This window comes from Mesoplodon mirus (genome assembly GCF_964341445.2).
Source record: "Mesoplodon mirus genome assembly, chromosome: 9".
NCBI lineage: Eukaryota > Metazoa > Chordata > Mammalia > Artiodactyla > Ziphiidae > Mesoplodon > Mesoplodon mirus.
In genome coordinates, this window is record NC_138985.1 from 69,701,127 (window position 1) to 69,985,022 (window position 283,896).

Below are 283,896 nucleotides of genomic sequence, written 5' to 3' on the forward strand. Positions count from 1 at the left end.
CAAACATTGAGGACTCATTATGTACAAGATACTGTGCATGGCATGACTGTGGGTGCCTAGCACGGAGTAGGTTCCTAACAAATGTTTGTCGAATGGACAAAGGAATGGGGATGACCACGGGAGGCTTGGAGTACGAGGCTCGGACAGAGGGATTTGAGAAGGCCCTGACACAACGGGCAGACTCTGAGTGTTTCCACCCAAGTCTGCCTTTCCTGGACTCCTGTAAGAGCACTAGGCAGGAAGGCAGAGGACAGTCGGTACAAATTCAATTGTTATTGAGCACCTATCAAGTGCAGGGTGCTGGGAGAGAAGACACAGTGGCTGTCCCAGCATGATGGCAGGAACAGACCAGTAATCAGACAAGGGCTGGGAGGGCCAGTGAGTGTGGAGTCACCAATACCACCCAGCCCCCGGGGTGGCGGAGGATGAGCAGAGCTCACCTGCATGATGGTGGAGGTGTGGAGGCCAGTGGAGGGGCGGTCAAGGTGGAGGGAGGGTCTCCCAGAGTGAGTGAGAAAGAGACAGGCTCGGGGACCACCGGGAGGCTTTCGGCATGGAGTCAGTCATGGATGGGCAGTGGGGACCACTGAGGTGAGGCTGAGCAGTGGCCAGAGCCCCGGCTAGGGGGCATGTGGGCTGGGTAAGGCAGGCACTGGCTGAACCGGTGACATGGTCACATCGGCACTGTAGAAAGAACAGAGTGGACAACGGCTTGGCTGGGACATGCCCCAAAGGTAAGAGACAAGTCGGGTGGCTCTAAGGATAGGAAGGGGTGGTGGCCTGAGTTCTGGTCCTGATGCTGCTCTGCAGAGAACATCGGAGCTGGAAGGAACCTTAACAGTCGCTCAGTTCCCATCCCCACTTTACAGGTGACAGAGGCCCAGTGAGGGCCCTGCAGGAAGGCTGCCCCTTGACTGTACCACCAGCCCATCCCCTCCCCACCTCTGCCTGCAGAGTGAGATGAGCCCACGTCACAGGTCCCTTCCTCTTCTCCTGGGCCAGGCTGCTTCTGCTGCGGGGTAACTTGTGGGTCGGTCCCCCAGAGGGCAGGAGCCCGAGACATAGCTTAATAAAAGGTGGGTGGTCTGTGAGGTTGATGGGTCCTGGATTCAGCCCTTTGCTGCCAAGAGTCAGGCCCAGTGGCTGGGCAGCTTGGGAGTATCTGACTGAACTTGCCCCAAGCCTGCATTGGGAGTAAGGGTCCAGTCCTTCTGCATGACTTACCAGCTGTCTGCCCTTGGCCAAAAGCTTCACCCTCTGAGCCTCAGGCTTCTCATCTGTCAAGTGAGGATAAGGCTTCTCTGTGGTTGGGGTGCCTTACATTACCCCCAGGTCATGGAAGAGTCTGGAGAAGTTCAGATTCCCAGGGAGCTGGTCTCCCTGTCGGGGTCCCTGGTCTCTGTTTGGCCACTCTCCACACTGGGAGTTGATGGCCTTCCGGGCAGACACTCTGATAACTTCCTGGCCCAGTGGGGGCTGGCAGTTCTGCTTTGCTCCCTGGGCCAGAGCCAGCCGATCAGCGATGTGGGGTAAAATCCACTTCCTTCCACCCTGATCTCCTTTTCACCACCGTCCTCAGCTGTGCCTGGAACAAGACAAGGCCCTGAAAATGACAAATTAGGAGACGTGGAGGTTATCACCGCTAAAGACTTGCACCTGCTAATTCACCCCCTTTCACCTTCCCAAGATATACAGAAAATCATCAGCAGTGCCAAAAGCTAGACATAAGCCAGAAACAAGGAGACATTTAATCCAAGCTCTAAGAAAGTCCTGAAACAGGACGCCGGCCGCTCTGGGCTAAGCTTTGCTGCCAATATGCCTGTGTCCCAACAGTGGGAGGGCTGCTCTCCCCTTGGCCTCTCCCACCCATAGCGCTTTCCATGTGACAACAGCTGTCCTTTGAGATTTAGCTCAAGTTGTTGTAAGCACATTATCCCGCATCCCAGGGGAGGTTCAGTGACCTCTCCGGGAGGTCACGTATTCCAGGGAGCTCATGTTCTCATGGTCATCTCTGGTCAGAGTCCCAGCTTTTGCTGGCCTCTTGTCCTGCCCTTGTCTCTTCTGTCTGGCTTGCACAGACCCACACATGCATTTCCCCTGAGCCCCTGACCACAGAGCAGGGTGTGGCTACCCCTGCTACGTGGAAGCTCAGCAGTGAGATCCTTCTTCCTCCTGCTGAGCCAAGACCCTTCTGCTCCTGCTGGCTGTGCATGGATCTGCCGCCTTGAACTTCACCCCTGCCGGGCGCCAGCCCCACTAGCCCCTGCCTGGGGACAGAGGCTATGCAGGGCCCAGCGAATTGTCTGCTGGGTAATAGGGAGGGAGAACAGTCCGCATTAGAGGCCCCACAGCAGGGTGCTTCTGGGTGTGTGTAGTGGGACAGCGTCTGTTGTGGATGAGTGTGCCCACAGGCCACCAGAGAGGTGGGTTCGAGACCGTTCAAATGATCGCCAGAGTGGCGCATTCAGACCACTCTTTCCCTCCAGCCTCTGGCCTGCTGTGACCCACCCTCACGGGTCTCAGAGCTGCTCTGCCATTTGGCTTTGCCTGTGTTCGTCACGGGGTTCTAGACAAACGGAGCCAGTAGGATATGTGTACATAAAAAAGATTCATTTAAAGGAATTGGCTCATGCAGATGTGGGAGGGCGGCAAGGCTGAAGTCCATAGGTGAGCTGGCAGTTGGAAATTCAGGTTAGAGTTTGTATTGCAGTCTTGAGTCTGAAATCTGCAGGGCAGGGCAGGCAGGCTGGAAAATCAGGCAGGGTCTCCATGTGGGAGTCTTGAGGCCGAATTCCTTCATCTTTGGGGAAACGTCAACTTCACCTGATTGGACGAGGGCCACGTACACTAGGAAGGTAATCTGCTTTACTCAAAGCCTACTGGTTTAAATGATTTAAAATCTAAAAAACACCTTCATAGCAACATCTCAGTGGGTGTTTGAGCAAGCAACCGGGTACCATAGCTTAGCCAAGTTGACACATAACATGAACCATGGCAAAGCCCTATACCTGTCTGTTTTGTGGGCCTGGATGCCTGAACCCCAAGTGTGGGCTTGATTTTGAGTTTTTCTGGGAGTCTCCTAGCTCACACGTAAACACCCAATGCTACTAGTTGGGCTAAAAGACGGGGTGCCCAACTCCTTCTAGCGGGTATCACAGAAGCTTAGGCATCTACTATGTCTGTATGAGAGGACAGAACCATTTGTTAGACACAGATAACTCTGGGTCACAGGCAACTCACAGCGAATCATGGGTCAATGATTTCTTACTTTTTCCTTTGTGCTTTTCGGTATTTTCCAAAATTTTACAAGGGTATGTATTCCTTTTTAATATTAAGAAATGATGCATTTTAAAATGTAGGAATTAGTTGTGGCTTGTTCTGGGGGTTGAGAAGGGGTTTCCCTCAGCCCCGCAGGTTGGGTGGGTGAGTCTGGGCATTTAAGCAAGGCAGCTGTGGAGGAGACCACAGGGATCCTGACCCCTAGGCCTGAGCCTACCCCCATTGCACTGAACAGGCTCATGGTTTGCGGATCTAGTTGCAGACTTGGGGGCCGAAGGCTGCAGGGAGAGTGAGGGCCCTGGGTTAATTCAGGGCCTGGAGTCTGGGGTACCTTGTTGCCCCCCACATAGAAGCTCCTAGGGAGTGGTGAGTGGGGTTACTGAGAGAGCTGTTTTTGGGTCAGGTGGGTCAGGTGGGTTTTGGCTATTGGCCTGCAGTGAATATAGAAATTGAGAGTAAGTGTGTGGAAACTTTTATGGCAGTTAGCAGAGTAGTTTTATGCTTGTTGAATCTAATCATAAAAATGTGAACACATATTTTGTGTATTTTTATGGTTTATTTCATTTTTTCCAGAAGTCTATTTTTATTGTACAGCCTTTGGGGGCACCCTCCTCCAGGCTGCTTTCCTTGACCATCCTGGGCCCAGTGATCTCCCCAATCCTGTGTTCCCCCTGAGTCTGAACCTCATACTCCTGCCCTGGCTCTCTCCTCAGCTTGGTTTCTTCTCACTTGCACCCATGGGTATTCATAAACACTAATTTTAAAAATTATGTTTTATAACATAAGAAACACCCAAATATATTATCATTATTAAAAATAGGGCTTCCCTAGTGGTGCAGTGGTTGAGAGTCTGCCTGCCGATGCAGGGGACACGGGTTCGTGCCCCGGTCCGGGAAGGTCCCACATGCCGCGGAGCAGCTGGGCCTGTGAGCCATGGCCACGGAGCCTGTGCGTCCAGAGCCTGTGCTCCGCAACGGGAGAGGCCACAACAGTGAGAGGCCTGCGTACCGCAAAAAAATAAAAAATATAAAAATATAAGAAATAAAAATAAGAGGGCTTCCCTGGTGGTGCAGTGGTTGAGAGTCCACCTGCCGATGCAGGGGACATGGGTTTGTGCCCTGGTCCGGGAAGATCCCACATGCCGCGGAGCGGCTGGGCCCGTGAGCCATGACCGCTGAGCCTGCGCGTCCGGAGCCTGTGCTCCGCAACAGGAGAGGCCACAACAGTGAGAGGCCCGCGTACCACACACAAAAAATAAATAAAAAATAAAAATAAGAGAGACAGACAGCCCCCTTGGCCCTCTCAGTTCCATCAACCTCCCGAGAGAACACGTTTTATCAGTTTCCTAAGTTCGTTTTCACACCTTAAATTTTGCATTTATGCTTGATACTTTGTACTTCTATTTCTTCTGAGGGTGTTTACACAAATGTCATACTGTGCAGATGCACTTTCACTGAACAATATGTCTTAGAGATCTTTCAGTATCAGTACTTATGTGCTATGTGTCATTTATGTATGTCGTCTATGTATATCATCTATGCTACAGAATGACTATGGCATAAAATACCATCCATGGTAATGGTGGCCTTGTGTACCAGAGGGGGGTACAGTGCCCTTGTTAACGAAGTGCGCTACATTTCCAAAGTTTCCCTGTTACTGACTACACTGCAGAGAACACTTTTGCACGCGCCTCTTTGTGTAACATGTGCAAGTATTTCCCTGGGATACAAACTCCAACGTGGGATTGCTGAATTGGAAGATACAGACATTTTGTATTTTAATAGATGCTGTTAAATTGTCCTCCAAATTGCTGGCTTCCCAGCACCTGAGACCCCCAATATATCCTAGAGCAGTTATTATCAATCTTCATTTTGCCAATCTGATAAACAGGAAGGTGAATCTCATTCTTGCTTTAATTTGCGTTTCTCTGATTACTCATGAGGCTAAGCATATTTTCTTATGGTTATTAGCCATTTGTAGAGGAAACGCTCACTGAATGAATTAGGGGCTGAATAAAGATACTGTGAATGGAGGAGAAGAGTAACTCAGCTTGGGGCAGATTGCTCTATGAAGTCCAGGCTGGTCCAGGAGGGATGCTCACAGGACCTGGCTGGGGTGTAGGGTGAGGATGGCATTTCTGACACTTAGAACAATAGAGTCACACAGTCAAAGACCAGACTGGGACCTGAACCCGAGGCCTCCTCAGCTCATGGGATCTCACCCTAATTGGTGTCCCTCATTAAAGGATCTGTCACTGTCTGGCTCAGGAACCTAACAGATGTGGTAGGGAGGACTGTAGTCTTTTGGCTACAATTCGTTTGTTATCCATTGTTGCAAACTACCTCAAACGTAATGGTTAAGACAACAGCAATCTTGGTTTGCTCATGCTTCTGCAATTTGGGGAGGGCTCAATGGGGACAGCTCAGTTGTCAATGGCCAGATCCATGAGTTGTCTGCTGGGCCTAGATCATTCAAGAAGGCTTCTTCATTCACATAGCTGGGCCAAGATGGCTGGACCAGTTGGGGCCTGGGTGGGCATCGTGCTGCATGGCCTTTTCAAGTGGCTTCGCTGAGCTTTCCTGACAGCATGGTGATTTCAGGGAAGTGACATTTTTACCTGGTCATTGGCTCCCCTCAGGATGCACTAGTGAAAGCTGCCAGGTCTTCTTAATGCTCGGATCTGGAAGCTCCGGAATGTCATTGATGCCTCATCCACTGGCTAAATCACAGTCTCAGGGCCAGGGGAGGGGAAATAGATCTCACTAATGTGGAAGAGTGGCACGGGCCTATTGCAAATGAACATGTGGGTTGAGAGAGATTGTTGTAGCTTTTGGAAACACCATCTACTATACAATTAAAAGCCTTTCAAACAGATTGAGAAAAAAGAGGGGAATTTATAAGGATATGGAGTGTCTCAGTGAAGCCCAGGCCAGGAAATGCAGCAGAGGGAAGGTTTGGCTTGGGAAAACCCATCAATAACTCAGACTGCATCCCCCTCACTTCCCTGGGGGCACCAAGGCCTCCTGTGCACACCAGTTTTCTCTGCTTTCTGTGTTCATGGGCTCTATGACGCTGCCTCAGGATAGTGCCCTCAGACCCCAAGTCCTCAGCTTCCCTAGGTTTTTGTGAATCCCAGTTCCAAGCCCCAGAGAGTCCGACTGGTCCAGCTCAGGGCAGCTTTTCTCCCAAATGTGGAAAACGAGGCTCAGAGACGCCAAAGGTGTTGCCTGGCGCCGGAGAGCGGCGGGGTCGAGTTCCTAGCCTTGAGCCTCCATCTGATCCAGAGCCAAGGCTCACTCCAGGCTGTCCCTGAGCGCGGCCCCCCTCCCCACCTCCCCCCAAGCCCCTGTCAAGCTCAGACCTCGGGAGCTGACAGCCTCCTCTGGTCCCCACTCGGAAGGGGCGACATCCTGCCATGCAGGGTGGGTAGGGGCCACTTAGAGGTGTGATTCATCAGAGTGAAGGGCTTCAGTCACCCCAGCGGGCTTTCTGCCTTCTCACTCTAGCTGCAGCGTGGGCTGGGAGTGCAGAGTTTCCGAGGTGAGGTGCAGAAGGAGGCAGGCAGTAATGCTCACTTCGGAGGCCCCTTGGTGAAGGCAATCCATCTTTCTGGCAGCTCTGATGAGAAGGCTTGTTATATCTCCCTGGGGTGCAGCTGCCTGGCTGGGATGAGACACCCCAGGGCTGCTTCTGACCTCACACCTTCCCCTACAGTCTATCAAAAACCTGGTCTGTGGTCCCACGTCACCTGTACCACTTTCTCGGCCCTACCCAGGGGCTGGTCTGCTCTAGGTTTCCAGACCCTTCTTCTTCTGTGCAGGTCCTTAGCTGATGTCAACCCACAGCCTGGAATATCCCCTTCCCCCTTTTCTACCTAAGTGTATCCTCTCCACCCTCCACGGCTTGCAGCAAAGGTCACCTCCTCCACAATGCCTTGGTCAGGTTCTCATGAGAAATGTTTCTACCTCCCTTTGGACATCTCTCTCCTTTCAGCTTGGATCACTGGGATTCTGGACACAGGCAGCAAGGCCTGGAACATCTTCATAACATATCATTTATTCATTCAACTATTTATCGAGTGCCCATTCTGTGCCAGGCACCGTTGTAGCACTGGGGAACAGATGAGATGAAAGTCACTGCCTCTGCGGACCTGAGATTCTTTTGTGGGAGGCCGGCAATAAACAAGATGATTGAGTCACGTGCGCGGTGAGTCACATGGAGTAGGTGCTATGGGGTGAGATGAAGCAGGGGAGGGAGCATAGAGTGCCAGGGATGGGACAGGATGGGGTGGGGGTCGCCTTCTAAGGTGGCCACGTCACTCGCCAGCTGTGTGAGTTTCAGCCAATTTCTTGATTTCAATCCACCAACTTTTAGTTGCCTTGACTATAAAACCAGAACAATGGCACCTAGCTCAGGTAGAAAGTCACAGATACTGGAAAGTCAGTGCCTGGTGCATAGTAGGTGCTTCCTAGCTGAGCTGTCACTACTACCACCATCATCGCCTGCCAACAAGGACTTGAAAGCAAAGTTTGCCCGAATAATCCTCCCTGGGCCGGTGGTGGGGAACAACTCCATCTGATCAGATTCCAGCTCCCTGAAAGGGGCACAGAGTTCTAGAGGGTTCTGTCACTTTAAGAGGATGAAAAGGGGGGTAAATCTGCCTCTGCAGCCCCTCAGCTCAGAACACTTAAGCTGACTCCCTTTCATGATTTCAGGCAGTCCTCAGCATGCCCCTGCCACTCTACCTGGGAGTTCAGTTTCTAGGAAGAGTTGATTAATTGGGTGTCAGTAATTGGTTTTGGCTGCTGGATGGGGGAGGTCACAGATTCTGGGGGGTGGAGCGCTCTGCAAGCGGGATGCACGTAGCAAGGTGGCTGGAGCCCTTAGCTGGGAGGGAGGCATGGGTCCTCTTTCCTGTGTGTGTGTGTGTGTGTGTGACAGAGAGAGAGTGAGAGAGAGTTCCCACTTCTCCCTGGGCCTCTGCCAGGGCAAAATGGGGTGTTTCAGCAAGGTGGGCCAGCACGTGGAGAGCCTGCAGGTGAGGTGGGACACATCCTCTTGGTAGGCAGAACTTGGTTTCTAGGCTCCAAGAGTCCCCCTGGCTTCTTCCACCTACCAGGTCTCTTGACCATGGGGTAGCCAGCAATTGCGCCAGAGCCACTGCCTTTGGCAGGCCTGGGGCACAGACCTTTGGCTCTGAGGTGGGGACCCGGACCCCATGGCCTCTCTCAGGCCCACCTGGTGCCAGGACTCGAGTTAATGCTCACCAAAAGAGCCCCTTCTCCCTGAGGAAAATTGCTGCCGAGGGGGGATAAATTTAGGACTCCAGATGGTTTCTCAACCACGCAGAAGCAGGGCTCAGCCTGGAGTCTGTTGATCTTTTTTCGGTTACGTAATGTAATTCTACCTTGAATTTGCATAGCCCTTTTTCTTTTCTTTTTGAAGCTCTGTCCCGTCGACCCATTCAATGCCGGCACCTCTTCGCACAGTATATCAGCCAAAGCCTTCTTCCCGCTCTCCAGATGGTCAGCGGCGGCCCCTCAGCAGGTCAGAGGAGCCTGGGCCGCACTGAGCCGTCTATACAGACAGCCTCACCCTGATAGAAAAACAACTCAGTGTGGGTGAGGTCTGGTTAGCCCCATACCGCCCTCACCCCATGGTGTGGACAGTGCTCTGGGCCCAGAGAGCGTGAGCGCAGGGCAGAGGGGTACCCGAAAGTGGGATCCGGCTGCTCACCGCTCAAAAGCCAATGAAGAGGCCAGGTTAGTGGAAAGGATAATTTGCTTTATTTTGGATGCTGGCAACTGGGGTCGGGGGGGTGGGACATCTGCAGGCACATGTCCCTGGTGTGCACAAACACAGACCCTTGCACGAACACGCACACAGAGGCCTGCATACACACACACATATGCACGCACACACCTGCATAGCCTGCACCTGGAACTTGCCAGCCGCTCTCCCTTCTCAGGGTCCTTACACCTGCTGTTCCCTCTGTCTGGGAGGCATCTGCCCTGATACCTGTGTGGCTCCCTCCCTCACCTCCTGCTTCAAATGTCACTGAGGCCCTCCCTGGCTGCCCTGCAGTGGACACCGCTGTGCCCCACCAGATCACCTGCCTTTAGGCTGGTGCACCGTAGAGATGAGTTGGAGAGGAGAGGCCTCGGATCCTTGGAGGAGACCCCGGGCAACACCTTCCTTCCACTACCTCATGTCAGGGAGGAGTGACACATGACACTCAAGGCCACACAGCTGATGAGAGGTCCAGCTGCACCTGGAATCCAGGCTTTCCAACTCCTGGCTAAAACTCCGGGGCACAGGGTTACCACCCAGCTTCGTACCCTCAGGCTTCTCCCCTCTCCTGGAGTCTCAGTTTTGCCATCCGTGAATTGGTTGGTTGTCTCCATGGCCTTTGAGGGCCCTGCCTTCACTGGGACTCCCCTTTCCTGCCAGCTCTGGGGAAAAATAGACACTGGGCGGGTTCCATCCATGGTGTCCTTCTCCCAACCACTTTGGTATTCCGTCCCACCTTTCTACTCCCCAGCCCACCGGCCCCCAGCACCTCAATGCAGGAGTGAGGGGTCATTTGACTGTCTGAAAGCCAAATGCTGGGCTCTCTTAATGGATTTCAGAAGCTTTCTGCCTTTGCTGCCACAGTAGAAAAGACTTTCTTCTTTGTGGTATTGAAGGAAATATAAGCAGTTATGCCTTTTGAGGTCTAAAATGAGCACTATAACCCCGGGTGAGATGCGGGGCGGGTAAATTACTGGCCAGCAGAATGGACAGTGGCCATCTTTCTCAGATCCAGAAGTTATCATTACAAAGAGAAATTCATTCTTTTCTTTTCAGCCTGGGGGTAGGCTACCAACAGCATGAAGTGGATTTCTCCCTGAATTACAGATGTGCACTCCCACTGTCTGTAGTCGTTCGGCCCCCATCGGGTCTCAACTGGGCCAGCCTCTCCAGCAGGAGCAGCTGCATCTGCAAAATAAGGATTTCCTGGCCATGTTCCCTCTGGGAAAGCCTCTGACCCTCCCTCCACCATGGCCACAGAGAAGCACGTCATCCTCCTTCGCTCCTGGCCCTCCCCTTCCCAAGGAAGAGGCATCAGGAGTCCTGACATGCCAGACCCTATTTACTCAGACCCTTCTTGCTTCTCCAGCCTCTTATCCTCTGGTCCGGCACCCACCAGCCACCCAGCCTTCCTGATCTGGGAGCCCCATGCCTGCCCACCTTCCCACTGCCTTTGATCACACCAGTCTCTTTGCCAGGATGATCAGCCCTAGACCGGCCCTTCTACCTGGGGAAACCCCTCCAAGCCCATGCCAGCCCCTGCAGGAGCCTTGATGACTCTCCCATGCTCCTTTCCCTCTCTCCTGGTGCTCACCCTGGCTGTGCCGCCTCTCAGGGGCAGCCAGCCACACCCATGTCACACACCCACCCTCAGCCTGAGGACTAAAAGGAAGGCCACAAGGTACCTCCTCTAGACCAACTTCCCACCGGGTGCTGGGCTGCAGGAGCCCCTCTCCTCCATCCTGCAGGAGCTCTCAGCCTCTACTTGCATAGCCCACAGTGACGGGGAGCTCACTCCCTTCCTCCTACACCCATACACACACTCGCCCACCAGCCTCCTCAGTGGATGAATGTGTGCCCTTCCTTGTGTTAAGGCCCCATCACCCTCCCCCCAGGGATGACTCCTGCCCCCTGAGCCCCTCCTGCTTCCCCAGACATCCCAACACCCATGGGGAGCTAGATGGGCAAGACGTTGTTGCCTTCACGGCCATGCCAGGGGCAGGGGGGTGGGTCTGAACAAACTTTCACCCCCCTGTCTTTTGCTCGGACCGCCGATAGTGCACTATGATCCGGGCTGTCCCGAAGCGCCCTTGTGCTGTGCCCCCGACATGGAGCTCAGGACCCACCAGCAGATGAAGATTCACTCAGCATGTCAGGAGGAGACCACCCACTGTCATCCAGGTGTGTGGGGAGGGCAGGGCCTCAGAGCCCAGCCTCACCCAGGTTCCCACTTTCCTCAGAAGAATCTGAACACCAGACCAGGGTCCTACCACACAGGCCAAATCTGGGAGAGAATTGGGCCAGCCTTGAACATGCCTGTCTTCTAGAGGTTTCCAGAATGCTCAGCTTCTGTGTACCTGTAAGCTGGATTCTAAGACTCAAGTATTCCATGAATGTTTGCCACTCCCAGTCTGGATTCCAAGTTCAAGAATTCCCAAGGTGTGCACGCTTATTCTTTGGTGTTTGTCAGGGTGCTGGGCTCCACTTCCTGTTCTGGTCCTCAGAGAGCTTGATGGCCATTGCAAGGCTGTCCGTGACCAGGGCAGCCGCTGAAGCAGGAGCCCAGGGCTGCCTGCACGGTGCCGACCCCCACAGCGACATCCCAATCCAGCCAGTCGCCCATCCCATCCATCCAACCCAGCTGGGCTCTGTCCCCACTCACGCCTCAGCTTCCTCTCCTATTACAGTCTCCTCATAACGCTACCTCACCTGCACACGCCAGGTATTTTCCCCTCCTTCCTGTGATTGTGTCATCCTGGAAAGGTGATGTCCTCCTCATCTTCCTTCTTCAGGGTCAAGCTCTGTGCCCTCCCCTTGCCTTCAGGGGAGCTCCCTCAGGGCCCACTGACTTCCTTGGGGTTCCCTAAATCCCTACGGACCTCCTTGGGAGCTCCCCGGCTTTGCGTGCTGGAGCCCACCCTCCAGCCACCTCTGACTGAGCCACTGATTGATCCCTGGATGCCCAGCAGGGTGGGAGGTTCCTCCTCTGTGCTCACTGGACATGAGTGGAATTAAAAGGGAAGGAGTCCTGACAACAGCCAACGCTTCATAGCGCTTACCTTGCACCAGACGAGATGCTGAGTGCTTACTATTATATATGAACTCATTTCATCTCCACTATCACCGCATTTTGCATATGATGAAACAGCGTTGGAGAGAGCTTAACTAACTTGCCCAGGTTCATATACCTGAGTGTCAGGATCAGGATTGAAACCCAGGTAGTGATGCCTTTGACCTCCACTCTCTACTGCCCTCTGTGATACAGCGATGGGGAGGACAATGGAGGGCTGTGTCCAGTGACAATTAGCTCAGCGGACGATGGCTAACCGAGAAATGTGCTCATCTGTGCTGATTCCCATGTTAACATGCCATGTTCCAGCCCTGGGTGTACAGAAGTAGTTAAGACCTGTCCCCAACCTGATGGAGCTCACAGACTTGTGGCAAACAAGATGACGGGTCCACAGAGCCTTGCAAAATACCATGTGGCACCGTGCTGGTGGTGAAGGGGGAAGGAAAGATGCTCTAGATGGAGCAGATAAACTACCTGGGTTTAGAGCTAAGGGGAGGATCTACCAAGTATGGCCACAGCCAAGGCCAAAGGCATGCAAAGCAGAGTAAACAGCACATGCAAAGATCCTGAGGCAGGGAGGGCTGAGGTTTGGGAACAGTAAGGTCACATCAGGTGACCCCTAAGGAAGTTTGGAGGAATTTTTGTTATCTTCCCATGTGGGGTGTGAGGGGCTGGGGTGGAGGACCCTTCCCTTCCAGAATTCCAGGCTCCTCTGCTGAAGCTTACATTTGCCTTTCCTGGATTTCTGGATTTCCTGCTATTTTAAGCCCTGATTTGGCCCCAGCAGGACAGAACCTGTTCCTTATAGGTGCCAGTAATTATGGTGTAAATTTCTGCTTCCTACACAATCTGTTTCTTCCACGTTGCTTTTTTTTCCTGTTGTTTTGTTCTCTAGTGATTAGGTTCTCCTCACATGTGTGGCAATCCTTAGCTGTCTGTTCATACTTGGAGAGGCGCACTGCAGAGGTTAGAAGCTCTGTATTCATGGGGGGGCGTGATCTGGCTGAGCTATTTGTTGGGGGACAACCGATGTCGATTTCTTAGGTCAATAGGACACTTTATGTCAACTTCTCTTGCCTTGGTCAGGTTCTCCAGAGAACACCCCCTCCACCCGGCCTCCTGCTAGAGGAAAAAACACTTAGCAGCAGGCATTCTGGAAGCTGAGTAAGAGGGAAAAAGCCTGGGGTAGGGGATGGCCTTGATATTCAGCCTGTAAGTCTTCATAATCCTTTTATTTTCAGGATGGTGCTTCTCCCATCCACTCGTAGTCATGGTCCAGCCCCCCTCTGTTTGGCCCTCTCTGAGAACCCACCTTGGTCCTGTGTGTGTGGGTGAGGAGTGCCAGCTGCCCTGGGTTGATGAGCAGGGTGTGAGCACCTGGCCTTATCCCACACAGTGTTCAATAACCCTCCCGTTGTGTGCCCACAGTCAGCCCACTTGATCTGCCTTTTCCAGAAGCAGCCAGTCCAGTCTCCTAAAGTAAATCATGTTGCTTATCAGCATCCACCACTGCGGGCTTATGATGCAGCGAGGTTAGGGACCACTAATCAGGCTGACGCCCAGCTTTCAGAATCGTGGTGAGGTCATCTCCTTTCCAGTTTGTCCTTGTGGGTTTATGGTGTTAAATAATGTTTGCTGTCATTTTAGTGGGGTTTCGGAACAGATAGAGCTCAAATGTGTGTTCGCTCTGCCACTTTAATTGAAAAATCTGTTTCAGTTGTTTTTTTGTGTGGTAGCCACTTACCCCCCAAATTAGAGACTGAAACCGAGAAGCATTTATTTTTATTTCATTATTCTGTGAGTTGGCTGTGCAGGGCTGCTGGTCAGGGCCGGTTTGGCTACTCTCTGCACTCAGCTGGCACCTTGGCTGGGCTGATGGTCTGTCTGGGAGGCCCTCACTCGTTTGCCTGGCAGTTGGCTCCATATCAGCTGGGGCGGTAGGCACGGCCACCAGGATCCAGAGGCCACCTGGGCTTTTCGACATGCTCCAGGTCACAGGGTTCCCCAGAGCAGCAAGAGAGGAAACAAGCACCAGTGTATGAGCACTTTTTAAAAAAAGAGACTTTATTTGTTAGAGCAGTCTTAGGTTCACAGTGAAATTGAACAGAAAGTACAGAGGGTTCCCACTTTCCCCCTGTCCCTCAACTTCCCCCACTATCAACATCCACCCCTAGATGGGTACGTTTGTTGCAATCAGTGAATCTATACTGATATCTTATTACTCAAAGTCCACAGTTTCCATTTGGTTCACTCTTGGGGTACATTCTATGGGTTTTGACAACTGTAGGTAAAGACATGTATCCACCATTACAGTACCATACAGAATAGTTTCACTGTCCTAAAAATCCTCTGTGCTCAGCCTATTAATCCTTCCTTTCCCCCATCCCTGTAAAAGTTGATCCTTTTACTGTTTCCATAGTTTTGCCCCTTCCAGGATGTCATCATATAATTGAAATCATGGACTATGTAGCCTTTTCCGATGGGCTTCTTTCACTTAGTAATATGATTTAAGGTTCCTCCATGACTTTCAGGGCTTGAGAGATCATTATTTTTTAGCACCAAATAATATTCCATTATCTGGATGGACCGCAGTATATTCATCCATTCACCTATTGAATGACATCTCGGTTGCTTCCAAGTTTGGGCAATTATGAACAAAGCTGGTATCGACATCTGTGTACAGGTGTTTGTGTGGACATACATTTTCAACTCTCTTGGGTAAATACCAAGGAGCGAGAGATGGAACAAGCCCCATGTGCAAGTGCTTTTCAACCCCCTGCCAGCATCACTTTTGCTGATGCGTATTGACCAAAGCAAGACACGTGGCCAAGCCGAGACTGGGAGTGGGGAAGAGATGCGGAGGAATAGATGTGACCTCCCAGTGGGAGGAGCAGCCAAGTCATTTGCAAAGACAAGTTGCCTGCTGGAAAGGGAAGAACTTTGGTCAGTTTTGCAATCTACCCCACCCTGGTACATGCTTTTGAAATCTGGATGTTCTGCCTGAAGTATAAAGTTGTTGGATTCTGGCCCATTTGAAATGTAAAGAATGGGACAAAGCTGTTGGATTAGACAGTTTTGGCAGCTTTGAAGTTCAGAGGGTGAAGTCCATAATTGTAAGTTTCACACAGTCAACTTCTTTATTTAACAATAGTTGTGCAGCTGGTACCGTGTGATGGGCACGGGGGGTACATCAGGGAAGGAGAGAACGTCCTTTCCGGGGAGGGAAGGGGATAGAGACAGCAAAGAGAATAACATGTGCCCTGAAGGAAGACATGGGTGATGTGGTGGGAATGGAGGGGGTGAGGAGGGAGAATGTGCTCTGTGTGGGGAGGTGGGGACCCCCAACCACTGAGCTGAGACAGGAGGGTGAGGAAGGCCAGAGAGGAGGCTGCTGGGAAGGAGCCCTGCTCCCTCTCCTCTGCCCTTCCGCCCCCTCAGCATCCTGTCTTCATCTCTGCATTTCTAAATCAGGGCTTTTCAGGTTGTAGTGCAGGAGAAGCCCCTGGGGATCTTGTTAAAGTGCAGGTCGGCTTCAGCAGGTCGGGGCTGGGATCTGAGAGTCTGCGTTTCTAACAAGCTCTCTCTGATGCCCATCCTGCAGCCCAGAGTCTGTGGGTGGGGGAGCCCTGACCCTTCTCAGGCTGGGGTGTCCAGGTTCAGGGAAGGGCCTGGCTGGTGGTGAGGAGAGAGGGAGGGAAAAAGGGGTCACCCCTGGGATCAGGGGGCCCCATGGCTGTTCTCTCCTGGGACCCTCCTGGCTTCTGGGGAGGAGTAAGCTACAGAAGATCACATCCCCTCACAGGGATCTCAGAACTGATGTTTAAGCATCTTTGGGTACCATTTCAGATGAGGAGAGTGATGCCGGGGGAAAGAAAGTTCTTGCCAAAGGTCAGCAAGTGAGTGAACAGAGCTGCCAGGACTGGACACCAGGGCCCCTGACTCTTTCCTTCATGCAGGTGGCATTTATCAAACCCCTCCTGTATGGCAGGCCCTGTGCGCTCCAAGGAGTTCATTGGCTGGTGGAGAAGATAAAAAAAAACAGGCACAAAACGGCAGATATGGAGGCTGGGACCGGTCAGGAATGCGTGGCAGAATTGAAGTGAGGATAATATGGCTGGGTTCAGGCAGCGATGGGGTGGAGAGCGGTTGGGTGGATTTGAAGAGTTGTTTAGGAGGTAACATGAAGAGGCCTGGGTGAGCCTGGGTGACAACCGATGGTGAGAGAGGAAGGAGGTTGGGATGGGTGAGGGCATGGACGGAAGTGTCCTCACTGGTGTGGGGACGGGTGAGGAGGAGAGGGATGGGGGATGGGGACTTTGCCTTTGCACCTGCTGAGTTAGAGGGGCTGAGGTCTGGCAAGTGGAGGTGGCTGGACACTGTAGTCGGGAGGGCAGGAGAGCAAGTGGGGCTAAAATACAGACAGTCGCTCTGTGGATGAACTTCTAGAAGGAATGAGTGACTCTTGGATGCTCCCAATGATGTATTAGTAGAGGCAGCACAGAGAGATCTGGCTTTGCTGATTCAGAAGGCTTTTGTGAATCAGTCAATACCCTAGGTCTGAAGGATGTGGTCCATCAGGGGTCATTGCTTTGCTTTGCACTTGGACCACTTTATTGTGTTCCTCAGTCCCCCTCCCCCAGCTAGCATGGGCCCAGGCTGGGGGGACAAGAGGAGGTCCCCCCATCTGTAGTCTTGTTTCCCAGACTGGTTCTGGGATCAGCTGCAGGGGCATCACCTGGGGACACGTTACAAATGCAAATTCTCAGCCCATCTCAGACCTATCAACTCAGAATATGCATTTTATTAGAGCTCCAGGTTGTCCATGAGCAGTGGCCCAGGTGAGTAGTTCTCCATCTGGGTTCCACACTCGAATCCCCAGGAGAGTGTTATGAAATACTACTGCCTGGGTCCCTCAACCCAGAGCTTTTGATGTAGTTGGTCTGGAGGAGTTCCCAGGCTGCAGGAAGGTTCCAGCTCCCTGGGTGACTCCATGCCTATCCAGGGTGAGAACCCCAGTCCGAGCCCCCAGCCTTCTTTGAGGGACTCGTGCTGGGAATGTGGAAGGGCAGTGCCTTTGTGGAAGCCACTTTGCATCTTTGGTCCTCATGTTAATCCACCCTGTCCCCTCTGCCTCTTAGGAGCTCAGAGGAGGGCAGGTGATGTGGCAGGTTGATGGGTGTCTTAGTCATGAAGGGCTGGCAGGCAGGCATCTAGTTGTTTGAAACACATGCCGACCTCAGCAGCAGCAAATCCTGCTGAGTGAGGAGTCTGGGGGCTCCCTCAGTCCATTCCCTGAGGACTTCCATCTGGAGGAGAAGCTTTCAAAGAGCAGAGGGAGGGGAGAGCCCACCAGGCCTGGGTTAAGAGAAGGGGAACCGGAGATGTTTTCTGGGTAGAGTGCTGGGCCTCCTCCCTCTCTCACCTGGAGCTAGGGGCCAGAAAGTTAGGTGTGCCAACTCCAAGGTGTGCCCAGGAGCCCTGTTACTCAGGGGGAAAGCAGAAATCAAGATGCATTCCTTAATGCCTTGATCTTCAAAGTATGGCCTTTGGACCAGAAGCATCAGGATAGTTTGAGGCTTGTTGAGAATGCAGAATCTCAGGCCCTACTGGACTGGACCTATTGGATCAGAATCCATAGCTTAACAAGCTCCCCAGGTGACTCACATGCACGTTAGTTTGCAAAGCCCTAATCTCCTGGGCCCCAGCTGACATGCAGTGTCCAGGACCCACAGAGACAGCAAGTCCCGGTATCAGGGAGGCTCTTCCTGTCCAATGGTTTCCAGGCTCCTCTGACGGGTCTGGTTATGGCTCTGGGCTCGGTGAGGCCTGGCAGGACCCAACTGAGCCAAAAAGGGGCCCAAGCATGGAATTGTCTTTCCAAGCAAACCTCTGAAATCTGCTCTCCTTGCACGTCTGCCGGCAGCTTTCTGCCCTGCACTGCCCTCTGGTGGTCATGGGGAGCCATTGCCGCCTCACATTGCCCCCTCTCTCCTGTCAGCCGCCCATGTTTCAGCTGACATTGGAAGGAGGAGGACTGTCCTGCCGCTGCCCCCTGCCTTAAGGCTCAGGGACCCCCAAGAACACAGTAGAAGCAGTTTGGAAAACACTGGGCTTTAGCAGCAGGTTAGCAAATGGAGGCTGCCCTTTTGTCTGGGTGAAGAGTCCTGGCTCAGCCCTTCTCCCTGTCACTGCTGTGTCCTGGACACCTTGTTGGAAGCTGTTCAGAGCTGGGGCCTGGGCTGGAGGAGAGAGAACGCGTTTCTGGGGTAAGGACGTGCAGGTGGGAGGAGGCTGGACGTTCAGGGAGCCCTGCGTGGTAGCTGCAGGACACAAGGCAGCAGCCAGGTTGCGGAGAGCCTCGTGGGCCGTTACCTGTTGGGACCTTTTCCCGAGGCCCACGGTTCCAACAGGGCAGAGGCTTGACTGCATTTGCTCTGGGAGACTGCTTGATGGAGCATGGACTAATGTAGACACTGGGAGCTGTGAGGGGCCCACGCCATAGGTCAGAGAGCGTGAAGGGCTTTGTATGAGCCAGGCTCTGGTGGAGAAAGGCCAACACTCTCCCACATCCCAGAGAGAATATGTCAGCCCAGAGTCAGGAGCTGGCTGGGATGTGAGCTGGCCGGCTGTGTGGGCAAGGAGTGTCTCGAGAGACACACGACTTCGTGAAGTTTCTTCTAGGGATGTAACCCAGGTCTTCCCAAAGCTCCAAGAGCTTGTTTTCTTGGTCATATGGATGGAGAGGCCTGACTCCCTGCCCTGCCTGGCCTAGTTCAGCTGACCACTCCCTGGGGCTCCATCACCTGCCAGGTCCATAGTAGCCTCACTTCACACATATTCTGGGGGAGCTGCCTTGGACCTCTGGTTGCCCTTCTAAGCCCAGGGTACCGGGCCCATGGGGTGACCTGAGGAAGAAAGAATGAGGGGCACAGAGTCCATGGGCTGGGTACAGGCCCCTGCCTCCCTCAGGTTCACAAGGTCTCCCTTTGTACCCTCTCCTGGCAGCTCCATCCCCCATCCAGGTTCATCCTAACCTGGCCCGCGGCTCCAGCTCTGGCTCTGCAGTGGACTCACTGAGCCATCAGGAGCCAGTCACCTCTCCTCCCAGATCTTGGTTTTCCCACCCAAGGGGGAATAGGAGTTTGGCCCGGAAATCATCTAGTTCTTACAGATGCCTTTCGGCTTTGAGAACCTGAGGTCCTGTTCCTCCAGCAGAAGGGCCAGGCTGCCCAGACCAGCCCCACCCTCCAACTTCCAGGGACCAGCCCTGCAGGTCTTTGTCTGAGTGTCTCTCCCTGTTGCACATGATAGGCAGGCTCAAAAATCCTGGCCAATTCATGCACCCTGGGCAGCCCTCAACCACAACCCTGGGAGTTGGTGGACAAATGCCTCAACTTCCTGGAGTGGGGCGACTCTGAAGCCCCCCGACAGGTGATCTCCAGTTGCCCGCAGTGGTGACGGGCTTGATGACACACCCTTTATTACCTGCCTGTCTGCCTGCCTTCCCTGCTTTCCTTCCCACGCTCCTATTGGTGTTTCCTGGGATCCTCTCTCAGATAAGCTATTTGCTCTCAAATCCTTGTCTGAGGGTCTGCTTCGGGGGGGTGGGGGGAGGAACCAAATTAAGGCAATATCTAGCTGAGCCACTTTATTTTCCTGATTTTTTGGTGCAGTATGAGCCAGAAAAGGGTGTGGGGGACGGATCCCTGGGCTGGGGGCAGGGAGACCCTGCTTTTCACCTGTGATTTTGGGACATAGTAATAAGAATGAAGGGATAGGGTTCAGGCTGGCCTTGCATTAGGGGGCTGTGGAGTGAGACTCTAAGAAACGCTGGCCCTGACTTCCCTTCTGGGGCAGGCCCTCTCTGCCAGGCTGGCCTCAGGCCCCGGGACCCTTGCGGGCGACCACAAAGCAGATGCCCTCGTTGATGCAGTGGGCCTCTGAGTAGCTGACGGGGGAGTACTGGCACCTCAGCACCTGGCAGCCGGCGTCCTGCAAGGCCTTCTCCACCGTCTCCTTCTCCAGGTGGAGCCCAAAGAACTTCTTGGCGCCCACCATGTAGTGCTGGGTGCGCAGGGCTACTGCGCACGGTGACCAGGTGCCCGCCCGGCTTCGGCAGGCTGACCAGGCCTTGCCCGGCCGCCCGGTAGGCGTCCACGTCATGGCAGGCGCACTCCAGGGCCAGCAGGGTCAGCACGCAGTCAACTGGTGGCACCTGGGCAGGCCCCAGTGGGTGCGGCTGGCTTGCGTCACGCTTCAGTAACCTGCGTGACTGTCCTTCGGTGACGGGCCTCCTTCTCCTGCCACTTGCTCCTGTGGGGGAGGGTCATGGAGGTGATGATGAAAATTATGACAACATCCCTCCACCCCTCGCCCCCTATGCAGGGGCTCCCTATGGGCAAGGCCCATGATTTAACCTGTTGAGCTACTCTTTGAGGGAGATCGTATTTCCCCCATTATACAGATGAGGAAACTGAGGCACAGAGAGGTTGAGTGATTTGCTCAAGGCTACACAGCTGGTAGGTGACAGGGGATTTGACATTTGATTCTTCCTTCTTCCTCTTTGTCCACTTCCTCCTTCCTCTCCTTCTATTTATCTTTCTTCTTGATAATTCAAAATAATTCAATTTTTGATACATTGCCTTATTAATTTTTCAAGTTGTAAAATAGATATAACAGAAACTTGCCATTTAAATCACTTTTTTTTTTTTTTCTTTTTTTTTTTTTTTTTTTTTTTGCGGTATGCGGGCCTCTCACTGTTGTGGCCTCTCCCGTTGCGGAGCACAGGCTCCGGACGCGCAGGTTCAGCGGCCATGGCTCACGGGCCCAGCCGCTCCGCGGCATATGGGATCCTCCCAGACCGGGGCACGAACCCGAGTCCCCTGCATCGGCAGGCGGACTCTCAACCACTGCGCCACCAGGGAGGCCCCTAAATCACTTTAAATGTACAATTCAGGGGCCTTAATTGCATTCACAATGTGTGCAACTATCACTACCGTCTGCTTCCAAAATTTTTTATCACCCCATACTGGAACTTTGTCCCCATTCAGCAACATATCCGCATGCTTCTTCCCTGCAGCCCTTGACCCTTTAAATATGCTCTGTTAAACATGCTCTTTCCCATTGCTGGGCCTTGGCCCTTGCCGTCCCCTCTGCCTGACACTCTCTTTCCCCAGATCTTCACATTCTTTCTCCTTCACCTCACCCAGGAAGCTGCTCCGAGGGCTCCTCCTTGGAGAGGCCTCCTCTTACCATCTGCTGTGGACGGAATTGTGCCCCCCTCATAATCATATGCTGAAACCCTAACATGAATGTGAGGGTATTTGGAGATGCAGCCTTTGGCAGGTAATTAGAGGTAGATGAGATCATGAGGGTGGGGCCTCTCATGGTGGGATTTGTGCCTTTTAAAAGAAGACACACTAGAGAGCTTGCTGACTTTCCTTTTCCTTCTTGTGAGGACACAACAAGAAGACGGCTGTCTACCAGCCAGGAAAAGGGCCCTCACCAGACCTGATCTTGAACTTCCAGTCTCCAGAACCGTGAGAAATGAATGTCTTTGTTTAAGCCACTGGGTCTATGGCATTTCTATGGCAGCCTGAGGTGATTAAGACACCATTCCACCTAACACAGCACCCCTACCTCTTGTAGGCCTCTACTCAGCTGAAGATTCTTCTCTAGAACACTTGTTTTTCCCTGAATATCTACCTCTCTCTAGCTTGGTTGTGTTGTCTTCCCTACTAGAATGTGAGCTCCCTGGGGCTGAGACTTTGTCTGTTCACTGTAATAGTTCCAGTACCTAGAAGCAGGCGTGACCATCAGAATGCTCTCCGTGAATGATGACAGGAATGAATGAAGCCCAGGCTGGGTTGATGTGGCGACCCTGTGCTTAGAGACCCTCCAGCTCTGTCCCACTGCAGGCTGCCCCTACCTATAACTAGGTCAGAGCCCCATGGGCCAAGGATGGGTCAGGAATTTAAATTCTGATCTTTGTCCTGGCTCTAAGGTGTCCTAGAGGCCACTCTCCATGTCTGGGCCTCAGTTTCCTCAGCTGCAAAATCAGGGCCAGCATCCTGCCTGTGACCCCTGGGGCTCTGGTAGATGGGTTCCCTCTCTGTGAATTGGATGGGGAAGGTGCCTGGAGGGGTCAGTGCTGTTGGTCTGTGGGATTTTGTAAGAGTGCTTCAGGGGGATTCCTTGAAGCCCATATCTTCCCATAACAAGTCCCCCTCCAACATTAGGGTTAAGGAGAAGCTGCACCAGAGGAAAGTGAGATCTGTGTGGACTAGAGCAATCAGGGGAGGCTTCCAGGAGGAGGCGGGACTGAAGCTGGTTCTGCAGGATGGGTGGGATACAAAGTATGGAGAGCCCAGTAGGGCAACCAAAGCTAAGAGCACAGGCAGCTCTGAGGCTGGAGGCAGGACTCACTCAAAGAGAGGGAGGTGCTCTGGGTCAGAGACCCAGGTCAGGAAGAACCTGTAGGGAAGTGGCAGGTGAAGCAGGGTGGCAGGTTCAGGCTCTGGCCTGCAGGTGACGGGGAGACCTCATCTGAGAGGGATGGTGGCCATGGGTACCTGTCTCCCTCCAGCTCACACACGTACTGCATGGCTGGGGACCAGTCGTAGGCCCCTGGCTCCTTCTTCAGCCACTTCTTCAACTCCTGGGGGTTCTGCTCCGAGTGGTCTGAGGCGATGATCTCCCGGAAGGCGTCACAGGCCGAGAGCAGCTGGTAGATGGTGGGGCCTGGGCCAGTGTTGATCAGGACGTCACCTCTCACTCCTGCTGCAGGAGACAGTGTTTTCCAGGTGCGTGGGAGCGGGGGACACCCTACTCCAGGCCCAGCTGTGATGGATGGAGATGCCAGGCTCTGCCCTGCCCCAGGACTTGCCAGCAGGGGAGGGTGGCTCACAGGGGACCCGACCCTGCCTTGGGTAGCAGCCAGGCTGTGTGGGGAGTCCAGACCCCCATGCCTGGGGCTCAGGGGGTGACGGCTGGCAGGTGGGGCACAGCCTGGCGCACACCACGTCCCCCTGCTGCCCCAAGGGTTGCTACCAGAGGCCTGATAGGACAAGTTCTGCACTTCTGGTCAGGTTTCAGATTGACTTCTTGGTTGGAACTGGTTTGTTTCCAACAGTCTTCTGACTCTGGGTTTAAAACAATGGTGAGAGTGACTCCCCATGGCCCACTCTCCCACCTCCTCTGTTGCAGAAGACAGAGCTTCTGATAAGGGATAAGTCCCGAGCCAGTGGGTTCAAAACTGGCTCAGCCAATCAGGGGAGGCAAGGGGATCCGGTGATGAGTTGAGGGGAAGGATCTTTGCCTCAGAGAAGCACTAAGTGCACTTCCCTCTTCTCCCTGCTTCCCCCCTCCTCCGCTCTCCATTGAAACACACCTGTCTATTTTTCAAGGCTCAGTGCCGGTCCTTCCTCTAGGAAGTCTCCTCAGATGTCTCTGTGAGCCTTAAGCTTTCTTTCATCTGTATTTTTGTGGACATTGCTTAATATACCGTTCTTGGCACTGATTACACAGTAAGGCAATGTTTGCTGAGTGACTGAGTAACCCCTAATTGTTCAGTATACTCCCTGCCCAACTGTGCATGGCAGCCCTGCGTTAACTGACCTTGAAGTTCGCTGCTGCCACTGACTGGCAGTCTGACCTGGTCTGGCCACCCCCCTCTTTCCCACCTCAGCCTCTCCTTGTGTGCACTGAGGAACCTGGGCGATAATCCCTGCTGATCACCCAGCCTGACGCCCAAGAGCAGGGTTTTGTAAACTGAGCTGTGTTTGGCTTTGTGTATCCATGAGCTCTCTTAATTCTGAGTAAAAGATTAGGAGTGTGACTGTGTGTGTGTGTGTGTGTCTGTGTGCACGCCTGTGCACCAGAGCTTTTCTCAGATTTTCAAGGGGATTCAGGAGCCAAGGCTACAAACCCTGGCTTTACGGGAAGACAGGCAGAGAAAGTCAGATGCGGGCAGTGTGCTCATGTCTGTTGTCTCAAATCCCCTCCAGCATGAGCCTGTGAACCCCACAGCTCAGGAGTTACCTTCCCATTTCACAGGGGGAAGAAACTGAGACTGACTGTCACAGACTCAAGCCTGGCTCTTTGGCTTCTAAGGCCAGTGCTTAGGTCCCGCTCAGTGGCCACCCGGCAGAGGGCCTCATGGGTTTACAGGCTGAACTGCCTTTGCAACATCCTTGGTGAGCAGTGTCCCAGAGCACAGGTCCCCTGCCGCCGGCAGCTCTTCCTGTCAGGTGCAGCCCTGTCTCTCCCTGAGGTGGAGACCAGACACTCACCTGAAGAGAAGGTTTCAAAGAGGTTTTTCAGGTTAAATGTCAAGATTTCATTTTCAGCTACGGTGCCTGAATCGAAGGTGCAGTACGTCTTTAAGTAGTCCTGGGAGTCGATCTCTTTCCTGTAGTCCTCTCCTGTGTACAGCTTGCCCTCCATTCTAGCTGGGACCTGGCTGTGTTTCCCATTGCTGCAGTCCCGTTATATCCACTTTCCTCTCCCTGCCTCTTCCCATCAGGAGTTTCATAATCTCCTTAGACAGACCCTCCCGCCCAGGGAGGAGCTCAGATTCCACATAGTTGGAGTCAGGCTACGATGTTAGCTTTTCTGGCTGGAGTTTATCTGTTTGATAATTATCTCAACACAGAAATGCAACAGGGTGGCCAACATGTGCTCCTGGGGGTTCTCAGTACTTGGCTCGTGAGAGGTGATGTTTTGAATGCACGTACTGCGGGTGAGGGTTAAGCAGAGGGGCAGTGCCCCAGAACTAAGAGAGAGACACAGATGGACAAAGACACAGAGAGACCAGCATCTGGAATAGGTCAAGGATGCTTCCCTCTTTGGGATTGGTGGAAAAATGAGACGAAGAAAGGAGAAACCCGTAGGGTGGAAAACAGGATGCAGAGGTGGCTAAGATTTCACTGACTGAGGTCAGTGAGCTTGCTCTTGAAAATAGTTTGTCCTGACCTTGGTTAAATATTTCCTCCTGTCTTCAATCCTGTTTACTCTGTTTGCTTAATCAATCCTTTATTTATTTATTTTTTTGCCAGTACGGGGGCCTCTCACTGTTGTGGCCTCTCCCGTTGCGGAGCACAGGCTCCGGACGCGCAGGCTCAGCGGCCATGGCTCACGGGCCCAGCCGCTCCGTGGCATGTGGGATCTTCACGGACCTGGGCATGAACCCGTGTCCCCTGCATTGGCAGGCAGACTCTCAACCACTGCGCCACCAGGGAAGCCCAATCAATCCTTTATTTTGATGAGGGTAAAAGTAAACTTAACCGGGGCCCCTGAAAAGGTTGGGAAGCCTCTGTTTGCACAAACCATTTAAAAACTATTGGCATACATAAACACAACATGTGATTAAATTGCATAGAATTTGTGCACACACACGCACACACACACACGCAAACACACACATATGACTACCAGTAAAACTAGGAAAAGATGAATAAGAGCAGTGGGTTGTATCAGTGACAATATCCTGGTTGTGATATTTACTATGTTTTGAAAGATGCCGCCATTATGGAAACTGGGTAAAGCATACGTGGATCTCTGTGTATTATTTCTATAGCTGCATGTGAATCTACATCTCAAATAAAAGTTTTATATAAAAAAGTGTTGCCAAATCTCTTTCAAAAATTCACCTAAGATCAGAGATTTCAGGTAGCAAACTCTAGTGTGTTTTGCAAATAGGCAAGTCTGGGGCCCTGGCCTATAATACGTGCCAGGTGTGTCCCCCACCCTCGTTCGCTGCCGTCTTCACAACAATCAGTAGAGAGGATGTTGAGACCCTCCCCCCTCCCGTTGGAGATGAGGAGGATGAAGGTGACAGGCCTTTTCCCAAGGGGGTCCTGGCAGCAAGTCTAGGTCTAGGTACAGATTCAAGGCCCATGTCCAAAGCCAAAATAAAGACCAGCTCCAAACCTTATTCTCTCCCCATCATACTGCGCAGTCTATCCAGGTCCCTTAGCTGTGCTGCTCAAACTAGTGTGCCTGGGAATAGCCTGGGGACCCGGCTAAATGCAGATTCTGGTTCCCAGGTGATACTGAGGCCACTGTGATGTGAGCCGCACAGCCCCAAGTCCTACCACCCAGGATCAACATTTATTTTTCAGGTTTTTGAGTTTTAACAGACTAGAAGCTCTATTTTATTGTTTTCAGTGCAAATTTCCCCCTCTTCTGATATTACTAGAACCTGTACTTGTGCTATTTCCACTCAGTGAGAAAAGGGTCGATTATATAATAAATGGTGAGGGCACAACTGCCTGTCCAGTTGGAAGAAAATAAAGTTAGATGTCTCTCCAATTTGTTAAAAAAGTATGTTATATTCAGACTCAATTAACATAAACTCTAGGAGGATTAAAATTATTGGTGACACTGAGTGTGTCATATTTGTCACAGGGTTTCTTGTTATAAGTGTGCCCCCAGACATGTGAACCTGCAGTGGTTTTGCAGGGCCGTAGAGTCACCGTGTGTGCCCCCCATGACTGCTTGGTTGTCCGGCACGGGGTCAGCATCCCTTCTCTGTATCACTCTAAATGAGCTGGTAATGTCAGTTTTTAGTGTTGCCTAATAAATAGTACACAGAGGTCCAAGTAACTTGACTTAACTGCTCCCCAAGTGGTTGACAGTTAAGAGACTTACAGGTGTTCATTGTTATAAATAATCTTATAATTAATATCCTTGTGCAATAAGCTTTTTCTGTATTTTGGATTCTGGCTTTGGGCTGGATTCCTAGACATAAGATTAATGGATCAATTTTTAAAAACTTTTCGTACAAATAATTTAGGTAAATACTTGCCAAATTATTTTTCTAAGGAAAACAGTGCTTTTGCTGTTTATTGTTTCAGGACAAATATTTAATTTTTCTTTAATAAAATGTGTTAAATTATTTTTCCTTTGGGCTTGTTTCTATCTAAGCTTTGAAAATCCTTCCATGTCCAGAGATCTGATAACTATCCAATTGTGATAGCTTCTGTGATGATTTTAAAAAGATATTTAGCCTTTATTTTGGTGTTTGGTATGAGATGAGGCTCTGTGTGCCTGCTTACAACTCACTAGAGAAAAGTCTTGTTTACCCCTGCAAGTTCTGGACTCATTTCTTCACCCCACAGGCTCATGTGGGAAGAAAGATAACAGGGGTATCAGAGCGGGAGATGCTGAGATGATAGTTTTCCTAATCTGGAGAATGAGATCGATTCTTTTCTCAGCTGGTCGACTCTTAAACAGTTTATTTTCTTGATAGCTTGAAAATGTGCTCCTGTGTTTGAAATTAGGGCAGAAGTCTTCTTAAATGGAAAATTTCCTGAGTTATTCAAAAGTCACAGTATAGAAGGATGTTTAAGATGATGCCGACATTCTTAAAAGGGACTGAGACAGCCCTGGCATCAACAAAATGTCAAATTGATGAAGGCAAACCTTAGGACAGTGGTTTCTACACTCACCCCTCTACAGTCTATTCTCAACCCCAAAGCCAGAGAGATCCTGTTAAAACCTAGCTTAGAGCCTGTCTCTCCTCTGCTCAAAAACCAATTCAGAGTAAAAGCTCAAGTCCTTCCGAGAGCCACAGGCCTTCGTAGTGGGTCTTGCTGCCTCATTCCCTCCTGGCCTCCCTGTTTCACAAGCACTCAGGCTCAATGCTGTCTCAGGACCTTTGCACTTGTTCCTTCTACCTGGAGTGCTCTTTTTCTGAGTATCTGCATGGCTTTTATCCTGTCTTTCTTCAAGTTTTTGCTGAAATACTACTATCTAAGTAATCGTTATGGTCTAATGTTTGTGTTTCCCCTAGATTCATATATTGAAATCCTAACCGCTAGCATGATGGTATCAGGAGATAGGGCCTTTGGAGGTGCTTAGGTCATGACGGTGGAGCCCTCTTGGAGGGGATTCGTTCCATTATAAAAGAGGCCCCACCAAGCTCCCTCACTCTTTCTGCCATGTGAAGATGCAGTAGGAGGATAGCCATCTACGAACCAGGAAGCAGGTCCTCACCAGACACTGAATCTGTCGGTGCCTTGATCTTGGATTTCCATATTTTCCTTTTGAAATAAATCTAGAAACATGTATGATGGCTTAAAGTCAATAATATGTTAAGTAACAGTATAGGTTTTATGGACTGAATTGTGTCCCTCAAAATTCGTATGTTGAAGTTCTAACCCCCAGTACCTCAGAATGTACGTGTAGTTGGAGACTGGGCCATTAAAGAGGTAATTAAGTTAAAATGAGGTATTTAGTGTAGACCTAATCCAGTTGACTGGTATCCTTTTAAGGAGAGATTAGGACACAGACATGTAGAGGGAAGACCATGCGAAGACACAGGGAGAAGGCGGCCATTTATATGCCAAGGAGAGAGACCTCAGAAGGAACCACCTCTGCTGACACCTTGATCTTGGACGTCTAACCTTCAGAACTGTGAGGGAATACACTTCTGTTGTTTAAGCCACCCGGTGTGTGGTACTTTGTACCCCAGTGCTAGCAGACCAATACACTGGGTGATGCGCGGATGGGGCGGAGATTGTGAAGGTGGTCCCCAAGTGACTGAGTTTGGGGAAGCTGGTACTGGGCAAAGGCATGGGTTTGGCTGCAATCCTAGCCTTGTCAGTTCCTAGTTGTGTGATCTTTAGCACAATCTTAACGTCTCTGAATCTCAGTGTCTTGGTTTAAAGAATGGGCCGATAGCAAGCACCTTGCCTGGAGGTTGTAGGATTAAAGATGTGATAACGTGTGAAAATGCCTGGTGTTCAATAACTGGCAGTCTCCTTATGGGAAAGCAGGCACCAAGGGGGCCAGGGATTCATCCTTTAATTTGAGCACCAAGTCAGCAGAGAGTCTTGGGCCTCCTTATCCTTGCAGCGGAGGCCAACCAAGGTGGGTCAGCCTGGGGGAACCCAGGAGACGGCTGAGGTGCTGGGGGTGGGCCTCTAGGGGCCACTTCACTGGGGGTTTACTCCTCTAGGAACCAGGAGCCAGGCACTCTCCCCAATTCAAACCTTGTGAGATGCTACTCAGATTGGAACAGCGACTTGTTCTAGGCCACCCAGATGGACAGGGCCAGTGCCAGGACCTAATCCCGGAGCCCGCGGCCTGATCCCTGGGATGCCCGGAGCTTGTACCTTCTGGGTTCCGCCTCCAGCTCTCAGGGCAAGTTTGAAGGTTGCTCCGCCCCTTCCCTCCCGCCTTCCCAGCCCGCGCGCTCCCAGGGAAGGGGCGGAGTTCTCCGGGTCTGATGACACCGTCGCCGCGGCAACGCGGCCATACTGGCCGCGACGGACCCGGGATCTGGGGCTGCGGCGCTGCGGCCTCGTGGGCAGACCGGAGCATGGACAGCCTCTTCGTGGAGGAGGTGGCGGCCTCCCTGGTCAGGGAGTTCCTCAGCAGGAAGGTACGTGGCGCCGCCCTCACAGCCCTGGGAAGTTGCTCAATTTTGGGGGTGGCGGGGCGAACAGTCTGGAGGCACTCCTGCAACCTCTGCACCTTGGGGGAGGGAGCCCTTCCCCTACCCGCTGCCTGCCCTAGAGATGCCCGAGGCAAGCGCCGCTTTCCCGGGCCTGGGGAACTACCTTTCCCAGTAGCCATTTCTCTCACGGTGCACTTCCCGCAAAGCGGGGCAGGACCGCGGCCGTCCTCCCGGGCGTCTCCCTCCAGGGCGCGCGAACCAGGGGCCTGGGCCCTCCTCATTTTCCTAAAGTTCACGAGGCTCTGGGAGCCCAGCAGGCCGGCCTTGCCGCCGGGCTCCATAACCAGTCCCAAGGCTTACATCCCACTAGGAAAGAACTTACCCCCAAAGGAACTCCAAAGGGCTAAAAAAAGTTGTTGTCAGTCAGACCTTTTAGTCTTGTTCATCAGTGGGAAATTCAATCGTTGAGGTCGTTTTGTTTTTAAGTTCTCCTATTGTCTTGTCCCAGGAGAGTTTTCAGAGAACTCAGAAGTTGGGGAGGTCCTTGGCTCCCACCTGCCCTGACAGTGGAGATGAAGGCAGGCTGGGGAAAAGGTCACTGGGGGTCACTGTGTACGGATGTGTAGGGAAAGCACCCACTGCTGACCCAGACTGACCACCTGCTATGTGTTTGGTGTCCTCCTGGTGTCATGTTGGGCGGGGACGATGGGCTCTTGTCTGGCATTAAAAGACACAAACAAAATAAACAGTGTTTTGAATGGGGGAAAGGGAAGGGCTTTGGAGTCAGAGGGAACAGTTCAAATATCCGCTATTAATTAGCAGCTCAAGCTGGAGTACCTTACTCACTGCCTTGATTTCCTTATCTGTAAAAGAGGAATAATAAGACCTACTCTTGGCAGATTTATAAAGAGGATTAATAATAATGTACAGGCAGGTCCCAGCCACTGTATCTGGCACATAGTTGGCATTCAACATTGTCTCCTCCCCCATCTCTGATGTGCACTTGTTTTGAAAGTGTCTTTCTTTGCTTTTTGAAAATGTATTTTTATTTAAAATGCAATGTGGCCTCACTGTACCTGCTCTGTTTTTATGGCTAATTGACCTGCCATCACCTAGTCCTGGCTACACAGGGGATATCAGTGATACACCCTGTGAGGCTGACCACAGCCATCGTTTCTTTTAAGTCTGGGCTACCAAGCAAAACTCTCTGAGAGTTTTCCTCATACGTATCCTTTCTCGAGTACAAACGAAATCCAGAGACCTCACCTGATATCCAAGGCTCCCCTGTAGCTTGACCTCACCTTACCAGCCCAATCTCATTTCCAGCTTCTCTCACATGCTTTCTTTTCCCTGTTCCACCCATCGCCCATCCCAAGTTCCATTTCCTTCAAGATGTCTCAGGTAACTGCGGCTGAAATAACATTCATTTGTCTGTGGTTTGCTCATCGGTGCTCATGTCATAGTTTACACATCTGCCTGTCTCACCCACCAGACAGGTCCACAGAGCTGACACCTGAACTGGGCGGAACCTTGGCAGTCGTCTGGTTCACTTGGTCTCCTCTCCTTCCTACTTTTCATCGGGGCACACTAAAGCCCCGAGAGGAGAAAGGAGTTGCCTGCAGTCATTCAGAAAGTCATGGAGAGCTGGAACTGCAGCTCAGGTTGGCTGCTTTGCTTATCACCTTCTGCTCCGGGGCAGAGACTGTGTACTCCCCTCAGGGCTTGGCACAAGGCAGGTACCGAGCGGTTCTGACCAAGAACGTGCCCATCGTGGTGCAAGGTACCTTCTAGATGCCTGTTTATTTTCTCAAATCCTCATAACAGTCCTGAAAGAGGTATAATTATTTATTCCCTTTCACGAAAGACTATGATCAGACTGGCAGGCAAAGAAACTTGCCCAAGGTGAGCAGGTCAGATCATGTCACTCCTCTGTCCAAAACCCTCCATGCACTTCCTTTTGCAATTAGAATAAAATCCCAGGGAAGGCCTCACCAGGGCCTACCAGGCTCCCCATGACGTGGCTGCCGGTTCCCCCTCGAACCTCACCTTCCACTACTCCTCCTCTACCCTCCAACCTACTTTGTACCCAGCTACACTGGCCTCCACCAAGCGTGATCCCCCTGCAGGGAGAACCATGACAGTCTCCTGGCAATGGCAGGGTCCACCAAGGTGACTCTTCTGGTGCCCTAGCCTTCCAGGCCTCCCTCCTCTCGTGCCCCAGCCTCCCTCTCCTGCAGGGACCTGTCCCATCTGACCTTTGACACTCCTTCCAGGTGGTCATGCCCTAAGCTTGTTTCCATAATCTCAGTTCCAAGCATCCCATCGTCCCTCACTTCCAGCTCACCCCCATCAGTAGCCCGCTATAAACTATTCTTCAGCCTCATTCCCATCTCCATTCCACTGTTTCTGCCAACTTTTCATCATTCCTCAGCCCTCTGTGACCTCTCCTCACGTCTTACCCGCCCACCATTGTAATCACGTCCTCAACACCACGCTCAACTCCCTTGCCTGTCTCTCCCTTCTTTATACTCCTCTGATGTTAAAAATTCAGCTTGGTCTACTCTGTGCCTGCACTGCAGAGCTGAATGGGGCTGGGGGAAAACACACCACCATGTTGATGGTTTCATGCCAAATTCATGGCCACTCACTCCTGTGATGCCTCAGGGATGCCTGCCCATCTGCTTATACCTCTCCAGCCCGTTCACTCTCTCAAATCTTGACTGACCATTTCACACATCTCTCTCCTCAAGCTCCAAAGCCCCCTCCCCCTCTAATTTCACTGAGAAAATAGAAGCAGCCTTGAGAAAACTCCAGCACGCCCTACCACCATAGTAACTAACCTTCCTGGGCCTGAACTATTTGCCCCACCCTGCCTCCTGTTCTTAGGGATGAATTCTCCATCTTCCTGGGTAAGGCCAACCCCTCCCTGTGTGCCTGTCCCCTCTTGTGTGTTCCAGGACACTGGTGCAGTTATCATCATCTCTCTGTATTGTAGCATACATTTTGCTTTCTCTACTGGGTTAGTCTTATCAACATGTATACGTGCTCCTACCAATTCCATCTTGACCCCCAAGACCCTCCAGCTACTAGTCTCTTTCTCTTTTATAGCAAAACCCATGAAAGGGCTCTGTATGTTCTGATTCTAATTCTTCTCCCTGTTTTCTCAAACCCACTTTAATCAGGCTTTTGTCCCCATCACTCCATGGAAACAACTCTTGTCAAGTTCACCAATGACTTCTGATTTTCGTTCCTTACACTTATTGATCTAACAATTGTGTTTGACTCAGTTGATTATGCCTTTCTTGGAAACTCATTCCCCTTGGCTTCTGGAGATCACCCCCTCCTGGTCTTCCTTCTATACCTTCTCAGGTTCCTGGCAAGTCCCCCCTGGCTTCCTGAGCTGTGCATGCTGGTGGGCTTAAAGACTGAGTCTCTGGCCCTCTTCTCTTCTCCATTCATTTCCCAGCCACTTCCACCACTGTTGTGGGTTCCAATACCATCGATATGCTGACAGTTTCCAAATGTCTATCTCTATCCAAGACCTCTCCTTGAACTCTTACATTCTTTCCAACTGCCTATGTTACATTTCCACTTGGATATCCAATAAACATCTCAACTCCACTTGGATATCCAATAAACATCTCAACTTAACACGTTCAGAACTCAATTCCTGATTCCTTCACCTCCTGCAATTTTTCCAGCTTCAGTAAGTAGCATCACTAACTGTCTGGTTGCTTGGACCAAAACCTTTGGAACCATTCCTGGCTTTTTTTCCTTTTTGTGCACCCTGCATGCAGTCCATCAGTAAATCTGTGGGCTTTCCCATCAGAGCACTTAAAGAATGTAGCTACTTATTCCCACTTATGCTACAACCACCCTGGTCCAAGTCACCTCCATCTTTCATGTGAGTTGTTCAATAGCCTTCTAATCTTAATATGTGATCCCCTATCTCATACAGTCTGTTCTCAACCTAGCAGCCAAGTGATCCTTTGCAAATATAAGTTAGTCCAGGATGCTCCTTTTTTCAAATCCTCCAGGAGCCTTTCCATTTTACAAAAGCCGACAAGGCCTTTCCTTAGCAAGCTCTGGGCAACCTCTCTGACCTCATTTCTTGACACTTTTCCCTAGTTACATGGCTCTAGCTGTACTGGCCTCCTTGTAGCTGCCACAGGGCCTTTACCCTTGTAGAACACTACCCACAGGTGTCTACACAATCTGCTCCCTTAGTTCCCTCATGTCTCGACTCTAATATAGCTTAATCATGAAGCCTTTCCTGATCACCTTTTATAAAGTAGCAACCCTTCCCTGCACCCCCTCCTGGCCCTGTCTGTTTCCTGACTCTGCTGTATTTTTTTTCCCATAGGGTATTCTATTTGTTGTCTTTTTCCTGATAGTAGGTGAGCTCTATGAGGGCCAGGACTTTGGTCTGTTCACTCCTCTGCCTCTAGCAGATGAATGAGTGGACTAATGGTTTGTTCCTTTCATTTCACAGACGGGGAAACTTGAAGACAGGAGTGAGCACATGGATGATGCTCAATAAATAGCTGACTACCTAAAATAGTGTCTCCCCTCTCTCTGTTTTCTCTGTCTTCATAATCGAGCATATTAGCAGCTGGTGTACTGTACATTTACCCCTTTGTTTATGGTTTGCTTCCCTAACAGAATGTCAGTTCCATGAGGGCAGGACTTGGTCATAATTCATCTATATCTCCTGCATCTAGAACAGAGCCTTGTTGTGCACAGAGTAGGTGCACGACAAGTGTTTGTTGAATGAATGATGGGACCGATGACTGGCTGATTTCTGAGGGCATCCTTGTCCACTGCTCCAGTGGTTTTCAAATGCCAGTTTGCACCACAATCCCAGGGAATTTGTTAAGTGTGCCAAGACTTGCTGATCTGAACTGCTGACAAACATCAAGAGTTACCCAGAAGAGAGGGACCCTCATTATACAGGTTTCCACATCACTTTGGTGGGAAAGCCATGGTTAAGCCCCCATGAAATGCAGGTGCCTCTTGAGTCTCACCTCTCCTTCCGGCTGACTCTCCTTAATGGACCCAGGCATGTCCCTACCTTTTCCCCAACATTTCTTTCTGTTTCCCCCCTCCCCAAGACTTCTTTTCATTCCTTTTGGTTCAAGGTTGTGTTCATATGTCTTGTTTCACAAATTCTTCTTGTCCCAATTCATGGCAGGCAGCAGGTTTTGTCTTGTTTTCCCAGCACTGAGAACCTCTATAAAATTCTGAATACAAAGCCTAGGGGAGCCACTGAGGCCTGGCTCGCACTGGGGTCTGGATCCTTCAGAAGCAAGGGACTCCCTTAATGCCAGGCTGAGCTGTGTGTGAGGCATCTCCTCATCTTCCGCCATTTGGTTATCACTGCGTTCTGGGGAGGTGGGCAAGCCACAGCTGCTGTCGTTTTCAAATGAAGAAGCCAGGCTCTTAGGGGGAATAGTGCTTCCCATGGCTGGCCTTCTGGGAGTTCAGGGCCGGATGATGGAAAGCGGCTGCGCTTGGGCACTGCAGACGCTTACCACGTGCTTCGTGTGAGTCTGGGTCCTCGCATCACTGCCTCGCAGCCTGGGATGGTCAGAACTCCCGCTATGTGAGTCCACTGTGCTATGTTGGACAAATCGACCCTGGTGCCCCATCTGAAAGAAGGAAATGAATATTGGCCTTTTGTTTATGCTTTTCCTTTTGTTTATTTTTAAAGCTTCATGTCCTGTGGCCCCAAATCTAGGCCAAACCCAGGGCTCCTGAGCCAGCTTCGGGCCAGACAGTTGTTACCCGGATTTCACTTTCCTTTTCTGTAAAACGTGCTGACAACTTCAGCCTGAGCCCAGCCCACGGGGTGGCTGTTAGATTCGGAATAATAATTGTGAAGATGATAACAAGTGTAAAGGTTATATAAAAATAAATGCTTAAGTCAGTTTTTGGTCCTCCCAATATCCTGAGAGGAAGGCAGGAGAAGATGATCATAAAGAACATCAACAGTCTTTTGTTTGTCCAGTGCGTCAGAGCTGGAAGGTTTTGATTTAAAATGGTAAAGAGTGATTCAGAGTTCTTCCCTCAGGGCTTAAAGAAGACGTGTGTGACCATGGACCAGGAACGCCCGCGCTCTGATCTCAGCATAAACAGCAGAAACCATCTCCGAAAAGTTTTGCATCTTGAAGTTCTCTACAAGGAGAACAAGGTACGTGCTTTTAACGTGTGGTACGGAGTTCTGGAACGGAATGTGGCAACGTCAAAAGCACTCGTGAGCCCTGCCAGGTCATCCGAGACCAGTGGGCGGAGGCTTGCCATACATGCGGTCAGGGAGAAACAGACCAGGCTGAGGGCGGACAGATCCCAACTGTGTGTGGGCGGTTTCCAGCCTGAGTCGGCAGCGCCCAACTGGCCTACCGCGCCGCGCATGCGCAGCTCTGGGGCGCATTTTGAACCCGAGCCTGCAACAATTATTCCCGGTGCTCCCTCCTCCCCGCCATGAGGCTATTTTTAGTAAGACTGTACTTAAAAATATAGCATTCAGTTATGCTAAAAATTTCCATTCTCTGCCTGCATATGGTTTTCCTTCTGCAGTTCTGAGTAACACCTTTTTCTTAAGGTCACTGTGACGTTTAATTCAGGCAGACGCAGGGCTTGGGTTCAGCTAACGCGGGTGTGTTGGAGTTGAGGTAGCAAATGGAACAGGCACCTCGGGGTGCTTCCCTGAACCCCCAGCCTCGATGCCCCCACTTTCTGTTACAAGCCTTCAGGGTACCCCTTATTTTTCCTTTGTTGTGCTTATTATGTTTATAATAGAATATTTGTGTGGTGGTTTAATTAGGATCTGCCTTCCGCACTACCTTGGACGCTGCAGGATGCGTTGTATCCCCATACTTGACATGGGACTGATGACATAGTAAATAGTCAGTGTGTATTTATGAATGAATGAGCGAGTGAATGAATATACAGGCACGAAGGAATGAAGCCACCGTTCTGAATTAATTGCTCTTTCTGTAAGAAGAGAGAATGTTATAATTTGATTCAAGAATGGGCTCTCCAGCAGATGCCCTGTGGGAGGGCATAGTGTCAGAGGTGGAAAGAACTTCGTGATCCTGTCGTTCAGCATTTATCACAAGGGGCAGCCAGGTGAAGTCCTACCGGAGGCCCGGTAAAGACCTTCATCCTCTGGGTCCTGCAGTGACACTCGGGCCCCTCCATCTCCTGTAGACAGAAGACTGTTGCCCCAGGCAGCAGATACTCAGCAATCCTCCTCTGGCTGTCTTTTAAGGCAGGAGAGTAGACTATACATTTTAGAAAGATTTTCCACAGAGAGTGAGACGGTTAAGCAGAAAATTCAATTAACCATTGCTGCACAGTGGAATTTTTATATAAATACATCTTTACCTAATTTCCCAGAAGCATCTTTGCTATTCAAGTTATTATTATTATTATTTTTTTGCGGTACGTGGGCCTCTCACTGTCATGGCCTCTCCCGTTGCGGAGCACAGGCTCCGGACGCGCAGGCCCAGCGGCCATGGCTCACAGGCCCAGCCCCTCCCCGGCATGTGGGATCTTCCCGGACCGGGGCACGAACCCGTGTCCCCTGCATCGGCAGGCAGACTCCCAACCACTACGCCACCAGGGAAGCCCCTCAAGTTATTTTTATTTCTTCACTGTGGTATAGTCTCCCTAAGGTAACTATTATCTTAAGATACTTAAGATATTTTCATTAGATCTTGATAAGTGCCCTGATAATTTGATTTATACAGTAGTTAGTAGCTGTTATACAATGAATTGGAGCTTATATTTTACAGGAAAATATACTCATTAATCTATCTATGGCATTATAATTTTGATGTTCACTCAGCACAAAGCTAGAGTGATTCTGGGAAAGCCCTGCCAATTTAATGTTAATTCCAGTAACTTGTTTTTCCCTATTAAGTGTGCAGTAGATAAAATGCCTGTGTAAAATTGAGGTTTTGAAAAATGGTATCTAGATTCATATAAAGGCTGTATCTATTACGAGCAAAGTGATGTGAAAGGCCACAAAGTACAGTTCAGGTATTCAGGGCCCTAACTCTCTCCTACTGAAAGAAGAACAAGAAGGTTGAAATAATTATTTAACATCCCCCCCCCCAAACTGTCTTCCTTGTAAGTTTCATCTAGACTTAGACAAAATAGTTTTTTGGGTCCCATTCTAAAAAAAATAAAACTGTCCCCTGATTTTGACTGCCTGATAATTCTGTTGAGTTTGATCATAACCCTGTGGGTCTTGGTCCCGGAGTTCTGCTATGTAGGTCAAGGGAATAGAAAGGGGGAAAGACTGGATACACCCGAGGGTTCCCTGTGTGCCAGGCTCTTTATCAGGCGCTTTACCACTCTGACTGCAAACTCACCACATGCCCCACGCCTGGCCGCAGTTCCAAAGGGCCTGGGTGTTACTGGGCAGGTGGGATGCGGACTGACACATGGTCTAGCCCCTGAGGCCAGCCTGTGGATTGCTGCTTGGATAACTGTGTCTGTACAAGTTACTTAGGAGACTTTCTAAAAGAAATCAAGGTTCTAATCTTGGTGATTCTGGCTTAGTAAGACTCAGCGAGGCCTGAGAATCTGTCTTTTATTTTTTATATAGATTTTTTCCACTTTTTAATTTTTATTTTATTTATTTTTTAAATTTCTTTATTTTTTTAAATTTATATATATTTTTTTATTAGTTTCTGCTTTATAACAAAGTGAATCAGTCATACATATACATCTGTTCCCCCATCCCTTCCCTCTTGCGTCTCCCTCCCTCCCACCCTCGCCATCCCACCCCTCCAGGCGGTCACAAGGCACCGAGCTGAGCTCCCTGTGCTATGCGGCTGCTTCCCACTATCTATCTATCTTACGTATGGTACTGTATATATGTCCATGCCTCTCTTTCGCTTTGTCACAGCTTACCCTTCCCCCTCCCCATATCCTCAAGTCCATTCTCTAGTAGATCTGTGTCTTTATTCCTGTTTTACCCCTATGTTCTTCATGACATTTTTTTTTCTTAAATTCCATATATATGTGTTAGCATACAGTATTTGTCTTTCTCTTTCTGAGTTACTTCACTCTGTATGACAGACTCTAGGTCTATCCACCTCATTACAAATAGCTCAGTTTCGTTTCTTTTTATGGCTGAGTAATATTCCATTGTATATATGTGCCACATCTTCTTTATCCATTCATCCGATGATGGACACTTAGGTTGTTTCCATCTCCGGGCTATTGTGAATAGAGCTGCAATGAACATTTTGGTACATGTCTCTTTTTGAATTACGGTTTTCTCAGGGTATATGCCCAGTAGTGGGATTGCTGGGTCGTATGGTAGTTCTATTTGTAGTTTTTTAAGGAACCTCCATACTGTTCTCCATAGTGGCTGTACCAATTCACATTCCCACCAGCAGTGCAAGAGTGTTCCCTTTTCTCCACACCCTCTCCAGCATTTATTATTTCTAGATTTCTTGATGATGGCCATTCTGACTGGTGTGAGATGATATCTCATTGTAGTTTTGATTTGCATTTCTCTAATGATTAATGATGTTGAGCATTCTTTCATGTGTTTGTTGGCAGTCTGTATATCTTCTTTGGATAAATGCCTATTTAAGTCTTCTGCCCATTTTTGGATTGGGTTGTTTATTTTTTTGCTATTGAGCTGCATGAGCTGCTTATAAATTTTGGAGATTAATCCTTTGTCAGTTGCTTCATTTGCAAATATTTTCTCCCATTCTGAGGGTTGTCTTTTGATCTTGTTTATGGTTTCCTTTGCTGTGCAAAAGCTTTGAAGTTTCATTAGGTCCCATTTGTTTATCTTTGTTTTTATTTCCATTTCTCTAGGAGGTGGGTCCAAAAGGATCTTGCTGTGATTTATGTCATAGAGTGTTCTGCCTATGTTTTCCTCTAAGAGTTTGATAGTTTCTGGCCTTACATTTAGGTCTTTAATCCATTTTGAGCTTATTTTTGTGTATGGTGTTAGGGAGTGATCTAATCTCATACTTTTACATGTCCCTGTCCAGTTTTCCCAACACCACTTATTGAAGAGGCTGTCCTTTCTCCACTGTACATTCCTGCCTCCTTTATCAAAGATAAGTTGACCATATGTGCGTGGGTTTATCTCTGGGCTTTCTATCCTGTTCCATTGATCTATCTTTCTGTTTTTGTGCCAGTACCATACTGTCTTGATTACTGTAGCTTTGTAGTATAGTCTGAAGTCAGGGAGCCTGATTCCTCCAGCTCCGTTTTTCGTTCTCAAGATTGCTTTGGGTATTCGGGGTCTTTTGTTTTTCCAAACAAATTTTGAAATTTTTTGTTCTAGTTCTGTGAAAAATGCCAGTGGTAGTTTGATAGGGATTGCATTGAATCTGTAGATTGCCTTGGGTAGTTGAGTCATTTTCACAATATTGATTCTTCCAATCCAGGAGCATGGTATATCTCTCCATCTATTTGTATCATCTTTAATTTCTTTCATCAGTGTCTTATAATTTTCTGCATACAGGTCTTTTGTCTCCTTAGGTAGGTTTATTCCTAGATATTTTATTCTTTTTGTTGCAGTGGTAAATGGGAGTGTTTTCTTGATTTCACTTTCAGATTTTTCATCATTAGTGTACAGGAATGCCAGAGATTTCTGTGCATTAATTTTGTATCCTGCTACTTTACCAAATTCATTGATTAGCTCTAGTAGTTTTCTGGTAGCATCTTTAGGATTCTCTATGTATAGTATCATGTCATGTGCAAACAGTGACAGCTTTACTTCTTCTTTTCCAATTTGGATTCCTTTTATTTCCTTTTCTTCTCTGATTGCTGTGGCTAAAACTTCCAAAACTAAGTTGAATAAGAGTGGTGACAGTGGGCAGCCTTGTCCTGTTCCTGATCTTAGTGGAAATGGTTTCAGTTTTTCACCATTGAGGACAATGTTGGCTGTGGGTTTGTCATATATGGCCTTTATTATGTTGAGGAAAGTTCCCTCTATGCCTACTTTCTGCAGGGTTTTTATCATAAATCGGTGTTGAATTTTGTCGAAAGCTTTCTCTGCATCTATTGAGATGATCATATGGTTTTTCTTCTTCAATTTGTTAATATGGTGTATCACATTGATTGATTTGCGTATATTGAAGAAGCCTTGCATTCCTGGAATAAACCCCACTTGATCATGGTGTATGATCCTTTTAATGTGCTGTTGGATTCTGTTTGCTAGTATTTTGTTGAGGATTTTCGCATCTATGTTCATCAGTGATATTGCCCTGTAGTTTTCTTTCTTTGTGACCTCCTTGTCTGCTTTTGGTATCAGGGTGATGGTGGCCTCATAGAATGAGTTTGGGAGTGCTCCTCCCTCTGCTATATTTTGGAAGAGTTTGAGAAGGATAGGTGTTAGCTCTTCTCTAAATGCTTGATAGAATTTGCCTGTGAAGCCATCTGGTCCTGGGCTTTTGTTTGTTGGAAGATTTTTAATCACAGTTTCAATTTCAGTGCTTGTGATTGGTCTATTCATATTTTCTATTTCTTCCTGATTCAGTCTTGGCAGGTTGTGCATTTCTAAGAATTTGTCCATTTCTTCCAGGTTGTCCATTTTATTGGCATAGAGTTCCTTGTAGTAATCTCTCATGATCTTTTGTATTTCTGCAGTGTCAGTTGTTACTTCTCCTTTTTTTTTTCTAATTCTATTGATTTGAGTCTTCTCCCTTTTTTTCTTGATGAGTCTGGCTAATGGTTTATCAATTTTGTTTATCTTCTCAAAGAACCAGCTTTTAGTTTTATTGATCTTTGCTAATGTTTCCTTCATTTCTTTTTCATTTATTTCTGATCTGATCTTTATGATTTCTTTCCTTCTGCTAACTTTGGGGTTTTTTTGTTCTTCTTTCTCTAATTGCTTTAGGTGCAGGGTCAGGTTGTTTACTCGAGATGTTTCCTGTTTCTTAAGGTGGGATTGTATTGCTATAAACTTCCCCCTTAGAACTGCTTTTGCTGCGTCCCATAGGTTTTGGGTCGTCGTGTCTCCATTGTCATTTGTTTCTAGATATTTTTTTATTTCCTCTTTGATTTCTTCAGTGATCACTTCGTTATTGAGTAGTGTATTGTTTAGCCTCCATGTGTTTGTATTTTTTACAGATCTTTTCCTGTAATTGATATCTAGTCTCATAGCATTGTGGTCCGAAAAGATACTTGATACAATTTCAATTTTCTTAAATTTACCAAGGCTTGATTTGTGACCCAAGATATGATCTATCCTGGAGAATGTTCCATGAGCACTTGAGAAAAATGTGTATTCTGTTGTTTTTGGATGGAATGTCCTATAAATATCAATTAAGTCCATCTTGTTTAATGTATCATTTAAAGCTTGTCTTTCCTTATTTATTTTCATTTTGGATGATCTGTCCATTGGTGAAAGTGGGGTGTTAAAGTCCCGTACTATGATTGTGTTACTGTCGATTTCTCCTTTTATGGCTGTTAGTATTTGCCTTATGTATTGAGGTGCTCCTATGTTGGGTGCATAAATATTTACAATTGTTATATCTTCTTCTTGGATCGATCCCTTGATTATTATGTAGTGTCCTTGTTTGTCTCTTCTAGTAGTCTTTGTTTTAAAGTCTATTTTGTCTGATATGAGAATTGCTACTCCAGCTTTCTTTTGGTTTCCATTTGCATGGAATATCTTTTTCCATCCCCTTACTTTCAGTCTGCATGTGTCTCTAGGTGTGAAGTGGGTCTCTTGTAGACAGCATATATATGGGTCTTGTTTTTGTATCCATTCAGCCAATCTGTGTCTTTTGGTGGGAGCATTTAATCCATTTACATTTAAGGTAATTATCGATATGTATGTTCCTATTCCCATTTTCTTAATTGTTTTGGATTCGTTATTGTAGGTCTTTTCCTTCTGTTGTGTTTCTTGCCTAGAGAAGTTCCTTTCGCATTTGTTGTAAAGCTGGTTTGGTGCTGCTGAACTCTCTCAGCTTTTTCTTGTCTGTAAACGTTTTAATTTCTCCATCAAATCTGAATGAGATCCTTTCTGGGTAGAGTAATCTTGGTTGCAGGGGAGGGAGGGGCACGGAGTGCGGGGCGAGCCTGCAGCGGCAGAGGCCGGCGTGACGTTGCACCAGCCCGAGGCGCGCCGTGCATTCTCCCAGGGAAGCCTTCACTGGCTCCCGGGACCCCGGCAGTGATGGGCTGCACAGGCTCCCGGAAGGGCGGCATGGACAGTGACCTGCGCTCGCACACAGGCCTCTTGGCGGCGGCAGCAGCAGCCCCAGCGTCCCATGCCCGTCTCTGGGCTCCGCGCTTTCAGCCGCGGCCCACGCCCGTCTGTGGAGCCCCTTTAAGCAGCGCTCTTAATCCCCTCTCCTCGCGCACCAGGAAACACAGAGGGAAGAAAAAGTCTCTTGCCTCTTCGGCAGCTCCAGAGTTTTCCTGGACTCCCTCCCGGAATGGCGCATTAGCCCCCTTCAGGCTGAGTTCTCGCCGCCAGCCCCAGTCCTCTCCCTGTGCTCTGACCGAAGCCCGAGCCTCAGCTTCCAGCACCGCCCGTCCTGGCGGGCGAGCAGACAAGCCTCTCGGGCTGGTGAGTGCCGGTTGGCACTGATCTTCTGTGCGGGAATCTCTCCGCTTTGCCCTACCCAGGTACGTGGGGAATTTCTTGCCTTTTGGGAGGTCTGAGGTCTTCTGCCACCGTTCAGTAGGTGTTCTGTAGGAGTTGTTCCACGTGTAGCTGTATTTCTGGTGTATCTGTGGGGAGGAAGGTGATCTCCGCATCTTACTCTTCCGCCATCTTCCCCTCCTTTTTCTTGTAAGAAACATTAGCAGGTGTATTTATGCCCTGCCTTATACATTTTGATAAGCCCTTTGGGAACCTAGAAAATAATTTATCATGCCTCTCTTCTTTACCCCAGTATAATAAGAAACAAGCTCTGGATCAATAGTTGAAATGTGCAGGGGCCACCTACTTAAAGTGAGGTTTCAGCAGGCTAAATTCCTCTTTGAGCATGGTTAGGGATTGTACGTGTCTTCAAAACCTGTCACAAAGGAAATAAAGTTTAGAACATTGTCAATCCCCACTTTATACCTCAATCACTACCATAGTCTCTTCCACCAACACTACTACCCCAACTACAACCTGACATCCAGACACTGACGGCATCTTTCTCAAAAGCCCAAGACGTGTGCTCCCTTGCCCAGTTGGCTGAAACACCTCCTGATGTCCAGCCTGTGTAGTTCTAAGGGCCAATGAGTCAATCCCTCAGCCCAGTTGCCTGTTAAGCACTTTGAATAATTTATGCATAATGTTAAAAAAATTTAACATTTTTTTTGTGCTTACCGTATGCCAGGCACCATGCTATGTGCCTTATGTGTATTAGTCCATTTGATTGTCATAAAATCTTATTAGGCGGGTGCTACTTTTATCCTTAATTTTATAGATGAGGATGCTGAGATTTGGAGAAGGAAAGTGACTTGCTCAATGTCTCATACCCGCCTCTTAAGTTGTAGAGCTGGGATTTGATCCCAGATTGATTTGACCCCAAAGCCAATCTCTTGGTCACTTTGCTATATTGTCTCTCAGGCCACTTGGTCATACCAACTAAGTTATGTACAGATCTCAACACCTCAGTCTAACTCAGATTTTAGAGCCATACTGTCACCTGCGAGTGAGACCTTGGGCAAGATACTTTAAGTCTTTGTGCCTCAATGTCCTCACCTGAAAAATGGGGATGACCTTACCTACCTCATAGGTGGTAGCAAGGATTAAATGAGTTAATGTAGGTAAAGCACATCTAGAAAAACACCTGGCACATGGTAAGTACAGAATGGTTAGTATTATTATTTAAATCAGAATGTGCCATGGGGAATACTGTGTCCTCTGAAACAATATCCAGATGATGCTAGCCTAACAAACTATGGTAATCCCAGTAGGCAGAGATTATTTTTTGCTCTAACATCAGCATAATATATTTAGGAGTTCTGCTCTAGTCACTGTCTGTCTCCTATATAAATAGAGAAACTTTGTTTTTCCCTGTAAATCTTTTAATCCACAAATATTATGGAGAAACTACTAGCTGTTTTAGCACTGTACTAAGAGTGAGACCATTACAAAAGAAATATGAGATAGGAGCCCTGTCTTCAAAGAACCAACAGTCCAGTGGAAGAGACTAGCACAGGATAGATAACAATGAGGATGCTGGGCAGTACGAATTAAGTGCTCAACGATATGGTCCTTATTTGAAGAGACATAAGAGTTCAATTCAAAGAGGTGAATTGGAATCAATATTCACATCTAAGCCAATTGATGAGAATATTCACTCCTAAAGCATGCCGCAGAGCTGTCTGTTTGCATGTTCACTAAAGCCAGAGTCAGTCTAGCCTAGTGGGCATTGGGACAAATGTCACCTAGTCGCCCAGCAATTCCCTATTTACTCTCCGAACTGTTTCCTACCCAGCTGCCTTCACTATTTATCTCCTTACCCTGTGTTCTTTTTCTTAATAGCATTTATTACTATCTGACTGGACCATATATATTTACTCATTTTGTCCTAGTCCGTCTGTCCCACTGGATTCTCTGCTCCTTGACAGCGGGAACTTTGTTGTCTTCACTGCTCAATCCCCAGGCCCCACAAGAGTGCCTGGCTCACAAAATATTCTTTGGGACAAAGGAATAAACCCTTACCAGACCTGCTGTCTCCAGCTTTCTCCTTTGTTCTAAAGCCAGGCTGTCCCCAGTGCTGCTGCAGGTAATTATAATAGTTACTGTTTATTAAGACTTCCTATGGGCCAGGCTATGTAATGTGTTCCACACAGCCACCCCAATGAAATCAAGAATGTTATTCTTTCCAGCTTACCAATGCAGCAACTAAGGCCTAAAGACATTGTGTACCTTGTCCAGGTTCACATACTTAAGAAGTGACTGACTTCCAATAAGGGTTGACCTTATGCTCTCTGGCTTTAATCTAGCAGTATTGGGACATGGCCAAAATTTGACTCCTTTTTTTTTTTTTTTGGCTGCCCCATACGGCTTGTGGGATTTTAGTTCCCCAACCAGGGACTGAACCCGTACCCTTGGCAGTGAGAGAGTGGAGTCCTAACCACTGGACCACCAGAGAATTCCCGAACATGCCCAGAATTTGAAGCAGAGAAGTAGAACCCTAAAGAGGCAGGAGTGGTGGAAGGGTGGATGTGAGAGTCAGTGGGTAGGTGTGATGGGTTGAATTATACCCTGCCCCCCTCCCAAATTCACATGGTGATGTCCTAACCTCAGTACTTTAGAATGTGACCTACGTGTAAATAAGGCTGTTGGAAAAGTAATTGTTTCTGATGAGGTTATACCGAGGTGAGGTGGAGCCTAAATCCAACATGACTGCTGTTCTGATGAAAAGGGGAAATCTGGACACGCACACAAGGAGAATGCCCTGTGAAGATGAAAGCAGAGACTGGAGCGATTGCCAGCAAACCACCACAAACTAGGAGAGAGGTGTGGAATAGATGTCTTCCCCGCAGTTCTCAGAAAGTACCAACCCTGCCCATACCTTGATCTCAGACACCTAGCCTCCAGAGCTATGAAGCAATAAATTTCTGTTGTTTAAGCCACCCAGCTTGTGACATTTTGTTAGGGCAGTCCTAACAAATTAATACAGTAGGAGTAGGCAAGGAGAAGACCGAGAGAGAGAGAGGAAAAAACCTCTCACAGCTCCTGGTGGGCGTTCTTGCCCATATTCCATCCTTGCCTCTTCTACCTTCACCCGCAAGCCAATCTGGCATTCTGAAGACATAGCTTTCTTCTGGCAAGACCCTAGCAAGCCTTCTGAAGGACCTAATGATTTCCTAGGAGATGAAAGCGAGCTTCCTGATTGTCCTTGTTAACTCTGTTAACCAGGCCCACAAAGTGGATCATAGTGCACAGATAGCCACTTAGAAATTTCACTGCCCCGTGCAAAGAAACCTACAGAGACTTCACAGGCTCTGTGGCCTCTCCAAGGCCAATGTTGCCCTGAACTATCCCAGATCTTTATATGAACATAAGCTTTAGAAAATCCCATGAAGATAGCTCCCTCATCATTCATATGTTGGTGGCCCTGCTTGATGGAAAAAGTTGGAAACGGGACATTCAGGAGGAAGATACATCCCTAATATCTGCAGCGTCTACTGCGGGATATTGATTCCATTGTCCTTTAACCTGCTGGCACTGGGTTGATAGTATATTACTGGTAATGAAGAGAGAATCCTGCCAGGAATTGTTAAATGGTTGCAAGTCACTATAACAAATCTTTTCACAGTAAAAATAATGAGGGCTCAAGACTGATTTCAAAAAGAATGGCAAGAAAAAGTGTTTCTCTCCATCCCAGGCCCAATACCCATCCCCACAAACCTACTCAGGGAATTTCAGCAACGTGTAGTCTCCTTCCAAGCCCCAGAAATTTCTGTATTGGACAGAACTTCCCTGTCATGACAAAAGGAACCTTTCCTCATGCGTGGGGTAAGTGTTTGATTTCTATAACACAGTGGTCAGCAAACTTTTTCTGTAAAGGGTCAGACAGTAAATAATTTAGGCTTTGAGGGCCATCACTGTTGCAACTGCTCAGTCGTGCTATCGTTGTGTGAAAGTGGCCATAGATCACACACAAATGAATGGCTCTGGTTATGTGCCAATAAAACTTTATTTAAAAAAACAGGCAGGGGCCAGATTTGGCCTATAGGCCATAGTTTGCCAACCCCTGGTGTATAGCACAAAAAGACTAGAACTTTGCTGCCAATGGAAACAGTGCTCCTTTTTCCAAAGTTTTGGTGTCCAGCTCTTTCCTGGGAAGTGTCATCTCAGGGCTCACATTCTTTTGCATCGCTGTCATGAAACAGAAGAGAGAAATGAATGAATCTATCTCATTATTCCTTTTAGGGCTCCATATTGCCAACCAACACTGAACTAAAGTTATGCCAACCTGTAACCCTCTAATTTCTTCCCCTAGACTTTATCAGCTCATAAATTTTGTGATAAAGAACAAAGAAGAAATTGCCTTGCAGAATGTCTCCTTCAGTGATGAAATGGCATTGATAGAAGAGTACTAGACTTTGTCTAGAGCCCTGACTTTTTGTCCCTGTCTCTGCCCCTGACAAGCCCAGTGACCCCTCACAAGTCATTTCATCTTTCTGGTGTGACAACTCCTTCCCTTCCTACTTTATGGGATTGTCACGAGAATAAACTAAAAAGACCACAATAACAAACATGAAAACATTTTACAAAAACTTAAGTTGTCACAGATCTATTGCTCCAAGGAAGCAGGAGGATGAGAGGGGTGCTTTTCTGCACAGGTGGAAATGTTACAACTAAAATAGAACTGAACCCTTGTGATGTAGAGGGACCAGGACAGGAGAGGGCAAAGGGCTGCACATGAAGCTGTGGCAGTTTCAAGCCTGCCCATTAGACTGGCTGGCTGTTGTGTCATTTATATCTAAATTGATTCCTTTCACTTTTGGTTGTTTCCCAGCAAGTCTATTGGAAAGAGCAGGTGCTCATTATTGAATTCCCTTGTTAATTTTCCCCCAAATCTATTAAATCAGTACCAAACACTTAGAATTCTCTGACACTAAAGCAAGTGATTTATTTATCTATAGCTATCTATTGCATCTGGCTTTGATAGGCTTTATCTCTATGTGCTAAAAACACAGAGCCCTTTAAAAGTTTGATTTTATTGCAAAAAGGAAAACAGCTGTATAGGGGAACCTGGATGGGAGTAAAGGAGAGCAACTCTCTGGCTGACAAGTCTAAATGTCAGTGCTTTTTTCAAGCGCATCAAAACATATAGAATCCAATTGTGGACCAAGAGGCCAGACTTTCATAAATCCTTATAGGGAACTTTGTTTGGGTTTAAGCCTAGGGTGGGAGATTAGGTGTAGAGGAAAGAGCGGTGGGATCAGGAGCCCTGATTTAAGTCTGGGTTCTGCCACTAACTTGCTGTGTGATTTTAGCTAAGTTACTCAGTCACTCTTGACCAGTGTCTTCTCATTTGTAAAGTGAAGAGATTTTAATTTTAAGACTCCTTTTCCTACCCACTCTCTAGGAATTAAGGATTCAGTCACCATGATGCATAAGCCAATAGTGCCTACTATGGATCTCATCATTCATTTGTTCAGGAAACATTTATTGAGATGCTACCGTGAGCTAGGCACTGAGGGTATAATGATAGACAAAGACACACTCTTTTGTATCCCATGGAGTAGAGACGATCTCTCTCTTCCCTCCTTTGAATCAGAGAAGCAGAAGGGCTTTGATACGATCATTGTTCAATTACTATTTTATTATCCTTCACATTATTTTATTTTTAAATTTTTATTGGAGTATAGTTGCTTTATAATGTTATGTTAATTTCTGCTGTACAACAAAGTGAATCAGCTATATGTATACATATATCAATTATTTTAGCCCATTCTTTTGAATAGCACAGATTTTACCCAAGTCTTAGCACAATCTTGACCTGACCTAGAAACAGATTCTGATATGGTAGTGAACACATAGTTTGACTATGCACGTGGAAGATATTTTTTGACTTAAGGCTTATTGGAGGCTGGTTTCCAGTTTGGCGCGAGAGTTGCCAAGCTTTTAGACCTTGTCTGTTCAGGGACTCTAGTTAGCCCTGTAACCTCACCCGAGGCCTTGAGCCCAACTAGCTCTACCTGTGGACTGGGCCAGGGGGGGCAGGACTGGATAGAAGAAAAAGCAGCTTGAACAGGCTCTCCAGAGAAAAAGATAAACCCAGAGCTCCAGAAAGCATAGGATGTGAAAGAAATGGGGAGGATAGCACAGAAGTGTTTAAAAGGGCTGGAATGACTAGGAGGGATAGGTAAGGGACAGGAAGAAGGAAAAGTTGGGCACAGTTTTCTGGGCTCATAATAGACAAGCAGAGCCATGCTGGGGCTACTACATAGCTGTGAAAGTTAAATATTCACCCACTGACATTTATCTGCTGAGTGCCTAATAGGTACTTTGCTAGATTCTGGAGTTGCAGAGGTAAATTAGACTTCATCCGTGCTCTCAGAGAGCTCATGGTCCATTGAAGGAGGCAAATGAACAAATGGCCAATTAGAATACAGACCTGAACTAGGTGAGGACAGTGTTCTAGTCTGCTTCATTCACTGCTGTTTCCTCAGCTTAGTATATAACCTGGGACAAGACTTTGTTGTAGACCAGATGATGGCTCAGAGAAAGAGGGAAGTGGAAGAATCAAAGAGATATTAAGGAGAGAGACTAGACCACATTTGATGATGAATTGGAGTTAAGGGCAGAGGGAAGATTCAAGGATGACCTTCAGCCCTCTGATTAGGACAATTAAGTGGACGGTGATGCCATTCCCCTGAGAGGTGAACCCAGAAGTTTGAGGCAAGTACAGAGACTGCTGAATAAGGATTGGGATGCTGGTAAGTCATGACTTACTGTGAAGCTCCAGAGGCAGCCAAAGGAGCTGACTGTGGTACTGACCTTTCTGTTTCTAACTTCGTTTCTGCCCCAGGATGTCTGTTTGTGTGTCATATACTGAGAAAAAAAGAATTTGGATCTTTTTGAAGAGTTAGTAGAAAGTGAGCATGGTCTGCAGTCTGACATGATGAGAGTTAAACAGATGTGTGTTCAGTAAATAGTGTCTAGTCCCTCTGTCTTCAGGAACTCCAATGCTTGAGTAACAACATCCTGAGGTTTCTGAAGGGATAAAAGAGAAAATCTACTTGGGGATATTTCACCTAATGTCGGTGATGTATCTCAGCTGATAGACGTGAGTATAGGGTTTGCCTTTCATCTACAAAGGACTACGACCTCATCTGTGATTCCTTGAAAATCTGAGGTTATCATTCTCATAAAGGCTTCTTTTTAGCACTATTATGGCGATTAAGTTCAGGCAGAATGGAGCCACATCCCCAAATATTATATTGGGCAGCAAGATGAAAAACGAGCACATTACCAGAGAAAAGTGCTTCTGTCTGGAACTTCTTCTTGATGGTTTCCTTGGGGACATAAGTTTGAGATTTTTTTAGTTGAAACTGGCCATAATACAATACTTGGTATGTATTTATGTGTCTGTGGGGCAGGGGACCTGTATTCGCATATTTGACCTAGAAGTTTTAGTAACAGAATTTATTTATTTATTTGAAGCATAGTTGATTTACAATATTGTGTTAGTTTCATGTGTACAGCAAAGTGATTCAGTTATATATATATTTTTCAGATTATTTTCCATTATAGGTTATTACAAGATACTGAGTATAGTTCCCTGTGTTATACAATAAATCCTTGTTACTTATCTATTTTATATGTAGTAGTTTGTATTTGTTAATTCCATACTCTTAATTTATCCTTCCCCCCTTTCCGTTCCCCTTTGGTAAACATAGGTTTGTTTCCTATGCCTGTGAATCTGTTTCTGTTTTGTATATAGATTAATTTGCATTATTTTTTAGATTCCGCATATAAGTGATATATGATATTTGTCTTTCTCTGCCTGACTTACTTCACTTAGTATGATATTCCCTAGGCCCATCCATGTTGCTGCAAATGGCAATATTTCATTTTTTTTATGGCTGTGATATTCCTTTGTATCAAGATGTATATATATACTACATCTTCTCAAACCAGTCATCTGTTGATGGGCACTTGGGTTGTTTCCATGTCTTGACTATTGTAAATAGTGCTTCTATGAACATTGGGGTGCACGTATCTTTTCAAATTTCATGTTTTCCAGATGTGTTTTCATCTTTTCCGGATATATGCCCAAGAGTGGGGTTGCTCAATCACATGATAGCTCTATTTTTAGTTTTTTGAGGAACCTCCATAGTGTTCTCCATAGTGGCTGTATCAATTTACATTCCCACCAATAGTGGAAGAGGGTTCCCTTTTCACTACACGCTCTCCAGCATTTATTGTTTGTAGATTTTTTGATGATGGCCATTCTGACCGGTGTGAGGTGATACCTCATTGTAGTTTTGATTTGCATTTCTTGAATGATTAGTGGTGTTGAGCATCCTTTCATGTGTTTGTTGGCAATCTGTATATCTTCTTTGGAGGAATGTCTATTTAGGTCTTCTGCCCATTTTTGGATTGGGTTGTTTGTTTTTTTAATATTGAGCTGCATGAGCTGCTTGTAAATTTTGGAGATTAATCCTTTGTCAGTTGCTTCGTTTGCAAATATTTTCTCCCATTCTGAGGGTTGTCTTTTCGTCTTGTTTATGGTTTCCTTTGCTGTGCAAAAGCTTTTAAGTTTCATTCAGTCCCATTTGTTTATTTTTGTTTTTGTTTCCATTTCTTTAGGAGGTGGGTCAAAAAAGATCTTACTGTGATTTATCTCAAAGTGTGTTCTTCTTATATTTCCTCTAAGAGTTTTGGTGTGTCTGGCCTTACATTAAGGTCTTTAATCCATTTTGAGTTTATTTTTGTGTATGGCATTAGGGAGTGTTCTAATTTCACTCTTTTCCATGTAGCTGTCCAGTTTTCCCAGCACCACTTATTGAAGAGGCTGTCTTTTCTCCATTGTATACTCTAGCCTCCTTTATCAAGATAAGGTGACCATATGTACATGGGTTTATCTCTGGACGTTTTTGGATGGAACGTCCTATAAATATCAATTAAGTCCATCTTGTTTAATGTATCATTTAAAGCTTGTGTTTCCTTATTTTTTTTCATTTTGGATGATCTGTCCATTGGTGAAAGTGGGGTGTTAAAGTCGCCTACTATGATTGTGTTACTGTTGATTTCCCCTTTTATGGCTGTTAGTATTTGTCTTATGTATTGAGGTGCTCCTATGTTGGGTGCATAAATATTTACAATTGTTATATCTTCTTCTTGGATCGATCCCTTGATCATTATGTAGTGTCCTTCTTTGTCTCTTGTAAGTCTTTATTTTAAAGTCTATTTTGTCTGATATGAGAATTGCTACTCCAGCTTTCTTTTGATTTTCATTTGCATGGAATATCTTTTTCCATCCCCTGACTTTTAGTCTGTATGTGTCCCTAGGTCTGAAGTGAGTCTTTTGTAGACAGCATATATACGGGTCTTGTTTTTGTATCCATTCAGCCAGTCTGTGTCTTTTGGTGGGAGCATTTAATCCATTTACATTTAAGGTAATTATCGATATGTATGCTCCTATTACCATTTTCTTAATTGTTTTGCATTTGTTATTGTAAGACTTTTCCTTCTCTTGTGTTTCCTGCCGAGAGAAGTTCCTTTAGCATTTGCTGTAAAGCTGGTTTGGTTCTGCTGAATTCTCTTAGCTTTTGCTTGTCTGTAAAGGTTCTAATTTCTCTGTCAAATCTGAATGAGATCCTTGCTGGGTAGAGTAATCCTGGTTGTAGGATTTTCCCTTTCATCACTTTAAATATGTCCTGCCACTCCCTTCTGGTTTGCAGAATTTGTGCTCAAAGATCAGCTGTTAACCTTATGGGGATTCCCTTCTCTGTTATTTGTTGTTTTTGCCTTGCTGCTTTTAATATTTTTTCTTTGTATTTAATTTTTGATAGTTTGACTAATATGTGTCTTGGCGTGTTTCTCCTTGGATTTATCCTGTATGGGACTCTCTGTGCTTCCTGGACTTGATTAACTATTTCCTTTCCCATATTAGGGAAGTTTTCAACTATAATCTCTTCAAATATTTTCTCAGTCCCTTTCTTTTTCTCTTTTTCTTTGGGAACCCCTATAATTTGAATGTTAGTACATTTAATATTGTCCCAGAGGTCTCTGAGACTGTCCTCAATTCTTTTCATTCTTTTTTCTTTATTCTGCTCTGCAGTAGTTATTTCCACTATTTTATCTTCCAGGTCACTTATCCGTTCTTCTGCCTCATTTATTCTGCTATTGATCCCTTCTAGAGAATGTTTAATTTCATTTATTGTGTTGTTCGTCATTGCTTTTTTCATCTTTAGTTCTTCTAGGTCCTTGTTAAATGTTTCTTGCATTTTCTCTACTCTATTTCCAATATTTTGGATCATCTTTGCATCTTTATTCTGAATTCTTTTTCAGGTAGACTGCCTATTTCCTCTTCATTTGTTAGGTCTGGTGGGTTTTTATCTTGCTCCTTCATCTGCTGTGTGTTTTTCTGTCTTCTCATTTTGCTTATCTTACTGTGTTTGGGGTCTCCTTTTTGCAGGCTGCAGGTTCGTATTTCCCGTTGTTTTTGGTGTCTGTCCCCAGTGGCTAAAGTTGGTTCAGTGGGTTGTGTAGGCTTCCTGGAGGAGGGGACTACTGCCTGTGTTTTGGTGGATGAGGCTGGATCTTGTCTTTCTGGTGGGCAGGTCCACCTCTGGTGGTGTGTTTTGGGGTGTCTGTGGCCTTATTATGATTTTCGGCAGCCTCTCTGCTAATGGGTGGGGTTGTGTTCCTTTCTTGGTAGTTGTTTGGCATAAGGTATCCAGCACTGTAGCTTGCTGGTCGTTGAGTGAAGCTGGGTGTTGGTGTTGAGATGGAAATCTCTGGGAGATTTTCGCCGTTTGATATTACATGGAGCTGGGAGGTCTCTTGTGGACCAGTGTCCTGAAGTTGGCTCTCCCACTTCAGAGGCACAGCACGGACTTCTGGCTGCAGCACCAAGAGCCTTTCATCGACACGGCTCAGAATAGAAGGGAGAAAAAGTAGAATGAAAGAGAGAAGGAGAGGAAGAGAGGAAGAGAGGAAGAGAGAGAGAGAGAGGGAGGGAGGGAGGAAGGAAGGAAGAAAGGATGAAAGAGAGAAAGAGAGAAGGAGAGGAAGAGAGGAACAGAGGAACAGAGAGAGAGATAGAGAGGGAGGGAGGGAGGGAGGAAGGAAGGAAGGAAGAAAGGAAGAAAGAGAGAGAGAGAGGAAGGAAAGAAGATAGAAAGAAAGAGGATAAAAGAAAATAAAATAAAGTAAGGTAAAATAAAATAAAGTTATTAAAATAAAAAATAATTATTAAGAAAAATTTTTTAAAAGTTAAAAAAGAAACAAAAACGGACGAATAGAACCCTAGGACAAATGGTGAAAGCAAAGCTATACAGACAAAATTTCACACAGAAGCATACACATACACACTCACAAAAAGAGGAAAAGGGGAAAAAAATAATAAATCTTGCTCTCAAAGTCCACCTCCTCAATTTGGGATGATTCGTTCTCTATTCAGGTATTCCACAGATGCAGTGTACATCCAGTTGATATTGGAGATTTAATCCGCTGCTCCTGAGGCTGCTGGGAGAGATTTCCCTTTCTGTTCTTTGTTCTCACAGCTTCTGGGGTTCAGCTTTGGATTTGGCCCAGCCTCTTCCTATAGGTCGCCAGAGGGCGTCTGTTCTTCACTGAGACAGGACGGGGTTAAAGGAGCAGCTGCTTCGGGGGCTCTGGCTCAATCAGGACGGGGGGAGGGAGGGGCACGGAGGCGGGGCGAGCGTGCGGCGGCAGAGGCTGGCGTGACGTTGCACCAGTCTGAGGCGCACCGTGCGTTCTCCCGGGGAAGTTGTCCCTGGATCAAGGGACCCTGGCAGTGGCGGGCTGCACAGGCTCCCCGGAAGGGAGGTGTGGATAGTGACCTGTGCTCGCACACAGGCTTCTTGGTGGCGGCAGCAGCAGCCTTAGCGTCTCAGGCCCGTCTCTGGGATCCGTGCTGATAGCCGCGGCTCGCGCCTGTCTCTGGAGCTCCTTTAAGCAGCACTGTTAATCCCCTCCTCTCGCACCAGGAAACAAAGAGGTAAGAAAAACTCTCTTGCCTTTTCGGCAGCTCCAGACTTTTCCTGAACTTCCTCCTGGCTAGACGTGGCGCACTAACCCCTTCAGGCTGTGTTCACACTGCCAACCCCAGTCCTCTCCCTGCGCTCCGACCGAAGCCCGAGCCTCAGCCCCCTGCCCCCGCCCGCCCCGGCGGGTGAGCAGACAAGCCTCTCGGGCTGGTGATTGCTGGTCGGCACCGATCCTCTGTGCCGGAATCTCTCCGCTTTGCCCTCCACACCCCTGTTGCTGCGCTCTCCTCCGTGGCTCCGAAGCTGCCCCCCTCTGCCACCTGCAGTCTCCGCCAGTGAAGGGGCTTCTAGTGTGTGGAAACCTTTCCTCCTTCACGGCTCCCTCCCACTGGTGCAGGTCCCGTTCCTATTCTCTTGTCTCTGCTTTTTCTTTTTTCTTTTGCCCTACCCAGCTACGTGGGGAGTTTCTTCCCTTTGGGAGGTCTGAGGTCTTCTGCCAGCGTTCAGTGGGTGTTCTATAGGAGCAGTTCCACGTGTAGATGTATTTCTGATGTATCTGTGGGAGGAAGGTGATCTCCACGTCTTACTCTTCCGACGTCTTGAAGTTCCCTCCAGTCTATTTTAGAACGTTCTCAACACCTCAAAAAGAAGCCCTTGTATCTTTTAGCTATTAATCCCCTGTGCTCCCAACAACTTCTGCCTCAGCCTTAAGCAATTATTGATCTATTTTGTATCTATAGATTTGCCTGTTCTGAGCATTTCATATGAATAGAATCACATAATATGTGGTCTTTTGTGACTGACTTCTTTCACTTAGCATAATGTTTTTAAGGTTCAGCCATGTTGTAGCATATATTAGTTCTTCATTCCTTTTGATGTCTGAATAATACTCTGTTGTATGGATTTGCCACATTTTGTTTATCCATTCATCAGTTGATGAGCATTTGGGTTGTTTCCATCTTTGGGTATTATGAATATTGCTGCTATGAATATTTATGTACAAGTTTTTGTATGGACATATATTTTCATTTATCTTGGGAATATACCTACAAGTGGGTCATACAGTAACACTGTTTCACCCTCTGAGAAACTACCAAACTTTTCCAAAGCAGCTATACCATTTTACATTCTCACTAACAGTGTATGATGGTTCTGATTTCTCTAAATCCCCACCAACAGTTATGATTATCTTTTTGATTCTAGCCATCCGAATGGGTATGAAATGGTATCTTTCTGTGGTTTTGATTTGTGTTTTCCTGATGAATAATGATGTCAAGCGTCTCTAATGTGCTTGCTGGCCATTGGTATATCTTCCTTGGAGAAATGTCTATTTAGATCTTCTGCCCATTTTAAAAGTTGGGTTATTTACCTTCTTATCACAGGCTTGTAAGAGTTCTTTATATATTCTGAATAAAAATCCCTTATCAGATACATGATTGACAAATATTTTCTCCCATTCTGTAGGTTGTTGTGCTATATTCTTTACATGAATTATTTGAGTTGATCTTTGCAACAGCTGTATGAGATATTATCCTTCTATTTTTTTTTAGAGATCAGAAAACAGGCTCAGAGTGGTTAAGTACCTATCCTAACTCACAATGCTAGCATGGGATGGTTCCAAGATTTGCGCTTAGATCTCTATTGGAATTTCAGTTAAAGTCCTCCATCCTCTTGCCTTGATGCTCATATATACGGTTTGTATTTGATGAAAGAAATTGAATCTTAGGATTGTATTGCCCTGTCTATTCTTCACTCCTAGACATTCCAGGGGATAAACACTGAAAATGAAAACACTTTGGCAATACTCCTCAAATTGATTCTCTGGGGACCATGCTGATTCCCAGCAAGAAGGTGTAGCCACAAGGCTCCTGAGGTTGTTTGAATTGATGTTCTGAGTCTGGATTTATAAGCATGGGGAATTGTTCCTTTAGAAGACAATGACAAAGAGAACACTTTTAATGGGAGCCAGATGCAGCCATGATTTTGATTAAATGTTTGCTGGTAACCATACTTAGGCGGGAACATCTGCCCACTGATGAGCTCCCTGGAGTTTTAGCAGGTGAATTTATGTAGGAAATACAGCTCCAAGTACTTCTTCCTGAGGAGAGATGTTAGGCAAAAAGAAGCTTAATTTCCTTGCTTCCATGTTTTGTCCACCTGCCATTTAGGAAGCCTAAGTAAATACATTCCTGTATTGGGATAATACCACTTCCCCTTGGCCTTCCATCTTCCCCAGCTTTGGCTTTGCAGGTGCCCAGTAAGTGTTGGTGCTTGCATCTGGGCCACATCTGTGCAGGCATCTTGGGTTGTCCAAGAATAGTGCATGGCTCCATAAGCCTATAGTAGCAACCCTCTGACATTAGAATTTGCTGTTGATATTTTTCATACACACTCACACTCTTAAGCAAACACACTCCTTTCCTTTCAGACCTACCCTCTTAGATGTCCTTACTAGTCTGTCTTTGAAATGCTGGATCATCATACAGGATACATGATATTTAGAGGAAACAGGTTTCAATGGTGTTTCTGGATTCTTCTTAGTTCTAGGTCAGCCTAGATTAAACAATCTCTAGTCTGGAGGGCTTTACTCACCTCCCAATCTGCCATGCAGTCACAAGGTCCATCTTGTCTTATCACTTTTACTTAAGTCACCGCCCTGCAGATTATCCATCATTAACTAGACCCTTATTCATGTATTGCTCTGCGCTTGACAGAATTGGACCCAACTCTCTCCCCAACTTCATGAGCGCTTCTTTCCTGCCATCTGTAACTCATAGTCTATCATTAAGAGACTCCCCAGTAGCTTCAAGTTCTTCTCTCAGTGTTCCCTTAATCTCTGTTTTATAACTGGAATATGGCTGTGCCTTGAGGAAATCACTTCCCCTGCAGTCCTCTTGAGCAAACGTTAGTTTTCCTCACATACCCCAAGGAGTCGACTCATTGTCACTTTCAAACCATTTCTGCTCCTTTCTCTTTCAAAATTCAGAGCTCATTTGTAGTTCTTGCTATTAGATAATATCATGTGCTGCCCCATCTTATTTCTTTACCTTCATTCATTAGACACTTTCCTGATCTTCTTCTCCACTTTTAGTACTGCCACCATCTTGGCAACTTCAACATCTGTCATCTATGTGGATATTCATCCAGCATTTTTGGCTTTGCAAATCTTTCATGCCCTCAATTCCAATGATATTTTTCTTCCATCATACTTAAGCCACTCACTCTAATGCTCATGCACTAGACATTGCCATTCTCAAAAATTACAGCAACTCTGAAATCCTGATTTTAAAACATACATCTCTTGGGCTACAACTGATTATTCTTCCTAGCAAAATACCTCTCTCTCATGCAGGTATACACACCTACACACACCCAACTCTAAAAATTCTTCAATTTTGAACTCCAGTCTGTGAATTCTACTACTTTTCAGCATCAGCCACATTTCTCTTTTCGCATTTCCTCATTGCTTATCAATTTATCATTAGAATCACTTACTTTCATAAACCTTCATCTCCCTACTCACTTTCCCACCCTAGTACTTCCCTGGCAAAACCACAACCCTTGTTAAATTTAGCTATCTACCTACTTTGTTCCTATATACAAGTGATGGATGTTGCTGTAGAAATTTACAAGGCAAAGCTAACTGATCTCACCTTAAATTCTTGACCACATATCTTAAATTATCAATCTTTCCATATTATACACCCATTTCCATTATACAAAATGAATATCCAATACTTTATCTTCCCCTCAATTTCTCAAAACCCTACCCTCACTCTTGTTATTTTATGCCCTTATCTCATCCTTCACTGAGAAAACTGAAGAGTCAAGAGAAAATTCTTTTATATCTTCCCCACCAAATCTACCATCTTACCTGCATTTGTAATCATACCATAATCGTTTCCTTCTCCACTGCAAAATCTATAAATATTACTCGTTCTCATGGAAAGCCAACATTTCTACATTTGCTACGGATCCCATCTACTAGTGCTCTGAATACCCTTCTTGCTTTCTCAATATTTTTTCTTCTGCAATTATCCCTTTGGTGTTTTATATCATCAGTTTCATTCAGCCATTTATATTGGCTAGATGCGTTCTAGAATCTACCCTCTTAAAAATACACTCTCTTAATACCAAATCCCCCTCCAGCTATAGTCCCATATTTCTCCTCCCCTTAGCACCAAAACTCTCAAAAGAAATTGTCTATCCACCCCTCACTTTCTGATCTCACATTTTCTCCTTAATACACATCCAGGTTTATATTAAAATATTTTCCACTCTTTCAATTTCCTTCTTATCAAATTTACCAATGACCTCTCTACTAACAAGTTCAATCATCATTTGTCTGTCCCTATATTACCTGTAAAAGGTATTTAATAAAGTTGACCATTTTTTACTTCTTGAAACATTATCTGCCCTTTGCTTTTGTGTTGCTCAATTCACCTGTGTTTTTTTGTTGTTGTTGTTCCCTCCTTTTCAACTCTTTTCATTATATACCTAGGAGTAGAGTTACTGGGTAATATGGCAAGTCTATGTTTAACTTGTTGAGTAACTGCCAAAATGTTTTCCACAGAGGCTGTATCATTTTATGTTCCCACCAGAAGTGTATGAGTGTTTCAGTTTCTCTACATCCTCGTCAATACTTGTTATTTTCCTTTTAAAAAAGTTATAGCCTTCCTAGTGGGTATGAAGTGGTATCTCATCGTGGTTTTGACTTGCATTTCCCTAATGACTAATGGTATTGAGCATATTTTCATATGTTTGTTGGCTATGTGTATATCTTCATTAACACAATGTCTATTTAAGTCCTTTATCTGATTTTCAGTTGGGTTGTTTGTATTTTTGTTGCTGAGTTGTAAGAGTTCTTTCTGTATTCTGGATACTACACTTTTATTAAATATATGATTTGCCAGGATCTTTCTTTGGTGTGCCTTTTCGCTTTCTTCATGGTATTTTTTTGCAGAAGAAAACATTTTAAAATTTTGATACAGTCCAATTTACTCTTTCTTTGTTGCTTGTGCTTTTTGTGTCATATCTAGGAAACCATTGCTTAACCAAGTTCTATATGTTTTTGATCCCCATAACTGACCAAAAAAGTTGAAACCCATTCATTCAACAGAAATATTCATGGCCACCTACTATGTGCCAGGCTGTACTGTAAATACTGGGGAGAGTGATGAACAAGATGGTGGAGACAGAGATTGCTAGCTTATCTCCAACATTTAAGTTCTCCTCTTCTACTAGGTAGACTACATTTCTTATTTTCTCTTGTAGTTAGATGTGGCTATGTGAGTTTTTCCCAATGAAATGTGAGCAGGAGTAATGCATACCCCTTTTGAGCCTGGCCCATAAATATTCCCATGTGCCCTCCTATATGCTCTTTTCTGCTTCTGCAATTGGAATGGAGATGTCCTGGCAGAAATGACAGAAACCGCTCTTTTGCCACTTATCTCAATAGCGTTGTGACGAGGATTAACTATGTATATGGATATTTAGCATAATTCCTACATAGAGTTAGTAGTCAATAAATGTTAGTTTCTGTAATTATTATTACAGTCTTTGGATGCTACAGTAGTCACCCAGGATGGGAAACATGTTAGAAACCCCTCATAATTCAGCAGATAGTACAATGAAGTCTGCTCTTTTGTGACCAGTGTGTCAGACCTCCTGATGCTAGCAGTCTTTTCTCTTTCTACACAGTTTCTCTGTGATGAATCAAGATAATTCTAAGCCACCTTAAATAATATTTAAAGGGCCATAATTTGGGAAATACTAATCTAGTGAAACGTAGTTTAACTGAAAACAATATAAGTGTGGTTATAATGGTTATGAGAATTCTAAACTGTGCTAAACACCTTGCATTTACACAACATTATTCTATAAAAGAGCCCTACCACTGCCTCTTCCCCTGCTTACCTATATCTGATAAGAAAGCTCAGGTACTCTCTCTTCTGTGGGCCAGGAGGAAGTTCAGACTGTGCAAAACCTGACCTGTGTGTGGGAACACTCCAGCGTCATCCCCTCACCACCATAAAAGCCAAGCCAATCTCCTTCTTCTGCTCTCTTAAGCCATTCTTGAACCTGCTTGAGAGCCTGCCCTGCTCTCCCCAGAAAGCCTCCTTATGTAGTAAGGTTTTTCATACTCTCTAGGTGTGTGTGTTATCAGTCTCGACATCCAAAGCGAATTTGGGTTGAAGGATCCATCCTGTCTCTGTGGTGTGATTACAACAACTGGTCCTGTGAGCAGGACATCAAGGTGCTATCCCTTACCACCAGGGGTCTTTCTTCTCTTGCTTTGGCTTTCTAACTGGCTCTGCTGTATGCTGGTGAACAGGCACTTGGGCTACTGCCTGCTGGCTAGCTTGTGCTTTGAACTTGCTTCTTTGTGCTGCATTTGTTAGTCCTACTGAGTGTCTGCTAAAGCTTTGACCAACATAAGTCAGTTTAGCCACTTGGCATATAGTGAAAGGATTATTGGATTGGGACCTTCCTTAAAGCAGTCCTGAATCTTGTGTGTCAACCTGGACCTATTTGTGATTCTCAGATTGAATCACGTGTTTCAATTCCAAAATAAGGTGTGACTGGCACTAACCTCAAAGAAATGACTCTTACCTTGTGAACACTGGTTGTGTCTCAACCACATGTTGGCCCCCTTTCTATATAGCGCTCAGGAGAAAGACTGACAGTCTGTTCAATATACAGGTCCATTGGATGGTCACTCGTGTGGAGGAAGAGCCGTTAACTATGTGGGATGCTGAGGTCATCCTTCTAAAAGTAAATGACTCACTAGTACCTTACAAAATGCTTCTGCTGCTGCCCCTGTGCCTCTGTCATAAATAAAGATGATCCTGATCCTCAGACCTCTAGAGGAAAACATCTGTGTCACCTCTGTGACAAAGCCAAGAGATTAGTTCAACCATTGCCATGGGGAAGTCCATAACACTGGTGGTACTGACTTGATTTGAGGTTCTCTGGAAGAAGAAACTTATAAAAACTTTTACCTATAAGAGCAATAACATCTGCAGATCTAATGTAAAAGACAAAACACAAAACCCCAAACTGTCAAAGTCTTCAAAAACAAGAAGTCTAAAGAACTGTCACAGCCAAGAGGAGCCTAAGAAGTTATAACATGGAATGACTAAATTTAATGTAGAATCTTGGTTGGGATCCTGGGACAGAAAAAGAACATTAGGTAAAAAATAAGGAAATCTGGGGCTTCCACGGTGGCACAGTGGTTGAGAATCTGCCTGCTAATGCAGGGGACACAGGTTTGAGCCCTGATCTGGGGAGATCCCACATGCCGCAGAGCAACTAGGCCCGTGAGCCACAGCCACTGAGCCTGCGCGTCTGGAGCCTGTGCTCCGCAACAAGAGAGGCCGTGACAGTGAGAGGCCCGCGCACCACGATGAAGAGTGGCCCCTGCTTGCCACAACTAGAGAAAGCCCACGCACAGAAACGAAGACCCAACACAGCCAAAAATAAAAATAAATTAATTAAAAGAAGGCTCAACATTTAAAAAAAAAAGAAAAAGGAAATCTGATGAAGTACAGACTTTAGTTAATAATACTGTTTCAGTGTTGGTTCACTAAGTTGAACAATTGTACCATACTAATGTACAATGTTAATAAGGGAAATTTGTTGTGGAGTATATGAATGTGATCTTCACAATTATTCTGTAAATCTAAAACTGTTCTAAAATAAAAAGTTTAAAAAAAACCACACAATACTAGGTGATGAGATCTGGGAGACAACAGAATTAAACACTGAATGGGGGTGGCCATGTGGAATGGTTTGGAGGGAACACCTTCTCCCTAACATGTGCACCACAAGAATTGAACCAGAGAAGATGAGGAAGAGTGGAAGGTCAATTTGGGAAGGCTCTTTAATGGGTGTTGAGGAAGCAGTCCCTTTCTCTAACCAGAGCACCTAGACTTCTCTGCACCCCTCCCCTCCCCCCATGTATCTTCAAGGGTGGTGCTTTGTGATGTCACAGCCACCCCAGCGCTACCATTGGCTGACGAATCAAAGCTGATGGGTGTGGCTCTTCATTGTCCTGGCAGGGTATATATAGAGAGGCCAGGAGCCTTGGAGTAGACCACACTGTTGCTACTGACCTGGCAGAGGAAACTGAAAACCCACAGGAGCCTAACTGCGATGCAGAGACAAACACTGAAAGTTTAGAGCAACAAACACCAGGCGTCCAAGGCAAGAGGGAGAGGACGAATTCTCCACTCCAGGGCTATAAGATGGAGAAGGTCAGATTACCCGACTCACGTGCCTCCTCTTCATCCCCCACCCAAGACTTACCCAGCCCTTCCCTGGCACAAACCCCTTCTCAATCCACACCCATTCTCTCAAAGTTCTCCTTCCCATCCTCTTTCCCCAAATCAGTATCTTTCTGTATCACTTTGTTTTCCGACCAGATTCGGAAGGTGGTCGAGTTAACAAAATCAGTCCGTCCTCAGAATTCGGGAAGAGGTCCTACACAGAAGAAGTCAGAGATACTACTGTTTTACTACCGGCGGAGTACAACAATGACTAAAGAGCCAGAGGAGGATGAAAACGTCCCAGAGGGCTCTTCCAGCAGTTCATAAATTGCTGCCCTGGGTCTATCAGGTGACTGAGACCTTGCTGTCTCTGTTGTCTCTCCAGAAAAAGCACTGGAGAAATGGTCATTTGTGTCGAGATCAAACACAAATGGTCACCTGTGTAGAGACCAAATAAAAAAGCACTCAGCTATTGATTTACAAGCTGTTGTAGAAAGATGTGTGTGTATCTCTGTCTGTTCTTCAGTGATGGGGAGTGAAGGAAGGCAGGAAGGGGCAGGCGTGTGAGAAGGGAGGGAGGTAGTATCCTGCCAGTGTGGGGCCCAGACCAGCCAGTCCATAGTTAGCCAGACACTGGGAATAAGGACTGGGTGAGGACTGAGCTGTGAAGACAGATTTCTTCCTGAACACTTTATCCTGCTGGTGAGGAGGAAAAGGACTTGGTGTTTCTGTGTGTGTTTGGGAGGTCCCAGATGGGGAGAGGGGTGATGTATGGGTGGTGGCAGTGTGTGTCATAATCTGATTCCACTTTTGATGTTTGACAATTGACAGTTTTGAAGCCTCATTAATTCCCCTTCCCCTTGTGGCCCACATCTGGCCCACACTGTATGTCCATCTACTCCCAGCCAGGGAGTAGATGAACATAAAATAGAAACAGATATGCCTAACCTGAACCATCCGAATTATTTCCGTGCCTAACTTTTCCATAGCCAAAACATCCATTACCCTAAAATATCCTCTAGTGCACGTGGAGAACCTGACCCAATAAGTAATAAAGTTAAGTCTCTGGCCCTTATAATCAGCTTGAAAACTATGGGACCCTATGGACCTTTCCCCCTAGTTAAAATAATACCTTTCACCTCAGTGTTTAAGAAAAGGTTCAATCTAAATGAAAGCACGGTTTTCACAGATTGAAACCCATTATATAAGACCTATTTAGAGAAGGTGTGGTTATCCCCACTTCTGCTGTGTTTAACAGCCAAGTTTTACTTGTTCTTAAACCCGGGAAAACAGGACCGGTGCCTCAGTGTGAATTCGTACCCTTGGCGTCATGGCCCCACCCACTAGGGCTCCATATATATTATTGAAATGACTGATTCCACCCAATAATAGTAAGTAACTGGTAAATACTTTGTAGTTATAGCAAAGTATTTGGCTAGCATGTTCTATTCAGTGCCTATTTCAGCAACCTCTCAGCTGCAGTTAACCTTCACCTTTAAAGGGACACAATACACCTTCACCTGGGTACTCATTGGGCTCAGTCTCCACGCCTGCCATCTCACATAGTCTTCACGGGCAATATTTTAACTAGCTTAACTTTTTTCGGGTACACAGTTATGACATCTCACTAATGACATCCTCCTTTGAGGAGGTTCACATGAGACACATAGTACAGGGCCCCACCACTTCAGTTAAGTTCCTGAAAATTATTTAGTAAGTTGAGGGCTGCTCCAGTCCTGACAGTGTCAAGAAACAGCTTTTAGTCTTCTTAGGACCCACATTGTTAAAACAAGCCCAACATGTTTTCGACATTCTTAGATTCTGGAGGCAACATTCCTCATTTACAAAGCTTTTTTGTTCTGTAACTTGCAAATAGGCCCAACTTGAATGAGACCCCCTGTAAAAAGATACTAGAATCTGCCTGAATTGCCATAGAACAGGCATTTCTGTTACGGCCCCCCGAGATTCCTTCACTGTGGGAGCTTTAGCAACCTTCTCTCATATATCTCGGAGTCCCTCTACCATCAGTGATGGCCGTTAGTTGCATGGGCTTCTGATACAAGGAACTACCTTCCTTGGCCCAATGCTGTATGCCATTAGTGTAGCAATTGGTGGGTACATACTGGACTTTCCTGGAAATATAGACTATCTCAGGTCCTGAACCTGTGACCCTCAGTATACAGCTGCCCGTTAGGCCTTTGATCATGGAAACAGCACCCTGCAAGCCCAGCACAGCTGGTGAGGCCTCCTTGCTACAGGATGGAGCTGAACCCGGGCCCTCTGCATACCCTACTTTCAGGAGAGGGTAACGTCCCCTGTGCTGGGTCCCTTGCCGGATGCCACAGTGCTAGAGGAGGTCATCTCTTAGAACACTTGGATACCTGGGGAGCCCTTTAGGCTCAACACAGTGAATACCAAAGGGAGTTCATTCACTTAACCAATGGCATTGTCACTATCACACTTAATGGAGCTTGCTTGACTCTTGCTTCTTTTCATCTCTTAATCAGAATGTTCCTGATAAAGGACAGGACACAGGGTCAACTCAGTTGGCCAAACTTTAGGCAGTTATCTTAGCACTTGGCCATGTCTTGGCCAACAATTGGCCTCATCTGCACATTTTTATAGATCTTTGGGCCACTGCCGGTGGTCTGACCATCTGTTCTGGCCAATGAAAACAATTCCTTCTCCAAGGTTGCCTCATTTGGGGTAAAGAACTCATAGAATCTCTTGCCTCACGGATACCCAAAATATAAATCAAGGTCACACATCTTCTGCACATATTAAAGCCACAATACAATGTCTCACCATGGCACTCTTTATCTTCTTTGAAGTTCTGCACATTGATAGAGAGACTAAGGCACTCATTTCACTTCTCAGAATATATAGTACTAGCTTTCGATAGTACTAGATATTCAGTGGAACATTCACCTTTCTTATTGGTCTCATGCTGCAGGTACCATAATGGCTTACACAAACAAGTCCAAATTAAATTAAATAAACCACGCAATGTTTTAGTTATCAGACAAACACCATGGGTAAGTTGTCATTGAGACTGATCCCATTTTTTTCAGTTTTATTGAGGTATAATGGATAAATAAAAATTGTGTATACTTAAGGTGTAGAACTTGACGTTTCAATTATTTCTATATCTATACCTATATCTATAGAATGAAAGAATCACAACCATCTAATTACCCATCACTTCACAGTTACCAGTTTTTTCTTTTTTCTTTTTTGGTCTAACTGCATTTTTGATGCATAACTCATTATGTGAGTAATAATCCTTTTCATACCTTCTTGGTATATGTGTGGCATCATTAGTCTTGACATTCAAACCAAATTTTGGGTGGGGGATGTACATTCCACTTCTGTGAGGTGACAACAAGCTCACATATCCATAAATATATATATGTAGATATACTCATAGGCGTATGATTATGACACTTTAAAAAAGATACCAGTATTTCAGGAAACAAATATGTCCTGAGTGCCTAGTAGGTGTCAGATATTACTCTTGGTTCTGGAATTAGAGTGAAGAACATGAAATCAATAGTTCCTGTCATCAAGTAACTTCTGTTTTCATGGGCAAAGGGGTCGTTCTTGTTGTTGGTGTGGGGAACCTTCTCTAAGGAGCTGATATTTGAATCAAGATCTGAATAATGAGGTTGAGTCCCCCCACGTGGAAAGGTGGAGTGCCCCCATAATGCACTGGGGAACTAGGACTGCTTCTCAAACAGCAAACACAGCCTTTCCAATTTCATAAAGGAAGAAGCTGAGCTAGCTGACACCTCTGCAGTTTGGCTAGGGACTGTAGGAACTAATGACCTCCACTAGAATTTTGGGGGCGGGGAGTCCTCCTCGCCTCTGGACACTGAGTCTCTCTGTCCCTGTCAACCCAGAGCCCACGGGATAAACATAACCAAGTCATGTTCTCTTTAAAGGCAGAGGGTGAAAGGTGTGAAGCCAACTGTGTGGGGTGGGAGATGTAAAGTGCTTGACGAGTCTGAATCACTTTGCTGTACAGCAGAAATTAACACAGCACTGTAAATCAACTGTACTTCAATAAAATAAATTTAAAAGTTTTTAAAAATAAAAATAAATTAAAAAATAAATAACGTGCTTGACGATCGGTTCCAGATGTTGGACTTAAGCCCCTGAAGTTTCCCCTCGTTGCTCTAGTTTGGGAATGGACGCATTTCATGACAGTATTATTCACAGCCTCTGCTGACTATAGTGGTGCAAGAGAAAGAACATAAGTGTTCTCACCGTGTGAACCGCACCAGCGCCTCACCACCCACAGTTCCTTTTCTCACACTTACAAAGCCAGCTGAGAGGGTCCCAAGAGATCTTTCTGACTTCCTCCCCCAAATCTGTAGCTGAAGAACCAGGGGTGCAGAGCCTCAGCAGCCAGGCCAGAGACATGCCTCAGGTCACAGTAAATTAATGGAAAATTAAAACTCAAAATCAAACTTCCTTTGATGAATAGTGAACTTTAGCTCGTTTCCTTACCAATGATTGTCAACTGGAGGCAGCACTGGCTCCCGACCACCACCAAGGGACATTTGAAAATGGTGTGCAAACATTTTGGGTTGTCAGAATGATTCAGGGTAAGGGTGCTCCTGGCATTAATGCTTAGGGGTCTGCAGTGCATTAGACAATCCCACGTTACAAAATGCCAGCATGTGCCGTTGAGAACCATTGCAGGCCTACACCAGGCTGTATCCACTTAGAAAAATACAGAAGAATACAGTCATGTCTTCACCTTGTCTCCTCCTTCTCCTCAGCAGAAAGCATGAGGAGGGTGAGACTGGAGACCTCGGTTCTAGCTCTAGCTCTGGCATTACATCATTGTGATCATGGTAATCTGGCATTACATCATTCACACAAGCCTTCCTCTCTGGACCTCAGTTACCTCATTTGTAAAATAGTGGTTTTGCCAAGATGGCCCTCAAGAACTCTTCCGATTCAGCATTCTGGGCCTTCTTCTTTCAGAATAGGGTCCAGGCAGTGCTTGGGCTGCAGCTTTTTAAGAACCCAGATTTCTGGACCCCTCCATAGACATGCTAAATCAGAACTGATGAAGGTGGGGCACTGGGATCTGTATTCACCTCCCCCCACAGTGATTCTGAAGTACGGTAAGTTTGAGAACCATGCTACCGTGGCCCTGAATGGGAGGTGGGAATGATCTCTCTATACTCTGTAAGTGCTGGCTGATCAAGTATAGCTCTGCCGTTTAAGACATTAGAAGCCTGGTTCTCAAACTTACTGTGGGCTCCCTGCCAGACCGCTGAGGTCTGTGAGCAGTGGTGGGGGAGTCAGCTCAGGGACTGGGGCTGGTGGAGGCAAAAGGTCTCAGAGGGTGCAGTCTGACTTTTGAAGACTGTAGGGCTTACTTCTCTGAGAGGAGACAGCCCGCACCTGTTACAGCTGTGCACCTGCCACTTGGCTTCTCAAGCAGCTACCCTGATGAGGCTGCAAGCTCAGGCTCCATGCTTCGATGGCTGCTAACTACAGAACTTCTTTATTTGGTCTAAGTAGGGCCTCTGCAGCCTGTCTCCTTCATCCCAGCACAGGGGGTGGAGCCTGCAGTGAGCATGTTGTGTACAACACACCCAGAGTGAATTGATGGCTTCTTCCTGTTGGCTCATAGAATGCTTTGCTCTTCCATCCACCAGTCCAAACTTGAAGGCCTTCATCAGTGCTCAAAGCCAAGAGGCTAAGACACAGAGTTCACCTTTGGCTAGTTTGGTGGAAAAAAGGTTGGTTCTTTGAGCTTGGAAATAACATGTCAAACAGACTGCTTTTATTCAGCATGCAAAAGATGCGAGAGTTGTGTCCCACGGAAGCTTTGAAGATTTATTGCCTGGCATTCGTGATGACCTTCAGGCTGACAGGCCATCGGTAATCACCCTACTAAGTAATGCAAAACATGTTGGCCACAGTTTTCTCAGGGAGTCTCAGGGATTTCGAGGCCTCTCAAGAGAATGGAGGAAGGGAAGAAGTTAATAGCCAAACATAAGCTAGTGTCCTAATTTAGGATGTACCCTCTCTCCTATAGATAGCAATCTCTCTCAGTTTATTTTGCCTAAAGTCATAAAATATATAGATGGGAGGTTGTGAGTGAAAGTTAAAATAGCAACATTCCAGCATACTTTTCTTATGTATTTCTTAGAAATAATCTGTGTTTTCCCCTCTACTGCCCCCCCACCCCCAGAGGGGAAAAAAACCACCATTAAAGTAGTGTTTACAGTTCCTGAGCACCAGTTTCTGCTCAGAGAAAAGGCCAAAGAATGCATATGTCCATCATTCAATGGTTGGATGTAAAGATTTCATTACAAGTAATTAATTTATTGAGAGTAAAAAAATAAGCCAAAACAAAGGCCAAAATACGATGCACTGTCAGTGAGGTAGGGCCCACTTTACACCTGTTGGAAAGCTTGCTAGTTTTTAATCTGCCCTGATAGGAAGAAAGCATTTTTGTACCTGACAGCGTTGGTAAATGTGGTGAACACTGGCCCTACATTTTAAAATCAATATGGAATGTTTTTCAGAGCAAACCTGGCTCAAGCCAGCATACCAAACATAAATGACTAACAACCAGCATGGAGACTAATTGTTTAAATGAGTTCCAGGGGACAAACAAAAATCACAAGAGGGAAAGACAGAAGACAAGGCTGATAAAAGGAAAATGGGCTCAGCTTGGTTCAAGGAAACTTTTCTCTAATAAAAAGGATCTTTGGAATGTGAAAGGGACTTGTTATGGCAGAAAGCAGTAAAATGCAGGCAAGAAATGAGCAGGCATTCATACAGTACTTTACAGCTAGTATGCACTTTGGGGCTGAAAGTCTGAACTATGAATCAGAATCATACAAAGCTATAGTGCAGAAGCCCTAACATAACCTCAGAATCTTCCAGGTTAGAAGTATCCAACCGTAGCTTATAATTTGCCTGGATTCATTTATTTCTTCAACAAGCTTTTATAAAGAATTCTGGAGAGTCATTAGTGACTAGAACAGTGTCCCTGCCCTCAAGAGGTTCACAGGAGAGTAAGATAGAGATATGGAAGAAAATTTCCAGCACCATGCAATAGTGCTGTGATTGAAAGAGGCATGGGGGCCTGTGAGAGCACAGAGCAGGGGAACCGAGTCCAACCTGGCAGGGGGAGAATCCAGGCAAACCTTACTAGAGAGAGACTATGGGGTCAGACAGGCCTGAGTTCTTAACCCAGGTTCTACTGCCTTGTAGTTGTGTGTGACTTTGAGCATTTACAGATGAAGAATAGGAGTCTCAGAGCGTCTGACTAACTTGTCATGATGGTTAACTTTATGTGTCAGCTTGACTGGGCCACAAAGTGGCCAGATATTTGGTCAAACTTTTGTCTGAATGTGTCTGTGAAGGTGTTTATGGGTGAGATTAACGTTTTTTTTTTTTTTTTTTTAGGAAGATGTTGGGGTAGGAGTTTATTAATTAATTAATTTTATTTTTGCTGTGTTGGGTCTTCGTTTCTGTGCGAGGTCTTTCTCTAGTTGTGGCAAGCGGGGGCCACTCTTCATCGCGGTGCGCGGGCCTTTCACCATGGCGGCCTCTCTTGTTGCGGAGCACAGGCTCCAGACGCACAGGCTCAGTAGTTGTGGCTCACGGGCCTAGTTGCTCTGCGGCATGTGGGATCTTCCCAGATCAGGGCTCGAACCCGTGTGCCCTGCATTAGCAGGCAGATTCTCAACCACTGCGCCACCAGGGAAGCCCAAGATTAACGTTTGAATCAGCAGAGTAGAGCAGATTGCCCTCCCTAATGTGGCTGGGCCTCATCCAGTCCATTGAAGGCCTGAAGAGAACAAGATGACTAAGGGGCCGCCTCCTACCAGACTGCCTTCTAGTGGAGATATAGGGTTTTTTTTTTTTCCTGCCTTCAGATTCAAACTGAAACATTGGCTTTTGCTTATTGGCTTTTAAACTGGAGTAACACCATCAGCTTTCCTGGCTCTCAGGCTTTCCTACTCAGACTGGAGCTACACCCCGGGCTGTCCAGGGTCTCCACCTTGCTGACTGCACGTCTTGGGGCTTGTCAGCTTCCATAATCACATGAACCAATTCCTTATAATAAAACATACTCATTCCCCCTATTGATTCTGCTTCTCTGGAGATCCCTGACTAATATATTTGCTCAAGTTTACATTGCTGGAAAATGGCAGAGCTGAAATTTCGGACAGGGTTACTCTTACTGCAAAGCCCACACTCGTGACCACTGCACTGCCAGGAGAGTGCATGCTACCTGGGAGCTACCATCCCACACCGCCACCCCTTGGTAGGGCATTCCTGTATAGAGTGCTCAGGGAAAACTTGCTTTCTAGACCCTTTTCTTCTCTGACAAGGAAAGGAAGCACTTGTGCCTGCTTCTGATTCCCCTTACCCATACCTCATTCTAGGGCTAATGTGTTTTTTACACCCAAGACAAATTTAGGATTCTTTCTGTTCTAGGTATTTGAAATCATCTTTTTTTGCATGAAGATCTCAGGTGCCTACAGATCAAACAAGAAACACAGGAATCATATGTGTATGTACTCAAGTTGATCAAAATGATATTGGGAGCTTGAGTTATACATAATTTGCCTAAATTATTTTCTCATTAAATAGATAAGCCTTCTAGTTGCTTTAACCAATGTGGACTATATCACTACTGTTTAAAGGCAAAGAAAAGTAAAACTGTCATTTGTTGAACATCTGTTATATGCCTGGCTCTGTCACTGTAATGGTTAATTTTATGTGTCAATCTGACGGGGCCACAGGGTACCCACATAATTGAACGAACATTATTCTGGATGTTTTTCTGATGGTGTTTTCAGATGAAATTAACATTTAAATGTGTGGACTCTAAATAAGGCAGATTGCCCTCCACAGTATGGGTGGGCTTCATCCTTAGCTGAAGGCCTGAAGAGAGCAAAAAGATTGACCCTCCCCGAGAGGAAGGGAATTCTCTAGCTGACAGCTTTGGACCTTGCACTATCAGCATTCCCTGGTCTCCAGCCGGCCAGCCCACAGTGCAGATTTGGACTCGCCAGTCTCCATAATTACACAGGCCAGTGCCTTATAATAAATCTCTTTAGCTAAATATACACATCCTATTGGTTCTCTTTCTCTGGAGAATCCTGACTAATATAGTCGCATATTTTATTTTATTCTTTAAAAAGTTCTGTGAGATTTAAACATTATTATGCACAGTTAACAGACAAAACAGTGAGGCACAGAGAGACTAAGTACGTGCCTAAGACTACAGAGTTAACCCATGCCTTTCCCCTTCCCCAGGCTGATTCCAGACCCCTGTTTATACTTCCCGTTTGCACAGAGCAAAATGTTACCAGTGGCTTAGAAATGTTACCAGTGATACCAGTGTCACTAGTGGTTCCAGACTATAGTGCATCCAGCCCAAACCGTACTACCCATTGAAGGACATGGCACAGCACACACGGACACAAATCTATTTGCTCTATGCAAATAGAGCTATCAAGGTGGGAGTGTACTTCAGCATTCACAAAAGCTACTTCCTCATCCAATATGCATTTCTCCAATCTGAGAGCCTGCTCTGCACAGCAGAGACAGAGCTCCAGCAAATTTAATTTTTCTCCAATGCTGAAAAACTCCAAGTTTGGAAAACTCTTTCTCATTTCTTGTCAAGGAGCTGGATGTCCTGGGTTAAGTCCAGCCCCTTATGAAACTACTAAAGGAAAAGGGCATCACAGGACACTGGACAGCAAAGCGGTGTCAGGCAGAACTGGGGAGAGGATCAGGTGGTAGGGATACATTTAGTTGAGGAGTGGGCTGGCCTCGGGTTTTCTGGTGAAAGGTTTTTTCATCCAACATTTATTAAGAACCTGTGTTGTGCCAGGCATGGGAAATCCAAACACAAGTAACACACTGGCTCTGCCTTCGAGTCCATAACCTAGCATATTTCACAAGGCGACAGGGAATTCATTCATCTGTAGAACAAACAGAACAACTACCAACTCTGTGCCAAGCCAGTGTGCTAAGTGCTGGGCATAGAGTGGTGAGTAAATCATGTATTATGTACAGCAGAAAGTAACACAACATTGTAAATCAACTATGCTCCAATAAAAATTAAAAAAAAATAAAAAGGTATAGATGCATACAAAACATCATGTATTATAGACTCCTAACCATAAGTAGGCTCACAGTCTACTGGGCCATCACACCTGGCTTCACAATCCCCAGAGTGGGGAGAGGACCCTGGAGCTCCTCTCAGATCTCCTTTAGTTGGTCTCTTCTGAAACAATGTGCTGTGTCTCTCTTTGTAGATTCTGAATTCACTCCCTACCTCAGGAACATTACCCTGTGACTGGGGAGAGATTATTGTATTTTCAATCATACTAAGCTAATGCTTTGGGGAAAAAATAAGACAGACAGACACTATATTCAGACATGCAACCTCCTCAGCCAGGAAGCAAGGCAGCCAGGTGGAGCAGTGACAGCCATCAGTCTTCCCTAGCCCAACCCAAGAACAAACAATCCTACAATATCAAAACAAGGAAATTGACATTGGTACAATCTACAGAGCTTATTCAGATTTCATCAGTTTTACAATGCACTCGTGTGTGTGAAGGTCCATGTAATTTTATCACATGTATGGATTCATGTAACTACCACCATGATCACAATATGGAGCTGTCTCATCACCACTAAGATCCCATGTATTGTTCTTTTATAGTCACATCCATTTCCCTGTCATCCTCCCCATCCATAAATGCTGGCAACCACTAATCTGTTCCCCACTTCTATAATTTTGTTATTTCAAGAATGTTACATAAATGCCATCGTACATAATGTAACACTCTGAGATTGGTTTTTCCCACTGAGCCAAATTCCCTTGAGATTCATCCACGTTGTTACATGCATTCCTTTTTATTGTTGCATAGTATTTCTGGGTATGGATGTGCCACAGTTGGCTTAATTATCAACCTGCTGAACTACATTTGTGTTGCTTCCAGTTTTCAGCTATTACAAATAAAGTTGCTGTGAACATTCACATACAGGATTTTGTGTGGACATTGGTTTTTGTTCCTCTGGGATAAATGCACGAGTGTAATTGCTGGGTCATATGGTAATTAGTTTTAAAAGAAACTGACACACTACTTTCCACATGGCTGTATTATTAAAGGTTCCACCATAAACATATAGTGATCCAAACTCTCTGCATCTTCACCAGCATTTGCCATTGTCAATATTCTATTTTATTTTAGCCATTCTGATAGGTGCATATCATATATCATTATGGTTTTAATTGCATTTTCCTTAGTGGCTAATGATATTGAACATTTTTTTCATGTTTTAATTTTCCATTATTATATCTTATTTTGTGAAATGTCTGTTCATGACTTTTATCTATTTTCTATTGGATTTTTAAAAATTTACCATACAGTTTTATCAGTTTGTTAGTATTCTAGTTATGAATCCTTTGGCAGTTATATAGCTTGCAAATTATCTTCCAGTGATTGGTTATTAAAAGTATATAATTAGTGGGACTTCCCTAGTGACACAGTGGTTAAGAATCTGCCTGCCAATGCAGGGGACACGGGTTCGAGCCCTGGTCTGGGAAGATCCCACATGCCACGGAGCAACTAAGCCCATGAGCCACAGCTACTGAGCCTGCACTCTAGAGCCCGCAAGCCACAACTACTGTAGCCTGCACGCCTAGAGCCCATGCTCTGCCACAAGAGAAGCCACTGCAATGAGAAGCCCGCGCACCACAACCAAGAGTAGCCCCTGCTCGCCTCAACTAGAGAAAAACCACATGCAGCAACAAAGACCCAACACAACCAGAAATAATAAGTAAGTAAGTAAGTAAATAAATAAATAAATAAATTTTTAAAAAAGTGTCTAATTAGGGAAGGCCTTTGGGAATGGTGGAGTTAGGGCCTATGAAAATATTTTCCTTCATAAAAGCCATGAGAACACTGACAATAATTCTAAATCAACTTTTCGAGAACTCTGGAAATTAACCAGAACACATAAATAACTCTTACAAGTTGAGATAAAAAGACAATACCCCACTTAAAAATGGTTAAGTGATTTGAATAGTTATTTCTCTGAAGACTACATAAAAATGGCCAATAAGTACATGAAATGATGCTCAACATTGCTAGTCATTTAGATAATTCAAATCACAACCACAATGAAATTGCAGTAAACACACCCAGTAAAATGGCTACATTTTTTTTAAAAGACAGTAACACATATTAGTGAGGATGTGATGAAACTGGAATCTTCATACACCAATGGTGGGAATGTAAAATGGTGCAGCCACTTTGGAAAAAAAGTCTGGCAATTCCTCAGAAACCTAAGCATAAATTTACCATATGACACAGCAATTCCATTCCTAGGTATATACACAAAAACTTTTTTTTTTTTTTTGCGGTATGCGGGCCTCTCACTGTTGTGGCCTCTCCCGTTGCGGAGCACAGGCTCCGGATGCGCAGGCCCAGCGGCCATGGCTCACGGGCCCAGCCGCTCCGCGGCATATGGGATCCTCCCAGACCGGGGCACGAACCCGTATCCCCTGCATCGGCAGGCGGACTCTCAACCACTGCGCCACCAGGGAGGCCCCAAAAACTTTTTTTTGAAGTATAGTTGATTTATAATGTTTCAGGTGTACAGTAGAGTGATTTAGTTTTATATATATATATATATATATATATATAACTTTTTCAGTTATATATATATATAAAACCTTTTCGGATTCTTTTCCATTATAGGTTATTACAGCTATATTCAACTATATTGAATATAGTTCCCTGTGCTATACAGTAGGTCCTTGTTGGTTATCTATTTTACATATAGTAGCTTACAAAAACTTGTACATGAATATTCACAGCAGCATTATTCACAATAACTAAAAAGTGGAAACAACACAAATGTCCACCAACTGATGACTGGATAAACAAAATGTGTATCTATACAATGGAATATTATTAGCCATACAAGGAACAAAGTACAGACATATCTACAACATGAATGAACCTTGAAACGTTATGCTAAGAGAAAGAAGGCAGACAAAAAAGGACACATATTTGTATGAGTCCATTTATATGAAATGTCCAGAGTAGGCAAATTGATAGAGACAGAAAGTAGATTAGTAGTTACCATGAGCTGGGGGAAAGGAAGACTGAGGAGTGACCTTTAATGGGTATGAGGTTTCCTTCTCAGGTGGTGAAATATTCTGGAATTAGTGGTGGTGTTTGTACAACTTTGTGAATATAATAAAAACCACTCAATTGTACACTTAATTTTTTTTTACTTTAACATTCATTTAATCAAACTAAAGGAAACACATATATTAAGAGAGTTTCACTAAGAGTAGTAGAGTAGGTAGGCTCACAGTTTCTCTCTAAAGTCAATAGCTCTTTGGCTTCACAGAAATGATGGGCGGGGCGGGGGGTGGTGTCGATGGATCCTAAACCAGGAGGACAGGTTGCCACGTTAACAGCCCAAATGAGTTCTCGAGGAGTTTGGGGGGCTTCAAAATGTGTCCTCTTCATATGCTCATGTAAACAATCTCAAGTATTATGAGCTACAGTTCAACAAAGCCTCTGACAGAATTGGTTACCAGAGATGGGCAAGCCTGGTTGGTCCCACAGAAGGAGCTGGCATCTGGACCATGCTGGCCGTCCCTGACCCCAGGAAAGAGTTGCTCAGTTCTCTGAGCTGCTTTGCAGGGGCAAATGCCCTGGGAAACGCCCCCCTTGGTGGCGGTACAGGAAGGTACAGGCCACATATATGGGGAAAACCACGTCTTGGTTTTCCAGGTTCATTACCTCTAGCTCTTGATTCTGTCTCAGAGAAAGCATCCGGTATTCTGTGCGCTTCCTGAAAATGGCTCTCCCATTCCTGTCCAAGGAGAACAGGCGCAGGCGGAACACGACCTTTCTTCTCCCGTGTAGGCTGACCCCGAGGCTAAGGGACTTTTTCCGTGCGCTGCACCGGAAAATGATGCGCTGGTTGGCGTAGCACAGCACCAGGTCCCAGCTGAATTTTAAGCCTTCCAACCGCCAGCTGCACTGCTTGTCCCTGTGGAGCTGGCCCCCGCACCGCAAGCTTCTCTCCTGGGGGTCGGACACGTAGACGCCCACGGGCCAGAGATTTCTGGTCTGCTCAGCCCGGAGGGGGCCAAGCCAATGCTCGTTGTACAAGGGACACAACCAAGAGGGAGGGATCAGTGCATCCTGCTGGATGACGTGTGCTGACGTCGGGTCGCACATTATGTAGGCAAGCCGCAGCTGCTGGAACACTGGCACGAAGGCTCTGCCCTGCTCGGTCTCCAGGAAAGGGGTGCCCTCCGAATCCCACCTGTAACTGGCAAACCATGCGTTGGTGTGAGGCAATAGGGCACAGCGCGGGCCCCTTCATGTCGGCTGCAGCTGCAAGAACATCCACATTTTCAGCATGGTGTACACGTCCATCTCCACCCCCATCACCAAGAGCCGTGAAGAGGCAACGACCTCTCGCATAAGATCCAGGCTGACTTCTCGCAATAGCTCCTCACTACACTGGGTCATCACGTTGTCCAGCAGCCACTGAAGACACATGGTCCTGATGTTCTTGAGTCCGTAGCTTTCAGCAGAGTAGTAGTAGCTGCACACGGTCTGGGCACTGACAGTCTCCTTCATGACCTGCCCGCACCGCTGAATCAGCTCATCCAGCTGCAGCATGCTGGCTGTGGCCAGGATGGCGACGACTCGACCGGGTGGGATGAGAATGGAGCCTCGGTACAGGGAAGCGAAAGCCTCGTGCAGTGCCTCGCGATCAATGTTCTCGTCAGGCATCTGCAACTCTATAGTATCCATGTTTGTCTCCCGCCAAGTGCCACTGAACATGCTAGCAAAGAACCCTGACTGGCACAAGTAGACCCTATGCAAGTTCCACTCCGCCCCCAGTGCGCGGATCCGCACGTCGCTCCCTTCTCCTCTCAGGAAGAGTGCCTCATAAGTGGACCCTGAATGATCTTTAGCACGTTTCCGGCGGGGCTCTTTTGTGAGCGGCCCCCCTGGGCCTGTCTTCCGCTTGCGGCTCCTCTGACGGGCGGCGGGTCTGGCCTCTTCACTCTCCTTCCCTTCCTTTCTCTCTGCCACTACTGCCTCCTCAGCCGCCTCCTTCCCCTCACTGGCACCTGGCTCCTCTGGGGCACGCCCCCACCAGTGCCGCCGTGGCATCCGACTGCTTTGTGCTCCCATGGCCTATACCTCAGTGGTGCAGCGGACAAGCTTCCTCTCCAGGCGCCGTTGCCACGGGCACGAGCTCATCCCAGAGTGCTGCTGGGTACTATGACGTTTGCTCTAATGGTCTCTCGAGAGGACGCCACGCTAAGCCACACCCACTAGGCCCCACCCCGCCGGGTAAGGGCACTCCGTACCAGGGATTCCACTCTGTTTATCTTTCCCTCCTGGGATGACTGCTCTCAGGCTCCCTTCATAGGATGATGGTGGAACAGAGGCCTTTGTGTGCGAATTTTACCCATTAATTTCAAGAACACAATTCGCTCTTGCCCGTCTAAAACAGTTAGTGATTATTCCTTTATGGAGAATTACATCTTGGTCCCAGCTCTGTCCTCTAGGCACCTTAATTTCCATAATTAACTTCTTTCTTTCTTTCTTTCTTTTTAATTAATTAATTTATTTATTTTTTATTAGTTCCTGCTTTACAACGAAGTGAATCAGTTATACATATACATCTGTTCCCATATCCCTTCCCTCTTGCGTCTCCCTCCCTCCCACTCTTCCTATCCCACCCCTCCAGGAGGTCACAAAGCACCCAGCTGATCTCCCTGTGCTATGCAGCTGCTTCCCACTAGCTATCTACCTTACGTTTGGTACTGTATGTATGTCCATGCCTCTCTCTCGCTTTGTCACAGCTTACCCTTCCCCCTCCCCATATCCTCAAGTCCATTCTCAAGTAGGTCTGTGTCTTTATTCCTGTTTTACCCCTAGGTTCTTCATGACTTTTTTTTTCTTAAATTCCATATATATGTGCTAGCATACGGTATTTGTCTTTCTCTTTCTGACTTACTTCACTCTGTATGACAGACTCTAGGTCTATCCCCTGAGAAAACCATAATTCAAAAAGAGGCATGTACCAAAATGTTTATTGCAGCTCTTACAATAGCCCAAAGATGGAAACAACCTAAGTGTCCATCATCCGAAGAATGGATAAAGAAGATGTGGCACATATATACAGTGGAATATTACTCAGCCATAAAAAGAAACGAAATTGAGCTCTCTACTTCTTTATTCCATTCAAGTAACCAGGAAATACCAGAATTTCTCCTGACCTTCCTTCAGGTTTTTACTGCTTCATTCTAGTCTCCCTTTTGCTGCTAATTAGGAGGTAAGTCATCCACGCAGAATTTGTACAACCCAATCAAATGAGAACGTTCTGTCATCACTGAGAATCTGTATCGTGTAGCTGATGCAAATCCTCCAATAATGAGAAAGTTTCATGTTCTGTATGAAAACAAATTTCTGGTAATTAGCATCCTCTTGTCATCAGTGTGTTCCGGTAGGTTGGCTGAATGGCCTGGGCCAAGGGATTGGCAGCTCTCCAAAGCCTCAGTCTGTTGGGAGTTCAGGCCTCTCAATAGTCTGAAAGGAAATAACTTACGAAAGAGGGAGAATGCTCAGCACTTTTCATTTCACACCATAGGAGTGGCCTAACACTCAGCACCCTCTGTGCAGAAAGCCCCCAAACACTCTCCTGTCGTTGTCACTTTCCCATTCAACCTTCTTGGGTCTATTGCGACTTCAATGTTTGACTTGGGAAAGTCTCCTTCCTTCTCTTTGTCTCAACCTTTTCTGTTAATTGAGTAATCTAGGGGAGAGCCAGGAGGAACTCTGGATCTACTGGATTTGTATTCTTTGACTGTCTTCACCCCCACCACTACCACCAACACCAAAAAACTCCCCAGGTAACTAAAAGGGGTTCTACACTGAATTCCAGTGTGATGAGGGCAGGTTCCCCACACCACTGAGCATTTCTCAGACACCAGCTGGGCATTCTACAATTCATCTCAATTCTGAAACTACCTACCCGGAGACAGCATCAGATTGCACGGGTTAAGGGTTCCGTCCTACAAGGCTGCCCCACCCCCTTCAGACGGCAGTCACAAGCCCAGGTTGTCACTTGTGCTTCTGACCGACCAGCTATGTATTAGAGGTTCCAATGGCTTCCTCCTTGGCTTTGATTAATGTGCTAGAGTGGCTCACAGAACTCAGAGAAACATTTTATTCACTAGATCACCAGTTTATTATAAACGAATATAACTCAAGAACAGCCAGATGGAAGGAGAAGCATAGGGCAAGGTATGTGGGAAGGGGGGGCCACCCTCCCAGCACCTCCAAGTGTTCACCAACCTGGAAGCTCTCTAAACCCAGTCCTTTTGGATTTTTATGGAGGATTCATTACATGGGTATGATTGATTAATTCCTTGGCCATAGATGATTGATTCAACCTCCAGCCCCTCTCTTATCCCCAGAAATCAGGGGGAGTTCCAACTCTCTATTCATGGTTGGTTCCCCTGACAACAAGTCCCCCATCCCCAGCTGCTTTCCAAAAGTCACCTCATTAACATAAACCTAGTTATGGTGCAAAGGGGCTTGTTATAAATAAGAAGACTCATTTCACCTTCATGGCTCTGAAGTGATTTCAGGAGCTGAGGACAAGAGACCAAATTTATGACAAAAGATGCTCACATTGCTCTTATTGTTCATGAAATTCCAAGGGTTTGAGGAGCTATGAGCCAGGAACTGTGGACAAAGAACAAATTTATATGAGAAATACATTTTGGTCCACTGAATGACCAAGTATAAATTTCTTATAAGTCACAATATTGCAGTGACTGAGAGAACAGCAACAAAGGGCTTTATTGGCAGGATATTGGGAAGCTTGCAGATGCAATGGGAGGCTGGAGACAAGGCTAGGCAACAGAAAGGAACCAGGACAGAAACAATTTGAGCTTAAACTGCTGCTTGCATGGATGACTTTCAATCGTGTATTTTGTGCTTACATCGCTCTGCTTAAGATTGAAAGTGCTGGGATTTAGAATCTAGTTGTCTCTATTTAGGTCACCTGCTGGCCTCTTGGATTTGGAACAAGGGTAGGGCAGAAGGAGCCTCCAGGAACCCTTTTGACTTCCATTATGGGAAGGCAAGCTTCCTGATCACCTCTGCAAATTCAAATAGCATGATCAAACTATTCCGTTTATTGACCCGTTAACAACAAACAAATATCTTAGCTTCCTACTTCTGTAGCCTGAGAAGCTGGAGTCACATCCTTCCCTTTTCATCTCCTCACTACCTTCCTCCAGCTTTTATCTGCTTGTTCCTTTATTTTTCCTATTGCCAAGGTTGATAAAGTGTATGCTTTATTTTGCAACCATGCTTAAGTTTTCCATGCTTTTTCTATAGATTAATTTTTTAAAATAAAGTTTAACATTATTATTTTTATTTATTAACTATTTTGTTTACACATCAGTCCAGTTGATGTCTCTCTAGTTATTTTGGTTGTCTAAAGCTCATTTTCTAGTAGAGTTTTCTAGTAGAGTTCTGCTATGTAGGTCAAGGGAGTAGAAAGGGGGAAAGACTGGATACACCCGAGGGTTCCCTCTGTGCCAGGCTCTTTATCAGGCGCTTTACCACTCTGACTGCAAACTCACCACATGCCCCACGCCTGGCCGCAGTTCCAAAGGGCCTGGGTGTTACTGGGCAGGTGGGATGCGGACTGACACATGGTCTAGCCCCTGAGGCCAGCCTGTGGATTGCTGCTTGGATAACTGTGTCTGTACAAGTTACTTAGGAGACTTTCTAAAAGAAATCAAGGTTCTAATCTTGGTGATTCTGGCTTAGTAAGACTCAGCGGGGCCTGAGAATCTGTCTTTTAAAAAAACCTCCAAAGGTAATATTTAGTGCTATCAGGGTAGAGAAATACTGATACCACTTATTTCCAAAGCCTACTACTAAAGAGTTTCATTTTGGACTTCCCTGGTGGCGCAGTGGTTAAGAATCCGCCTGCCAATGCAGGGGACATGGGTTCGAGCCCTCGTCTGGAAGGTTCCACGTGCTGCAGAGCAAGTAAGCCTGTGCACCACAACTATTGAGCCTGTGCTCTAGAGCCTGCGATCCACAACTACTGAGCCCGTGTGCCTAGAGCCCGTGCTCCACAACAAGAAAAGCCACTGCAATGAGAAGGCCACGCACCACAACAAAGAGTAGCCCCTGCTCACCGCGACTAGAGAAAGCCCGCGTGCAGCAATGAAGACCCAATGCAGCCAAAAATAAATAAATACATAAATTTATTTTTTTAAAAAGTTTCATTTTGTCTTTTTTAAAGATTGGGGTGTAAACTGAGTCAATCCTGACTGCCTCTCTCTGCTCTTGTGCTAACTTTCTGCAGCGTTGTCTCTAATTCCTTATGCGCAGTGTTAAATGTAGAGTACATAAACTAAAATCATTCAGGTCCCAAATGTTTATAAAGTTGTAGGGTTAGTGATCATAAAGACTTATTTTTTTTAATAAAAAGATATATATTTTATAAAGTTATTCCCAGGAGAAAAAAACAAGAGGAAATTTGCTCGGGTATTCCTCTGTTCATATCACATTTTGTTACAATTGTTCATTGAATCTCCTGACTCATGCATTGGATGCTAGTTCTTTTAAGGTACTGATTTTTGTCTTCATCTGTGTTGCTACCTAACACAGTACCTGATATATAATAAGCAGTCAGTGAATGTTTGCTGAGAGAATGTATGGATGAGTAAGAAGCTGATAAACTATGTCAAAGAATTGTGATGGCTGTCTTTCCCACCCTTCCCCAAAGCTGTACATAAAATTAATGATTTTTTTTCTTCTGATGATAGGCAAAGGGAAATCCTCTAAAAACAAACCTTGAACTCATCACCAGATATTTTCTGGATCACTTTGGAAATACTGGTAACAATTTTACTCAAGAGAAACCAATCCCTGCACTCTCAATACCAAAGAAAAGTAACAAATTACCATTGAGATGCTCAGAGACCACGCTGGTAAATATATATGACCTTGCAAATGAAGATGCGAGTTGGAGAACATCATTGTCAGAAACCAGCAAAGCCAGGTACCTCTTCTCATTTATACTGTGGATTAGTTTCTTATTTCTGCTATAACAAATTACTGTAAACTCAGTGGCTGTAATAGGGTTCTCCAGAGAAACAAAACCAAAAGGAACCAATAGGATATAAATGTGTATACGTCTAAGTATATATGTGCATAAATATATATTTAAATAAAGAGATTTATTTTAAGGAATTGGTCCATGTGGTTGTAGGGCTGGCGAGTCTGAGATCTATAGAGCAGACTGGCATGTTGGAAGCTCAGGCAGGATTTCTGTGTTACAGTCTTGAGGCAGAATTACTTCTTTGGGAAACCTTTGTTTTTGCTCTTAAGATCTTCAACTGATTGAATGAGGCCCACCTGTATTATCTAGGGTGATGTCCTTTATTTAAAGTCAACTGATTGTAGATATTAATCACAATATGTTAATTAATCACAATATAAAAAATATCTTCACAGCAACATCTAGACTAGTGTTTGACCAAACAACTGGGCACCATAGCCTAGTCAAGCTGACATACAAAATTTAACCATCATGGTGTCCTAAAGCAACACCAATTTATTTATTTTACAGTTCTGAGGTCAGAAGTCCAAAATTGGTCTTACTGGGCTAATGGCAAGGTGTCAGTAGGGCTGGTTCTTTCCAGAGGCTTTGAGGGGAGAATCTGTTTCCTTTCATTCTTCAAGTTCTAGAGGCCGCCTGTATTCCTGGGCTTGTGGCTGGCTGCTTCCTCCATCTTCAAATCACATCACTACAACCCCTGCTTCTGTGTCACATCTCCTACTACTGACTCTCATCCTCCTGTCTCCCTCTAATAAGGACCCCCGTGATTGCATTGGGCCCACACAGTCAATCTAGGATAATGTACCATCTCAAGATTCTTAACATAATCATGTCTGCAACGTCCCTTTCTTTTGCCATGTAAGGTAACATATTCACAGGTTCCAGGGACTAGGTTGTGAACATCTTCAGGAGGCCATCACTCAGCCTCCCATCCTCTGCATTTTCAGAATCCCTGTTATGGAGCACTGTTCTTTTCCTCTGGAAGCCATGGGAATGGACCACTTTGTGATGGAGGATACTTATGATTCAAAATGTTTAATTTAAATTCCATGATTCATAAGGTTCGGGGGCTTCCTTTGCATTTTTTTTTTTTTTACACCCAACACCATCAAATAATTTATTTGAAATCAGAATTAAAAGAACATATGACAGTTGTGAAATGTATGTTGATTCTGTTATTTCTCATCAGTTGTACAATTAATCTAGGACAAATTACCAGATAAATTTTACATTATTTCTTCAGGACTGTGGTTTCTCGACGACTTCAAACTTGGGATCTTCAAATATGAAGTTAGGGAACGTATTCATGTCTGCTTTACCACACATTTGCTTAAGCTTAAAAAGCTCCCTGTCTAGGTCTTGCCGATACTCTGGGCCAGCATCAACAGGTCCTCCAGATGTCACCATGGTTGATTATCTACCCACTTACTGTCGCTTAGTTCTATATTCTCTAATCTTGTCCAAGAAGAGTTTCTGTACAGGATCAAGTTCCTTATTAAATGCCACTGCTGTAAAACCGATGTTCCTCCTCAAAGAGACCGAGACTGCAGATTGAATGACAGAGGTCAACCTGAAGAGCCTCTGAAGAATCATGGTGATTCTGTTACCTCCCAGTCACCTTGCACTCGGTCCTGAGCTGCCAGAGCCACCGCCGCCACCGTTTTACTTCCCCTTTGCATTTTCTTAAAAACAGGAGTAGAGAATTCTAAAAGGCCACTAAACACTGGAGTGATGGAGAAATCTGAAAAATAAGGCCTTTTGGAACTCGAGAAGAAAATGAACTGGCATTCTTGATTGTACCTCTATTATTTGGAAAACAGTTATTTTTTTTCTTCCAGTTTTATTGGTATAGAATTGACATACAGCACTGTATAAGTTTAAGTTGTACAACATAATGATTTGATTTATATATGCCATGAAATGATAACTACAGTAGGTTTGGTGAACATCTATCATCTCATATAGATACAAAAGAAAAGAAAAAGAAAAAAATATTTTCCCTTGTGATGAAAACTCTTAGGATTTCCTCTCTTAACAGCTCTCATGTATAACATACAGCAATGTTCATTATATTGATCATGTGGTACATCACATCCCTAGTGCTTATTTATCTTATAAGTGGGAGTTTACACCTTTGACCACCTTCATCCAATTCCCCCTCCACCTACCCCCTGCTTCTTATAACCACAAGTCTGAGCTCTTTTTCTATTTTGTTTGTTTGTTTGTTTTTGAAGTATAAGTGGCCTACGGCACTATGTTAATTCCTGTTACACAGCATAGTGATTCGATATTTTATACATTACAAAACGATCAGCGCTGGAGAGCAGTTTTGTTAAGTTACAACCTTAACACACTGCATGTCATCACCAATAGTGAGTCTAACTTCCTGGGAAAGGGTGTTTTCTTCCAGCTCTGTTGAAAAACATTTCCTTTCCTGAGGGTAGCCAAAGCTTAAGGTCTGGGTGTCAAGCTGCTAAAAGATAGGGACCACCAAAAAATTAACTCAAGGCTTAAGATGTGAAAGGAAATGAGGGTGGTATGAAAAAGATGATTCCTCCTTCAAAGACACTGCCTGGCTGGGAAATGAAATTCTTCTGAACCGATAAAAAGCCAGCAATGCAGAGGTTGAAGCTTCTGAGTTCCACCCAGTTACCCAAGCTACAAACTTGGGTGTTATCCTTGACTCCTCCTTGTCTATCTTTTTTTTTTTTTTTTTTTGTGGTACGTGGGACTCTCACTGTTGTGGCCTCTCCCGTTGCGGAGCACAGGCTCCGGACGCGCAGGCTCAGCGGCCATGGCTCATGGACCCAGCCGCTCCGCGGCATGTGGGATCCTCCCGGACTGGGGCACGAACCTGCGTCCCCTGCATCAGCAGGCGGACGCTCAACCACTGCGCCACGAGGGAAGCCCTGTCTATCATTTTTGCATCCTTTTGTGTCCTTAATGCTGCTAGACTCTTTCCCCACTTTCTCTGTCTTGCAACAGCGGCCTCCATTCACACTCTCACCTCTTTCCCTGGCTATCTCCCAGGGTCTTTTTCTCTCATCTGCAGGCCCCTGGTCATCTTCTCAAATCCACCCTTGACCTAAGATAGAGTGAGATTTCCACAAAACAAGTCTGGCCATGCTCTTCTCTGCTGAAAGGCCTTCAGACGCTCCCTGTAACTTTTAGGATAAAGTCCAGGTTCCTTAGGAGAACTTGCAAAGCCTTTTCCACATCAGCAGGTGTCCCGCCACCCCCCACCCCAAAAGCTCACCTGAGCATGTCCTGCTTTTACAGGACTCTGTGCTGGTGCCTGGGGCCTTCTCCTGGTTACCTGCTGCCTACTCATTCTTTCAGACTCAGGTTCTGCCTTCTCTGGAAGCCCTTCTAGATTTCTCTGGGTTTGGTTCCGGATCCTTCCTCTGCTTGGCATGTCCCAATCATAGCACACATGACCACTTCTGTCACGCATGACCCAGTGCGTGGTAAGCAGCTTGGCACAGAGTTGATGTCGATGCCTCTTTAGGCCAGAGTTCGATAGAGCATTGCCCAGCCTGTGTCGGAGGGGTGCTGGGCTCTCAGTGTCCACAGGTGGGATTCCTCTTTCCCTGGGTCTCTTGCTCTGTCTCTTTCTCATTCTTGTTCTTCCTCACTCCTTGATTTTGCTCTCAGTCTCTTACCCTCTTTTGTTCTCTCTCCCTCTCTTACACATACACACACACACACACACCCCCTCTTTCTTTCTTACTTTTCCTGTCTTTCAATGCCAAGCAACCCAAGAAAAGAAGCCGTTGGCATGCCTAACTTTACTAAACCTTAACTGGGAACGCCAGGTTTTCCAAAGGTCTCTATCCACCACCCTCAATGGTGTGCAGTAACTGGGCTCCACCCCTCTCATGACTATACCATCGTCCCCCCTTATCCATGGGGGATACATTCCAAGATCCCCAGTGGATGCCTGGAACCATGGATAGCACCGAACCCTATATATACCATAACGGGAGGGGGGGACTATTGTATTGAAGGGCTACAGTTTTCCTTAATCACTGGGGTCTGGGAGAAACAAGGCTGCTCTTCGTATTGAAGATTCAAGGGATCCTATCATCAGTCATCGACCCTGATTTTGTTTCTTGTTTCAGGTCTCATTTTGTAGGCCAGACTCGCCCTGATACAAAAGTATTTTCTTTTCCTTGCCTTTATTGATAAAGCACAGTCTGGTTAGAAGTCATCACAGATTTGTGAATGGGCTTGCTATGGGTGCCTGTGGAATGTGGAATTTATCATCATTGCTAGTGATTCCTTTTGGGGAATCTGTTTTAATGGAAATATCCCTTTTTCGCAGACACGACTATCTTAATGGGGATGTACTTGGTAATTTTGCATCATCCAAAAGGGCCTCCCACAAAAGTAAGGCCTTGCAGACTGTCCCAGGTGAAAGCCCTCCCGTGGCTCCTGCTTGGGAGAAGATGGACAAGCTTCAGTCATCAGAGCCTTCCTTGGACACGAAGAGGATGGGAGAGAAGATCAGACCAAAGTCTGGCCTGATTGTCCGAGGCATGATGGCCGGGCCCATCGCCAGCTCCCCACAGGTGGGCTTGGTGCTCTTACTATTATTATGAGCATGGAAAGTGAGGACCAGACAGGGCTTAAGGGGCTGCCTGGCTTTATTTGGGGGTACCCCACGAGACAGCTCAAGAAGGGAGGATCTGCGTGGTAGATGGGAAGAACACAGGCCTCTGTTTCCTCCCTGGCTCTACTGTCAGCTCTCTGGGGCCATGGGTAGGCCTCATCACCTCCCCTGCCTTCGGTTTAACTATCTGGTCAACCAGGTGGTTACCAGGTGGATTCCTTTGCAGGGTGAGAACCCAGCTTTATCTTTGACATTCAGGCATGGGGGGACCCATCCCAGTCTAAAGGACATATATATATATTTTTTTTAACACATGGTAGTGAAAAGGGAAAAAGAAATCCCAATCCTTATAGCTTTGTTTTGTTTTAAAAAAATTCTAAAAACACCGATGTTTTATAGTCTCCCTTAAGGAGGGGCCGTGGTAGGGTCCCATCAGGTGGGAGACTAAACCAAAGGAGAGAATGAATGTCAAAGGGGTTTGTAAAACAGAAGAGAAACAGAAAAACAAAGGAAGGTCAAATGCCAAACTCAAAGTAGAGTATCAGTCAAATCAGGGAGCCTCAGCCAACCAAAAATAGGTCATCTGTGTCCACACTGGTCACCTCCACCCTCACGTGTGGCATGTTTACGTGTGGGTGTGGCTGCAGATGCCAGCACTGCTCTCCCAATTCATCTGGAATCAGGGCAGCAAGCAGTGGACCTTCTCCCTGCCTCAGCCTACGTCCTGTGAGATTTTCGGACAAGATCTTTGTTCCTCTTGGCCATGGTCTCGTTTGTTAGACCAGGTGTCTAAGATCCCTTCGAGATCTGGAATTTCATGGCTCAGTGATGGTCATGCAGTTGGGAAAGGGAAAAGTATTTTAATAGTCTTTTCAGAAAACTAGGGGTATTTTTTAATATTACACCAAACCTAGACAAGTTGAGAATTACGTTTTATTTGACAGACTTTCTGAGAACTTAAGCCTGGAAGACAGCCTCTCAGATAATGCTGAGGGACTGCTCTGAAGAGGTAAGGGAGGAGCCAAGATATACAGGAGTTTTTGCAAGAAACCAGCTAGTAGGAACAATCAAAAGGTTACTGTTAATTAAAGAAAAACAGGGACTTCCCTCGTGGTCCAGTGGTCACGAGTCCAGGCTTCCACTGCAGGGGGTGTGGGTTCGATCTGTGGTTGGGGAACTAAGATCCCACATGCTGTGTGGCGTGGCCAAAAAAAGAAAAGAAAGAAAGGAAAAAAAAGGGAAAAACAGACATCTCAAGTTAATGAAGTTAGCACTTTTCTTTGTACAGGAAGATGCAGAGTCTGAGTTCATTTAAACCATTCCTTGAATACGCACCTTATCAATGGAAAAAAATGTTGCCTGCCATTTCAGTAAGCAAAGGATGTGGCAGCCATCAAACCATCACACTACAGCGGCCTGATGGTGAGCCCTGAGGGAATTCAGGGTAGAAATAGGATGCCGACCATCAGACACTACAGCCACCACCAACCCCCGCATAGTGCACCCTGAGGAGACTCAGGATGTGAAAGCACAGGATGCTGACCCCAGAGAGCTGAGGTGCGCATCAAAGGAATGATTTCAGTGAGCCCTGACTTTTGCATCTTCCCATATATAGAAAAGTACTAAATTCCTTAACTTGAGATATCTGGTTTTCTTTTTCTTTTTTTTTTAATTTATTTTTTATTTTTTATTTATTTATTTTTTTTTTTGTGGTATGTGGGCCTCTCACTGTTGTGGCCTCCCCCGTTGCGGAGCACAGGCTCTGGAGGCGCAGGCTCAGCGGCCATGGCTCACGGGCCCAGCCGCTCCGCGGCATGTGGGATCTTCCCAGACCGGGGCATGAACCTGTGTCCCCTGCATCGGCAGGCGGACTCTCAACCACTGCGCCACCAGGGAAGCCCTAATTTATTTTTTATACAGCAGGTTCTTATTAGTTATCTATTTTATACATATTAGTGTATATATGTCAATCCCAATCTCCCAATACATCCCACCCCCACCCCCACCCCCCCGCTACTTTCCCCCCTTGGTGTCCATATGTTTGTTCTCTACATCTGTGTCTCTATTTCTGCCCTGCAAACCAGTCCATCTGTACCATTTTTCTAGGTTCCACATATACGCGTTAATATACGATATTTGTTTTTCTCTTTCTGACTTACTTCACTCTGTATGACAGTCTCTAGGTCCATCTCCCTCTCTACAAATGACCCAATTTCATTCCTTTTTATGGCTGAGTAATATTCCACTGTATATATGTACCATATCTTCTTTATCCATTCGTCTGTCGATGGGCATTTAGGTTGCTTCCGTGACCTGGCTATTGTAAATAGTGCTGCAGTGAACATTGGGGGTGCATGTGTCTTTTTGAATTATGGTTTTCTCTGGGTATATGCCCAGCAGTGGGATTGCTGGGTCATATGGTAATTCTATTTTTAGTTTTTTAAGGAGCCATACTGTTGCTTAAAACATACTGTTCTCCATAGTGGCTGTATCAATTTACATTCCCACCAACAGTGCAAGAGGGTTGGTTCCCTTTTCTCCACACCCTCTCCAGCATTTGTTGTTTGTAGATTTTCTGATGATGCCCATTCTGACCGGCGTGAAGTGATACCTCATTGTAGTTTTGATTTGCATTTCTCTAATAATTAGTGATGTTGAGCAGCTTTTCATGTGCTTCTTGGCCATCTGTATGTCTTCTTTGGAGAAATGTCTATTTAGGTCTTCTGCCCATTTTTTTTTTTTTTTTTTTTTTTTTTTTGCAGCATGCGGGCCTCTCACTGCCGTGGCCTCTCCCGTTGTGGAGCACAGGCTCCGGACGCGCAGGCTCAGCAGCCATGGCCCACGGGCCCAGCCGCTCCGCAGCATGTGGGACCCTCCCGGACCGGGGCACGAACCCGCGTCCCCTGCACCGGCAGGCAGACTCTCAACCACTGCGCCACCAGGGAAGCCCTTCTGCCCATTTTTTGATTGGGTTGTTTGTTTTTTTAATATTGAGCTGCTTGAGCTGTTTATATATTTTGGAGATTAATCCTTTGTCCGTTGATTCGTTTGCAAATATTTTCTCCCATTCTGAGGGTTTAGACAAGTTGTTTCTTAATGTGGAATCTGAAACCATCCCAATGAACTTTTTCTACATATCAGTTTCTACTGGTTTGTCTTGAACTTTGAATGACTCTTTTACCACTGCATGGTTTAGTAACATGATGCATTGGATCATGTGGAAATTATTGGTTTACTAAGTTATATGGATCTTCTGAACATTGACACATTTCAATATACAAAAAAACCCACATAAAAATTGCATTTGTTGATGTCACTACTCAACTTATCAGAAAGTTTTTGAGCAGCCCTCCAGTTCACAATGGCAAACACAAGTGTCCTCAGATTCTAATTTTTACCTGATGACTTGTATTTTATCACGGCAACAGTGTATCATTTATTTTCCTTGACGTGACAGGCTCAGTTTATTTTCAAGAAAATGCCTGCCAAATACTCAATACTCAATATTCAAGTACTGAATAACCATAGTTCATCTGTCAGTTGTTCCATGAAAAAAATAGCAAGTTTAGCTCACAACTCAGATGGCTGCATAAGTGCTTCTCCTGGTGACAACCTCATCCTCTGCATCCCGCAGAATGTTTATATATACCTCGCATTTTGTCACACAGACTGTTAAAGAGATGTATAACATAGGGTCAAGATTGAACACAATTAATATTTTTTATGCTTCAGCATGGACATTCTTAAGTGAAATTGGCACTTCACTTATTTACTTTTATTGCAAATGGTGTTAATACCTTGAGTACTGGTAAAGTTTGGTGCTGCTGCCTTGATTCGTGCTAAGGGCCAGCCAACAGTTTTTCCCACCAGTGCTTTATGCCATCAGTACAAATGTGGACACAGTGAAAAAGGCAAATCATGTTGTATCATTATTATGAAAATAATTTTGAGCTCCCTGAAAGGGTTTGGGGTTAGACCTGTAAGGTCGGTGAACTGCGCTTTGGGAACTGGTAGACCAGATGAACACTAGGGTCCTGTCCTATCATGACTTTCTAATCATCAAGTCTGTGCAGTTCAGACCCCTTCATAACTGAGGTGTAAGGAAGATGGCTTGTACCTGCTTTACTGCTGACAGATTGCTGCAAACTTCTCCCCAAAGGAGAAGTGATTGTTTTCGGAGGTGTTCTTTTCCCCTGGGGTATCTGAATCCCGTGAAGAACATAGAGGTAGAATTTCCCCAGGTATTCTGGAAGGTATTCTGTGGGCCTTTGAGTACCTTGGCCATACTTATTGGTTGCTCAAGAGAAAAGAGCAAGGTTGCTAGGTATGACATCATTAGGTTTGGCATATGGATCAGCTCTGCACTTTTGAAGAATGAGTAAGAGGCTGGGTTCCCTGCCCTTGGCCGGAAGTTTGGGTCTCTTTGGGAATGTTGACTAATGTTTTCCTTGTTCTGTGGCAAGGGATGCCCTGGGTGGCTTTCGGAGGAGGTTTAGTGCCTAGTAATTTCCACCGGGTGGGAATATGGCAGAATTAGCTGTTCTTTTTCCGGCACAGGCTTTACAGTTTGGCTCAGGATTATTTCTGGAAATGCTGGGAGGTCCAGAATTTTAAACCCAGGAAGAGCCCAGCAGGTGTATTTTTGTCCCCTACCCCTACTCCTCTACCTCAGATTGGTAACAACGTGAGTTCTCATTTCATTGGTTAATGATTGATAGTGAGAGAGGACATTTCTGTTGACTCCTCTGAAATTCCTTCATTTCAAAAAGTAAGCATTGCTTACTATGTATAGGTCACTGGGCTGGGAGCTCTGGGGACACCAGAGTTGAAGGAAGAATGGCCTCCATCACCTGGTCTACTGGCAGGAAGGGTTAAGGCCATATGTAAGTGGGGACGGGGGCAAAGATGCATAGCAGTAAGTAATATTTGCTGGCTGCTGTGCAGGGTTTGGCTCTGTGTTGGTGCCTTACATGGGTCTGGGTCTCTCCTTTAGTCCTCACCATGGTCTTGTGGGAGATTGGCACTGCAGGTCCCCAGTCCCTCATCCAAAACCTTTGAGCAAATGTGTTTTGGAATTTAGATTTTGTTTTTAAACTTCAGAAAGGAAATACAATGCATAAACCACATACCAAAGAATGCCTGCAGTAGGGTTTGGAGTAGCATCCCATAAACAAAACATTTCTGCAGCAAAACATCTGAGTATTCACACTTAAAAAAGGACCGCAATGGAATTCCCTGGCGGTCCAATGGTTAGGACTCTGTGCTTTCACTGCTGAGGGCCCGGGTTCAATCCCTGGTCTGGGAACTAAGATCCCGCAAGCCACGTGGCCAAAAAAACCAAAAGAAACAACAAAAAAAAAACCAAGAATTCAAGCAACCTACCTCATAAGAATGAAAAAGAATTTGCCATGAGATTCCAAAAGAAACGTTCATTTTTTAGGGGCTTTGGGATTTAGGAATTATTGATAGCAGGTTGTGGACAGGTTCTATTGCAGGTGGGGAAGTGAGGGACAAAGAAGTTCAATGACTTGCCACAGAGCACACGGCTGGCAGGGGGTGACACGGGAATTAGAACACAGGTGTGACCCTGGAGCTCTCTGTAAGGGGTATGGGGGGGGCCGAGGCATGCTCCTGGGATTTATGTGGGTGGGGTTCTGTGAAAGCGTTACAGAAATGGTAGCCCCTGCGTGTCTCCTCAAAGGGTGGGTAGGATTTTAAGAGGAGTTGAGGATGGGAAAGACATTCCTGGGGGAGGGAAGATCATGGGTAAATGCTTGACGTGGGATATTTTCTCATCTCCCTCCAAGGGGATCCTCACCGCTGCTTTTGTCCTTGCTCTTTTCAGGATTCCCTCCGCAAACGCTCGCTGAGGCAGTTCCTGGCCTTGAGCAGCACGACCCAACCCCACGAGGAGGGGAGCCTACAAGCGCCCGAGCTGTCTGCTCACACCCCAGCCTGTCCCCCGCCTGTCCCACAGGAGGGCCCGGCTTCCAGCACCACCTCCACCCCCAGGAGCACCCTGGACCTGCTCAGCCAGCTGACCTTGGAAAAGTGGAGAGCCTCGCCCAGCAGCCCTCTTCACCTGCCAGGCAAAGGGCTTTCCCAGAGCGGGAGCGGCCGGTGGAGAGACCTTTCAGAGGACAGCCCAGCCGTGGACAACGGCCTAGAGGCCGACAGGACCGCCTTGAATTTCTCCTTGTCCAGTGGGAATGCCCCGACGACCCAGGAGAGGCTGGAAAGAGTGTTCAAACGGCAGGGGAGCCAGCCCTCAGCCCTCAGGTGAGTGTGCTGTGCCCAGATGATGGTTTTCGGAGAACCGTCCAGTCCCGAGTGGCTCCTTGGGCTCTCTGAGCGAGGCTGTGAAGTAGGAGAGGTGATGATAGTCACTCCACCAGGGAGAAAGCAGCCCAGAGTGCACACACCAGGAGGCTTTGCGGGGGGGTGGTTCTTTAGCCCTTATCACTTCTTCTCAAGGGTCAGCCTGATATGGTACAAGAGATGCGTCGAAGCCAGAGGTATAGTGGTGAATCAGTTCCCACAAGGCTCCTCTGGGGCAATTTTTTTTAACCCTATCCTAAGTCCTTCCCTTTTATTCTTTCACAATGGACCTTGGTGATCCCTACGCTGATTGTTTTTTGACTGTTAAACCAACCTTACATTTCTGGAATGAACCACCCTTGGCTATGACGCATTATCTTTGTATATATTGTTTGATTTGACTTACTAATATTTTGTGTAGGGTTTTGTATATAAATTCATGAGGGAGATTGGCTGGCAAATTTCCTTTCTTGTAACAACAGCCTTGTCAGATATTGGTGTCCAGGATATGCTAGAAGTGGTCCCTCTTTTTTTTTATGGTCTTGAAGAGTTAGTGTGAGATTGGTCTTATTTCTTCCTTAAATATTTGGGAGAATTTTCTGGAGAAGGCTTCTGAGCATTGAGTTAAAAGGTTTTAAATTGTGGATTCAATTAAAAAATTTTTTTTAATTAAAATTTTCTATTTCTTCTTGTGTCAGTTTTGGCAAGTTGTATTTTTCCAAGGAATTTAACCACTTAATTTATATTTTAACTTTACTGATATAAAATTGTGTAATTATACACAATTTTTTTTATTGGAATAAAATTGCTTTACAATGTTGTGTTAGTTTCTGCTATACAATGAAGTGAATCAGCTATATGTATACCTATCTCCCCTCGCTCTTGGACCTCCCTTACACTCCCCCCCCATCCCACCCATCCATGTTGTCACAGAGCACCGAGCTCAGCTCCCTGTGCTATATAGCAGGTTCCCACTAGCTATCTATTTTACGCATGGTAGTGTATATATGTCAACCTTAATCTCCCAACTCGTCCCACCCTCTCCTTCCCACCCTGTGTCCAAATGTCCATTCTCTATGTCTAGGTCTCTATTCCTGCCCTGCAAATAGGTTCATCTGTACCATTTTTCTAGATGCCACATATATGTGTTAATATACGATATTTGTTTTTCTCTTTCTGGCTTACTTCAGTCTGTATGACAGACTCTAGGTCCATCCACATCTCTACAAATGACCAAATTTCATTCCTTTTTATGGCTGAGTAATATTCCATTGTTTATATGTACCACATCTTCTTTATCCATTCACCTGTCTTTGGACATTTAGGTTGTTTCCATGTCCTGGCTATTGTAAATAGTGCTGCAATGAACATTGGGGTACATGTGTCCTTGTGAATTATGAATATCCTCTTATTGTCCCTTTAAAGTCTGTAAGATCTGCAGGGATGTCTCTGTTTCCATTCCCGATACTGGTAATTTGTGTTCTATGAATTATATGCTTTTTTCAAAGAGCTAACTTTTGGCTTTGTAAGTTTGTTTTCTAATTAATCGATTCCCACTCTTACTTTTATTCTTTCTTTCATTCTGCTTTCTTTGAGTTTAATTTGCTATTATTTTCTATTTTATTTTATGATTTATTTCTATTTTATCTTAAATTATTGATTCTCAGCCACCTCGTCCTCCTTCTTCTTGTTCTTCTTCTCCTTCCTCTTCCTCTTATTCTTCCTCCTTTTCTTCTTTGGGCATTTCTGATTCTAATTTTTAGGGGGCTTTGTGACTGCTATTTCAGGATTATTTTCAATATTTCTTACATATAATTATTAATATTGAGTACTACCATTAATTGAGAGTTTACTTAGTGCCTGATACTATACGAGGCACTTTTCATATATTATTCTATTTCATACTTGAAAAAACCTGCAAGGAGGTATTATTATTCCTCAATTTACAGATGAGGGAATACAGACTTATAGAGGTTATCACTCCCAAGGTTGCCTAGCCAGGAAGTGAGTGGGGATATGAACCTAGGTGTTTCTGAGTCCAAAGCCCATCATGCCTGTAAGCACCATCCTGTTCTAGTTAGGTAATTGCATTTTTGTTTGTGTGTGTTGTGTATGTTTTAAACACTAGTAATTTGCTTGGAGAATTTCTGCAGGGGTGGGTATAAGAAGTATTCGGCATCCTGGTTTGTAATACTGGCTTTTTTTTTTTTTTTTTTTTTTTTTTTTGTGGTACGCGGGCCTCTCACTGCTGCGGCTCCTCCCGTTGCGGAGCACAGGCTCCGGACGTGCAGGCCCGGTGGCCACGGCTCACAGCCCAGCCGCTCCGTGGCATGTGGGATCCTCCCGGACCGGGGCACGAACCCACGTCCCCTGCATCGGCAGGCGGACTCTCAACCACTGCGCCACCAGGGAGGCCCAATACTGGCTTTTTTTTTTTTTTTTTTTTGCTTGCTGTACGCGGGCCTCTCACGTTGTGGAGCACAGGCTCCAGACGCACAGGCTCAGCGACCATGGCTCACGGCCCAGCCGCTCCGCGGCATGTGGGATCTTCCCGGACCGGGGCACGAACCCGCGTCCCCTGCATCGGCAGGCGGACTCTCAACCACTGCGCCACCAGGGAGGCCCAATACTGGCTTTTTTTTTTTTTTTTTTTTTTTTTTGCTGTACGCGGGCCTCTCACGTTGTGGAGCACAGGCTCCAGACGCACAGGCTCAGCGGCCATGGCTCACGGGCCCAGCCGCTCCGCGGCATGTGGGATCCTCCCGGACCGGGGCACGAACCCGCGTCCCCTGCATCGCCAGGCGGACTCTCAACCACTGCGCCACCAGGGAAGCCCCCAATACTGGCTTTTTAAGTCATTTACTGTGCGCCTAATATGTGCCAGGCACTTAGGCACTGGTAGCGCAAGGCAAGCTAAGCAGATATAGTGTATTAACTCCCTTTGTGACCATAGATAAGCTGGGCCTACTTTGCTTACACATTTTGTGACTATGTTATTTGATGCATACACATATAGAATTCTTATAGCTTCCTGCCGGATAGTCTTTTCTATCATTATGAAATCTCTCTTCATCTCTAATAATGCTTATTGCCTTAATGTCTATTTAGGTATAGCTACTTCAGCTTTCCTTTGATCAGTGTTTTCATGGTATATCTTTTTCTCCATCTTTTTACTTTCAGCCATTCTGTAGCTTTACGTTTAAAGGTGCCAACCAAAAGTCTGTGCGGTTTATCAAGATCCTTCACCCTTTAAAAGAATAATTATTATAATTTATTTAAATTAAAATAAAGCAAAACAAAACAAAACCAGTTTACCCATTTCTCCCACCTTCTACCCACCTCAGCCTTCTTCTTTTTTAATTAATATCTTTTAAGGCTACAAATTTCCCTCTAAGTAATGCTTTGCATTCCCAGAAGTTAATAAATTATATAATCATATAATTTAGTTTAAATATTTTCTAATTCCCATTGTGATTTATTCTTTTGACCTGTGGGCTATTTAGACATGTATCGACTAATTCACAGCATTTGGGCTATTTTTCTGGTTATCTGTTTGTTTTTGATTTCTAGCTTATTTCCACTTTATTCATAATATATTCTGTTTGAAATATATGATTTCAATCCTTTGATATTTGTTGAGATTTCTTTATGATCTAGTATATATTTAAAGCTTATCTCTTATAACCAGCATATATGTGGATTTTAAAAAATCCAGTCTGATAATTTTTTGTTTTAGTCGGAATAATTATGGCATTTATATTTTCCTTTTGCTTGAAGAACTTTCTTTAGTATTTCTTTAGCAGGTATATTACAATAATTTTTTTTTTCAGTTTTTGTTTGGTAATGTCTTTGTTTTGCCTTTATTTTTGAAGGATATTTTCAATGGGTATAGAATTCTAGATTGGTGGTTTATTTTCTTTTCAGCATTTTAAGTATTTAATTCCATTATCTTACCTTAGTCTTTCATTATCTCTATTGATAAATAAGTTGACATTTTTTATTACTACTCTTTTGAAGGTAATGTGTCTTTTTTTTAACCTCTGACTGCTTCTTTTTAATTTTTTTTTTTGCTTCTTCTCATTCTTTAATTTTCAACAGTGTTACTATGATGTACCTAGATGTGGTTTTCTTTGATGTTTCCGTTAGTATATGTAGAGCTTCCTCAGTTTGGGGTTGATACCTTTCATGAGTTTTGAAAATTATTGTCTATTGTCTTTTCAAATATTGCTATTATCCCATCCTTTCTTTTCTCTCCTGGTACTCCAGTTATACATATATTACTACATATTTTCACTGTGTTCTATAGGGTTTAAAAAATATTCTTTCCTATGTTTTCTATCTTTTTCTCTCTCTGTACTTTGATCTAGATATTTTCTCTTGCTCTATCTTCTGGTTCATGTTTTTTCTCTTTTGCCATGCTATTAAATATATATAATAAATTACTACTTTCAGTTATTTTTCAGTTTTATAATTTCTGTTTCTTTGTAAAAGGTAGATATCAGTCTTTTGTGAGATTCTCCATCTTTTATTTTCTTGAGCACATTATTCATAGTCATTTTAAAGTTGCTGTCTGGTAACTTCCATATCTGGATCACCTATAGGTCTATTGATATTGTCTTTTTTCTTTTGGGTTTTGATAATTTCGTCCTGTTTCTTTGCATTTCTTATAATTTTGATTCAATTCCAGACATTGCATGTGAATAATTGTAGAGGCTCTGGTTAACATTACCTTCCTCCAAAGAGGATTTAATTTTCTTTTGGTAGATATTAATCTTTTGTTAGTTTTAGACTTTGTAAAATATCTTTTCCTTTGTTGGACAGAAGTTCTTAATTTTGGCATAATTAACCAATCTCTTGTTTGGCATACGATTTGCATTTTTGCATTTTTTCTTTATTAAGTCCTTTCTTTCCTTTAGGTTTCCATAGTATTCTCCTGTATTTTTTCTATTAATTTTGTAATTTTAGCTTTCACATTTAGATACTTAATCTTTTGTATTTGTTAGGTTGAAAGACTCACTTTTATTTTTCTCCATATAGTAAGACAGTTTTCCTAGCACCACCTACTCTACAATTTGTTCTTTACCCCATTGATTTATGGAGCTGCCTTGATTCTTTTCTAAGCTCCTGTATAGATTGTCCAGCCAGTGCAATAACAATGCTGTATATTCAGAACTTCTTCCCCATTCCTTTTTCTAACTACAATTGCTGCAAAATTGCAGAGACCTTATATAGGAAATCATCAGAAATCGTAATCCATCCTGGTGCCTTTTAGGGTATCCACAGAGACACTCTAGAGAACAGCCTTATCTACTTATTAGTTTTTAAACTAGAAATGGTAGGACTGGCTTTACATTTAACAAATATTTAATATATATTTTTTAAAAGAATCATGACCATCTAACAATATTTTAAGGTTGCAGCCATGCACAAAATATACTAGCTCACTCTTGTGTTTCATTGGTCATGACCAGAGCTTTTATTACTATGGCTTTGTAGTTATAACCTGGTATCTTGGTAGGGTCAGTTCCCTACTTCTCCTTTCTTTCAGGATTGACATAGCTATATACAGATCTTTTTTCTTTATGTAGACCCTTTTTCCTATTCACCCAACATGTCTAACTTATTTCTACAAGAGGGATAACTGGTTTGTCCCTTTGCTGTAAAGGCCTTGTTCTCAAACCATCTCATGAGTGTCTCTTTCTTGTCAATCAGGTGTTTTATGCTCATAGTGGTTTTCTTTGACTAACTTCACCTCCACCCACTCACCTCTAGCCTGTTTTATTGTTATCACAGCACCTATCATAACCTGAAATGGGCTCTGGAGTCTGATGACCTGGACTGGCAAACCACCTCTGCCCTTTATAACCACTGTGGCCTTAGACCAGTTCTTTGGCCCTTGAAAGATGGTATGGACTTTGTCTTAGAGGAGGAGGAAGGTAGCAGGTAAATGTGCTGCCACAGACCCCTCCCTCAGGACCAGGCAAAGTATGACCAGGAGTGCTTAACACGTGATAATAGTGTTGATCTTTATATCAGTAAATGTTTTGGGAGCTTTGTTGTTTACCCACTACTTATTCCCTGTATGCTGAGCACCATGCTAAGCACGTGTGTGTATTATCTCATTTGCTTTTTACGATAATCCATTCAGGTGGATATTTTTGGTTTTCTTCTCAGGGTGGGGGAGGTTCTCATTAAATAGTATTCTTCTCCTCCTGAGTTCTGAACAAATTGCCAAGTAAAACAAAGGATATCAACTAGATTGGGGTAAAATACATATCATCTCTGTGATTGATAAAGGGAAGGTAGGGGACACAGCAAATCATGAGGCCTGGTGGGCCCAGAGCTGGACAGACTTCTCCACCTCATCTCAGGCCCAGGACCATGTGGTGGGAGGGGCCAGCCCCTAGAAGAGCAGCTCACTCCCAGAGGAGAAAGGGTGCAGCTGAGCCTAATGCCCCTCTTTCCTTTCTTTCCCAAATTAACCAATCAGGTCACACATCCTCCCTCAGGATGGAGTGAATAAAAAGGAAGAGAGGAAAGGTCTACAGGGTAGACCAGTAGAACTCCTTCCAAACTCCCAGGAGACACTGGGAGTTGAGAACAAGCATCCTCCCACCCCAGCAATTATTATTCCATTTTAGATGAGGAAACTGAGGCACAGAGAACTAAAGGAAACTGTCAAGATTCTGGGTAGATGCAGGGCTCATGGTTTGGCAAATGGAATATGGGTTGGATTTCAGCAGTCTCTCATCCCCTCAGTTAGGCAGCTTTGTGCAGTGCACATACTACTCAACTGTATGTGGCACCCTTGGTTTGAAACCAGGGCCAAAGTAATCCCACTTGCTAAAACTACCTACCTCCTGCCCTTCCCAATACCCCTCCAACAGTCTTGTCTGCCCATCACTTGTTTTTTTCATTCAATACAGTAAACATAGGTCTGAGACCTAGTGTGTATAAGATCCTGTGAACTCTTCAGGTGAGAGAGTCGTGTGCATATGTAATTCTTTTAAAACATGACGAGGGACAGTGAGATGACAGCAGAGCTGGCTCACATGCATGGCACATGCTCCATCACTCAGCCCTAATGAAGCTGGAGGAAAGGTGGCTCCTGGGAGCCTTTGCTGGGCCTTGCAACATCAGGTTTAGGGATGGCCATGGAAGTCACACCTGGGGGCGGGGGAGTGAGCATGTGTCCTGGGAGAGGGGGCAGGTGGAGGACGTGACCTGCTGAGATGTCAGGGAACATGAGTATACGTGCAGTCAGGCCCTTCTGACACTAACTTCTTAGATCTGACTCCGTTGCTGAAGGAACTATTTTCTGCTTTGATTTTTGTTTCTTTCTTGTGTCCTTTGATCTTAGAAGATGCTTAGAAAATGTCACCTTCTCATTGTTGTGGCAGTTTGGGGCCATTTGTCACTTGTCACTGGCTAGTCAGGGCTGCCCTTGTTGGACTCCTCTCACAATCAGTCAGATCTGCTGGGCCTCTGGCCCTGACCTGGGTGGTCCCGTAACCCTTGCCTCACTCTGCTTCCTCTATACCTTTGCGTATCTTGCTATCACCTACACACCTGGCCCAGACTAGGCCCTCTAGAAACCTCAGGCGCAGGACTAAGAGCATCAGAGCAGTGATTCTTTATTTACAAGCCCCGGAACCCAGTCTGCCAAGCCTGTGGCTCCCCAGGTGGCACTTAGTGAAGGTTGATAGTCTGGTTGGGGGCAGTCTCACTTGTGGTGCTTATGCTCTCTTGGGGCCTGATGGCCTGTCATTTGTCTGAGTCCCTCAGAGTGAATCCTTGGGGCTTCTCATGGCCACATGGACGCTGCTGTGTTTGATTTTCTGCATGTTAGTTCAAAACACATCATGCCGGGCATTTGACAATAAGGACTAGCTTCAACTTGTGTTTTCCAGATGTGTGTGGGCTGCAGAAGCTGTAGCCACGTACATTTTGCCCAGTCTCCTTTGGAAACATGGGTGTAATCAGTGTCATGAAGTTGAGAAGAGTTGTTGGCCTCCCTTGGGAGTTCAACCCATGGCAGTGGCCCAGCAGCAGTGTCTAGCTTCTGGAAGATAGAGGTCAGAATTGGGTCTCGTTGGGCTGAAATCAACATGTTGACAGGGCTGTGGTCCTTCTGGAGGCTCTAGGGGAGAATCTGTTTCCTTGTCTTTTCTAGCCTTTAGAGACTGCCCACTTGCCTTGGCTTGTGGCCCCTGTTTTCCGTCTTCAAAGCCAGCAATGTCAGCCGGGTCCTTCTCAGGCTCCCATCTCTCTGATTGTCCCTTTCGCCCCTTTCCGCCTCGCCTCCTTCTTCCCCTTTGGAGGACCCCTGTGGTTCCATTGTGTTCACCTGGATAATCCAGAATAGCCTCCCTATCACAAGATCAGCTGACCAGCAGCAACCTTATCTCCAAGAATTCCCTTTCCATGTAACCCAACATGTTCACAGGTTCCAGGGCTTAAGACAAGGGCATCTTTAGGGGTGGGCATCATTCTGCCTGCCACAGAGGGCAACTGTTTTTTTCTTGCAGTGTTTAAAATCTTTTTTGGTCCCATGATTATTTATTTATTTATTTATTTATTTATTTTGTGCTATACGGGGCATCTTACTGTTGTGGCCTCTCCCGTTGCGGAGCACAGGCTCCGGACGCGCAGGCTCAGCGGCCATGGCTCACGGGCCCAGCCACTCCGCAGCATCTGGGATCTTCCCGGACCGGGGCATGAACCTGTGTCGCCTGCATCGGCAGGCAGACTCTCAACCACTGCGCCACCAGGGAAGCCCTGGTCTCATGATTTTTAAACTGTTTACTTTTACCCTCTCCCTTTCTACCACTCCCAGGAGAAATTTGGTTGTTTTCACCTTATCCAGCCATTCTCCCCTGCTTGTCTGACTGTCTTTATGTCTCTCTCTTTTTTTATGTGGGTCATGTGTGGGAAGGGAACCAGGAAGATCCACGGCTGCATGGTCCCCGGGAGCTGCGGGATTAGGCATGTAGAAGATGTCTGGCTATGTGGCTGTCATGGTGTATCCAGTGGGCTCAGGGCAGTTGTGAATTTCATGAGCATTGGTGGATTTCACCCTGGGGAAGGTGGATGTTTTCCCAGAATACAAGCTTAAAGTATGATAGAATCCATGGAATTGAAGTTTAATTTTGTTGGATTTTTTTAAAAGATATTTTAAATTGGGTGTTTTAAAAGCAGAGTGGAATAGATGTTACTTTAGAATCTGTCTCGATTCTTAACCGTATAGTTTGTCAGGGCTAGAAAGATCCTTAGGATCCAAGCCCTTCATTTGGCAGTTGGGGAACAGGGCCCAGGGAACAGAGGGGAAATGGCTCACCTGAGCTCTTGCAGGTGTCGTATGGTTCTTTCATAAGCTCTGTTTTCACTGTCTGGCTATGTTTAGAGCTTTTGCTCGAAATATGTATGGTCTTTCCTGTACTCAATATAAGCCTCCAGCAAAATTGTCATCCATCAGCATATGACATCTTATTCCTCACACAGTAATCCCTTGGTTTTTGTTTGTTTGTTTGTTTGTTTTGCTTGCGGTACACGGGCCTCTCACTGTTGTGGCCTCTCCCGTTGCGGAGCACAGGCTCCGGACGTGCAGGCTCAGCGGCCATGGCTCACGGGCCCAGCCGCTCCGCGGCATGTGGGATCCTCCCAGACCGGGGCACGAACCTGTGTCCCCTGCATTGGCAGGCGGACTCTCAACCACTGCACCACCAGGGAAACCCCAATCCCTTGGTTTTGGAGAGGTTTGATTTCAGACCCTGAGTTCATGGCGTTTGTCCTCAAAAAATCCCCATCAATTCACAGAAATATCCATTTATTCAGGTAACTTATTAACAAGTTTTTAATGAGTGCTGTAGTGTGTCAGAGCCAGCTTGTACTGGCTCACGGACCTGATTGTTGCCATGTCTTCCTGATGTTAATGTGGTAGCCTGAAATTGGTCATGGTAGGAATATTTACACCGTGGAAATTGGCAAATGCTGCAAATTAGCATCCCCCTTCCCTGGAGAGCCGGTTGTTAACTTCTACCAGCACGCCACCCGTGATGGCCTACTATGTGCCAGATGCAGTTCTAGCCACTGGGGATTCCACATGGATTAAACAGACCAAGTCTCTGCCCTCTTGGAGTGTATACTTCTGATGGGGAGAGGCAGCCCACGACAACAACCCAGTGACTAAATATATAACGAACCTGGGTGCCACGAGGAAAAGTAATTCAGGGAAGTGTGATGGGGAGCCCTGGGTTTGGGGTTACTATTTTACAAAGGGGTAGCTGGGGAAAACCTTTCTGAGAAGGTGACGTGAGAGGAGACCAGAAGGAAGACAGGGAACCAGCTTTTGATCCCTGGGAGCAAATGCAAAGAGAGCAGCTGTGCACAGGCCCTGTGGTGGGAACAGGGTGCTTGTTCAGGCTGAGTCGATGAGGGGGAGAGGCAGAGAGGGAGGGGGAGAGCGAGCAGGGGCCTGGAGGCCGCTGAAAGCGCTGGCTTTGCCTCTAGGTGATGCAGGAGCCTTTGGAGGTTGGGCAGAGGCATGGCCTTCTGTGACTTGTGCTCAGCAGGATCCCTCTGGCTGGTGGGTTGGGGTTGAGAATAGATTCCAGGAGGCAAGGCTGGAAGCAGGGGGACCAGGAAGGGGGCGACTGCAGTCAGCTGGAGGAGAGCTGATGGCTTGAATCAGACAGGGCAGTGAAGGTGGCGAGATGTGGGCTGGATTATAACACACACACACACACACACACACACACACACACACACAGGGATCCTCTGCTTTTCGAGTTAGCTTTGTTCCACTTCACTTTCACTAAAGACCTACGTTAGCTAACCAAAATAAATCCAAAGAGGATTTTCACTTTTAAGGAAAAAGGCAAAAAGTGTAAGTGGTGATCAGCGTTTTGTAAGAAGTCGTTACAAAGGCAGCTCGCACTCTGAACAGCAGCCAGGGAGGCACCGCCAAGCTCCTTCCCTGGGAGCCATACTCAGCATCAGGCCGCCATAGCCCTGAACTGGTCTGTGAGCCTCTGTGCTTGATCTCGATTTATTTTGTGCCTCCATTAGCAAGATGTGTCCTAAGGTAATTGCTTCTTCGCTTTACACCATCTCAGCTTAGGAAAGTTTTCATAGGAATGCTCTACTTTTGGGTAGAAGAGGAAACCTGCATATGGTAGAGTCAGCAGGATTTGACCATGGATTAGATTTGCCTCATTAGAGAACGACAAGAGGCAAGGATGACTCCAAAGTTTTTGGCTGAACAACCGGAAGATGGAGTTGCCGTTCCCTGAAATGAGGAAGATGGTGGGAGAAGCAGGTTTAAGTCATGGGCACCAGGCCACAGTCCATTGTCCTCCCTGCCCTGATACTTTTTATCAGGCCAGTCGTGTTTCTTTGTTGACTGGCCTCCCTGTGGCCTGAGTCAGAGACCATGTGTCTGGAATCCACGGATGTGAGCAGTCAGCTGTCTTGTGGTTCTCTTTTCAGGCCCTATTGATGCTATTGTGACAGGACAGTTCTCTTCTGGCCTCAGGGTCTTATTGAAGCTGTGAAGAGGTGGTTTCTCACACCAGGACTATTACTAGAGCCCACGTAATAAGATTGCTCACGGCTTTTCTCTGAGGACAGTGAAAGCAATTGTCTTGCCTTTAAATCGAGCACTTATTTTTCCTGTGTTTGCAGGTTGAATGTCTGCCTAGGTCAGATGTCCAGCCCTCTCTGGGCCTCTGTGCTCCTGTCTGTAAGGGAAGGGGTTGGATGGACTGCTCTTTAGGGGCTCCTCCGTCTCTGACCTCCCCCTCATCCTACACTGTACACATGGCCTTGGGCATGTCCAGGCCAAACTTCCACCTTCTCTGTGATCCAGGAATCATAGTCTATTCAGCTGGTCACTGATGTTCATCTTGTGTAAAGAATGAGCATGTAAACGGGGCCCTGTGCCTTGGGAGTCCCTCCTAGATGGTGGGCTCCTCTGAGCTCCTATAGTAAAATGATACAGGACTCAGCAACGTAGATTCACCCCCAGCCCCGAGCATGAGGGTCTGTTGCTGGAGGCCTGACGATCTCCTTTTCCGGCTGCAGGGTTTTGTCTGGGAGGCTGGCTGAGCGCTGCATCCTGCCACCTCCAACCCCTTTGCCTATTACTTGTTGAGTGATTTCTGTCTTAGGTCAAAGTGCCAAGAACAGCTATTCTCAAACTGTGATCCCTGGACCAGCAGCACCTGCATTGCCTGGGAACTTGTTAGAAACACAACTTGTCCGACTTGCTGAATTGGAACTTTGGGGGTGAAGCCCGGCAGTGTGTTTTAACAAGTCCTCTAGGTGATGGGCTGCAGGCTAAGTTTTGGGAACCAGTGCCCTGGAAGCTAAGCCTGAGTTGGAGGGTCAGATGCATGTGATCTGTTGGGCGTGTGCTCTCAGGAGAAAGGCAGCAAGGGAAGCAGGACAGGGCAGGGGAAGGTCTCAGCAAGGATGTGGAGGGTCAGGTGGCTCCCACAGGGAGATGAGCATGTGAACTGACCCAGAGCTGCTCCCACCTTTAAGCTAGGAGAGGGCTTATCTTTCTTGTGTCAGTCACTGGCTATGGGTGGCCCATCCTGGGGTGGGGCAGGCAGCGTGCCATCTCCTGGCTGAGTTTTGCGAAGAAGAGTTCTCTGGAGAAGGGTGCAGCTGTGAGCCTTTAGCAGCCAACGTGGATAGCAGCTGGGATGGGTGCGCCCAGTCAAGGTCATCTGTGGGGGACACCTGCATCTTCCACGTCAGTTCTCATGGTTCCTTCTATACTCGCCCAGCTCCCAGTGGGATAATAGAAATAGACAGTCTCGAAGCCTGCTCATGGCCATCACTTCTGGTGCACGGGATGTCCTGGTGAGGCAGGCCAAGCAGGGATCATTTACAGGTGAGGAGGCAGACCCCAGAGGGGGAGACTGGGAAGAAGCTCGATAGAAGCCCACAGACAGCCCCTCCCGTCACGACACCCGCAGCTCACATTGCAAGAGCACCATGCTAACCCATCACTGGCTTCAAGCTGGGTGATGCCCTCCTCTCTCAATCAGACAGGAGGTGTCCCTGAGCTTTCTTGGCACCGAGATCTGGCACTGGGGTTGTGGGAAGATGAGATGGCTCCCTGCTCTGAAGCCAAAGGCCCGCTGAGGCTGTATGTAATTGGGTGCCTAACTGTGGCCCTCAGAGGAGTGGGAGATCCGGAAGCATGTGGAGGTGCTTTTGACAGGGCAGGAGGGCCTTGGGCTTGGAGAGGCCGTGTTGGATGCCAAGACTTGATGGTGAACTAGTAACACTGGGCGAGGAATAGCTGTGATTAGCCTGCCTTGTTCTGCGTGGATCTCTGCAGCCTGGACACAGACACAGCCCCACCAAAGCATCAATGTGTGACAGCTCTGTGTCAAGGCCTGTAGTCAATTCCAGGGATACGGCGACTGATGTAGGGTGTGCCCCCATCAGGTTTTCGGGTTTTGCAGGAGAATGGACAGTAGGTGGCAGCAGATCTTCATCGATCTTCAGGACCCCAGAGACTTTGGTTGGCCCTGTTGGGTGATTTTAGCCAGCAGACACTCACCAGGCCCCTACCGATGATGATGACATGACGACACACTCAGGTGGGAGAGAGATGAATGAGATCCAATCCCTCCTGGGTCCTCCCCACTGCCGGGCTCCAGATCACTAGCCGAGACCTGTTTGCATCCTGAGAGGGAGTGAAGGATGCCACCTGGGGCCTGGCAGAGGCTGAGCAGAGGATGTGGCATTTGTGGTTTATTGACTGTTCCCCATATCCGAGCATCCAGAGTCTGACAACATCTGCGCTGCATGGGACGAGTAATGGGTAGAGTTTCCATTTTAATGTGTCTCTGCACGTTATTTGGACTTTATGTCAGACTAGGGAAGTTCGAAATTAGCTGAGTCTTGAAACATACACAACACACAGTTGCTTTCCTGTGTGCCAGAAACCCTGTGTGAACAGGTGGCCTGCCTGGGGCTCCTGTGCTGGTCCAGCTTCCCCTTCGTAACTGACTTCAGGCACCTGTCTTCTGGGTCAGTACGGCTGCCCCTCACACCTGCCATCAGTGCCCTGTGCCTCGCTGATTCTCCTTCCCACCTCTTACCCACATCCACCCTACACGTGTGTCCCCGGTCCACAGTGGAATGCCTTCTCTCTCCTCCGAATGCCGGCCTCTCCCTAGCACGTCCAGGACTTTAAACATGAGAAACGGCTCCAGCGCACATGACAGGCCACTCGGAGCCCTCCAGGGTTGATGCTCTCACCCCTGTGCTTTAATGATAGCTGCTACCTACCTTCAGTTCAAGGGTTTCTGAGTCTTTGATCCAATGCATCCCCCAGGGGAAAGAGACTTCTCATGAGTCAGATTTCCTTTGAGATCAAGAAAGTGGAGCTAAAGAGGCAAGAGAGCGTCCACACCTCTCCTTGGAAGGGTGAATGATCTCATTTTGTCCATTTTTGGACATTAGGATGGCAGCTCTGAGATCCTCCTCTGCACACACCTGGGCCCTGCCAGCTCTGCCCTAGGCCCAAGTCCATGGCACGCAGGCTGGGAAGACGTTCCGTGCAGGGGAAGCCGCTGCTGCTAGATGGAAAGAAGCTGTTAAGGCTCAGGGATAATTTTTGGGAGGTGAGTGTCAGAGAGCAGGGGAGGGGTATGGAGACTCTTATTTCCTGGGTGCTTTTTTCCCCTCATTCCAAGATGCTTACTGGCTGGTCTGTGAGCTAGCTTCCAGCAGACCCTAGCTACCAAAACCCCAAAGAGAGGCCCATATGGAGATTAGCAACAGGGTCAGGATGAGAGTGAAGCAAGTGAGGTATCTCAGGGGCAAAGTTTAAGGAGGCACTCACTCTTACGGTGTTTCAACTGCAGTGTAGGCACCTCCATGAACCTTGAGACTGAGTGCCTCCTTAAATTTTTCATGCTAGGTACCTTGTTATGTTTCACCCTAATTCTAGCCTGGTCCGCAGTCTGGCTGCTTCTCTTCTGCTTCTCAGTATCATGGGTAATCCTCAATAGAGCATAATGATTTGATAATTCATCTTTACTTCCATGAACTCTTTGAGGATTGGAGTGGGCCTTATTTCTTTGTTGTTGTTGTTTTTCCTAGCTATATCCCTGGACCTGGCAATCTATATGGAGCAAATGAGAGAATGTACATAGTAAAGAGAATGAAAGGGAAAACCATGCTGATCTGTTTGGGACAGTGTCGTGAAACTTAAGTTGATAATCTTTAATAGAATTGGAACAATCCAAACTTTCTCTTCAAGTTCACTCGTCAGCATTCATTCATTCACTCATTTATTTTTTATTCATATATTCATTTAACCAACTAATCATCCAGCCAACCAACCATCCATCCAACCAACCAACCAAGCAACACAACCCCTCACAACTGTGATGTCCGGTATTGAAGTCATCTTTTTTTTTTTTTTTTTTTTTTTTTGCAGTACGCGGGCCTCTCACCGTTGTGGCCTCTCCCGTTGTGGAGCACAGGCTCCAGACGCACAGGCTCAGTGGCCATGGCTCACGGGCCTAGCCGCTCCGCGGCATGTGGGATCTTCCCGGACCGGGGCACAAACCCACGTCCCCTGCATCGGCAGGTGGACTCTCAACCACTGCACCACCAGGGAAGCCCTGAAGTCATCTTGAATGTTGCCTTCTTTAGGAAGCCTTTCTGATCTCTTCCCTGCTCCTATACCTGGACGTGATCCCCTTCTCATACCTCTCATAGCACATGTCACACTGGAGACCTGACAGGCTACCATGTTTCTCCTTCTGGATTGTCAGCCACCTGAGTATGGGGATAAGTCGTCTGTGACCCTGCCTCCCTCAGTTTTGCTCAGAATTGTTCCAGACTTATTGGATGGAGCTGAATTATTGGCGTGGCCTTGTGGGAGGGGGAGGTGAAATGTCAAGTCTTCCCCTTCATTTAGGGGACACACAGGAGAGTGGGGCTAGTGATTTAGCAAACAGGAAAGTCACCTAAAAATAGGAGGCAGATCTGTCCCAGAGCCAGATGGATGGTGCCCATTGAGGTGCCATAGGATCTTAGAGGGGTTGGTGCTGTTCCTGGGCTGGGCCTTGAAGTCTGAGCGGAGTTGGAATAGACCAGTTGGGGGCCAGCCAGGGGCCTCACTGCTGTGCCTGACATACTCGTCACTCTTCTGCACCTTCCTCCAAGCCTGAGATTTTGGCGGGGGGGGGGGATGTTTGCTCGTGTCCCCGGGGATCTCATTCCTAAAGACTAAAGCAGCTCCCTTGCTCTTCCTCAGCCCCTTTTTTTTTTCCTGGGGCCTGCATTGTGTTCTGCTGCATTTGCAGACATTTTTGGATAATGTGCACTTATGGTGGCTCATGGAGAAAGAGCCTAATCGCGTAGCTTTCCTAAGGATTGGGAAAGGGCACTGATTTAGGGAAAAGCTGGGCATCCTTGTTCTCACCCCAAGTATAACCCTGATAGGCTGGCTACCTTGGGGCCTGGGTGGAGCGAGCTGAAGTCTTTCCCTTGCCAAATCCTGTTGCATCCTGCTAGAGTGGACCTTCCCTCGTGACTCCTCAGCTGGTTTTCCTAAACAGTGGCCATGACTCACTTGGGCTGGTGCCTCCACCTTGGAAAGATGGCCTTTGATGCTGAGTTCTGTCAGGGGCATTTGGGGCAGAATTCTTCAAATCACAAAGATGACCCGCCGGGGCAGTTTCCTGTGTAGCTGGATTCTGTGTGTGTGCCTCGTTCCAGAAAATTCTACTTTGTTTTCTCTGCTCATTGCACAAGAAGTTACTAAAACCATGGGATTCCTTCCATTTCCTGTAGGGGCCGGTTTCGCGGCCATGGGTCCCTCAGAATTAGAGCATCTTCGCGATAGAGTAAACCGTTTTTGATTTCTATGTAAATACCTGTTATTTAATTTTATTCAGTTCAACAGTGCATTTATGGAGTTCCTCTTGCTTGTTCGAATAGTGCTGGGGAGAGATGCTGAAGATGTGGCTCTTGCCCCAAAGAGGCTGAGACCTCATGATTAAAAAAAAAAAAAAGAAAAGAAAAGAAAGTGACAAGTCGACAGGGCAGATGCCATGGAGCTGGAGTCTAGATTGTTTGAAGGGTAATTGAGCTGCTGATATTTACTGAATGCTCATTCTGTTGCAAGAGCATTCGATGTATTACCTCGTTTAATTCTGACAGCAACACTAAGAGGGTTATCAGCTCCGTTTTACAGATGGGAAAACTGAGGCACAGAATTACCAACCAGCCTGAGTTCATGCAGCCAGTCTGGCTCTAGGGACCTCAGTCTTAACCCCTATCCTCAAGCCCCTGTCTGAGGAAGAAGGACTGATGGGGAGCCGACATGGGCGAGGACTTAGAGGGTTGGTCTGGTGATTCAGGGAGTGGACGCATGCCAAGCTGAGGGGCCAGTGTGAGCAAGTGTGAAGAGGCAGGTGAGGTGGTGTGGCTGGACCCCAGGGCATGTGTGGGGACCAGGAGGAGAGGAGACTGGAGGACTGGACAGTGCTTGAGAGCCAAGCTAAAGAGCATAGAGAGGAACAGAAAGGTTTCTCGAATTTTTGGTTAGGTGGTGGTTGTTTTTTTTAACTGGTTAGAGCTGTGCTTTAGGGAGATTAGTCCAGGGGCACTGCAGGGCTGACAAGGGTGACCAGTAGCAGGAACCTGACCTAGAAGGTGGGGTGGGCCCTGACCCGACTGTACCAGAGGGGCGAGCAGCAGGGGATCTGGGAGGAGAATCCTTGGGACTTGGTGTGCAGGGAGGTTGTGGGCCTGGAGGGCCGGGAGGCTGGGCGTGCAGATGGCAGGGAGAGGGGACCTGACTCGGGGAGGCACTGGGTCAGGAAGCAGATGAAGAGGCTGTGCCTGGAGATGTCCAGTGGAGCTGTTGTTTCCGCAGTCAGGAGTGGGGCAGAAACGCAGATCCTGGGCAATGTTGCATGAGAGGTTGGGAGGGGGCATCTGGGAGGGGCTGGCACGGGGCTGAGAGCTGAAGTCCTTGGAGGGGTGGACATGGCCAAAGGTACAGGATGAAGGGGCCAAGGTCAGAATCCTGCAGCGGGAGAGCCATATGTTTGATGTGGTAAGGAAGAGGGGTGGTCAGAGCAGAGGGGGACTTGGGAGGTGAGGGAGGAGAGGGTCTCCAGGAAGCAGGAGGTGTGGGCAGCTTCGGAACCTTAGGGGGGAGATTGCGAAGGTCACCAGGTCTGGTGACAGAGTGGCTTTGGAGAGAGCACTTTCAGGAGGGACTGGGGGCAGAACGTCACCTGCAGCAGGGTGAGGACATGCACGAGAGCATGCAGCTTTTTAAAAGAAGTTAGAGGGCTTCCCTGGTGGCGCAGTGGTTAAGAATCCACCTGCCAATGCAGGGGACATGGGTTCGAGCCCTGGTCCGGGAAGATCCCACATGCCGTGGAGCAGCTAAGCCCTTGTGCCACAACTACTGAAGCCTGCGCGCCTGGAGCCCGTGCTCCGGAACAAGAGAAGCCACCGCAGTGAGAATCACGCTCACCGCGACGAAGAGTAGCCCCCGCTCGCCGCAACCAGAGAAAGCCCGTGCACAGCAACAAAGACCCAACGCAGCCAAAAATAAATAAATCTATAAAAAAAAAAAAAAGAAGTTAGAGGGGATGAGAAGCATAGGGACAGTGGGCAGCTCAAGAGGGTAGAGGGTTAGGGCACAGGGTCTTTCTTTCCAGGATGGGAGAGATAGGAGCACATTTGTAAGCCAAGGGCTGGGCGGCAGGAGCAGAGGGGAGAAACTGATCATTAATAGAGACTCTGAGGGGACAGGAAGTGTGGGCCTGGGCGGGCCCGCGAGTGGGCAGCGGCCACAGTAGCCAGATTCATCTTCTGCCAAGCTCCACAATGATAATTGATGTCCGTAATGACGGGCCCGGGGCACTACAAGTTCCCAAAGTACCTTTTAAATCCTCAGTGAAAGAGCCAATTCTGCTCAGCAGAGTTTCTGAGTTATTTGAAATTTATTCCAATTAAGCAAATCTTTGTTAAGTTACTGAGGACTGCTGTTTGGGAAACACTGCATTTTATTGTACTCTGAGATTTTGCAAGGTGGCTCTCCATCTTTAATATATTTTAGTAACCCAGCATGGTGAGGTTGAAAGGGCCCGAGATTTAGAATTGGACAGATCTGTCCCTTACTAACAGGGTGACCTTGGGCACAGTGTGTGTGTGTTTTCAAAAAAATCTTTACAACTTACTTTCTTCATCTAAAAAATGGGATGACATGCCTACTTTTATGTTTATGTTATCTTTATGTTATGAAGAGTAAATGAAATAATGTATGTAAAACATTTGGCCCACAGTAGCTACTGTAATAAATACTTCCTTTCTTTGCTACTGTTTAGTTAGCCCAAACACCCTGTTTCTTGAATGGATGGACGTGTTCCTGAATAAATGAACATTTTGTAAGAAAGGGATGGGAAGTGAGATTAGAGGCAGATTATGCAAGATGGTGATGGTTAAAGAGAAAAGTTGAGCCCCATTGTGTGGGCTACAGCAAAGGGCAGTGAGGAGTGTGGGCTGGGTTCCCTGACTCAGGCACGGAGCAGGCCCGCCTCCGCAGGGCATGTCCACCCTGTGCACTGAGGGCCCAGGTGAGGCGGGGGCCACTTGGATGTGCGCTCCCGCCTTTCTTTTTTCCCAGAAGCTCTCCGGAGGCCAGGCCTGGATGGTGGGCTGGCACAGTGAGCTGCCCTTGCCCGGGCCGGCACGGCTGCGGCCCACACTCTCACGGCTTCTGCTCCAGGCCTGGGGCTTCATTAGATTCCTTGATGGAGTGTAGCGAAAGGGGAAGTCCATGATGGAGGATGGCGTTCCTATAATTGATGATGACGCTTCCTTTGCTCCCACTGTCGCTTTGTTTGGCCTTCTCCCTTCTTCTTTTGAATGAGAAAAAAAAAATTGAACAAACTAAAAAAGTCAGTGATGGAAACCAAACCAAGTACCCATCTGGGGACTGGAGGCTCTTTTGCAAGGCTTAGAGCTGCCTCGTTTTTCTTATTCACCTCCTCATGGAGCAATGACACATTGAGTGTTCATGTTCCAGAAACTACTATCCAGAGGGCAGATGAACTTATAAGGGCATTTCAACAAGTGTCTAGGAGCCAGTGCCAGAAGCTGCCGAGGAAATCCAGCCACACGCCTCTATAACTCACAGCCTCTTCTCCCCGCACCCTACACAGTGTATTAAAAAAAGAAGAGAGAAGTTGAAAGTATCCATGTTAGATAAAAACCAAAAACAGACCTGGCCCATTAAAGGAATTATGACTGATTTATCATTCTTCTTTTTCAAGAAAATAACTCCAAAATAGTACACTTATCAGACACAGGAGTCTGGGAGAGCTTAAACAAGGATCCTGTTTTTTTGGGTTTTTTTTTTTTGTGGTACACGGGTCTCTCACTGCTGTGGCCTCTCCCGTTGCGGAGCACAGGCTCCGGACGCGCAGGCTCAGCGGCCATGGCTCACGGGCCCAGCCGCTCCGCGGCATGTGGGATCTTCCCGGACCGGGGCATGAACCCGCGTCCCCTGCATCGGCAGGCGGACTCTCAACGACTGCGCCACCAGGGAAGCCCAGGATCCTGGTTTTAAAAAGTGTTGTCCGACAAATAAACCCCCCATGGATTTTGTAGGAGGCTGTTATTGTTCTTAGGAGTTAGGCTGACGTAATATCTGCAACTTGCTTTCAGATGGTCCAGCAAAAAAAAAAAAATGTGTGTGTATGTGTGTATTTGGAGAGAGAGAGAGAAGGAGAAGTAGAGAGGGAAAGCAAATAAGGCAAAATATTAACAAGTTGTCACTGTAAGTGAGGGGTATGCCAGTGTTATGGTATTAATCCTTTCCATTTTCCTGTAGATTTAACACTTTTCAAAATAAAAAGGGAAAGTATGTATGGAACAAATAGGAAAAATGAAGAGTCAATAGGATCTATTTTTTGTCTCTCAGAAAAGATCATGAAGAATGTAATAGGGTCATAGTGAGTCACTATGGAATGGTGGCATCCGGGTGAGGTGACGGTACAGACACAGGGCTAGCCCAGGAGACACCGAGGAATCACCCCAACACAGCCCCTTCCTTGTTGTATATGGGCATCCTCGAGGCCTTTGACCTCCAAGGAACCAGTGGCTGTGACAGAAACAAGAGCTCATATATGTTTTCCAGAGGCACAGAAAGCAGCTTCTTTTGGTGTTATCCTGGTGGGCACTGCGAAGCCCATTCCTACCCTCCCTCACCAGATCCACCCTCCCCCACCCACGCTGTTGGGCCTGGAATGCACACGCCCACAGCCTGGCCGCGTCTTCCCGCTCCATACCTTCCGGATGTTTTCTCGAAACTCACAGTTCCTTGATTACACCCACATCGTGAAGCTCAGTGTGACATTTCCAACAGGAGACTGCCTGACGTGGGTCCAGCTGCTTCACATGGTTTTTCTATTTGTCCTGGAAAAAGCTCCAGATACCTTTGGTCAAAGCTCTTCCCGTTGGCCGTGCTCCTTGGGACCATTGCTCGCCCACATGGTCCAGCAGGGGCTGCAGTCTGCAAGTCCCTGCACGTCCACCCTGCCAGGGATAGGTAACCTTGGCAGAAGGGAGTGGCCTGGAGAAGCAGGGACTCCAGGGGGGGTTTTGGAGGGCGTGTGCTTTCAGTCTCCTGCCTGTGTTATTTGCATTTAGATCCCTAGAAACCAAGGGAGTCAGAGCCTTGCCAAAGGGCTTCATTCCGCTTCTGCAGAAGTTCCACTATTAAGGAGAAAAGAGAATGTACTGCTTTGATTTTTTTTTTTTTTCCTCCTTGCAAACTCACATGGAATATTGTTACCTCTTAAGGATCTGGGAAGGAATACTTGCCCTGTGCTAAAATTCTCAGTCCTCAGGTCCTGACTTCTTTGTGAGGTGGGTCCTGCGCTCCCCTGCTTTGGGGCTCATGGAAAGTTCCAGCACAGATTCCCCACCTTTGAGCAGCTGTGCTTATCCACATCCCAGCTCCCACTGAATAACCCCCTGCCAGGCTCTCCACCTGAGAAACCCTCATTAGAGGCAGGGGTGGTAACCCCAGAGGGGTGGGGAGGAAAGGCTCCCACACTCTGGTTTGTAGCCGGGGACCCTCGCACCTTATTTCAAGTGCAGACACTACCTGGAGAGGCACAGGGAGGCCACCTAGCTGGCCCAGGGACACGTCTAATTTTAGCCCAGGGTGTGCATGTCCTGACGGGGGCTGGCTCACCCATGGAACTTCCACAGCTCTCCGGTTTTATGTGCGTGAATGGTGTAGTGCTCAAAGTTTGCAAAGCTCAATTGGGTTTAAAGCAACATTTCTTTCTCCTTTTTCTAAGAAATGCCCAGAAAACAATCAGTCCTCTGTGGTTTTGGTGTAAGTCAAAATTTCCTAGAGATTCCTTTTTTGTGTGTGTGATGGGGCAGCATGGGGTGGAAGAAAGGGAAGCTCCATGAGCCAGTCTTGGCTGGACCTTTCTCTGTAGGAACTTGGACAAGACAATTACAGGGTGTCTGGGGCGGAGGAGACTTTGGGACATCTCTTGGTATGGTGGGTCACTGGGAACTCATGGATCAGCCAAATAAAAAAGAAAACAAAAGAACAAACTCCTTGGGTTCAGGTTCAGATTCAAACGTTGTGAGCCTGAAACTTACACAGTTTGGGTGCCTCTGGAAGACAAAGAATATAAAATTACCTCATTTTTGCAAATTTGACAAAAATAGAAGACCATGCCAACATGTGCTAGGGCCTCTTGGAAGGGCCTGTGCAAGGGAGGGTCCCTGAAGCTTAAGCCCCATTAACTTCATGGTAAATCAGACACTATTCAGGTTGTTATTATTTTTCTGGCTAAGTAAGAACATTAAAACAATTTTGTAAAATGTAAATATAGATATAATCTTGAAAGAAAAGTCCAACCTTTGAAATAAATAACTTAAGCCTCAGGAAAGATTCACAGTATTGTATGGTCCCCATTTGGCCATGGATCTGTGTGCCACGGACTGGTTTGTGTTGGACGATTTTCGGTTTTCTGAGCCTCAGTGTCTTCATTTTTGAAAATAAGGCTAAAAAGTCCCTTTGCTACCCCCCACACAGGCTTTTTGTGAGAAGTAAATTAAAAACTGTGCTTTCAGAGTGCTTGGTAAAGTAGAAATAAACACCCAGATAAACAATTCCTATCGTAAGGACAAAACTTAGAACCCTTAGAATGTCACAGAGAAGACAGTGGAAGCCCAGGGAAGGTGAAGATTCATCCATGTCTGCTTTGTTGCTTTGTTTTCAAATTGATATGAAGTTAACCTCGGACCCAGACAGTATTGTTTCAGACTTGCTGCTCATGGGTCTTTTATTAATGCTTATGCAGGGGAACGTTTTGTGAGTTTAAAATGAAAATATTTCTTCCCAGAAGTTGTTTTACGCCACCCTTTGGCATATTTTACCAAACAGAACCTAAGTGGGTTTAATGTTTAATGGGACTTGGAAAAAGTCGGCCTCTCTTGTTGGGACAGCTCCTTCTCTGGATGCGTTGTCCTTTACTAGCACAGTAAAGAGCAGTCATGGTGCCCAAAAGCAGTTTCTCCTAGCAGCTAAGTAAACATCTTCGTACAGCTTTCCAATCCACGATGGAAACCAGCGGCAACTCATGGAATGTCTTTCAGGCGCACGTTAGAACCTTCCCTTCTATAACTCCGAGTGTGACTTTAGACTTCCTGGGGCCGGGCCAAGGTTGTAGAGGCAATCCTTTCCATCCTGCGCTGTCACACGAGCCTCAGGGAGGGCGGGGCCCGGGGCAATCTCTGTCTCTGAGGGAACCATCCTATTAGGCCCTCACTCCGCTGCCCTAATCAGAGGCAGCCTTAGGGATCCCACCTGCTGGGTGTGCAGTCTGGGGCTCACACCGGGAGGGGGCGGGGCTCACGGCATGGGCCTGTTACCACATCATGTCTCTCGCTCCATCCCTGGTCACTGGGCTCATCCTGCATCTCACAATGGCTGGGCTTGGCTGAGCTACGCAGCCAAGTGCTGGTGGGCAGAGCGGAGGAGGCAAGACCGAGAGGAAGGAAGGTTGTGGGCTAGCAACACAGTGCTTGGTGAGCTGCACAGTTCGGGTGAATGAGTGCTTACTCAGTGGATCTGGCCGTGTCCCAGAGGTGTACTCCATAGAGACCACTTGTCCTTCAAGAGGGTATTTTTCTTTTCCTGGAGCCACCTTTTCACCTCCTGTTGAGCAATGCCTGCCTCTCAGCACCAGTTGCCATGTGGAGCTGAGCTCAGCCACACCCGGGAAACTGCAGGCTGAGAGAAGGGCAGAGCGACAGGAGCTGGAGGAGCCTCCATTCCTGCTAGTGTGCATCCCTCACCGGAGGAGCGAGCAGCCGGTCCCAGTGCATTCTGGGTCTTAAGGAAACACAGTCGGTGGCTCCAACATCCAGCATGGGATAGATGAAAATGAGCTAAGGTGAGAGTCTGGAGCCTGACATTGTATTTTCTGCTTTGCCCACGACCCAGGGGTTCTTGGTAGAAGCTCTGCCTTCCATTCCCACCCCTGACAGACTAGACGGTGTGGGTTAGCCCTTCCAGCCCTTCCAGATGGATGAGCCTTATCTAGGTGAACTCTGGGTACTCCTCAGCTTCCAGAGGGAGCATCCATTAAACACCAGATGTATGCCAAGGCCTCATGCCAAACTGAGAGAATAACATGGAAGAAGGGCACATCTGGTACAGTTTTGTTTTGCCAGTTGTGTGCCCATGCAGGAACCCTCCCAGTCTGATATCTTGGTGACCGGGGTACATTTCTTCTCTGTTCCTGAAATGTGCCAGAATCCAGCCCAACTCAGGGAAGGAGAAATGTTGGACTGGGTTGTGGATCTTGCTCTGGCTGTGCACACTTCTGGCCAAGGGTGTTTGCCAAAGCCTGTGGGGAGGGGTGCATACGGAAAGAGAGTTAAGCTGATAAATCATCACCCTCAAAGAACAATGGTTCAGGAGGCGAGAGTACAGCGTGTGTTCTCTCCAGCTCCACAGGCTGAGCCGATTGCTTTTCCAGGAGGATGCAGGGCCATCAGGGACCCCTCCCCTCACAGTCCGTTCTCACACGGTGATCCCTATCTTTGTCCAACCTTTGTCCAGCCCGGATGAGAGAGTCTTGGCTATGCAGCCCAATTCCCAATTAAAGTTTTTCACTAGTTTCAGTAAGATAATTTATTTGGGCTGAATTGCTAAGGCAGATTGCTTTCACAGTATTCCAAGCAGAGCACTTTCTCACAGGAAATCTCAGACCAGGCAGTTCCAGTCAGGTTTTCCACATCCTTAAGAGAAAGGAGAGAGGAAAACAAAAAGATCCCTTTTATATGTTGACGGTCAACAGCTGGAGAACTGGCAACTGCTGGGGATAAGACTGAGATCTGTGCACATGATGACTTCTTGATAACCCAGCCCTTAATGAGACCTCATGTTCTTTGACAGCTTAATTTTTAAAATGCCTGTGGATGTGACAGCCCAGGGAGGTGGAGTGCTTCCTGCGGCTGGGACTCGGATCGCCTCGGGCTGAGCACTGGGCGGTGGAGACACTGGAGGAGCCCCCTTCCTCTCCAGAGCGCAGTGTCCTCATCTGTAAAACCAAAGGTTATGGCAGATGACTCCTGAGCGCCTTCCAGGTCTAACTCACCATGATTCTGTACCCCGTCTTCATCTGGGGGAGTTTGGCTGAGCCTCTGCAGGAAGCCAAAGGACAGGAAAGTCAAAATCTTTTCTTCTCTGGAGAATTTTTTTTTTTTTTTTTGCGATATGCGGGTCCCTCACTGCTGTGGCCTCTCCCGTTGCGCAGCACAGGCTCCGGCTGCGCAGGCTCAGCAGCCATGGCTCACGGGCCCAGCCGCTCCGCGGCATGTGGGATCTTCCCGGACCGGGGCATGAACCCGCGTCCCCTGCATCGGCAGGCGGACTCTCAACCACTACGCCACCAGGGAAGCCCTGGAGAATTTTCTTAAAAGTTCTTTTTGCATTAGTTTGCCGTCAGGGATCCACCTCACTAAGGCTTACCCCTCCCGAAGTTCAGTCTTTGATAAGACCCTGTAATCACAAGGGTTGTGCAGAGTCACTGTTGGGAAGGCAGGGAAGGAACACGACACAGCACAGCCGTTCCTCCCAGGGCACCTCCTAGGTGCCTGCCAAGCGCACAGATGGCCAAACAGCGCCTGCGGGTAGGCATTCGGTGGGCCCGAAGAGCTGAAACCCAGAATCACTGGAGGTGATGGCCCTTGCAGCTTCACAAGGATGACCCTGGTCAAAGGGAAGTTGAGACGTGAGGCAATCAGTCTATTGCCAGATGATGCCAGTCTTCTCTGACACGAGCTGGACCTGCGGCTCATCTGTCCAGTTTCGGTATGTCCGTTGACAACTGCACGGCCCTCTGCTTCATTACCATCGAACCTTCTTGTTTATTCCAAAAGGATGTTCTGTTTGAAGCAGGGTAGTAGAAAGAGTGGTGAACCTAGGTCAAGAAACCTGGACCCTGGCCCTGGGGTTGTCAGTTTCACTTGTCTCATTATACTGCCTCTAGCATATCTCTGGTATAGTTCGGAATCTCGTGGGATAATGGACATCCTCATCAGGCTACTGCCTCCAGTGGGGAAGCTTCTAAAGCTTCAGTGTTAGGATGCTCTGTAAGCTTCAAATATGTACATATCAAGTAAAGCAAAACCCTTCCCTTCCCTTGAGCTTGCTAAGTTTTTATTTTTTAAATTTATATGAGTATTTATTTTTATCAAATGCTTTTTCTGCATCTATTGAGATTGTTTTACACGTCTTCCCTCTTTTGGGGAACTTCTAGGTTTTCTAGGGAATTATTAGATTTTCTAATGTCAAAATATTCTTGCGGGGCCTCCCTGGTGGCGCAGTGGTTGAGAGTCCGCCTGCCGATGCAGGGGATACGGGTTCGTGCCCCGGTCTGGGAGGATCCCATATGCCGCGGAGCGGCTGGGCCCGTGAGCCATGGCCGCTGGGCCTGCGCATCCGGAGCCTGTGCTCCGCAACGGGGGAGGCCACAACAGTGAGAGGCCCGTGTACCGCAAAAAAAAAAAAAAAAAATATATTCTTGCATACCTACTTGGTTAACATTTTTTTCAAACTCATGGCTGATGAAGTGGTCTTTTATTTTAGTTCATAGTTTTGCACTTACGTTTACAAGTGTTAGGTTTTTGGAATCAAGGTTATACTTGCATCATTAATGATCATCATCTCAGCTAACACATAGTAATTTAATTACTCTGTCAGATACTATTCTCAGCATTTGATATATTAACTTGTTGAATTCTCACCACAAACGTTTGAGGTAGGACTATTACTAACCATTTTACAGAGGTTCATGATGGCTAAATTTTCATGTTGAATCGCTCCTTTTGTTATTCTTCAACAAGTAGGTTTATCACTAATAATGCTTTTTATCGGAGAGTTTATTTTTATCCGATAGCATTTAGCTACATTTGCATTTAAATGGTTGGCATACAAGTGACATATTTCTTCCCCATGCTTTACTCTTTTTTTTTTTTTTTTTCTTTTTTTTTTTTTTTGCGGTATGCGGGCCTCTCACTGTTGTGGCCTCTCCCGTTGCGGAGCACAGGCTCCGGATGCGCAGGCCCAGCGGCCATGGCTCACGGGCCCAGCCGCTCCGCGGCATATGGGATCCTCCCAGACCGGGGCACGAACCCGTATCCCCTGCATCGGCAGGCGGACTCTCAACCACTGCGCCACCAGGGAGGCCCCATGCTTTACTCTTTTCCTTTGTGTCGTGTATCATGTGAAACAGCATATTGCTAATTAAAAAAAATCAATCTGAGTGTGTCTGTCTTTTAACTGGCAAGTTTAATTTATTCACCTTTATTATAGTTATTGATATACTTGAATTCATTCGTCCTGTTATATTTTACACGTTGGTTTTGCCATACTTTTCCTTTCTTTTTTTTCCTTTTTTTTTTTTTAAAGATTTTTTTGATGTGGACCATTTTTAAAGTCTTTATTGAATTTGTTACAATATTGCTTCTGTTTTATGTTTTTTGGTTTTTTGGCTGTGAGCCATGTGGGATCTTAGCTCCCCGACCAGGGATCGAGCTTGTACCCCCTGCATTGGAAGGCAAAGTTTTAACCACTGGACCGCCAGGGAAGTCCCTTCCTTTCTTTTTCAACGTAACCACTTTAAAGTGAACAATCCAGTGGCATTTAGTGCATTACAAATTTGTGTAACCACCACTTCTACCTAGTTCTAAGACATTTTCTTGTCTTCAAAGTAAAATCTCTTCCTATTAAGCAGTTTCTCCCCATTCTTCCCACTCCCCGTCCCTGGAAACCACCAGTCCACAATATTTCACATAAATGGACTCATATGTGACCTTTTGTCTCTGGCTTCTTTCACTTAACATAATGTTTTTTTTTGCCTTTGTTTTTTATAAATTTATTTTATTTATTTTTATTTTTGGCTGCCTTGGGTCTTCGTTGCTGCGCGTGGGCTTTTCTCTAGTTGCAGTGAGCGGGGGCTACTCTTCGTTGCGGTGCGCGGGCTTCTCATTGCGGTGGCTTCTCTTGTTGCCAAGCACGGGCTGTAGGCACACAGGCTTCAGTAGTTGTGGCACACGGGCTCAGTAGTTGTGGTGCATGGGCTTAGTTGCTCTGCGGCATGTGGGATCTTCCCGGACCAGGGCTCGAACCCGTTTTCCCCTGCGTTGGCAGGCAGATTCTTAACCACTGTGCCACCAGGGAAGCCCTAACATAATGTTTTTGAGATTTATCCATGTTGTAGCATGTATCAGTACTTCAGTCTTTTTTATGGTGGATTAGTATTTCATTGTGTGATGTATAACATTTTGTTTATCCACTCATCCATTGGTGGACATTTGTGTTGTTTCCACCTTTTGGCTATTGAGAATAGTGCTGTTATGAAGGTGTGTCCCTGTTTTCAGTTCTTTTGGCTATATACCTAGGAGTGGAATTGCAGGGTCATATGTTAATTCTATGTTTAACTTTTTGAGGAACTGCCAAACTGTTTTTTACAGTGGCACTTTCTTGTGAATTAACTGTTACGTGTTCTTTTTTCTTCTGCTTTCTGATTTTGAAGTTATATACTATCTTTTTACTCTTTTAATGGTTACTCTTAAATTTTGATCATAACTGACTTAAAGTTTTAAGTTTAATCACTATCTCTATCCCCTCAAAAAATGCAAAGATTTTAGAAAGCTTTAATTCTGATCATTTCCCCTTCCCAGGTTCCCTGTTTATTATTGTCTCGTATTATCCCTTTGTTTTTAACTCCCCCCAGATTAGTTGCTATTGTTATTATTTTTATTGTCAGCTCTTATTTAGGTTTATCTAAATGTTCACAGATTTCTTTTCTGCCATTGCTTGCTACATCCTGCTCTTTCTTTTTGGGTTCAGTTTTCTTCTCCTGAAGTAAGTCCCTTAGTCGTGCACTCAGTGAAGGTCTGTGATGGTAAACTTTTTTAGTCTTTGTCTGAAAATGTTTTCATTTTGTCCTTACCTTTAATATTTTGAATACTAAAGATGTCTCTTGTTAAAGTAATTGTTGTTTATGGATAATCTATCTACCTTTTCTCTAAGATTTTTCTCATTGCCTTTGGTATTCTGGTAGTTTTAAGATGACATATCTAGGTGTGCATTTACTTTCATGTGTATCATTTGAGACTTATTATGTTTCTCTGAGGATTCATGTCTGGTAGGTTCTTAGCAATTATATTTTCAGTAATCTCCTTTCTCACATTCTCTTTATTCTTTCCTTCTGGAACTCCTTTTAGATGTGTATTGGACTTAAAATTTTTTCCCTCCATGTCTCTTATTTGTTCTTTCATATATTTCATCTCTCTTCTGATTGAGTTGCATTCTGAATAAATGTCATCTGACTGTTCCTAGTAATTTACTATCTCTTCACTGTATCTAATCTCCTTTTTTAAGTTTACCAGAAGTTTCCCCCAACTTTAAAAAAGTTCTAACCCATAGAAAAGTTGAAAGAATCGTACGTGAAACCTACCTTCTGCAATTCTAAGATTTTTTTGCACTTGTTTTCTCTCTCTTTCTTTCTCTCTCCCCCACATTTTTGATGATTGATTGAAAGTAAAATTCAGATATCATGGCATTTCACCCCTAAATATTTCCGCTTGCATCTCCTAAGGACAAGAACATAACCACAGCACCATTATCACATCCAGGAAATTTCACATTGACTCAATAACATCCGCTAACATAAAGCCCATAATCAAATCTCTCCCAAATGGCTCCAAAGTGTTCTTTGAGACTTTAGTTTTTCAACCCAGGATCCATTTAAGGTTCACTCATATTTGGTTGCCGTGTCTCTCTAATCTCTTTTACTCTCAAACAATTTCCCTCCTTTTTCAGTTTTTCATGATGAATGTAGGCTTGGTGTCTCATAGAATGACCACATTCTAGATATATCTGTTTCATTATTGGATTTATGTTAAACAATTTTTGGCAAGGACAATACATATGTGATGTGGTGTACTTCCCAATACATCACGTCAGGAGCACGGTAATGTCAGTTTGTTTTATTTTTGGTGATGCTAAGTTGGGTCAGTCCGTTAGGGTTTTGCCATCTCTCTGTTTTTGGAGTTAACAAGGAATCTGTAACTTTCAGACCATATGAATACCCTGTGCCTCAGAAACCTTTTAACCCATGGTTTGAACATCCATTGGTGATCTTTTCCCATATTAGGAATTTATAAAATTGTGATTTTCTAACTTTTGTCATTTTATCGTTCCTTTTTCATTTATTAGTTGACAGTGTTTTACAGAGAAGAGCTTTCTGTTATCTATCCCTGCCCTCCTTCCTCCTCTAGTAGCAGACTCATGGATTTAAAAAATATGTATTTAATATGCTATTATCCATCACCATCATTATATGCCCCAGAGTTTTCTTATTTCCGTGACTGTATTTGCTTTTCAGAGTTGCCCATTCTTTTCTTAGAGTGTCTATTTCTTTTCGCATGATTTCCATTCCTTTTTAAAGAAGTTCCCCTACTCTCTCTAATTACAGCCTCTTAGATTGCTGTTCTATTATCTCAAGTTCTTGGGAATCCTACTTGCTATGTCAGTTGGCTTTCACTTATGGTGGATTGTTTTCTCACATATTTAACAGTTTTTTGTTTTGAGCATATTTTCAGTGGGACTTAAAAAACAACAACAACTCTCTCTCCCCTGGGGAACCTTGTGTGACCTGCTCTGTAGAAGTGCCCCTCCAGATAATTTTGCATGGCTTGAGTTAAGGTGTGCTGGCCTATCACTGGCTCGGGAAAATTTTATGTAAATTTCTTATGTTCTGGATTCTTGTGCTGTGTGAGTGGGGTCAATTCACACTGGCATCAGTGTTTCCATCAAATAGAATATATAGTAAGTGATCAATATCTTTCTTCTCATGGAATATCTTTCTTTTGTAATCATAACTAATTTAGCCAAGTATCCAGTACCAAACACAGAGGAAGGAGCATCTCCTTGTCTGATTTTAATGCTAAGAGCTGGTGAACTATTCTGAATGTTGGGTGTGTAAGCAGTTGAGCATCTTCAAGAATAACATGACCAAGGCATGTCAGTCCTCTCAGAGCCCCTGCACCTGGTCATGTTCCACAGCGAGTGGTCTTGCTCAGGCTTTCCCCAAGGTAGAGATGAGGCCCCTGATACCCACAGAGGTAGGTGACTTGCCCAAGGTCACTCAGAGTCGGGGGATCAGAGGCAAGAACTCTGGTCTCTGAGTGGCTCTTTCTACCCACCCAGGACCCAGTTATCCAGGGATTGAGTCCTGGCCCTATGTAGCCCCCGACACCTGCGATGCCCTGGCCCTTGCTCCTCCCTTGGGGGCACGAAGAGGAGCTTGGCTGGGAGGTGGAGACCTCAGACCCAGCAGGCAAGCGCGTGTTTACAGCCTGGCTCCCGAGGATTTATTAGACGCGCACTTTAACACGTCTCCAGGTTATATGCACAATCGCATTTTTAAAAAGTATTTTGAATCCTTGATTTATCTTTTTGTCATTGTTTTTCATAATAGTTTTCACTCAAAGGCAAGAACATGCTTTTAAACTGACCTTTTAAACTTTGTAATGCTTATGCCACAAAGGGACACATAAAAGGAACAATAGGGCATTCCCTAAGTGTGAGCATTACTGAAGTCTCCTCTGGTGAAGAGATCTATGGGAAACGGCACAAAGCATCTGAGCTGGGCTCTCGCAGCTGATGGATGGCCTCAGGGTGGACGTCTCATGACTGGGAAGAGGCCCAGCTGTACCCTACACAGCAGGAACATCATCCCCACCCTCTCCCCACGGCTCGTGGCCATCCGCGTGCCCCTGCGGCTTTGCCCTTGGGAGCCAAGGGGACAACTTGGGAGGTTTGGACTTTGTCTCCTGGTCCACAGGAAGCCGTGGAGGGTTCTGGGCAGGGAAAGGAAGCATAAAATAGAAAAAAGAGCAAAACAGAGCATTTGGAGCCAAGGGCCTGGGTTTGAGCCCTGGCTCTGGCACTTCTACGCTGTGTGACCCGTGTGAGTCACCTAGCTTGTGAGAGGGTCACTCTGGTATTGGCACCCATGTATGGAGCAGTGACTAGGTGCTGGGCATGCAGGTTACAGAGGCAATCAAGAGAACCTCACAGTCCTTTGTTCCTCCTTGATTGTTTCTCTTACTGTGTGTATTAGTTTCCCATGGCTGCTACAACAAATTACCACAATTTAGTGACTTAAAACAACATGAATTTATTATCTCACTGTTCTGGAAGACTGAAGTCTGAAATCAGTTCCACTGGGCTAAAGTCAAGGTGTTGGCAGGGCTAGTTCTTTAACAACTAGCATCTGTTTCCTTGCCTTTTTCAGCTTCTAGTGACCACCCGCATTTCTTGGCGTGTGGCCCCTTCTTCTGTCCTCAAAGTGCATCACTTCAACCTCTGTTTCCATCGTCCTCCTACCTGTCTTCTTCTGTGTCAGATCTCCTTCTGCCTCCCTCCTATAAGGACACTTGTGATTAGGTTGCCCCCACCCGGATAATCCAGGCTACTTTCTTCCATTTCAAGATCTTTAACTTAATCTCATTTGCACAGTTCTTTTTGCCATATAAGGTACCAATTTCCATTTCCAGGGATTAGGACGCAGATATCTTTGGGGACCATTATCCAGCCTACCACAGCATGTCATAGTGCAATTTATGTCTGTTTATTGTACACAACTGGGTCTCCCTGGGGCAGGAAGACAGCCCTGCTGGACAGCTGCCACGTTTGCTAAGTGAGTGAAGACATGAATGAATGCATGCTTTGCATTTGAGAGGAAGGTAACATTCCAACGGGGCTGTAGAGGATGAGTGTGAGTTTGCCAAAGGATATTCTAGCTGGAGTGAACAGCTTGTGAAAAGGTGTGGAGGCGTGGGCTGAGAGGTTAGCGTGGAGGACATGCAGGTGGAGTGGGAGAGTGCAGAGGGAGGTGATGCTGGGGTGGTAGGTAGCCAGGTCACAGGCAGCCCAGAGGGCACACTAATGGGCTTGGGTTTTGTCTTATGAGGAAGCAGTGTATGTTATGGTTGTTGCCGTTATCTTTGGAGTCATTGCTTAGGTTCAAATCCCTGTGCTGCCACTTATTTGCTGTGTAACTCTGGGGAAATTGCTGGACCTCTCTGAGACTCAGTGCCCTGACTACTTCCTAAGGCTCTTTTGAGGAGCAGATGACTTTTTTTTTTTTTTTTTGCGGTACGTGGGCCTCTCACTGCTGTGGCCTCTCCCGTTGCGGAGCACAGGCTCCGGACTCGCAGGCTCAGCGGCCATGGCTCACGGGCCCAGCTGCTCCGCGGCATGTGGGATCTTCCCGGACCGGGGCATGAACCTGTGTCCCCCGCAGCGACAGGCGGACTGTCAACCACTGCGCCACCAGGGAAGCCCACAGATGACTTTTGATGCTTGCAAAGAACTTAGCACAGTGCCTGCAACAGTCAAAGGAATCAGAAAGTATTTGCCGCTATAATTGCCATCATTTTTATAAATATGATGTCTCTTGTTGATGATGATGTTGGGGAACCTTTGAAGAATTTCAGCCAGGCCGTGGCATGGTCAGATTTGCTTTCTAGAAAGATGCCTTTGACACTCATGTGAAGATGTGGGGACCAGCATGGGGTGGGGCATCACACGGGGGGTCAGGAAACCAGTTAGGGGGCTGTGAGAATGATCTGGGTGAGAGACGAAGAGGCAGAGAGCAGAGATGGGTCCAAGAGAGATGTTGTTGCCATCAGGGTGTTCCAGAGATGCCTTTACTCCCGATGTTCCCGGCTCAGAATGGTTCAAGGTGGCTTTCAGAGACCATCTAGCACCTGCGCCTCAGTCCTTGCTTTTCAGACACCTTGCCTTAGTCTCTGGGTGAAATAGTGACACAGGGGATAGAAGGGATGGGACTCAGGTCCTCGGCTTTAGTGGCAGTGAGGATGGGGGTGGGGAGAGGTGTGGCTGGCTGGTGGACGCTTCTGATGAAAGTGCAGCTCCTTATTGCTGGGCCCTGGGGAGGGGGGCACAGCGTCTGTGTGGCCCCCCCTACATCCTCCTGCTGCCCCTCCGTGCCTTAGCCCCCCTTTCCAGCTTGTTCTCTCACCATTCCCCACAAGAACACTTGCAGAATCCTGGTAGCCTAGGGGCGTAGGACTTTTGTGGTTCTGAGTTGAGGAAAATGGGCTTAGCTGCGTGGGGGAGGAGGAGGGGCTGCCTGGGAGGTGGGGGAGGAGCTCTGTGTTCCAACGCCAGAGGAAGAAACCCGGAGTCCAGAGCAGGACGTGCTCAGGGATTCGGTACTGCGCGTCCTCCGTGGTCTTCCACTCACGCGCCTTCATACATCTTCAGGAGGAAGCCAATTCAATAGAACCTACGTAGCAAGATTATGATTGTTACTTCAATCATATCTTAGCCTGCAAGGATGTTGGAGGAAAATATATTTCAATGCCACGTTCAAAAGAGCTGTCATTTTTAACATTGTAAATGGATTTTTCAAGGGAATGATGTAATGTTGTTATTTTGAATACATTCTTTTTAAAAAATGATTTTACTTCAGTTCAGATCGATGCATGCTGGGGGGGAAAAATATCCAAAGGGAGCTGAAATACAGGTGGGCCATTTAAAGAAAGCTCTGTGTGCACATCTGAATTTACAAGTCAGGATCACAGTATGTATTCTTTGGTGCATTCTTGAGGTTTCTGATAAATGGCTGCTGATAGCTTTAGAAGAAAGCTGGGAGAAAGGGAACAAACAAAAAAATGAGACAAGAAAATCTGTGCAGTGATTGCAGGAACTTGTGTGTGTGTGTGTGTGTGCACGTGCACGTGTGAATGTGTTCCCCAGCAGTATTACAGTGGCATCAGCAAATTAGCTTGCATTCGGTTCTCGGGAAGTGCCAAACTACAGGGTCCATCGTCCTATATTGGCTGGTGTGTGTGTGTGTGTGTGTGTGTATGTGTACAGAATTGAAAAGCACCCCAGAGGTGATTTGGTCCCTTCTGATATGGAACCTGTGGCTCAGTGAGGGAGAGTGCTGGTGCAAGGCACACACGGCACAGCCGGGCCAGAGCTGGAGAGAACCTACCTCCTGAAGCCCCATCTAGTGCTTCTCCCACTCTTCTCTGCTGTTTGTATTTCTCTGTCATTCTCCTATGGTACATTGACATTTCCTTTTTTTATTTCTAGGAGTAATCAGTTGCCAGCATCCAACAAGGTCGATGGTGAGCTGGGTGTGCTGCAGCTTGGTGGGTACCACTGGGGCCTCTGTGCTGTGCCCATCAGAGCCCAGGGGGTCTTCATTTGGTCTGCCTGGGAGGTAGTGGGTGGTAGCGCTCTCTGCTGGCCTGGGGGTGGGGCTCCTTTCTTCCCCCTGACCTCAGGAAGGAGGGGGCTGACCTGGTGTGTAGAGCAGGCTCCTCTCTTTTTTGGTTGATGTCCAAATCCGTCTTCCACTGCCTATCTCTCCCGGAGAAATCCTTATAAGAAGTCTGGACATTTCTAGATTCACACTGGGAGAGAGGGGGCAGAAAAGCCTTTTCTGCATTTGCAGGTTCTTTTAGGGTTACTCAGAACCCATAGAAGTCTCTAGAAGACAGTGCTCAGTCAAAATATTAGTATATCTCTGCCTGGAGAAGCCCATCCTTTAAACATTTCCCCCCACATATCATTGAGGTGTAAAATACAAATCGTGAGACGCATCAGTGCACAAAACTTTAGTGTTCAGCTCAGTGCCCTTTCACATGTGTATACATCTGTGTACCTCCTCTGCAAGATCTAGATAAGAACATGTCCATCCACTCTTTCGTTTTGAAGCCATCTGTTTTTTTTCTCTTTCTGGAATTCTCTACTCCCCAAAGACTGATGTGTTTGCAGCCCTTGGCAAAAGCCAAGGATAGAATAAAGGAGGACAACCAAGGACCAGACATGAAAGGACGAGGCTTGAGTGCCACTGACCTTTGCTCTCCTCCTGGAAGCCAGCAATTTACCTGTTGGACCATTTTGGCGTACAAGAGCTGAGAGCTGCTCACACCCTTAAACGTCTCCTTTTAAGCACTCCCTTTAACATGAAGGAGGAAAGCAGCTCGCCCTTTAGAAGTGACTTGTGTGAGACATGCTGTCTGACAGTTTGCTTTGATGAAGTTGAAAGGCAGGGGCAGGCCTCCGAATGATGGAGGCAGGGGTTTGTATTCTGCTTAGTTCTCCTCAGAGGTAAGAGTTCCTCAGAGTTTTGGGGTTTTTTTGTTTTTTGTTTTTTTATTTTTGTCTGCGTTGGGTCTTTGTTGCTGCGCACAGGCTTTCTCTAGTTGCAGCGAGCGGGGGCTACTCTTCGTTGCACTGTGCGGGCTTCTCATTGCGGTGGCTTCTCTTGTTGCAGAGCACGGGCTCTAGGCGTGCGGGCTTCAGTAGTTGTGGCATGTGGGCTCAGTAGTTGTGGCGCATGGTCTCAGTAGTTATGGCTCACAGGCTCTAGAGTGCAGGCTCAGTAGCTGTGGCGCACGGGCTTAGTTGCTCTGCGGCATGTGGGATCTTCCCGGACCAGGGCTTGAACCCGTGTCCCCTGCATTGGCAGGCGGATTCTTAACCACTGTGCCACCAGGGAAGCCCCCTCAGAGTTTTAATCACCAGAAATGGCTGGTGGGATCATTTGGCCCACCCAGGAAGGGGCAGATTTCACTGGGCACACGGCTGTGCAGAATGAAGGCCGGAGCTGGGAAGGGCTGGCATCTGAAGCCTTTCTGTGAAGCACTTTAAGATTTTCTAATAAAAACCACTCCTGTTTGGACATAAAGTGAAGCAGTTCCCGGCCTTGGGAACCCAGAGGGCTTCTATTGGGAGGAAGGCTTTTAGCAATTCTCTCAGAACGCAGCTGTTTGAAGTGTGTGTGCCTTTTCCGGAGGGAGGCCGACCCCTCCTTGCTGGTGGCTCAGCTGATGATTTAGAGAAGACGACGGAGGTAAAAGATAAGAGGGCATGCAACCCAGTCACCCAGAGAAAGGGCAAGAGAAGTTTGGGGTGGGGGGTCAGAAACGAGGAATAGCACTCCCTTCCCCATCCCAACTCATCTTTCTTTGGTTCAAGTCAGCAAACTTTGGTTAGCATTACATGCCTGGGCACATACAGGGCTGTCAAAAGCACTTTTCATCGCTGTGATGAAAAGCGGCCTCACCTTCTTGGAGGGTGGGGCTGGGTGAGATGAAGGAATAGAGGTGACCCCTGATAGCAACACACAAAGTGGATGACCAGCAGCTCCTCACTGCTTCAGGAGGTGAGTAGGCCAAGTCTGTGGTGGGTTCCAGAAGTTTCCATAGTGAGGTGGCATTTAGACTGGGCTTTGACAGATGAGCAAGGTCTTGTCAAGCAGACATGTGAAGCGAACGATGTTTGAGGCCATCTCTGGATGTGTGTGGAGGATGGATTTTAGGGGCAGGAGTCTGCACGTTTGGGAGACGGGTGAGGGTCTCTTGGAATAGTCCAGAGAAGAGGTGCCTGGGGCCCTGTTCTATCTGGGGAAATCCTATGGGTATTTCAAGACCCTGATCAAATATTTACCTCTTGTGGGAAGCTTCCCTGACCCTTTAAGGCAGAATTATTTGCCTCTTCCCCTCTGCTCTTATAACCTTTGCACCCGTCTCCATTTTAGCACTAACGTCATGTTCTTTGTTTGGGGCTCTGTCCCCCCCTCTAGGCAGTGAGCTCCTTGAAGGCAGGGGTGGTGTTTTCACCATCTCTGGACCTCCTCCGTCCCACATAACCAGTGGCACATCATGCATGTTCAGTAAAGTGCTTGATGAACAAATAGAAAAATGACAACACATTCCTGTAACAGTGGGGAGAGAAAGGGCGGGGGGCAGCGTATGAGGATTCTGGAGGCAGGATAATCTGGAGGCTGGAGCAGCATGACGAGAGGGTTGAGGTTTTGGCCTGGGTCCTTGGTGGAGGGTTGGGGAGATGGAGTCTTATCAAAATGGAAGCCTGGAAGGGTTCTGTGCTGAGAACCCTGAGTCCGGGGCATTGGGGTGCTTCCAGGAGAAGATATCTTGCAGTCAGTGTGAAGTACTGGGTGGGAACCTGGAAAAAGAGATATACAGGCCTCTATTAAGTACTACCAAGTATATGTATATGTTTTCCTCCAAAGGGTAAATAAAATGTATGGGAAACAAAATCCCTTGCTTCTTTTCAACCAGGCATTTACACCAGGGCCTTAAAAATAGCATTTTCAAGCCACTGGCGTTTGCAGCTGATTTTGTCTGCTTGGCCAACATGTCATGCTGGAGTGCTTTGTTTTCCTTTGCACGGCCATCCCGCCACACCTGGACCTGCCCCATGGTCCTGAACCAGCTCCCTGCGCAGGCGCCAGCTGCCTCCTGGCAGAAGCCGAGGGAGGCTGCCTCTTCCCGGGGGCTCCATCAGTCAGCTCCCCTTGGGCCCCCAGCCTCCAGCCTCAGACTTAGTTCGTGGGGCTCAAGCAGAGCACGTTTCAGCCCTGGTTCCCTTCAGGACAGCCTTAGACTAAACAGAAGCCTCCAAATAGGCTTAAATCCTGCCCGCTCTGGGCCTCCAGGAAACAGTCAGGCTGAGGCATCACAAGGACCCTTCAGGGCCTGGCGGAATCACTCAGTTACTCTCCCCCTCTGTCTTGGCCCTCAGATGCCTAGGATTGGATTAATCACACATCTCTGTTACTTAATTAACCTTCTCAGTATTGATCTTTGCAAAGCCTGCTCATTGGCCTCCCTCTTGCCTTTCCTTCCTGATTTCCCTTTAGCCTCATGCTACACTCCCATGACCCTTGTCTCCATAAGCAACCACTCTCATGTATTTAGTGATTTCTTCCTGCTTGTGTATGTTCTTGCAAAAATGTTTAGTGTCGTTTTGTGTGCATGTGTTTATAATGGATGTGAAATCGTGTTGTGTTATACATCCCATTTGCTTTCTTACTTTCTCTACCCAGAGCCATGTTTTCAAGACCCGTGTGTGTTGCTGGGTGAACATCTGGTCTTTATTTCAGGTGTTTTTGTAAGGCCATGGTCACATGGTGGCTTTTTTTTTTTTTTTTTTTTTTTTTGGTGGTACGCGGGCCTCTCACTGTTGTGGCCTCTCCCGTTGCGGAGCACAGGCTCCAGACACGCAGGCTCAGCGGCCATAGCTCACAGGTCCAGCCGCTCTGCAGCATGTGGGAACTTTCCGGACCGGGGCACGAACCCGTGTCCCCTGCATCGGCAGGCGGACTCTCAACCACTGTGCCACCAGGGAAGCCCCAGGGTGGCTTTTTTAGAGACCTTAACTAAGAAAGGTTCTCATTTAAATTCCAGACTTGTTTAAAATCTTTGTTTCACCCTAAAGGTAAAATCTGTCTCCATTTCAGTGGACCGAGCCTCTAGGAGTTGGCTTCGTGCTGTGCCTGGTCCTCTTCCAGGGGAGAAAAGGAGGCTGTAGAATAAGATTTATGGCATGTGTTCTGGGGATGTTGGCCTTTGCACACCGTCTCAGAAGATGCGGGGCAGGGACTGTGACATTTCTATAGCCCCAGATGCACAGAATTATGGCAGGCAATGTTGGTTTCTATACATTGTGGCATGCTTTTTAAATAATCATTTAATCTTGGGGAAAGGGGGATGGAAAAAGTCTCCAGAGGCTCTCTGGAGACCGGCCTGCCCAGCTTTGCCAGCATAATTGCCTTGGGTTGTTTTCACTTGGGTCCTGCATCTGAGGGTTCTGGTAGATGCTGCGGCAGTGCGTATCATGGCGAGAGGGAGCCTCACTGGCTGGGAAGGCACAGGCTGGTGCTGTCAACACCCACGCTGGGACCCTCTCTGGGCCTCAGTCACCCCAGCTATGAGCATGTGACTTAGTGTCCCTTCTGGCTGGAGGTCCAGGGAGGTCTGACTGGCAGGATGGCCGAGGAATTAGGAGATGGCCTGGGTTTATATTCTATCTCTGCAACTTTCCATCTGTGTGACTTCTGGTCAGTTACTTAACTTCTCTAAGCCTCAGTTTCCTCATCTTTAAATGGGGATGATGATAATTGGAGCTGTTCTGGGGCTTAGATGATAAAACACAGATGGTAAGTAAATGAAAGCCACAATGGTGATAATCTATTATAACTATTATTATTCTCTCAGGAAGGGCGGCATCTTCTTTCCTAATTCCGCCCTCTTCATGTTTGTCCTCAGGGGGACAGATTTATGGGTCACGCCCACCTTATGTAAGAATTGTGTCTGAGCCAGGCTTTCCTGGGCCTGACTCGACAGCTTAGGCCTAGGCCCTTGTTTCTGCATGTCCACAAGCAGAGCTTTCTAGTGGACTGGTAGCCAAGTCCCATCTGCCAGCATCCTTGGACCAGCGTGGGGTGACAAGGATCAAGGGCTCTCACTCTGCCTTTTTCCTTCTGATGAAGCCTTGGGAGCCTCCACGGGGACAGGGTGTGGGTGGTGGAGGAGCCCTCCTCTCATTCCAACCACCTCAAGACTCATCAGTGTCCTGGGTGTTAAACGGCTTCCCAGTCTGTTCTCTGTGAGTCATAACAAGGAGCTCACGTGGCCACGGTTTTCTTTCAGAGGACGTGGAGGATGAATTGGTGAGGGAAGAAGTCATCCTGTCTCCAGTGCCATCAATGCTCAAGCTGCAGGTAGAGTCAAAGCCCATCGACCTCTCAGTGGCAAAGGTAGGTGTCAGTTGAAAAGTGCGAGGTGATGTGTCTGGATTTGAGTTGGTGTGCATTGAAGGCGTCTGGATTTGAGTTGGTGTGGATGAGGTGATTTTCATCTCTCTGGCTCCATTCATCCCGTTATAATCTCTCAGTCACTGTTAAAATGGAAATTTGCGTGTGACGTGGAAGAAAACCTGAGCGGAGAGTCAGGAAAACGAGGGCCTAGTCCTGGCCTCTCCCTCTCCTTCTCTGAGACAAGAGGTGAGGATACAACCTCCTCCCATTCAAACATTCTGGAATCCAACTTTTCTTTTGGTCCAGAGCTCTGCTTCCCATGTCCGCAACCGGTAACTCCAGGGTTGTGATGGGAACGCGATAACTGTCCTCATTAGCTTGACTGTGCTCCTGCACTGGTCCCCTGAGCTGGGCTCAGGCTGGGCTGCAGTGAGGGAAGGACAGGGAAGTGTTACCAATTCCTCAGCGCCACCTGGGTTCACACCAGTGACCTCCTGGGTTCACACCAGTGACCTCCTGGAGTCACAGGACTTCGGGAGCCGGTTCCTGGCCTTAGCAGCCTCCTCTGTGGGGATGTCCTGGATTCCTCACCATCTCTGCTGCCATAGGGCCTCGCCCTTCTCCGTGGCCAGCGGTTCCTGCAGGATGGAATGCTGCCCCTGCTGTCCTCCACTGGCTTTTCAGCCAGGATCCAGGAGGGAAAAATAAAACTCCTGGGGACACAGCTGACCCTGTTCTCTTCCTACTTACCAAGTATTTACTCAGCACACAGATGAAAAGTCAAAGGTTTTTCTAGAGGTTTTGTCCCTCCCCATCCTTCTCCTCCTTTTCCCTTCCTTCTTTTGAAACCACAGGGAGAGGGTCAGACACAGTTAAGTGGCCCCAAGCCTGGGAGTAAGTGCTCTGGTTGTCTGTAGCCACAGGGCTATGATTCTTTGCAGTGGGTACTGCTATTTTGGGAAGGGTCCTCAGAGGCCTCTAAAGACCACCCAGTAGTAGCATCTCCAAAAGCAGGTGAAAAAACCGAGGCCCACACAGAGAAAGGAGGACCCAGGACACGTGGTGTCCAGAGCAAGCAGGACCCAGGTTTCCAGGCTCGTAACCCTGTGATCTGGCAACCAAACTGTGCCTAGCTGGGAGCTGTCATTCTGTGATTGAGAGAATAGACATGGGCTTCAGCCAGAAAACTCAAGGTCCTGTAGTTTCTAGGCTCTTGGGAAACTCAGTCCAAATATATGGATGATTGTAGCTGGTGCAAGAAGGGGAACCAAGCCCTGACAGACGGATTTACCCACCCCTCTCTCCTGTGTGCCACCAGCCCACATGTGATGACGTGTAGACAAATGCTCTGTCATAGAGATTTTCCTTGTACTTAGTGAAAAGAAAACAAAGAACCGATTCTAGAGGGAAACGTGAGTCTATAGGAAAGGTATGACCTGGAAAGAGACAGTCTGAGGGGGTAGTGACAGAATCCACATGCTGGCCCTTCAGATACTTTCGGATGTAAAATCATGGCGGAGAGAGAAGAGGCAGCCGGCATGGGGAAGGGGCAAGGGGAGAGAGGCTCTGCTTTCCCATCCACGGGCTGGCCAGTGGGGAGGGGTTGGCACTTTCTGGGGCTCTGGAGGGTGAGGCTTGGGTTGATGGGAGATCTGTATCAGCCAGAAGTTTTGAGAACACAGAGCTGTGAAAAAATGGAGGGGCTGCCTTGGGAAGTGGTGGGAACCCTCTTCACTTGGTGGTTGGAGTGTTCAAGCGAAGTTTATGGGGGGACCACTCTCCGGTGATGCTGCAGAGGAGATTCTTACATGTAGGAAGGGGTTGTACCAGTGTGGGGTTGGCAAACTTTTTCTGTAAAAGTCTACATAGTGTATTTTTGGCTCTCGGTTGCAACCACACAGCTCTGCCATTGGAATGTAAAAGAAAACACAGACAATATGTAAACAAATGGGCATTGCTGTGTTTCAATAAAACTTTATTTACAAAGCAAGTGGAGGGTCGGATTTGGCGTATGGGTCACAGTTTGCTAGAGCACCAGTTCTCAAACTTGGCTGTACGTTGGAATCACCTGGGGAGCTTTTGATAGTACAGATACCAGCGTCTGACGCCCCGGGGTCCTGCTTTAGTTGGCCTGGCACGGGGCCTGAGCATCAGGATTGTTCAGGGCTCTGTAGGTAATTATAATGTGCAGTCAAGAACCTCCAAGGTCTTTTGTAAAACTAAAATTTTGTGTATCAAGGAACTTCTAAGGATGCTCAAAAGATTTTGGCCTGGGTCAACACAGGCTGGTAAGGTTTACAGATATTCCAGAGGTAAGACCCTGAGGGTCCGTTTTCTCTTTCCTCAAATATGAGAAGAATGGGTTTGCAAAAGAAAGAGAAAATAGATTACCCTGCTGGAAAACAGACTACCCTGCTAGAATTCAAGACCAGCTCCTGTGGGAATGCAAACACCCAGCAGTGTACTGCTGTTTGCTTTTTTTTTTTTTTGGCGGTACGCGGGTCTCTCACTGTTGTGGCCTCTCCCATTGTGGAGCACAGGCTCTGGACGCGCAGGTCCAGCAGCCATGGCTCACGGGCCCAGCCGCTCCGCGGCATGTGGGACCCTCCAGGACCAGGGCACGAACCCGCGTCCCCTGCATTGGCAGGCGGACTCTCAACCATTGCGCCAGCAGGGAAGCCCTGTTGTTTGCTTTTAAAACAACCAATACAATTCTCTCTTCTTTTGACAGGACATAAAGGCCATTCTGTTTGGTTCCAGCTTTTGCTGTTTCAATGAAGAGTGGAAACTTCAGAATTTTTCCTTTAACGACTCAGCATCATTAAAATATGGCATCGTGCAGAACAAGGCAGGTTGTTTTTAAGTGCCCCCGAGGACTCTGCTGTGGGCCCATCATGGACAGGGGCACATGTCCCCCAGTTTCGTAAATCCTTTGGGTGTTGCCTGTGCCAGCCCCTTGTTTGCTGAGTTGTCACCCAGGGCAGGAACTTCACGTGTGGCTGGCAGAGCAGAGCGGGGCAACATGACCGCTGCCGTGAGGGGTGCGTGATGCTGGAGGGGACAGGGAGCAGGAGGGGGCCTGTGTCTGCTCCGGGGTACCAGAGAGGGTCCTGAGGCTAAGTACTGAGAGACGATTTTGCAGGTAGAGCTGGAGAAAGGACACTGGAGGCAGGGGGCAGCATGAACAAAGGGAGGCTGTGTGAAAATACAGGGACTGCAGGAAGGGGCAAAAGTATCAAGCGTGAGGACCAGAAGTATGCGGGGAGGATATGATATAAGACGGGGAAATGGAGGTAGATTGTGGCAGGATTTGAACATGGCTTATACACAGTTGCCAAGATACACATTTTCAGAGCCAGAAGATAACTGTAAAATCCGGCAGCTTATCCAGGTTCCGTTTCTCAAGCCCCAGGAGCCTCCCCCTGCCCCACACTGCCTGAGGAAGAACCCCAAGACCACCCGCTTCTGCCCCTAATTTGGCCAAGTCAGCACATCTTCTTGCACCCCGAGTTCAAGGGCACCCACGGCCCCTGCTCTGACAGTCCTTGTACTTGTTGATGCCTACAGGGGTGAGCTCCTCAAGGAGCCCCCTCCCTCCAAGTCACACCTACTAGGTGCTGAGGCAGGCCACCGGCTGGGGAACAAGATTGCTTACACAAGCGGAGGCTGCCCAAGGGGCTTGCTTCTAGCTGAGATGGTCAGGGAAGCCTTCCTGGAGGAGGAGGCCTTTAGGATGGGCCTTGAAGGCTGGGTAGACAATTGACACCGTCAGCCTGTGGACACGGAAACATGTCTCTGGATGCCTGGACACCCATGGTGTCAGCCCCTGACGGGTTGTGAAGAATCACTTTCCCCCCATCACACGCTACAGACTTTGCTCCTTCCTCTAGCGATGGGCACCTGGGCCTCTGTCACCCCCTCTCTGTGACTCAGGGTCAGCACTTCACAGAAGTAGTCGCCACGCAGGAGACCCCTGTTTGAGGCTCTGTAACCTGTTGGAGGAGGCTGGTTCTGGAGGAGCAGGTGGCCCTGCCCTGGGTCAGTTCTCACAGGCACTGATGCGCGTCCTTCTTTGCAGGGTGGTCCCTGTGGGGTTCTGGCAGCTGTCCAAGGCTGTGTCCTACAGAAACTCCTGTTTGAAGGAGATAGCGGAGCTGACTGTGCTCGGTAAGTCAGCGCTGATTCCGGCAATAGCTTCTCTTCCCAAGGCTTCTCACTGTCCAGAAAAAATAAGCAAGGAAATGTGTGTTTGTTCCCTGATACTTCCCGTCTTCTGGAAAGGGAAACGGTGGCTGGCTAACAGGGCCAGTGCTGACCAGTTTAAATGACCTGCATGCCATTTGTTTCTAAGGGCAGGGAGGCTTGTTAAGTCCTGTGCCACATGGGAAGTGGCAGTGGGAACAGCACTGAAACTCAGGCCACCCCCTCCTCAGGAGTGGAGCACAGCAACCGCCCAAATCCCGTCCACACCCAGGTCAGCCTGCTGACCCCTCCGCTGAGCCCAGGTCTCCCCTCCCTCCCCTCGTTCCCCCACCTCTGCTAACAGCCATCTCCACAGGGTCCAGCCAGACCTGCAGGATATGGCTTCCTCCCCTTGGCCATTCTTTCTCCACCTCACACACTGAGTGTTTGCACACAGCCCCTCATTCTCATCCTCACTCCCTCCACAGACATTTCTGGAACATTCTCTCTGTGCGGGTACCAGTGATTCAGAGAGGAGTAGACGCATTCTCTGTTCTCCAGAGTGCTCTGTGAAGTTGACGGATGGAGAGGAATCCATAATCCTACCTTGCGGTTGGTGCTCAGGTAGAAGGATTATCGAGGGGCTACCCAAGGCTGGGGCCAGCTCGGCCAGTTTGAGGAGGCAGCCCTCTTACCTTAACCAGTAACTGTGTGCCCAGTGGTACTGAGTCACCCTCAGATTTACAGAACTTCTGGCACTTCTCTTTTTTCTTTTTTAGTTCAGATCTAATATACATACAGAAGAGTACACAACTCAAAAAAGGGCACAACTCATGTATGTTCTGCTTAATGAATTATTGCAAAATCACACACCCATGTACACAGCACCCAGATCAAGAAAGAAAATATTTCCTGCTCCCTGGAAGCATCCTCCTGCCCAGTAGATACCTCCATTCTCTTCTCCAAAGTTGTGATTAAGCGGATTTGAAAATCACAGCTTAGTTTTGACAATTCCTGAACTTTAATTAAAGGGACTTGCCTTTTTTTTTTTTTTTTAAAAGACAACAAGGCCCATCCCCCATTTATTCACGTTCAAATTCCTGGGAAAGACACTAGTTTCCCAGACATCCAGCCAAGCTTGTACAAAACGAAACACATTTTACCATCTTAGAGGATGTGGCCTTAGACAGGATCCAAGTGAAGGTGGCTTTTCATGCTTGGCATTTCAGAATTTGTCCGATAATATGATTTGTCTAATTACTTTACAAGGTAACAATCAAGGTGCTTGGTTTCAAGCTGAAAGATGCTAACCATAAGCATAGCGTAACTATAGCCGGAAGCCCAGCGACACAACATTTGCACAGCAAAGTCTGACCTTGTGCTGTTCTTGTGCTGTTCTTCTCCCCAGTGCCTGCTCTGGAGTCCAGTCCAGCAAAGTGCGGCCCGCACAGTGAGTGTCTGATGATCAGGGACGCTCCTGGCTGGCTGGCTGGCTGGGACTGGCTAAGCGAGGGACCTCTGGCTGCCTGCCCTCTAAGGGCGCAGGGACCCTCTCGGAGCACATATGCACCTCCACCCCTACCTTCCCTCCTTGCACTGGAGAGAGGCGCACGGGGAGGACTTAATAGGCGCTTGGAGGGCGTGCGGGCCTCAACAAGGCAGCTGTGGCCTTGCCCTCATGGCACCTACGACTGAACACGAGAGCCAGATGAACAGGAGGTCCCAGGGGGACGTGCAGGGAGCTCAGGGACCACCCGGACGTGAAGAGGGTCAGGCAGGCTTGCTGGAGGAGTGACATTTTAATCTTACTGAGATCCGGAGGATGAGCAGGGCTCCTGACTGGCTTCGCACACACCCTCGCACAGGCTTGTTCCTCCCTCGATTTCTCCTTTCCCAGCAAATCCCTCAGCCTCCTTCCCTGGCTCCTCACGTGCAGAGGCCATGGCCTCAGGGCCGCCTTCCCCAACCTCCCCAGACGCTGTGGCCCCCACCACTGGATGCCCTTTTTATCCAAGTCATTACCCGTCCATTGTCTGTGCCCCAGAACACAAGCCCCCTGAGAACAGGGGCCTTCCTAAGCTGCCTGGGCCGTAGCCCGTCGTCCCTGGTATCCAGCCCCAGGCCTAGTGCACAGAAGAGGCCCCTCGGAACTTTTGTTGAATGAACGCATGGACAAACATATGAGTTATCCAGACTGACTGGGAGGGGAGGGGATAGTATTCCAGTAAGGAGAACAACATGTGCGGAGGCCCGAGGTCAGGGAGTGGCCACGGCAGAGTGTAGGGGGCAGGGCGAGACCCAGGCCAGGCTGCCAGAGGGCCCGCAGGGCCCAGCAGCTAGCTCAGGTCAAGCCTTGGCCTTGGCCCTCGTGGGAGGTGTTTGATAATTCATTTCAGCCCCACGTCCCTTCACAGCTGCTTTTGAACTTGGACTTTGGACTTCTTGGGGGAAGTTGTAGATCATTTCCCAACAGTCAGGAAGGGGTGTATAAGTTGGTTCCCGGAAGGGCCGTTTCTGCCCAGGGCACAAGGCAGGCTTGGCTCCTTGTCACCTGCCCTACAGTCCCACTAAGGGGATGTGACAGCCTCTGGATCCCCAGGCACGTCCTCGGGAGAGAGTTCTGCTCGCCACACCTGAGAGGGGAGCTAGGGCTTGGAAGGCAGAAAGCCATTCGGGCTGGGGGCCCCAAGACGGGCTCTGGGTAGAAAGAAAACTGTACCAGCTGTGGGAAGAAGAGTTGGAGCCAGCCTAGATTGAAGGCCCTCGGAGGCCGGGCTGGTGGGGCAGGAGGGGAGGAGGCTGGAAGGGGCTGCTGGCTGCTGGGAGCTACGTGTGGGGTGTGCCTGGTGGGAAGGAGCCCCGCTCTGGGGGAAGGCTGCCTGGGTGGGCCAGAGGAGGCCTGTGCTGAGCAGCCAGGAGAGCTCGGCCTGCTGGCCAGGCAGGGTCCCGCCCACGGGAAGCGCGGAAGGGTTCATGCTGCAGAAGAGTGACCTCACCTTTCTTTGGAGTCCCACAGCCTTGGGTGCTCCTCGTAAGTCCCTCCCCTGTTGCCCCTCCACGCCCGCGGCCCCAGGCCCTGCACCCAGAGCTGCTCTCCACGCAGGCTGAGCATAGTGGTCTGGCTTCCTGCTGGTGCTGGTGGCCGAGCAGGCCCAATAGTGGGCATTCTTCCTACCCATCCGAGAGGGAGGGGCGGAGAGCTTGGCTTAGTGACCCGGCTGCTCTCATCTAGCCCAGACCACTGAAAGTGCCTCAGGGGACTCAGGGAGACAGGGCTCCGAGGGGGACCAGCTGGGGGAGGTCCCAGTGGTGATGGGCTGTGGGCAAGGAGCACCAGCTGCCTCCACACCCCCCATTCTATGTCTCCTCCTCTGGCTTCCGCTGCTGTGGACCTAGCTTTGCTGAGGCATGAGCCTGCCTCGGGGCTGGAGGCCGACTGGGGGCGAGAGGAGAGAGTCCTCCTGGGTTCAGGCTAGGACTTGGGTCAAGCAAAGGCCAGGGGAGAGAGCGGCCGGGGCCTGGGGCTGGCAGCCGAGGGGGGAGGTGAGAGCGGAGTCTGGTCGCCGTTTGCTGAGGTGAGGCCCTGCAGATTGGAGGCCACGGAAAGTCGTCCTTGCCAAGTGGGTGTCGGTGCAGCCTATAGGTGCCCGTGCTGAGGCTGCGGGGAGTGCCCAGCTCTGTGGTCCTTAGCCTGTCCCAGGATGGTGGTTGCTGAAGAGAGCACTGGACCGGCCAGAGACCTGGATTACAGTTGTGGGCCAGCAAGGCCTCACTTCCTCCATTTGTGAATCTCTGTCCTGCCCAAGTCTGACTCAGTAAGGAAATGCAAACCAAATCCTTTGTAAATCAAGGGCTGTGCAAGTGGGTGGGACCTTGAGATCGCCTGCTGTGGTACATATGGGGAAACTGAGGCCCGGAGAGGGAAAGATGCTTGTCCAGGTTCACACCTGACCTCCGGGGCAGAGCCAAGCACGTCTGTCACACCACACTGTGCCCTAGAAGAGACTCTGAGCCCCAGGCGAGCCAGAGAGGCCAGGAGGCGCTGGTGCTGGGAGGCTGAGTGTCATGGGCTTGAAACACCCAAGGGCTGGACACCCAGATGGACTCTCAGTGACCAAGGTGCAACTCTTTAGGCTCTGTAGTTTACAAAGGGCTCCTAGGCAGAACCTCCCCATTTTTCCTAATTTGGGAAAAAAAAAAATCAGAAGAGTACAGAAGAGTAATGCGGCAACCCCCTGGGGACCTGCTGCTTCATGTGAGTAAAGGATGACATTCGACATCCCTGCGGGAACCTCTCGCAGCCCCGGCTCCTCTGGTTTCCTTGATTCATTTGTACGATCTTAATATTGATTGTTTGGGTCATTGATGTCGCTGCACAGGCTGGTGTGCTGAGCTGGGTTTGAGCCTTCAGTACTCCCTTTTGACTCTGAAATTCCAAGATTTCAGAAATGATCCGGTTTAAAAAAAAAAAAAAGAGGAAGAGAAAAGCAGGCAAGCTGCTCTGTTCTCTCTAGGAGCACTGCGTCGGCCCTCATGCCACACAGAGGCGGCACCTGCAGCTGCTGAATGCTGAGCTCTTTGGGAGCTCCGGGACCAGGGCTGGTGGGCCTTCCTGCACTGGGTCTGCAGGCCTGGACGGGCGTGGCCCCCTGCTCGCCATCTCCCCGCACGAGGCTGAGTGTCATATGAGCTTGAAACACCCGAGGGCTGGACACCCAGATGGACTCTCAGTGACCAAGGTGCAGCTCTTTAGGCTCTGTAGTTTACGAAGCCGCACGAGAATGTGATTGCGGCCTCCAGGGAAATCATGCTGAAATAAAGGCTTCTTGGCAGAGGTGGTGTTTTTTCTGAAGGACTGTCTGGCTTCATTAAGACTCATCCCATCAGGCTGGCAGCCGGCCTCTCCTCAACTGGGGACGACAGAGCCGGGCGGCAGGGCTCGGTGTTTTTCCACTTGAGGAGGGCTGTGCCAGCCGCCTCGGCTCGTGGGAAGCGATGGTGAGCCTGGTTCCCCTGCGGGCTTGGGGAGTGCCACAGGCAAGGGAGCTGTCCTCTGGCCTCTACTTCCCTTTTCAACTGGGGAAGTCGAGGCCCAGAGAAGGAGGGGCACTTGCCCAAGGCCCCTCTGGACCCATTAGTGGAGCCAGGCTTGGAACCCAGGTCTGGTGGTCCCCAGGCCAGCTCTGGCAGCGTTTGACCCTGAAAGGGGGCAGAAAGGTCTGCAGTCATTCGCCAGCTTTCTTCTGATTCTTCTACAGGTTCAGACTAGCGGGCACGTCAGGGTGGACTGGTGAGCCCTGTTTTGAGTTAATGATGGTAGAAACATCTTTTTAATCTGAAAGACTTGGGTAATTAAGCCAAACACAGGATGTATTACTTCCTGACGCCCATTGCCCATCCTTAGACAAATCCTGCACTTCTTCTGTGAGGTATTAGACTCTTTTAAAGAAACTTCTCTTGGTGCGAGAGCCCGGCCAGGTGCTAGATTTCGCGGTAGGGGTTGGATAAGCGCGTGTGTGACTGATGAAGACAGTGCAGGACCACCCTGGTCACCGAGGTGAAGGCAGACCCTGAGTTCCCCGGTGAAGGTGGAGGCCGGCGATTCACTGCAGCGCCTCCCTCCTCCCTCCTGTCATCCGCACACACCCCAGCCCTGAATACCCTGTGGCTGGTTTACCTGGCAGAAGGGCCGGGCTGGAATGATGCTTGGGGGCATCTGGCCCAGGGTCTGCATTCTGGACATTCATCTCCTTGGAATCACAACCCACAGTAGTGGACTCTGTCATCCCCAGAGCTTGTTTCCTGCCCCACCCCCATCCAGGTGACCGTCAGTCGTGTCTGTCCCACCTCCTGAGCACCTACGCCCATCCCTCCCGCCCCTGCCCAGGACTGGGGTGCCCTGCTCCTCAGCTGAGCTGTACGGCCAGTGCCCGACCAGCACTGCTGCTCCATCTTGCCGTCCCTCCAGTCCTCACTGTACGTACTCACCACAGGCTCCTTTTACAGCACAGGTGTGACCAGGGCACTCCCCAGCTTGATCCCTCGACATGGGCAGGAGCGGGGCAAAGTTATGCCTGGATTGTATCCTCCGTCTAGGATGTCTATGCTGGAACACCTCCAGACGGAGCTACCAGGTCACCTTGCAAACATTCACTATGGTCCACACTAACTTACTGAAGCAGGTAACGCTTGCCTGAAAGCTTCTCAGTGCAGCCACAAATAAGATTTTAAAAACCAACATATATTAAGTACTTATCGCATGCCAGGCACTGTTAGAAGCACTTCACACGTATTACTTCATTAATCATTAAAACCACCCTATGAAGGAGGTACTATTATTGTCCCCTTTTAAAAGGGGGAAACTGAGACACAGAGACTAAATGATTCACCCAAGGTCACACGGTTAGTAAAAACTGGACAAAGTGAAACAGCAGTGAGGGAAGAAGGAGAGCGTGGCGAGGTGGAACCAGCCATCTGGAGCTCCTGGTGTTGGGGACCAGCATCCCTTTGCCTCTGAGCCCATCTTTCCTGCACCTGCAATGCTATCAAGAGACCTCGCTCCTGGGCCCGGCCTATCTTCCAGGTCTCACAGGCTCTAATTACAGACCCTCTGAACTTCCGTGTTTCTACACAAAAGTTCTCATTCTTTTCAATGGCTTCCATTTAGTCTCTCCATCCTTCCCTGTGTCTTCTCCAGCATGCTCTTCCCTGCATCAGCTCCAGACACAGCTTTCCAGAAAACAGTAGCACTGGGAGAAGTACGGTGGTCAGGCCTGGGTTCCATTCCTGGCCTAAGGCCTTGGGGAAGCCCCTTGCCCTTGCTGGCCTTCGCCTCCACACCCGGATCCTTTCTCCTTTGTCCAATGAGCCCTGCTTTCCAGGCCTTCCTTCGTCCTTGGCAGCTTCTCCTGAATCCCAGAGCAATGTTTCCTCATTTTTGTTTTCATAGTTGACCGTGGCCCAGGGCCAGTGCTTCCCGAATCTCAGGTGCCCGGTTTGCTGGTGGTGTGGTAGCTGTTTCCAGAGGAGCAGGCAGGCTTCCTGAGGCTGCAGACATACCAGGGAGTCTGCATTTCATTTCTCAAGTGGTTGAGTGCTTGTTTGTCTCATTGAGTTAGAAGGACTGCCTGGTGTCAGCGGCTTGTCATCACTTTCACATCAGATACAGGGAGTTCACCATCCTGTGAACTCTCTGGCCACAGCCAAAGCGGGCACTTGACGTTTCCATAAAGAAAACAGCAATGGGTACCCTTTATTGAGCGTTCTCCCCATGCCAGGCACTGGGCCATGGACCTTACACAGATCATCTCATTTAAAGCTCCCAACACGATGAAGGAGGTACCACTGCCCCAGCCAGTCTAGGGATGGGGAAACTGAGGGACCCTATGTCACGTTGCCTCCCACTTTAAAGTCACTGGACCACAACAGCCTGGGTGCAGACGGCTGGCTCTGTGGCCCGGGGACTGGGCCGTGACCACATGCTGCCCACCATGGTGACCTGTGTCCTGGTCTCCGGGTTCTCCTCTCCTATCCTGGAGAGGAAAGACAAACACCAGTTTTCACCTGCTCCCCACCCAACAGCTCAGCCTAGAGCTTAGGGTACTTGGTGGCTGAAAACATTGAAGCTCCCTCTACGTTGCTGGGAGCCCTGGCGTCAAGCCCCTTTTGTTTGTTAGGTAGTGAGACACTCAGACGCTCAGCCTGCCTTCGTAGGAATTTAAGAAAACTTCCCAGAATCCAGGGGTGGGCAAGGAGCACAGCTCTGTGGAGCCCTGGAGACAGAAAGAGCGTCTGTACGTGGCTGTCGCTTCTTCTGTCTTTCTCATGGACTTCATGCAATAAGGGCCTCTTCGTTACCGTTTTTATGGTAAGAAGTCTCTCTGCCATTTTTTTTTTCTTTTTTTTTGTGGTACGCGGGTCTCTCACTGTTGTGGCCTCTGCCGTTGCGGAGCACAGGCTCCAGACGCGCAGGCCCAACGGCCATGGCTCACAGGCCCAGCCGCTCCGCGGCATGTGGGATCCTCCCGGACTGGGGCATGAACCCGTGTCCCCTGCATCGGCAGGCGGACTCTGAACCACTGCGCTACCAGGGAAGCCCCTCTCTGCCATTTCTGACACCACTGACTGCCTGTCCTTCTCCAGCCCTTTTGCTCCCAAGACTGTAACGGCCCGTCTCCGAGCTCTGCCCTTCCTGCCTGCCTCCCCTGCCTCTCCCACGCGCTGGAGTTCCACTGGGCTCCAGCCTTGGCCGCTGCCTCTGCCTTCCTCATCCTCTTTCTGGGAAATCTTAGCCACGCGGGGTGCCGAGGACCCCTCACACGCTGCTGGTTCATAAGCCTCTACTCAGCCCAAGCCGCTCTCCTGGGCTTTAGAGCGACGGCTTCACCTGGGAATCCCACATGCCCCTCCAGCTGCCCACGCCCCCCACCGCCGTCCCCACCCCGTATTCCCCATTTCAGTTGGTGGCACCGCCATGCACTCACCAGAAGCCCTGCCGTCCTCCCGAATCCTCCGTTTCCCCCGTCCCCACGCCCTATGTCCAAGTAACCAGCAAGTCAGGCTACTTTCCCCTCAGCACTCGTGGTCTGGTCTCCTATCAGCTGGGGGAGCGCGGGGCACCTGCTTGCGTGAGCCGCTGTCTCCAGGGGCCTGGGTGTCGGGACTGGCCAAGGCTGGGCGGGGCAGGGCGGTGCCCCTGCCTGGGATGGCAGCAGTTCCGGGCTCAGTCCCCTGGGCTTTGTCAGAACCCGCAGCCTTTTCTTCCACTGCTCCGGGTCCTGCCGAGTCTCCAGAGGCTGCTTTGCTCCCGTGGGTGATTTCCTCAGCCTGTTCCTCCTCCAGCCCTGCCAGGGCCCCTCCCTCACAGCTCTTCCCTTGGTCTTCATCTGCAGAGGCCCTCGTCCCAGGCTCTACCCGAGCCCCTGGGCCGCAGGGCTCCGCTGGGCAGCAGAGGAAAGGACAGGCCATCTTCCGCAGGGCTGCGCTGTCGCTGATGTCTGTCCCCATAGGCATAAACATACTTCCCTTTTTGTCCTCAGGCAGCTGAAGCCTTCAAACGCTCGTAGGACCCGCTGCCTGGCCCTGGCCATTGCGGACATTGTGTGGCGGGCTGGAGGCCACGAGAGAGCCGTGGTCACTCTGTAAGTGCTTCCCTGGGCTGTGTTGCTACCACTCCACCTCGGGCGGGCACAGCTACAGGCCAGCTGGCTGTGCGCTTTCCTGTCCTTGGGGAAATCATCGTCTCACACAGGCTGTCTGGGCCTGAGGACTGTGTCTGTGTCCTCCCAGACCCCTGCCCTGTGCTCCAGGCCAGGAGGAGCCCAGAGAGTTGGCCTGATGTGCTGGGCAGCCCCACACCAGGGGAGGGCCAGCCCTCCACATGGCTCCGGTCGAGAGGGGTCGGATCTGGGGATCCTTCTCTGCAGGGGGTGCTGGCGGATGTAACCTGCCTGAGAAAACCCATGCCCCCGCCCCTCCGCCCCCCACCGACAGCTTGCTCCCCTCTACATTTCTCTGATCTGGAGGCCTCGGAAAACAGCCTCTAGGTGGACCCAGTCATTTGTACTGCTCCCCCCAGTCCCCAGAGCACGCTCCTATTTGCTCTGTCACTTGGATCCCCGTTCCGGTGAGGAGCCTCAGAGAGATGAGAGGTCAGCGGTGGAGGCAGCGCGTTCTTCCTCCCCGCTACCTCCGTCCTACTGGTGGAGGATGCCATGCTCGTAATCTATGTGGATGGTCTGCCGGCTTTTCAGCCTGACCCTTCAGAGTGGAAGCATCACTTCATCCCAGCTGTGTGGCTAAGCTTTAGTAAAGGGGGTGCCCTTTGGATACAAGGGCCACACCCTGGATGGGGGCACAGTGGTCAGTAGAGCACAGTACTTAAGAGATTCCAGAGGCTGACTCCCAGTGCTGTTGCTTATTGACTCTATGAGCTTGACTGACTCGACTTCTCTGTGCCTAGCCTGTTTACTCACCTGGAAAATCGGGGTGATAGTAATGATTACTTAATGGGGTGAATGTGAGAATTGAACGAGTCAACATAAATAAAATGGTATATAATGAATGACAATATCATCGATCAGTTTAAATAATTTATCTGTATAAATAAGTGATAAAGAATAGTATGAAGCACTTAGGATAAGGTCTGGCTCATACTAAGTATCGTGTCAGTGTTAGATATTATCATCATTATCACTATTGTTCTTATCGAGTGCTTGTCCTTGGTACCCATGTTCCAGGTGACTTACAAACCCTGGCCCTTAGGATCTGCATGGCAGCCTTGAGAGCATATGGGGCAAAAATTCAATCTCTCCTTACTTTACAGATTAGGAAACAGAAGCCCAGAGAGGGGCGGTGGCTGGTCCAAGGCTGCACAGCAGGCTAATGTCATAGTGGCCCCAAACCCAAATGCAGCTTCTAGTCCATGCCTTCCCGGGCCGCACATGCACGTGCTGTGTAAACAGATGTCCTCCAAGAGAACAGAGGCTGGACTTCCTCAAGTCCCTAAAGACGAAGGGCAAGTGAGCATTCCTTAGTCTGGAAGCACGCTCGTCGGTGGGTGAGAGGCAGGCTTCCTGCTACCAGGATTTGGGTTTGGTTATCCCGAGCTCTCCTTCGGCTGTCTTTTTTCCATCCCATGTTAGCACCCGCACCTCCACCCCCTCCCCTTTAGTGGAGTTCTCCGGACCCGGCCTAGCGGGTGAGTTCAAAGCGGGGAAACGAGGTGTGCTTGGCTCCCTTCTTTCCTCTGGGCCACCTTTTGGGTTGTCCTCATTGAGCAGCCCGTGTGGGTTTTGCCCTGGCTCTGGGGCATGTCTTCTCTGCGCGCAGAGACTCATGCATCTCCCTTTCCTTTTTAGGGCTTCGAGAACGCAGCAGTTCAGTCCAACCGGGAAATACAAAGCAGATGGAGTCTTAGAAACAGTACGGCTTTCTGGAAAATTATCACGCAACCTTTGGCTTTGTTTGGGGACAGTCTCCTTTCATATAAGTAAATCCTTCCTCAGTTGGGGATGGACCAGCCTTCCCTGTGGCCCAGGCCAGCAGCATCCTCCACCTGGGATTGGGGTGCAGGCAGAGGTGGGGGCCTTTGGGATGAGCTCTGGCCAGAACGGGCTTTATGGTCAAAAGGCCGATGGGCGCCCTGTCATGTTGAGCTTGTACAGAACCTGACGTCCCTCCAGCATTCGGTGCCCCATGCCTTTTGGCTAAACCCCAGCCTTCCCCGTGTCCCCCTTTACGTCATAGCATCCTCTCTGGGATTGCTATGAGAGGGTAGTGGGGGTGCAAGAGAGAGGAAGTTAGAGAGCAGAGAAGAGCTTTGATGGATGGAGCACCAGCTGGAAGCCAGACCCAAGTAAGATAAAGGACAGGAGAGAAATGAGAGACGTGTGAAAATGTGGAAACTCTGAGACTTTCCCACAAATTAACCTCTTCACTGAGGATTTTTGTTCTACTTAGCTTGTTTCCTTTGACCTTTTGGGCATGTGTGGCTCTGGGATCTTAATTAAGCATCTCGCTTTGTTGGATGTTATCTGTGAAAGTGTTTTTTTCTGACCTGCATGAGAAAGCACAGGAGACGCATAACCACTGCTTTGCACCGAACTCAGGGCACTGCCTGCTGGGCTTAGAACAGGCCTGGTGATGGCGACCTGAGTGGGTCACCCACCCCGTACTCCCCTGTCCCCCCACCCTCCCCGCCCCCAAGGGGCTCCTCAGATATCTGTGACTAACCTGCAGGGTGCAGCCCAGCCCGTCAGGGCCATCCATGCATGGTGCTGGCTCTGTGGCTTTAGTTCCATGATGTCTCCAATCCTGGGGCCTCTAAAGGCAGGCCCAGTGTTGCTGCAGGGCGGGAGCCCCAGAGCCCCCAGCTGGGCCCTGCAGCCTTTAAATCATACACAGGTGTAGGAGTGCCTCTCCACCCCTGCTCCCGAGGTCGCCGCTCTCTGACTGCAGGGACATTGCCCAGTGGGGTCTTGCAGCTGCTGAAGTTAGGGCCACAGAAACTAATCCAGCACGGGAGACCGTCCACCGGGCTTGGGTAGTTCACCCTGTGTGTTTGTGTTTCCCAGCTCATACTCCACAATTTGACCTCCTACGAGGAACTGGTGACTTTTCTTCAACAGAGCGTCCATCAGGTATGAACAGTGGTTTAGTTTGTGGGATGTGCGTTGCTAAGCTTCTGCTTTCTCTGTGGGAGACATGCTGGTGAACTGGGGTTGTTCCCCGTTCATCCCCACCCTGGGGTAGTGGGGCGATGTCGGCTGGAGAAGAGTGGCCTTGGGGGCAGAGGGTCCGACCTCTGCCACTATGTCCTGGAGGGCTGGCCATGGCTACAGGTAAAGGGAGCCGCTGCAGCGGGGGCTGCAGAAGCAGGGATGGAGTGGGGTCAGGCTGAAGGGGAGCAGCTATCAGACTGTGGTTATGAGAGCTTTCTCTCTGTCCAAGGGCAGGCAGCTACCTCTGCAGGTAAAGAACGTCAGTGAGTGGGGCCCAGTACCATCGGGGAGGTGACTAGGACATGGGTTCCTGGGCTGGGTTGGAGGTCTGAGCACTGTTGATGGAGATCCTGGTAGTAGAGGAGCTTGCTTGGTGTCCCGGGAGGCAGGGCTGGGCCCGGAGGGGCCTCCGGAGCATCCTGTCTACTGGAGGAGAGCCATGCACCTGCTCCAGGCTGTGAGATGGGGTGGAACCCAGCCAGGGCCTGGGAGCAGCCCATCAGAGGGCTGAGGGAATTCAGAGTTGGGCTGTAGCCTTGGGGCTTTGTGGAGGAGGTCCTTGAATGCTCTGAGGTGTGTGAAGAGCATTGTCTCTGGAGCCTGTCAGCGTTAGTGGGTGTTTACATCTTAGTAGTTCTGTGACCTTGGGCAACTTACTGGACCCCCTGTGCCTCAGTTTCCTCCTGTGTACCATGTGGCTGATGACAATGGTGCCTGCCTCAGAGCGCTGTGCAAGGCGTTTGCCTGGAGCCACTGTGTCCTGCTCCGTGTTCCCGGTGGTCGTTAGCTTTCATTGTGGGTGTTTCATCACCTTGAGATGGGTTAGTTGTAGACAGGTAGAGACGGGAGGAAAGCATGGCAGAGAGAAGCAGCCAGAGCCAAGGGACGCTGCGTTTCTGCGCCAGCCTGTCCCGCAGGTGCGTGGGAGGGGCTCTGATGTAGGAGGGGTCCTGGCCTTGGCACTGGGGGTCCTGAGCTGGCTGTCACTTGTTCCTGTCCCTGGCTTTCTCTGGTTCTTCATGAGCATAACCCAGTGGGCAGTCTGTAGATGCAGCGTGCTCACCACCGGCTCAGGGCCATGGGGCGCCTGGAGCAGCGGCCCTGGGACCTCCTCTGGCTTATTCCTTGGTCACAAGTGGCCTCAGGAAAGTCACTGGGCTTCAGTGGCCTCATCTGGAAAGTGGAAGATGGAGCAGTTAGTTAGCGGGTAACTTCCAGCTCTTTACTTTCCAACTGTGATTCTTAAAGAACCTTACACGCATGGGAAAGAATGTCTTCCAAATTAAGGACCAGGCAATTTAAATAAGCAGAAAGGACACCTTTTATTAAACATACCAGAGCAGTGTGAGAATACAGCAGTGCATCTGAGAGACGAGCAAATCCTGACAGCATCAGTGTGCATTCAGGGAGGCCAGGACCAAGGGCACCTGTGTTCACACTGTCAGGTGACGCAGAGCTGGAGGAGGGAAGCCCTGTGGGGCAAAGGAGGGGCCCTGGGGTGATTGCTCACATGACCTCAGGATCTGAGGCCCCATCATTGCCCCTGAGGCCCTGGGGTGGCCCTTCAGCACCAAGATGGTCTACATCCTTGTCTATAGATGGGGTCTCCCTCCTCCCTTGGCCTGTACCCCCAGGGTTTCGATGAAGCCCAAGCGAGACGGTGAGTGTGAAAGAGGTTCTGAGAGTGGGACCCTCGCCAGGGGCGGGAGCCGCCTACTTCCTGCCACACCTCTGGGCTCAGAGCAATTCCCCCTTCTCTCCTGGCCTTGATCCCTGGGTACGAGTGGTCACCATTTGGCCCTCGCTCTGGAAGGCGTTGTTTTCCCCCTGCAGTTGAAATTATGTTTTTGCTGGAAGCCGTTGAGCTGCCTCAGCACTACCCTCACCAAATTCATTTTTCATGGTCTGGGCCTAGGAGGGGTTCCTCGTGCCAGGCCTGGAAATGAACACTGAACCACGTCTGCCCAAAATAAACAGCCTCCTTGCTGTGTTTTCATTACCGCTCACCCTCCTGGTGAGATGTCTGGCTGCCGCCCCCTGCGAACTGGGGGATGCTCCTGCCCCTGCCTCCCACTGGGGTTCTTGGTGGACTCAGGTCTCTCCTGGGCCAGAGCAGCTCAGTGGAACGACCCCTTCTTCCCAAGCGGTACCAGACATTTTTCCAGACCCTGCTGGTGGGTTCTGGCCCAGTTGCCTGCCTGGACTCTCCTTTCAGTGCAGGCACTTCGCCCTGTGGCCTTCCATGGCTTGGCAGCTGGAATTTGATGAGATAATTTTATAACAATAAATGTTTTAAAAACAAAATGGGATATTGGTGCCATTCAGTCGTGTTCCATCCGGCAAGGGCCAGAGGCCCCAGGTGGGGGTCATGTCCCCGCCCTCTGCAGTCTCACCTAACCTGTCCACATGCAGGGGCATATCCACGGCTCAGGATGAGGTCCCCTTGGACGTGTCCCAAGGACTGTGGAAAATGCTGGCCTGAGTATAATAATAGTTCTCCACGTTTACACAGAGAGTTGGCTTACAGCGGGAGTCTGTGTTCCTTACTTCATTGCAGTCCTGCGAGTAGGAAGGCACGGCAGAGGGGGAAACGGACCCAGGAAGTGCCGTGGCCTCCCTAGGACAATGTGCAAGTCCATGGCAGAAGTATGTAGGCATTTCAGAAGGGGAAACTGAGACTGAGAGAGCTTTGTCACTCCTTGAGGCAACAGACAAGACTGTAGTAGAGCTGTGACAAGGGCACTGGTGGCCCGAGTCCTCCCAGGCCTCTGTCCCCCTGCGCAGGGACATCAGCATTCCTCTTTGCAATTGTCAGAGCACTTCCACCGACCTGGCCTCATAGGACGTGCAGCATGACCTAAGGAAACATGCAAGGGAGGTATTTGTTGTCCTCATTTTGCAAATGGGAAACTGAGGACAACAGAAGTGAAGTGACTGGCCTGAGATCACAGAATTAAGGTGACGTTGATTTAAGATTATTGTTGATTCATTCATTCCATTTCTGCTTCCAAAAAAAGATTTAAAGGTAATTATTTAAAAAAATGATGTCCTCGGGGTTTTTTCCGTGCTCCAGCCATGGTAAACCTTCCCTCTCTTGCCTCTGGGCCTTTGCATGTACTTCTCCTCTCATCTGGAACAACGTTCCCTTTTCTGATTCCTCCCTGTCCCTTGGGCTTCTGTCTAGACATCACTTCCTCCGGAAAGCCTTCCTTGACGCTCCCTCCTTCCCTAAGCCCTAAGTCTGCATTGAAGGCCCTTCCTGTGTGTTTCCAGGGAACCTTGTTTTTCCCATCAGTGCAGAGCCCCTTCTCCGCTTTTTTCAAGTTGCTTATTATTCTCTCTTTCCTGAGTTACTTCTCGTGAGGGCAGATCTGTGTCCACCTTGTTCACAGGTATAGCTTTAGCAGGGAGCATCCTCTTGGCACAAAAAGTTCAGGCAGTAATTTTTTTTTCTTGAATGACTGACTAATTGAATTATTGGGTGAAAATAAAGACTATATACATATATAATATTTAGAAAATATAAATCTATATTTTTAATTGAAGTATAGTTCATTTACAATATTATATTAGTTGCAGGTGTACAACATAGTGATTCAATATTTTTATAGATTATACTCCATTTAAAGTTATTATAAAATAATGACTATAGGGCTTCCCTGGTGGCGCAGTGGTTGAGAGTCTGCCTGCCGATGCAGGGGACACAGGTTCTTGCCCCGGTCCGAGAAGATCCCACATGCCGCAGAGTGGCTGGGCCCATTAGCCATGGCCGCTGAACCTGCGCGTCCGGAGCCTGTGCTCCGCAACGGGAGAGGCCACAACAGTGAGAGGCCCGCGTACCGCAAAAACAAAACAAAACAAAACAAAACTATCTCGGGCCTGTGCTATGCTCAGCGGCCATGGCTCACGGGCCCAGCCGCTCCGCGGCATGTGGGATCCTCCCGGACCAGGGCACAAACCCACATCCCCTGCATCGTCAGGCGGACTCTCAACAACTGCGCCACCAGGGAAGCCCCCGGGATAGTTTTAAATGTGATAATGAGCAGAAGACACTTGCATGGTAGTGGAGGCTGCCCCAGGCCATGGCTGTCCGTGAACTTCTGGGACTTGGAGGTTGTGGGGTGTTCCTCGGCGGGCACTGCGTCTGCTCCACTGTCATTCAGGCTGGTGCGCTCCTCATCCCTTAGGGAGTCTGGTTAGTGAGACCTGCGTGGGATCTGCCATGGGGCTACCTGGCGACCTCTGGGACCTGGCTGGAAGCAGCTGGCTCGGGGTCAGGCTGCTCCCTGGGTCGTGGTCCCCAAGGAAGTGACAGGAGGGAGGTGCACACACCTGATGGGTTCTCATTCCTCTCTCCTCTTCCCAGTTTGAAGCAGGCCCCTACGGATGTGTCCTGCTCACCCTGTCGGCCATCCTGTCCAGGTCCACAGAGCTGTGAGTATCTTCCTCATTCATTTCCAGGAGCCGGGCTTGTCTGTCTGGTTCACTGCTGCCTCCCCAGAGCCCAGGGCAGAGCTGGGCACACAGTGGGTGCGTTGTGAGCATGGATGAATGAAGCAGTGGACTAGGGGCGGTTGGCTGGACAGGGGAGAGAGAACAGTTACATTCTTTGTACATGTGTGTTCAGTGCTACCTTCTCCTCCGTCTCCCCACGTGTGCTGGGGAATGCATGAGATTCAGATCCAAAAGACCCCTCCAAAGAGCTTACAGCCTCCCTGGTGTCCCAGCGGCACTGCAATGGGCGTGTACTTGGGCACACACGTGGACTCCTCCGAGACATGTGCGGGGACATAAGAACTGGGAGATGACCGAGGGCCCTGTGAACTTGCTGTAGGCCAAGGCAGTCCCGAAGGCTTCAAGGTTGGTGTCTAGGGCCAACCCTGAGGGGCTGAGTGTGCCCCGGGGCCTTGGAGGCCGGGGGAGCAGGGAGGCTGGGTCCCCGGCTTGGACACCACGCATCCTTATCAAACATGGCCTCCCGGGCTGCCCAAGAACTGGAGTTCCGCCATCACCCTCATTCCCTAGGAGCTTTCTAGGCCTCTTTTCTGTATTTGTCACCTGGGCATTATGTCACTAGGGAGGGTAGCAGATTAACAGCACATTAATAGGTTTGTAAAGTACAATCGATTGCCCTGTCCACTTCCAAGCAGAGTGCAGACCCCAGAGGGCGTGGAGACCTGGGGGACTGAATTTGCACTTTGCAGGGGTACGTGGTGTTGGGGAAGATTTGGGAACAGCTCTGAGCAGGTGGACCCTGGGAACTGGGGAGGCAGAAAGAGTAGCCATGGGGAGCCCAGGCTGGGGAGGCCCGGCAGAAGGAGACGCACGCCCCCCACTCCTGGTCCTGGGCGGGCCCTGTCTGAGTTCCCCGTGGCCTCTGGTGTGGGTGGGAGGAGGAGGGCAGGGGCTCTGCAGCCTCGTGCTGCTAGCCTGCCTGCTGCTCGCTGCTCCTGACCTTATTAAATGCATGTGTGTGCACTTTCTAATGGCATTTTCCTTCTAATCCTGCCATAATGATATGATTCATTCCTGGCCGGGCTCACGTGCACGGGCGACTGTAAGCCGCCCTGCCTTCTCCCCAGGCCTGGGTTTGCTAATCCCTGGGCTGACGGGTGTGTGGGTGAGACCCTTGAGCTCCCTGAGGGGAGGCTGAGCTCTCAGGAGGGCCAGGCCCTTTTGCAATCCTCTTGGCCTCAGTTTCCCTGTCTGTATGGGGGCCCCTTGGCTCTGAGGGTCAAGGTCTCTGTGCTCAGTGTCTCTGCTCTAGGTGCCGTGGGGCTTGTCAGCCTGGGGGCCGGGCACCCTGTTCACATGCACACTCCTTAGGGACTGCTCTGGCAGCCCTGCCCATCTGAGGGGTCTTCGGGGCCCCATGTCCAGGCTGTGCTTCACGTTGTCCAGAGCTGGAGCACTAGGGCAGTTTCTGCCGCCTCCCCGCTCCATCCAACCAAGCCACGCAGGGGTCAGTCCCTGCCTAGGTCGTGGCACCTGTGGGGCATCTGTGTTGGGGAGGGTACCTCGCTGGACCTGCACAGCCTCGTGCCCATGGGCCTGAAGTCACAGTGCTGCCATGCCCCTCCCCCTCCACCAGTCACAGACACACACACACACACAGAGACACACAGACACACACAGATACGGGCACAAAGAGACATACATAGACACAGAAAGAGACATACACAGACACACAGATATACACAGACACATGGATACACACACAGACACACACAACGCTGTGGGGGTCCCCTCCTTCCCCTTGTCCCTAGAGAGAGTATATAAAGACAGTCTCTCCTGCTTAGGGCCCCTGAGGACCTTCCCTGGGTCCTGGAGGCCAGTGGTTCCGAAGCCTCCCAGGGCAGCTATGGGCAGCCTGGCCCCTGCCTTCCAGGAGGACCTGCACAGAGACCTGATTTAGCGTTGGCCCCGGCAGTGCTTTGGTGGGAGTTGTCTTACTCCTGTGGCCTCCCTTTCCCTTCTTCTAAGAAGACAGCATAGAGAACATTCTCATCGGCAGTAAGAAGGAAAGCAACCAGCATCTAGTAAGCTTCCGGTGTGCCAGATCCTTTGCTGTAGCATTTTACACGAGACGCATATAATCCCCACGGCAACCCTGTTAGGGGTCACTATTGCGATCACCGTCACCATCTCTGTCTTTCAGGTGAGGAAACGAGGCTCTGAGAGGCAAGTGACTTGCCCCAAAGTCACACAGCTCAACCCAGGCAGCCTCGTCCCAGACGGAGTTCTCTGGGTTTTTCTGTTTAAGGACCTGAACTTGGGAATAAAACAGACTTCGTTTCAGGCCTGACTCCAAACTCCTTTGAGCTTGAGTTTCTTACTCTGTAAAATGAGGATGACAATTCCTGCCTCACAAGATTAAATGAAGAAATACATGTCGTGTGCTTGGCAGGGCTCTGGGTGGGTGGCAGGCCTCGGATAGTGGCCGCTGCTGGTCCCATCCTCTCCCAGCTGTGCTCAGGAGCCTCTTGTGCCCTGTGCTGTCCTGTCTTGCTCTCAGTCTTGGCTTGGTGCCTCGTGGTGGAGACATGGCCACAGGGACATCCTGCAATGGGTGATGGGTCCTCCCTGGTGCCAGGAGACTGCTCTTAGGGGGAAGCCCCAGTTCTACAAACACAGCTTAAAAACCACAGTACCAGGCGATCCCAAGGGCCTTCCTGCTCTGGGGTCCAGTTTTAGCTTAGCTTTTAGCTTTGAACCCTTTGATACCATTTCAGGGTGATCCTGTGCTACTTTGGGCAGTTGAGAACATGACCTGGTAGCCCAAAAAAGAGAGCAAGTCTCTCAAATCATATGCTGTTTGGCCAGGTGAAGTGGAGCTGGGGGAGGAGGGGCTGGGAAACGCAGCCAGACACAGTGAGTATGTGTGCGTTTGTGGCAGGGCGTGTGTGGATGGGAGATGGGTGGGTCTGAGGGGCTGGGTGTGAGATGATGTGGGTTTTGGTGGTTGTGTCTGAGATTGTGCGAAGGGTGACTTGATTGTGTGTGTGCGGGAGTGTGAGTGTGACTGAGCGCATGGCCGTCCCTCCCTCCTAGCAAGGCTCTGAGACTCATGCCTGAGGCCCAGGGGCAGCTGTCACAACAGAGTCATTGCCTCCTGTCCACGGGCTGTCCCCAGCCCTGGGTGGAGCCAGGGTGAGGGCGCCATGGGCAGACACAAATGCAGCAGAGTGCAGCCTGGACACTTCACCCTCAGAGGCTCAAAGAGCAAGTGGCAAAGCTGGCCTTTGAGTTTTGCTTACCCCAGGCTGAGTGCAGAGGCTTGAGAAGGTTTCATTATTTTCTGCTTGATTTGAAGCCATCCATGTTCTTTCCTAAGATCTCGAATTGCTTACGGTAAATCTCATACAGGCTTTCACGTTCTCCTAGTTCCCCTGCTTTCCAAACCGCATGGCCCAGAACTTTCCCCAGCGCATTCTCACAAGCCCCAAGGATGCCCAAGTTTCCGGGGTCAAGGCCAGCTCCGAGCCAGCCCTGCACAGCGCAGTGCAGGGGTGGGCCAGCCCCTCGGCACAGGGGACGGCTAGGGTGCTGCCCCCCACCACCACCCCGGGTGACTTAGGCCTGGGCGGCGAGAGGAGACAGCTTGTGAAGAAAACCTCTTCATTCAGTAGACCATTGGCATTCATTACAGTGGCAACTTTGGATGCCCAAGGGCAATCTTGAAAGTCCAAAATAGGCGGTACTTTGTCATTTGCCGAAGTGATTTTCTAGCAGCACAAGCCAGGCACTGGGGGCGTGGAGAAGCCTCCACACCATGTGGTTCTGTGTTCTTTGTAACCATCTCCAGCAGAGGGAAAACAACAACACAGTGAAACAGCCTTGAACTGAAAGCCAGCGTGAGTGTTGGTCGGGCGAAGGCAAGTGACAGAAGCACAGTTCTTAGCCAGCGTAAGCAGAAAACAATGCAATTAACTGATTCATATCAAAAGCCCAGGCCTTTGGGAGTGGCTGGGTCCAGGAACGCAGACAGTGTCTTTGGGACTTGGTGTCCCCCATTCTGTCTCTTCTCTCTCCTTTCCTCTGTCTCGATGTCGTGTTCTCGGGGGAGCCTCCTGCACGGCGGGCTCCAGGGACCCTTTTCTCGGGCTGCCGCAGTTCCTGATGGCCTCATGGTGGCCAGGCCCAGGCCGCGGCCATTGTGGGGCAGGTGAGACTCAGGGGCTCCCCCGGAAGGTGGTCCCTCAGGACCACCCTCAGGGATCTACCACACTGGCTGGGGAAGGGACGGGCTGCGTAGTCAGCAACTGGAGGTATGAGATGGATCAAGGAGCCGAGAGCAGGCCTGAACTCGGGGCTGAGTCAGGTCTGGGCCTGATGGAGGCCCTGCAGGCCACTCTCAGAAGTGGAGAGAAGCAGTGACGAAGCTCCCAGTCCACCTCAGGGAGGCTGGGCGGGCCAGTGGATGGCAGCGTAAGGGTTCGAGCAGGGGGCTGTTCAGGTTGAGACGCCCAGGATTTTGGTGCTCCTAGGTGTGCTGTGCTGGGGGGAGGAAAAGATAGGAGACTTGTCGGCGTTCTCCTCCGCCCTCCTGTCGCACCCCCTAAACTCTCCCAGCCCAGGATGGGAGGTGCACACAGACCTGCCCAGACCAGGTACCCTGGCTCGATATGGACAACAACTGCTTTGCAGCCCTGAACGGAGCCTGGCCTTTCTCCCCTGGGTCTTCCAGGTGGGACACGGGAGACCGGGCAGGATGGTAAACGGCCCTCCCTCACGACATGCCAGGCTCTTTGGACTATAGCTGGAAAACAGGAGGAGAGGAACTTTCTCAGTGACTTCCAAGACACCTGTCACCTGGACTCGGATTCTGGTGGAGGCCGTGCTCGTGAGTGCTTTCAGCAGACGTGTCTGAGGAGGCCGTGGTGGTGGTTGGGAGGCAGACCCAAAGGGCTTGCTGGTACCTTTGTCATCGGAAGCAGCAGATGCTCCGCCCAGACCCCACTTCCTTCGACTGACCTTCCTTCCTCGCCCAGGTTCCTTTTCTGGGAGCCCCCAGCTCCCGTGCAGTGAGCGGAGCTCCATCCTGTAGCTCTCCAGCTGGCTCCCCCAACCCGAGGAAGGCAGTTGCTGGAGGCCCAGCCTCATCTGGAGGCGGAGGAGAGAGGGAGGGGCCCTGGGCCCCTGCAGGTGCACAGCAAATGGGCCCCAAATGGTGTGAGCCTGCCCATACCCAGGCCTGTGGAACGGCCTCCAGAAGCTGGGTCCCAGGCTGTGTTTGAAGGCAGGCAGAAGCAAGTGTCCTGCCCAAGCAGCTGAGGCTGGCCTGGAACAGCCCACCCCAGGCCTTGCGGGCTGCCAGCAACCCAAGGGACAGGCCCATAGGCCTGGAACCATCATCCCATTCTGCAGCTGTGGGGACCAAGGTTCTGAGAATTAAGGGCAGGTTGGCACACAGCTGACACCATCACCCGAGTCTCCTGTGCCTGCATCTCCCATCCTGGGCTAGGGGAGGAATGACAGGCGCTGGTCAGCTGTGTCTGCCCACTTAGAAGGAGAATGGGAAACAGGACCCCAGGGAGTCCCAGACCAAACTGATGCTTGTCCACCGGCTTCACTCTCCACCTCATTTCAATCGGCATAGTCTGGTCCCAGGCTGCTGAAATGGCAAGTCATGGCCTGTGAGTGCCAGTGGGGTGTGGCTGAGGGCAGCAGGTCTGCACATAGACAGAGCCTGAAGGCTGGATGCAGAGAAGGGCGACCAAGCCCAGGCCACGCCGGGGTTAGTGGCAGAACTGGGAGGGTCTCCTGATGCTCGGTGCATCTAGCACCCCTACCCACTCACCCCAGAGCTATACATACCTCCTTGTTCCACGAAGGGCTTGCTTAGGTGCCCAGGTAGAGAGGATAGGCCTCAGGAGGTAGGAGAGGCCATTAACCTTTTTTTTTTTTTTTTGCGGTACGCGGGCCTCTCACTGTTGTGGCCTTTGCCGTTGCGGAGCATAGGCTCTGGATGCGCAGGCTCAGCGGCCATGGCTCACGGGCCCAGCCGCTCTGTGGCATGTGGGATCTTCCCGGACCAGGGCACGAACCCGTGTCCCCTGCATTGGCAGGCGGACTCTCAACCACTGCGCCACCAGGGAGGCCCCCCCTTTTTTTTTAACATCTTTATTGAAGTATAATTGCTTTACAATGGTGTGTTAGTTTCTGCTCTATAACAAAGTGAATCAGCTATACGTATACATATATCCCCATACCTCCTCCCTCCCACGCCTCCCTCCCACCCTGCCCATCCCACCCAAGCCACTAACCTTTTGAAAGAATCTTTTGTTCCAGGCCAGCTTCAGCCATTTGGGTGGGAAGCTTGCTTCTGCCTGCCTCCAGACAAGGCCTGGGTGGGACCCAGCTTCCGGAAGCCGTTCCGCAGGGCAGGCTCACATCATTTAGGGCCCGTTTGCTGTGCACCTGCAGGGTTAGGGCCCAGTTCTGGGCACCATGGGGCCAGACGGACACAACATAACCCAGGCCCTCCAAGTCCTTGCTACCTGGAGGGGCAAGGCTGGCACCTGAAAAGCAGGGGATGGGCACTCTTAGGAAGGGGGTGTCTGCAGGGAGATGGGGCACATCTCTCTGGGGCAAGGGAGGTGTCCCTTTGTGGAGGAGGTGACAGTTAGCAGGGCTCTGAGCATTATGTGGGAAGGGTTGTGGCAGGCAGCAAGAACGAAGCAGGCAAAGGCTAGCAGAGGGGTTTTTGCAGGGAAGGGCTCCTCGAGGCGCGGTTGGAAGGAAGGTGCCGGCCCGTGGAAGAGGACTGGGGGAGGTGAGGTGGAAGGCAGTGGGGGAAGGGCTTGGGCATCTCTGCTTTCTCTTCCTTCCTCCAGGCAGGTCCCTCTCTCTCCATCCATGCTCCTTGCCCTGCTTCCTGGGTCCCCTTCCTCTTTAGGGCCCGTGCCTGCAGAATGGAAATAATACCTGTGCCCTCTAACCTGTGGAGCTGTCTGCAGTTTACAGGGCCTTTTTATGGCCTCAGCCCTTATTGCAACGACTCTTTGAGGTGGTTATTGTTATCGCCATCAGGGGATGACACACCCAAGGCTCAGAGGTAGAAAGAAATTTGCCAAAGGTCACACAGCGCAGGTGGCAGAGGGGGCCTGACACCCAGGTATTCTGACTCATTGTCCATTCCCTGTTAACGTTTCTGAGAAAACAGTCAATATCCGCCACCTCCAAATCCTTTTCAGATATTCATGGCCACAGTTCAATCGCTGGGAGCGGAGACTCCATTTATTCTGGGATTTTGGCCGTGATACGAATAGTGGAGGTTGTAGGAATCGTGACCTCTCGGTCATTGTTTTGTTGATGTTATTGCTGGTATCGCAGGAAAAAGGAAGTTACAGTTACTAAATGTCAAATGCTTTATATAGTTCATCTCGTTCAGTTCTCACAGCAATCTGTAATAGAAGGAGGCGTCTTCATACCCATTTTACTGGTGGGGAAACTGAGGCTCAGAGAGAGGAGCAACCGGTAAGCGGCAGCAGCTGGATTTGAATCCCAGGCTCCCTGACTTCAGAGCCCACGTTCTCTTAGTTGTTCCACAGCTGTCCTTTCGCTGCTGATATTGTCCTCGAGAGTCAGTAGAAGTCCTACCAAACAATGGGTGATTGTTTCTGGAGGCCGCTGCAGGTGGCAGGGAGTGCAGTGAAAGGTGCAGTCTCTGGGGGAGCGTGTCCTGGGAGGGACAGGCAGGAGCTGACCCAGTGGAATGTGGTGGTGCCCCGGGCCTGGTGCCCTAGAGGTCAGGTGGAGGGGAGGTGGCTGGTTGGGTCCTCCCCGGTTAATGACCAGCTATTTTAGGCATGATGTTTTTTTAAAATATGAGTCGTGGACCAGGCACACTTGTTCACATCCTGGAAGGTCCCCGGAGACCCCTTGCTCCAGGCCTCTGGTTTTATAAATGAAGACACAGGCTGAGAGCGAGGCATTGACTTGCCCGAGGTCACTCAGCCAAGTCCAGGCCATTGACCCCTCCTCTTGTGGACACTGATTTTAGGTGAATTCTGGCTGTAGACCAGAACCATATTTGTAGGCCACTTGGACATATTTTCCTTCTTATTCAGAAACTTCTGCACAAAATGCCCAGATTCATATGTTCAGTCGTGCGTTGGGGAAGCTTTAGAGGGAAGGGACAAGCTGAGTCCCAGCCGGGGAGGGTGGGGACCAGGAGTGGGGCTTCAGGGCTCAGGGATCTGCCTAGAGCTGGCCGGCCAGGTTGACTATCACGTGTTTCAGGCCACCCTAGACAGTGTGATGTTGGTGCCAGGGACACAGTCCCTGACTCTGTGTGACCACAAGTCCCTTCTCCTTTCTGGGCCTCAGTTTCCCCATCAGTAGAACAGAGATGGCCGCTCTTGCCCGCTGACCTCACAAGACTTTAGGGAGGACAGTGTCCCTGAAAGCGTGTGAGACCGCAGACTCTGCAGATCCGAGGCTCGGGTGCTGTAAGCTGCTCAGTGGCAGAACCTCTGCCCCTCTGAGCCCTGTGCCAGAGGGCGGGCTGGACAGAGGCAGTGGAGTTCTAGGACCGGCTTCAGCCTGAATGTGGGCTGGCACCTGTCACTAGCCCTGGACCAGCTGTGTCCTTTCTCTAGCCATCCATTCTCCCATCTGCAAAATGCTGGGCCCCGGAGGCTCTGCCAGCCCCGATGTCCTCTTTGTTCTGTTTCTTGGTGCAGTGCAGTGTCTCTGGGACCTCCTGATGGGGGCAGAGCTGGGAGAAGCCGTTCTTGCTGGCATCCTGGGCAGAGCCCCTTCCACTGTCAGTGGGTGGACTGGACACCCCCAGGGTCAGGCCATCACCCAGACCATGGGTCCAGGTTCTGGCCCTTGGCTTCCAGAATGCTGAGGAGGCTGGCGGCAGGGCAGCCAGGGCCAAACCCTTCCTCATAAGTTTCCATGCCCTGGGCAAGTCCACTCAGGCTTCCCCCGCTCTGTGCTTCCTGCAGTCTGAAATCCAGGCAAGCTCCTGTTCCCTAAAGTGTTCCCCAGTGCAGGACAGTCTCAGGGGGCAGACTTCATCAGGCCCTGGCTCCCCCTCACCCAGCCTGGTGCCTGGGTCCTCGGGCTATGCAGAACTCTCCTGGGGCGGGCTATGCAGAACTCTTCTGGGGCCCAGTGTTGTCCAGCTCCCAGGAGGACTGTGGAAGGAATAAGCTGCTCTTTAGACTGGCATGGTCAGTCCCAGGGGAGGGCCCATCACAGCTTATAGCTCTGAAGCCCAGAAAGTAGGAACCTTAGAGCTCAGGCAGCCCCTCCATGGATTCAGCCCCTGCTCCCAGGACACTGCCTGCCCTTGTGCAAGTCCCTCATGTTGCAGAAGGGGAGACTGAGCCCCAGAGAGGAGAGGTCTGTGGCCACACGGCAAGACAGGGCTAGAACTCTGGTCTGGTGATGGCCCCGCCGTGTGAATCGCCTCCTCTCTGGGGAAGAGCAGAAGCCGCTGTTTCTTTGCTCCAGGATTCCTCACACTCAGCTCTCCAGGGATTTCCCCTAGAGCGAGGTCTGGGCATCTAGATTTGCCAAAGTTGTAAATCTCTTAAGCCATAAGCTGCTCCTTGGCATCTCCCAAATGCCCTAGTATGAAATACAGATGTTCCTCCTTTTTAAGATCTGAGCCTACTTCTGAATTTCCCATCGTGTTTGCACCTAAGGATGCAATTACCATTTCCTCCTATTGTCCTTTCTGCCTGTCCCTCTGCTCTCAGCTGACGCAGGCGCTCAAACCCGCTGGGTGAACACGAGGCTGTGAGAAGATCAGACTGCTTCTGAAAGTTTCGGGGTGGCTTGGGGCCAGCGATCCTTATCAGTCCACCCAGGGCTCCTCGGAGGCTATTTTCTTCCCTTCAGAAGATGCCTGTATATGTGCCGCAGGGAGCGTTTCCATCAATTCTTCTGCCCAAGCCAGTGCCAGCCACACGCCGACCTCGTCCATTTGTCCCCCGTCCCCCCAGCTGGCCCCTTCCCAGGCCCGCTGGGTCGTTTCTGGCAGGCCAGCCTCCAAGGCCCTTCCTGAGGACCCCCAGCCTCCGTGGTTCTCGGCTGGGCCCTGCAGTGTCAACCCAGCCCGTCTTCTCGTGTGGACCACAAACCGTCCCTGTTCGGCCACAGTTAGTAAAATCCACAAGAAAGCATTTCTGCTATGGAGTCATGGAGCTTGAGTTTCTAAGCTCGTTTGGGACCAGAGTGTATGTTTTAGGTTTGTGGACTTATGGCAGATTGAGATTTAAAGCATAAAAGTGAGACCAGGTTTTTTCTTCTCTTCCACTAAAAGGAAAAACAAACGTCATGATTGCTTGCCTCTTCCTACCTCTGGGCCACCCCTCGGTGCTCTCTTTGGGGTGCAGATGTAGACCGTGCTGGGTGGGGCTCCCTGGTGAGGCCAGCTCCCTGGCCTCACGTCGCCCCCCTGGCGTTACCTCTCTGAGCTTCTTTCCGTGTCTGTAAAATAAAGTAATTCCTACTTCACTGGGTGGCTGGAGGTTTGAAATGCTGTCCTCTAGTGCGGTCTGTAGGTGGGAGCTCCTTTCCTGTTACCCATCTGTCCCACGGCTCTGTTCAACAAGAATGCTTGGTCTCCCGAGGGATTTACTTTGGGGTAAAAGGAATAATAATGTCCTAATGGTGGGCTTTCTAGACGGTAGGATGGTTTTGAGATTTGGGGGCAGGGGGCTTGCCTGCTGGTGCTGACCTCACATGTGACAGGGCCATTGCTGACCTGACACTCTGCACCGTTCTGGCCCCCAGTAGCATACAGCCCTAGAAATCTCTTTCTTTCAGTTTGGTGGGTTTCTTTTGGCAAAAGGGCTTTTCACCTTGTGCCCTTAGGGGGACCCCATTCTGAAGGTGGAGCCACAGAGGTGATCTAGGGTCGGGGGGAACACAGACCTTGGAGACTGGCAGCTAGATCTCCTGCCAGCTCCATCGCCCACGAGCTGAGTGCCCTGGGCACGTCAATTCTTCTCTGAGCCTTGGTTTGTCTCTCAGGGTTTAGGGAATAATAGTCATACTTGGCCTGGTACAGGGTCTATGCCCAGGTGGTGGCAGCTGTTGTTTTAGGACTCAAGAAGGCATTAGAGGCCATTCCTCCCATTTAACCGACTTGCAGACCGAGGACTGGAGGTGGCAGGGGATGTCGCAGTCCCCACCCTTAGTAAGCGACAGTGGGAGTGTGAATGCAGGACGTGGATTCCAAACCCAGGGCCCTTTCTGCTGTGGCATGCTTCCATCACGAACCTCTGGTGTCTGCGGAGGGCCTGGTGGCCCTCTGCAGGCCAGAGTGGAGGCCATTGCCCAGAGCAGAGTGAGCCCCGGACTCCGGCCCCAGGGAGGGCACAGGGCACAGAGGCTCAGGTTCCCGCCAAATCTGGAATTCGGGGCCTCAGCCTGGAACCCGAGGGGAGGCCCTGGCCACCCTCGAGGTTTGCCCGGCATTCTGAATCAGGCAGGGGTGTGCTAACAGCCCTTTCTTCTTGCTCTCCAGTGTCCGCCAGGACTTCGACGTCCCCACCAGCCATCTGATTGGAGCACACGGATACTGCACGCAGGTCAGGGCCGCAGGGGGGCGTGGGGTGGTCAGGCGCTCCTTTCCCTTCCTCTTGCCTTCTGTCTTTGCCCCTGCCAGCACTCCCCAAGCAGCTTTCGTGTCCCGCCTCTGCTGGGCTTCTTCCTCACGGAGACCTAGAAAGGGAACTCAGGTTAACTTCTGTTTCTGGAGTTTGCTGTACCCGATCTGTGTGCCCGGAGCTGCAGGAGGTGCGAGAGTGGCAGAGCCAGGTGCTGCCCAGCCCGGAGCCCCGGCATAGGCTGGGAGCTCCAGGCCCAGCTTGGGGGACAACGGCCATGGCACCCTACGATTGTATAGCACATTGTCTTTATGACGACCCACCCCTCTGCATCTGCACAAAGGGGCCCTCGAGTGGCTTCGTGGAGGGCAGGGGGTCCCTTAGCACAACTGCTTGTCATCGATCCTCCCAGTCACCCAGTGACACAAGGAAAGGGATCTGTTTCAGACCCTATCCGCGAGTGTCAGGACTGGAGCCAAATGCTACACGTGACTACTGTCTGAGCCCTTCTCTGCATGGCAGGGCCTCCTGAGTGGCCACCGGGCCACAGTTAAATCTGACCCTCAGCGCATCTGGGGGCGGCGTGTGTAGCACAGACAGGCTGAGCAGAGCTGCTCTGGCTGCTGGGCCCAGCTGAGGACCCAGTTGTCCTAGGGGTCCTGGCTCCCTTGTGCCAGTCCTGAAAACATACCTGGGTACCATGCAAGGGCCAGCTTGGGGCCCGTGGTTTGTCCAAGGCACCCAAGGAGATGTGAGGTTGGCTGCAGCTTGCCCCCCAGAGAAAGGTTTCAGGCTGAGCGACTGCCAGTGGTGGTCCAGCTCCTGCTCTGGGTGCCTGTCCTCCCCGTGGGAGCTTCCCGATGCGCTGTCAGAGAGCGATGTGACCCAGGGGTGGGCAGTTAAGCAGCGTACAGAGGATGCAGAACAGAGTCTGGGGCTGGATTCCAAGCTGTGTCGGCAGTTTCACTTGCGGCGTGAGCTGGAGCGATTTTCTGCCCCTCCCTGAACCTCGGTCTCCTCATTTGTAGAATGAAGCATTTGGACTAGATCGGTGCTTCTTAAACTTTGTGCACACGCGTACTGCAGAGTCTCGCTGAAGAGGAGGCTCAGATTCCGTGGGCCCGGGCCAGGGCCTGAGGTTTTGAATTTCTAACAGGCTTCCAGGAAGGGTGATGCCGCTGGTCCACGGACTACACTTTGAGTAGTAAGGAACCAGATGACCGCTAAGCTTTGCCACTGTGTGATTTTGAGTCTAGGGGCAGGGAGCGTCCTGTCACTCTTTCTCCCCCATTTTGAGGAGGCCTCCTGCTCTGAGGAAGGTTTTGAGACACACCCCAGATGGGGAGCAGGACCTTTTCTCCCCCTTGAAAACCTGCTGGGAGCACTTGAATGTGTCTGAAGAAGGCCATGCCTTTCTTAGGCAGCTGCTGGCCCTGAGGTGCAGTATCTCAGAGCAGACATTTCCTCCAGATTCTTTCTCGTTTCCTCTGCAAGAACACAATGAGGCCCCCTCGGTATCTCCCTCCAATGAGGGCCCCTCTGCGGCCATCAGAGGGGCCTCTTTTACTACCTCTGGGGCAGGGATCCTGGGGTGGACGGAGGGATTTATTAACCTGCGCATCACTCACAATTCCGGGGAAAACACTTCTGTGAACTCTGCCCTCCAGAGTTTATGATGGGCAAGGGCTGTTATGGCCATTCCCACGTACCGTGGAGGAGATTCCTGCGGGCTGGCCTCACTCACGCGCCAGCCCTGGCAGAAGGAGTTAGACAGAAGCTCCTGCCCCAGTGCTAAGGCTGGGCTCGCGTGTGTCCTTCCTTAGCAGGGCAGTGTGTACTGAGCGGTTGCCCTCTGTTTTGAATCTTTGGCTGACCAGGTGGTACCCTGAGGGTAACAAGTGAGGGGAGAGGGAAGGGACACCAGAGAGGGAGCCGGAAAGTGAGGGTGGGAGTCCGGCTCTGTCACTAAGCAGCTGTGTGGCCTGGGCAAATCCTCTCCCATCTGCAAGCCTGTTTCCACATTCCTGACAGGAGGTTGGAGCCCTGGATGCTCTGCTTGAGGAAGGGCCCTTGCAGCCAACCCCGTGCCGGAGGCACTGGCTAAAGGAGATGGCCAGAGAGTCAGAGCTCCACAAGTCACCATCTCCTGGTTCTGGGGTTGGCAGGCTTGCTGGCCTGTCGGGTGTGAGGCATGAGTCGTGCAGCCATGCAGCCAACAGAGGCAGAGACCGAGCGGGAACCCAGGCTGGGGCCCGCCTGCCTTCTCCTCCCTGCCCCTGCTACCCTCTCCTTCCCTTCCCCCCCTTGAAGACCCCGCCCTCACTGGTGAAATCCCAATACGGCCTGGAGCTGAGTTATTGGTGTGACCCCATTGTCAGCTTCCTGGTGTTGATAATGCACTCTGGTTATGTAAGATGTTATCGTTGGGGGAAGCTGGGTGAAGGGTGCACAGGAACTCTGTACTATTTTTGAAACTTCTTTTGATTCTAAAATTATTTCAAAATCAAAAAGCTTATTAAAAAATATCCAAGACTTCAAGACCCACCCAAATGCTGCTTCTCCACAAAGCGGCTCCGACTCAGTCATGTGGTCCTGTGTCTGTGTGGACCACAAGTGCTCTGTGCACACATTGTTATAGCCCCAGTCACATCCTACATTGTGCTTCAGGCGTGCAGGCCTGCACTGGTCCCCCCTCTAGACCCGGACGCCCGAGGTCAGGAGGCACTCTTTCCCTCCAGCGGGACCCGCACCCCACCCCCAGCCAACCCACACACAGGGTCCTGGGCACAGTTGGCGCCCAGTGAATGCTTGTGGAATAAGGATTGATGAGTTCCCAGAGTCACTTTGATGAGCAGAGTTGGCAGCTTCCCTGAGGTCTGTGGGAACGCTGAAGTCACGGCCCCCTCTGATTTCGGTCTCTCGCCCTCCTTGCTTTCTTCCTTCCTTTTCCACCCTTTTTCTCTTGTTCCCCAACTCCCCTTGACAAGCCTTTCCCCTTTCCCTCATCAACAGGAACTTGTCAATCTGCTCCTGACCGGGAAAGCCGTGTCCAATGTTTTCAACGACGTGGTTGAGCTCGATTCTGGCAACGGGAACATCACGCTCCTCAAAGGCATCGCCGCGCGCAGCGACATCGGCTTCCTGTCCCTCTTTGAACACTACAGCGTGTGCCAGGTACCGAGCCCTCGGGCCTCCAGAGACCCAAGAGCCTGGCTCCCTGGGACCAACAGGAGGGAGGGAGGAGAAGGAGAGGTGGCTCCAGTTCCCGGAGCTGGGTCCAGTCTCAATCACGGAGCGTATGGGAAAACTGCAGCTTCACCGCCATCCAGTACAGGCATGTAGTTCCCTCCCAGAGCCAGCTGATCCATGAAAGGGACTTCTAGGGATTTACAGTGTGCTCGTGCATTAGGGTGGCCGCAGTTGTCGTGTGTGTGTGTGTGTTGGCCAGGGGGTCTTCTCCAGGGACAAGGGCCTGAGGTCTTGGGCCTTGTGTTAGTTTCCTAGGGCTGTCTCAACAAAGCACCACAAACTGGGTGACTTAAAACCACAGAAACGGGGCTTCCCTGGTGGCGCAGTGGTTGAGAGTCTGCCTGCCGATGCAGGGGACACGGGTTCGTGCCCCGGTCCAGGAGGATCCCACATGCCGCAGAGCGGCTGGGCCCGTGAGCCATGGCCGCTGAGCCTGTGCGTCCGGAGCCTGTGCTCCGCCAACGGGAGAGGCCACAACAGTGAGAGGCCTGCATACTGCAAAAAAACCCAAAAAACAAAAAAACCACAGAAACGTGTTGTTTCATAGTTCTGGAGCAGAAGTTCTCCTAACAGAAGTCCAAAATCAAGGTGTCGGCAGGGCAACACTCCTCCTGAAGCCCACAGGGAGAATAAGCCTTCCTTGTCCCTTCTAGCTTTTGATGTTTTCCAGCAATCCTTGGTGATCCTTGGCTTGTGGCTGCATCACTCCAATCTCTGCCTCTGGTGTCACATGGCCATCTTCTCCCTCTGTGTCTCCTTTTCTCATAAGGATGTCAGTCATGTGGATTGTGGGCCCACCCTACCCCGCTAACCTCGTCTTAACTAGTTACATCCGCAGCGACCCTATTTCCAAATAAGACCACATTCTGAGGTACTGGGGGCTAGAACTTCAACAGATCTTTTGGGGGGACACAATTCAACCCATAACAGGCCTTACTCAGTCTGTTTGCAAGTATATTGGTCCCTCTACCTTTTCTCTCACTGCAGCCAGGGTCTTAGAAAGGGCCGGACCCCCAGGTGAAGCTGGGCACGGGGTAGGGTGACAGTATCTCTGGGCAACATGGGCAGGGGACCACTGGGCCCTGTGTTCTTGTCCCAGCCTGCTGTCGAACCTTCTCTGAGCCTCAGTTTTCATGTCTCCAGGGAAGACATTGTTCTGTGGTCGATTACATGAAAGGGTTGTCCTGAGGGGTAGCAGGAGGTCTTTCTCTGGTGACCGGCCCAGCAAAGATGCTTGGAGGGTCAGGATGAGGCCCCATTCATCTTATATCCCCAGAACCAGGGATGCAGAGACTGACCCAAAGGGATACTCAGAGTATGCTAGGTGGATGGATATGCAGGGCGGTTCAGTTTCATCATGGCCTTCCTGCGTGATCACATGTTTGGGTGTGCTGTCCCATGGAACGCCGTTGCTCAGGTGGCCCTGTGCCCAGATTCCGCCTCTGGGTGACACCCCACCCCCATGGACAGGAAGCAGCCTTGTGGGTTCCAAAGACTTGGGGAGAAAAGAGTGACAGTGACTCCTTCCCAGATGTGCTGGTGTCAGGAGGGACCCCAGGAATATAGCCACGTGGCCCGTGAGAAGCACCAGGAACCCTGAGCATCAGACCCTGGGTGGGCTCTGAAGGCATTCAGCCCAAAATTCCGCGGGCTGAGAGGTAACCTCGCCCAGGCTCGCAGAATCCCCAGGCTTACCATGAGCCCTGGTTTCACTCTCGTGTGGAGGGCATTGGTCAAAATGTAAACTATTTTCCTTCGGTCTGTTGAGGGTAATTGACCGGAACAGCAGTTGGGCATCATCCTGTCCTTGGAACAAAATGCTGATTGCACAAATTCAGGTCCTACAATGATCCTTGAATCCACATAGACCACCCCCCCCACCACCACTCTGCTATTGTTTGCTTCCTCGAAGACTGGGTGTATTATCTCCCCGCAGCAAGGGATGGTTTGCTCCTCTGCCTTGGGACTGCAGCCCCGCTAAAGAAGGACCCCAGGGCCTCCTCTCCTACTCTCCAGAGCTCACTGAAGGCTGGGCCTCTGAAGGAGAAGGCAGAGGCCTGGCAGTTAGACAAAGCACTTTTGCTTTCCCATAACTCCACCCGCTATCCCTTTGGTCACTGAGTTCCTTGGGGCTTTCATGATTAGCCACGTCAGACAGAAAGGGAATCCAAGGAGGTTTAGCCTCCAGGCCCAGACCTGGACCCAGAGCCGGGGCCCCCTCTCAGCCTGACCTGGACTTCTTCCACCTGGCAGTACAGACGTGGTCACTGGGGAAGATCTGGTGTTTGGGGCTGCCTGGGCATGGCGTCCACAGCGGGGCTGTTCTGATAAGGCTGAAGCCTATCTTTCATGTAGACGGCAGAACCAGGCCCGCCTTCACTCACAGCCCATCTCCAGGCTTCTCAGCGCGGCCTCTGTCTGGGAGCCAGGGTTCTGGGGCCCTCATGAGTATGTGTGTGGGAGGATGATAGGTCCTGCCTATCAGCGAGCTTGTCAGGTGACCCACATTCCGGCTGTGCCCGGGGGAAGCAGAGGCAACTCTGGGCCAAGAAATGCACCGCTGCCGTAAGTAACCAGCCCCCCGCCCCAGCATGGCTGTGTCCTACAGGACCCAATCTGCCATCGCTGACCCACTGGGCTGGCCTTGCCTTGCCCATCTGACTTCCCCCTCACTCCCTCCATCCCAGAGCGCAAAGTGAGGATGGGCTGCACTGCAGGCTGCACTGGGAAGACCAGCCCCTCCCGGCTTGTGGTGGCAGTGGTGATGGGGGACTGAGAGGCCAGGGAAGGACAGCAAGGCACAGGGAGTTTAACTTCAGGGCTTCCCCATGACCTGTAGGTCACGTTCATTGCTGCCTTCAGGAAGGGACCTGGGCAAAGGCTGAGCTTGGCAGGGAGAGCTCTATAAGCACCATCCTCCTCCTCCCATTTGTCCAGCTCTGCAAACAGTACCATCTACCCAGTTACTCAAACCGGGAGCGCATTTAATCCATCAAGAGGTCGTGGGGCTCCTTCCCGAAGTTGTTTCTCAAGTCTGTCCACTTTCACCCTTATCCAAGCCACCAGCATCGCTGTTCTGGACACTTGTGATGGCCCAGCTGGCCACTGGCTCCTGTCCCCACCTCCTTCCAATCCTGTTTCTTCACTGAAGCCAGTGTGATCTTTAAAAGAGTAGATCAGTCACATCATTCCTTTGCTTAACAACCTTCTGTGCATTCCCAGTCCTCTGAGATTGTTATGGGCTGAATTGTGCCGTTCCCCCCACTCCCCCGACCCTACATTCATTTACTGAAGTCCTAGCCCCCAGTACCTTGGAGTGTGACTGTGTTTGGAGATAAGGCCATTAAAGAGGTAATTAAGGTAAAAGAAGGTCGTAAGGTTGGGCCCAAATCCAGCCTACTGGTATCCTTATAAGAAGAGGTTAGGGGCTTCCCTGGTGGCACAGTGGTTGAGAGTCCACCTGCCGATGCGGGGGACGCGGGTTCGTGCCCTGGTCCAGGAGGATCCCACATGCCGCGGAGCGGCTGGGCCCGTGAGCCATGGCCGCTGAGCCTGCGCGTCTGGAGGCTGTGCTCCTCAATGGGAAAGGCCACAACAGTGAGAGGCCCGCATACCGCAAAATAATAATAATAATAATAATAATAATAATGGTGACTCTGATGGCATCTTAGATTCAGTGAAATGTGGTGCAAATGTGTCTGTGTGATTCTTTGTTTACTATCTCCTCCTCATTCGGCAGCTAACCCCATAAGGACAGGCTGTTCCAGGGTACTTCACCACTGACCCATTGTCTCACACGGTCCCTGGGACCAAAGTATAACTCCTGTTGAATGGATGTCATCCTTGGCGATGACAGACTGTCACTCTGCCAGCAATCAAATGTTGATCCTTTTAAATTAGGGTTTCGAAGCTGGCAGTCCATGGTTGGGTTGGGGGCATTCACACACCTCACTCCTGCAAAAGATGTTAAGAATCCAGGTAAAAGTACAAGTTGACCCTTGAGCAGCACGGGCGTTAATCTGTGTATAATTCATAGTCAATCCTTCGTATCCGCCGTTCTTCTGCATCCAATGATTCAACCAACCACGGACCGCGTAGTGTTGTAGTAGTTACTGTTGAAAAATATCCATGTATAAGTGAACCCACACGGTTCAAACCCACGTTGTTCAAGGGTCACCTTAATCCCTGATTGTGCTGCACGTTCACCCACCAGGAGAGAGGCTGTGCTGGAGGAAATGTGCCCACCCACCCTCCTTCCTCGCCCTAGGCTTTTGGTCAGCTACCCCAGAATCCAAAGGAAGTGAATTTCATCTTTGGAAAATGTCACCCAATTGGGAGGGGCTCCTGAATGAGAAAACTCATTTATAAACTCCCCGGGCAGCTTTTTTTGCCCTTAATCTTTTGACTGTTGCTTAAATGGCAAGCTGCCCTTTTGTCCCTCTGCTGGAAAATTCAGGGTGGCTGTTTCTGCAGACGCCTGTTCCTGGTGGGCTGCATGGCTCTTTTTTCCTGCAGTGAATGAGCGCTGGCTTCCCAGTCTTTAAGGCTCCCTGTTCGAGGTGATGCCCTCACCAGAAAAGCCTGGAATTTTAACCTGGAATGGAGGCCAAGTTTGCAGTGGGGTTTAGGCACCTCCAGCCACATCGTTTAAGACAACTAATTCCACCTCCCCCCCCCACCGTTTCCACCAAGGAGCGAGTCACACTTTAATGTTCACAGGGGGCTGGGGTGAGGGCCCAAGGGGCCAGGTGGAGGGGGCGGGTGGGGGGCTTGGGCAATGAGACAGTGAACACTTCGTGAAGTTCACCCTGCTACCCTCTGTAGGAGGTTCACGAGCAAGCATTTCCCCGGAGCACAGCCCCTTTGTCCGGGACACCCCAGCTCCAGGTGGGCTCTGAGAGGCCCGAGGAAGACTGGCCGGGCAGTCGTCTGTGACGGGCCCCGGAGAAAGTATGCCCATCTCCCCACTGGAAAAATAATTCCCATTCTTTCCTTAATCCACAGGCTGTGGCTGTAAATACCTGAGCATGCAAACATCTCCTTGGGGCTGGTGGGGATTAGGCCGAATCAGCTGGCCCACTGCACGTACAGAAATGAATAAACTAGGGCCCGGGGTGGAGAGTCACAGGTGACAGCGAGAGAGTGCGTCGAGGTCTGGCCACCGAGGGGCAGACCAGCCAGGCATCTGAGCAGGCCTTCGGAGGGCCCCGCCACGCCTCTCTCTTCTGCAGGCGGAACCACAGGAAGGCCCTGATGCTGATTCCGTGCATCTGCCTTCTCCCAACACCCCTCTACCATGAAAGTCCTCTGCTGGGAACTTTCCAAAGGACTCCGTCCTCAGAAGGAAGTTCCAGCTCTTTATCCTCCCCTTCCCCTGCTCTTTCCTGATGCCCTGCTTTTCTCCTGAATGACTCTGGACATTTGTTCTGGCATCACCCACAGCCTGCTCACCCAGAGGCCCTCCCTCCTTTTCGCCCTGTGGCTCCAGCCCCACCTGTCTTCAAGCTAAAGTCCTAGCTCCAGTTCCGCTTCATTCGCAAGGACCTTCATTCGTCAAACATTTGCTTATGTTGACTTATACCCCCTGCTCTGGTCCAAGGGTGTAGTCCGTGCCAGAGGCAGGCATACATGCTTATCGTGAGGCAGAGTGATGCACTGCAGCAGAGGAGGGTGGGTACCTAGCACCTAGTACCTAGGACTAGAAGCGGGACATGATACGTGCTCTCTGATTGGGCGATGCAGAACCCCTAGGGGAGGAGAGGTATACGGGTGAACAGTGAACGTACAGGCATGAGGCTTGCCGTGCTGGATTAGTTTGAGGACCGGTGAGAGGTTCTGTGTGGCTGTGGCTGGGGAGGGGAGGGTATGGAAGAGCCAGCTAGGAGGTCATTGGTTGGGGAGGAGAGGCTGGGCGGCAGGGTGGGCAAGCACCACATACCAGCTGGATGTGGGAGATGAAGCGGGGGGCGACGCCCGGCTTTCAGGCCAGGGTATCTCCATGTGACTGCCTGTGGGGCAAAGGACCTGCGAGCAGCGGGCTGAGCGGGCAGGGACAGCTCTGTGTCAGTGAGCCGCAGACGGGGCCCCAGCCTCACACAGGGTCTGGGATCCCCAACGGGGCCTCGCTGAGGTCAGCCTGGGCCTGGGGCTGGACAGAAGATGCTCTGGCCCGCTTCCCTGGGATGGCGCATGGTATTAGGTACCTCTGTCTGCTCCCTCTCCCTCGTCCAGGTCGGCTGCTTCCTGAAGACCCCGAGGTTCCCCATCTGGGTGGTGTGCAGTGAGAGCCACTTCAGCGTCCTCTTCAGCCCGCAGCTGGAGCTGCTGCAAGATTGGAGGACCGAGAGGCTCTTTGACCTGTACTACTATGACGGCCTGGCCAGCCAGCAGGAGCAGATCCGGCTGACCATTGGTACGCCGCCTCCCTGCCTGCCCTGTCCGTCCCCAGGGAGCCTCCAGACCAGTCGGGGACGCCGGCCTTAGCACACCCAGTCAGGGCAGTCAGAGAACAACGCAGACTGGGGGGGTCAGAGGGCGAGTGTGTGCAGGTCCTCCTGCAGGAGGGGGCCGGAGCTGGGCCTTGAGAAACTGATGGCCTTAAGGGTACAAGGTGAGCTCGAGACTACATAGCAGACAGTATCACGGCAACAAGTTTGGGTTTTATTCTCCAGGCAGTGGGGAGCCACGGAAGGTTTTGGAGCAGGGGAGTGGTGGGCTAAGACATGTTTTTAGAAAGAATTATTCTGGTAGCTGAAAGGGGGCAGGAGGGTGGGGTGGAGACTGGAGGTGGGAGGCCAGTGAGCAGGGACACCTGTGGTGTCCAGGTCAGAACCGATGGGCAGGAACCAGGGAGGGTCCAAATAAGAAGAGAAGAGGGGCAGGTACCGGAAGAGTCAGGTCCCAGGAGTAGGGTTGCTGGTGCTGACCTCGGGGTGAACGTGGGCTCCGGGCTGATGAGCGTGTGCCTCTCTCCCCGCCGCTCCCCAGACACCACCCAGACGGTCCGTGAGGACAGAGACAACGACCTCGTTCCTCCCCTGGAGCTGTGCATCAGAACCAAGTGAGTCAGGCCCATCTGTGGCTTTGGGGCCTTGCCTGAGTGGCTGGGAGGAGCAGTGGTTGGGAGTGGCCTGCAGGGAGGGGGATGGGTTCCTGGATTGTCCCAACTAGGAGGGGTGTGGTGAGGGGCCGGTAGGACCCCTGCAGACTGCAAAGACACAGTGCTTGCGTTTGTCTGTATGTGGCATTTTGTGGTCACCGTGGCCCAGGGAGACGTGTGCGACTGGCGAGATGCCGTGTCTTCAGATAGCTCCCCAAGATGCCCCGTGGCAGGGGGTGGAGGTGAGCTGGTGCCTCCTGAGAGCTCCCCTCATTCCAGGCAGCAGCTGCCAGGTGTGCTGAGTGCTGTTAGGCCCGCAGGAGGAAGAGCGAGTGAGGTTACCTGGTGGTGGCGGTGGAGCTCGGGCAGGATCGGAAGCGCGGCCAGGGTGTGCTCGGAGGTGGCTTCCTGGAGCAGCGACCTTCACGCGGGAGGAACAGCCCCTGTCCTTCTGCGGGTGCGGGTGCGGCCGTCTGAACACTGAGTGGAGGTGCCCCAGAGGCAGTGGGGTTGCCGGCGGGGGTCCTTGGCTCGTCTCACCCAGCCCTCAGTCTTTAAGGGAAACTGAGGCTCAGGCCAGGGGAGGCGGGTGAATAGGAGTTCTCTGACCAGGCCCCAGGGCTGGGGCAGCAACCGTCCCCCCAACCCCCACCCCGCGGACTGGCGGTTGTAGCCGTTGGGAATCACAAAGTCTTTGGGTGGTGACTTGGAGGCCTCAGGGTGCAGTGGGAGGGGCAGGCCTGGGGGAGGGAGGAGACCTGGATTCCAGTGGGGAAGCGTTAGAACTTGCCAGTGTGGTGAGCATGCGTTCTGGCGTTTGAATCCTGGCCTTGCTGCTTTCTGGCTGAGAGCCATTGGACCTCTCCTGTCTATACCTCACTTTGTCATCTGTAAAATGGGGGCAGTGGCCGTGCCTGGCTCACACGGCTATTGTGAAGAGCGCCCTCGTTAACGTTGTCTCAGCCGCTCCTGACTCTCTGTGACCTTGGGCGGAACCTCTGTTTTCCTGTTTGTGAAATGGTGGGGTTTGGGGTGGAGGATGTAGGCCATGGCTGGGGCCCTGCGGCTCTGACCGCCTGCGATCCAGCGGACTCCCCTGGAGTCTAGGGCCGCTGCCCACCCACGGGCAAGTGAGCCCTTGAATGGAGCCAAAGAGAGAAAGAGGACTCCACATACACAGTCCCCAGGGACTGTGTCCCCAGGGAGGGGACGTGGAGGAGACGTCGTGACATCTTCATTACCGCCCCACCCACGCGTCCACCTGCTCACCCGTCCACCTGCCCGCCCACTGGGCCAGGGACAGAGCATTCCTGTGGGGTCACGTGCCGGCGTTTCTTTCATCGGGAGGATTAAAGGCACATGCAGGTCCCTTTCCTTTCATGTACAAAGGGCCACTCATTCAGAGTGATGAGAGAAGGGCTGCATGGGGGAAGGAGGTGACACCTTGTGCAGGACGGGGTGGGAGGCCACAGGGCATCCTTCCTGCAGGAGGACCTGCCCAGCAGGGCTCTGGACCGCACCCTGGGCACAGGCTCCAGCCCCCCTCCGGACCCCTGGGACCCCTCGCTGAAGTCCTGCATCTGTCTCTGTGCCCCTCCCAGGGGTGGCCCGCCGCCCCAGACCTCTGCATCTGCCCCCGTCTGGAGTAACTCCTCTTTCCCCAAGAATGCTTCTGCTGCAGGACTCGACTCACCAGGCACCTCCCAGGGGCCTGGGGATTGGGCTCAGCCCTAATTGGCAAGTGCTTGAGAATGCCTTGGGGCTCTGGTCTGTCGGGGAGCTCAGTCCAGAGACATCTGAGTGTGAACGTGGGCCCGGAGCACCTCTTCTTCTTCTGTCAGCTGTCCCTTCTCCCAGAACCTACCCCCGTCCCCGGGGCCATGTGCCATGAAATGCACCAGTGAAATGACGGCATGTGAAATGATCTGCAGAGGCTGCACACAACAGGAAGCGAGCCCTCGGCCTGGGGCAGGCGGTCCAGGCTGAGTCCCTGCCCTGCCCTTGTCTGTCCCTGCTCACTGTCGCGGGAGGAGCTTGGGCAGGGTTGAGCCTTGGCCTCTCCTCCAGCAGTGCTTCCTAGTCCTCGTCACAGATAGCAAATCATCGTACTGCGGCAACACAAAGGGTTAGGGACAAGTGGCTTGGGGACTCTGGTTGACCCAGACTGCCCAGTGCCCTGATGGCTGAGGGGATCAATGGTCCAGCACGTCTGTATTTGTCTATGGCCGCCCACTGGGAAGATTTGCTAGAGCATATGATCATCAGGGTTCAGAGGGCATCCCCGCTGGAGGGTGTGGTAAAACACAGATTGCTGGGTCCCACCCCTGGGGCTTCTGGCTCAGTAGGTCTGGGATGAGGCCTGAGAATCTGCATTTGTCAAGAGTTCCCCGGTGCTCCTGGTGCTGCTGTCCTGGGATGGCACTGTGAGAACTGAAGTTCCGGTGGCTGCTGAAGGCGGTGCCTACCTCTCCCTCACCCTCCCTGGCTGCCTTGTGAGAGTCAGATGTCAGGTGAGGTGCTGACCCTCCAGCATCTGGTCTGCTGTAACATACCAGACCAGGGGTACTTTCTTCCTGGCTCCACTGGCTGCCCCCTGCCCCCCCCCACCCCAGGTCTGTTGGCTCGGTCCATCTGGTCAGTTAACACGGTGAGACTTTTCCCAGCATCATTCCCGGAAAGCTGAATGGGTGAGTGAATAGCGGGAACGCAGGGTTTTTCTCCCTCTGTACCCATCAGATAACATACCCCACTGTAATGGGAAACAACAGGCCCAGCCTCCTGGAATCCTGTTCCGAGGGGTTGGATTACAAAGGCTTTGCGTATTGTTTTCATCCCAGATTCTCAAACAGCTCAAAGGGAGAAACTTGGGAAAGTAGCCTTCAAGGTCAGTGAGACCCGCTAAAGCTGGGGCCCTGCCTCTTAGGGGATAAGTCCTGCTGCCTTGACAGGAAGGGCATATGGCCCGAGCTCAGGTCATTTCCAAGGCCAGTCAGAGTCCAAGCACCCGCTGAAAGGCAGCCGAGCGCTCATGGCAGGGTAGGCCAACCTGCGGGCTGGCGGGGTTTCCCTCTCATCACTTCAACCTCATGGAACCCTTGGACTGGACTCCATGGAAGAAACAGCTGGATAAGACGCGCTTCTTGCTCTCAGAGTTCACAGTCAAATAGAGGTCAAGTTCAGAATCAACTCTGTTCTAATCCAGGGAGAGATGCACCACCTGCCCTCAAAACCACCTCTGTTGCCCCATAAGAACCTCTGACATTCACGCTAACCCACACGGAGCATGCCACCCACATCCCTGGCCACCTGGCCACCTGCTTGGGATCCACAGAAAGGCCCTTGGACACCGCCCGATATGGCCCTTCCTTCTACAGATGGGATCGCCGGAGTGGAGGTCTGACGCCAGGCCACACCTCGACTCAAGAGCAGTTCAGGGCCTGGAGCTTAGGCCGGTGCTATCCCAGCCCAGTGGAAGGTCACTGAGCAGGCAGTGTGACTTCCTGCCACCTGGCTTTGTTGCCACGGTGACATTGCACAAGACCAGACTGCCAGTTTGGCCTTTGGAGAAGAGCATCCTAACTTGAACCATCCCCGGGCCCCGTGCTGTCTCCACTCTCTGGTGTGACGCACACCTAGACCTCGGAGAAGCTCCTGTTACCTTCGCTTGTGTCTGTCCCCCAGCCTCCTCCCTCCTCTGTTCTCTAACCATCTCAGCAAAAAAAAAAAAAAAAAAAAAAAAGACTCATTTATGGTCGTCTCCAAAGAAGACACACACAGTGACCTCTCTCAAGCTTCCAGCCTCGCTAGAATGGGAGTAAATGAAAGGGTTGTCACCAGGCCAGAGAAAAGAGGAAAGAACTCATAACCGGGGCCTGGGCCTGGGCGACAGATGTTTCTGTTTGGAGGCTCAGACAAAAAATGGAAAATGTCATTTCAGCTGGGAACGGTGCCTTTGAGGGGCTGGAGCCGAGCGCCTGCCTCCCTCACCTGCGCACCCGCTCGCCTGAGGCGTCTGCTCCAGCCTTCACGCCTCTGCTGACACCCTTCTTGCTTAGATGCCCTCTTCACAGCGCCTCTCCCCCATTGAGGGAGGGCTCCTGGGTGCTCCCACTGCCCAGCCCCCTCTTGTGAGTCCCCTGCCTGCAGCTCACGTGCACAGCCACCCCTGGTCTTGTTCATGGCACGTGCAACGCCACTATGCGGAGCGGAGCAGCCAGCAGGAGTCTGGAGACCCCAGCTGCGTCGTGGCTCTGCTGCCGTCACGCGGCACGACCTCTGGAAGGGCTGGCTCTGTCTGGACCTCAGTTTCCCCATCTGTCGATTGGGTAAAACGATGCCTTCCCTGAGCTGTTACGAGGTCGAGAGGAGATGTAGAAGCATTCCCTCTCCTTTGGAGACCTCAGGGGTCTCACAGGCAAGTGGGGGGAGGAGGAAGAATGGGAGGAGGCAGAGGGGAAGGGACGAGAGAGCGGAGGTGGGCGATGGACAGGGCTCGGTGACCACCGGGGTCAAAGGGGAGGCAGAGTGAAGTGTGATGAAGACTCAGGTTTTCCCTCTGGTGCCTGGGCTTGAGGAGGGGCAGGGCGTGTACAGGGGGTGTGTTCACTCAGCAGCATCCCTGGGAGCCCAGCACAGAGCTAGAGGTCATTGAGGGGATGGAGGCAAGTGAGACCAGCTCTGCCCTTTAGGGGCTCACAGTCTAGCAGGAGAGGGAGACCCCATGACAGCATGGCCGGGGAGAGCCTGCCAGCAGTGCTGAGGGAGGATACTTCCAGAGGGAGGGATCCTGGATCTGACCCTGAAGGAGGAGGGGTGGAGAGGGAGGATGGTCCTTCCAGGTGGAGGGCGCAGCACCGGCCAGGTTCGCAGGTGAGAGACAGCCTTGGGGCTCATTCCGTAGTTGCCCTGACTGCCAGCAGCTGACGCGTAGGACAGGATACTTGCACACACGGTACTTGTCTGGAAATCCAAAGTGAGTAAGAGAAGAGCTTGGGTGTATTTCTACTGGTCAGCTCTGGTGGCTTTAAAACCAGGCCTGCCCTCTTCTCCTTGCTGATACAGCAAAACATCATGTTCAAAATCTGTGAAGTCAGGTAACTGCTGCTCTGATGCAGTGATGGCTGCTGGGGAAGAAAGGAATTCAGTCGTGGGCAAGAGATGGGCCTGCCCATGACGCTGAGCTGACCTCAGCTCTGGGGACCACGGCATCTTCACTGAGCTCAACCCCGAAGCCGGTGGTTCTCACCTAGGGGCAGTTTTGCACCCCGGGGGATATTTGGCAAAGTCTGGGGACATTTTTGGTTGTCACTCGTTTGCGGGAGGGTGCCAGATGTCCTACAATGCACAAGACAGCCCTCCTCCCCCCCCACACAACAGAATTATCCAGACCAAAATGTCTGCTGTGCCCAGGTTGAGGCACGCTGCTCTAAACTCTCACACCCTCAGCCTCCTCTACATCAGCATAGATGAGTGAGCCTTGACGGCGCCTCTGCACTCAGAAAGCGGTCCATTCCATCCCTCCCCTTTCTCTATCAGCCCCTAATTGCATATGCAGAGTTCTTCTTTTTCATCCTTGTAACTGGTCCATAGACTTTCAGAACTGTTCCTACAGGGGAACCATTCATCCCCTAAATAAGCACAGTATCGCAGCATTGCAGCCCTTTCAAAACGTCTCTGCTTTGATTTCCTCTTGTGGTTGTGAACTCCTTCTTTCTGTGTTTCTAATACTCTCCCTGCCTCAGCACCTGTAGTCCAGGATTGGGTAGGTTAGTTACCTCTGTGAAAAGCCTCACAGGTAGCATAAACCTCCCAGCCTGATGTTAGGACTCGGTGACTGTTGGTGTGACCTGGGCTCTAGCAGCAGATGAATATGACTCACCCCTGCACTGAGGCAAAACCCTATTTTGTCACATTGGGAGCTCACAGGAGGAACTTCTGTCTGCCTGTCAGTATGGGCAGAGGAGGGCCATAAGGGAAGGGCCTTGGGGGCCAGGCTGAGGGTGGATCTTATAGGGATACAGGAAGTCTGGTCTATTTCTGACTCTTCCCCCTTCTTCTCTCCATGACTGGAGGCAGGAATCCAAACTGGTCTGGGCAGTAGTTTGGCCTTTGCAAACCTGCGTCCCTGGTGCCTGTCTGGAGCCAGGCTCTGGGTGGGAATGTTACTCCCCTCTCTTCCTTCCACCTGCCACCCCTGGATGTCTGGATTCATGATGTGTCCCTAGTGTCTAAGATTTTGATAGGAAACTTACAGAGGCTGATACTCCTCTACAAGTCTTAACAGGACAGTAAGTCCCCTACGTACGAACGAGTTCCATTCCAAGAGCGCATTCGTTAAGTCCAGCGAAGTTAGCCTAGGTGCCCAACTAACACAGTCGACTATATAGTACTGTACTGTAATAGGTTTATAATACTTTTCATACAAATAATACATAAAAAACAAAAAAAACCTACAAAAAGAAAGAAAACATTTTTAAGCTTACAGTACAGTACCTTGAAAAGTACAGTAGTACACTACAACAGCTGGCACACGGGCTGGCATCGAGTGAACAGGCAAGACGAGTTACTGACTGGAGGAGGGAGAGGAGGTGGGAGATGGTAGAGCTGAAGGATCGTCAGCAGCAGGAGACGGAGGGCAAGCTGCAGTTTCACTCACACCTGACGTGGACGGAACGCACGTTTGCATCTTTGAAAGTTCGCAACTTGAAGGTTCATATGTAGGGGACTTACTGTAAAAGCTTTTTAATGATGTGTTTCAAAACTGCAACAATGATGAACAGAGCAAGAAAACTGAAAACCTCAGGTTGCAGGGTAGAATCACTAAGGCTTTGTCTTACGTTGCTACAGGTTGCTAAAGTGCTGTTAACCCCGTAGATGCTGTAGGTCCACCTACTCCCTTGGAACCTGTGGTTACCTCAATGCCTTCCCAGCTTGCCTTACCTCCCGAACCTGCTCAGTTGTGCAAGTCAGAGCTGCATGTGTCTTCCCTACCAGCTGAACCTATATTGGCTACCCTGAGACAACATCAGGGTCCAGCACCAAAATTGCAGGCAGTGGGCACTCACCACCAAGGAGCAGCCTGAATTCTCCCGGGGTTGCCAAGTTGTCTCCAGATACCTACCATCCCAGTATCTCTCCTTCGAGCAGTGATGAATGCTATGATGCTGATGGATTCCATCAAAGTGGCTCAACCCCAAAACGTCTAATAGATTCCTCTAGATCTGCCTCAGTGCTGACACACAGGAAGCAGTCTAAAGCACCCAGGTTCCAAAGAATCACTTAATTCTTCCACATCCAATGGAACAAGTGATGCTGACCATGTCGATGCACATGATATGACTGATGATAAAGCAGAGGCAGGGTCCATGGATGAGCACGAGAGGTTATCACACATTGCTTATCACAGGTTAGGCTTGGAATGGATCTTACTAAGGTAGTTCTTCCAAAAATTACTCTTGAGAGAAGCCCCCTTCTAGAAATATATGCAAACTTTTTGTACATCCAGACCTGCCTCTGAGTATCTGTGAGCAGAAGGATCCCAGGGACCAAATGGTTCAGGTGGTCATATGGTAGCTCCCAGACTTTCGTGCAGGAAGCAAAGGATCAGTTGCCAAAAAGCCACACAACTGCATTTTGGGTGAGACCTTGCAGCCTCATGAGGCACTGCCAAATGACACTGAAGAGAACAGAGAGCTAGTTTTAGAGGGACTCATTTCCTGAAACAGTATAACATTCGTGGCTGAGCAACTTTTCCATCATCCACCCATCTCAGCCTTTTTTGCTGAGTGTTTTAACGAGAAGATGCAATCCAGCATTCATATATGGACCAGATGAAAATTTCTTGGGATGTTGATTGGCGTGCACAACATAGGGCAGGGCTGTGCCTTGTGTCTAGACTATGACAACTGTTACATTCTCACATTCCCCAGTGGTTACGGAAGGCTTGTCCTTACAGCGCCATGGGTGGAGCTAGGAAGAGAACGCACATATCAATTGTTCCAAAACGAGCTATATGCAAATATTGTCTCCCATGCTACTCCTGCACAGAATTACCACTAAGATTTTTTCTTCTCCAAATGACAGATCTTTTTGCTCACTTGAAGGGAAATGGAATGGTGTAAAATATGCAAAATTCTCAACAGGGGGTCTTACAGTCTTTACAGAGACCAAGAAGTTGCTGGTAATCAGGAGGAAAGTAGGTTGGAAAAACAGAGTATGAATCCCACTGCCTCTGCAAGGCTGTCTCTCTCGACCTAAAAATCAGAGACGTTGAGGTGGCCATTGAAGCAAGGCACAAGCGAGAAGAAAGACAAAGAGCAGAAGCCTGAGGAAGGAATAGAGAGAAATTCAGTGGAGGTCTAGGTTATTCATGATGATGGAGAACGTTGGCTTTATGGCGAACCACTACTGAAACTTTGTGATGCTTCTAAGCATTAGATTGGGAAATGCAACAGCCTTACTTTGGGAGAACCTGTTCACTCCCTTTTTGCAGCAGGTCCAATCTCAGGGATACAGGCAGACCTCAGAGATATTGTGGGTTCGTTCCAGACCAGTGCAGTAAAGCGAGTCATACAAATTTTTGGTTTCCCAATGCATATGAGAGTTATGTTTACACTATCCTGTAGTCTGTCAAGCATGCAATAGCATTATGTCTAAAAAGCAATGTACACATCTTAATTAGAAAATACTTTATTGCTAAAAATGCTGTCATCTGACCCTTCAGTGAGTTGTAATCTGTCTGTGATAATAACATCAAAGATCACTGATCACCATAACAAATTTAATAATAATGGAAAAGTTTGAACTGCTTCGAGAATTACTCAGATGTGACACAGAGACACAGAACAAATGCTGTTGGAAAAATGGCACCGATAGACTTGCTTGACACAGGGTTGCCATAAACCTTCAGTTTGTAAAAAAAAAAAAAAACAACACAGTATCTGTGAAGAGCGATAAAGTGAAGCCCAATAAAATGAGGTCTGCCTGTACTGGACTTTGCAACGCAGATGTACAAGTAAAGTAAAAGCATCCCCTGTTTTCCTCCCCTGTGGCAGTTACAATTATGACTTCAGTCCTGAAGAAAAACTTCAGGTTTTGAAAATGTCTGCTCCCTCCCCAAACCCCACACCCTGGGAAGCGTTTCTAAACCCCAGTCTCAGAGTCTGTGCTCCAGTACTGCTGTTGAGGCGTGCAACAGCTGTTTCCTAGTTTGTATAATCTTAGGATGTACGTCTATGTATAATACACCTAATGACAGATTTTTCAGAAATATTCCATCGGCTATAAATGATTCCTCTGAGTTGTTTTAGAAAACTAGTTCCATGTATTAAAATCAAGTGCTGGTCTCACCTGTAATAACTTTAATTTTGGAATTGAACTATTATTAAATTGTGTCTAAGCCTGGACTCCTGTTTAATTATACTCAGTGCTTCTTAAGGCTTCATAAAGTAAGTTTTTAAAAAGGCATATCAGTGCTTTACTGAACCGCTCACAGCCCTTCACTAGCAGTTCTTAAAGCAAAGCCCAGAATCCTTGCAAGGCCTCCCGGGTCCCATGTGGTGCCACTCCCACTGGCTCCCTATGCCCTATGCCTACCTTTCTGGGCTCTGGCAACTGGACCTCCTTCCGTGCCTTGAACCCTCCAGGATGTCTCCATATCTAGGTCTTCCCATGTGCCTCTAAAGTGCCACCATCAGGCACCCCTGGAAAGTGGCTGGATTCAGATGCGTGTAGATCGTGCACCTCATTTGAGGGGTTTAGGTGCGTTTGTTTTGTAGGGGCCTGGTGTGTAGGCTTGTCTGTGAGTGTGGAGGGGTGAGGTGGGCATGTTGGAACCTGAAATCCTCGAAGGCCTGGAGAGAGCAATTCCGGTGAGTGAGAGCAAGAGCTGGCTCCTGTGTGGGCCCCTGCAGCTCTAACTCTTTCTCTGTTCCTCTGCTCTTAGGTGGAAGGGGGCATCAGTGAACTGGAACGGCTCAGACCCCATCCTGTGACCCTCCATGTGGGTGAGCCCCATGGCTTCAGCACACATCACTGGGGGTGAGCCCTGGGCCTCAGGGACAAGTCTGGGCCAGCACTGCTGCAGAAGCGTCCAGAACCTCCCTGCCTCTTCCATGAAGGGCCTGCCCAGGACTGTGCTGTGGACCCAGAGTGCTGCTGTGCAGCCCCTCCCAGCTGAGTGGTGACTGCCAAGGCCTGGAAGGAGGCTGGTGGGGCCTCTGCTGCCTTTTCTATGCATCCCTCCCTCGCTCCCTGCGGGGCCGGCCCCTTGCCAAGCCTCTGATATGGTCGGCCCGGGACCCTGGGCACTCGTTATTTCTGATGGTTGGCTTTCCATAAAACAGGAGTCAAACCCATGCTGAGGGCCGAACCTTATTTGTTCTGTTGCCGCAAAGGAAGCATGAGGTCTGACCGGCTCATGGCTGGGGCAGGGATGGTGATGGGTGGAGGGGCCTCAGAGCCCCGGAGACCTGTGGGCGAAGTCATCACCTAATGAGGGTCTCTGCAGGTGAACCATGCCCTCTGGCCCACTGGTGTCCCTGGCGGGGCCTCTGGTTTGGCCTGGCTTCTGTGGATCAGCCCCAGGTCTAAGGCACCAGGCTCCGAAAGCTGTGCAGACCAGGAGAAACTCAGGCTCCTTGGGAGCCCATCTCGGGGTCAACCTGGATCTCTGCGAGGCCCCATGAGGACGGTCATGTGGACCTGGAGGGTAGGCTACACCTGGCCAAGCAGATATGGGGAAAAGAACCTTTCAGGGAGGGACCTCTTGGCCAGGGAGGACAACGAGGTCAGGATGAGAAGAGGGACTGAGTGTGGTCCCCCGTGTGGCTGCAGCGGGGCATGTGCGGAGAGAACTGGCTGAACTGCTCCGGTGGGCAGAGCCTGTGGAGACCCTCGCATTCCATACTGAGGGTAAGATAGGTGGGAAGAGGGAAATCTCCATAATCACTTGTGAAGGGAAAATTGTACTCAAAGCCTCCTTTGTTCCAACAATTTATATCCAATGGATTCCAAAAAGGAATATGAGCAAGTATAGAAACACAATGGGAGGCTGGTGAAGAAGAAAGACCAGAGAGAGTTTTGTCAAAATCAGAAGCTGGGGGCCCCTCTGCAGTGGCTCCCAACGATGGACTGAGCGAGGGCGCCCAGTGGTAGGGCACGGCCTCCAGGAACCTCTATCACCTGTCTCTCCACACGGGAGTCAGGAGCCACATCATGGCGGAGCCACGTCCAGGGCCCACCCTGCTATGCCCCTTGGGTGCTTGGCTGGGACTCTGAGTGGGGCCTGCAGAGGTGGGTGTTTACACGTGGTGACCGGGGCACGCACTCCTCTGCCATGTGCCCTGACCCAGGGAGAATCATAGACACTGGACGGCAGCCAGTCCCCAGCCTCCGTGTGCCCCCTTGGGCTCAGGATACAAGCAGCTCGGGGGCCGTGCTCCCCGGCAGTGCTGGCTAAAGGGAGACTCCCTCCTCTTTAAGGGCCAGGCATGCAGGGGGCAAAGCTGGCATTTGGTGGTGACAACTAAAGAGCCTGTTTTGTGCTCTCGTGAGCTGGGTAAGAAGAGCAGTGGCCGGACTCTGGGTCTTTGGGGAGCGGCAGGGAAGAGCTGGCAGGGAGTGCTTTGTCCAGGCTGTGCACAGCCCCCGTGAAGTTTGCTATGTAAACTCCAGTGGCCATTCACAGCAGGCGTCCAGCAGAAATGCTTCCTATATGTCCCTGAAATGTTTATGCGTTTGTTTTCCTTGGCCAGGATCAGGCCTCTCCAGCTGAGCGACCGGGTAGAGGAAGTCGGTTTCCCTGCAGTGGCCTTGTTTATCAGCCTGGGAAGGAAAAGTGTGTCTTTTCAATAAAACACTTAACCTCCTGACCAGGGTGCCATGGGCGGAGCTGGAGAAATCAAAATATTCCCAGCGTTGCTTGGGAAGACCAGTTCCAACAAATTACAAAAGCACTTTTCTAGAAGCCGAGACATAGGTACATGTGCAGCATGACGTCCCTTGCCTGGGACTTTCTGGAAAGGAAGATGAGCGAAGCCCAGCACCGCCCTCTCCCAGGTCCACAAGTCAGAATGAGCCCATGGGACCGCTGCCAAACCTACCAGAATGAAATGCAGGCGCTGCTTCCTCACACATGGTGCTCCCCTTCTGGGCTGCGTGGTTTTCTAAGGAGACTGAGAGTAGTCTTCAGAGGGCCCATAGCCCGCCCCACCCCCAAATTAAATTAAAATCTTTGTGTACATGTACATTTGTGTAATTTTCTGGGGAGGGAGTCTATAATCCACCTCATGGCCTTGATCTTGGAACAACACCCCTGTCTTTTCCCCCAGAAGGTTAAGAACCATATCCTAGGGTCGAGTGGCCTCTCAAAGACTGAACCTGGGCTTGACTGCGCTCTCTCTCTGGCTGCCTCATGCACGGGGGAGCCGGTTTATTGAACATGCAGACCTCAGTGGGAAGTGAGCAGGAAGCAGCTTTATTCTTTCTTATTGCAGGTGGCCCCCTGTATCCGTGGGTCCTGCATCGGCGGATACTGAGGGCCCAACTATGGGATTTGAGCATCCTCGGAATTTGGTATCCTTGGTGCATCCTGGAACCAATCCCCCTTGAAGACCGAGGGACGTCTGTATTTCCCCTCGGATTCTCTTTCTCTCGATTGTTCGTTTCTTTGTCTCTGGATGAAAGGGTAGGCCAATTCCACTGCTCTTCCGGCAGTGTGACCGGAAGTTGCTGACGGCAACACCTAACTCCGCTCTCATCACTGGAAAGGTCCTCCTCCCCCTGTTCTTGTGGGGGACCTCCCACCCATAGGGGTCTCTCCTGAGTCAGGTGACTCGTCCCCAACCTGGTGCTGATGGAGGCTCCCAGCACCTGCCCCCATCCAGCTTCCGGTGGAGTCAACCTCCCTCCTTCCCCTTTTAAAAAGACGGGAGTCTTCCTTCCGCAGGCTCCACATTTGAACAAGCAAAGCACCGACACGTCTTTGCCTCTCCAATTCTGGAAGTCAGACCTTCCCACCTCAGGCCGCCTGTCTGCCCAGCCACCCATCGGGAGCAGTGACATGTCCTCGTCCCCAGGTGGGAGTCAGGGACCATCCCACACTGCAGGGTACACATGGCAGGCTTTCGAGGAGTTTTCTTGAAGCCTCCCTCGCTTGGCTTAAGGAGAGGAGATGCTCCACTAGGAGGCGGTGGGGAAGGGGATCGCAGCACATGGATGCCTCTCTCCAAGGAAGCTCTCACCAGCTGCTGGCCTCTTCCACTGCCAGCCCAGTGCTTCCTCACCTTCTCGCGAGGCTAGAGGGCGTGATGGGTGCGCCAACCTTGGCAGGACCATTTCCACCCTTCTCTGTAAGTTCTACATGGTTGCAGCACAGGTAAGAAGAAGAGTTTCCAGTAGAGCTGCGAGAACTCCCTGGGGGCCAGGGCTGGGACAGGGCTCGGAGGGGCGTTTGGGGAAATCCTAAGGTAGGGTTGCGTCCAGACTCCACCTGACTGCTCCCCAGGGTCTCCGTGTCTGAGCCAGAAGGGAAGTCAGGGGCGGGGGCCTAACCCATGGGAGGCACTGCTGGTGGAAGAGGGGGCAGCAGTGGGCCCAGGCTTCTGGGAGGGCCGGGAGCGGTGAGCAGGTCTTGGAAGCTCTGCCCTGGGGCTTGCGATTTTGTGGGGTGACAGTTTGGAAACTCAGAAGTCTTCCCCATAATGAAGAGGTACTGCCGTGTAGACACAAGGGAAGAAGCTGCATCGGGACCAGACGGCCTGAGTTTAGTCCTGACTCACCACTTCCTGCCTGTGTAGCCATGAGCACTTGACATAAGCTCTCTGGACCTCAGTTTCCTCATCGGCAAAATGAAATCCACCCCCCGCCCCCCACAATAAGTCCATAATGAGGATGAGGTGAGTGCATACAGTGTGAGCACGGGGAATATGGCCTGCACATCACAAGGACTTGGTAAGTGTTTGCTCTTAATATTTCCAGCGTGGGCTAGAAGAGGCTCCTCGGTGCAGTGTCTAACCTGGACCTTGAAGGGTTTCGACAAGTGGAGAATTGGATGGAAGTTCATTCCAGCTGAAAGGAACGGTGAGGGCCGAGAGACCATCAAAGTCCAGGATGTCTTTTTGTCTCATCGGGGGGGCGACCCGAGAGTGGGAGGATGAGGACAGGAGGCAGAGTTGGTGAAGGACTTAGACGGTGGGCCCTGAGGCTGGGACGTTTCCTCCGGAGACAAGGCCTGCTCAGAGCTTTCCTTCAGACCTTTCTCCTTGGCAGGGGAGCGGGTGTGCAGCAGAGGCAGGGGGCACATCGAGGGGCTACTGTGACGCTCCCAGGGAGGACAGTACTAGTGGAGAGGCAAGGAGGGGATGGAGGCGACGCATGCTGATGACCTTTGCTACCAGAGGCCCCATGGACCATCCTCACTGGCCACAGATTCCTTTCGGGATCCTGACACTTGCAGGAGGCGAGGAGGCTGCCAAGTCCTTTTGCAGGTATTTCTCTCCACCCACCAGAGTCGTCCTCACTCCCTAATCACGCCCTAATCCTCACGGGGCTGTGGGAGCTGGAATTACCAGGCAAAAATGCCAGGCATTTGCGATAATGGGGATTGCTTAATGCAGGACGAGGGGTGGGCTGGCGGTGGGGGGGCGGGTGGCAGGCAGGCTGCTCTGGGCTTGGGGTGTACCCCGCCAGCACCCACACTGCGCCCACAGCGGATGCTGCTCCGGCAGACCCGCTCTGCATGACACAGGGAGCAGTACCCCCCCAACCCACCCACCCCGGCTGGGCTCTCAGTCTGCCTTCCCGCCCCTCCTTCCAGGCCATTTCAGTGTCGTGGTGCTTCATCCCACTGTCCGGCCCACATTCCCACATCCTGTTCCTCAGGAAGTCACTGAAAGCCCTCTCTTTACAGATGGGGAAACTGACCAGATAGCAGTCTGTAGTTAAGAGCCCTCCTAGGACGTTTCTCCTTCACGGGGGTCTCTTGGAGACCAGACCACCAGCGTGGTCTTTGGATGGAAGGGAATACATCTGAGGGGGAGGCCGTGGGGTGGGGGGATGCTTCTAACCGCCTCTAATCCCATCTCCGCCTCTGCCTTCTCTAGCTCCGTGCACTCCCCACCCCAGACCATAACAGCTGCTTCCCTGGTGAGCCCCTCACTGCCCGAGGCATTCACAGCTGCTCTTTGCTGCACCTGGGCCCCTGCCCTCCAGCTCCCCGTGTCCGTCTGTCAAATACTACCTATCCCTCAAGGTCTGTCTCTAAGGGTCCTCCTCTAGGAAGCCCTCCTAGATTACCTGGCTGAGTGCCCTTGATCAGGTCTTCTCTCACAAGCCCAGCTCCCAGTGAGTGGGTGCCGGTCACACAGCTACCGGTTTCCCCCCTTACTCTGTGTGTGTGTGTGTGTGTGTGTGTGTGTGTGTGTGTGTGTGTGTGGCAGGGGCCACCTGGTCTTCCCTCTCTCCCTCGTCCCCGCCACCAACCGGTACCAGTCCCATCATGGGGAGATGAAACTCAAGGTCCCTTCCCCTCTTTGAAGAAGCCCCTTCAGGCCTACATCTGGCCCCTCCCTTCACCCCCTGTCCCACCTCCGGGCGTAAAGCCCCAGTCACTGGGTGTCTGACTGGGGAGGTGCTGCCTGAGGTCTCTAAACCGTTGAGTTGGCTGTCGTTTTGAGATTAAACCTGGCGCCTTTCCTGTGGCCTCTGATAAGGGTGATCCTGGGTGCTTATCTGGCAAGTCCTGTTTTTTTTTTTTTGTTTTTTTTTTTGTTTTTTTTTTTTTTTTTGCGGTATGCGGGCCTCTCACTGTTGTGGCCTCTCCCGCTGCGGAGCACAGGCTCCGGACGCGCAGGCCCAGCGGCCATGGCTCACGGGCCCAGCCGCTCCGCGGCATATGGGATCCTCCCGGACCGGGGCACGAACCCGTATCCCCTGCATCGGCAGGCGGACTCCCAGCCACCGCGCCACCAGGGAGGCCCGCAAGTCCTGTTTTAAGGCCTGCTGACATCTGGGAGGCTCAGTAAAGTCTCACCTCCCTGTGGAGTGGAGCCCTGGGGGATAAGTGCCCACCTCCCCTTCCCCATCTCCTTGTGCCCTGCTGGGGCACCCAGGGTAGGCACTCTCAGGGCACTGGGGACACTGGGCCCTGCCCCCTCTGCCTCAGCCCTCCCCTGCCCTAGCACAGGGGCCGAAACTGAGCGGGTGCTATTAATAATTACACGAGGACAATTGTGTCAACGGACTGCGCTGTGTGTGGGAACCTTAGTCTAAGGAAGGATTGTTCCATTATTGATTGATCTCCTGGCACCCTATTCTCCAAACTCCTGGGCTCAGATCCTTCCTGGATTTTACTGGGGGCATAGGGCTCAGAGGAGGGAACTTGTATGGATGGGAGCAGTTAGGCAGGCTTCTTGGAGAGGGAGGATTGAAGCCTGACCCTGAAGGAGGGTAGGGAAGCAGGAGGGGCAGAGGCACTCCAGGCGGGATGGGCGGGGACAGAGCTGCCAGGGGAGGGGCCTGGGGAGTCTGGGGTGCCAGGAAGATGGAGCATATTAGGGCTGGATCCTGAAGGGCTTTGCATGTCAAGCAAAGGAGCTTGAGCTGCCTCTGTGAGCCCTGGGGAGCCATGGGGGGTTTCAGAGCAGGGCTGTTTTAGAAGACTCAGACTGCAACAGTGTGGAGGGCGGCTCAGAGAAAAGATGCCAACTTCCGAGCTAGGGCCACGGAGAGGAGGAGTAGGTGGGCGATACCCTGCATTTTAGTGATTCAGCCTGGGGAGCAAGGTGGGACCCCATGGGCCTGGAGTCAAGGCCCCTCTCTCCCCTGCTTCCTGGAAGGCAGATCTCGGCCTTGAGTAACCATTCCCTCTGTGTGCTCCCCCATCGGCACTGGCGGCTGCAGCTCTCCCGGGAACAGTCTTTGCAAAACATCCCTACCTCCTGATGAAGGCTTCCTCAGTCTCCTGCCTTGGCAAACCGTGAAGGAGGGGGCCTCAATGCGAGGAAGTGCCCGAGCCTTTGTTCTGGCCCCAGCCACGGCTAGACCCACTGCCCATTGTTTTTAAAGCTGTTGGTGACCTTGGGACCAGCTGGCTCCCTTGGGCCTGGCCACCTCCAAGTGCACATGGAAGACAGCCAGTCTGGCAGGATGGTTCTCAGCCCCTCGGTGGCCTTGGGGAGGACCTCTGCCATGGGGGTGCCTCGGGGCCCCATTTGTGTTCTCAGAGTCTGAAAGCCCCAGCTCTGGCCATCTGGGATGTTGGTGGGCATTCTGGAAACTGCTCATCTCTTGAGGACCAGGAATTTCTCAGACAGGAAGGCAAAGAGAGCTCCCAGTCCCTGGTCCCAGGTTCATGCTTCCTCCACATCTGCTGCTGTCGGGGCCCTGGCTCTCCTGAACCTGTAGGTCAGAAGGCCCAGTCTATGCACCTACTGTTCTCTCTCCAGGTTTTGGGGATCCTTGCTGCACCCACCATGAGGTGTGAGCTGTGAGAAAGGGGCCTGGACAGCTTGACTATTTGGGTTTAGATCTTAGTTCCAACGTCTCAGTTGCGTCACCTAAGTTACAAAACAAGCAGACAAAATTAAAACTTGTCTGAACCTCAGATTCCCTACCTGTAAAATGGGAATAATCATACCCCGTGCCTCTGAAGGTTGGTGTGAGGAGTAAGTGTACAATGCTTGGAACAGGGCCTAGCACCCAGTCTGGGCCCAGGAGATGCTGGCTCTTTTACTGGGAGCTGGATGGGAGGCCACAGGAATTGGGGTGGGTCTGACTCACTGAGAATCAAGAAGGGTGATCATGCAGAAGCTGAGATGTAGCGAGGCCAACTGGACCTTAGCCTGTCCACTGACCGCTGGAGGTCAGTCCCTCTCCCACTACCTTTCCAAACCCACCCGCAAGTGGCTGTCCCTCCTCTCCTTTCCCCAGCTCTTACCAGGCCCCATAGCTGCTCCTGAGTTAGATGGAGAAATGTCTTCCTCTCTGGTTGCCCCCGTAAAGCCCTCCCTCCCCACTCTAGGCTTTGGTCCCCTGTTTGTGAAATGAGGCAGCTGGATGATGTGGCCCTAGGCAGCTGGGCCCACACTCTCAGCAGTGACCGCTCCTGAGTCGAGGGCTCCAGCGGCAGGCACCGTGGGCAGCACCTGACGGGCATCTCCCTCAAACCTCCCGCTGCCAGGTGAGAAAACTGAGTCTCAGGGCACCAAGGCACTCGGCCAGGGCCCCAGGCAGACTGATGGCAGGTGCCAAGCCTTCCTATTTGCTCTCCTGCCTCCTGGAAGGTTAAGCAGGGAGGAAGAGAGGGTGGGGCTTCCTGGAACCCCTCCTCTCCTATCTTCCCTTACTTCCTCCCCAGTCGCCAGCCCAGACCTGAGACTGTGGGGGCTCTGGAAACATCTGCAAGTGTCCTGGTTTCTACACCAGCAAGCGATTGTATGGGAGCCCAGCCTTTCCTTCAATTCAGGCTTCAGACTTCTCCCCTGGAGCAAACTGGAGAGAAGGATGGGTCAGAGCCCCCGTTTTGGCCCAGACCAGAAGGAAGCCTGGCTGGCCAAGGCGGGAGCAGCCGTCCAGCTCCAGCGTCTCCGGCAAACCCCACTTCCTCTCGCGCCCCAACCCCTGACGGCTTTGGCAATCACAGAAAATGCCAAGCACTTTTGTCTTTCTTCCCTGCTAATGCAGACACACTCTGGCTTTATTTGTCTAAAGGTTTTCCATTTCCTTTTCTGGGAAGTCATCAGGGTCCTACACGTCCCTTTCATCACAAAGGAGGCTGGGAAGAGAGGGTGTGTCCTGTGTCACCCTGGGAAGAGCAAGTGAGGAACACTGGGGACCCCGTCCCCAGGTGACCCCACTGTGCTCTACCTGACCCCCCTTCAGGCCGAGATGACAACTTGGGTTGGCCTTTCATAGGAACATCCCCGTTTACAGGTGAAGGGCCTCGGGAGGGGGCAGTGACTTCCTGAGTCCTCCTGGAACAAGGCTGACCAAGCCTCTCTCCCCCTGGGTCCTGTCTGTGGGTGTACCCACAGTCATGTTCAGAGGCCTAACTGTCCGAGCTCCTCGCTCAGCCCCAGCTCCCGCCCGCACTGGTCTGGAACTCTCTGAGGGCAGAGCCTCTCCATCTGCAGCATGGGTGCTCCCTGAGCAGGCAGGGCCCACGCCTCTCCCTCTGCACCAACCCGGACAGGAAGCAGAGATTCAGGCTGTGAGGAGAAGATAGACTCATGCAGGATGTCCCGGGCATGAGGTGGGGGTGCTACACCATCCTACCTCCACCAGCCCCTCTCTGAGGGTCTGAGCCAGCAGTGGAGAGAGGGGCAGTGGGGAACCTCTCCACCTCTGCTGTGGCTGGAAGCCCACCCCATCCCATCTCCCCTTCTGCTTGGACTTTCCTCTCCCCAGACCATTTCTCTTCCTTTACATAAACAAATTTGTCTGCCATGTCCCCTCCTCCAGGAAGCCTCTCCTGATTATTGGGAAGAGGTGGGGCTCTTCCGCTGCCCACATATCCACCTCACCCCTTCCTGAGGCTCAGGCCTGGGCCTTAGCTGCCCTCCCCTGAACACTCAGGGCTGCATGGTGAAGCATCAGAACCCCAGGTTTCCCTCTGTTGTCAGGGGCCCTTGAGCCAGCTAGTGTCTGAGCCACTAGGTGGTGGAAGAATGGCCTCCTATGGGCATTGACCATGGCGCTGACCCAGGCTTGGCACAAGGGGCACTGTGTTATCTAAACTGTGAATGTCCATCAGGGATGGACCCCATGGAGGTGCTCAGGCTCAGTTCTTCTCACAGAAAGGCCCACTGTGCCCCTAAAACACAGCCTGTTTCTCAAATCTCCTGATGGTAAGATCTGCTCGATCAGTTCCCTGGGCAGCCAGAATCAGGGGAAGGACTTTCTCCTGATGACAGACAGCTGTCTCTGCTGTCATAGAGTAAGAGTTGGTGAACACTTCTTTCTTTTCTTGCCATGGCTTCCAGGAAGCTCAGACGGAAAGTGATATTCAATTGCAATCTCTCGCCCATATCATGAGAAGTTTCCTTCCTTTTCATATTTTTATTTTAACTAGATTGTGATCAGGAGTTTATTTTGTTTGCTTGTTTATTTTGGTAATTCAGCCCCTTGCTGTTCAGAGACCTGAGACCAGTGGTCTTGGGCCCAGCAGCATTGGCATCATGTGGGAGCTTGTTAGAAATGCAGAATCTTGGGCCCCACCCAGACCTACTGAATCAGAATCTGCCTTTTAACAAGATCCCCAGGGGATTCACGTTCACATTAAAGTCTGAGAAGCACTGATGGAATCCTCGGATGCTCCGGGAACAGATATGAAAGGTATGTGAAATAAGACCAGTAATGATTCTCCCCTTTCCTACCCTGATTTCTCTACCAAAGAAATTTATCTTCGTTGCAGCCCTGCCCAAGCCTGACATACCAGCCCTGGCTGTGACTTTGGTTTTCAGTGGTGCTCTCTGGCAGGATCAGGTCACTGAGGGGTATGGGATGGGGGCCCTCTTGGGTTGTCATCTAGAGGATGAGGCAGGTGGAGGGCCTGTGCCCCAGGGGACAGGGGACCTTCCATAACTGTCTGCTCCCTCATGGACCAAGGGGTAATGGAATTGTCCTGATGTGATCTTGCTGGGTTTGGGCCCCCACTACGACCAGGATGAAGCAGGAGCACAGAGGGCAACGGAGACCTGGGGATGGCCCCTCTGAGAAGTGACAGCCCCTGAAAAATAGGCCTTCTATCCCCACTTCTCCAAAAAGCTGTCACTGGTCGGTGTTGGGGGGCACACTTGGTCTGTGGCCCCAAAGGGCAGCACGGGGAAAGGTGGAAGCATTGCTGGGAGGTGACATGTAAGGAGCCACTCTCTAACCATAAGAGCGGCTCCACAATGAGCCGATAAGCGGTTCCCAGGGGGAACAGTAGCCACAGAGGGGACCATAGCACTCTGGCAGAGATGATATTAAGGCGCTTTCTGGGTCTGATGATATGCAATTTCAGGCAGCCTGAACTATATTTAGCCTCTTTCAGGCCTGGGCCTGTCTTGGACAGAGGCAGGATTGACATGAGGTGACTGGGATCCTGAGTTTAAGGCACTGCAGCCCCAAACCCCTCTGGCCCTGGCTCTTCAGAGGTCCCAGTGATGTCAGCCCGGAGACGGGGTGGCGGGGGAATGAGTCCCGCCTTGCTCAAGCCGTGAGTGCCTGCCAGTCCACTGTGTGCCCGCCTGGCTGCCGCTCTGACAGCAGGGCCAAGGGCTAGGCTGAGACTAGTTCACCGTGTATGACATTGGGAAAGCCCCTTCAGCCCGTGGCCTCAGTTTGCCTTTGTGCAATAAGGTGTTCATGACCTGAAGGCCCTCCTATGCTAATGGTCTAATCCTCAGGAGTTCGGAGGTGCCCAGTCCTTGTGATGGGAGGGCCCTGGAGTGGACCGCGCGGGCACCCCGTGAGATGACTTCCTAGGACTGACAGGCATACCTGTAAAACAATAGCACAAAGCAGGAGGCCTGTGTGCTGGGATGAGGCTGCTGGTGCTGGGGGGCTGGGGAGTTAGGGCCTGGCTGGGCACAGGGGCCAAGGGCAGGGGGCCATGTCATCATTTTCTCATTAGGCAAGACAGCGATCTGCCTGTGTGAGATGATCTTGCTGGCCCTGTGGGCTCCAGGAATGTTGGCTTCACATGAATAGAATCCCCAGACTGGACCACAGAGGGAGGGGTCTCCGGTGGATGGGGAGAATGCCTACTTCCTCCCACCCTCCTAGACTCACCCCCACCGGCCCAGCCCACAGCATCACAACATCCTAGGAAGCCAGAGTGAAAGCGGGGTGCGGGTGGGGGGGTCCCACAGTTTGCCTTGCCCACTCCTTCCCTGTGGGGGCCCAGCATCCCCCTCCTGACACCAGCTGGTAGGCTGGCAGACAGCTGGTTCCATTCACCTTTGAAAACTTTCCCAAGCTGCCCTGCACATTAAACTTACTCCCTACCTGGCTGCAAGAGAGCTGGGTCAGACCCAGTCCCCATCCCCACCCAGGGTGGGTGGTCTCATCTGGAGATGAAGAGAGGCTAGATATAGTATTCCCAAGAGAGGACCCACAAAGCCATGGCGTCGCAGAAATGGCCACTGCCGCGTTCCTCTTGCCCACGGCTCCCCCCCTCCACCATTTAAATTCAGCTTCATGTTAAGGAGCTGAGGGAGGCCCCTGGATTATGAACAGCATGGGTGGCTGCAGCTCTGAGTGCTCAGAGGTGCCAGAGAGACCGTGCAGAGAGGTCCCAGGGCTCAGGGCACAGGCAGCAGAGGCTACGGTGTACATGGCAGAGGGTTTCGGGTGTGCATGGGGTTGTGGCCACGAGGCATATCTTTACCCTGTGTATTTGCATGCATGTGTACATGTGAGGATGTGTGTGCACTTGCAGGTGTATATATTTAGGCATGCACACGTGTTTGCATGAGTGCAACACATGTTCTGTGTATGCAAACCAGTGTGTGTGCATTGCATATATATGCATGTGTGCCCATGTGGTGTCCATGTATATGTGTGTGAGCACATGTGGAGTGTGTGTGTGTGTGTGTGCACACATGCATGCAAGTCCATTCACTGTCAGGAGAGAAGGAAGGGACAATCTGGCCTGTGTGGTGGCACCCAGGCCAGGTGTGACTTGGCAGGGCAGGCAAGAGGGATGAAGGACCCATGATAAAGGAGGACAAGAGCTGGAGACACAGCTCAGCCCAGGAATACGCCTTACTTGTTGGAGGGGTCAGTCTGAGCACAGCTGGAGCATGCGCATCTCAGCCCGCCCTGGCTACCGCCCTTGGCCGTGGTGGCAGTGGTGATGGCCATGGTGGTGCTCCAGGCCGCATTATGATTTTTGTGGGCCCCTTCCTCCATAAAATAATATTAAAAATGAAACTTTACGACTAGGGGGATATAAAGAAAAATATATTAATCCTGGTGATGAGGTGAGTGAGAACAGTGCAAACACTGTTTGAAAGAGGAATTTCCCTAAAGCCCTGGAACTGCAGCACCCGAGCAGTCCCAAGGTAAGGCCCAGAGGGAGCACAAGGTAGCACCTGGCCGCACCTGCTCCCACTGCTGGAACCCAGCTGGGGTGTGCTCACTGGAAACGCCGAAGAGCCTGTGAGGCTCTGGCCCTGAGATGCGCCCAGCTGGGCCAGCAGTGGGGACCGAAGGAGGTGACGGCACCCGGCACTGGGGCCGAGAGCACGGGGTGGCCAGCTGGAGCAGGGTCTGGCAGCCGGGACTGTTCTCAGGATGTAGTGAAGACTGGCAGAGGCAGTGGGACCCGCAGGAGGGCAGGGAGGCCCTGTGGCCAGAAGACACGGGGGCGTCCAGGAGAGGGCTGGAGCAGGAGGGCAGGGAGCCTAGAGTCCCTGCCTGCGGGACTTGCAGTGCCCACCTGGACACTCTCTCTGGGGACGGTGGCCATAGGTGAGGGCTGGGATGGGACAGGGGCAGGGGAGCATAGAAGGTCCCCCCTGCCCACCGCAAAATACCTTCCAGCTGCCCGGGCACTTTTCTGAGTCCTCACTGGAGCCCGAGGAGTAGGTGGTCTCTTGTCCAGCGGAGAAAGAGGAGGAAGAGGCTGGGTGAGGCTGACAGACCAGGCCTGGGCAGGAACGAGAACACCTGGACTGTAGTCCTGGCTGCACCCTGACCCACCAAAGAACCTCGGGCACGTCACCTCACCTCTATGAGCCTCCGTTTCCCCATGTGCAAAATGAGGGCATCAGATCCCATGCTCTCTGACACCTTCTCCCAAGTCTTGCTGCTTTATGATCTAACAAGGCAAAGACAGGAGATTTTTGAGGGCCCAGGGCAGGAGGGGATAGGGGTCTCGGAGAGTCGAGTGGAAGCTGCAGTGACAGCCAGGCCAGGGGAGAGGGGAGTGCCCTGTGTGTGGCCAGGGTGAGGAAAGGCTCCAAACCCTGGTACCCAGTGCGCCGAGGCCGGCTCCAGGTTGAACCCCCTGTCCTGCCTGTCTCCCCTCAAGGGTGTGGTTAGCGGCTTGGGCAAAAGGCCACCACTAGCATTTTCTGGAAATGAGAGAAGCCTCCCTCCTCTCCCGCAGGGCAGGGCTGGGGAAAACGTGACCTCACTCCTTCTTAGACGGCTGCCTCCAGTCCCAGCAGAGTTGGGGGTGGGGCAGGGGCAGCCCTGTGTCCTCAAGGTGCCCGCATTCAGGCCTAGGAGCCCGGCCTGACTCTCCCAGCCAGGCCGGGGGCAGCTTTCCCACCTGCCTCTCAGGCTCCTCCTCTGTGGCATCAAGTGGAGGCTATTGCTGGGGAGATGCTAAAACATCAAGATAGAAAATCCCGCTTGCCAGAAATAGGGTTGACACTGTCCCACCCTGCCGGCCTCCCCACCAAGCCTTGGTATTATTGCTCAGGGCAGGCGGGGGGCGGGGGGCGGGAGGGCAGTGTGAGGAGAGATGAATGGAAGGCAGTAGTTTAGAAAATTACTAAATTGTTCCGCCGCTGGTGAATCACTGGTGGCCCGCTAAATCCTGTTTTGATTTAAGGGGGATCGTGTGACGCCTAAACGGCCAGGAGTTAGCTGTCAGACAGGGAGGAATTCACATGCTTTAAGAGGTGGGTACCTTGTCTCCAGGGGGAGTCGGACAGTCAGACAGCAGATGGTTCCAAGATCACCCCGCCTGCGCCCAGCCCCGCACTCAGCTCTGCCGGGGGCACGGTGGATGGGGAAGGAGAAGACCCAGGCCCTCGGGCCCACCCTCAGCCCCTGGGGTCAGGAGGGGACAGCCCAGGCTGGGGTGAGCTCACTGCTGTAGCTGTGGGTGCTGCCGTGGAGGAGGGGTCAGAGGAGGCTGGCGCAGCGGGAAAGGAGAAGGAAGAGTGTGCGTGCAAACATCTGGGGACAGTGAGCCTGGTGGCACGGGAGCCCGGGCCCTTGTCTGGGGCTGGGAAGGGGAGGTGACAAGTGTGCCCCAGGGTGGTGAGTGGAGAGCCTTGAGGACACGGCCAAGGAGTTGGAGTCTCCGTTTTGGTCTCTGTGCTCTGGGCCTGGGTCCCGCCTCTGCTCCCCCTCGGTGGGGCATGGCCACACCTCCCAGGGACAGTGACTTCATCCTGGTGCTAAATCCTCGCTTCTGGCACAGGCCTCCTGGGCAGCGGGGGCAGACAGGCCCCATCCGGGCAGCCTAGATCAAGGTCAGGGTGGGATGGGAGCCAGTGCCCTGTTGAGGGCCAGAGCTGGGAGGACCAGAGGGTTTGTCCAGGAGGGGGTGTTCACTGGTTCTTGGCCACCCTCTCCAAGACCCGCAAGGACTTTGGCCTGTATTCCCACCCTCCACCAGTGCTCTCGGCCATGATTCAGAGAAGTCTGACCGAGGGATTTGGGGAAATTCATCCAAGATGCTGGTGGTCATGGCCAGTCAGCTGTCGGTGTCTCCTCCTACCTCAAACGCCATCTTCCCGGTGGGCCTCCTGGGGGGAATGAAGTCATTGTTCCCCACAACTCAGACTGTGGGTGGGGAATCCCTGGCGGCCCAGAAGGCGGGGTCCGTCCCCTCGGTCCCTCTGCCCTGTGCTGCACAGAAGCTTCTGGCCAAGAGAGTGACAGCTGTGGCCACACCCATGGGCGTCCTCTCCCCACATAGCCCGAGGGCCGGCTCCTTGGCCAGCATGTGAGGCTCTGTGCGTCCACCTCTGGACAAAGCTGAGCCTCTCCCACTGGATCCGGGTGGGGACCGGAACCAAAAGGCCCTGGAACAGGCGGCTCTGACTGGAATGCGGGTCTTGTAGACATGGCCGTAATATGGCACGTCTGGCAAAGCGTTCGCTGAGACCTTTGCTCTGGCAGGGCCAGACAGTGCCCAGGCTCAGTGGCCTCCAACCCCACCTCAGGAGCTGGGGAGGGGGGCAGCCCCCCTTCTTTAGCCTGGCTCAAGCCTGTGGGTTCTGGAGGCTGGGCCCACGCGGCTGCCCGTGGGAGGGCCGCGGAGCCTGCTGAATCAGGTCACACTGGAGGGGGAGCTGGGTGGGTGTGGTGCCCTCCACAGGGCCCAAGCTCCCTGCTGGCGGGACCAGAGGGGCGGCTCTGGCCTCTCCCAGCTGCTCCGATGCCCCCTGCCCCACCCCGATTACGCGGGCACAGCGAAGATGGTCCTCTCACTCCCACCCCTCCCTCATCCCAGTGCCTCCGGGGCCAGCTTCCCCTGCCCTTGGCTTTGTTCCTGGCCCAGCAGAGCTGGGGTTTTCATCTGGTACCCGGGTCCCTCAGGACCCTTCCTGATAGGTGGGCAGAGAACCAGACTGGGGTTCCTGAGTTCCCCAGCTCTGCCGTTCCTTGGCAAACCGCTTACCCTCCGAGCCTCCCAGGGTTGTGGTGAGGATGGACCCTCAGACAAAGGCTGTTTCCTTCCTTCTTTCCCTGGTTGGCCTGGGTTTGTGGCAGACCAGGGAGGAGGTGGAGAGGTTTGGGACCTTTTTGGGTCTGGGGCTCCCCTTTCCCCATTGAAGTGGCCACAGAGGCCCTTTTCCATTATGGGAGATGGTGGGTGATTGAGGTGGGCATTATTCTGGAGATGCCTGCGTTCTGATGGCGCCTCCTGGTGACGGCCGTGCCTTCATCCAAAGGAATGTAGCTATAATGGTGGCATTTAAGGCAGATGCCATGCTGACCTGGGAGAGGGGGCAGGAAATGCAGGGGTTTCGGGGGCTGTTGCCCTGAGGACCCTCGTATCATCCGGAGATTAGTGGGTGCCTAATTGGCCTGGGCAAAAGTGCTTTGTCAAAACCCTTGTGTCCCCCGTCTCCTGCCCCACTCCAGACAGACATGGCCATCCAGCAAGTACATGCTCACACACGCGTGCCCCCCACAGTAATACCCTCAGCCACTCACACAGAGCCTGCAGGCCCAGGTGCTAGGAGGAGCACTTCTAAGTGCTCCTTACATTCTAAGATGTAGCAAAAGGAACTGGGCGGCCTCGTTCGTAGCTGTCTCCCAGTGCCCAGAACAGTGTTTGGCCGTGACATGGGCTAAGTAATTATTTGTTGGATGAATTAGTACTTCCCAGGTGACTTTCACCCTCATGCACAGTAGCACGTGATGTGTCCTCTGCTGCCTGGGTCCTGACCTGGCCCGTGGACACTCTCACAGAGCCTGGAGCACACAGAGGCCCACGCAGGCTCCGATTCTTGTCTCTGGGTTGCTGTATCCCAACACCGGCCCGAGTCTAGCGGCTCCTCTGGGGCCAGCTCTCCCCCTGCTGCCTTCCTCAGGCCCTCCTGGCTGGGTCCCAGCACCTACCACGGTCAGAACTAGTCCCTGCCCCAAGCAGAGGGTGTATGTTCCTTGGTGGACAGGGAGCCTGTGGCCTGAAGGGAATGGTCCTGCTCCAGAAGACCCTGCTCTGAGGTGCACCTCAGCCTTGCCCTCTGAGACGGGTCTGAGGGGAAACAAGGCCATCCAGCAAAGCCTCAGAGTGAGGGAATCCCAGCCACGTGGTGGCAGCTCTGGTCAGAGGCTCGGAACTGACCAGAGAACCTTTCATCACGGGGCGTGGTGGCCACCAGGCCATGGGGCCAGGGTCAGGGCGTGAGGAGCCTCCTGGGGCACGGAGAGCTGAGCCAGCTGCCCAGAGCGAAAGATGCGGAAGAGGCTCCAGGAAGTGTCCTAGTGGGGCCGGCTTCCTCCCTTGGACGGTTAAATAAGGCACCGAATACCTCTGGGCACTGGGCTCTCTGGGCAGGCAGGGCCCGCTAGCCACCATGCTAGCTCCCTGCCTCACATCCACCCTGTCCTGTACTCACAGACCCTTAGGTGGACACATCTCCCCCACCCCTAACCCGGTGGGCCTCCTGCCCCACCAGCAAACACCAGGCTGATCTCTGGGGGCTCACTGCCAGGGTGAGGGCAGCCCTGGTGCGCTGCAGCCAGGCAGGATGGAGGTCAGTGAGTTCTAGCGTCATCTTCAGCAGGTGGTCCCTGGACACACACAGAGCTCAGAGAAGTCCTTCCCCTCACTGGGCCTCATCTTCCCACCTGTAAAATGGGGAGAAGCCAGCATTCTGGTGTAGGGCTATGGTAAGGGGAGGGAGGAGAGGGCCGGGGAGGCCCCTCCCTCCTGGGCCCAGCCTCGCCCAGGACCCCACCTGGATCCTCTTCTCACAGAATAATGTGCAGCAGGCTGGTGGCCTGGGGCTCCTGACTGGGCTCCTGGCCCAGGAGTCCAGTTTCTTGCTGAGTTCATTGGCTGCCGCTGGGCCTCTGGCATGGGGATGCACGGGGCACAGGTGGGACTGCAGGGTGGGGTGGGGGACTGCAGAGCAGCCCCTTCCCCTCCCCCTGCTCGGGGTGTTGTCTGCCCCCTGCCCCCCACCTCCCCTCTGCTCACTCATCTTTCTCTTTTGGGTTCTTGCCTCTGGGTCCAGTCCTGTGTCCCCTCCTTCCAGTTTGTCTCTTCACCCTCTGCGCTCTCTCTCTGTCTCTCTTCCTCAGCCCTGACCCGTCTCCCTGTCTCTGTCTGGGGATCTATCCCTTTCACTTCCATTTTTGCTGATTCTACTTCTCTCTGTCCTTCCTTCTCTCTCTGTCTCTCTTCCTCTCTCTCTCTCTGTTTCCTTTTCTTCTTCCTTTCCTGTCCATGTCTCTCTGCCTCTCCCTTTCATGCTCCCTCCTTGTCTCCCCACTTCCTCCCTCCCAGGCTTTCCAGTATCCAGGCTAGGCTGCCATTCCTTCTGTCTCCCCGTGTTCTGCCAGCTTGACAGTCTTTGAGAGGAAAGTCCTCACCTGCCCTCATCTTCCCACACCTGCCCCGAAATCATTTGCTCAAATTGCTTCAGAAGCTGGAGGGCTCCCAGCATGGGAGCCTCCCAAATTCTTACTGATCTCAGGCCTGCCCTTGACCACAGAGTGGAGAGTGGTCCACGGACAAGCTCTCTGCACCCTCTGATGCCTCCATGTCCCCATCAACTTTGGCCTGGCCGGTGGGGCTGGGGGCTCTGGGCCATTCCTACAGTGACATCCAGTGGCCAGGTCTGGGCCAGGTGTGAGAGGCCCAGACTGCCCCTGGGGACCCCGGACCTGTGGACTCCAGACTAATGTCACTCTGAGGCGGGATGGGGATGCCAGGCCAGCAGGGTCACGGTGCCTGCCTCCAGGAGGGCAATGTCTACCTGCTGAACCCAGCTGCTCACCCCGCCCCATCCATCCTGAGCGCCTGGATGTGTCCTCGGGCACCCCCTGAGCTTTGCACACAGGGCGGGGACACCTGGATTTCTCTGGCCCTCTGAGTGGGGCCAACTTGGAGGAATTTCTCAAAGCCTATTAGAGCAGTGGCTGCCTCCTGCCTGCCTCCTCGGGCTGGGCAGGGCTGAGGGCGGAGGAAAAGAGGGAGGGAGGGGAGAGAGGAGGAAGGGAAAAGAAGTTGGCAGGCTGACAGCAGAGCTGTGTCTGCATCCATCGCTGAGAGGAGGCCCATGCGGTGTGGGGCGGGCCACGAGCAAGGAGAGGCCTTCCTCCCTTTGTGCTCCCCCCTTCTCCTCCCCCCAGGGTCCTATAAATAGGCCCAGCCCGGGCTGTGGCTCAGCTCTCGGAGGGAGGCAAGCACCAGGCAGCGGTCTCCAGCCAAGCCCCCTGCCAGCATGGCCAGCGAGTTCAAGAAGAAGCTCTTTTGGAGGGCAGTGGTGGCTGAGTTCCTGGCCATGACCCTCTTCATCTTCATCAGCATCGGTTCTGCCCTGGGCTTCCAGTACCCGATAAAGAGCAACCAGACGACAGGTGCCGTCCAGGATAATGTGAAGGTGTCCCTGGCCTTTGGGCTGAGCATTGCCACGCTGGCCCAGAGTGTGGGCCACATCAGCGGAGCCCACCTCAACCCGGCTGTCACGCTGGGGCTCCTGCTCAGCTGCCAGATAAGTGTCCTCCGGGCTGTCATGTACATCATAGCCCAGTGCGTGGGGGCCATCGTCGCCACTGCCATCCTCTCGGGCATTACCTCCTCCCTGCCCAACAACTCGCTTGGCCTAAATGCGGTGAGTGGGGTGGCCCCAGGCTCTGGGGGCTCAGTGCTGAGGCGGAGCTGGTCTCATCCTCCGCCCATTGTGCAGATGGGGACACTGAGGAACAGAGAGGACAAGAGGTTGCTGGAGGTCATGCAGAGTTGGGACTGGAACTCAGCTACGCCTGCCATCCAGAGCCTGTTTCCTGCCAGGCACTGTGGGGGAGCTGAGACCCAGCATAATGGTGTGGCCAATGTCCCCTGCGGGCCTCTATTGTGGGGAATAAGCACGGGTGGCAGCTCCCAGTTGGGCCAGCAGTTCCTTGCCCCTGGGCTGTGGTTTCTTGTACCACCACTCCCCAGCCCTGCCTGTGCAGCAGCTCTCTCCCTGTGCAGCCTGGACCCTGGGTACACTCTGCCTGCTGTCCCCAGCCTCCCTGCACCACCTGCCCGGCATGTCCTGCAGCTGGCCACACAGTCCTGTGTGAGCAGGGCTCTCCTGGAGGGGGGTCACTCAAGCTTCCAGGCAGCCACCCAGGTCCCCCAAACAAACTGCCTTCAACGAAAAATCTCCTCTTGCTCTTCTGGGCCCGGGAATGAGACAAAGATGGGGGGTGAAAACACTTGCTGGACAGCCTGCAGGCGGCTTTCCTGGATTACAGCAAGGCGGGCGGGAGGCGGGTGGCCGGAGCGGGGACATCTTGCCTCCTGTCTTGGTCCACTCTCTGTCACCAGACACAGGTGTGGCGCGTGTATTTGTGTTTGTGAACGGTGTGTGCACGTGGGTGCCGGCATGGGCCTCCAGGTCTGTGGAAGCTGGCTCCACTGCTTCTGGAAGTGTGTCTGTGAGCACATTAGTGCTGCTCTGTGAGCGTCCCAGGGGGTGCGTGTGTCCCTGTGTGCGCCCACTGCTCGTGGCTTGAATGGGGCCTGGCCTGGGGGCACTCATGAGAAGCAGATGTGGGCCACTGGGTAGGAGCTGCGGAAAAGAATTCCTCCCGGGCCGCTTAGCACAGCTAATTGGTCGTTGGCGGCAGCTGCCTGCTGTCGCGGACCTGGGCTTTTCCAGACCCTCAGCCAAGTGCAAACTCAGACCTGGCTTGGGCCGCAGCAGGGGGAAATTTGGCCTGAGAGGCTGAGTAAGGCTTGGAGGAGGTCTCAGAGCACCCGAGGGGGTGTTTCCACGGGGAGGGAGAGAGGCAAAGGAGCAGAGAGGAGGAATCAAATCAGGTCGAGACTGGCGGGGCCTGGGCCGGGCAGGCCGGTGTGGGAGAGTAAGGGAGCCAGCCAGGGGCTCTGCAGAGAGAGCCGTGGGTGGTTTGAGAAGCAACTGCCCTCTTGCTTCCCAGCCAAAGTTCAGATCCTGGTGCTGCAGCGGGCGGGAGGCTTGGTGAGGTCTGTGCAGAGGGCAGCTGGCATGACCCTGCCAAGGAGGGATTAAGCACTTCTTGTGTCACAGTGACACCTCACCCAGCCTAGGACTGAAGGTTAGCCCTGCGGCCTGGAGTTTAGACTTTAGTCGGGGAAGATGTGGTCACGGTGGATGGAAGGCCCTCCAGGCCTGTCTCTCCAGTGGGGGCAGAGCCAGGTGACGTCGGGGAGCGCGCACTGGGTAGGGTCAGGACCACCTTGGGGCTCAGCTGGGCACGATGGGGATTGGGAATGGGTCCTCCTACGGGAGGAGTTGAGTCTCCCCAGGCCTTCCGGCCCCCTCTTGACCTTCCCTCTCAAGGGACAGGCAGGACAGGCATCTGCTGGCTGACTTGGCTCTCTCACATGGGCATCCCAGGCAGACTCGAGGAGGGCAAGCACCTACCTCTGTGCCATCTTGATCTGGCCACACCCTACTTTAGTGTCCCTTTCCCTCTCAAGGCTCCATTGTCCAAAGTCACCCCAATACCTGAGCTGGATGGGTTGCAGAAGGGGGAGAAAAAGGGGCCCAGCCCTGGGCGGGGAAGCAGGCAAGTTGGGTTCAAGGCCTGGCTACTGCTAACTTGTTGAGTTTTCTTGGAGTTGAGAACCCTGAGGCTCCAAGAGGGGACCTAGGTCTCTTGATATCTCTTGGCCACACCCATACTACGAACAAGCTTACTTTGTGGACTTGAGTTTATCACTCTTCCCAGCAAGGTCTGGCTAACAGGAGCCCAAGAGGGGTCAGGCTGAACGTAAGGGCACTGAGGGCTGTGGTAGGGGCCCAGGGACTGCCCTGGCCACACCGTGGAAGTTTGGGGTCCAGAAGCACAAGTCCTGGGCTGAAGAACAGGAAAAGGGTCCAGAACACTGAACCTGGGATCTGAAGAGACCTGGGAGGTGGCCTCAATACCTCAAGAGGGGCAGAGACCAGCCTACACAGGTGACACACTCTTTACTCCAGGCTCTGGGCGAGGCTCCCACAGCCCCTTGAGTCCCAAGCCCCACCCCAGCCCAAACCCATCGTTGGCATGGAGATTTCCAAAGAAAACACAGAAAGAAGTGGCAGGAAGCGGTTGGAATGAGTCAGGGTGTATCCCCCGGGGACATGTTGAGGACAACTTTCTCCTCACTGAGTCAGGGCTCAGGATATACCCCAGAGGGACCATGGACCTCTATCCAGCCTGGCGCATCCTGGCTAGTTCTCAGAGCCAAACCCTGATTTTGTTCCTAGAGTGAGAGGCTCAGAGGCAGGGGTCGGTGTCAGGCCTGCCCTGCCCTAGCTCAACTACTAATACCCTGTGTGATTTCATGCAAGCAACCTTGTCTGTGTGGCCCCAGCTCCCATCTGTGGAAAGGGGAGCTTGCAAGGTATGGCTGGGCACTGGGAAGTCGAAGATGCTCCTGAACCTTGGAATCTGGACCATTCGCCTGCCCTTTTCACTCTTCCCCTCTCTGGCTTGCTCACCCTATAAACGTGACTGTCACTGCTGCAGCCTGAATGCAGGGCTGAGTCAGCCCAATCCCTGCCCTGGGAAGCCCATGGTCCTGTGCAAGATAAGCCCGGGGCACATCTGTCCGTGATAGGGGGCAGGAGGCTGGTGCGATAAGAGGTATCAGGGCACCTGGGAACTTCTGACTTTGAGCTGTGGTGAGGGCCCGGAGGGCTTCAGGGAGGAGGTGCCATGAGAGCCTGAATGTAGGTAGAGGAGGTCATGTCCTGAGAGTCGTGGGGTGTGGCTGACGGGGGGTCATGGTGGGAGGCTGGGGCTCTGGAGAGAGGTGAGGGCTCAGGGTTCAGGCCAGTGTCTACCTGTGTCCAAGAGGGGACTGGATGCCGGGCCATCCAGAGCCTCTGATTTCAGCCCCTTCGGGGGCTCAGGCAGAGCGTACACGTCCCTCATTTGGGGGTCTTTTCTCAGCCCCATTGATTCTGGGCCTGACTGCCTGGGGACTGTTTCTACGTGCTGCATCCAGGCCCTGCCTTTAGCCCCAAACTCCCCACTTCCCCAGTTTCCTGGGCCTCAGTTTCCCCAGCCACAGAATGAGAGCACCCCCCTCTCCCTAACCCCGCTTCCCCATGCCACCGGTTCTTCCAGAGTTGAGGGCCCTCGGCCTCCCCCAGAGCTGGGGGTGGGCTGGGGGAATGGGAAGCCAGTTTTCCGATGGCCCTGCCCAGGGAGGGGGCTGGGGGCTGGGTGGTGATGCCATTGATGGGACATATAATTACTGTTTCCAGCCAGAACCAGATGAGGGGGAGGGCACAGAGCAAGGCAGGAGCTTTGCGGTGGAGACTTTCCTTACCACGGAAAATTCTTAGGCTCTTTCCCCACTGAGAGCCCTCGGAGCAGCCCTGCCCGCCCCATGTTGCCCACGCTGACACCTGGCCCTAGCCAGGGCTCGCTGTGGGAATCCTCATGTGAAGGAGCTACGTTCTGAGAGGGGACATGGCCCGCCGGGGTCCCTCGGTCTAAGGGGACTTGCCTTGACTCCCCCGTCCCCCGGTCACAGCCTCCCCTCACACCTGGAGCCTTTAGCTCACTGCAGGCCAATCCCACACTGTCTCCCCGCAACCTGATCTCAGACCCAAGTAGTGGTCCCCTCTTTCTCTAGGGCCCCGCCCAGCAGGGGTGCCTTTAGCCTTACCCATCAGGGCTTTCCCCAGGCAGGTCAAACATGCCCCCTGCCTCGCCTTGAAGACTGGTTTGGGCAAGCTTTCCTGGGGGCACAGGGAGCCCTTGGTTCTTGCTGGCAGAGCCCCCCATGGTCCTTGCCCTCTGGAAGCACCGACAGGTCTGGGATCTCCTGAATGGGCGTGGGCTGAGCCCACATACCTGCAGGTAGGGGCAAGGAAACGTTGTCCTGGCCAGGGTCCCCTCAGCCAGAGCCTCTCTCTGGGGTCCAGAGGGGCTCCTTACCCACGGTGGTACCCAGGGGGTAAGTGAGGGGCTGTCTTTACACAACCAAGGAGCTACAGTCCAGCGGGCAAGCACACCCTGAGGCTGGAAAACCTCAACTCAAAAGAGGGTAGAAAAGGCTGGGAAATGCCCATTCCAATGAGCACTTTCTTTCAGTGCCTGAAATCCCAACATCAGGACAACCAGAGGCAGGTGTCTGCTCAGTGTAAAGAAAGACACTTTTTTAAAAAAAATTGGGGAAGATCAGCCTCCAAGTCAGTAAGCTCAGGGCTGTGCAAGTAGGGTCTGTCAGGCAGCCGGCTGCTCTGGGGCGTGTGTCTGTGGAGGGCATCGGGCGGTTACAGGTGGGTGGGAGGTCCTATAACAGGCTCCATGCCATATGGAGACCAGTGGTTCAGATGGCCTTGTGGGAATCCTGCACTCAGGATCCTGGCCCGGAGGGTGACCGCAGGTCTTGGGGGCCGGGGTCCCACATCAGGCGGGGAGGAATTCTGGGCAAGATCTGGGGCTAGATATGGGCTGAGGCCTCTCTTTTACTGGTAAGGAAACCGTGGCCCACAGAGACATGGAGACGTGCCTAGGTTGCATAGCAGATGATGGCAGGCAGGACCCCCCAGCCTCCTGCCTCCAGCCCTTGATTATCTCTGCTGCCCCAATTGCACACATTTACGCTGCACCAGTACACACACGTGCACTCACACACGCAGTGGTACATGGCACATGGGCACACACACATGGGCATGAAGCACACTCTCAAGCCTGGGTGGTCCCACTCAGGCCCTGGGACCCTAGGAGGGTACGGGGAGGGTGGTCCTCAGTGGAATCTCTTCCTTTCCCGGGCAGGAGGACAGGGCTGCCCTGAAGTGAGGAAGGGAAGGAGGAAGCCATTGCTTTGTGTATTGTTTCTTGTCAGGAAGATGAAATGGCTTCTGGGAGCAAATAAAGGGCACTTTGAGACCTGCCTCTCTCTCTTTTACTCAAGGGGGCTTCCTTCTCTTCTCCTCCATCCCCAGCCAGTAGTGGCACTTGTGTGTGGGAGTGCAACACACAGGGACAGGGTGACACACTCAGAAATGCGTCAGACACACAAGATGAGCATCTAGGGCCACACAGAGAGCCCTGCCCCAGCCTCCGCAAAGCCCCCCTCCGTAAGAGATGGCACCCTGCGTGATAAGGATTTTCAGAGACAGTTAAGATGCATCTGGCCAATACATGATTAGTTTGTCTGAATGTCCCACATGGGCTGAAAAAAAAGAGGGTATATTCTCAAATATGGAGGTGCAGGGCTTATGCATTTTCCTTAAATCAAACTTGTTAATTGTGGGGTTCAAATCTTCCTTGTTCATGCTCTTCATATTTTTTGATGCTTCATTCCATCCGTTTCTAAGAGAGGATTGTTAAACCCTTTCACTCTGGTAGTGGACTGATCATTTTCTTCTCGTAATTCTGTCAATTTTTGTGTCAGATATTTTTGGCTTGTATTGTTTAGTGCGTACAGGTTGAGAACTTTTGTAACTCTTGGATAGACTTTTTGTTGACTCATTGTCTAATAAACCTCTTAATGTCTAATGAAAAAGAAAAGAGTCACACCTGGACACATGTGGTCACCCACAGATACCAATCTACGAAGACACACAGGGGCACACAAAGCCGCGGATCCTCAGAGGCACATGCATGCCGGAACAGTCACGGAGGGGTGACGTTGTGGGCCTCACCGAGGCCCCCCTCACTGGGAGTGCTGAGTGATAGAGGCAGTGGGTGTGTGGGGCAGGCCTCAGTGTCTTCCCTCCCCTGTTCTTTGAGAGTGGATGCCCAGAGCCACAGCCGGGCCTGGCTCTAGGATCTGCTGTTCCCCAAGGGTGGGATGCCACGGTGCCCAGGCCAAGCTGGGGCCCTGGCCCTTAGAAGCTACTTTGGTCATCCTGCCCATGGGCAGTGGGGAGGGTTTGAGGCCCATTCCTGGAGAGGTCAGCCTTGTGCCACCCTGGTGCCTGGGACACCCCGGCAGCTACAGAGCATATTCTGCCAGCTCCTCAGGCCAAGCTGGGGATCGTCAGAACCCTTAGCCCAACCTGTGGGTAGCCAGCACCTTGGCCTGTGAGTTTGGGTGGCACAGATCCCCGGAGCAAGGATTCTGACTTTGCTCTCTCCTTCCTGGGCCTTGGCCTCCTTGTCTGTCATCTCACAGAGCCTTGAGCAGGCTGCCCTGCAAGGTCCACAGAGACCAATGACTGGCCTGTGGTCTCCCAGTTAGAAAGCAAATGAACCAGCCCTGCCAAGCTCCAGAGGGCTTCCCTGGCTGCCTCCAGAGAGGGTGGAAGTGCTAGAAAATTAGCATCGTCTGCTACTTCTGTCACCACACAGCGAGGGTCCCCTTTGAGGTCTGGGTGGGGAGATGAGACGGTGTCTCCATTCTGTCCCCACCGAGCTCCCAGGCCAGGGTGTCTGAGGCACCCACACAGGAGGCAGAAAGGTTACTTCTCTGCAAGATATGCAGGCCGTTCAGTGAGGGCTCGGCAGAGCGGCAGCAGAAGTCAATTCTAGCCAGGGACCCAAGAAAACTTCTGGGTGCTAGTGGAGTCTGCACTGGGCCTTGAGAGTGGGCTCAACGGGTTTGATACAAAAATGGAGAGCCTGCATCTTTCTGGTGCTTTAACCAAATGTGTGGATTTTTCTGTTTTTTCTACTTGTGTTCAGAAAATTGACTGTTACTTTTTTTGGGGGGGGCCTTCATCAGTGAAATATAAGACCTGGACTGGGCAAAACTACCTGGGGATGTGCAAACATTTTTTTTTTCTATAACAAGAACCGCAACTGGGATTAGCCCTATTTAAGCAATTGTGTCAAATTTAATAGGTTGTAAACAGGAACATAGGGTCTGAATGTTTACTTGCTCTTTTCTGGACATCAAGTTTCAACAGACCTTTAGCTATCCCTTCCGATTTTGTGTTATCAATTTTTTTTTTCAGATGTAAGTAACACAAGGGCTTTGGCAGTTGAAAGAGAGGAGGTCATAGACATGGAAACAATGTGGTTCTGGGCTGTCAGGTTCTAAGGGCTCTGGGCAGCTAGGAAAGGGTACATCCTAGGCTTCCCAGGGCAGGTGTCACTTCCTGTGGACTGGTCATGGCACCAGGCCCCCTGCTCTGCACACTTTGCATGAAAAGTGGTGCCCTTGGGCAGAGCAGGGGCTGGGATGCTCAGACCTGGTTAAGAATCGGGGCAGGAGGTGAGCTTGCCCAGACCACGTGTGTGAGGAGATTGCGGTGGGGATGGGGAGTATGAAGCAGGAGCCGCTTAGAGCAATGGCTCCATTAATCAGTGTGGAAGGGCTGGTTTCAGGACTCCTGGCAGCTAGCAATTATGCGGACCCTGGAGAACAAAGGAGAGAGCATGAGGAGGAGCCCTGAGCTTCCTGAGTGCTCAGACATGGAGGGTAACAGCAGGTGTGGGTGTGATGGGCATTGGTACAAGCTGCCCGGCCTCACCAGCCTCGCCTCCACGGAGCCTGTCCCGGCTCCAGGCGGGCCTCACTCCCATCTCCACACTCCTGGGCAGCAGAGCCTCTCCCCTTCTGCCTGCCACGGCCCCCAGTCCTGGGGATGAGATGAGAAAGAGCCCGAACAAAGCCACAACAACCATCCTGATCCCTCCTGCCTCTGCAGCCCTTCCCAAATGCCCCAAGACTGTCCCCACAGCCTTAGAACCTCTGGCCTCTCTGGAGAATGGGAAGGGAAAATTAGATCTATTTTACAGATGGGGAAACTGAGGACCAGAGAGGGTGGAGACCATAGTCATGGTGCCAGCAAGTGGGAGAGCAAGGACCTGAACTCAGGGTTTCTGCCTCCACAGCCCCACGGGGTATGAAAAAACTGGGTATTGCCCAGAGGGCTGGCTGAGCTGAGGGGCTGCAGCCCTGGGGTTGGCCAGGAAAGGCCCAGAGCTGGGGCTGCAACACAGGGGAGGGGATGTGAGTCACTTTCCCTGTGACCCAGGGCTGCAGACAAAGGAGGGAAGAGAATTGTTCTTGTAGGATGGCCTCAGGGTGGGGCTGAGAAAACCTCTGGATAGTGGTGGAGTGCCCTCCACCTAGGACTCTGCAAAATGCCCTGTGGCCTTGGAGACAGCCCCATTCCCCTACCCTCCGGATGAGACTTCAAGTTCAGTCTTATTTGGACACACCAGCCTGGGAGAAGGCAGCCTCCGTGGCCACGTCCAGGCATCTTTGTGAGGGGGCCTGTGCTGACGTGGCCCAGCTCCCCTGTGTGGGCATATCTGGCCGCTGGGACCCTCATGTGCGGGAAGGTGCAAGGGCTCCATGGGGAAGGGTCTCCCTGGCAGCTGCAGAGGGAGGGCTCCAGTGACCTCATGGCAGCTCCCATTCCCTTCTTGTTCCATGAGTCATGTTTCTAAAAGTGGCCCAGGAGCAAGTGGGAGCCAGACAGTAGTGGTGCAGCCAACATAGCCAAAGAGAGGGAGGGACGCTGGGCCAGGAGGGACAGGGAGGGGGTAGATAGGGAGGGCAGGGCCCAGAGGAAATGGGAGACAGACACTGGACCAGGGGAGAGACAGACAGAGGTGGGGAAGGAGACAGAGGGTGGGGATGCAAGGGACGTAGGCTCAAGGGCAAGAAGGACATAGGGAGCTGTGTGGCCAGCTAACTGAGGAAGACCCTCACCATCTTTGGGAATTTTAGATGCAGCAGAGGATGGGGGGGAATGTTCAAGACTTTTGGAGTAAGAAGCAATGTCTCCAGCTGGGCCCTGCCACCCATTTCCTTCTCTTCTTTAATTGTCCCTGAATGTCCCTAACCGTCTCCTCCCATGTCTATGGCTCACCTGTCGCCTATGGCCTTGGTACCCCCAAGGGTACCCCGGCCTGGATGTAGCTGGATGCAGAAGCCCTGCCCCCCAGCAACCCCAGGCCTCTCCGGCCTCCAGACAGAGTGCCACAGTGTTTAGGCCAAGCTGGTACTTCAACAGGTGTGGGAGGGGACTAGGTCCACTAATGGCTGTATGTGCTTGAGTGTGGCCTTGCCAGGCGCTGATGCGATGGGCTCTGAAGGCACTGAGGGTCTGGCCCTGGGGGCCTGGCCCTGGGGGCCCTGGGACGCGGTTCTTACTGCCCGTCTCCCCTGCAGCTGGCCCCTGGCGTGAACACGGGCCAGGGGCTGGGCATCGAGATCATCGCCACCCTGCAGCTGGTGCTGTGCGTGCTCGCCACCACGGACCGGAGGCGCCGGGACCTCGGGGGCTCGGCGCCACTCGCCATCGGCCTCTCTGTGGCCCTGGGGCACCTGCTGGCCGTGAGTGGGGACCTTCCCAGGTGGCGGTGGAGGTGGGGAGGGCGGAGCCAGGCTGTTGTGGTGTCCTGTCAGGACAGTGGGTGGGACCCCGACAGGGCTCGTGCCGTGGGGTGGGGGGACCACCTACCTGGGAGAGGAAAGCGCAGGCACCTCCTGCCCATCTTTCCGGGTCTGCCGGTCACTTGTCTGTTTCCTCTCCGGTCCTCTCTCTGTGTCACCCTCTCTCTCCCTCTGCCTCTGCCTCTGTGTCTGTATCTCCTCCCCCGTTGCCCCTGCGCCTTCCCCCTCACAGATCGACTACACAGGCTGCAGTATTAACCCAGCCCGGTCCTTCGGCTCCGCGGTGATCACGCACAACTTCCAGGACCACTGGGTAAGGGGTCGCAGGGCTGCCCCGTGGAGGTGGGTGGGAGGTTTTGGTGCCTTATGGAAGACCCGCCCCCATCCTGTGACATTACCTCCCATCACAGAGGCTCTGGGAGATGGCCAGGGCGGAGGAAATGGGGCAGCTGAGACCTGAGACGAAAGTGCCGGTGGGCTCACGCCTCGGGCGGCGTAGGCCAGCCTCCCGTCCCAGCTCAGACCTGCCCCATGTCATCCCAGTGTCTCTTGGCGCCAGTGTTTCCTGAGCTGGGAGGTGCGGGTGTGGGAGTGCCTGCTTCGCGCCCAGGACAAAGGTCTCGGCACCTGTAAGCTGAGCACGACACCGGAGTCAGTGCCCGAGGGATTTAGCTGTTCCCACTGTTGCTGTTTCTTTTCCAGGCCACTTTTTGTTTTTTTTGTTTTTTTTTTTTTTTTGCGGTACGCGGGCCTCTCACTGTTGTGGCCTCTCCCGTTGCGGAGCACAGGCTCCGGACGCGCAGGCTCAGCGGCCATGGCTCACGGGCCCAGCTGCTCCGTGGCACGTGGGATCCTCCCAGACCGGGGCACGAACCCGTGTCCCCTGCATCGGCAGGCGGACTCTCAACCACTGCGCCACCAGGGAAGCCCTCCAGGCCACTTTTGATCAAACCAGACTGTCTCTGGGACCTTTTCAAAGCTGGGGAGGGTGGGGCACTGGCCGCCCTCAAGAAGGGGCTGGTCTGACCACGCCAGGCGTGCGGAGCTGGGTCGCACCGAGGCAGGGAGACACCCACTACCAGAGTCCTGCCTTGGGCCAGTCGTTGGGTGGCACAGGAATGGGGATGCTGGGGTTCAGGCATGGGTGGGAGGGAAGCCAGGCGGTGGCGTGGTGGAGCAGGGGTCTCAGGGTAAGCAGGTCCCATCAGACGCCCTCTGAGCACGTCTGCTCTGTTCCTAGATTTTCTGGGTGGGGCCGTTCATCGGAGGAGCCCTGGCCGTGCTCATCTATGACTTCATCCTGGCTCCGCGGAGCAGCGACCTCACAGACCGCGTGAAGGTGTGGACCAGCGGTCAGGTGGAGGAGTACGACTTGGATGCCGACGACATCAATTCCAGGGTGGAGATGAAGCCCAAATAAGGGGGCCTGGCCCAGGCATCCATGTTGGGGGGGCAGGGGCGGGTGTAGGGAGGGGAGGGATGAAATCCGTATTGTAGACACTCTGACAAGCTGGCTCAGTCACTCCCCAAAGATCCGCAGGACCTGCATAGTCAAGCCTGATTTGGGGCTGTTTCTATCACCTTCTTTCTCTTTCTCTGTTTCCTGGCCTCAGGGCTTCCTGGGGACCAAGATTTTCCAATCACCCACTCCCTTGAAGTCACAGAGGAGGTGAAAGAGAGGGACCCACCTTGCTAAGTTGTCCCCTCAGAGTGTGATGGCAGGTGTGCCAGAAAGTCCCCCCTCATCCCAAAGTTGCTCACCAACTCACCTGCTGCAGGTGCCTGGGACTCCACTGTGATTGCTCTGTGCCTTTAGGCATGGCCTTCTTTCCTGTAAAGTGCACTTGCCCCCAAGGATGCTCTGATGGGGAAAAGATCCCAGCAGGTGCAGTGGTTGGGGCAGGTGGCAGACAAGCCTCGGCCTTGTGACCTGGCTCACTTCCAGGGCCCCCCTAGATGTGCTGCATGACCTTGGGAAGGTCTCAATCTTGGGGCCCCAGTGACCCCATCTGTAAAGTTGCAGGGACAGGGAAAGCTATATGGGCCTGAGGCCCCTCTCTAGGATTCTGTAAGTGTAGACACACTGCAGGTTCTGGAAGATGTAGTCTGGACCAGTGCTGCTTCTTCCACTTGCCAAGTATGTAGTTGTACCTACACATCTATGTGAACACGTGTACGTAGGCATACATGTTTCAAAGCAAAGAGCAGCAGACCATCCAGCCACTGGAATTTCCTGTTCCTGGGGGGAGCAGGTCCGATAGTGGCTCCACTGGACAGAGGCTGCTCTTGTAGAATGAAGGTCATTTAGAGGGCGAGGGAGGAGCGCCCATATTCCTTCACTGAGTTGTAGTTGATCTTTTCCACCTATCACTGCATCACCCCCATCATTATTTAGTTCTTCACTTTCTCCTGCCAGTGCAGACACAGGTCACCATTATGCAGGTGTGTTTATTAAAGGGCACTTGGTCATCTGAAGGTTACCAAGCCTGAGGACACATGACCATGATTCGGATCAGCCCTTGGAGGCAGATGCCCTCGTTGGACACTTGGGGGTGCTTCTAAGCCCCCAGCTGATCCCAAGGGGGAAGGAAGAGCAGATTCCCCCTTTATTCCTGAGCTCCTGTTTGGAGGCATTTGGGGCAGCTGGGTGACCTGTCCAGGCTGCCCAGTCATAGTCTTCCCTCCTCTATTATCTGGAGGGGAGAGTTGGTCTTGACCTGAGGAAGTAGCTATGGCTGCAGCCCAAGGACAATTCAGAGCACAGTCTGTTTGGGGGCAGCTATCTACACAGTCCATTCAATTCCACCAGGGTCAGAGCAGGTCTCCCTATGTGCCTGTGGCCATGATGGTGATAAAAACTGAGAGACACAATACACAGGTATCTAGGAGCAGCAGGACGATCCATCATGATATCCACACACTCCCTTCTCCATTTCCTAGCAAAAACTTCTAGCCCATTTAACAGATAAACTGAGGCCCAAGGACCCACAGATAGATAATGATTTGGCCAGGCCTAACAGCCAGGACCATGTCTCTGGCTACTCCCTGGACTGTGAGACTGGTCCCTCTCAGTCCCAGCTTCTGCATTTCTGCCTGGGCAATGGCCAGGGGCCAGGAGGGGTGAGGGTTGTCCTGGAGGGGAGAGGGGCACAGACTCTTCCTGTCCTGTTCTGGCTGCTGCACAACAGAACCCTGCATCTGTCTGCTCTGCATATATATCTCTTTGGATTTGGAATTTCATTATGTTAAGAAAATAAACAGTAATATAAGTCATCCAAGCTCTCTGGAATGAAGTTCTCCTTCTTTTGCCACCATGTTCTCACAAGTGATCTCTGGGTCTGAGAGCTTGGGCCCACTCCTAGGGACCCAGTCTGAGGGGGAACCACTGTCTGCCCTCCTGCCTCCAGGATCCCTGGTCTCAGGGAGTGGACACAGCCCCACCCAGAATTCCATCTGAGAGACACAGGGTCTTGCCCCTAATTTTTGATTCTGACCTGTGAAGGGGATGAGGGAAAGAAGGAATGAAGTGTGACAGCCCGTGGCTCCCCTCTGACCCCTAAGAACAGAGCCCAGGGAGCACCAGGGACTTCGCAGGTGACCCTCCCTCTGACCCTCCTCACATTTGTGACCCACCTACACCTGGGCTGGGCACTGGGGCCCACAGGCTTTCCCGGGGAGCTCAGCCCCAGGGGTGGGTATGGAGAGAGACTTGCCCGCCAGAGTGAGGTTAGTGCCAGGCGCAGGGGGAACTTAGCTGGCTGGGGAAGGATGACCTGCAGTAGCTAAGAGGGGAAAAGCCACTTAGTCCCTTGAGACCTTGGGGGGCTAAGGGCTCCTCCTCTCTGAAATCATGAGCCACATTCAGTGAGGTTGTGCATTTTCCCATGGAGAATCTGTGGCTTTTGTCAGACTCCTAAGGGGTCTCCCCAGGGAAGAAGGGAAGAGAGGTCAGAGTGGGCTGACCTCTGCCCCCAGGGTGACAGGAAGCCTGGAAAGGACCCCTCTGTCTGTTCCTGCCTTTCCATCTGTCCCCCATATAGCCCAAGGCCAGTGTGGGCTGAAAGGTTCCATCTAGGCCTGTTCAGCTTACAAAACCCCTTCCCACCCATGGCCACCCCCAGTGTTGGGGGCTCAGCAGGCATGGGCATCCTCACTTGATGGAGGGGAGTGGATACTCAGGCACATGTCCCAGTAATAGGACAAATCTTTGCCAAGCTGACATTTGGACCGAGGCCCCTGACACTCCCCCTGACATGCACACACACTTTGGGCTAGTTTCTCAAAACAGGGACAACTATACTGGGAAACCTAGTGCCCAATGACAGGAGGCCCAGAGTCTGGGAGGTTCTGAGAACCATCAACCTGGATATCTCACTGGGCCACATGGACAGGCGTTGCCATGAGCATGGGCTGAGCAGGTCAGGGGTGACTGGGAAGGTCCTGGCATCACAACTCTGCTCCTAAGAGATGCACAGTTCCTGCCTCCCTCTGGTGGGGGGCTTTGCTGATGGTGATACAAGGGCGGCTTGGCCTGTGGAGGCCAAGGCTCAGTGCTATTGGAGCAGGCTTTCTTATTCCAGTGTGAACTGGGCCACTGCGAGTGGCGCCTGGGCCCTCAGTCCATGCAAACTGCCTCTGCACCTCCCAGGCTGAGGACAGGATGCTATGAATAGGAGGGTGCTAGCGAAGCTATGGAAACAGGGTCCAGTCTAGCCTGTGGCAGCCCACCTGAGCAGGTGTGCCAAGGCTCTCTCTCACAGCCCTTCTTGGCTTGTCTCCTTACCTTGTCCCATCCTCCCTGGCGTGAAGCCCTCTCAGAACCCATAAGGGCCCCTGGCCACCCCCACCTCAACCCTTGCTCTTCCTTTGGTATCCCCTGGCCATTCCAGGGCAGAGCCTTTCTTAGTGATTGTTTTGTCTTAACTTCTAGAATCCTAGTGCCAAGATACACAGCCTGAAGAGGTCGAGGAACTTCCCTGGGACTTCACATACAAGATTTCTAATCTTTATAACATCCTTGGAAGGTAGAGATGACAACCTCTATTGTAGAGAACACCGAGGCCCCTGAAGATGAAATGATTTGCCCAAAGCCACACAGTGTGCTGGTGGCAAAACTGGGATTTTGAACTTGCTCTGTCTGGCTTCAAAGACTGGGCTCTTTCCACTATGTGGTGCAGGCTCATTTTGTCAAGACTCCCACTAAGTTTAGCTCTGGTTCAGCTAGGCTTCCTCTGCCTGGAGAGTGTTGAGAGGAAAAAGGAAGGGAAAAGAATACCTGGCTGAAGGGAACTCTAGCACCAGGAGAAGTGCCATTAATTCTGGGGCCAACTGGCCATTGTTTCTGCTTGAGACATATTGGCACTGCCTGGCCCAAGACTGCTCCCTGGCACTGGCCTCACCCAGTGCCCTCCAGACCTGACTGTCCCTCTCTCTATTTGGGAGGAATATGTCTGATAAACTTGCTCATCCAGAGGTTGTCCTCTCCCACCAGAGTATATGAGAAGGGGTAGGACAATGCTATACCCTGAGGGATAATAATGCACCATTCAGGCCTGAGAGCAAAATCTGTAGGGCCGGGCTGTCCCAGACCCCCTCTCATCTTCCAGACCATGGGTTCAGGGCTTCAGGTATCCTATCTCCCAAGGGTCATCCCCACTCTGCTCTGCTCATGTTCTGTCCAGCCCGGCACAGAGGAGAGGTTTTAGAATAACTGGAACTGAAGTAGAGCTTCTGGAGCAACCAGAACGCTTGTCTGTTTTGTTCATCAAAATTTAATGGAGAGAGGATATTTCCTGGAAGATTCCATGACTCAACCTTGGTTCCCCAGCTGCCAAGCATTCAAGCAACTACACACATGAGGTGCTTTGATGAGGGGGTCATCTATCACCCTCCTCCATCTGGGTCCATGCTGACCAGCTACCAGGCCACCTCCTCCACTGGATTCCCCCATGGTCCAATGGATACTTGCACATGGAGGTGGCTCAGCTGGCCTGGAAGGCTGTGCTCTCTGTGCTTGGCCCAGAAGGAAGCAGGATGTAATTCAGCAGTTACTGAATCCGAGAATACTTATCTCTCCATTAAACGCTTTTTAAAAATAATTAGTTAATTAATTAAAATTAAGAGATAGACAAGGCCAGATTTATGGGCCTTTAATAAATAAATAATAAATTATTTATTTATTTATTTATTTTTGGATTCATTGGGTCTTCGTTGCTGTGCGCGGGCTTTCTCTAGTTGTGGTGAGTTGGGGGCTACTCTTCATTGTGGTGCGCAGGCTTCTCGTTGCGGTGGCTTCTCTTGTTGCGGAGCACGGGCTCTAGGCATGCAGGCTCAGTAGTTGTGGCGCATGGGCTTAGTTGCTCCACAGCGTGTGGGATCTTACTGGACCAGGGATCGAACCCATGTCCCCTGCATTGGCAGGCAGATTCTTAACCGCTGCGCCACCAGGGAAGCCCTGTCATTATTTTTTAAACATTCTGAAGGTTCAAGCAAATGTCACAATACAAGAAAATAATCAGTATAAATATTGGGATATAAGAAAAACTATTATTAACAGTTGATATGAGTATATGATTGTATATGACCCCCTGCCTCCAGTCAATCAGTCCTGGGTTTCTAAACATCCAGGAATGTAAGATCCTTATAGACCCATATTTCCCTTTTGATATATCCTTTTCCTCCAGGATCAAGGGGACTCCTCTTTCCAGGCCCTCGAGAGTTCTATGAGAGAATTGATCTTTGAAGCTATCCGGGACTGGGGTGAGTCAACTGGTCAGACATAGATGCCACAAGCCTCAATGGGGCTAGTGACCCATAAATCTGGCCCTGACTCCAGCATCCTTGTCCATCTCAAAATCTCATGTAGGCTCCAAGAGGACCCAAATGAAAGGGTGTGGGTGGCTTAGGGTAGCCATTTGCCACTTGGCCTCAAGGATGTGGTGCCTTTTGGGGATTTGGTAGAAGCAAGGCGGGCTCACTTCCTTTTGGGGTTCCCAGGCTGGTCCTCAGTGCCCTTGGAACCAAAGCCAGGAGCTGGTCTGGAAAAGCACTGGAGGGACTGGTGCCAGAGGCCCCCGCCCGTGGCACGACCTGGCCACGTGCTGACTGATTAGGATTTTTCCATCACTCCTGGAGGTCACACCTTCACTGGCCAGGAGCCTCTCAAGGAAGGAGATAGTGATTAATGTTTTATGGATGAGCTGCTGGGCAGAAGCCTTGTTTTCTTTAGGTTTAGAATACAATGAGGATGATGAGTGGAATTTGCTGTGAGCTGAGGGCCAGGGAGGGGCCGTTTTGGGGGGCTGGGGACACACAGGTGATGATGTTTACTGTCCTTGGTGCCCCTAAAGGGGAAATTCTGGAGGTAGGGCAGGCAGGTGAGGTCCTTGCCAGCAGGGCCATCATCCCCGGCCCTCAAGAGCCAGTTCCTACCAATACCTCGGGCCCTGCTGGGCAGAGAGGCCACTGGTGAAGGGAGCCCAGAAATTTTAATGAGCTTGTCCTGCTTAGATGACTCTACTTCAGTCTAATAAATCGTATTCTCAGTATATAGGGTTGTGCTTATTTTTCTGTTCTTTCCAGTGTATTGATGGGGAATGGCGCGAGGGCTGTACAGATCTTCGGCCATGTGGGGTAGTACGGCCTCACCAATTCTTTGTTTGTTTGTTTGTTTTGTTTTTAAAATATTTTAAGTAACAAATTATATTTAAGTTAAATAGTAAACGGCACCAAGTTGAGTATAAGTCAAGCATGTTACTAAATACATTAAAAATGAAGTTAAGTTGAATGAATATAGAAATATTTATTTCCTTTGAATTTCTTCCCCATTAACTTTTTCTAATTTTTATGTTTTTATTGAAGTAGAGTTGATTTACAATGTTGTGTTAGTTTCAGGTGCACAGCAAAGTGATTCAGTTTATAGATTCCGTATATATACATATATATATATATATATATATATATATATATATATATATATATATATTCTCTTTCAGATTCTTTTCCCTTACAGGTTATTACAAAATACTGAGTATAGTTCTCGGTGCTCTACAGTAGGCCCTTGTTGGGTATCTATTTCATATATAGTATTGTGTATACGTTAATATTAAAATGCCTCCATTTATTCTGAGCTCTTCAAGTACCTCCCCCCACCCCTCGCCCATAGCTGTCTCACCTCGGGCTACCCTGGTTCTTCTCTAGTCTCTAGCCTCCCCTGGACCTCTCCACAATCCAGCACTTAAAGGCTTAACATGTCATCAGCAGGGGACCTCCAGGACCCTGTCCACCTCAACAGCTGTGGGATAGTTCTGGTGGATTGGTGCCCTTGCCACGCAAGACATATATTTTGCATATCACCTCTAGGTAGGAAAGAGTGCATTCTCCCTCTCTCTTTCTGTGTGTGTGTGTGTGTGTGTGTGTGTGTGTGTATATACATATATATATACACACACATATGAGGTGTCTATCCAGTAAGGTGTCTATCCAGTAAGGTCCAAATTATATATATATATATATACACATATGAGGTGTCTATCTAGTAAGGTCCAAATTAGAAACTCTGCTTGTATGTGTATGTGTGTGCAGGGGGAGAACTTATTCCTGCAATACTATATTTGGAGTCATCCTCTGATCTGTCCTAAGAACCTGCCAGTGATTCTCACTCATGGGAGAGCCACGGCACAGCTTTGTGTAGGCACACAGACCCAGTGTCTGCCAGCTCTTGCAACCTCACCCAGGACCAATCCCTACCACATAGTCAAAGGCTGAAGAAATGTCCTCTGCCCAGGGTATGTTTCTTAAGAGATGTCCCCACTAGGTGCTATGCTCAGTTTGTCTGAAGCCAGCCTATCCTCCATGGAGAATATGAGCCTGGGAAGGCTGGTCTGGCTGTGCTCATAAAGGGGGACCTAGCATCCACTTTCAACAAGGTACTACGGAAGCCAATGGAACTGCAATTTGGAGGGAGAAAAATATTGTCTCTGGGGAGAAAAATGAAAGAGAGGGAGGGAGGAAAAGAGATAGAGAGAGAGAGAGAGAGAGAGAGAGACTCAGTGAATTCAACCAATGAGTCCAATCCAAAAGAAGCAAACCCAAAGAATTAATAAAAGATGTAAAAGTTCTCAAGGATGGGAGGCCACCATTGATAGCACTCTTGAACATTCTGAAAAGTGACTAATATATCCTTGACACCTTACTTAACATGAGCTTTATTTTTTTAAACTTAGCTTATATTTTTCATAATGCAACATAAATAGATACAAAAACCTATGCCTTTAAGGAGCTCAAATAGAAAACCCAAACAACCTAAACCCATAAAACCAATAAAATTAATTATAATCACGCAGACACTGGCATCTGTGGACAGTGCCCATGTCATGCTAGGTGTCAATATATTGTTGTGGGTGTGGGGAGAGTGCTATCAAGCCCATAAAGTAGGACTCAGTGATGTCAGAGGTGACCGTGGAACCTCCTACAGCATCTTCTGGATCGTGAAGTCTCCTGCTTGCCACTGGATGACGTGAACAACTCATAAATTTTTGGTTATTTGTTTAACTCCAAGGAAACCTTCTTTAAATCAAACTTGGGTTTTTGAACGCAATGAAGGCACGTTACCCAGACCACAGAGCAGACAGGCATCTGCCGGGTTCCAGGCAGTCCATGCCGATCTGCCCACTGGGAAGAGCAAGTTCCTGGGAGTCTGGTAGAGACCAGGCTCCTCCCTTCCCTCGCCAAATCAGGTCTTCTTGCTTGGGTAGATTATACATAACTTGGTGGTGTTTTGTTTTTTTGGCCAGTGAGATTTTTTTTCTCAGTGAGAAATACATAATAAATTATCCATTTGATAAAAATGCTGGCAACCTCTGTTTTCACGTACATGCTTCCTCCTGATCCCTTGTGACTCAGGCATTGGGAGGTGAGTTCCATATTCAAGAATGGAGCTAGTTTCATGTCCTGGTCAAATCGTTGACCGAGGCTGGTTTTGGAGGCAACCTCTCCCGAAGGCACAGGGCACACAGCCGTCAATGTCCACAGGCTGTCTGGCATGTACCAGCTGGCAAGCATACACCAACAACTCTGCAACGAGCGTTTGTGACCTCCTGTTCTAGCGTTCTGTGCGTTCATCCATATTTCTGGGTCTCATCAGCAAAGACAGGGACACGGGAATTTCCTGGTCCTCCGTATCCCTGTATCCCTTTGTCCCCTGCTTCCCTTTACCCCCTCTGTCTGCCTCTCTGCTCTATCTCTGCTCCACACCCTGTGAGAGGATTCCTGGGCTCTAGGGAGAGAATGACTCTGTTAAACTGTTTATAAAGTTCCGGGATTCACTGATGCGCCCGGATTGTGACTGATGAGCCGGTGGCACCTTCCATCCGAGACGAACTCCAAGAATTTCCGCTGCTGGCACTGACCTCCTGGCCTGGGAGGAGACACTGCATCTGCCTCCAAGAATGTGGGGCCTATAGAGACACCAAGCCCAGGAATGCCTGCATGGGGCCCAAAGCTTCAGTTCCAGAAAATTCTGAGAGCTCCCAGCTCCCTGCCCATTTCCCTCTTTCTCCCTGTGAAGCCGCCTCAGGCTGCAAGGAAAATCCTGGAGAGTTAAATTTGAAACAAAGCTTAGCAGCCATGGGGATTTTACTGTCCCGTGCCCAGACAAAGCCTGAGTGAGTGGGCGTAGGTGGATCACCTGCCCTACGTGGTCCCCGCGGAGTGAGAGCCCCAGCTCTTGACTGGTTTTCCCAGGTGCTGAGGTAATTTTGAAAACTGCATCACCCTCTGGGAGACTCATCATAGTAGAGGCTCTGACAAGTCTCGCAATAAGAAACTCACTTGTTTAACCCAGCGTTCACCAAACTTATTTGTCCACAGACCTCTCTTATGGAAGCAATTCGATGACTGTTTTGGAGAACTGGTTTCTACAGAGCACATACTGTCATTGTTGGCCTGGGCATTGTCTCAGCTTTCAGATTCCCCTATTGAAAACCTTAGTTTATCAGAACTCGCCTGAGGGCAGGTGCAAGGGAAGAGGGTGAGAGAGAGAGGTTCTGAGTTCAGAGTGAGGGGGCTGGAGGTACAGGGGAAAAGAGAGGTGGGTAAGGGTGTGTGTGTGCGTGTGGGTGCAAGAGAGAAATAGAGAAGGGGGAGGGTCGGGGAGAGAGTCGGAGAGAGATAGAGATAGCCAGTTATCAGGAGAGACAGAAGGAGTACAAGGGCTGAGAGACACAAAGAGAGAGAGAGAGAGAGAGAGAGGCCTGGGTGTCAGGGCTGGGCTGCGTACAGTCCGGCTGGTGGGTGGGGAGGACCTTCCTCCCTGCAGTGACTCTTCTTCCTCTGGGCCCATCACTGATTAATCCTCATCCTGCTCGGTCCAGGGGAGCTTGTACAGGGGCCAATGGCAGGTGCCTGGTGTACTCAGTGAAGGCCTCCAGGAAAGGAGCCTCCATGAATCATTGACTGGCCTTTCATTGTGCTGGAACCAGCTGGGGCTGGTGTGCGTGCCAAGCTCCCGGAGCTGTGGGTAAAGGTGGCGCAGGCTGGAGGGAACCCAAGCTGAGCCAGATCTCATCCAGAGCCTTGGAAACAGGCTGATCCAGGGCTGTCAGGATGTGCTCGGCACACCAGGGCTCCCCCGCCGCCACAGTCGGCTGCAGCTGTTGGAAGTGGGCTAGGAGTCCGGGGCCCAGAGTACTAGGCCTACTTCTGCTACCCTCTTACCATGGAACCTTGGATGCGTTCCTTCTCCTCTCTGGGCCTCGGTTTCCCCAGCTGTATGATGAGGATTGAATTTGAGAGTCCAAAAAGCCCCTCTCAGGTCTAGGATTTTGCTCAAAGTCCTTTCAAAACCTCATGCCTGGAGGCCTCTCCCCATGTGTGGGCCCGGGGGTCTTGGCATTCACACCCCAACTCACACCTCTGCAGTTCTTCCTAAGGCCCACTGGGCTCTGTGCTTGCTGTGGGGAATGTAGAGGGATGCAGGACTTGGGTCCGTCCTTGGAAGCTCCAGGATGCTTTGGGAGACCCGACATCCCCCATGGCCAGGATTGGGTCCGTCCAGCTCTGAAAGGCGCAGGACTGTGCTGCACCTGTCCTCCCCAGTCATCTGTGCCTCTGCTGGGCTGGGGGACCTGGAGCACCCCTCCCCCAACTTAGTTTCCCCATAGCACGGCGCTGGGAGGAAGGTGGGTCACTCTGGGCTCTCATGGAGTCTGGGCCCACACACCATCATTCCCAGCCCTCTCTGCCCCGGCTGCCGGTGCTGGAGACCCAGGCCCAGCCCCCTGCCAAGGGAGGAGGGTGCCTGGGCAGAACCTACAGGCTGGGCCTCATTCCACATACTCTGGGGCTTCCCAGGGTGGAAATACCACCCTGTACCTCAGCAGAACTCTTGGGGAAGCCAGAGAGGACGCTTCCCAGGGCTGAGCGTGCCCAGGGGGACAATTTCCAAGGCCTTTCTTGCATGCTCACATGGCCCCTATGCTCCTCTTTTTGGCCACTAATCCCTTGTGGGCCCTACAAGGCAAGTTCTGGGCCTTAATGGATGGAGGAGGGAGTCGGGAAGCGGGTGGGTAGGGCTCCTTAGCAGATCAGGCTGAGAGTAGAAGCTGCCTGTTCGCTTGGGTATCCTGGGACAGCCGTGTCTGCATGTGGGGTCCACGGGGATCGGCTATGATGATGCCAGGAAGCTGAGAAGGTCTGGGGGTGATCAAGAGTTGCCCAAATCCCCCACACCTACATCCCTGACCCCATTAAAGAGCTGGGAAATCTGAGGCCAGAGAGAGGGGCCCTTCACTCATTCACCTGGGGGCTCTGTCCTTGCTAGGACTAGAACTCTTCCTGCTGCCCGAGCTTGCTCTGGCCCTCATCCCTGGCTGTCTTTCACTGAGATCATTTCTCCTCTTTACCTTTCCCTATCCCTGCGGGGCAGCCCTAATCCATCTCTGCAAAGGCCTTTTCAGCCCCCAGAACTGCTCTGAGCACAGTGGGTGCCCAGGCATGGTTGCCAGACTCACCTGGCTCCCCGTTTTGATTTCGGCCCTCTCAGCTTGCCCACCTGTGCACCTCCACTGGTCATGGGGTGAGGGAAATGTTTGCTGAACAAAAGAGAAGAAAGGAAAGGGGTGTCCAGGGGATGCAGGCCTTGCAGGCTGGACCTCAACGGGAAGCCAGAGGTGCTGTTTCTCCAGGCATCATGAGAAGGGACCACAGGGTAGGCAGAGAAGAGGGAAGCACAGGCCAGAGGAGCCTCTGGGGAGGAGGCTGGCCTGGGTGCTCTGAGCCGATTCCTTAGGCTCCACGCTCTTGGTGCCTGGGAATTTCAGGATGGATCTGGGCTTTGGAGATGGGAGACCCTGGACTGGGATCAGAAGGGAGCCTGGAGCCCTCAGAGTGGTCAGTGAAGGGGCAAGGGGAAGCCCATTTGCAATGTCCTGCTATGTCTTTGCACTGTGCAGGATTCTCATATATATTGCTTTGCTTGATACTCATAAATGAGCTACGAGTTAGGGATTCACTTGTTCATTCAATGGAGAAATATTTCTGGAGCTCCTATTATGTGTCAAGCATCGTTCTGGGTATAAGTATTCAACAAAACAGACAATGTTTACATTTTAAAGATGAAGAAAGTATAAATCAGAGAGGTTAGGCAACCAATTCAAAGTTGCACAGCTAGAAAGGGCAGAGCCAGGATTCAGAGCCATGGTCTGGGCCCAAGTTCTCTCCATTTCTTCATACTGGTGGAGTAGAAAGGCAGTGTGGTGAAGAGGAGAGAACCTCAAACTGCCTTGCTGTGTGAGTGAAGGCAAGTCACTTCCCCTCCCGACTTTGAGGAACTTGACCAAGCAGTCTGGAACTGCTCCTGGGAGGCAACAACAGAAATTAAAAATTTCAATGGGGACAACTACCAGTTTTTGAGCAAGTTCTATGCATCAGGTCCTGCAACATCCATAGGGAGCCCCTGAAGCTTTTCTGAGCAGGAGGAGGGGCCCAGCAGAGCATCCCTGAACTCTGCTTGCCCCGGGGCCTCTCCTAGTTCCCCAAGACCTCTGGTCCTCGAGTTATCAGGGGAAACAGCTGAAGCTTTGGACAAACAGGAGGGACAGGCAGGGACCCAGGGACATATGGTTTATAAATAAGGGGGCTGGCTGGGGCGGGGAGGGTGAGGATCAAGCTGCAGGGAGAAGCCAGGAGAAGGCGTCGGGGGACAGCCGGCCCCTCCTTCACGGACCGCCTCTCCCACCCCAGGGGGCAGGGAGCTCTTGCCCCGCCCCCAGGGCCTCAAAGTGGGGACCAGGGCTACTTTCTCCACGAATCTTCCAGGCTCAGCCCAGCTGCCTTGACTGCACCAGCCACCCTGCTGTGCAAATGAGAGCTCGGTGCCCAGAGAAGATGGGTGTGGGCAGTTGGGTAGGGAGAGAGGAGGTGGAAGGGAGAAGAGGGGAAGAGGAGGGGGAGGGAGGGAAGGATTTTACCTGGGGCAGGGGAGGGCAGGTGGGGGACGTCGGTACCTCACGTGGAACACAGTGCTGGCCTCCTTTCTTACCTCTCCCCGTACATTTTAACTTTTCATACTTATACAATAATATATGTAGCCCAGTAGAGTGGTTTAGACCATGGGCTCCAGAATCAGACTGCCTGGATTAGAATCCAGGGTCTCATATCAGCTGTGTGATCTCCAAAAAAATCACTGGTGCCTCAGTTTCCTCATCTGTTAAATGGGGACCCACCTCACAGAGGATTAAATGAGCTCATGTATATAATGTGCTCATTAAAGGGCCTGGCACATAGTAAACTTGATATAAGTAGTAATTATTGTAAAGCTAAAATATTAAGTTTAATAATATAGTAAACACCCATGAGTCCATCACTCATCCCCCAAACTAGAACATTTCCAGTAATTTGCATCTAGCTATGTGTCCCCTACTCCCTGAAGACCCCTTAGAGGTATCTACTATCTTGAATTTTGTGTTTATCATTCCTTTGCTTAAAAAAGGTTTTTTTTTTTTTTATCATGCACACATATGTGCCTAATCAGTCTATGGTTTAATGCTCCTCTTTTTGAGCTTTATGGAAATGGTAGCATATTGTAGATACTTTTCTGGGGTGTTCCCTCCATCTTCAGTTTCTGAGATTCATCCATCTGTCACCTGTGGCAGGAATTCATTTATTGTGGAGAATTTGCCACCCTTGGTTTCTCCCAGCTGCTCTTGCCCTCCCCTGACCACTGGCCACACTGTAGCCAGGGAGAGTCTTGCGCAGAACAAATCCCACCACCGGTGCTGCTACAGCCTTGGAGCCTTTCGACCTCCACCCCTGCAGCCCTCTGCTGGCTCTCCTCAGCCCCCAGCCCTGGCATCCCAGCCCAGCCCCCGGATGCAGGGCCACTTCCCCGTCTCCCATTGCTCTGGGAGGAGTGGCTGGCCAGGTAGCACCCTAGCTTTGCTTCTGACCATCTGTGTGACCTTGGGTAGGTCTCCTGCCCTCTTTGGGCCTCTGTTTCCCCACCTGTGAGGAGAGTGGGTGAAGGAGTCCATCTTTCCTCGGCTACAGAGTCCTTCCTCTGCCTGCAGGGGGCACCTCGCCCCATCCAGAAAGTCAGGACTGTGTGTGGGGGGGGTGCAACCTCATTCTCTCCTCTCACTGGGGCCGGGGCACCTTTCCTCGGTGACAATCCCACAGAGCTCTGGGGACTCTGCTCCCAGCACCTTCAGTTACTGTGTAATAACCTCTTTAACACCAAAATAAGCCACTGAAATTTTGAATCAGAACCTTGCAGTGAATGATAGCATGGAACTTGGGCCACAGACAGCACCCAAGGCTGGGAACCTGGAGACCTGGGTCCCAGTCCCAACTCAGAGAACTTACTTCCCGTGTGACCTCGGGCACCTCAGTTTCTCCTTCTGCAACATAGGGACAGTTATCCATGCTGGGCATGTGCCAGGGACAGTTATCCCTCACACATAGCACCTCTCGTCAGGCCTGGCTGGAGAGAGCCTGCTCCAGGAGGAGGGGAAAGTCTCGGGGGAGTTTAAAGTTTATAAGAAAGGAATTATCCATGCACACATCAAAGCGCCTTCTCCAGTTAGAGGAAAACAAAGTGTCACATTGTCCTCATGTCGCCTCGCTGAAGGCCAGTGCTCTTCCCGCACCCCACCGCCCTGTCTGCACCTTGTCCCACCCTGCCCCGCCCCCAGTTAGCAGGTGTTCCTGCGGGGCCATAATTTCTGCTCAGGGGAAAAATCCCTTTGGGACTCTGAGATTGACCTAAAAAACTTAGAAACTGATTCGCCCTCTGAGCCCAGAGAATATAAGCATCCCCAGCTCTGGTCCTCATCTTGATCCTGACCCTGGCTGGAGACTGAGCCCTGACCTTGACCCCAGTCTGAGCCCCAAACCTGGTCCAATCCAACTCAGACCCCAGATAGATGGCAGGCTGACCTGTGACTCGGGACAGAGATTGAGCCCTGACCCAGGCCTCAGGCAGAGCTGGGTCATGAGTACATGTGAGAATGATTATGGCTTCAGGCAGCCAAAGCCCCTGCAGAGCCTCAGCTAAGTGGGGTGCCCCCTCAGACGGCCAAGGATGGGGCTTCTGTCCGTAGGGATCCATTCTGAGGCCTCAGGACCCCAGCTCCTGTGCTAGCCTGTTCCTGCCCCTGAGGAAAGGACAGACTCAGGGAACAGGAAGAGGGGCTAAAACTCAGCCAGGTATAGGGCTCGCTCTGGCCTTGCTCTGAATACCTTCTGTCTGAAGCCCACCCCGGCAAGGGAGATCCCGGCCAAATATCCAGAAATAGCTGCACCCTGAGGCCTGTCCACCAGCTACAAGACCGCAGCCCCAGTTATGGACACGCCTGGAGCCACCTGAGACAGGGGCCGCTCTCCAGCTCGGCCCCTCCTGAGGGAATCAGGAAGAGGCCGCAGTTGCTCAGCATCACCACCAGGGGGCATCAGACAGAGGCAGGACTGAAAAGCCACTGGGGCTGGGTTCCCTGGGAGTTTTGCTGTGGGTTGGAGGGGCTCTCAGGGAAGACCTTGATGGTCTGTTTAAAGACGCCCAACTGCTTGTGGTGCAGACATACCCCACCCTGACATCCACAATACCCACCGGTGACAAGGAAAAATTAAACACTAGCTACTGTGATCTTTTACATTTAATTTTCCAAGTAGTGCACAAATATATTTTTCTTAAACAGTGGAATATCGGAGTTAAAGCGACGGTTCCATTTGACCATTCCTCACATTCCACAACCTGTCCCTTTCCTCTTTTCTCCATTTTTAGGATTTTGATGTGGGAGCTTCCAGACATAAAAAAAAAAAACTTTTATATATACAAATATGTAAGATTTTCCTACATATAATTGTATCATCTGTGAACAGAGATAACTTTATTTTTTCCTTTCCAATTTAGGTACTCTTTATTTCTTTTTCTTGCCTAAGTATTCTGGCTAGAACTTCTAGTACTATGTTGACTAGAAGTGACAAAAGCAGACACCCTGTCTTGTTCCTCATCTTAAGGAAAAAGCTTTCCGTCTTTCATTACTGAGTATGATGTTCACTGTGGTTTTTTTTTTTTTTTTTTTTTTTTTTTTGCTGTACGCGGGCCTCTCACTGCTGTGGCCTCTCCCGTTGCGGAGCACAGGCTCCGGACACACAGGCTCCGCGGCCATGGCTCGCGGGCCCAGCCGCTCCGCGGCATGTGGGATCTTCCGGGATCGGGGCACGAACCCGTGTCCCCTGCATCGGCAGGCGGACTCTCAACCACTGCGCCACCAGGGAAGCCCCACTGTGGTTTTTATATGTGGCCTTTACCATGTCAGGGAAGCTCCCTTCTGTTTTTAGCATATTGAGTGTTTTTATCTTGAAAGGGTATTAGATTTTGTCAAATGATTTTTCTGTGCCCGTGGAGATGAGCATGAGTGCTTTTCTCCTTCACCCATTAAAATCTAATATTTTGTATGTTTGGTTTAAATTTCTTGCTGTTAAAGTAGAAGGAGAGTAAATCATTCTCTGTTACTCTGTCTTGTAGGGAAGCAGAAGTTCCTCAAGTATATATTTTTGAAATCTCTCCAGGTTGATACAAATAGAATTAGTTTATCCTTTCAACGTTTTACAGTATTCTGTTGTATGAATATATCACATTCTATTTTGCTATTCCATTATCATTGGACATTTGTGTTGTTTTCTGGGTTTTACTACACATTATAAATAGTACTGCCCTCTGGAACAAATATCCAGAAGTGGAACTTCTGGTTTATAGGGTATGTTCATTTATAGATTGTAAAGATTATATTATATTGCTTTTCAAAGTAGATATACCAATGTCCACTCCTATCTGCACAATATAAAAGTACCATTTCCCCACATAATTCCAAACATTATATTATCAGACATAAAATTTTAGGCAATGTGATAAGTGAAAAAGAGTAACTCATTATTATTTTGATTTTCATTTTCTTGAGTATTAGTGATGTTGAGCATTTCTTCATCTGTTCATTGGTCCTGTTTTACTTATTTTCTGAATTGACTGTTTATATCCTTTGCTCACTTTTCTATTGGGTTATTTTTCTCCTTATCATTAATTTGTGGGTATTTTAAAATACATTTTTGATACTATATCTTTGTCATTGTTGGTCACAAATATTTCTTTCAGCCTGTAGTTTGCTTGTAGCTTTATTTATGGGGTCCTTTCTTGAATATACTTTTTCTTTAATACTGATGTGGTCAAACTTATTAATTTTTTCTTTATGCTTTAAATTTTGTATAGAAGAAAGTTTCCTTTCTTCTGAGGTTATAAAAACAAATTTCCATTTTTGGAAAAAATATTATTTTGCTGTTTTACAGTTGGGACTTTAAGCCTTCTAGAATTTATATTTTGTAAATGTGAGCTAGAGAGCTAATCTTATATTTTCCACACAAAGAATTGATTGTTCTAACTTTCTTTGCGGATCGTCCATCTTGTAACATGCTGTCCTCTATGAATTAGGCTCTGTATGAGGTACTTTGTTTGCCTTTCCTTATCTGCTTATCCCATCAACCCTATAAGCAAGGTATCATCCTCTTTTTTCAGTTGGAAAAACTGAGGTTCAGAAAGGTTAAATAACTTGCCCAAGGCCACACAGCTGGTAAGTGGTGGAGTCAAAATTTGAACCCTGAGCAGATACAGAGATAGAGATGGTAGTTCAATGACCTTGGCCCCTTCAGAAGGGACAGTGGGCCTGGGGGAACCTTGGGGAACACAAACGATTAGATGAGGGTCTCTCAACCTTAATCCTATTGACCTTTGGAGTGGATCATTTATTATTTTTTAATTTTTTCTTTCTTTTTTCTTTTTAATTTTATTTATTTTTGGCTGCGTTTCGGGTCTTCATTGCTGTGTGCGGGCTTTCTCTATTTGCGGCGAGCGGGGGCTACTCTTCTTTGCGGTGCGCGGGCTTCTCATTGCGGTGGCTTCTCGTTGCGAAGCACAGGCTCTAGGCGTGCGGGCTTCAGTAGTTGCATCAGGCAGGCTCAGTAGTTGTGGTATGCGGGCTCTAGTGTGCAGGCTGAGCAGATGTAGTGCATGGGCTTAATTGCTCCTCGGCATGTGGGATCTTCTCGGACCAGGGCTCGAACCCGTGTTCCCTGCATTGGCAGGCGGATTCTTAAGCACTGCGCCACCAGGGAAGCCTGGATCATTTTTTAGATGGTTGTGAGGGCCATCCTGTGCATGGTAGGATGTTTAAGAGCATGCCCAATTTTTATGGTTTTTATCCCTTACATAAAAATAACACCGTGTCACACCTCCTCCCTACCCCCTGACCCCTGGCTGTGACACTGAAAACTGACTCTAGGCTGTGCCAAAGATTCCCCAGGCCACAGAATTTCTCCTTGTTAAGAATCGCTAGTTTATATACAATGGAAAATTACTCAGCCATAAAAAGAAGCAAAATTGAGTTATTTGTAGTGAGGTGGATGGACCTAGAGACTGTCATACAGAGTGAAGTAAGTCAGAATGAGAAAAACAAATACCATATGCTAACACATATATATGGAATCTAAAAAAGAAAATGGTTCTGATGAACCTAGGGGCAGGGCAGGAATAAAGACACAGGTGTAGAGAATGGACTTGAGGACACGGGGAGGAGGAAGGGTAAGCTGGGACGAAGTGAGAGAGTGACATGGACATATACACACTACCAAATGTAAAATAGATAGCTAGTGGGAAGCAGCCGCATAGCACAGGGAGATCAGCTGGGTGCTTTGTGACCATCTAGAGGGGTGGGATAGGGAGGGTGGGAGGGAGGGAGACGCAAGAGGGAGGGGATATGGAGATATAGGTATACATATAGATGATTCACTTTGTTATACAGCAGAAACTAACACAACATTGTTAAGTGATTATACACCAATAAAGATGTTAAAAAATTAATTCTTTAAAAAAAAGAATCGCTAATTTAGATAATAATTACCAGTAGTATTAATATCAATTATTAACCCTCAGTAATACTAACTGACACTAATTATTAACAGTGATTACTGCGGTATTTGTTCTTGGGCTGTTGTCTCTCTGCAGCTAGGGGACAGAGACTCTGGCTGTCCCTTAAAGATACACCTGTTTGATGCTCCGCTTCCGGCACTGCATCCTCACTCAGCCTGTCAACAGAGGGGCTCTGCTTCGTCCTGCAAACGTACGAGCTAGTTGTGGTGTGAGACCTGCCCCAGGTCACGGCCAAGCACATGAAAACGCTACTTCAAGGGCAGGAATGTCTGGGCCGGGGATGCTTCATGTTTTCTTTTCAAAATATTTTTCTTTGTTGGTGATGAACACAAATGGAAAAATAAAGCCCTGCTGATGTAAAACGATTCCTCAATCCAGACGTGGCAGGGGCAAGGAGCTTCATCATTCATGATTCGAGTTAGGCTGTAAACATGTCTGTGTCACAGCGTCTGGCCCGTCAAGCTCTGGGAATGCAGACCTGCACGCAGACGTTGGGACCTGCCAGGTACTGGCGCATTCAGGGCCCTGGAAGATCAAATGTGTTTTCCAATCCCCCCGGTGCCGTGGAGGATCCAGGGCAATTTAGAACACTGTCTGTAGCCTGGCCAATTGGGATTCCTCATTTTAAAGTCTAAAACTATAATAAAAATAACCAGGCAATGAATATGCAAAATAATCCGAGCTCTTGTGTAGGTCCTCTTGTTTCTGCCCCTGATAACAGTGGTTTTGCCCCATTCAGGATGGCTTAGCTCCATGAATCTTCTTGCACGTTTCCCGTTTTTCTCTGTTGCCATGAGGACTTCTGGAGAGAGTTGACAAGGTCCCCCTGTAAAGTCCAGAGCCTGGACACCTGCAGACTTCACCTCGCCATCCAGGCTGGCATCCTTGCCGGGAACAGAAATGAGGTTTTGCTGATATGTCACCTTCTCGACCAGCCCATATGGGTGCTTCGTGATTGCGCAGCCCTTTTCTAAGCTCATTCCTACTGTCCAGCCCCCACTGACACCCTATCCACCTCACCCCAGGGCTCAGAGTTCACCCTCCAGCACTGCGGATGAGGCTGGGATCACAACCAAACTGGGGGCTCCCTGAGGGTGGGTCCAGGCCTTCTTCTTCTTCTCTGAATCTCTCCAGAGTGGGCCCACAGAGGGCTGGGCTCAGAGAAGAAAACGATAAAGAATATTGACCTACTGGGGTACAAGGTGTCCCGTGGCTGTCATTTCTCTGTGACCTTGGTGTTAGGACAGACACAGGCTGACTTACCGACAGAGTGGAAGGGGGCTGCAGGGGCCCAACCCGTTTCTCCTGGGAACGTGGAGTCCCACCCCAAGGCCGGGGCTGAGATGGGCACGGTGTCCTGTAATCCTGGTGAATATTCAGCCGTTCTGTCCCCTTCGCTGGCTCCTGCCTATGCAAACAGCCACCTGGGAAGGGGAGGCAGACGGTGTGCTGGCAGCGGCGACAGGAGCAGGGGATAGTGGGCAGGAGAGCGGGGCTCACCGAGGCTGACCGAGGAGCCGCTGCCACGCCCCTACCATGGACAGCAAGGTGTGGGGTGCCTGCCTCCTCTGCTTGCTGCGCCCCTTACCCATCGTGAGTAGCCAGCTCAGACCCTCCTGCCCCTCCCACTGGGCTCGAGATCTGGGAGCCACAGGGCCGTACTGGGGTCCACCCTTCACCAGCACAGGAGTCTCTCTACCAAGCCAGTGGTGGCTTGACTTGCAGAACTCCTCATCTCCTCCGTGGCCCCCTCCTCTCCCCCCCTCCCTTCCCAGGCAGCCTGCTCATCCCTGGGGAACTCTGACAAGCAAACCGTCCTTCCTGGGGCTGAACGGAATTTGCTTGCCCGTTGCTCCCCCCAGGGCCTCTGGGGGCCACAAGACTCTGTCCCAAGACAGTACTTCCGCCTCCCCTTCACACCCCAAGTCTTATCCACACCACCTCCTCCGACAAGCTCCCCAGAGCCCTCCCTCTCCCCACGACCCCTGGAGCCACTCCATTTGGTTGCTTCCTTTGAAGAGGGTGTGGCCAGGGACTGAGAGGCCCTGGATAGTAAGTGAGCAGCTGCTCCCCTCCGGCATCTGGGGGACACTTCCTCGCATGATACGCCCTGGGGCCCTGAGAAGCTGTCCATCATCAGATATTGCTCGGAAGCCTAGCGTGCTGGAGAACAGGCTGCCAGGAGGGGGCGCTCTCTGAATGTGCCGCAGTTCCCCAGAATGCTTTCCCGGAGTGCATGCAAGTGACAGGGACGTGGATGGGAGACACAGGTCTCGGAGGCAGCTGCAGCTCCCGGGGACTCCTGAGAGCCCGCGGGGACTGAGGGCTCCCTCTCCTCCACTGGCTTGCGTGTGAGTGTGTGTATGTGGGCGGGGGCCCGAGCCGCGCCTCCCAGGCACTGTGCTGCACCTGCCCCTCATGCATGGCCTTTAGGCTTGAATCCTGGAGCCGTGAAACTAGCTATGTGATCTGTGCAAGTCCCTTCCTGAGCCTCACTTTGTAAAAGAAGAACACAGTATCTGCCCCCTAGGGCTGCTGTGCATGAAGTCAGATCTGACTTGTCAAAGGCTGGGCACGGGGTGTAGTATGGGAGACTTCTGTGCCCTCCCCTCTTCAGTGAGGGGCGCCTCCTGCCTCTCATCAGTGTGCACCCTACAATGAATGCTCTATTTTTAGGAGGGGAGACTGAGATCCCGTGGGGGTCATTCAGCTGCTGGTGGCAGGGTCAGGGCCAGCACCAAGTCACTGTTTCCCAGTGTGGCCTTCATCCCGTACAGACCCCGGGTTAGCTGTAGTCACGGTCAGCAAGGCTGAGGTATGCAGGGTGACACAGTCTCCCCTCAGGAGGAGTGGGTCCGGTACAGGGGCCAGATGATCCCTGAGCCCTAGGTGAGTGGGGCGGGGGCGTCCGTCAGGAGCCTTTGGGTAAGTCTTGGAACGGTCCACCGTTCACCACCCCGTGCCGTCTCCACCTGTCACCACACATCTGGGTCATGAGTTGGGCTTCCCTGAATTTTCCTCCCCTTAGGAACTGTGAGGGCTGTCTGTCTCTCCTTTCGGTGGGAGGCTTCCCACCAGGGGCCCTAGTTCTTCTGGCCTCAGTAGTTCCCTAGTCGGGCCCTGAGAAGGTATCCCAGGAAGGGATGGGCTGCAGACGTGGAGGGGGAGGAAAGACAGATGGAGCTCGCAGTCCCATATCAGGCGAGTCTGCCCTCCCCATCTACCCGCTTCTGACCATCAGACCTACTGGGGAATGTGGGGGAGTTAAGACTGGGGAGATGCTCTGCTCTGAGATGGCTCCTGGGTCCTTGAGTCCCGGGGAGGAAGCCAAGAGGCACCACCAGGTTGGAGACCCAGAGCCTGGGCAGCAGGTGGAAATCTGTAACCTGAGGTCCCAGGGGCCCAAGCAGGAGGTGGCAGAGCTGAGCCCAAGCTGGATTTGGGCGAACAGGGTCAGCAGGTCAGGACAGGGGTGTCCTTCCCCGTAGGGCAGGGCTGGTAGGGGTGAGCCTACTTACTGGGCTGGGTCTCCAGGTCCTCTCCTAGCCCACTGGCCAGTCCTTGGGTCCCTTCCATGTGGTCACCTACTGTCCACTGTCCCCACTCTGGTGTTTGAAGTCCCTTCTCTCTGACCCCAGTCCCTGTCTCGCATCCACTGTGCTCTTTGCCGTGCCTGGATTTCAGTCAAAGGACACTGGGAGTTAATTAAACACCTGCTGATACAGACTCTGTGCCAGACATCGGGGCTTGTGTGTGCATGTGTGGGTGCATGTGGGTGCGGGGATGGCCGTGGGAAGGGCTCTCCCCTCACTCAGCTCAGGTGCATCTGCCCTCTCCCTTGTCTGTGCACGTTCTTTGTCCCAAGTGCTCTTTTCCTCACCAATTAAAAAAAAATGCTCCTTTTTTTTCAGGTCCGGCTCAAATGCCACCTTCTCGGTCCCTGTGAGAAGGGCCACCCTCCCACAGTGCCTGTCCTGCCTCTGATCAATTTGTATTGAATCTATCAGGACCAGGTTTTAGCTCCCACCCTCACTCCACTCCTCCCTGTGAAATCCTTGGGGACAGAAATCTACACTGATTGAATTTGATGTGCATGTTGTACACAAATGTGGGCTATGGGTCATATTCACAGTGTAAGGAGCATGTCTTATAAAGCTGGGTTCCCTCACATGTATCTGTCTGGGGCTGTGCCCTGTTGGACAGTCCATTTCAGTTTTTCTCCAGTCTGGGGCAGTGGGAGGGAGAGGTGTTAAGAATTCCTGCCTTTGACTCCCAGCTTCCTAGAGAACTTGTTAAAATGCAAAGTCCTAGATCCAGCCATAGATCTCTGCATATTCTTGGCTCCATCCCAGGTGATCTGCAGTTAGATCATGAGGCACACTTCCAGAAATACTGCTAGAGAGTTTCCAGAAAAACAGCTTCTTTACCAGCTTCCAGGGATCATTCCCTGTGGTCACTGGGTGGCATCAGACTCTGGGAAACTACTAAAACTGTAATCCTTCATGATTACTGAGTCACACAACAAACCCGTTATCTCTCCATGTATCTATCCATTACCTATCCATCCATCTTCATGTGCATGCCCTCATCCATCCACCTGTCCACCCATCCACCATGCATCCAGTCATCCATCCATCCATGCATGTATTCATGCATCCGTCTATCTATTCACCTATCTATTGTACATTTGTACGTATGTTCACTCATTCTACCAGCCAGCCACACAGTTACCCATTCATTCATTCATCCATGAATCCAAATTCATCTGCTCTTACACCTCATTCATCTACTCATTCACTTATCCATCTATCCTCTCACTAATCCACCCATTTTTTTCACATATCTTTGTCAGGGTACCTCTGAAAGCAGAGTCTGAGACAAAGGCATCCGTGTAGGTAGTTGTATTAGTTTCCTATCGCTGTTGTAACAAATTACCACCAACTTAGTGACTTAAAATGGCACTAATCTATTTTCTTACAATTCTGGAGGTCAGAAGTCGAAAATGGTTTTCAATGGTTTAAAACCAAAGTGTTGGCAGGGCTGCATGGTCCTTTCTGGAGACTGTAGGGGAGAACTCGCTTCCTTGCCTTTTCCAGCTTCTGGATGCCACCTGCATTCCTTGGTTCATGATCCTCCACCTTCAAAGCCAGCAGTGTAGCATCTTCATCTCTCCCTCTCTCTCTCTCCCTCTCTCTCTCTCTCTCTCTCTCTCTCTCTCTCTCTCTCTCACACACACACACACACACTCACACACTCACTCCTCTGCCTCTGTCAGAACATCTCCTTATCTCACCCTGACACTCCTGCTTCCCTCTTATAAAGACCCTTGTGATGACACTGGGTCCACCCAGATAATCCAGGATAATCACTCCATCTCAAGATCCTTAACTTACTCACATCTGCAAAGTCTCTTTGTAAGGTTGCATAGTCACAGCTTTCAGGGATTAGGACATGCACATTTTTGGGGGCCATTACTCTGTCTACCAAGGTACTTTATGCAGAATTGCCTTCGGGGAGTGGGAGTATAGAGTAGGGGAGTAAAACAAAGAAGGAAAAAAGGCTGCTACATGGATGCATTATTGAGTTGGCCATCTCTGGGAGATCTTCTGAAGACTTTTGTTTAATGTGACTCAGAACTTCCATGAAATGAAAAGGGGAAGCATCAGTCCAAATCTCTATTCTCTCTGCCTCCCTGCCTTCCTGCTTGCCTGCCTTTCGTCCAAATATCCACTAAGCATACCTGGATGAGTCAGGCCCTGTGCTTAAGAGCACAGCCATGGACATGAATCAGGCTTTATCTCTGTCTTCAGGTCATTAGACCAGCAGACCCAGAAGAAGCATCCAGTTGGCTTAGCTCATCCCATTAACTCTCTCCTGCAGGTACTGGGCCACGTGCACCCAGAGTGTGACTTCATCACCCAGCTGAGAGAGGATGAGCGAGCTTGTCTACAAGCGGCAGAGGGGATGTCCAACTCCACCTTGGGTACGTGGCTTGGGAGGGCGGGGGTGGCTTGTCATGTGTTTCCTGATCTCCTCCAGCCTCCCATTCAGGATGGTGGACAAGCCTGTCCCCTGGGCTGAGTGTCCTCTGCCCCCATCTCGCTGCCTAGGCTGCCCTAGGACCTGGGATGGGCTGCTGTGCTGGCCGACGGCAGGCTCTGGCGAATGGGTGAGCCTCCCCTGTCCGGCTTTCTTCTCTCACTTCAGCTCAGAGCCAGGTGAGGGGCGATGGGGGTGTGATGGGGGAAGGGGGAGGACGCGGAGGTGATGTGGTTTCATCTGGTGGTGGCAGAATGAGGTGGCCACCCCCCTGGCTTTGGGGCCAGGCAGACCCGGATTGAGCACCACCTTCCCCCTTCCCCTCTTTCAGTGTGACCTTGGGCGAGTCAGTCACCCTCCCAGACCCTCAGCTCTCTGACCTCCCGTGACCTGGGGAAAACAAGAGCAGTAACTGCGCGGAGGGTGGGGTTAATGATCGGGGCTTGGCAGTGCTGAACTCAGGGCCTGGAATGGAGTAAATGTCCTCTGGGAAGTTGCCTGCTTCACCTCCCTGGCCTGGGTGTCTGGGGTGGACGGTCCCTCCAGGGGCAGAGAGGGCCTCCTTTTCCCCCACTGCCCTTAGGACGCTGGAGGCCCACCTCGCTACTCTGTTCCTCAAGGGAACCATTCTTTCAATGAACAGGAGGTGAGTCTGAGGCCAGAGAGGAAGTTCCTAGACCGTGTCCCAAGTAGGCTGGGCCTGGACCCCAGGCCTCTGGAGAGAAGGCTCCTCTCTCTCTGCTGCAGAGACGGGCTGTCTGTGCAGACCCTGCCAGGGTCACTCCCCAGCTCCCCAACCTCTCCTGGGGAGAGAGAAGGAGCTGTCCTGACAAAATCTCTCCTTCCTCGCCTCTGTTGCCTCCCAGGGGCCGGGGCCTTGAAGCGGGATTGCACCATCACAGGCTGGTCTGAGCCCTTCCCGCCCTATCCTGAGGCCTGCCCTGTGCCCCTGGAGCTGCTAACTGAAGAGGTGAGAGGCTCCTGGCATCTTGGAGGAAGGGTCACTGTGGATGTTTGATTGGGTGGTGGACCGCACAACTGTAGGGGCCGCCATTCCCATTGTAGTCAGCAGGTTGGAATATTCATTACAGCACATTTCCGGAAGGTGGCGGTGTCTGGAAGAGAGGGGGTCTTATTCTAACTTGCTCAAGAGTGACAGGTGGGCCATGCAGCTAGGAGGGAGAGGGGAGGCAGGGGGCAGGGAAGGAGATGTGCTGGCCACCGTCTTCTTTTCTCCTTGGCATACCCTCTCTGTGCCCAGGCCTCCAGGGCAGGGAGCTGAGAGTAGTTCTGGGAAACAAAGGCCCTTAGTGGTCCTGGGCAAGCTCCTTGCCCTCTCTGGCCCTCAGTCTGTGGGCAAGCGAGAGAAACCAAAGCCTGGAGTGATGTCACTGCCCCCTAACCTAGCTGGCACACCCCACACTTCCAAATTGAGCAGGGCCTTTGCAAGGTGCCTCCACACCCATAATCCCATATCTCTTTCCCCCCAGCCCTGAAGGCAAAGCATGAGTCTGACATTTTTTCAGATAAAGAGACTGAGTCTGGGAGGGGACATCGCCCCTGCATCCCTCAGTGGAGCTGGGTCCCGGATCGATCCCCTCCCCGCAAGGCTGCATGCTCCGTCTCCAGCTCCGGAGTCCAGGCTTGACTTTGATGGATCCAAATCCTTGGTCTTGGAAAGAGCTTTTCCTTGAAGCTGTCCCTGGCTGTCCCCTTTATTTGGGGATGTCGTGTTCCCAAGCCAGTGAGCAAGCTGGATGTCAATAAACAAGCCCGATTTCCTCCTGAGCTTTGTCAGTCCCCAGGGACGTGCGGTTTCTGTGGCAGCCTCCCCTACCCCCAGCGACAGCCAGAGTTAAGCATCTAGCTCCCCCTTCCCCTCCCCCACCCCTCCCCTGCTTCCTCACCAGCCAACAGGCTGCAAACAAAAGCTTCGCTTCAGTTTCCGAGGGAGTTTGCTGTGGTCCCCACAGACACCCCTGCCCCGACATGGGCAGTTTCGCGATAGAATTGAAAATGTCACCTGCTTGATTGTCAAGCCTCCCTTTCCTCAAAGGCCCAGTTGCTGAGCGTTCCTCCGTCTCCACCTTCCCCAGAAATCCTACTTCTCCACCGTGAGGATCATCTACACCATGGGCCACAGCGTCTCTGCCGTGGCCCTCTTCATGGCCATCACCATCCTGGTTGCCCTCAGGTTCGCCACCCTCATCACCTGCTCCAGAAACTACGCCCTCTGCATCGTCCACAGCACCAAACTTGAACCCTTACCTGGATATTCAAGACATTCCCAGATCTGGCATCGGCCATTTCTAACTTTTCCTTTCCCTTCCCCCAGGAGCAGACCCATCCCTTCACACTCCAGGTCTGGCTCCCACCTCTACACCTTTGCTTGTGTGGAACTTATTCTATTTGCTTGGAATGCCTGCCTCCTTTTTTCTCAGGGCCCTCATATCCGTTAAAATTCAAAGCTCAGCTCTCATCTGCCTCAAGAATCCTCTTTGGCTCTTCTGTGAAGCCCTTCTTGACTATTTTAATGCTTTGATCTCTGCCCTCTCAAAGCCCCACCTCACCCCACCCCTCAGCCTGGCCTGCGCTGCTCTCTGTCTCGTGGGGGTGAGTCTCCTCTCTCTGATCATCAGGGGGCTCCCCTGGGCAGGACGCTGTCCTTTCTGCCTCTGTCCTCCGCACCGTGAGCTCCCTGAAGGCAAGGGACTGCTATTCTCTGTCTTCTCACCTACCCTGAGCCCAGCTGTCCTGCAAGGTTATAGCTGAAGCCTCAAGTTCAACGCAATCCATCCAATCCAATCTGATCCAATCCAATCCAAGCCAATTCAGTTCACCTCCCGCCCTGCTCAGCCTCCCCAAGCCCTCTTTGAGCACACCAGAAGCCCCTCTCCCACCTTGCCTCCTGTTCCTCACCCCTCCTGTCCCCCCAGGAGGCTCCACTGCCCCAGGAACTACATCCACACCCAGCTGTTCATCACCTTTATTCTCAAGGCGGGAGCTGTGTTCCTGAAGGATGCCACCCTCTTTCACGGCGAGGACACGGACCACTGCAGCTTCTCCACTGTAACAGCCATGGGTCGGGGTGCTGGTGCGGGTCCGGGTGAGGAGGTTGGATTAGAGATGCAGATGTGCCTGTGGGGGTAGTGGGGGCTGACCCTGCGACTCCCGCTTTGCTAACGACAGAGTGACAGAGCGGGAAATCACCCCTCCCCCTTCCTCCCCCTCCTTGCGGTCAAGTTCTAAATCCTCTGGCTGTTTCCTGGACGACGGTGCCCATCCACAGCGCTTCCCTTATTCCACTCTCCACTCCATATTCTGTATTCCTGTCCCATTCCCCATCCCATATCCCAACCCGGACCACATTTCACTCCAGCCAGCCTTTCCATTTCACACTTCCTCTGAGCACTGTCTGTCTGTGCTGGGCGTGCGTACATCAGGGCCTAGGCAGAGCCGTGTGCCTCCCTTGAGAAGCACCCCGGGTGCCTACGGGGACAGATTATACCAGATTTTATGGGACCACTAGGTAGAAGAGAGGGCTTCAGGGAGGAGATAGCTTTGGAGCTGGGTGGGCAGCAGTGATAGGGAGGGAATGGGGAGGACCAGGGTGAACGTGTCCAGTGTGAGAGGACCCGCTCTCACAGACAGGAGAAGCTGGGGCAAGTCCAAGAAAGAGGGGTGTCATCCTGGGGACAGGGAGGTGGACTATGAGAAGAGACCGAAAATAAGGGAAGTTGGGCTGAGTGTGGTGGCCTGGCACTTACCAGGTACTCTGACACCATGCTGGAAATGAACATCTACATGAATGAACAAACCAACAGGTGACCTTCATTCGTTAATGAAAGACATAATAATAGCATTATGTATCGAGCACTTATGTGCCAGGTATTACGCTAAATGCTTTACATATATTATCTCCTTTTACTTCCTACATCTATTTTCATTTTAGTCCCATATGTAGATGAGGGATAATTGGCGATGTCACCCAGCAACTGAACGGTGGGAGAGGGACCAAGCCTGGGCCATTCTGAGCTCAGAGGCGAGCGCTCCACACCCGACAGATGAGCAGAGTCATGCAGTGAATGCATGAATGCATGCACGGGTACATGTGTGTCTGTTCACAGGATGGAGCCGTGCATGAATAAATGGTGTTCCATATCCTCAGCTCTAGGGATTGACTTGAGCTCAGGAGGGATGGGGTGAGAGTAAAAACAGTAGCAATTTATATACAGGGTTTCCGTTTAATCCTTATGATGAGGCCACGAGCCGGCATTGCAGGTTTTTCCTTTTAGAGATGAAAAGCTAAGGTGTGGGTAGGTTATCCAGATGGTAAATTTGAACCCAGGCTGTCTGGATCCCAAATCTGTGCTCTTAACCACCACATTACCTTACCACACCCCCTCTGGGGCAGCCCAAGGTGGAGGAGACCTGGAGGTTTGGGGCCTGAGCAGGGTAGGGGAGACTTGGCGGGGCTCCACTGGGTGTCCGGGCTCTGAAGCGCCCAGCCCCTGGCCCGCAGGTTCTGTGCAAGGTCTCTGTGGCCACCTCCCATTTCGCCACCATGACCAACTTCAGCTGGCTGCTGGCAGAAGCTGTCTACCTGACCTGCCTCTTGGCCTCCACGTCACCCAGTGCAAGGAGGACCTTCTGGTGGCTGGTCTTTGCTGGCTGGGGTGAGCACCGAGGGCTGGCTTGGGCACTGTGCTGGTGTTGGGGGGTCGGGGATGCCCAGGGAGCTCACACCAAGGTCCCTTCATCTCACTCACGATGACCCCAAGGCCCAGGGAGAGGAAAGGCAGCCTACAGTCCTACAGCAAGTGCTGGAGTTCAGGGCCAGGTCCCCGGTCTCTGAGCTCTCTCCTGGTCCCGCCTTCACAGTGCCCTGTGTGACTGGCTGTAGTGGTGGGAGGTGGGCATAGGATGAAGACCCCTTACTCGTGTCTTTTCTGTACCCCCTCAGGGCTACCCCTGCTCTTCACCGGCATGTGGGTGGGTTGCAAGTTGGCCTTTGAGGATGTTGCGTGAGTCTGGGCTATCCCTTCATGACACCCGTACTGGGTCCCCATGGGGCATGGACTGGACGCTCAGGCAATGAGGCTGTCCTCCAAGCTGGGAAGAGGAGAACTCCCAGGCTTGGGAGAGGGGTGGGAGATGCAGTCGTGGATCGCACAAAAGGCACTTGAGCCTGGGCAAGAAGGGGGCACAGAATCTCAGGGTTCGGGGCTCAGGGGGCAGGGGGCTGTAAGTGGGGGCCTTCTGGAACAGGGGGAGTGTTGGAGCCAGAAGAAGGCAGCAAACAGACTGAGTTTTGAGAAACTCAACCACCTAGGTGGAGAGAAGGAGTGAACCCAGCTTGGATCAGGGCACGCCTTTGGAAAGTGCCTAAATGTCTGAGAGGACATAGATAAGGCTGGTTGGGAGTAGGGTGAGGCTAGAAGGCTCAAATTCCAAAGTGAGGCACCCAGAGGCTGGTAGGTAGGGAGGAGGGAGGAGCATGGGTGCTGCAGAAGAAGGCTTTCCAGCAGCTGCACTCTTCCCACCCCATTCCCCCCACCCCGCCCCCCCATCAGTCCTGGCCTGTCCTCTCCCCAGGTGCTGGGACCTGGATGACAGCTCCCCCTACTGGTGGATCATCAAAGGACCCATCGTCCTTTCCGTTGGGGTCAGTGCCTGGGGCCAGTGTCCTATGCTTTATTCAGCCAACCTCCCTGGGTCCACCGAGCAGCCATACACAGCAGGAAACACGACTCCAGGCTGGGAGTCAGGACACCTGGGGTTCCAGCCTTGTTCTGCTGTAGATTCTCTGTGAGGCCCTCTCTGGACCTCAGCAGCCCATTGGTAAAACCAACGCTCAGGCCTCTTCTAGCTCAGAGTTTTGATGAGTCTGGCGCCCTGGTTGCGGATCACCTACCACTGCAGTGAGGCTGGGCTGGGAGAGTAGAAGACGCGGCAGCTGAAACTCCTACCTGCTCCCACGTGGAAGACAGGGCAGCTAGGACTGGTTTTTGTGGCCTGGGTGAATGTATGCATTTTTGTCAGTTTTGCAGTTGTGCAAACAGAAGGCCACATGCTTTGTGCCAGAGAAGAGCCTGAGAGGTGCTGGAGGCAGGATGGCAAGGCCTGACCTCCCACCCTTGGTCCTGGGACTGGAAAGGGAGGGGGACCCTGAGCCCCTATGGGACTGTCCAGTCTCAGGCGACAAGGTCTAGAGCAATGACCTGCACATCCATCTACCTTCACATCCCTGCCTCTCAAGGATTTGAGGTTTCTAATCCCCAAGGATGTCCCACCCCAGGCCATTTGGGTCACCCGTGACCCTTGCCTTCCACCTTCCTACACCTTTATTTCCAGGTGAACTTTGGGCTTTTTCTCAATATTATCCGTATCTTGCTGAGGAAACTGGAGCCAGCTCAGGGCAGCCTCCACACCCAGCATCAGTACTGGTAATGTGTATGTGTGTGTGTGTGTGTGTGTGTGTGTGTGTGTGTTTCTGGGGGTTCTGGGGACATAACTGGAGTAGGAGTCAGCATGGTTCTCTTTTATGCACGATTAGGCATCCATGATCCTGGTCCAGTGCTTGTCCCTATGTCCCCGGAGAGAATAGATATGGTCCCTGCCCTCCAGTAGGTCACAATATAGGAAGGATGGGGCTCCAAACAGCCAGTTGCCAGGCCAAATAGGCTGATGAGTGTTGGGATCAATTTCTACGGGAGCCTGCGGAAGGAGATCCTTTCTAAACAGATGGTGGGGTTGGAGTACAGTCTGGGAAGACTTCCTGGAAGAGGTGTCTTTGAACTAGACTTTGAAAGATGCATAGACTTGACTAGAATAAATTGAGGCAAGAGAATTTGGCAGAGGGAACAGCAGAAGCCAAGGGCCCAAAGTAAGGAAGCCCAGGGTGCATGTGAGGAGTTCTCCAGGGTGGCTGGTGTGTAGAATTGATATGGGAAACTGGTGGGAAGTGAAAGTAGGTAGGGGCCCACGGGACTTAATTCCAGCCTTGGGCTTGTCTTTTTCTGCAGGCGTCTCTCCAAGTCAACCCTTCTGCTCATCCCGCTGTTTGGAATTCACTACGTCATCTTCAACTTCCTGCCTGACAGTGCTGGCCTGGGCATTCGCCTCCCCCTGGAGCTGGGACTGGGTTCCTTCCAGGTAAGGACCCCCATAGCACTCACTCCTTCCCTCTGAGTCCTTGGGCAGGAGGAAGGTGCTGCCGCCCACAGGCTTGGTTGATTTCATGGTAGGGTGAGGGCAACTAGGCTTGTTATTCTTCCTTCCAGCCACTCATCCATCTATTCAAATATCCATCTGTCTGTTTTTCTCCCATCCATCCATCTCTCTATTCATTCAAATACTCATGCACCTATCTACATATCCATCCATTTACCCATCCATTCATCCATCCATCCATCCATCCATCCATCCATCCATCCATCCATCCAATCTATTCAACATTTACTGAGCACCTATTATGTGTCAGGCTCTGTGCTTAATACTAGGGGATGCAGAAATAAAGAGAATCAGAGAAACAGGCCAACGGGGCCAACACTACAGCCTTGGCAGGCTTGCTATGACAATTACATGTGACAATATGCCTGGCACATGGTAAGTGATGAATACGTCTACTTTCCCTTTTCCCAAAGACCTGGTCCAAGTCACAGCCTGGCGGAGAGTAGGGGAAAAAGGTAATAGGAAGACTGCAGACACCTTGAGGCCAGGCCAAGGTGATGGGGTCCTTTCTCTTTGGCCCCGCAGGGCTTCATTGTTGCCATCCTGTACTGCTTCCTCAACCAAGAGGTATGTGACTCAGGCTATCCTTATTTGTTAAGCCTTCCCTCCCACCAGTCCTAAGGCTGCCTCTCTCCTGCCCAGCCCCTGTAAATCCCCGATCAGGCCAAACACTGAGTCCTGCAATCCTTTGTGGAAATCTGTCCTGAGTTCCTGGATTGAGCTTAACCTGAATACTTCCTGTACACATCTTTTATCCATCCCTCCTCTGGGCTGGGCCAAGATTACTGTCCATTCAGCAGGAGGTGGAGAAGGCCTTTCAGGGATCAGAAGAGGGATCCAGGGGTGGGTTAAAAGGATCCTTTAATTCTGTGTTTCTAAAACTGAACGAGAGAGAGTGGGGGAAGGAATAAGTCAGCTCCTAGAGAGACAGGGACAAGACACAGAGGAACCAAGAAAATCAGAGGTAGACATACAAAGTCTAGGAAAATAAATTCAAGTGCAGAGACAGGGAGGATGATGGAGAGAAAAGCCAGGGACTCTGAGAGAGAGCACCTGGAGGAGAGATGCACAAAAAGAACAGACCAAACAGAGGTGGACAAACACATGAATAGACAGAATAGATGGTACCGGTGCACATGTAGAACTATGGAGAGATGGTAAAGAGGAGTGAATCATAACATCCCACCCAGAAGACACTGCATTTTTCCTTTAGGACAGACTTGCTTTATGGGGAGGGGTGGGAGAATTTAACTCAGTGCCCCAGACAACCAGGTCCTGTTGCTGTGTGCACAGGCAGAGTCATGGGCTCCCTCTGCTGGCCAAGGATTTGCTGTGGGCTCTGTGTTCTGCTGGAGACCTGGATGTTCGGACCTGTACCCCAGCTGTGGAGCATTGCACCCCCTTATTCTGCCACCACTGTCTCTTATTGGCTCCCTCCCCTCTGACATTCTTTGCTCCCACCCTAACCTTTCGGAGTCTTCTGCAGCCTTATCTGGCGTCTGGATGCAGACACAGGACTGCAGTATCTGATTGTAGTGGCTCATGGGCCCTGGGGTTGCTGAGAGGGGCGAGGTGGGTGGGATCTGGAAAAGGGGATTCCACAGAGAGTTGTGAAGGGATCTATCCCAGGAAGAGGTTTGGGGACCAGATAGTTAAATGCCTCTGGAGACAGGGAGCTTACTACCTATCAATGACACTTTCTATCATCAGGAAGCTCACCTTTATGTTGAATGGAAATCTGTCTCCTTTTTGTCTTTGTCACAGCCTAAATTCAGCTCTGTCAGAAATGTCACAGCCTCTCAGCAGCCTCTTTGCCCCAGCAGCCCCTTGGAGATGTGAAAATACAGACATCCCCCCACACACATCTCCCAAGTGGCTTTTCTTTCAGTTACTCTCAATCCCCTCAATTGCACCTCCTCAGACAGAGTTTGGAGGCCTCTCTTCCTTCAGGTCATGTCCCCTGGACAGGTTCCCAGTGGCCACAGTTTAGCTCAGTGGGCAGGGGCAGGAATGAGCCCCAGAACAGGGGATGGTCTAAGCTTTTGGGGAAGACAGAGTAGTTTTTTGGCCAGAAACTCAAGAAAGCACCCATAAATGTCTTTAATTGGGCCCAGACAAAGGCAGTGCTAAAAGGGAAAGGAGTCAAAGGGAATAGTCAGAAATACAGGAAGGAGGAAGTAGTATCTTCTAGAGGTAGTACTTAGCAGTGGCTGTGGCCAACCATAGTTTCTCCTGCTCCAGGAACCCCTGTCTCTGTTTCTCCTGCATGGTCTCCCCCTGCGCCCTCAGCCCTACTGGGGTTGAGTAAAGAAGTGGCAGTGGGACCTTCCTAACATCCTCCCTCTTGTCCTTGCTTGGAGGTGAGGACTGAGATCTCACGGAGATGGCGTGGCCATGATCCTGAACTTCTGCCAGCCTGGAGGACTCACGCCAAGTGGACGATGCCTTCCCACTCAAGGGCGAAGGTGCTGACATCTGTGTGCTAGGCTGGCCACATCACGTGACTGGAATCCACACCTGAACTTGGGCAGCTACACGGGCCCACCACCCTTCAGAGGAGTGGGAGCAGCGCCCCCTGGGAACCGTCAGTTGACGCCTCCACCCAAGCTGCTGCCCAGCCTTTCTTCCCTGTCCTGCCCCTGACTCTTTTCGCCCGGGTCTCTGTGTGTCCACCTCTGATTTCCTTGGTTCCTGTCTATTCTTCTCATGTTCCTCTTCCTGGAGTCTGGACCGTAGCCTAACGCCAGAGGAGCCAATAAACTTGTAAATGAATAGATACACGTTTGAGTGAAACCGTGCGCCTCTGCAGGAGAGGGATCTGTAGGCTTTATCTGAACCCCCGGTGCAGACGTGCATTTATCGCGTCTCAGTTCATGTCACGTCCCCATCACTTGTCTGTGCAAGGATCCTCTTGTTTAATTCATTAAAAAAATGTATTCTCTTTTGTCTCTACCTGCACTCCCATTCCCCTCCTCCCACAGGCAAACATTCCAATGTGTTAAATGTGAATTCTTGTGTTTCTGTGTTCTTGCAAAATGTGTAGTGTTGTGTGTGTCTGTACTCTTTTTTTTTTTTGTGGTACACAGGCCTCTCACTGTTGTGGCCTCTCTCGTTGTGGAGCACAGGCTCCGGAGGCGCAGGCTCAGCGGCCATGGCTCACGGGCCAGCCGCTCCGCGGCATGTGGGATCTTCCCGGACCGGGGCATGAACCCGTGTCCCCTGCATCGGCAGGTGGACTCTCAACCACTGCGCCACCAGGGAAACCCACAAGGATCCTTTGCCTGGGGCTACATTGAGGGTTTCTGGGCAAATCCCTTGATCGGCAAACCCTTCCCTTCTCAGGGCCTCAGCAACCCCATCTGCAGCAGGAAGGAGTCGGTCAGTAGGTGACTTCTGAGAGCTTTTCGAAAGGGACATTGAATTACAGGCAACAGAGTTGAGAAGAGCAATGCTTAACTTGGCCACCAGGTGGCAGAACAATGACGGTCAAGAACATTGGCCGGGCTGACCAAGCTCCCTGATTAGGCCCCAACGCTGGAGATGGACACAGGGCTCCCAGCGCCTGGCCTGGGCCACAGTGAGCCTACAGGGCTGGTGGAAGAAGGACCTCGTGGTCTGGCCAGCGTAGCGGGGCAGGAGGCTTTTGGAGGAGGGGGAGGAATGGGACACCCCCGAGCCCTTCTGACCCCAGTCTTGAGGAGGAAGAAGCTGATAAGAAGAGTGAGAGCTGAAGGGATAAGAGAACCTCTCTGTACAGGGTTCACACCAGATGCGAGGGGTTTCCCTGGGCCCCTGGTTTTAGCAGGGAAAGTAGGATTTTTCATCAGCCACTGCAGCATTATCCTTCCAGTCAGCCTCTCCTCAGGTCCTGAAAGGAGTTTCCTAAAGGGGAGGAAGAAACTTCCCTGTTGTGGCCAACCTGTACTCCTCTCCACTGTGGGGAGCAGGAGGGAGGGTAAAAAAGAGGGGCCTGTTCCCTGTCCCAGGGGAGACCCCAGGAATGTTGAAGAGACCCCCAGGGATGAGCCCAAACCTGGATGTGAGTAAGAACGGGTGTGTGGGGCTCAAATTCTCTGGGCTGTGGGAACTCAGAGAACAGGGTGTCGGTGAGGGCAGGAGCAGTCAAGGAAGGCTTCCTGGAGGAAGGGACTCGGGCTGGTCGTATAGATCCTAGAACCCCACCAGGCCAAGAGCCGCCATCTGCCGGGCAGGAAGCAAGAGTGTGGCTGATCTCAGCTTGAGGAGCAACGTTTGGAGGAAGGGTCTGCAGGACAGGATGGTGGGTATCAGACTCAGACTTTGTTCTCCTCAGGGATATTCATGGACATTCCTTTAGGGCTCTGGGTTCTGTGGGACCACCTATTTGCTAAGTACTTGCTTAGGTGGCAGACACCTTGCTAGCATTTAGAAACACGGCTGCAAACAATTCCAGAATATTCCTATTCAGGGGCTTAGGGTCTGGTTAGAATATGAGTCAGAGGTCTCTGTTGCAGGCCACAGGACCCCTCAGGCTGGGTTAAGCAGAAACATGATTTAGTCGAGAACGCCAGGGAGCTCACTGGGCTCCAGGAGTTCAGTCAGAGGCAGCGCTCACCCCCAACCAGGGGACCACTGTGGCGAATTCCCCACTCCACCACTTCTGGTTGCAGATTCAGGTGCTCACACCAGTAACACTGGGGACGCAATGCCGGACACCCCACACGGCTGTCCTGAAAAGCCAAACTCCTCCACTGCCATCTTGCCAAAAACTCAATTGCACTTGGTGCTGGCTTCCTCTTCCGAACCCAGGTCTCACAGAGCTACCTCTGATGGCACGGCCTTGGTCCTGACCCTGCCCACTAGCTGCAGGGGGTGCTAGAGAGCCCATGCTGACTTCTACCCGGGGAGGGTCCACACACTGTCACAAGTTCCTCAGACATAAGACAGGCATTCAGAATAAGCTGGCTGGCCATGAACATGACAGATGTCCAACACTGGGACACAGTCATGCAGCTCAAACAATTGCATGATAATGGCTATAGATGTACAGAGGAGAAATAGAGTATCAAAAGAAGAAACATCTAGAGGACCAAATCTAGTCTGGGAGTGTTAAGAAAAAGGCTTTCTTGGGCTTCCCTGGTGGCGCAGTGGTTGAGAGTCCGCCTGCCGATGCAGGGAACACGGGTTCATGCCCTGGTCCGGGAAGATCCCACATGCTGCGGAGCGTCTGGGCCCGTGAGCCACGGCCGCTGAGCCTGCGCGTCTGGAGCCTGTGCTCTGCAGCGGGAGAGGCCACAACAGTGAGAGACCCGTGTACCACAAAACAAACAAACAAACAAACAAAGATTTCTAGAGAAAACGACATGTAAGCTGAGATTAGACCGTGAATATGAGTTGGCTGGGTAAGGAAGTGGGTAAAATCCCAGGTAGCGGAAATAGCACATGCAAAGGCCCTGAGGTGAAAAGGAGCTTGTCATTCGGCAGGACCTGAAAGTAGTTACTGTGGCTGGATTGAAGTGAGAAAAGAGGAGGGTGGCCTGAGATGAGGTGGGGTGGGCAGCACCCAGATCACGCAGGGACAGGAAAAGCCATGTTAAGGAGGTTTCATCTCAAGAGCTGTTGGAAGTGTGTGATATAATGAGACATGTTTTTTTCAGTAATCCCTCTGACTGGTATGGATGGGAAGACTGAAGTTTGGGTGGAGACCTCAGCTGGAAGCAGGGAGGCTGAAAAGGGAGGCTTGGCTCAGGGGATGGTGGTAGGAAAGACTAGGCCAGAGTGAAGATGTCTAATTGGGTGATGAGTTAATGTGTGAGGTGAAGAGAAGGGAGTTTTGTAGGAAGATTCCTGAAAGAGGCCGAGGTGGAGAGGAGCACGTTTTAGGAGTGGGAGCGTGATCAGTGTGGGGTGCACGGGAGACAGATGGATGCCAAGGGGCAGGCTGGAGCTGAGGAGATAGGCCTGGCTAGCAAGTGAGATTCGTGAGTTGTGGGAATCTCTGTGGTGGCGTCTGACCCCCGGGCGGTGAGAGTGAGGTGTGAGCCTGAAAGGGGGCTGGAGGGACTGAACATCCACAGGCCCGGCGCAGGAGCCGGAGCCGGAGCCTCCGGAGGAGGCTGGAGGGAGCAGCCGGAGAGTGGGAGGAAATCCAGAGGGACTGGGATGGGGATGGCGTGAGCGCTGCTGCGCAGCCCTACGACCTGAGACCAGGCTTGCAAAGCGGGCCGTGGACTTGACGGCACAGCTCACGGCAGGGGCAGGAGCGTCTGGGGCAGAAATGGGCTCGGAAGGCAGCCTGGAGGGGGCTACACGGTGAGGGGGCCGTGAGGACGCAGAAGCAGGCTGTGTGGACACGCCCTTTACCCAGGCTGGTCTGGGAGGGGGAGGGGAGATGAGAGGGTATCGGGAGGGGAATGTGGGTTGCTGGGGCTTTGTTTCTTTGTAAGAAGCCTGTCTGGATAAATGCTAATGAGCTGGATGTAGGAGTCACCAAAGGATGGGGGGAGGGCAAGTGGTGGAGCGAGGTCATTGAAAAGGTGGCCCCAGGACCCAGGTGGGGGCATGCTGTCTGAGGAAGGGGGGCCCTGCCCCCAGGGAGGTGGTAGATGCAGGCGACAGGAGGGCCGGGGTGGGCAGTGTAGGAGGCCGGCTGCTGGCTCCACACTCACCCCGGAGGCGAGGTTGCCTGCGGGGCGAGGGGAGCTGCGGTGGGGGTGGAGAGTGGTGGGGCCTTGTGGAGAAGGAAGATGCTGGGAAGTAGTAGTGGCAGAAGGTGGGGGGCGAGCTGGGCAGGTGAGTTCGGAGTTACGACAATTTGACAATTTCCCTCGGGGGAGTCTCTGGCCCAGAGAAGGCCAAGGGGAGCCTCCTCAGGGTGGGGTTTTGCCCAGAAGACAGTGGCACTTGAGACTTCCAGGCCGTATTTGCAAACGAGGGTTTGCACTGATGACCCCTGGATCTAAGCCAGAGGGGACGGTGGATGGAATGGAGCAGGTTACAGAAGCGTCAGCTGTGTAGGTGGGGGGCGTTGAGGAAAGACCCGGAAGGACACAGGCGGGCGGGGTCAGAGGGGATGAGAGTTGCTCTGGTGCGGTTTGTAGCCAGGGCAAGGGCTCCGCGCTGGGCAAGGAGGGGCTGCCAGGAGGAGGGCCCGGAGGGGCTGCTTGGCCAGTGGGCCTGAGCATCGCAGTCACTTGTGATGAAGGCTGCGATTGAGGTGAAGGAAGACTTAGAGCCAGAGATTCCAGTGACGAGGGAAGGCTGGCGATTGCAGAGAGGGGCTCAGACGCGGGGGGACTGACACTGAGTAAGGAGGGCAGGGCAAGCCAGAGGGAGACACAGGACAAGGCCACAGGTGGAGAGGACCCGGGCAGGGGGCAGGGTAGGAGGCAGGAAAAGATCCAGGCACTTTCCCCGACTCTGGAACCCTGGTATGTCCTGGTCCTGCCCAGCCATCCTGTGATGACCTCACCCTCCAAACTTTGGGGCTGCCAGTGGCCGGGCCCTGGAACCATTAGGAACAGGGCTGCCTTCAGAGGTAGAGCCAGGCTTTGGAGACCAGTCAGAAACCGTAAACTGCAGATGTTTGGGGCTTTTATTTGGTTGGAGGGGGGCAGTCTGTTCTGTCTCTCTTATCTATGTGAATCTCTTTGTGTGGATATTTCTCTTCTGGGGCTCTCCCCCTCTGTCTCTGTATTTCTGTCTCTCTCTGTATTTCTATGTATTTCTCTCTGTATTCTCTCTGTATATCTCTCTCTCTCCCTGTCTCTCCCTCTCTCTGTCTCTGTCCTTCTCTTGTCCTTGCTGTCTCTGTCTCTTTCTTCCTCTGTATGGGGCCCCAGCTTCCAGCTGTGGGAAGTGACAGAACAGCCCATCGGGCAGCTGGCCCGTCTCTATGATACTGGACATCTGGGGTTGAGGTTGGCTGCAGGTGGCTGGAGCCTTTAGCTTGTATCCAGACGGCCAGCTCCCCAACCTGTCAGAATCCTCTGTGGTTCCCTCTGTCCATCCCCCTCCCCCACATCTTTCTCTTTCCACCCGTTTTCTCTCCAGACCATTCTACCCCAGGAGTCCCTTCCACAGACAGGGTGCCGTGTGTGTGTGTGTGTGTGTGTGTGTCTGAGTCTGGGGGGGTGACAGGTGGGGCAATAACCCAAGTTCACGGAGCCTGTCTGCGGGCGTCCCAGGGAGCAGGTCAGGCCGGCAGGCAGGATTGGGTTGATAGGCGGACCGTTTCCCAGTCTCGGAGATGTTGCATAAGCAGCCACAGCTCTGCACACATTCCCATGGTTACGGGGCTGGGACAGGCTGGCAGTGGTGGCATCGCCATGGCACCAGCGTGGCCCGGGGCTCAGCTGGCATGGTGCTGGTACAGAGCAGCTCTGAGTTCTCACTGGACAGATCTTTGCCAGGCAGGGCCCCTCCCAGGCATCCAGCAGCCTGTGGACTTAGGGAGGCAAACAGCCCGGGACCAGCTTTGGGGGGAAGGCTGGACGTTCCCCTCAGCCTCACAGCCCAGCAGCCAGAGCTCTGTGGGCGTATGGGGGTGGCCAGGGGAGTAAATGCCTCCTACACTAGCCAGCTCTGCACAGGCAGACCTGACCCCGCCCACAGCCCAAGTCCTCAGTCCTCAATCTGCAGGAATCTTGACCTTGACCTTGGCCTCAGTCTTGGAGTTCTCATCTCCTGCACACCTTCCTGCTAGGCCTGTGCCCTGGGGATCTCACAGTGGAGACCTAAGCCTTGCTTGTGGGGGCGGGTATGCATACTGGGAACAGAGGCATGTAGGACTCAGGCCAGCGGGGACGGAGGGGATTCAAATATCAGAGGTCAGCGGAGGTCGGAGCGGTTATAGGAGTCCTCCTGGGAGGCAGTGGTGTGTTGGGCCCATGAAGGTGAGCAAGATTTGGAGAAGGGAAAGATCCTGGGAGGAGGAGCAGCTGGCACGCAGGTGGGGAGGCCCAGTGCACACGACCTGCCTGATCAGTTTAGGTCTTTCAAAAAGAGAATATCTGCGTGTGTGTGTGTGTGTGTGTGTGCGTGTGTGTGTAGACCTTTCTCCGGGTTTAGCTCTGGGTTGCTCCAGCACAGGAAGTCTTCCGGAGGGTGGGCTAGGGGAAGGTTATGAAGAAATGCCCTTAGAGGGAGCCTTGCCCATGCCCTGACACAGACTGGAGGGAAGATCTTCTGCAGGTCACCTGAGGCTCCCACGCATGGCCCGCCCCAGCCCCCGCCCAGCTCCTCCACAGCTCCGGTGGGTGTCTGAGGCCAGCCCCTCCTGCTGCCCTCCCAGTTCTGAGTGTAAACCCCATCAGCCCAGCAGTTCCCACACGGATTCCAGGACTAATTCCTGAGTCTCCATCAGGAGGTTCTGAAGCCTCAGCCTCCCTCTTGTGTCCCACACCCATCCTCTTTCACCGATGCCCTTGTTACAACCCCAGAGCTCCTGCCACAGGGTGACCCCTCACTGATGGCCTCTCGGCCCTTACAGGACGTGGCCCACGAGGAAAGAATAAAGGCCCTCCCAGCCCTCCCCACTTTCCCATTTGACTAGGAAAGCAGAACCCAAGTTCCTTTCCGTGGCCTGGACTGCCCGCCTCCCCAGCCTCATCTTCCTTCATCCTCCTCCCCTGGGCTCTGCCCTGACCACACCAGCCGTCTCATGGTCCCCAGAACCCCCCAGGCCTGTGCTCATTTCAGGACGACTGCTGCTTGGGACACGCTGCCCCCAGCACCTCCCCTGGCCGCTGTCTCCCCTGACTCCTAATTCAGTGCCAGGGTCACCTCCTCAGAGAGGCTTGTCATGACCACCTAGTGACATTGCTCAAGGTCATATGGCATTTCCATGTTTTATTTGCTTGGTGCCATTTGGCAGTAGTTACAGCTGAGCCTCATTAGTCATGCCAGTTACAGTCTATAAAGTTGCCGTGAACGCTGAGTTAGCAAATACGGAGCCATCGCTCCTAGGAGAGATACAGCGTTAGGCTCCTGTGAGCCTCTAGTCACAAGATTTTGTCAACAGATCAATACATAACCTTGTTTTCTGTGTGTTCTGTTTATAGACACATGATTTAATATATATCGTTGATTCATTAACATTGAACTTGCGGCCAACAGCGCTATCATTCTGACTGAGAAAAGCTAAGTTACACATGTATTTGCTCTGTAGGGCACATCACAGCTTCCTTGCAATGAGCAACTCTAGACAACACTTCTGCACTATGCTTGGGGCCATTTAAAACAGCGAACTCACCCACAAAAAGCACAAAAATGTGAAAAACGTGGCCCAAAGTAAACCTCGAAAAGGACACGTTTAAAGTCTGAGCTGAACCAAGAAGGCAAAGGTCGCCATGGCGGAACCCAGCTGGAGACTTGTGCATTGGGCCGTTGAAGTTTTCCCTACCCTGTGTACGTCCAAGAATGACCATAACAACACTGTAAGTATCGATGTTGGGGTGCAAGTACATTTTAGTGAGCAGGCAAATTCACAAATATGGAATCTGCAAATAGTGAGGGTCAACTGTTTGTTATTTTCAAGTGTTTCGTGTTTACTGTTGGGCTTCCCTTTGCTTATTCACTGCTGTGTATCCCCAGCACCAAACAGGGTCAAGGTCAAGATTCACAGTAGGTGCCTTATAAATATTTATTGACTGATTGCCCTCTCTCTCTCTCTCTCTCTCTCTCTCTCACACACACACACACACACACACACACTTACAACACAGAGTCCTAATCAGGTCTCGGAGCCGAAAAGATGGGGCATCTTGTTTCTGGGCACCAGAGGCAAGGGAGAAAAGGAAGGTTCTGAAAAGAGGGGGTAGGTGAGAGTCCTTGTCCTAAACCTTCCCTATTCCTGGCCCCAGCACCTCCCCTGGCCACTGTCTCCCCTGACTCCTAATTCAGTGCCAGTGTCACCTCCTCAGAGAGGCTTGTCATGACCACCTAGTGACATTGCTCAAGGTCATATTGCATTTCCATGTTTTGTTCCTCCTCTCCCTACTTATTCGTCCCAGGGAAAGCTGTGTGTGCGTGTGTGTTGTTAAACCCCCCCCTCGCAAGAACTGATGCAGGCACACGCAGTATGTGCACAGCCTGGCTGAGGACCCCTGCGTCCCGCTCCCAGAAGGTTGGTGTGCTTGTGCGCATGCGTGTGCCGTGCCCCCTCGTGTGGAGGCACGTGTGTGAGCACGGGCTCCAGCCTGCCCTGACGAGGCCTGCTGGCTTCCTAGCAGCTGCAAAGCTTGCTGCACTGACAGGGCCTGTAATCACGGGAAATTACCGAGCCCAGAACTAAAATTAAGGCCGCTGCTACCACAAAACCTGCTTACAAAGCCAAGAGCCTGGAAGAGGCCTTGGGAGGCTGTGCTGGGAGCTGCAATGTCTGGGGAGGACAAGGGTGGGGACTGGGCAGGGAGGCCACAGAGAGAGGAAGGAAGCCTCTTGTATTTGCCACGCACCCATGAACTGATAAGCACTGTGCTAGTTAATTCTATGTTTCAGTTTATTTGATCCTCACAGCGGCCCTGGGAGGTAGGAATGGTCCCGGGGGTGCCGATGCCAGACCTGGTCTCAGAGGTCGAGTAAGGAGTTTCAGGTCATGAAGCTTGTAACTAGCAGAGCTAGAGTTTGAACGCAGGGGTGTCTGCCTCCAGGGCAAGGCCTGTGGGGCAGGGAGAGGGGAGCCCTGTGAGCTAAGTGGGAATGGGTCTCATAAGAGGCAGGATTCTCTGGCTTTTAGTATTTGGTACTTGGTGTAAGGAGCACTGGAAAGAAGACCCCCATCCATAATACTGTCCCCCTCTCGCCTGTCACATGGTCCATGGCACACCCGTTAATACTTTAGGGTGAAGGTGGCCCTGTGGGAACCCACATATCCCTCCAGGGAAGAAACAGGTGAATCGTGCACATGGACATCAAGTCTAAGGGACCCTGTTCCAGGTGCAGGGTCGCCGCTTCCCCAAGGACAGCACCCCCGAACCTCAGATGAGTGGGCCTGAGGGGAGAGACTATAAAGCTGCACCAAGGCCCAGGGTCTGGATTCCCAGCTGAGGGTCTTTTCCTTTTCTTCTTCCTTTTCTGTGGCCCTGCACAGACCCCTGGCCCCAGAAGGACCTAAATGTGACCCTGAGAACTACCCTCCCCACCCCTTCCCCCTGCCAGCAAGCAGATCATTAGTGAACAGTGGGTGATGGGTGGTATCTGTGGAGGGGCATTGGGTGGGGCAGGGAACTCCCTCTACAGAGGGAAGCGGCTGGACTGGGCGGACAGTCATCCACATTTCTGGGCTGGGCTCTTCGGGTGAGCAGCACCCCGAACCCCTCCACTGTCTCAAGGAGAGCCTGGCTCACTGGCCTGGGGGCCGTGGATAGAGAAAATCAACCCAGAGGCCCCATATGGCATATGTTGGCACACAACTGAACTGGCCTCCAGCCAGTAAGTACTTTCATCTGACTGAGCAATAAAATATTAATAGTGTCAGGGACTGTTCTAGGTCACACACACACACACACACACACACTTGCTGAGAACACTTTGAGGAATTAGCATCATCCCCATTTTACAGATGAGAAAACTGAGGCACAGAGAGGTTAAGTGGTTTGCCCATGGCCATAGAGCTGGGTGATCATGGAGGCCGAATTTGGACCCAGGCAGTGTGGCAGCAAAGGTTCTGGGCTAACCACTATACTATATTGCCTCTCTCGAGTCCGCAGTCCCTTGGTCTTTCCCAGGCCAGATACACACTGTGCAGGCTGTCTGGTGAGTGGCCATCTGGTCTCTGCCTGAATATGACCCTCACGGCTCCCTGCAGGTGGCTTGCCTGGGCAGAAGGGCCCTTCTTGAGAAGCTGAAGCAGCTTCTCGGGAGTGTCTGCCTCCTGGGTCTGCTCACCTGGCCTCTTGTGTCTCTGCGGGAACTGGAAGAGGACAGTCACGTGCCAATGGACATGCTCGCGCACCAGCCCTCACAACCCTGAGCTATTCACCAAAGGGCTGGAGGGAGCCTTCCATGAGCCCAACTGCCTGCCAGACCCGAGGCTTCACTTCACGTGAGCTCGTTAATCTTTTTCTGTTTGGGTTGTGATCAGCATTCAATATTTTTAATGAAATGGAAGAATAAAAATAGAGTGCATCATGCCTGGTGAGGGTAAGTACTGTTTCATGAAACTTTTATTTCCATTTTACCTATTTATGCATGTTTATGCTGTCACAGTGAAAATGAGGTAAAAATCCCAAGTTTGAGGAACAGTCCCATAGGTTGCCTTCTCACTCCTTGTGTCCCATTTAGGTTCCTGCATCCACAGCAGCCAGCCCAGGATCTCCGTGAGGCCGAGCCCAGGAGTCCCCTTGCTCCCCACATTGCAGAGCCAAGCCCAGCTCCGGGGGCCACAGGAGAGAAGTCAGCTTACCGACTGAGCAATGATCAAAGGGACCACTGTGTGATGTGTGCTCACCAGGTGCCGGGCTCTGTGCGGAGTGCTTTACTTGCATTATCTCTTAAGCCTCATGAAGTAATTGGCCCTATTCTCTCCCTTCCACAGACCAGGAAACCGAGCCTCAGCAAGTTGCATCTGCTTGCTCAGTCATGCAGCTCACACACATCATAACTGGGTTCAAATCTGGGTCTGGATGGTGGGCGCGTAGGTCCTGATTACAGGCAGGCGGTGCTCAGAATGCGCCCTGACCCTCCCATCCCCCCCTCCGGGGACACCTCCTCCTTCCTCTTATACACAGGCTCCTCTGCCACCAAGCTCCCCTGAGGCCCCCTTCCTGAAGGCCTGTGGGATTCTGCAGGTTTACTTTGAAGCAGCTTCTGATTCCTGTGACCCCAGGGAGGAGTGACTTGGGAAGGCTGCTGGGAGCATGGGGAGGGAACCCACCCGAGGAGAGCCTGGCCCTGACTCCAAAGTCTGTTGCACAACCCTTGGGTCTGCACATCTGCCCAGCCCAGGCTTTTCCTTTCCCCATGCAATTCACAGCTGGCGCCTGAGGGCAACACCACACTCCTTGTGTTGCTTAGGGCAAATTGTCACAGGAGCCACACTCCTTCCCAGAGCTGCTCAGAGGGCAGCAAGGCTGCCCTTGGCTTCCTTCCCTCCACCCTGGCCCAAGCCCTTGACCCAGGGCTCGGCTCTCAAAGCTAACAGGTCACTTCCACTCCCAGCCTCTCCCCTCTCAGTGGCAGGAGACCTAGTGAGCACTGAGTTTGGAGTTAGTCGGACCTGGGTTCACGCCAGGGCTGGATTCAGAGAAGAGTATGGTGCCTATTCCTACCCCAACAAACACTAATTTAAAATAAAACCTGTTATTTGCCGAACTCTCTAGTGGCTCCCCATTCTCCTCAAAGTAAAACGCCAAAGGCCTTAAAATGGCCTACAAAGGGCTTCAAAGACCTATATGTCTGCGTTTCTGGACACATCTCCTTTCTTCTTTCCTACACTCACTTGGTTCCAGCCATGCTGCCCTCTTGCTGTCCCTGCCCCAGGGCCTTTGCACCTGTGGTTCCCTCGGCTTGGAGCCATCTTCCCTCAGACACCTGCATGGATCACTCCTTCACCTCAGCGAGGGCCCCTGACCAAATAACACCCTTTAACCCCAGCTGCAGCCCATAGCATGTCTTATGCCACTTTCTTGCTTTATCTCCTTCCTATGGCACCTCCTTCAAAAATACTGTATGATTGATTTATCTACCTTGTTTATCATCTGTCTCTCTCCATTAGAATGTAAGCTCCATGAGGGTGGGTTTTTTTCCTTAGCTTGTTCAGCAGTGCCTAACACCGAGTAGGCATTTAAAAAAAGGTGGAAATGAACTGAAAGAGAGTTAAAGTATGTATAAAGAGGCCCAGAATTCAGGTCTCTTCCATGAATTCCCTGAAGCTTCCATATCAAATTCTTTGAAACCAGAATCATCTAAAGAAATGTGTCTTTGACATTGCTGCTTTGCTCTAGGCCTTTCTTTGGGTAGAATTCAGCTGTGATTCAGTGACTGGTCCCATCATCATCCTCCTGGTTGCCAGGCCCCGGGCAGGGCACTATAAATACAGATACAAACCAGAAAGCTCCCTCTCCTGGAGTCACAGCCTGGAGGGGAGGCTGACTAAGCAAATAGGAGGCAATGACACAAGTGTGACAGGGAAGCACCGGGGGCTGTGGGCACCCACAGAACGGGAAAGTGCCCCAGATGGAGGGGATGGCTTGCGTGCGTAACTTACCTCCTTAGAGCCTGTTTCCTTACAGTGACGCTGAGCTTCTAGATCAAATGAGATGATGAACTGGAGGACGGTCCAGTCCTGAAAAGTGACATGCAGATAGAGATTTTTATGTTTCACTCTTCACAAAGAGGCAGGAAGGCAGGGCAGAAATTAGTAAACCCATTTCACAGATTTTGCCATGTTCATCCTTTCCCATGTGGCACTTCTTCCTCCTTCCCAAATTTCAGTCTCATCCAGAGCTCCTGAAGGCTGAGACCCTGTCTGCTTCATTTTGCCTCCTTCCTGACCCCATCTCAGCCCAGACCTAGCCTTGGTCAATGAGGACGTTGGGACTCAGAGAGGGAGAGTGACTTGCTCATGGTCACACAGAGAATTAGAGTTTGGGCAGGGGCTGGGACCCAGGCCTCCTGCCTCCCAGCCTGAGGCCCTTCCACTGCCAAACATGTGATCTTTGGAGCCCCTGCCTCCAGCCTGGGCTCCCCCGGAGGATGCCATGACCTCTGACCCTGCTAAGCCTTCATCCACTCCTCCCGCACCCCTGGGGCTACCAAACTCAGGGCTGAGGGCCTGTGGGGGTTGGCTGGAAACGTGGGAGTCAGGGCAAAGCCAGTTCTCAGCGAAGCCTTTGCATGCCTCTGCCAGGGCTCTGCACTGCCTTCTCTCCTCCCCTCCTCCCTCTGGAGAGCCGCTCTGAGGGGGCCCACGTCCTACCCTTTTGGGGCCGACTCTCCCAAGGCTCAAGGATACAGATTTTCAGGCCTAGAGGGGCTGTCATGAAATTCAAGGTCCTGCCTCTTCCTGCCATACTAGAGAGGAGGAAACGGAGGCCCAGAGCAAGCGAGAGGCCAGCCCAGGTCCCAGGGGGCCAGAGGCAGGGCCAGGTCTGGAGTCAGAGTTCTGCGCCACCATCAGATCTGAGCGTATTTGCTCTTTCAGGGCTTCTGGTGTGTTTCATCTGGGCAGCATCCTGGACTCCTGGTGTCTAGCTAATGTTGCATACCTCCAGTGATGGGGGACTCACTACCAATCTGTGTTTTCTCTTGCTCTCTCCACTTCTGTTCTCCTCATCTCTGAACCCAGACCTTAGAGTTCAGGTTCTCTGCTTCCGACCCTTCCTGCCTTCCCCACTGGTGCTTCTAAGGCCGCTCACATGCTTGTTGTCTGTCCATGTTTCCAGAGGGGACTTCTGTCCTGCCGCCACCCCCTCTCTACTCTAAACAGCGTACTCAGGGCCCAAGGTGAGGTTTACCCATGCTTGCCATTCATTTCTTCAAAAATTCTCATTGAATGTTTGCTCTGCTTCGTACCAGGTACGGTTCCAGGCACTGAGGGTACACTAATGAAAACAAACACAAATATCGGACCAAACAGAGACTTGAACTATCCCTGACATAGACCCTCCGTCCCCATGACAGAGCCTCGTGCAGCTCTGAAACCGATAGCCAGAAGGGCAGACTACCATAGAGAGACAGACACACGGAACACAAGTGTTCAGAGCGAAAGTGGGACAAGGCACAGGGAAACTTTACAAACCACTGGCCCAGTGGTTAGTACAGTTCCTCTGCCAGGAAATTACAAGGCTGCCCTTTGACTTTCTTCTGGACTTGGAGGCTGAGAGGCCCTTGGAAACAGCTGGAACATCTGCTAGCCATCCTCTCCCACGGAGGGAGACGGGGCCAGGGCTTGATTGGGCTGGGGCGGGGGCCGGGGAGACCAAGCAGGTCCAGCGGAGGCCGCTTCCTCCTCCCAGATCCCTATAATATCACTTGTAGAGCCAGGGCAGGCCTGGCGCCTCCCCAGCCTCACCACCAGACCCTGCTCGTCCTGCCTGCTGCCTCTGGCTTCTCAGAGTGGGCTGGGTCCACGGGGGCGCACCCTCTGCAGGGTCCAGGGATGTCAGCTTCCCCAGAGGAATGCCAGGCTCGGGGGCAGGGGCACCAGCTGGGCCCATGGGAGCTCACTCTCTGGGGAGAGTCAGGACTGGGCTGTGTGAGATTAGAGGTGGGCAGGTGAACGTGCACTGCGGCGGAGGTCTGGACTGGCAGCACCGAAGACAGCTGGGGGCAATGGAAGAGACTGATGAGCCGGGGAGAACAGAGTGGGTGCCTCACACCACAGTCTGAAAGAGATCGAAGCTTGCCCCCCGCCCCTGCTATTGGGGTTGAAACTCAAGGATGTTATGGGCCTAATTGGGGAGCCCCCTCAATTCATATATTGAAGTCCTAACCCCCAGTACCTCAGAATGTGCCCATATCTGGAGATAAGGCTTTTTTTTTTTTTTTGCAGTACACGGGCCTCTCACTGTTGTGGCCTCTCCTGTTGCGGAGCACAGGCTCCGGACGCACAGGCTCAGCGGCCATGGCCCACAGGCCCAGCCGCTCCGCGGCATGTGGGATCTTCCCGGACCGGGGCACGAACCCGTGTCCCCTGCATCGGCAGGTGGACTCTCAACCACTGCGCCACCAGGGAAGCCCTGGGACAACTTTTAAGATGTATGTATCTATTAACCACTCGATATATGGCCAAGCGCTTTTCTTTCAGCAGAAGCCTGCTGACTGGAACTCTAATTTGTCTATTTTTTTTTATAAGCCACACCCATGATGTCTCATCTTTGGTTTCCTGTTCTGGTTTTTTAATATGTAGAGCAGTGAGTGTGTGGACTGGTTCGCACTCTCTGGCCCTCTTTCTGTCTGTGCACAGGGCGGGATGGCCCTTCTATGCCCACCTGAAGTTGGTTACAGCCACGTGACTGCCCTGGGCCAGCAGAATGTGAGTGGAAGCGATGGCCTGAACCAAAGCCCCTGCTCACCATGACGAATCTGCAGCATGACTAAGAAAAAAAACCCGTGTGGTTTAACAACTGAGGTTTGGGGGTTACTTGTTACTGCAGCCTAGCCTACCTCCTCCTAACTGGTACACTCATCAAGTACTATGAGTCCAGTCTTAGTCTGGGCATTTAGATGTATTTCTCTGTATTTCTCCAGTATTTTTGTATGGTCTCCTTAGACCTCCTTTCACAATTCTTTTTAGCTATTTGCTTTTACTCTGGGATACCCAGGAGACCCAGCCCTTATTCATGATGCTGTTTCTGTGGTAAAAGTGTGGAACTCCAAGGAGAAGCCCACTGGGCGTGCAAAAGGCAGCACGTTGAGTGTGGTCATCTGGGGCACCCTGTGGGCAGGACCCACCCCCACCCCTCTCCTACTTTTCCCTCCTGCTGAGACAGACAACTCGCCATGGACCATGGGCATCCCTCAACATTCCTGCTGGGTACTCCACAAACGCAAGGCCCTGACTGCTCTTCACTTGGGCCACTCACTCCTCAGGGTCATGCTTGCCTCGAGCAACCTTGAGACAAGAGGTAACATCTCCCATCAGGCAAAGAGCAGGCTTCCTATCCACTTTCTATAAAAGTGAAGACGCGACCAAGCTCAGTACTCCTTCCCTGCTACTCCAGCGCTGAGTGACCCACCCACCCTGGGCCCCTTGCTTTGCCTTTGTGGGACTTGGATGGCACCGGAGAACCAGAGCAAACCGTTGTGAAGCTCTGGTAACTGCTTTTGTATAAGTAACAAAGTCCTTTGTCTTGGACCCAGGTGTCTGGGCTCTTTGTCCGGCATCCATGAAACAGTGGCAGGCTAGCTTGTGAGCTTGTACACAAGGTAAAGTCTCAGGCCCTGCACCCTCCACCCCCAGTTCTGCCCAGGACTGGGCAGGCTGTGGGCCGACGGGCAGTAAGCATGCGTCTTTTTCACTCACTGACCTCGGGAGCGGGGAGTCTGGGGACAGTCTCATTCTATACCTGAGTCCCTAGGGGCCATTTTACTTCCTGGAGGCTCAGCTTTACCTTCTGCAGTTGACACAAGAAACCAGGAGCCAGTTTGCACTCAGGGCTGTTAGATTTGGGGTTTGGAGGAAGATGACTGGCCTTCTCTGGTGATTGCCAGCTGCTTTCTGTCTCTCTTTGAGGTGATGCCAGCACACTTAGCTCCTCCCAGAGAAGTAGGAAAGAGGAAGAATTTACTGTTAGTGAGAAAGGAGGAACGCAGCCAGCAGAGACGCCGTTGGCCGTGGAGTCTTTCCTGTGGACATCTGCGCAAGCAGGACAGGGACTTGGTGTTGTCATGAGCCAGGGCTGGAGTGCGTGTCTCCTGGGGCTCTGTTTGGAATGAGAAACGTGACACTCACCTTCAGGGAGCTGATGGGAAGGACTTGCCTTAGTTTCCAGCCAAGGATTTGGGGTTGCTTTGTCGGGGCAGCTGTGGCGGCCTAGGGAAGGTAGATGGCGGCCAGAAACAACGGGGCAGGCCTCTGAGGTCGCTCCCTAGGCCGTGCTGGAATTTGCACCCAAATAAACACTTGGCAAAGCTGGGGTGTGTTCCTGCATTTCAGATTTGATAAATCCAAAGAAAGCAACTCAGTGTGAAATTGAAAAAACAAAACAAAGCAAAAGGGAGGGACAGTTACTTGAATAGCGTCTTTGCTGTGCCTTCAACAGCTCTCACCAGGGGACACATGTGCCCCTGCATCTCTTTCCTACACGTCAGGGAAGGAGAAGGCTTAGGGAAGATTGCAGGTGGGACTGGAAGGGGAGAGAAGAGGCAGTGGGGTGGTGCAGCAGCTCTAGGAAAAGGAGACACGGGCCTGAGCCGGGGAGGGGACAATACAGTAGAGAGGAGGGGATGAAGGAGGGGACGCGATGAGGGCTAATTCTCAGCAAGGGGTGTGGTGGCTGACTGGCTGGGCGACCCCCGTGTCCCCTCATCTGCCACACCCGGCTCAGGGCTTTCTCTTCGCGGAGGATTCTGGGAACCGTTGCCCCTCCTAGTCTTGGGTCCACAGGGTTGGGGGTCGGGTTGATCTCAGGAACCCAGCTTCCCCGCCCCCCATCAAGGAGGGGCCTGTCGCCAGGAGAAGGATAACCCTCCCGTGTCCGAGTCCTCATTTCACTTGCAGCTGGGCGCTAATCCAGTTGCTGGCTCTAACCTAATTCTCCATTGATGCTCGAGTCCTTTGCCTGCCGATATTAAAACACTTTTCATTTAATTGTGCAGAAGATAGATCCTCCTCAGCTGTCAGGTGGTAAATATAGAAAAGCTGATGTGGAGCTCTAATTTCTTCCCTGGCAGGCCTCCCACGGCTCTGAGTAATTGGGCACCAAGATGCTCTGAAAGTAGGGGGCCAGGAAGGAGGGAAAAGGGAGGCGGGTGGGTCCCTGGGATGTTACCGTGGCCCAGAGGTTACAGACTGGAGGGAGTTGGGCCTGGCCAGTGTGTTCCTGGCCTGGTCAGCGTGTCCGTTTCATAGGGACAGTCACAATCTCTCACATGACTGGGATCAAGAGATGTTATGGGAGAATCAAGGGTGACCAAGGGGAGGGGGCTATCCCACTGTAAAGAGTAGGAGGGGGTCATGGGAGCCCCCAGCATTGGAGGCAGGGAGCCATGGTCCAGATAAACCCCCTTGATCTCATCACAGAGAGGACCATTCCAATCTCAGAGTCAGGACTTTTTTTGTGTGTGTGTGGTATGCGGGTCTCTCACTGTTGTGGCCTCTCCCGTTGTGCAGCACAGACTCCGGACGCACAGGCTCAGCGGCCATGGCTCACAGGCCCAGCTGCTCCACGGCATGTGGGATCTTCCTGGACCGGGGCACGAACCCGTGTCCCCTGCATTGGCAGGCAGACTCTCAACCACTGCGCCACCAGGGAAGCCCAGAGTCAGGACTTTTAATGGACCAGGACCCTTTGAGACAAAGGGTCTTCTGACTGCAGCCCCCTTGTTTGGTGACCACAAGCAAGGCAATGAAGAGTTGGTGACAGAGGGCTGGCCTCTTGATTTCCAGTCCAGCCTGGAATGTGGTGGCCACCCTGTGTGCCTGTGGAGGGAGGGATGGAGCATCACAGTGACACCCCAGCAGCCATTCGTTAGCAGGTTCATCCTCCCACTAGAGGCCATCTGAAGTCACTCCTGCCATCTGCTACTTATACCCCCCAATCCTGTGCTCACGCGCATGCACGCGTGCGCGCACACACACACACACACACACACACACTTATGCAGGGAAAGGCAGGACAGACATAGAGACCACACGGCCGAGGCTGCGGGTCATGGGTAGGGCCCTGGCCTGTTACTGACCTCACACCTGGCCACAAGGAAGCAAGAAGCATCCTAGCAAGAACCACCGGTCACCAGACACTGACTTCCTAGAGGCCCAGCCCCACCTGTGGCTTCCCAGGAGCTCACAGTTTCTGGGGCTCCCTCAGGCTCTGGAGGACTTGGTAGCCACTCCATCTCCTGGGGAGCAGCTGCTGCTTCTTCTTGGCCACCTGCTCAGCTCCCAGCACCTCAGAGCTCCTTGTGCTTGATCATTGGTGGACCTGAGCTCCTGGATGGGCCCTGCTTCAAGAGGCTTTGCTACACCTTAGCTTCCTGAACCCCTCCCTTCTGCCACGCCTTGGCACAGCCTGGTGGGGACCTCAGATGGTCCTTTCCTCTCTTCTTTCCCTTCCTGCCTCAGAACAAGGCACATATCCAGTATTTCCTGAGGGCTCCTCTCTTCTGGACACTGGGGATTCATAGACCTCCTTCCCCTCCTGGCCTGCCTCCCCAGGCCTTTCTGACTCCACCCCAGTCCACCCCCCAAGATCTGCTTCTCCCTTCCTACCTCCAGCCTGAGCGCTGCCTTTACCCCTTCTTCACCTGCTAAGCTAGGAGATCCTTGGGTAAGGGGAGGGCTTATCCTGGGGCTTGGGGTACCTGCTGAATCTGTCACCGACCAGGGTTCTTGGCTTTCACCAATCAATAGAAATTGACAAGAGGCCAGACAAGAAATTCAGGCAAGGCTTTATTGGGGCTCCTGCTGCAGCAGAGGGCAGTGAGAACAAATAACAGGTTCGCTTGCTTGCTTGCTCGCTGAGGGGGGGCAAGCTTGTTCCTTATATGGGGTGAGGGTGGGGGGGGCCAGGGGTCGGGCCAGAAGGGTGGCTTAGGTGGTCTGACCATGCCTTTGGTGGTGTGTGCAGGGGGCATGCGCAGTACCCTGCCTTTGCTCCCGGCTCTATAAGAGCGGCAGTTGGGCTTTTTGGTCTCTTTGTATCTTTTGGGTCCAGAATTCGCCCCAACTGCGCATGCACGCAGTTATTTTTAGTCCCATATAGTTTCTTTGTGTTTTGTTGCTCGAGGAGAGGTGTGTCCAGGTGCAAGCACTGCAGCAAAGGGTCGCAGGTCCCAGGCCTTTCTCAAATCCTTTGACCAGGAGGACCTAGAGAAGGTGATCAGGGGGGTTTCCAAGCCCTGGCCCAGAACATCACCACTGTCCTTTCCTTCAGAATTTGGGGCCAAACCTGCTGACCTGCTGACTTGGGGTCCCTCTCCTTCATAGTATTTTCAGAGCAAACACTGGTAGGACATGTGACTGCTGGGAACATGGGCCCAGATGGTCTAGTCACAGGATCCCTGTGTTCAGGGGCCATAACGGCCAGTGCTACTGCCCAACCCCTCTGTTCAAATGAGGAAATTGAGGCTCAGATACACACACAGGAGGGCATGTTTGCCCAGGCTCCTGCTGTGACTCCATCCAGAGACCCTGGCTTCCTAACTCGTCTACACTCTAGACGTTTCTGCCAGTAGAGTCAGTATGATGGGGGTGCTTCTGAGCATGGGGGTCAGGATGACGGAGTGCCAATTCCAGTTCCACCTTCTGCTGGCTGTGTGACCTCCAGCAAGTTACCTGACCTCTCTGGGCATCAGTTTCCTCACCAGTCAAGTGGGGATGCCAATGGTATCTACCTCTTATGTGGCATGAGAATGCACTGAGATAATCCTCCCAAAGCCCCAGCACAGCATCTGGCACGTGGTGAGTGATGATTAGCTTTCATGCAACGTTCAGCTCCACTGGATCACAAACATCCTTAAAACCAGTAGGAACCATAACGAACATTAGCTATTCACGAAACAAGCAGGCATTTCATTTACTCCCTCAGAAAACTGAAGGGTTCTGTGTCAGGAGACAGTTTGGATGGTTTTCCAGAAAGAGAAGTTTGCACAGATGTCGTTATTTCCTCCATAGATGTTTCCCAGCACAGAGCAGGGGCAACAGAGTCATTCCGCACATCCTGAGACTGCCCCCAGGAAGCAGAGGGAACCACCCAAGTCAGGATGCTGCTGGTTCTTCTCTAGAAGCTCTCCAGAAGCCCCGGACTGCCCTGCCCTGCAGCCCACCTTCAGCTGAGCAGTGTATCTAGTGCTGTGGGAAGCCCCACTCCCCATCCCAGGACCTTCGGAGCAATGATTACGCCCTACGGTTCAGTCCCTGGCAAGGTGTTAAGCAAAAATGCTGATACTCACCAGGACCAGAACTAGGGCGAGGAGAGTGAAGCACTCACCTGGGATGCAAAATTTAAGAGGCACCCCCAAACTCAGTAGCCAAGATAAATAATATTTTAAACATTAAAATTGATTTAAAAATCCACAATGAACAAAACATCACACTTTTTTTTTTTTTTCCCCACGGTATGCGGGCCTCTCACTGCTGTGGCCTCTCCCGTCGCGGAGCACAGGCTCCGGACGTGCAGGCTCATAGGCCGTGGCTCATGGGCCCAGCCGCTCCACAGCATGTGGGATCTTCCCAGACCGGGACACGAACCCGTGTCCCCTGCATCGGCAGGTGGACTCTCAACCACTGCGCCACCAGGGAAGCCCGTCACACTTTTAAATAGAGACAGGCTCTGCCCCTGCAGAACCCTGAGAGTGAGTGCCTCCCTGGCCTCACCCTATAGTCCCAGCCCTGAAGCTCAGGTCCCTTCTCAGACCAGTAGAGTCAGACTCCCTGGGATGGGGTTCCAGACAGAGGCACCATTTGGGGAAAGCTCTGCAGGTAGTTCTGCTGTGCAGAGAGTTGAGTACCCTGCTCTGAAAGAAGTAACAAATGCAGGCACGTCTGAGGTTTGCAGAGGGGAAGGGAGGGGATGCTCTGTGATCCCTTGATGGCAGCTGTTTAGGAGTTCTGTGCAGAGAGGCAAACCGTGCCCCATCCTCCAAGGGCACTGAAATTCTGCTTTTCCACCCTCTTCTCTGTGGGTTTTCTTTCAGAACACAGAAACTCCTGGAATAATTGAGCAATACAATAAATTAACTTGTTCAGTCTTTGAGGACTCTCTGCTCCACTGTTTCCACTCCAGATAACTGGGGTCCTTCTCTCTGCTTATTTAAATCCTGTGCAGATTTCCAACCCCAGTTCAACTCTCATGCCGCTCCCAGGAAGCCCTGCTCAAAATTCTGTTTCTGGAATCTCTCCCTCTATTCATTCCATAAGCACACATTTGAGGACCTACTATGTGTCAGGCTGGATTATGGAAATACAAGGACTGAATTAAGAAAATTGTGCTTGGGGAACTCAAAGTAGTGCCAGCATATAACTAAAAAATTATACTAGAAGGTTTAGAATGAAAAGCAGCAATCTCTCGTCCAACTTTCTCCAAGTTCAGTATCACCTCTAGGCTCTAATCACCCTTAATTCTTTTGGGTGTTTCGTCTAGTATTTAGTTCCATTTTTCTAAATATAGGCATACACAGTTTTTTGGGGTTTTTTTTTTTTTTTGATTTATCAGTTTTGGGCATTCACTTTTGAATTCCTGCCATGGTAAATAAAGACTTAAATCTCCCATCTCCCTCCTGCTTCCTTTCCCTTCATCCTCCTAACATGAGTATTTTCCAATTTTTTATTGAACAAAAGCACTGCTGAGCCCAGTTGTACATTATAACTTCATTCTTTTTTTTTTTTTTTTTTTTTTTTTCCGGTACGCGGGCCTCTCACTGCTGTGGCCTCTCCCGTTGCGGAGCACAGGCTCCGGACGCGCAGGCTCAGCAGCCATGGCTCACGGGCCCAGCCGCTCTGCAGCATCTGGGATCCTCCCGGACCGGGGCACGAACCTGTGTCCCCTGCATCGGCCTGCGGACTCTCAAACACTGCGCCACCAGGGAAGCCCTTCCTCTAAGTTTTTAAGACACTGCTAGATGTCATTCTAAGTCTTTGTCCTTTGTATGTGACCTGTCTTTCTCCTTTTCCCTAAATTTTTCAGGATTTTTTTCTCTGTCTCTGATGCTCTGTGACTTGGTATAGATCTTTTACGATTCATTGCTCCTGTGTACTCATGACTGTTTTCAATGTAGAGACTTATGTCCTTCAGTTCTAGAAAAGCTTCTTGTATCACCTCTGAAAAATTTCTGCCCCTTTATCCTTTCTGTTTGTACTTTCTAGAACTCCTATCACTAAAATGATTTGAACTTCCAATTTCTTATCTTTTACTTTCTAACTTGTCAGTTTGCTCTATTTTTTGAAAAGATGTTTTCAAACAATTTTTTAGTTCTTCCACTGATTTCAGCTATGATATTTTTCTTTTTACTTTCCATGAGCTTTTGCTTATTCTTTTAATGTTCCTTTTAAAAATACCCTTCTGTTCTTTTTTTTCCTCCATGGATGCAATATATTCTATTACTTTTCAGAGGATATTAGCTATACTTTTAGTTTTTTACTTCCTACTTGTCTCTGTTTTCTCTAAGTTTCTTTCCTTATCTGCCTGATTCCTTTCTTGCTTCCCCCTCCTTGTCTGGCGCCTTTCATGTTGGAGGCATTTCTAATGTGTCTGGGGATCCTTGGCAGGAGTTCATTTAAGACAGAGGCACCCACAATCTGATCGCAAACTCTGTGTGGACAGGGCTTGTCCTCAGAGGGGCTTCCCTGGAGGGGATCAGGTGGTGAGCTCATATGCTACTATCTCCAGGTCTTTCCTCTTGAGCTGATTGGTTTCTCCAGAGAGGGTTTCTCTACTATCCTACTGGGAGTCTTTAGCCTTTTCAAGTGGAGTAGCAGTTGGGACTAGAGGTCCACCATCCTGTACATAATCCCCCATTTTCAATATTGCGCCTCAGGCCCACCCCCGCTACGCAGTCCCAGTGTCACTAAGAAATCCTCTTTCCATTCTCAGCTGGGTGGGGAGAGAATTTGCAGGGAGAATGGGCAGGGGGAGAGGGTGGGTCTAACTCCTTTTTTAAAGAGACTTTCTTTGTTCCTCTTTCAGCCTCATTTTTGCTTTCAGAGGAATCTGGCTGCTCTCCATCCTGAGCCTTTCCAGACATCGAGGTAGAATACGCCTTGCTTCTTGCTGCCTTCTCTCTCCACTGGCATTTATGTTTCCCCTTTCTCCACTCTGTCAAGGTAGTTACTGCTCTGCCATTCACTTTCCCTTTTCCAACATTTTGTTGAGTCCTATTGTCTCGTCTCTGGTTGCCTTTGTCTTTTTCTGTCATTTTAGTGGGGCTTTGCAGGGGTGGGGAAAGGGAATATAGTGGGTGTGGTCAATCCCCAGGGCTTACTTTTTAAAATTAATTAATTAATTAATTAATTTTTGGCCGCGTTGGGTTTTCGTTGCTGCGTGCGAGTTTTCTCTAGCTGTGGTGAGCAGGGGCTACTCTTCGTTGGGGTGCGCAGGCTTCTCATTGCAGTGGCTTCTCTTGTTGCAGAGAACAGGCTCTAGGTGTGCGGGCTTCAGTAGTTCTGGCTCGAGAGCTCTAGAGTGCAGGCTCAGTAGTTGTGGCACACGGGCTTAGTTGCTCCACAGCATGTGGAATCTTCCCCAGACCAGGGCTCGAACCCGTGTCCCCTGCATTGGCAGACAGATTTTAAACCACTGTGCCACCAGGGAAGTCCCTCAGGGATTACTTTTGAAGGCATCAAGACAGGGCTGCATTGACCTCCTGGGATATCTATATGCTGATGATCCTGATTCTACTCTCCAGCCCAGCTCTCTCCCGTGAGGCCAGGCCATACGTTCAGCCGTGTTCGGGACACGTCCACTTGTGTGGGCCACAGACCCCTCGAATTCGGTGTACCTCAAGTTGAACTCATCACCACTCCCTCAAACCTGCTCTTCGTCTTTGATCCTTCAGTAGTGAATAACCATACCCTTCCTTCTGTGGTCAGGGAACAGGCCTTCCTGTATGCCAACAAGACAACCATCCTGCATTGGGACTATCACTTCCCAATCCCCTCATGAGTCCACCCACGTGTCTCCATCACCACCTTGACAAGTCTAGTCCAGCATCATTTCTCACCTGGACTGCAACAGCCCCTAACTGCTTTCCTTTTCCTAGTCTGGCCCAGAAGGACCTCTCTCAAGCTGATAATGTCCAGTGGTTTCTCACTGCCCTTGAGATAAAGACTAACCCTGTCACTTGGCCCATGAGTCTTGCTGACTGCCCCTACTAACCTCTCCAGCTCCATCCCTTGCTTCTTACCCTGCACACTGTTCTTTATCCCCCCAGGCCTTGGAGTTAGGCCTGTCTCTTCCCTCTGTTCCTTCTCGCTGCCTCTTCCCCTTTGCCTGATCTCTCTTATCTGTCAGGCTTCGGCTTAAAATGTCATTGCTTCCATGAAGTCTTCCATGACTCTGAACCCCACTCCACCTCACAAAGACTGATTAGGTGCCCCTACTCTATGCTCTTTATCTTGAAAATTCCTTACCTGTTCACCTGCCCTGTCTTCCCATCAGTCTGTAAGCTCTGTGAAAGCTGGGTCATGGCTGACCTGGGAGCATACCTATCCACCTTGTCTCCAGAGCCCAGCCAGTGCCTGGTATAAAGCAGGTGCTGAACTGGTTATGTTAATAAATCAATGTTATAATTAATTTACAGCTATATATCATACGCAGCCTGGTACATGGGGGAGCCCATGGGAAGAGTGTGCGTGTGTGTGTATGTATGTGCATGTAGTTGCAGGAGTCAGAGAAGTAGGCGGGGCCCAGCCTTCTCCATCCCACAGTGCAGAGGGTGGAGGACAGAGGGCAGAGGGGAAGGGGTCAGCCAGGAGGCAGGGAGGCCAGCAAGGCGGCTGTGGTTTCCTATAGAGAAGAGGGCAGCCCACTCTCCAGCTCCCCTGCCACAATTCCACTTAGCAAACTGAGCTCGGCGAGAATGGGCAGCACTTTGGTATGATGTCTGTGCACCAGGGATGGTTCCAGGCACTCTACACATGTTAACTGGTTTAGTCCTTACAGCAATCCAATGGGCTAGCAGTATTTTCACATACACTCTACAGATGAGAGAAGTGAGGCACAGAGTGAGGAAGGGCTCTGCTTTCCATCCCCAGGGCACAGTGAATTCCTTCTGCCCTGGCACTGGCAGCAGTAGGTACCACATCCCCAGGCAGGGCAGCTCTTTTGTCTGCCCCAGGCAGCTGGGGCCCTGGGCAACTTTGGAGACTTGGGACTGTGCTTACCTCTGCTCACCTCCTCCACGCTCGCCCTCCTCCTAGCCCTCCCTTCCTTCCACACTCCCAAATTGAGGGCTTAAGGGTCAGAGGTGAGGGGGGGATGTCCCACCCCCATCAAGCCCCCAGGCTGCTGGAACATCACATAAGCTATGCTCTCCGTGATCATGATCATTCTGTGTAGTGCCTGCCTTGTTCAGAGCCAGGGGGTGGAGCTGAGAGGGGGGAAGCGGTTTGCTAAAGGACACACTGCTGGCCTCTGCCTTTCTCCCATCACCCAGCAGGTCCTAACCTTCCTACCCCGGGATCTCTTCCCTCCACAGATATTCAGGGCCCTTATGTGGCTGACCACGGCTTATCACAACCTGGTCCACCCTAAGGGGGTGCCCTAAGCTCCAATGGCGACCATTCTGGCATCTGGCCACACTCTGGGCGAACACTGATGGGTTAACACAACCCTGGCTGCCCCGAGTCTCCCTTGGAGGGAGGATGTGGGTGGTGCCCAGCATTGGGCAAGGAGTCAGCACCACTCCCTCCCTTATCTTGTGCGAGCTCAGAGGAGTAGACGATGCTCCCTGACGCCCAGCGTGGTCCTTTGAGAACTGAAACGCCACTCTCAGGGGTCCTCTCCTCAGGGTAAGGCCATGCTAAAATGCTTGGCTCCGGCTTCCCTGGTGGCGCAGTGGTTAAGAATCCGCCTGCCAATGCAGGGGACGTGGGTTCGAGCCCTGGTCCGGGAAGATCCCATATGCCACGGAGCAACTAAGCCCGTGCGCCACCACTACTGAGTCTGCGCTCTAGAGCCTGCAAGCCGCAGCTACTGAAGCCCACGCACCTAGAGCCCATGCTCTGCAACAAGAGAAGCCACCGCAATGAGAAGCCTGCGCACCACAACAAAAAGTAGCACCCACTCGCCGCAACCAGAGAAAATCCTGCGCGCAGCAACGAAGACCAAATGCAGCCTCCCCTAAAAGTAAACAAACAAACAAACAAACAAACAAACAAAACAATGAAAAATAAAATAAAATGCTTGGCTCCCTGGGAAGAGCCGCTTGAAGCCTTACCAGTCACACATTCCTCAGTGTGAATGAGACCTCCCTCCTTCCTGAGCTGGGCTTTTAATGGGCTTTTAATGACAGGGGTGGGAATGTAGGGGACGGAGCCCGAGGATTCAGGGCACAAGAGAGGAAAATGCTTTTGTTTGAGGTCACACAGCGGGAGCCAGGCAGAGATAGGGAGCCTGGGCTCTTCTGAACCTACAGCTGGTCCTCCGGGGCCCTGCGCCACCCGCTCTGTCCTCGGCCCGCTGCTGCAGAATGGAGGCGGACTAGGCTGATACTGTGGAGAAGCCGCTGGGACAGATGTAAGTTGCGGGGGAGGATACGGGAAATGGAGGAAAATACCGCCCCACCCACTCTGCCTCCGGCTGGTTGCGGATCCCCCATTCCCACATGTGCTTCTTCTGGGGGGCTGTGGAGAGGGTAGAACACGGGACCACAAGTCTCCCTTGCCGTTGCCCCAACACCTGACCCTTGCCCTCTTTCCTTCTAGCTGAGGGTGGAGCTTTTGTTGTTTTTGCGGCGTTTTGCATCGGGGTGACTCTTGTTGTCATGGCAACTCCAGCAGAGGGAAGGAAGGAGAGGGCCTGAGGGCGGTGAATTTATTCCACCGTGAGCTGGTTCTCCAAGTGAGGATCTGCAGACGATGGAGACTGAGGACCAGAGAAAGGCCCTGGCCCAGGAAGGCCCTGTGGACCTCCATGGCTCCCTGGCCAGCCTGGCTCCAAGCTGGCTTCTGCATCACGCAAGGTTTCTTCTTTTGGGGAAGACGCAGGCCTCCCCTGCTGCCATGTGAGGTTCTGGGCCTAGAGAAGGATGTCTTAGTGTGGGTGAAGAATGGGGAGGGAGAGCCCCAGAGAAGCATCCAGGGCCTGGGGACTTGTGCTGAGCCCTTAATCCTGTTGGGGCAGCAGCCAGGGGGTGGGGCAGCTCCAGGGAGTCCTCTGGGTGGCCTGAGAACACAAACTCAACCGCTAGAAGCCTTGGGCCAGGAAGTCAAACGAGAGCACAGAACCATGTGTTTGACAGTTAAATATCTTTCTAAGGAAACGGTCTCCCTTTGCTATTTTCTTCTTAAAACATATGTTCCCTCCAGTTCAATTTTCCACTCTTGACAGTGACACACTGACAAAGAAATAGTTTTCTATTAAAACAACAGCACGTCTGGTGATAAATGGCAGCTGGCATTAGGGATGGGGGCGATGGGGAATGGCGGGGACTGTGGCCAAACGGAGACCCTTTCTTCTGGGTGATGGGCACTGCTCCTACGCACTCCAGTTGACGGTTGCCATGTGGACATACTGGCTCAATGGTCAGGAGAAGTAGGCAATCCATTTTATGTGAAATTTCCTGAATTTTACCTTTTTCCTCACTAGAGTCCTGTGCCCACCTAGACCCAGGACTTCTGAGGAGCACAGACAAGGGGACCCCTGCTATCACTTAAACAAGTTAAAATGGGCCAAGCCTCTAGAAATGATCTCATCTGCCTCATCCTGCTACAGATAGAGAAACTGGGGCCCAGATAGGGCAGAGACCTGCCTGGCTAGTGGCACTGAATGGGCTAGTGGCAGGGCTGCAGTGGGAGGTACCCAGAGCGGATAAACAGAAAGGCAGCCCAAGAATGCATGTGCTACTGCGACCATATGACTAGCACCAGGCCCCATCAAGTCAGATGGACTGAGAGGACCTATGGATGATCATCATTTTAGCTCACATGTATCGGGACAGGCATCAGTCTTGGTTCTTTACATGTATATGTTGAATCAGCAGGGCTTGTGTCTATTGAAAATAATTTTATTTTTGGATCTCATGGCCTCTTTAAAATGTATTATTAAGGAAGTCTTCTCTTGCTCAGATGAAAACTCGGGCTGGTCCCATGTCTTTTTTGCTTGCTCTTAGGCCATAGAGGAGACATGAATTAAAACTCTGAAACTGATTTAATAGCACTTTCCCCCTTGCCCAGCTCAGGTCTGGAACGTGCAGTGGGAAGGGGGGATTTGTTCTTCTCCTAGTGCTTCTCTCATCTTTCAGCCACTTTCCAGCTTGCAAGCCAGTTACTGACCCCACCCCCATCCCCCCGGGGTGTGGGAGGACAGGAGGAAGGTGGGGAGGGAGGGCTGGCAAGGGGAGGAAAAGTCTTGCTGGAGCTGGCACCATCATGAACTGGCCTTGTACTCTCTGAGCCTGGCAGATGGGTAAAGGCGGCTCCTCCATTGCAATACCTGGGTGGGGGCCATCTTTATCCTGGTGGGGAAGGATAGAGATGGCATCCATAATGGATAGCAGTGCCCACTCCACAGCCCACCACTCAGCCACAGGGGTCCCCCATCAA

At 50.8% G+C, this 283,896-nt stretch overlaps 6 protein-coding genes and 1 pseudogene across 9 annotated transcripts; 4 read left to right on the forward strand and 3 right to left on the reverse strand.

Moving 5' to 3' along the window:
• Positions 1-20,017: 20,017 nt before the first annotated feature.
• INMT (indolethylamine N-methyltransferase) lies at positions 20,018-24,583 on the reverse strand (the record flags this gene model as incomplete). The annotated part of the gene is given in 5 exon segments (XM_082631847.1): positions 20,018-20,224; positions 20,226-20,405; positions 20,407-20,452; positions 22,711-22,918; positions 24,430-24,583. Coding segments are annotated over 5 exon segments (795 nt in total).
• Positions 24,584-29,379: 4,796 nt separating this feature from the next.
• MINDY4 (MINDY lysine 48 deubiquitinase 4) lies at positions 29,380-190,973 on the forward strand. Of its 3 annotated transcripts, none has more exons than XM_082631676.1 (18): positions 29,380-29,525; positions 35,611-35,730; positions 83,355-83,590; positions 87,975-88,221; positions 94,108-94,541; positions 130,324-130,382; positions 135,696-135,802; positions 138,534-138,650; positions 139,881-139,969; positions 149,023-149,124; positions 150,844-150,907; positions 152,059-152,124; positions 156,572-156,639; positions 168,197-168,260; positions 171,291-171,452; positions 177,759-177,939; positions 178,515-178,587; positions 188,570-190,973. In XM_082631676.1, the coding sequence occupies exons 1-18, from the start codon at positions 29,463-29,465 to the stop codon at positions 188,616-188,618; spliced, it is 2,301 nt and encodes a 766-aa protein (XP_082487802.1). In that variant the 5' UTR covers positions 29,380-29,462; the 3' UTR covers positions 188,619-190,973. The 3 variants fall into 3 exon arrangements, with proteins under 3 accessions (XP_082487802.1, XP_082487803.1, XP_082487804.1); XM_082631677.1 differs by lacking the exon at positions 188,570-190,973 and adding an exon at positions 185,473-185,566; XM_082631678.1 differs by lacking the exon at positions 149,023-149,124.
• On the reverse strand, positions 77,143-78,681 carry LOC309810758 (germ cell-less protein-like 1; the record flags this gene model as incomplete). Its single annotated transcript, XM_082632977.1, is given in 2 exon segments — positions 77,143-77,853; positions 77,857-78,681. Coding segments are annotated over 2 exon segments (1,536 nt in total).
• Positions 84,655-85,337, reverse strand: LOC309810015 (ATP synthase-coupling factor 6, mitochondrial-like). The gene is given in 3 exon segments (XM_082631679.1): positions 84,655-85,063; positions 85,067-85,075; positions 85,079-85,337. Coding segments are annotated over 3 exon segments (348 nt in total). The 5' UTR covers positions 85,244-85,337; the 3' UTR covers positions 84,655-84,889.
• LOC309810014 (oxysterol-binding protein-related protein 9-like) lies at positions 185,544-188,009 on the forward strand (annotated as a pseudogene). Its single transcript has one exon. The product of its transcript is annotated as an oxysterol-binding protein-related protein 9-like (transcript).
• Positions 190,974-208,182: 17,209 nt separating the features above from the next.
• On the forward strand, positions 208,183-221,583 carry AQP1 (aquaporin 1 (Colton blood group)). The gene is made up of 4 exons (XM_082632437.1): positions 208,183-208,646; positions 218,081-218,245; positions 218,538-218,618; positions 219,546-221,583. The coding sequence occupies exons 1-4, from the start codon at positions 208,257-208,259 to the stop codon at positions 219,723-219,725; spliced, it is 816 nt and encodes a 271-aa protein (XP_082488563.1). The 5' UTR covers positions 208,183-208,256; the 3' UTR covers positions 219,726-221,583.
• An 18,734-nt stretch (positions 221,584-240,317) lies between these two features.
• On the forward strand, positions 240,318-254,539 carry GHRHR (growth hormone releasing hormone receptor; the record flags this gene model as incomplete). The annotated part of the gene is made up of 13 exons (XM_082632621.1): positions 240,318-240,374; positions 244,662-244,764; positions 244,892-244,999; positions 245,687-245,790; positions 246,917-247,014; positions 247,757-247,889; positions 249,343-249,496; positions 249,784-249,844; positions 250,416-250,485; positions 251,175-251,266; positions 251,846-251,975; positions 252,579-252,620; positions 254,414-254,539. The coding sequence occupies 13 exons, from the start codon at positions 240,318-240,320 to the stop codon at positions 254,537-254,539; spliced, it is 1,278 nt and encodes a 425-aa protein (XP_082488747.1).
• Positions 254,540-283,896: the final 29,357 nt, after the last annotated feature.

What these genes read in the sequence shown, in the direction of transcription:
- AQP1 (XM_082632437.1), top strand. Translation starts at nt 208,257, where the DNA reads ATGGCCAGCGAGTTCAAGAAGAAGCTCTTTTGGAGGGCAGTGGTGGCT. An exon ending in ACTCGCTTGGCCTAAATGCG is followed by an intron (nt 208,647 to 218,080) that starts GTGAGTGGGGTG and finishes TCTCCCCTGCAG; the next exon opens with CTGGCCCCTGGCGTGAACAC. An exon ending in CCCTGGGGCACCTGCTGGCC is followed by an intron (nt 218,246 to 218,537) that starts GTGAGTGGGGAC and finishes TCCCCCTCACAG; the next exon opens with ATCGACTACACAGGCTGCAG.
- MINDY4 (XM_082631676.1), top strand. Translation starts at nt 29,463, where the DNA reads ATGGACAGCCTCTTCGTGGAGGAGGTGGCGGCCTCCCTGGTCAGGGAG. An exon ending in GAGAGAGCCGTGGTCACTCT is followed by an intron (nt 149,125 to 150,843) that starts GTAAGTGCTTCC and finishes TTTCCTTTTTAG; the next exon opens with GGCTTCGAGAACGCAGCAGT. An exon ending in CAGATGGAGTCTTAGAAACA is followed by an intron (nt 150,908 to 152,058) that starts GTACGGCTTTCT and finishes TGTGTTTCCCAG; the next exon opens with CTCATACTCCACAATTTGAC.